The sequence below is a fragment of the Lepisosteus platostomus genome, chromosome 9 (assembly GCF_059453375.1).
Source record: "Lepisosteus platostomus isolate fLepPlt1 chromosome 9, fLepPlt1.hap1, whole genome shotgun sequence".
In the NCBI taxonomy this organism is placed as follows: domain Eukaryota; kingdom Metazoa; phylum Chordata; class Actinopteri; order Semionotiformes; family Lepisosteidae; genus Lepisosteus; species Lepisosteus platostomus.
Genome location: NC_142619.1, coordinates 11,226,817 through 11,515,174, shown reverse-complemented (window position 1 = coordinate 11,515,174; position 288,358 = coordinate 11,226,817).

Below are 288,358 nucleotides of genomic sequence, written 5' to 3'. Positions count from 1 at the left end.
ACACTTTTCAAAACGTGTTTTTCAGCCCGAAATAAACGCGTTTTTTCAGACAACTGAATCCCAATGTAACAGCAAGGCTCAAAGGAGCCCACACACTCAGCTCTTAGCCCCAGTGTGCAGAAAGTGTCAAAACGTGTTTTTCAGCAGAAATAAACATGTTTCTGCAAGTTTGGTCAACCCCATGTAAGTTATGGGACAGTAACAGCACACTTTTCAAAACGTGTTTTTCAGCCCGAAATAAACGCGTTTTTTCAGACAACTGAATCCCCATGTAACAGCAAGGCTCAGAGGAGCCCACACACTCAGATCTTAACCCCAGTGTGCAGAAAGGGTCAAAACGTGTTTTTCAGCAGAAATAAACATGTTTCTGCAATTTTGGTCAACCCCATGTAAGTTATGGGGCAGTAACAGCACACTTTTCAAAACGTGTTTTTCAGCCCGAAATAAACGCGTTTTTTCAGACAACTGAATCCCCATGTAACAGCAAGGCTCAGAGGAGCCCACACACTCAGATCTTAACCCCAGTGTGCAGAAAGGGTCAAAACGTGTTTTTCAGCAGAAATAAACATGTTTCTGCAAGTTTGGTCAACCCCATGTAAGTTATAGGACAGTAACAGCACACTTTTCAAAACGTGTTTTTCAGCCCGAAATAAACGCGTTTTTTCAGACAACTGAATCCCCATGCAACAGCAAGGCTCAGAAGAGCCCACACACTCAGCTCTTAACCCCAGTGTGCAGAAAGAGTCAAAACGTGTTTTTCAGCAGAAATAAACATGTTTCTGCAATTTTGGTCAACCCCATGTAAGTTATGGGGCAGTAACAGCACACTTTTCAAAACGTGTTTTTCAGCCCGAAATAAACGCGTTTTTTCAGACAACTGAATCCCCATGTAACAGCAAGGCTCAGAGGAGCCCACACACTCAGATCTTAACCCCAGTGTGCAGAAAGGGTCAAAACGTGTTTTTCAGCAGAAATAAATATGTTTCTGCAAGTTTGGTCAACCCCATGTAAGTTATGGGGCAGTAACAGAACACTTTTCAAAACGTGTTTTTCAGCCCGAAATAAACGCGTTTTTTCAGACAACTGAATCACCATATAACAGCAAGGCTCAGAGGAGCCCACACACTCAGCTCTTAACCCCAGTGTGCAGGAAGGGTCAAAACGTGTTTTTCAGCAGAAATAAACATGTTTCTGCAAGTTTGGTCAACCCCATGTAAGTTATGGGGCAGTAACAGAACACTTTTCAAAACGTGTTTTTCAGCCCGAAATAAACGCGTTTTTTCAGACAACTGAATCCCCATGCAACAGCAAGGCTCAGAAGAGCCCACAAACTCAGCTCTTAACCCCAGTGTGCAGGAAGGGTCAAAACGTGTTTTTCAGCAGAAATAAACATGTTTCTGCAAGTTTGGTCAACCCAATGTAAGTTATGGGGCAGTAACAGAACACTTTTCAAAACGTGTTTTTCAGCCCGAAATAAACGCGTTTTTTCAGACAACTGAATCCCCATGTAACAGCAAGGCTCAGAGGAGCCCACACACTCAGATCTTAACCCCAGTGTGCAGAAAGGGTCAAAACGTGTTTTTCAGCAGAAATAAACATGTTTCTGCCTTTTTGGTCAACCCCATGTAAGTTATGGGGCAGTAACAGCACACTTTTCAAAACGTGTTTTTCAGCCCGAAATAAACGCGTTTTTTCAGACAACTGAATCCCCATGTAACAGCAAGGCTCAGAGGAGCCCACACACTCAGATCTTAACCCCAGTGTGCAGAAAGGGTCAAAACGTGTTTTTCAGCAGAAATAAACATGTTTCTGCAAGTTTGGTCAACCCCATGTAAGTTATAGGACAGTAACAGCACACTTTTCAAAACGTGTTTTTCAGCCCGAAATAAACGCGTTTTTTCAGACAACTGAATCCCCATGCAACAGCAAGGCTCAGAAGAGCCCACACACTCAGCTCTTAACCCCAGTGTGCAGAAAGAGTCAAAACGTGTTTTTCAGCAGAAATAAACATGTTTCTGCAATTTTGGTCAACCCCATGTAAGTTATGGGGCAGTAACAGCACACTTTTCAAAACGTGTTTTTCAGCCCGAAATAAACGCGTTTTTTCAGACAACTGAATCCCCATGTAACAGCAAGGCTCAGAGGAGCCCACACACTCAGATCTTAACCCCAGTGTGCAGAAAGGGTCAAAACGTGTTTTTCAGCAGAAATAAATATGTTTCTGCAAGTTTGGTCAACCCCATGTAAGTTATGGGGCAGTAACAGAACACTTTTCAAAACGTGTTTTTCAGCCCGAAATAAACGCGTTTTTTCAGACAACTGAATCCCCATGCAACAGCAAGGCTCAGAAGAGCCCACACACTCAGCTCTTAACCCCAGTGTGCAGAAAGAGTCAAAACGTGTTTTTCAGCAGAAATAAACATGTTTCTGCAATTTTGGTCAACCCCATGTAAGTTATGGGGCAGTAACAGCACACTTTTCAAAACGTGTTTTTCAGCCCGAAATAAACGCGTTTTTTCAGACAACTGAATCCCCATGTAACAGCAAGGCTCAGAAGAGCCCACACACTCAGATCTTAACCCCAGTGTGCAGAAAGGGTCAAAACGTGTTTTTCAGCAGAAATAAACATGTTTCTGCAAGTTTGGTCAACCCCATGTAAGTTATGGGACAGTAACAGCACACTTTTCAAAACGTGTTTTTCAGCCCAAAATAAACGCGTTTTTTCAGACAACTGAATCCCCATGCAACAGCAAGGCTCAGAAGAGCCCACACACTCAGCTCTTAACCCCAGTGTGCAGAAAGAGTCAAAACGTGTTTTTCAGCAGAAATAAACATGTTTCTGCAAGTTTGGTCAACCCCATGTAAGTTATGGGGCAGTAACAGAACACTTTTCAAAACGTGTTTTTCAGCCCGAAATAAACGCGTTTTTTCAGACAACTGAATCCCAATGTAACAGCAAGGCTCAGAGGAGCCCACACACTCAGCTCTTAGCCCCAGTGTGCAGAAAGTGTCAAAACGTGTTTTTCAGCAGAAATAAACATGTTTCTGCAAGTTTGGTCAACCCCATGTAAGTTATGGGACAGTAACAGCACACTTTTCAAAACGTGTTTTTCAGCCCGAAATAAACGCGTTTTTTCAGACAACTGAATCCCCATGTAACAGCAAGGCTCAGAGGAGCCCACACACTCAGATCTTAACCCCAGTGTGCAGAAAGGGTCAAAACGTGTTTTTCAGCAGAAATAAACATGTTTCTGCAAGTTTGGTCAACCCCATGTAAGTTATGGGGCAGTAACAGAACACTTTTCAAAACGTGTTTTTCAGCCCGAAATAAACGCGTTTTTTCAGACAACTGAATCCCCATGTAACAGCAAGGCTCAGAGGAGCCCACACACTCAGCTCTTAACCCCAGTGTGCAGAAAGGGTCAAAACGTGTTTTTCAGCAGAAATAAACATGTTTCTGCAAGTTTGGTCAACCCCATGTAAGTTATGGGGCAGTAACAGAACACTTTTCAAAACGTGTTTTTCAGCCCGAAAAAAACGCGTTTTTTCAGACAACTGAATCCCCATGTAACAGCAAGGCTCAGAGGAGCCCACACACTCAGCTCTTAACCCCAGTGTGCAGAAAGGGTCAAAACGTGTTTTTCAGCAGAAATAAACATGTTTCTGCAAGTTTGGTCAACCCCATGTAAGTTATGGGGCAGTAACAGAACACTTTTCAAAACGTGTTTTTCAGCCCGAAATAAACGCGTTTTTTCAGACAACTGAATCACCATGTAACAGCAAGGCTCAGAGGAGCCCACACACTCAGCTCTTAACCCCAGTGTGCAGGAAGGGTCAAAACGTGTTTTTCAGCAGAAATAAACATGTTTCTGCAAGTTTGGTCAACCCCATGTAAGTTATGGGGCAGTAACAGAACACTTTTCAAAACGTGTTTTTCAGCCCGAAATAAACGCGTTTTTTCAGACAACTGAATCCCCATGCAACAGCAAGGCTCAGAAGAGCCCACACACTCAGCTCTTAACCCCAGTGTGCAGAAAGAGTCAAAACGTGTTTTTCAGCAGAAATAAACATGTTTCTGCAAGTTTGGTCAACCCCATGTAAGTTATGGGGCAGTAACAGAACACTTTTCAAAACGTGTTTTTCAGCCCGAAATAAACGCGTTTTTTCAGACAACTGAATCCCAATGTAACAGCAAGGCTCAAAGGAGCCCACACACTCAGCTCTTAGCCCCAGTGTGCAGAAAGTGTCAAAACGTGTTTTTCAGCAGAAATAAACATGTTTCTGCAAGTTTGGTCAACCCCATGTAAGTTATGGGACAGTAACAGCACACTTTTCAAAACGTGTTTTTCAGCCCGAAATAAACGCGTTTTTTCAGACAACTGAATCCCCATGTAACAGCAAGGCTCAGAGGAGCCCACACACTCAGATCTTAACCCCAGTGTGCAGAAAGGGTCAAAACGTGTTTTTCAGCAGAAATAAACATGTTTCTGCAATTTTGGTCAACCCCATGTAAGTTATGGGGCAGTAACAGCACACTTTTCAAAACGTGTTTTTCAGCCCGAAATAAACGCGTTTTTTCAGACAACTGAATCCCCATGTAACAGCAAGGCTCAGAGGAGCCCACACACTCAGATCTTAACCCCAGTGTGCAGAAAGGGTCAAAACGTGTTTTTCAGCAGAAATAAACATGTTTCTGCAAGTTTGGTCAACCCCATGTAAGTTATAGCACAGTAACAGCACACTTTTCAAAACGTGTTTTTCAGCCCGAAATAAACGCGTTTTTTCAGACAACTGAATCCCCATGCAACAGCAAGGCTCATAAGAGCCCACACACTCAGCTCTTAACCCCAGTGTGCAGAAAGAGTCAAAACGTGTTTTTCAGCAGAAATAAACATGTTTCTGCAATTTTGGTCAACCCCATGTAAGTTATGGGGCAGTAACAGCACACTTTTCAAAACGTGTTTTTCAGCCCGAAATAAACGCGTTTTTTCAGACAACTGAATCCCCATGTAACAGCAAGGCTCAGAGGAGCCCACACACTCAGCTCTTAACCCCAGTGTGCAGGAAGGGTCAAAACGTGTTTTTCAGCAGAAATAAACATGTTTCTGCAAGTTTGGTCAACCCCATGTAAGTTATGGGGCAGTAACAGAACACTTTTCAAAACGTGTTTTTCAGCCCGAAATAAACGCGTTTTTTCAGACAACTGAATCCCCATGCAACAGCAAGGCTCAGAAGAGCCCACAAACTCAGCTCTTAACCCCAGTGTGCAGGAAGGGTCAAAACGTGTTTTTCAGCAGAAATAAACATGTTTCTGCAAGTTTGGTCAACCCCATGTAAGTTATGGGGCAGTAACAGAACACTTTTCAAAACGTGTTTTTCAGCCCGAAATAAACGCGTTTTTTCAGACAACTGAATCCCCATGTAACAGCAAGGCTCAGAGGAGCCCACACACTCAGATCTTAACCCCAGTGTGCAGAAAGGGTCAAAACGTGTTTTTCAGCAGAAATAAACATGTTTCTGCCTTTTTGGTCAACCCCATGTAAGTTATGGGGCAGTAACAGCACACTTTTCAAAACGTGTTTTTCAGCCCGAAATAAACGCGTTTTTTCAGACAACTGAATCCCCATGTAACAGCAAGGCTCAGAGGAGCCCACACACTCAGATCTTAACCCCAGTGTGCAGAAAGGGTCAAAACGTGTTTTTCAGCAGAAATAAACATGTTTCTGCAAGTTTGGTCAACCCCATGTAAGTTATAGGACAGTAACAGCACACTTTTCAAAACGTGTTTTTCAGCCCGAAATAAACGCGTTTTTTCAGACAACTGAATCCCCATGCAACAGCAAGGCTCAGAAGAGCCCACACACTCAGCTCTTAACCCCAGTGTGCAGAAAGAGTCAAAACGTGTTTTTCAGCAGAAATAAACATGTTTCTGCAATTTTGGTCAACCCCATGTAAGTTATGGGGCAGTAACAGCACACTTTTCAAAACGTGTTTTTCAGCCCGAAATAAACGCGTTTTTTCAGACAACTGAATCCCCATGTAACAGCAAGGCTCAGAGGAGCCCACACACTCAGATCTTAACCCCAGTGTGCAGAAAGGGTCAAAACGTGTTTTTCAGCAGAAATAAATATGTTTCTGCAAGTTTGGTCAACCCCATGTAAGTTATGGGGCAGTAACAGAACACTTTTCAAAAAGTGTTTTTCAGCCCGAAAAAAACGCGTTTTTTCAGACAACTGAATCCCCATGTAACAGCAAGGCTCAGAGGAGCCCACACACTCAGCTCTTAACCCCAGTGTGCAGAAAGGGTCAAAACGTGTTTTTCAGCAGAAATAAACATGTTTCTGCAAGTTTGGTCAACCCCATGTAAGTTATGGGGCAGTAACAGAACACTTTTCAAAACGTGTTTTTCAGCCCGAAATAAACGCGTTTTTTCAGACAACTGAATCACCATGTAACAGCAAGGCTCAGAGGAGCCCACACACTCAGCTCTTAACCCCAGTGTGCAGGAAGGGTCAAAACGTGTTTTTCAGCAGAAATAAACATGTTTCTGCAAGTTTGGTCAACCCCATGTAAGTTATGGGGCAGTAACAGAACACTTTTCAAAACGTGTTTTTCAGCCCGAAATAAACGCGTTTTTTCAGACAACTGAATCCCCATGCAACAGCAAGGCTCAGAAGAGCCCACACACTCAGCTCTTAACCCCAGTGTGCAGAAAGAGTCAAAACGTGTTTTTCAGCAGAAATAAACATGTTTCTGCAAGTTTGGTCAACCCCATGTAAGTTATGGGGCAGTAACAGAACACTTTTCAAAACGTGTTTTTCAGCCCGAAATAAACGCGTTTTTTCAGACAACTGAATCCCAATGTAACAGCAAGGCTCAAAGGAGCCCACACACTCAGCTCTTAGCCCCAGTGTGCAGAAAGTGTCAAAACGTGTTTTTCAGCAGAAATAAACATGTTTCTGCAAGTTTGGTCAACCCCATGTAAGTTATGGGACAGTAACAGCACACTTTTCAAAACGTGTTTTTCAGCCCGAAATAAACGCGTTTTTTCAGACAACTGAATCCCCATGTAACAGCAAGGCTCAGAGGAGCCCACACACTCAGATCTTAACCCCAGTGTGCAGAAAGGGTCAAAACGTGTTTTTCAGCAGAAATAAACATGTTTCTGCAATTTTGGTCAACCCCATGTAAGTTATGGGGCAGTAACAGCACACTTTTCAAAACGTGTTTTTCAGCCCGAAATAAACGCGTTTTTTCAGACAACTGAATCCCCATGTAACAGCAAGGCTCAGAGGAGCCCACACACTCAGATCTTAACCCCAGTGTGCAGAAAGGGTCAAAACGTGTTTTTCAGCAGAAATAAACATGTTTCTGCAAGTTTGGTCAACCCCATGTAAGTTATAGCACAGTAACAGCACACTTTTCAAAACGTGTTTTTCAGCCCGAAATAAACGCGTTTTTTCAGACAACTGAATCCCCATGCAACAGCAAGGCTCATAAGAGCCCACACACTCAGCTCTTAACCCCAGTGTGCAGAAAGAGTCAAAACGTGTTTTTCAGCAGAAATAAACATGTTTCTGCAATTTTGGTCAACCCCATGTAAGTTATGGGGCAGTAACAGCACACTTTTCAAAACGTGTTTTTCAGCCCGAAATAAACGCGTTTTTTCAGACAACTGAATCCCCATGTAACAGCAAGGCTCAGAGGAGCCCACACACTCAGATCTTAACCCCAGTGTGCAGAAAGGGTCAAAACGTGTTTTTCAGCAGAAATAAATATGTTTCTGCAAGTTTGGTCAACCCCATGTAAGTTATGGGGCAGTAACAGAACACTTTTCAAAACGTGTTTTTCAGCCCGAAATAAACGCGTTTTTTCAGACAACTGAATCACCATGTAACAGCAAGGCTCAGAGGAGCCCACACACTCAGCTCTTAACCCCAGTGTGCAGGAAGGGTCAAAACGTGTTTTTCAGCAGAAATAAACATGTTTCTGCAAGTTTGGTCAACCCCATGTAAGTTATGGGGCAGTAACAGAACACTTTTCAAAACGTGTTTTTCAGCCCGAAATAAACGCGTTTTTTCAGACAACTGAATCCCCATGCAACAGCAAGGCTCAGAAGAGCCCACAAACTCAGCTCTTAACCCCAGTGTGCAGGAAGGGTCAAAACGTGTTTTTCAGCAGAAATAAACATGTTTCTGCAAGTTTGGTCAACCCCATGTAAGTTATGGGGCAGTAACAGAACACTTTTCAAAACGTGTTTTTCAGCCCGAAATAAACGCGTTTTTTCAGACAACTGAATCCCCATGTAACAGCAAGGCTCAGAGGAGCCCACACACTCAGATCTTAACCCCAGTGTGCAGAAAGGGTCAAAACGTGTTTTTCAGCAGAAATAAACATGTTTCTGCCTTTTTGGTCAACCCCATGTAAGTTATGGGGCAGTAACAGCACACTTTTCAAAACGTGTTTTTCAGCCCGAAATAAACGCGTTTTTTCAGACAACTGAATCCCCATGTAACAGCAAGGCTCAGAGGAGCCCACACACTCAGATCTTAACCCCAGTGTGCAGAAAGGGTCAAAACGTGTTTTTCAGCAGAAATAAACATGTTTCTGCAAGTTTGGTCAACCCCATGTAAGTTATAGGACAGTAACAGCACACTTTTCAAAACGTGTTTTTCAGCCCGAAATAAACGCGTTTTTTCAGACAACTGAATCCCCATGCAACAGCAAGGCTCAGAAGAGCCCACACACTCAGCTCTTAACCCCAGTGTGCAGAAAGAGTCAAAACGTGTTTTTCAGCAGAAATAAACATGTTTCTGCAATTTTGGTCAACCCCATGTAAGTTATGGGGCAGTAACAGCACACTTTTCAAAACGTGTTTTTCAGCCCGAAATAAACGCGTTTTTTCAGACAACTGAATCCCCATGTAACAGCAAGGCTCAGAGGAGCCCACACACTCAGATCTTAACCCCAGTGTGCAGAAAGGGTCAAAACGTGTTTTTCAGCAGAAATAAATATGTTTCTGCAAGTTTGGTCAACCCCATGTAAGTTATGGGGCAGTAACAGAACACTTTTCAAAAAGTGTTTTTCAGCCCGAAATAAACGCGTTTTTTCAGACAACTGAATCACCATGTAACAGCAAGGCTCAGAGGAGCCCACACACTCAGCTCTTAACCCCAGTGTGCAGGAAGGGTCAAAACGTGTTTTTCAGCAGAAATAAACATGTTTCTGCAAGTTTGGTCAACCCCATGTAAGTTATGGGGCAGTAACAGAACACTTTTCAAAACGTGTTTTTCAGCCCGAAATAAACGCGTTTTTTCAGACAACTGAATCCCCATGCAACAGCAAGGCTCAGAAGAGCCCACACACTCAGCTCTTAACCCCAGTGTGCAGGAAGGGTCAAAACGTGTTTTTCAGCAGAAATAAACATGTTTCTGCAAGTTTGGTCAACCCCATGTAAGTTATGGGGCAGTAACAGAACACTTTTCAAAACGTGTTTTTCAGCCCGAAATAAACGCGTTTTTTCAGACAACTGAATCCCCATGCAACAGCAAGGCTCAGAAGAGCCCACACACTCAGCTCTTAACCCCAGTGTGCAGAAAGAGTCAAAACGTGTTTTTCAGCAGAAATAAACATGTTTCTGCAAGTTTGGTCAACCCCATGTAAGTTATGGGCCAGTAACAGAACACTTTTCAAAACGTGTTTTTCAGCCCGAAATAAACGCGTTTTTTCAGACAACTGAATCCCCATGCAACAGCAAGGCTCAGAAGAGCCCACACACTCAGCTCTTAACCCCAGTGTGCAGAAAGAGTCAAAACGTGTTTTTCAGCAGAAATAAACATGTTTCTGCAAGTTTGGTCAACCCCATGTAAGTTATGGGGCAGTAACAGAACACTTTTCAAAACGTGTTTTTCAGCCCGAAATAAACGCGTTTTTTCAGACAACTGAATCCCAATGTAACAGCAAGGCTCAGAGGAGCCCACACACTCAGCTCTTAGCCCCAGTGTGCAGAAAGTGTCAAAACGTGTTTTTCAGCAGAAATAAACATGTTTCTGCAAGTTTGGTCAACCCCATGTAAGTTATGGGACAGTAACAGCACACTTTTCAAAACGTGTTTTTCAGCCCGAAATAAACACGTTTTTTCAGACAACTGAATCCCCATGTAACAGCAAGGCTCAGAGGAGCCCACACACTCAGATCTTAACCCCAGTGTGCAGAAAGGGTCAAAACGTGTTTTTCAGCAGAAATAAACATGTTTCTGCAAGTTTGGTCAACCCCATGTAAGTTATGGGGCAGTAACAGAACACTTTTCAAAACGTGTTTTTCAGCCCGAAATAAACGCGTTTTTTCAGACAACTGAATCCCCATGCAACAGCAAGGCTCAGAAGAGCCCACACACTCAGCTCTTAACCCCAGTGTGCAGAAAGAGTCAAAACGTGTTTTTCAGCAGAAATAAACATGTTTCTGCAATTTTGGTCAAGCCCATGTAAGTTATGGGGCAGTAACAGCACACTTTTCAAAACGTGTTTTTCAGCCCGAAATAAACGCGTTTTTTCAGACAACTGAATCCCCATGTAACAGCAAGGCTCAGAGGAGCCCACACACTCAGATCTTAACCCCAGTGTGCAGAAAGGGTCAAAACGTGTTTTTCAGCAGAAATAAACATGTTTCTGCAGGTTTGGTCAACCCCATGTAAGTTATGGGACAGTAACAGCACACTTTTCAAAACGTGTTTTTCAGCCCGAAATAAACGCGTTTTTTCAGACAACTGAATCCCCATGCAACAGCAAGGCTCAGAAGAGCCCACACACTCAGCTCTTAACCCCAGTGTGCAGAAAGAGTCAAAACGTGTTTTTCAGCAGAAATAAACATGTTTCTGCAAGTTTGGTCAACCCCATGTAAGTTATGGGGCAGTAACAGAACACTTTTCAAAACGTGTTTTTCAGCCCGAAATAAACGCGTTTTTTCAGACAACTGAATCCCAATGTAACAGCAAGGCTCAGAGGAGCCCACACACTCAGCTCTTAGCCCCAGTGTGCAGAAAGTGTCAAAACGTGTTTTTCAGCAGAAATAAACATGTTTCTGCAAGTTTGGTCAACCCCATGTAAGTTATGGGACAGTAACAGCACACTTTTCAAAACGTGTTTTTCAGACCGAAATAAACGCGTTTTTTCAGACAACTGAATCCCCATGTAACAGCAAGGCTCAGAGGAGCCCACACACTCAGATCTTAACCCCAGTGTGCAGAAAGGGTCAAAACGTGTTTTTCAGCAGAAATAAACATGTTTCTGCAAGTTTGGTCAACCCCATGTAAGTTATAGGACAGTAACAGCACACTTTTCAAAACGTGTTTTTCATCCCGAAATAAACGCGTTTTTTCAGACAACTGAATCCCCATGCAACAGCAAGGCTCAGAAGAGCCCACACACTCAGCTCTTAACCCCAGTGTGCAGAAAGAGTCAAAACGTGTTTTTCAGCAGAAATAAACATGTTTCTGCAATTTTGGTCAACCCCATGTAAGTTATGGGGCAGTAACAGCACACTTTTCAAAACGTGTTTTTCAGCCCGAAATAAACGCGTTTTTTCAGACAACTGAATCCCCATGTAACAGCAAGGCTCAGAGGAGCCCACACACTCAGATCTTAACCCCAGTGTGCAGAAAGGGTCAAAACGTGTTTTTCAGCAGAAATAAACATGTTTCTGCAAGTTTGGTCAACCCCATGTAAGTTATAGGACAGTAACAGCACACTTTTCAAAACGTGTTTTTCAGCCCGAAATAAACGCGTTTTTTCAGACAACTGAATCCCCATGCAACAGCAAGGCTCAGAAGAGCCCACACACTCAGCTCTTAACCCCAGTGTGCAGAAAGAGTCAAAACGTGTTTTTCAGCAGAAATAAACATGTTTCTGCAAGTTTGGTCAACCCCATGTAAGTTATGGGGCAGTAACAGAACACTTTTCAAAACGTGTTTTTCAGCCCGAAATAAACGCGTTTTTTCAGACAACTGAATCCCAATGTAACAGCAAGGCTCAGAGGAGCCCACACACTCAGCTCTTAGCCCCAGTGTGCAGAAAGTGTCAAAACGTGTTTTTCAGCAGAAATAAACATGTTTCTGCAAGTTTGGTCAACCCCATGTAAGTTATGGGACAGTAACAGCACACTTTTCAAAACGTGTTTTTCAGCCCGAAATAAACGCGTTTTTTCAGACAACTGAATCCCCATGTAACAGCAAGGCTCAGAGGAGCCCACACACTCAGATCTTAACCCCAGTGTGCAGAAAGGGTCAAAACGTGTTTTTCAGCAGAAATAAACATGTTTCTGCAAGTTTGGTCAACCCCATGTAAGTTATGGGGCAGTAACAGAACACTTTTCAAAACGTGTTTTTCAGCCCGAAATAAACGCGTTTTTTCAGACAACTGAATCCCCATGTAACAGCAAGGCTCAGAGGAGCCCACACACTCAGCTCTTAACCCCAGTGTGCAGAAAGGGTCAAAACGTGTTTTTCAGCAGAAATAAACATGTTTCTGCAAGTTTGGTCAACCCCATGTAAGTTATGGGGCAGTAACAGAACACTTTTCAAAACGTGTTTTTCAGCCCGAAATAAACGCGTTTTTTCAGACAACTGAATCACCATGTAACAGCAAGGCTCAGAGGAGCCCACACACTCAGCTCTTAACCCCTGTGTGCAGGAAGGGTCAAAACGTGTTTTTCAGCAGAAATAAACATGTTTCTGCAAGTTTGGTCAACCCCATGTAAGTTATGGGGCAGTAACAGCACACTTTTCAAAACGTGTTTTTCAGCCCGAAATAAACGCGTTTTTTCAGACAACTGAATCCCCATGCAACAGCAAGGCTCAGAAGAGCCCACACACTCAGCTCTTAACCCCAGTGTGCAGAAAGAGTCAAAACGTGTTTTTCAGCAGAAATAAACATGTTTCTGCAAGTTTGGTCAACCCCATGTAAGTTATGGGGCAGTAACAGAACACTTTTCAAAACGTGTTTTTCAGCCCGAAATAAACGCGTTTTTTCAGACAACTGAATCCCAATGTAACAGCAAGGCTCAGAGGAGCCCACACACTCAGCTCTTAGCCCCAGTGTGCAGAAAGTGTCAAAACGTGTTTTTCAGCAGAAATAAACATGTTTCTGCAAGTTTGGTCAACCCCATGTAAGTTATGGGACAGTAACAGCACACTTTTCAAAACGTGTTTTTCAGCCCGAAATAAACGCGTTTTTTCAGACAACTGAATCCCCATGTAACAGCAAGGCTCAGAGGATCCCACACACTCCGATCTTAACCCCAGTGTGCAGAAAGGGTCAAAACGTGTTTTTCAGCAGAAATAAACATGTTTCTGCAAGTTTGGTCAACCCCATGTAAGTTATGGGGCAGTAACAGAACACTTTTCAAAACGTGTTTTTCAGCCCGAAATAAACGCGTTTTTTCAGACAACTGAATCCCCATGCAACAGCAAGGCTCAGAAGAGCCCACACACTCAGCTCTTAACCCCAGTGTGCAGAAAGAGTAAAAACGTGTTTTTCAGCAGAAATAAACATGTTTCTGCAATTTTGGTCAACCCCATGTAAGTTATGGGGCAGTAACAGCACACTTTTCAAAACGTGTTTTTCAGCCCGAAATAAACGCGTTTTTTCAGACAACTGAATCCCCATGTAACAGCAAGGCTCAGAGGAGCCCACACACTCAGATCTTAACCCCAGTGTGCAGAAAGGGTCAAAACGTGTTTTTCAGCAGAAATAAACATGTTTCTGCAAGTTTGGTCAACCCCATGTAAGTTATGGGACAGTAACAGCACACTTTTCAAAACGTGTTTTTCAGCCCGAAATAAACGCGTTTTTTCAGACAACTGAATCCCCATGTAACAGCAAGGTTCAGAAGAGCCCACACTCTCAGCTCTTAACCCCAGTGTGCAGGAAGGGTCAAAACGTGTTTTTCAGCAGAAATAAACATGTTTCTGCAAGTTTGGTCAACCCCATGTAAGTTATGGGGCAGTAACAGAACACTTTTCAAAACGTGTTTTTCAGCCCGAAATAAACGCGTTTTTTCAGACAACTGAATCCCCATGCAACAGCAAGGCTCAGAAGAGCCCACACACTCAGCTCTTAACCCCAGTGTGCAGAAAGAGTCAAAACGTGTTTTTCAGCAGAAATAAACATGTTTCTGCAAGTTTGGTCAACCCCATGTAAGTTATGGGGCAGTAACAGAACACTTTTCAAAACGTGTTTTTCAGCCCGAAATAAACGCGTTTTTTCAGACAACTGAATCACCATGTAACAGCAAGGCTCAGAGGAGCCCACACACTCAGCTCTTAACCCCAGTGTGCAGAAAGAGTCAAAACGTGTTTTTCAGCAGAAATAAACATGTTTCTGCAAGTTTGGTCAACCCCATGTAAGTTATGGGGCAGTAACAGAACACTTTTCAAAACGTGTTTTTCAGCCCGAAATAAACGCGTTTTTTCAGACAACTGAATCCCCATGTAACAGCAAGGTTCAGAAGAGCCCACACTCTCAGCTCTTAACCCCAGTGTGCAGGAAGGGTCAAAACGTGTTTTTCAGCAGAAATAAACATGTTTCTGCAAGTTTGGTCAACCCCATGTAAGTTATGGGGCAGTAACAGAACACTTTTCAAAACGTGTTTTTCAGCCCGAAATAAACGCGTTTTTTCAGACAACTGAATCCCCATGCAACAGCAAGGCTCAGAAGAGCCCACACACTCAGCTCTTAACCCCAGTGTGCAGAAAGAGTCAAAACGTGTTTTTCAGCAGAAATAAACATGTTTCTGCAAGTTTGGTCAACCCCATGTAAGTTATGGGGCAGTAACAGAACACTTTTCAAAACGTGTTTTTCAGCCCGAAATAAACGCGTTTTTTCAGACAACTGAATCCCCATGTAACAGCAAGGCTCAGAGGATCCCACACACTCAGCTCTTAACCCCAGTGTGCAGAAAGAGTCAAAACGTGTTTTTCAGCAGAAATAAACATGTTTCTGCAAGTTTGGTCAACCCCATGTAAGTTATGGGGCAGTAACAGAACACTTTTCAAAACGTGTTTTTCAGCCCGAAATAAACGCGTTTTTTCAGACAACTGAATCCCAATGTAACAGCAAGGCTCAGAGGAGCCCACACACTCAGCTCTTAGCCCCAGTGTGCAGAAAGTGTCAAAACGTGTTTTTCAGCAGAAATAAACATGTTTCTGCAAGTTTGGTCAACCCCATGTAAGTTATGGGACAGTAACAGCACACTTTTCAAAACGTGTTTTTCAGCCCGAAATAAACGCGTTTTTTCAGACAACTGAATCCCCATGTAACAGCAAGGCTCAGAGGAGCCCACACACTCAGATCTTAACCCCAGTGTGCAGAAAGGGTCAAAACGTGTTTTTCAGCAGAAATAAACATGTTTCTGCAAGTTTGGTCAACCCCATGTAAGTTATGGGGCAGTAACAGAACACTTTTCAAAACGTGTTTTTCAGCCCGAAATAAACGCGTTTTTTCAGACAACTGAATCCCCATGCAACAGCAAGGCTCAGAAGAGCCCACACACTCAGCTCTTAACCCCAGTGTGCAGAAAGAGTCAAAACGTGTTTTTCAGCAGAAATAAACATGTTTCTGCAATTTTGGTCAACCCCATGTAAGTTATGGGGCAGTAACAGCACACTTTTCAAAACGTGTTTTTCAGCCCGAAATAAACGCGTTTTTTCAGACAACTGAATCCCCATGTAACAGCAAGGCTCAGAAGAGCCCACACACTCAGATCTTAACCCCAGTGTGCAGAAAGGGTCAAAACGTGTTTTTCAGCAGAAATAAACATGTTTCTGCAAGTTTGGTCAACCCCATGTAAGTTATGGGACAGTAACAGCACACTTTTCAAAACGTGTTTTTCAGCCCGAAATAAACGCGTTTTTTCAGACAACTGAATCCCCATGCAACAGCAAGGCTCAGAAGAGCCCACACTCTCAGCTCTTAACCCCAGTGTGCAGGAAGGGTCAAAACGTGTTTTTCAGCAGAAATAAACATGTTTCTGCAAGTTTGGTCAACCCCATGTAAGTTATGGGGCAGTAACAGAACACTTTTCAAAACGTGTTTTTCAGCCCGAAATAAACGCGTTTTTTCAGACAACTGAATCCCCATGCAACAGCAAGGCTCAGAAGAGCCCACACACTCAGCTCTTAACCCCAGTGTGCAGAAAGAGTCAAAACGTGTTTTTCAGCAGAAATAAACATGTTTCTGCAAGTTTGGTCAACCCCATGTAAGTTATGGGGCAGTAACAGAACACTTTTCAAAACGTGTTTTTCAGCCCGAAATAAACGCGTTTTTTCAGACAACTGAATCACCATGTAACAGCAAGGCTCAGAGGAGCCCACACACTCAGCTCTTAACCCCAGTGTGCAGAAAGAGTCAAAACGTGTTTTTCAGCAGAAATAAACATGTTTCTGCAAGTTTGGTCAACCCCATGTAAGTTATGGGGCAGTAACAGAACACTTTTCAAAACGTGTTTTTCAGCCCGAAATAAACACGTTTTTTCAGACAACTGAATCCCCATGTAACAGCAAGGTTCAGAAGAGCCCACACTCTCAGCTCTTAACCCCAGTGTGCAGGAAGGGTCAAAACGTGTTTTTCAGCAGAAATAAACATGTTTCTGCAAGTTTGGTCAACCCCATGTAAGTTATGGGGCAGTAACAGAACACTTTTCAAAACGTGTTTTTCAGCCCGAAATAAACGCGTTTTGTCAGACAACTGAATCCCCATGCAACAGCAAGGCTCAGAAGAGCCCACACACTCAGCTCTTAACCCCAGTGTGCAGAAAGAGTCAAAACGTGTTTTTCAGCAGAAATAAACATGTTTCTGCAAGTTTGGTCAACCCCATGTAAGTTATGGGGCAGTAACAGAACACTTTTCAAAACGTGTTTTTCAGCCCGAAATAAACGCGTTTTTTCAGACAACTGAATCCCCATGTAACAGCAAGGCTCAGAGGATCCCACACACTCAGATCTTAACCCCAGTGTGCAGAAAGGGTCAAAACGTGTTTTTCAGCAGAAATAAACATATTTCTGCAAGTTTGGTCAACCCCATGTAAGTTATGGGGCAGTAACAGAACACTTTTCAAAACGTGTTTTTCAGCCCGAAATAAACGCGTTTTTTCAGACAACTGAATCCCAATGTAACAGCAAGGCTCAGAGGAGCCCACACACTCAGCTCTTAGCCCCAGTGTGCAGAAAGTGTCAAAACGTGTTTTTCAGCAGAAATAAACATGTTTCTGCAAGTTTGGTCAACCCCATGTAAGTTATGGGACAGTAACAGCACACTTTTCAAAACGTGTTTTTCAGCCCGAAATAAACGCGTTTTTTCAGACAACTGAATCCCCATGTAACAGCAAGGCTCAGAGGAGCCCACACACTCAGATCTTAACCCCAGTGTGCAGAAAGGGTCAAAACGTGTTTTTCAGCAGAAATAAATATGTTTCTGCAAGTTTGGTCAACCCCATGTAAGTTATGGGGCAGTAACAGAACACTTTTCAAAACGTGTTTTTCAGCCCGAAATAAACGCGTTTTTTCAGACAACTGAATCACCATGTAACAGCAAGGCTCAGAGGAGCCCACACACTCAGCTCTTAACCCCAGTGTGCAGGAAGGGTCAAAACGTGTTTTTCAGCAGAAATAAACATGTTTCTGCAGGTTTGGTCAACCCCATGTAAGTTATGGGGCAGTAACAGAACACTTTTCAAAACGTGTTTTTCAGCCCGAAATAAACGCGTTTTTTCAGACAACTGAATCCCCATGCAACAGCAAGGCTCAGAAGAGCCCACACACTCAGCTCTTAACCCCAGTGTGCAGGAAGGGTCAAAACGTGTTTTTCAGCAGAAATAAACATGTTTCTGCAAGTTTGGTCAACCCCATGTAAGTTATGGGGCAGTAACAGAACACTTTTCAAAACGTGTTTTTCAGCCCGAAATAAACGCGTTTTTTCAGACAACTGAATCCCCATGCAACAGCAAGGCTCAGAAGAGCCCACACACTCAGCTCTTAACCCCAGTGTGCAGAAAGAGTCAAAACGTGTTTTTCAGCAGAAATAAACATGTTTCTGCAAGTTTGGTCAACCCCATGTAAGTTATGGGCCAGTAACAGAACACTTTTCAAAACGTGTTTTTCAGCCCGAAATAAACGCGTTTTTTCAGACAACTGAATCCCCATGCAACAGCAAGGCTCAGAAGAGCCCACACACTCAGCTCTTAACCCCAGTGTGCAGAAAGAGTCAAAACGTGTTTTTCAGCAGAAATAAACATGTTTCTGCAAGTTTGGTCAACCCCATGTAAGTTATGGGGCAGTAACAGAACACTTTTCAAAACGTGTTTTTCAGCCCGAAATAAACGCGTTTTTTCAGACAACTGAATCCCAATGTAACAGCAAGGCTCAGAGGAGCCCACACACTCAGCTCTTAGCCCCAGTGTGCAGAAAGTGTCAAAACGTGTTTTTCAGCAGAAATAAACATGTTTCTGCAAGTTTGGTCAACCCCATGTAAATTATGGGACAGTAACAGCACACTTTTCAAAACGTGTTTTTCAGCCCGAAATAAACACGTTTTTTCAGACAACTGAATCCCCATGTAACAGCAAGGCTCAGAGGAGCCCACACACTCAGATCTTAACCCCAGTGTGCAGAAAGGGTCAAAACGTGTTTTTCAGCAGAAATAAACATGTTTCTGCAAGTTTGGTCAACCCCATGTAAGTTATGGGGCAGTAACAGAACACTTTTCAAAACGTGTTTTTCAGCCCGAAATAAACGCGTTTTTTCAGACAACTGAATCCCCATGCAACAGCAAGGCTCAGAAGAGCCCACACACTCAGCTCTTAACCCCAGTGTGCAGAAAGAGTCAAAACGTGTTTTTCAGCAGAAATAAACATGTTTCTGCAATTTTGGTCAAGCCCATGTAAGTTATGGGGCAGTAACAGCACACTTTTCAAAACGTGTTTTTCAGCCCGAAATAAACGCGTTTTTTCAGACAACTGAATCCCCATGTAACAGCAAGGCTCAGAGGAGCCCACACACTCAGATCTTAACCCCAGTGTGCAGAAAGGGTCAAAACGTGTTTTTCAGCAGAAATAAACATGTTTCTGCAAGTTTGGTCAACCCCATGTAAGTTATGGGACAGTAACAGCACACTTTTCAAAACGTGTTTTTCAGCCCGAAATAAACGCGTTTTTTCAGACAACTGAATCCCCATGCAACAGCAAGGCTCAGAAGAGCCCACACACTCAGCTCTTAACCCCAGTGTGCAGAAAGAGTCAAAACGTGTTTTTCAGCAGAAATAAACATGTTTCTGCAAGTTTGGTCAACCCCATGTAAGTTATGGGGCAGTAACAGAACACTTTTCAAAACGTGTTTTTCAGCCCGAAATAAACGCGTTTTTTCAGACAACTGAATCCCAATGTAACAGCAAGGCTCAGAGGAGCCCACACACTCAGCTCTTAGCCCCAGTGTGCAGAAAGTGTCAAAACGTGTTTTTCAGCAGAAATAAACATGTTTCTGCAAGTTTGGTCAACCCCATGTAAGTTATGGGGCAGTAACAGAACACTTTTCAAAACGTGTTTTTCAGCCCGAAATAAACGCGTTTTTTCAGACAACTGAATCCCAATGTAACAGCAAGGCTCAGAGGAGCCCACACACTCAGCTCTTAGCCCCAGTGTGCAGAAAGTGTCAAAACGTGTTTTTCAGCAGAAATAAACATGTTTCTGCAAGTTTGGTCAACCCCATGTAAGTTATGGGACAGTAACAGCACACTTTTCAAAACGTGTTTTTCAGCCCGAAATAAACGCGTTTTTTCAGACAACTGAATCCCCATGCAACAGCAAGGCTCAGAAGAGCCCACACACTCAGCTCTTAACCCCAGTGTGCAGAAAGAGTCAAAACGTGTTTTTCAGCAGAAATAAACATGTTTCTGCAAGTTTGGTCAACCCCATGTAAGTTATGGGGCAGTAACAGAACACTTTTCAAAACGTGTTTTTCAGCCCGAAATAAACGCGTTTTTTCAGACAACTGAATCCCCATGCAACAGCAAGGCTCAGAAGAGCCCACACACTCAGCTCTTAACCCCAGTGTGCAGGAAGGGTCAAAACGTGTTTTTCAGCAGAAATAAACATGTTTCTGCAAGTTTGGTCAACCCCATGTAAGTTATGGGGCAGTAACAGAACACTTTTCAAAACGTGTTTTTCAGCCCGAAATAAACGCGTTTTTTCAGACAACTGAATCCCCATGCAACAGCAAGGCTCAGAAGAGCCCACACACTCAGCTCTTAACCCCAGTGTGCAGAAAGAGTCAAAACGTGTTTTTCAGCAGAAATAAACATGTTTCTGCAAGTTTGGTCAACCCCATGTAAGTTATGGGCCAGTAACAGAACACTTTTCAAAACGTGTTTTTCAGCCCGAAATAAACGCGTTTTTTCAGACAACTGAATCCCCATGCAACAGCAAGGCTCAGAAGAGCCCACACACTCAGCTCTTAACCCCAGTGTGCAGAAAGAGTCAAAACGTGTTTTTCAGCAGAAATAAACATGTTTCTGCAAGTTTGGTCAACCCCATGTAAGTTATGGGGCAGTAACAGAACACTTTTCAAAACGTGTTTTTCAGCCCGAAATAAACGCGTTTTTTCAGACAACTGAATCCCAATGTAACAGCAAGGCTCAGAGGAGCCCACACACTCAGCTCTTAGCCCCAGTGTGCAGAAAGTGTCAAAACGTGTTTTTCAGCAGAAATAAACATGTTTCTGCAAGTTTGGTCAACCCCATGTAAGTTATGGGACAGTAACAGCACACTTTTCAAAACGTGTTTTTCAGCCCGAAATAAACGCGTTTTTTCAGACAACTGAATCCCCATGTAACAGCAAGGCTCAGAGGAGCCCACACACTCAGATCTTAACCCCAGTGTGCAGAAAGGGTCAAAACGTGTTTTTCAGCAGAAATAAACATGTTTCTGCAAGTTTGGTCAACCCCATGTAAGTTATGGGGCAGTAACAGAACACTTTTCAAAACGTGTTTTTCAGCCCGAAATAAACGCGTTTTTTCAGACAACTGAATCCCCATGTAACAGCAAGGCTCAGAGGATCCCACACACTCAGATCTTAACCCCAGTGTGCAGAAAGGGTCAAAACGTGTTTTTCAGCAGAAATAAACATGTTTCTGCAAGTTTGGTCAACCCCATGTAAGTTATGGGGCAGTAACAGAACACTTTTCAAAACGTGTTTTTCAGCCCGAAATAAACGCGTTTTTTCAGACAACTGAATCCCCATGCAACAGCAAGGCTCAGAAGAGCCCACACACTCAGCTCTTAACCCCAGTGTGCAGAAAGAGTCAAAACGTGTTTTTCAGCAGAAATAAACATGTTTCTGCAATTTTGGTCAACCCCATGTAAGTTATGGGGCAGTAACAGCACACTTTTCAAAACGTGTTTTTCAGCCCGAAATAAACGCGTTTTTTCAGACAACTGAATCCCCATGTAACAGCAAGGCTCAGAGGAGCCCACACACTCAGATCTTAACCCCAGTGTGCAGAAAGGGTCAAAACGTGTTTTTCAGCAGAAATAAATATGTTTCTGCAAGTTTGGTCAACCCCATGTAAGTTATGGGGCAGTAACAGAACACTTTTCAAAACGTGTTTTTCAGCCCGAAATAAACGCGTTTTTTCAGACAACTGAATCACCATGTAACAGCAAGGCTCAGAGGAGCCCACACACTCAGCTCTTAACCCCAGTGTGCAGGAAGGGTCAAAACGTATTTTTCAGCAGAAATAAACATGTTTCTGCAAGTTTGGTCAACCCCATGTAAGTTATGGGGCAGTAACAGAACACTTTTCAAAACGTGTTTTTCAGCCCGAAATAAACGCGTTTTTTCAGACAACTGAATCCCCATGCAACAGCAAGGCTCAGAAGAGCCCACACACTCAGCTCTTAACCCCAGTGTGCAGGAAGGGTCAAAACGTGTTTTTCAGCAGAAATAAACATGTTTCTGCAAGTTTGGTCAACCCCATGTAAGTTATGGGGCAGTAACAGAACACTTTTCAAAACGTGTTTTTCAGCCCGAAATAAACGCGTTTTTTCAGACAACTGAATCCCCATGCAACAGCAAGGCTCAGAAGAGCCCACACACTCAGCTCTTAACCCCAGTGTGCAGAAAGAGTCAAAACGTGTTTTTCAGCAGAAATAAACATGTTTCTGCAAGTTTGGTCAACCCCATGTAAGTTATGGGGCAGTAACAGAACACTTTTCAAAACGTGTTTTTCAGCCCGAAATAAACGCGTTTTTTCAGACAACTGAATCCCAATGTAACAGCAAGGCTCAGAGGAGCCCACACACTCAGCTCTTAGCCCCAGTGTGCAGAAAGTGTCAAAACGTGTTTTTCAGCAGAAATAAACATGTTTCTGCAAGTTTGGTCAACCCCATGTAAGTTATGGGACAGTAACAGCACACTTTTCAAAACGTGTTTTTCAGCCCGAAATAAACGCGTTTTTTCAGACAACTGAATCCCCATGCAACAGCAAGGCTCAGAAGAGCCCACACACTCAGCTCTTAACCCCAGTGTGCAGGAAGCGTCAAAACGTGTTTTTCAGCAGAAATAAACATGTTTCTGCAAGTTTGGTCAACCCCATGTAAGTTATGGGGCAGTAACAGAACACTTTTCAAAACGTGTTTTTCAGCCCGAAATAAACGCGTTTTTTCAGACAACTGAATCCCCATGCAACAGCAAGGCTCAGAAGAGCCCACACACTCAGCTCTTAACCCCAGTGTGCAGAAAGAGTCAAAACGTGTTTTTCAGCAGAAATAAACATGTTTCTGCAAGTTTGGTCAACCCCATGTAAGTTATGGGGCAGTAACAGAACACTTTTCAAAACGTATTTTTCAGCCCGAAATAAACGCGTTTTTTCAGACAACTGAATCCCAATGTAACAGCAAGGCTCAGAGGAGCCCACACACTCAGCTCTTAGCCCCAGTGTGCAGAAAGTGTCAAAACGTGTTTTTCAGCAGAAATAAACATGTTTCTGCAAGTTTGGTCAACCCCATGTAAGTTATGGGACAGTAACAGCACACTTTTCAAAACGTGTTTTTCAGCCCGAAATAAACACGTTTTTTCAGACAACTGAATCCCCATGTAACAGCAAGGCTCAGAGGAGCCCACACACTCAGATCTTAACCCCAGTGTGCAGAAAGGGTCAAAACGTGTTTTTCAGCAGAAATAAACATGTTTCTGCAAGTTTGGTCAACCCCATGTAAGTTATGGGGCAGTAACAGAACACTTTTCAAAACGTGTTTTTCAGCCCGAAATAAACGCGTTTTTTCAGACAACTGAATCCCCATGCAACAGCAAGGCTCAGAGGAGCCCACACACTCAGATCTTAACCCCAGTGTGCAGAAAGGGTCAAAACGTGTTTTTCAGCAGAAATAAACATGTTTCTGCAAGTTTGGTCAACCCCATGTAAGTTATGGGACAGTAACAGCACACTTTTCAAAACGTGTTTTTCAGCCCGAAATAAACGCGTTTTTTCAGACAACTGAATCCCCATGTAACAGCAAGGTTCAGAAGAGCCCACACTCTCAGCTCTTAACCCCAGTGTGCAGGAAGGGTCAAAACGTGTTTTTCAGCAGAAATAAACATGTTTCTGCAATTTTGGTCAACCCCATGTAAGTTATGGGGCAGTAACAGAACACTTTTCAAAACGTGTTTTTCAGCCCGAAATAAACGCGTTTTTTCAGACAACTGAATCCCCATGCAACAGCAAGGCTCAGAAGAGCCCACACACTCAGCTCTTAACCCCAGTGTGCAGAAAGAGTCAAAACGTGTTTTTCAGCAGAAATAAACATGTTTCTGCAAGTTTGGTCAACCCCATGTAAGTTATGGGGCAGTAACAGAACACTTTTCAAAACGTGTTTTTCAGCCCGAAATAAACGCGTTTTTTCAGACAACTGAATCCCCATGTAACAGCAAGGCTCAGAGGAGCCCACACACTCAGATCTTAACCCCAGTGTGCAGAAAGGGTCAAAACGTGTTTTTCAGCAGAAATAAACATGTTTCTGCAAGTTTGGTCAACCCCATGTAAGTTATGGGACAGTAACAGCACACTTTTCAAAACGTGTTTTTCAGCCCGAAATAAACGCGTTTTTTCAGACAACTGAATCCCCATGCAACAGCAAGGCTCAGAAGAGCCCACACACTCAGCTCTTAACCCCAGTGTGCAGAAAGAGTCAAAACGTGTTTTTCAGCAGAAATAAACATGTTTCTGCAAGTTTGGTCAACCCCATGTAAGTTATGGGGCAGTAACAGAACACTTTTCAAAACGTGTTTTTCAGCCCGAAATAAACGCGTTTTTTCAGACAACTGAATCCCAATGTAACAGCAAGGCTCAGAGGAGCCCACACACTCAGCTCTTAGCCCCAGTGTGCAGAAAGTGTCAAAACGTGTTTTTCAGCAGAAATAAACATGTTTCTGCAAGTTTGGTCAACCCCATGTAAGTTATGGGGCAGTAACAGAACACTTTTCAAAACGTGTTTTTCAGCCCGAAATAAACGCGTTTTTTCAGACAACTGAATCCCAATGTAACAGCAAGGCTCAGAGGAGCCCACACACTCAGCTCTTAGCCCCAGTGTGCAGAAAGTGTCAAAACGTGTTTTTCAGCAGAAATAAACATGTTTCTGCAAGTTTGGTCAACCCCATGTAAGTTATGGGACAGTAACAGCACACTTTTCAAAACGTGTTTTTCAGCCCGAAATAAACGCGTTTTTTCAGACAACTGAATCCCCATGCAACAGCAAGGCTCAGAAGAGCCCACACACTCAGCTCTTAACCCCAGTGTGCAGAAAGAGTCAAAACGTGTTTTTCAGCAGAAATAAACATGTTTCTGCAAGTTTGGTCAACCCCATGTAAGTTATGGGGCAGTAACAGAACACTTTTCAAAACGTGTTTTTCAGCCCGAAATAAACGCGTTTTTTCAGACAACTGAATCCCCATGCAACAGCAAGGCTCAGAAGAGCCCACACACTCAGCTCTTAACCCCAGTGTGCAGGAAGGGTCAAAACGTGTTTTTCAGCAGAAATAAACATGTTTCTGCAAGTTTGGTCAACCCCATGTAAGTTATGGGGCAGTAACAGAACACTTTTCAAAACGTGTTTTTCAGCCCGAAATAAACGCGTTTTTTCAGACAACTGAATCCCCATGCAACAGCAAGGCTCAGAAGAGCCCACACACTCAGCTCTTAACCCCAGTGTGCAGAAAGAGTCAAAACGTGTTTTTCAGCAGAAATAAACATGTTTCTGCAAGTTTGGTCAACCCCATGTAAGTTATGGGCCAGTAACAGAACACTTTTCAAAACGTGTTTTTCAGCCCGAAATAAACGCGTTTTTTCAGACAACTGAATCCCCATGCAACAGCAAGGCTCAGAAGAGCCCACACACTCAGCTCTTAACCCCAGTGTGCAGAAAGAGTCAAAACGTGTTTTTCAGCAGAAATAAACATGTTTCTGCAAGTTTGGTCAACCCCATGTAAGTTATGGGGCAGTAACAGAACACTTTTCAAAACGTGTTTTTCAGCCCGAAATAAACGCGTTTTTTCAGACAACTGAATCCCAATGTAACAGCAAGGCTCAGAGGAGCCCACACACTCAGCTCTTAGCCCCAGTGTGCAGAAAGTGTCAAAACGTGTTTTTCAGCAGAAATAAACATGTTTCTGCAAGTTTGGTCAACCCCATGTAAGTTATGGGACAGTAACAGCACACTTTTCAAAACGTGTTTTTCAGCCCGAAATAAACGCGTTTTTTCAGACAACTGAATCCCCATGTAACAGCAAGGCTCAGAGGAGCCCACACACTCAGATCTTAACCCCAGTGTGCAGAAAGGGTCAAAACGTGTTTTTCAGCAGAAATAAACATGTTTCTGCAAGTTTGGTCAACCCCATGTAAGTTATGGGGCAGTAACAGAACACTTTTCAAAACGTGTTTTTCAGCCCGAAATAAACGCGTTTTTTCAGACAACTGAATCCCCATGTAACAGCAAGGCTCAGAGGATCCCACACACTCAGATCTTAACCCCAGTGTGCAGAAAGGGTCAAAACGTGTTTTTCAGCAGAAATAAACATGTTTCTGCAAGTTTGGTCAACCCCATGTAAGTTATGGGGCAGTAACAGAACACTTTTCAAAACGTGTTTTTCAGCCCGAAATAAACGCGTTTTTTCAGACAACTGAATCCCCATGCAACAGCAAGGCTCAGAAGAGCCCACACACTCAGCTCTTAACCCCAGTGTGCAGAAAGAGTCAAAACGTGTTTTTCAGCAGAAATAAACATGTTTCTGCAATTTTGGTCAACCCCATGTAAGTTATGGGGCAGTAACAGCACACTTTTCAAAACGTGTTTTTCAGCCCGAAATAAACGCGTTTTTTCAGACAACTGAATCCCCATGTAACAGCAAGGCTCAGAGGAGCCCACACACTCAGATCTTAACCCCAGTGTGCAGAAAGGGTCAAAACGTGTTTTTCAGCAGAAATAAATATGTTTCTGCAAGTTTGGTCAACCCCATGTAAGTTATGGGGCAGTAACAGAACACTTTTCAAAACGTGTTTTTCAGCCCGAAATAAACGCGTTTTTTCAGACAACTGAATCACCATGTAACAGCAAGGCTCAGAGGAGCCCACACACTCAGCTCTTAACCCCAGTGTGCAGGAAGGGTCAAAACGTATTTTTCAGCAGAAATAAACATGTTTCTGCAAGTTTGGTCAACCCCATGTAAGTTATGGGGCAGTAACAGAACACTTTTCAAAACGTGTTTTTCAGCCCGAAATAAACGCGTTTTTTCAGACAACTGAATCCCCATGCAACAGCAAGGCTCAGAAGAGCCCACACACTCAGCTCTTAACCCCAGTGTGCAGGAAGGGTCAAAACGTGTTTTTCAGCAGAAATAAACATGTTTCTGCAAGTTTGGTCAACCCCATGTAAGTTATGGGGCAGTAACAGAACACTTTTCAAAACGTGTTTTTCAGCCCGAAATAAACGCGTTTTTTCAGACAACTGAATCCCCATGCAACAGCAAGGCTCAGAAGAGCCCACACACTCAGCTCTTAACCCCAGTGTGCAGAAAGAGTCAAAACGTGTTTTTCAGCAGAAATAAACATGTTTCTGCAAGTTTGGTCAACCCCATGTAAGTTATGGGGCAGTAACAGAACACTTTTCAAAACGTGTTTTTCAGCCCGAAATAAACGCGTTTTTTCAGACAACTGAATCCCAATGTAACAGCAAGGCTCAGAGGAGCCCACACACTCAGCTCTTAGCCCCAGTGTGCAGAAAGTGTCAAAACGTGTTTTTCAGCAGAAATAAACATGTTTCTGCAAGTTTGGTCAACCCCATGTAAGTTATGGGACAGTAACAGCACACTTTTCAAAACGTGTTTTTCAGCCCGAAATAAACGCGTTTTTTCAGACAACTGAATCCCCATGCAACAGCAAGGCTCAGAAGAGCCCACACACTCAGCTCTTAACCCCAGTGTGCAGGAAGGGTCAAAACGTGTTTTTCAGCAGAAATAAACATGTTTCTGCAAGTTTGGTCAACCCCATGTAAGTTATGGGGCAGTAACAGAACACTTTTCAAAACGTGTTTTTCAGCCCGAAATAAACGCGTTTTTTCAGACAACTGAATCCCCATGCAACAGCAAGGCTCAGAAGAGCCCACACACTCAGCTCTTAACCCCAGTGTGCAGAAAGAGTCAAAACGTGTTTTTCAGCAGAAATAAACATGTTTCTGCAAGTTTGGTCAACCCCATGTAAGTTATGGGGCAGTAACAGAACACTTTTCAAAACGTATTTTTCAGCCCGAAATAAACGCGTTTTTTCAGACAACTGAATCCCAATGTAACAGCAAGGCTCAGAGGAGCCCACACACTCAGCTCTTAGCCCCAGTGTGCAGAAAGTGTCAAAACGTGTTTTTCAGCAGAAATAAACATGTTTCTGCAAGTTTGGTCAACCCCATGTAAGTTATGGGACAGTAACAGCACACTTTTCAAAACGTGTTTTTCAGCCCGAAATAAACACGTTTTTTCAGACAACTGAATCCCCATGTAACAGCAAGGCTCAGAGGAGCCCACACACTCAGATCTTAACCCCAGTGTGCAGAAAGGGTCAAAACGTGTTTTTCAGCAGAAATAAACATGTTTCTGCAAGTTTGGTCAACCCCATGTAAGTTATGGGGCAGTAACAGAACACTTTTCAAAACGTGTTTTTCAGCCCGAAATAAACGCGTTTTTTCAGACAACTGAATCCCCATGCAACAGCAAGGCTCAGAGGAGCCCACACACTCAGATCTTAACCCCAGTGTGCAGAAAGGGTCAAAACGTGTTTTTCAGCAGAAATAAACATGTTTCTGCAAGTTTGGTCAACCCCATGTAAGTTATGGGACAGTAACAGCACACTTTTCAAAACGTGTTTTTCAGCCCGAAATAAACGCGTTTTTTCAGACAACTGAATCCCCATGTAACAGCAAGGTTCAGAAGAGCCCACACTCTCAGCTCTTAACCCCAGTGTGCAGGAAGGGTCAAAACGTGTTTTTCAGCAGAAATAAACATGTTTCTGCAATTTTGGTCAACCCCATGTAAGTTATGGGGCAGTAACAGAACACTTTTCAAAACGTGTTTTTCAGCCCGAAATAAACGCGTTTTTTCAGACAACTGAATCCCCATGCAACAGCAAGGCTCAGAAGAGCCCACACACTCAGCTCTTAACCCCAGTGTGCAGAAAGAGTCAAAACGTGTTTTTCAGCAGAAATAAACATGTTTCTGCAAGTTTGGTCAACCCCATGTAAGTTATGGGGCAGTAACAGAACACTTTTCAAAACGTGTTTTTCAGCCCGAAATAAACGCGTTTTTTCAGACAACTGAATCACCATGTAACAGCAAGGCTCAGAGGAGCCCACACACTCAGCTCTTAACCCCAGTGTGCAGAAAGAGTCAAAACGTGTTTTTCAGCAGAAATAAACATGTTTCTGCAAGTTTGGTCAACCCCATGTAAGTTATGGGGCAGTAACAGAACACTTTTCAAAACGTGTTTTTCAGCCCGAAATAAACGCGTTTTTTCAGACAACTGAATCCCCATGTAACAGCAAGGTTCAGAAGAGCCCACACTCTCAGCTCTTAACCCCAGTGTGCAGGAAGGGTCAAAACGTGTTTTTCAGCAGAAATAAACATGTTTCTGCAAGTTTGGTCAACCCCATGTAAGTTATGGGGCAGTAACAGAACACTTTTCAAAACGTGTTTTTCAGCCCGAAATAAACGCGTTTTTTCAGACAACTGAATCCCCATGCAACAGCAAGGCTCAGAAGAGCCCACACACTCAGCTCTTAACCCCAGTGTGCAGAAAGAGTCAAAACGTGTTTTTCAGCAGAAATAAACATGTTTCTGCAAGTTTGGTCAACCCCATGTAAGTTATGGGGCAGTAACAGAACACTTTTCAAAACGTGTTTTTCAGCCCGAAATAAACGCGTTTTTTCAGACAACTGAATCACCATGTAACAGCAAGGCTCAGAGGAGCCCACACACTCAGCTCTTAACCCCAGTGTGCAGAAAGAGTCAAAACGTGTTTTTCAGCAGAAATAAACATGTTTCTGCAAGTTTGGTCAACCCCATGTAAGTTATGGGGCAGTAACAGAACACTTTTCAAAACGTGTTTTTCAGCCCGAAATAAACGCGTTTTTTCAGACAACTGAATCCCAATGTAACAGCAAGGCTCAGAGGAGCCCACACACTCAGCTCTTAGCCCCAGTGTGCAGAAAGTGTCAAAACGTGTTTTTCAGCAGAAATAAACATGTTTCTGCAAGTTTGGTCAACCCCATGTAAGTTATGGGACAGTAACAGCACACTTTTCAAAACGTGTTTTTCAGCCCGAAATAAACGCGTTTTTTCAGACAACTGAATCCCCATGTAACAGCAAGGCTCAGAGGAGCCCACACACTCAGATCTTAACCCCAGTGTGCAGAAAGGGTCAAAACGTGTTTTTCAGCAGAAATAAACATGTTTCTGCAAGTTTGGTCAACCCCATGTAAGTTATGGGGCAGTAACAGCACACTTTTCAAAACGTGTTTTTCAGCCCGAAATAAACGCGTTTTTTCAGACAACTGAATCCTCATGTAACAGCAAGGCTCAGAAGAGCCCACACACTCAGATCTTAACCCCAGTGTGCAGAAAGGGTCAAAACGTGTTTTTCAGCAGAAATAAACATGTTTCTGCAAGTTTGGTCAACCCCATGTAAGTTATGGGACAGTAACAGCACACTTTTCAAAACGTGTTTTTCAGCCCGAAATAAACGCGTTTTTTCAGACAACTGAATCCCCATGCAACAGCAAGGCTCAGAAGAGCCCACACACTCAGCTCTTAACCCCAGTGTGCAGAAAGAGTCAAAACGTGTTTTTCAGCAGAAATAAACATGTTTCTGCAAGTTTGGTCAACCCCATGTAAGTTATGGGGCAGTAACAGAACACTTTTCAAAACGTGTTTTTCAGCCCGAAATAAACGCGTTTTTTCAGACAACTGAATCCCAATGTAACAGCAAGGCTCAGAGGAGCCCACACACTCAGCTCTTAGCCCCAGTGTGCAGAAAGTGTCAAAACGTGTTTTTCAGCAGAAATAAACATGTTTCTGCAAGTTTGGTCAACCCCATGTAAGTTATGGGACAGTAACAGCAGACTTTTCAAAACGTGTTTTTCAGCCCGAAATAAACGCGTTTTTTCAGACAACTGAATCCCCATGTAACAGCAAGGCTCAGAGGAGCCCACACACTCAGATCTTAACCCCAGTGTGCAGAAAGGGTCAAAACGTGTTTTTCAGCAGAAATAAACATGTTTCTGCAAGTTTGGTCAACCCCATGTAAGTTATGGGGCAGTAACAGAACACTTTTCAAAACGTGTTTTTCAGCCCGAAATAAACGCGTTTTTTCAGACAACTGAATCCCCATGTAACAGCAAGGCTCAGAGGAGCCCACACACTCAGCTCTTAACCCCAGTGTGCAGAAAGGGTCAAAACGTGTTTTTCAGCAGAAATAAACATGTTTCTGCAAGTTTGGTCAACCCCATGTAAGTTATGGGGCAGTAACAGAACACTTTTCAAAACGTGTTTTTCAGCCCGAAAAAAACGCGTTTTTTCAGACAACTGAATCCCCATGTAACAGCAAGGCTCAGAGGAGCCCACACACTCAGCTCTTAACCCCAGTGTGCAGAAAGGGTCAAAACGTGTTTTTCAGCAGAAATAAACATGTTTCTGCAAGTTTGGTCAACCCCATGTAAGTTATGGGGCAGTAACAGAACACTTTTCAAAACGTGTTTTTCAGCCCGAAATAAACGCGTTTTTTCAGACAACTGAATCACCATGTAACAGCAAGGCTCAGAGGAGCCCACACACTCAGCTCTTAACCCCAGTGTGCAGGAAGGGTCAAAACGTGTTTTTCAGCAGAAATAAACATGTTTCTGCAAGTTTGGTCAACCCCATGTAAGTTATGGGGCAGTAACAGAACACTTTTCAAAACGTGTTTTTCAGCCCGAAATAAACGCGTTTTTTCAGACAACTGAATCCCCATGCAACAGCAAGGCTCAGAAGAGCCCACACACTCAGCTCTTAACCCCAGTGTGCAGAAAGAGTCAAAACGTGTTTTTCAGCAGAAATAAACATGTTTCTGCAAGTTTGGTCAACCCCATGTAAGTTATGGGGCAGTAACAGAACACTTTTCAAAACGTGTTTTTCAGCCCGAAATAAACGCGTTTTTTCAGACAACTGAATCCCAATGTAACAGCAAGGCTCAAAGGAGCCCACACACTCAGCTCTTAGCCCCAGTGTGCAGAAAGTGTCAAAACGTGTTTTTCAGCAGAAATAAACATGTTTCTGCAAGTTTGGTCAACCCCATGTAAGTTATGGGACAGTAACAGCACACTTTTCAAAACGTGTTTTTCAGCCCGAAATAAACGCGTTTTTTCAGACAACTGAATCCCCATGTAACAGCAAGGCTCAGAGGAGCCCACACACTCAGATCTTAACCCCAGTGTGCAGAAAGGGTCAAAACGTGTTTTTCAGCAGAAATAAACATGTTTCTGCAATTTTGGTCAACCCCATGTAAGTTATGGGGCAGTAACAGCACACTTTTCAAAACGTGTTTTTCAGCCCGAAATAAACGCGTTTTTTCAGACAACTGAATCCCCATGTAACAGCAAGGCTCAGAGGAGCCCACACACTCAGATCTTAACCCCAGTGTGCAGAAAGGGTCAAAACGTGTTTTTCAGCAGAAATAAACATGTTTCTGCAAGTTTGGTCAACCCCATGTAAGTTATAGGACAGTAACAGCACACTTTTCAAAACGTGTTTTTCAGCCCGAAATAAACGCGTTTTTTCAGACAACTGAATCCCCATGCAACAGCAAGGCTCAGAAGAGCCCACACACTCAGCTCTTAACCCCAGTGTGCAGAAAGAGTCAAAACGTGTTTTTCAGCAGAAATAAACATGTTTCTGCAATTTTGGTCAACCCCATGTAAGTTATGGGGCAGTAACAGCACACTTTTCAAAACGTGTTTTTCAGCCCGAAATAAACGCGTTTTTTCAGACAACTGAATCCCCATGTAACAGCAAGGCTCAGAGGAGCCCACACACTCAGATCTTAACCCCAGTGTGCAGAAAGGGTCAAAACGTGTTTTTCAGCAGAAATAAATATGTTTCTGCAAGTTTGGTCAACCCCATGTAAGTTATGGGGCAGTAACAGAACACTTTTCAAAACGTGTTTTTCAGCCCGAAATAAACGCGTTTTTTCAGACAACTGAATCACCATGTAACAGCAAGGCTCAGAGGAGCCCACACACTCAGCTCTTAACCCCAGTGTGCAGGAAGGGTCAAAACGTGTTTTTCAGCAGAAATAAACATGTTTCTGCAAGTTTGGTCAACCCCATGTAAGTTATGGGGCAGTAACAGAACACTTTTCAAAACGTGTTTTTCAGCCCGAAATAAACGCGTTTTTTCAGACAACTGAATCCCCATGCAACAGCAAGGCTCAGAAGAGCCCACACACTCAGCTCTTAACCCCAGTGTGCAGAAAGAGTCAAAACGTGTTTTTCAGCAGAAATAAACATGTTTCTGCAATTTTGGTCAAGCCCATGTAAGTTATGGGGCAGTAACAGCACACTTTTCAAAACGTGTTTTTCAGCCCGAAATAAACGCGTTTTTTCAGACAACTGAATCCCCATGTAACAGCAAGGCTCAGAGGAGCCCACACACTCAGATCTTAACCCCAGTGTGCAGAAAGGGTCAAAACGTGTTTTTCAGCAGAAATAAACATGTTTCTGCAAGTTTGGTCAACCCCATGTAAGTTATGGGACAGTAACAGCACACTTTTCAAAACGTGTTTTTCAGCCCGAAATAAACGCGTTTTTTCAGACAACTGAATCCCCATGCAACAGCAAGGCTCAGAAGAGCCCACACACTCAGCTCTTAACCCCAGTGTGCAGAAAGAGTCAAAACGTGTTTTTCAGCAGAAATAAACATGTTTCTGCAAGTTTGGTCAACCCCATGTAAGTTATGGGGCAGTAACAGAACACTTTTCAAAACGTGTTTTTCAGCCCGAAATAAACGCGTTTTTTCAGACAACTGAATCCCAATGTAACAGCAAGGCTCAGAGGAGCCCACACACTCAGCTCTTAGCCCCAGTGTGCAGAAAGTGTCAAAACGTGTTTTTCAGCAGAAATAAACATGTTTCTGCAAGTTTGGTCAACCCCATGTAAGTTATGGGACAGTAACAGCACACTTTTCAAAACGTGTTTTTCAGCCCGAAATAAACGCGTTTTTTCAGACAACTGAATCCCCATGTAACAGCAAGGCTCAGAGGAGCCCACACACTCAGATCTTAACCCCAGTGTGCAGAAAGGGTCAAAACGTGTTTTTCAGCAGAAATAAACATGTTTCTGCAAGTTTGGTCAACCCCATGTAAGTTATAGGACAGTAACAGCACACTTTTCAAAACGTGTTTTTCATCCCGAAATAAACGCGTTTTTTCAGACAACTGAATCCCCATGCAACAGCAAGGCTCAGAAGAGCCCACACACTCAGCTCTTAACCCCAGTGTGCAGAAAGAGTCAAAACGTGTTTTTCAGCAGAAATAAACATGTTTCTGCAATTTTGGTCAACCCCATGTAAGTTATGGGGCAGTAACAGCACACTTTTCAAAACGTGTTTTTCAGCCCGAAATAAACGCGTTTTTTCAGACAACTGAATCCCCATGTAACAGCAAGGCTCAGAGGAGCCCACACACTCAGATCTTAACCCCAGTGTGCAGAAAGGGTCAAAACGTGTTTTTCAGCAGAAATAAACATGTTTCTGCAAGTTTGGTCAACCCCATGTAAGTTATAGGACAGTAACAGCACACTTTTCAAAACGTGTTTTTCAGCCCGAAATAAACGCGTTTTTTCAGACAACTGAATCCCCATGCAACAGCAAGGCTCAGAAGAGCCCACACACTCAGCTCTTAACCCCAGTGTGCAGAAAGAGTCAAAACGTGTTTTTCAGCAGAAATAAACATGTTTCTGCAAGTTTGGTCAACCCCATGTAAGTTATGGGGCAGTAACAGAACACTTTTCAAAACGTGTTTTTCAGCCCGAAATAAACGCGTTTTTTCAGACAACTGAATCCCAATGTAACAGCAAGGCTCAGAGGAGCCCACACACTCAGCTCTTAGCCCCAGTGTGCAGAAAGTGTCAAAACGTGTTTTTCAGCAGAAATAAACATGTTTCTGCAAGTTTGGTCAACCCCATGTAAGTTATGGGGCAGTAACAGAACACTTTTCAAAACGTGTTTTTCAGCCCGAAATAAACGCGTTTTTTCAGACAACTGAATCCCCATGCAACAGCAAGGCTCAGAAGAGCCCACACACTCAGCTCTTAACCCCAGTGTGCAGAAAGAGTCAAAACGTGTTTTTCAGCAGAAATAAACATGTTTCTGCAAGTTTGGTCAACCCCATGTAAGTTATGGGGCAGTAACAGAACACTTTTCAAAACGTGTTTTTCAGCCCGAAATAAACGCGTTTTTTCAGACAACTGAATCCCAATGTAACAGCAAGGCTCAGAGGAGCCCACACACTCAGCTCTTAGCCCCAGTGTGCAGAAAGTGTCAAAACGTGTTTTTCAGCAGAAATAAACATGTTTCTGCAAGTTTGGTCAACCCCATGTAAGTTATGGGACAGTAACAGCACACTTTTCAAAACGTGTTTTTCAGCCCGAAATAAACGCGTTTTTTCAGACAACTGAATCCCCATGTAACAGCAAGGCTCAGAGGAGCCCACACACTCAGATCTTAACCCCAGTGTGCAGGAAGGGTCAAAACGTGTTTTTCAGCAGAAATAAACATGTTTCTGCAAGTTTGGTCAACCCCATGTAAGTTATAGGACAGTAACAGCACACTTTTCAAAACGTGTTTTTCATCCCGAAATAAACGCGTTTTTTCAGACAACTGAATCCCCATGCAACAGCAAGGCTCAGAAGAGCCCACACACTCAGCTCTTAACCCCAGTGTGCAGAAAGAGTCAAAACATGTTTTTCAGCAGAAATAAACATGTTTCTGCAATTTTGGTCAACCCCATGTAAGTTATGGGGCAGTAACAGCACACTTTTCAAAACGTGTTTTTCAGCCCGAAATAAACGCGTTTTTTCAGACAACTGAATCCCCATGTAACAGCAAGGCTCAGAGGAGCCCACACACTCAGATCTTAACCCCAGTGTGCAGAAAGGGTCAAAACGTGTTTTTCAGCAGAAATAAACATGTTTCTGCAAGTTTGGTCAACCCCATGTAAGTTATAGGACAGTAACAGCACACTTTTCAAAACGTGTTTTTCAGCCCGAAATAAACGCGTTTTTTCAGACAACTGAATCCCCATGCAACAGCAAGGCTCAGAAGAGCCCACACACTCAGCTCTTAACCCCAGTGTGCAGAAAGAGTCAAAACGTGTTTTTCAGCAGAAATAAACATGTTTCTGCAAGTTTGGTCAACCCCATGTAAGTTATGGGGCAGTAACAGAACACTTTTCAAAACGTGTTTTTCAGCCCGAAATAAACGCGTTTTTTCAGACAACTGAATCCCAATGTAACAGCAAGGCTCAGAGGAGCCCACACACTCAGCTCTTAGCCCCAGTGTGCAGAAAGTGTCAAAACGTGTTTTTCAGCAGAAATAAACATGTTTCTGCAAGTTTGGTCAACCCCATGTAAGTTATGGGACAGTAACAGCACACTTTTCAAAACGTGTTTTTCAGCCCGAAATAAACGCGTTTTTTCAGACAACTGAATCCCCATGTAACAGCAAGGCTCAGAGGAGCCCACACACTCAGATCTTAACCCCAGTGTGCAGAAAGGGTCAAAACGTGTTTTTCAGCAGAAATAAACATGTTTCTGCAAGTTTGGTCAACCCCATGTAAGTTATGGGGCAGTAACAGGAAACTTTTCAAAACGTGTTTTTCAGCCCGAAATAAACGCGTTTTTTCAGACAACTGAATCCCCATGTAACAGCAAGGCTCAGAGGAGCCCACACACTCAGCTCTTAACCCCAGTGTGCAGAAAGTGTCAAAACGTGTTTTTCAGCAGAAATAAACATGTTTCTGCAAGTTTGGTCAACCCCATGTAAGTTATGGGACAGTAACAGCACACTTTTCAAAACGTGTTTTTCAGCCCGAAATAAACGCGTTTTTTCAGACAACTGAATCCCCATGTAACAGCAAGGCTCAGAGGATCCCACACACTCCGATCTTAACCCCAGTGTGCAGAAAGGGTCAAAACGTGTTTTTCAGCAGAAATAAACATGTTTCTGCAAGTTTGGTCAACCCCATGTAAGTTATGGGGCAGTAACAGAACACTTTTCAAAACGTGTTTTTCAGCCCGAAATAAACGCGTTTTTTCAGACAACTGAATCCCCATGTAACAGCAAGGCTCAGAGGAGCCCACACACTCAGATCTTAACCCCAGTGTGCAGAAAGGGTCAAAACGTGTTTTTCAGCAGAAATAAACATGTTTCTGCAAGTTTGGTCAACCCCATGTAAGTTATGGGACAGTAACAGCACACTTTTCAAAACGTGTTTTTCAGCCCGAAATAAACGCGTTTTTTCAGACAACTGAATCCCCATGTAACAGCAAGGTTCAGAAGAGCCCACACTCTCAGCTCTTAACCCCAGTGTGCAGGAAGGGTCAAAACGTGTTTTTCAGCAGAAATAAACATGTTTCTGCAAGTTTGGTCAACCCCATGTAAGTTATGGGGCAGTAACAGAACACTTTTCAAAACGTGTTTTTCAGCCCGAAATAAACGCGTTTTTTCAGACAACTGAATCCCCATGCAACAGCAAGGCTCAGAAGAGCCCACACACTCAGCTCTTAACCCCAGTGTGCAGAAAGAGTCAAAACGTGTTTTTCAGCAGAAATAAACATGTTTCTGCAAGTTTGGTCAACCCCATGTAAGTTATGGGGCAGTAACAGAACACTTTTCAAAACGTGTTTTTCAGCCCGAAATAAACGCGTTTTTTCAGACAACTGAATCCCCATGTAACAGCAAGGTTCAGAAGAGCCCACACTCTCAGCTCTTAACCCCAGTGTGCAGGAAGGGTCAAAACGTGTTTTTCAGCAGAAATAAACATGTTTCTGCAAGTTTGGTCAACCCCATGTAAGTTATGGGGCAGTAACAGAACACTTTTCAAAACGTGTTTTTCAGCCCGAAATAAACGCGTTTTTTCAGACAACTGAATCCCCATGCAACAGCAAGGCTCAGAAGAGCCCACACACTCAGCTCTTAACCCCAGTGTGCAGAAAGAGTCAAAACGTGTTTTTCAGCAGAAATAAACATGTTTCTGCAAGTTTGGTCAACCCCATGTAAGTTATGGGGCAGTAACAGAACACTTTTCAAAACGTGTTTTTCAGCCCGAAATAAACGCGTTTTTTCAGACAACTGAATCACCATGTAACAGCAAGGCTCAGAGGAGCCCACACACTCAGCTCTTAACCCCAGTGTGCAGAAAGAGTCAAAACGTGTTTTTCAGCAGAAATAAACATGTTTCTGCAAGTTTGGTCAACCCCATGTAAGTTATGGGGCAGTAACAGAACACTTTTCAAAACGTGTTTTTCAGCCCGAAATAAACGCGTTTTTTCAGACAACTGAATCCCCATGTAACAGCAAGGCTCAGAGGAGCCCACACACTCAGATCTTAACCCCAGTGTGCAGAAAGGGTCAAAACGTGTTTTTCAGCAGAAATAAACATGTTTCTGCAAGTTTGGTCAACCCCATGTAAGTTATGGGACAGTAACAGCACACTTTTCAAAACGTGTTTTTCAGCCCGAAATAAACGCGTTTTTTCAGACAACTGAATCCCCATGCAACAGCAAGGCTCAGAAGAGCCCACACACTCAGCTCTTAACCCCAGTGTGCAGAAAGAGTCAAAACGTGTTTTTCAGCAGAAATAAACATGTTTCTGCAAGTTTGGTCAACCCCATGTAAGTTATGGGGCAGTAACAGAACACTTTTCAAAACGTGTTTTTCAGCCCGAAATAAACGCGTTTTTTCAGACAACTGAATCCCAATGTAACAGCAAGGCTCAGAGGAGCCCACACACTCAGCTCTTAGCCCCAGTGTGCAGAAAGTGTCAAAACGTGTTTTTCAGCAGAAATAAACATGTTTCTGCAAGTTTGGTCAACCCCATGTAAGTTATGGGACAGTAACAGCACACTTTTCAAAACGTGTTTTTCAGCCCGAAATAAACGCGTTTTTTCAGACAACTGAATCCCCATGTAACAGCAAGGCTCAGAGGAGCCCACACACTCAGATCTTAACCCCAGTGTGCAGAAAGGGTCAAAACGTGTTTTTCAGCAGAAATAAACATGTTTCTGCAAGTTTGGTCAACCCCATGTAAGTTATGGGGCAGTAACAGAACACTTTTCAAAACGTGTTTTTCAGCCCGAAATAAACGCGTTTTTTCAGACAACTGAATCCCCATGCAACAGCAAGGCTCAGAAGAGCCCACACACTCAGCTCTTAACCCCAGTGTGCAGAAAGAGTCAAAACGTGTTTTTCAGCAGAAATAAACATGTTTCTGCAATTTTGGTCAACCCCATGTAAGTTATGGGGCAGTAACAGCACACTTTTCAAAACGTGTTTTTCAGCCCGAAATAAACGCGTTTTTTCAGACAACTGAATCCCCATGTAACAGCAAGGCTCAGAAGAGCCCACACACTCAGATCTTAACCCCAGTGTGCAGAAAGGGTCAAAACGTGTTTTTCAGCAGAAATAAACATGTTTCTGCAAGTTTGGTCAACCCCATGTAAGTTATGGGACAGTAACAGCACACTTTTCAAAACGTGTTTTTCAGCCCGAAATAAACGCGTTTTTTCAGACAACTGAATCCCCATGCAACAGCAAGGCTCAGAAGAGCCCACACACTCAGCTCTTAACCCCAGTGTGCAGAAAGAGTCAAAACGTGTTTTTCAGCAGAAATAAACATGTTTCTGCAAGTTTGGTCAACCCCATGTAAGTTATGGGGCAGTAACAGAACACTTTTCAAAACGTGTTTTTCAGCCCGAAATAAACGCGTTTTTTCAGACAACTGAATCCCAATGTAACAGCAAGGCTCAGAGGAGCCCACACACTCAGCTCTTAGCCCCAGTGTGCAGAAAGTGTCAAAACGTGTTTTTCAGCAGAAATAAACATGTTTCTGCAAGTTTGGTCAACCCCATGTAAGTTATGGGACAGTAACAGCACACTTTTCAAAACGTGTTTTTCAGCCCGAAATAAACGCGTTTTTTCAGACAACTGAATCCCCATGTAACAGCAAGGCTCAGAGGAGCCCACACACTCAGATCTTAACCCCAGTGTGCAGAAAGGGTCAAAACGTGTTTTTCAGCAGAAATAAACATGTTTCTGCAAGTTTGGTCAACCCCATGTAAGTTATGGGGCAGTAACAGAACACTTTTCAAAACGTGTTTTTCAGCCCGAAATAAACGCGTTTTTTCAGACAACTGAATCCCCATGTAACAGCAAGGCTCAGAGGAGCCCACACACTCAGCTCTTAACCCCAGTGTGCAGAAAGGGTCAAAACGTGTTTTTCAGCAGAAATAAACATGTTTCTGCAAGTTTGGTCAACCCCATGTAAGTTATGGGGCAGTAACAGAACACTTTTCAAAACGTGTTTTTCAGCCCGAAAAAAACGCGTTTTTTCAGACAACTGAATCCCCATGTAACAGCAAGGCTCAGAGGAGCCCACACACTCAGCTCTTAACCCCAGTGTGCAGAAAGGGTCAAAACGTGTTTTTCAGCAGAAATAAACATGTTTCTGCAAGTTTGGTCAACCCCATGTAAGTTATGGGGCAGTAACAGAACACTTTTCAAAACGTGTTTTTCAGCCCGAAATAAACGCGTTTTTTCAGACAACTGAATCACCATGTAACAGCAAGGCTCAGAGGAGCCCACACACTCAGCTCTTAACCCCAGTGTGCAGGAAGGGTCAAAACGTGTTTTTCAGCAGAAATAAACATGTTTCTGCAAGTTTGGTCAACCCCATGTAAGTTATGGGGCAGTAACAGAACACTTTTCAAAACGTGTTTTTCAGCCCGAAATAAACGCGTTTTTTCAGACAACTGAATCCCCATGCAACAGCAAGGCTCAGAAGAGCCCACACACTCAGCTCTTAACCCCAGTGTGCAGAAAGAGTCAAAACGTGTTTTTCAGCAGAAATAAACATGTTTCTGCAAGTTTGGTCAACCCCATGTAAGTTATGGGGCAGTAACAGAACACTTTTCAAAACGTGTTTTTCAGCCCGAAATAAACGCGTTTTTTCAGACAACTGAATCCCAATGTAACAGCAAGGCTCAAAGGAGCCCACACACTCAGCTCTTAGCCCCAGTGTGCAGAAAGTGTCAAAACGTGTTTTTCAGCAGAAATAAACATGTTTCTGCAAGTTTGGTCAACCCCATGTAAGTTATGGGACAGTAACAGCACACTTTTCAAAACGTGTTTTTCAGCCCGAAATAAACGCGTTTTTTCAGACAACTGAATCCCCATGTAACAGCAAGGTTCAGAAGAGCCCACACTCTCAGCTCTTAACCCCAGTGTGCAGGAAGGGTCAAAACGTGTTTTTCAGCAGAAATAAACATGTTTCTGCAAGTTTGGTCAACCCCATGTAAGTTATGGGGCAGTAACAGAACACTTTTCAAAACGTGTTTTTCAGCCCGAAATAAACGCGTTTTTTCAGACAACTGAATCCCCATGCAACAGCAAGGCTCAGAAGAGCCCACACACTCAGCTCTTAACCCCAGTGTGCAGAAAGAGTCAAAACGTGTTTTTCAGCAGAAATAAACATGTTTCTGCAAGTTTGGTCAACCCCATGTAAGTTATGGGGCAGTAACAGAACACTTTTCAAAACGTGTTTTTCAGCCCGAAATAAACGCGTTTTTTCAGACAACTGAATCACCATGTAACAGCAAGGCTCAGAGGAGCCCACACACTCAGCTCTTAACCCCAGTGTGCAGAAAGAGTCAAAACGTGTTTTTCAGCAGAAATAAACATGTTTCTGCAAGTTTGGTCAACCCCATGTAAGTTATGGGGCAGTAACAGAACACTTTTCAAAACGTGTTTTTCAGCCCGAAATAAACGCGTTTTTTCAGACAACTGAATCCCCATGTAACAGCAAGGCTCAGAGGAGCCCACACACTCAGATCTTAACCCCAGTGTGCAGAAAGGGTCAAAACGTGTTTTTCAGCAGAAATAAACATGTTTCTGCAAGTTTGGTCAACCCCATGTAAGTTATGGGACAGTAACAGCACACTTTTCAAAACGTGTTTTTCAGCCCGAAATAAACGCGTTTTTTCAGACAACTGAATCCCCATGCAACAGCAAGGCTCAGAAGAGCCCACACACTCAGCTCTTAACCCCAGTGTGCAGAAAGAGTCAAAACGTGTTTTTCAGCAGAAATAAACATGTTTCTGCAAGTTTGGTCAACCCCATGTAAGTTATGGGGCAGTAACAGAACAGTTTTCAAAACGTGTTTTTCAGCCCGAAATAAACGCGTTTTTTCAGACAACTGAATCCCAATGTAACAGCAAGGCTCAGAGGAGCCCACACACTCAGCTCTTAGCCCCAGTGTGCAGAAAGTGTCAAAACGTGTTTTTCAGCAGAAATAAACATGTTTCTGCAAGTTTGGTCAACCCCATGTAAGTTATGGGACAGTAACAGCACACTTTTCAAAACGTGTTTTTCAGCCCGAAATAAACGCGTTTTTTCAGACAACTGAATCCCCATGTAACAGCAAGGCTCAGAGGAGCCCACACACTCAGATCTTAACCCCAGTGTGCAGAAAGGGTCAAAACGTGTTTTTCAGCAGAAATAAACATGTTTCTGCAAGTTTGGTCAACCCCATGTAAGTTATGGGGCAGTAACAGAACACTTTTCAAAACGTGTTTTTCAGCCCGAAATAAACGCGTTTTTTCAGACAACTGAATCCCCATGCAACAGCAAGGCTCAGAAGAGCCCACACACTCAGCTCTTAACCCCAGTGTGCAGAAAGAGTCAAAACGTGTTTTTCAGCAGAAATAAACATGTTTCTGCAATTTTGGTCAACCCCATGTAAGTTATGGGGCAGTAACAGCACACTTTTCAAAACGTGTTTTTCAGCCCGAAATAAACGCGTTTTTTCAGACAACTGAATCCCCATGTAACAGCAAGGCTCAGAAGAGCCCACACACTCAGATCTTAACCCCAGTGTGCAGAAAGGGTCAAAACGTGTTTTTCAGCAGAAATAAACATGTTTCTGCAAGTTTGGTCAACCCCATGTAAGTTATGGGACAGTAACAGCACACTTTTCAAAACGTGTTTTTCAGCCCGAAATAAACGCGTTTTTTCAGACAACTGAATCCCCATGCAACAGCAAGGCTCAGAAGAGCCCACACACTCAGCTCTTAACCCCAGTGTGCAGAAAGAGTCAAAACGTGTTTTTCAGCAGAAATAAACATGTTTCTGCAAGTTTGGTCAACCCCATGTAAGTTATGGGGCAGTAACAGAACACTTTTCAAAACGTGTTTTTCAGCCCGAAATAAACGCGTTTTTTCAGACAACTGAATCCCAATGTAACAGCAAGGCTCAGAGGAGCCCACACACTCAGCTCTTAGCCCCAGTGTGCAGAAAGTGTCAAAACGTGTTTTTCAGCAGAAATAAACATGTTTCTGCAAGTTTGGTCAACCCCATGTAAGTTATGGGACAGTAACAGCACACTTTTCAAAACGTGTTTTTCAGCCCGAAATAAACGCGTTTTTTCAGACAACTGAATCCCCATGTAACAGCAAGGCTCAGAGGAGCCCACACACTCAGATCTTAACCCCAGTGTGCAGAAAGGGTCAAAACGTGTTTTTCAGCAGAAATAAACATGTTTCTGCAAGTTTGGTCAACCCCATGTAAGTTATGGGGCAGTAACAGAACACTTTTCAAAACGTGTTTTTCAGCCCGAAAAAAACGCGTTTTTTCAGACAACTGAATCCCCATGTAACAGCAAGGCTCAGAGGAGCCCACACACTCAGCTCTTAACCCCAGTGTGCAGAAAGGGTCAAAACGTGTTTTTCAGCAGAAATAAACATGTTTCTGCAAGTTTGGTCAACCCCATGTAAGTTATGGGGCAGTAACAGAACACTTTTCAAAACGTGTTTTTCAGCCCGAAATAAACGCGTTTTTTCAGACAACTGAATCACCATGTAACAGCAAGGCTCAGAGGAGCCCACACACTCAGCTCTTAACCCCAGTGTGCAGGAAGGGTCAAAACGTGTTTTTCAGCAGAAATAAACATGTTTCTGCAAGTTTGGTCAACCCCATGTAAGTTATGGGGCAGTAACAGAACACTTTTCAAAACGTGTTTTTCAGCCCGAAATAAACGCGTTTTTTCAGACAACTGAATCCCCATGCAACAGCAAGGCTCAGAAGAGCCCACACACTCAGCTCTTAACCCCAGTGTGCAGAAAGAGTCAAAACGTGTTTTTCAGCAGAAATAAACATGTTTCTGCAAGTTTGGTCAACCCCATGTAAGTTATGGGGCAGTAACAGAACACTTTTCAAAACGTGTTTTTCAGCCCGAAATAAACGCGTTTTTTCAGACAACTGAATCCCAATGTAACAGCAAGGCTCAAAGGAGCCCACACACTCAGCTCTTAGCCCCAGTGTGCAGAAAGTGTCAAAACGTGTTTTTCAGCAGAAATAAACATGTTTCTGCAAGTTTGGTCAACCCCATGTAAGTTATGGGACAGTAACAGCACACTTTTCAAAACGTGTTTTTCAGCCCGAAATAAACGCGTTTTTTCAGACAACTGAATCCCCATGTAACAGCAAGGCTCAGAGGATCCCACACACTCAGATCTTAACCCCAGTGTGCAGAAAGGGTCAAAACGTGTTTTTCAGCAGAAATAAACATGTTTCTGCAAGTTTGGTCAACCCCATGTAAGTTATGGGGCAGTAACAGAACACTTTTCAAAACGTGTTTTTCAGCCCGAAATAAACGCGTTTTTTCAGACAACTGAATCCCCATGCAACAGCAAGGCTCAGAAGAGCCCACACACTCAGCTCTTAACCCCAGTGTGCAGAAAGAGTCAAAACGTGTTTTTCAGCAGAAATAAACATGTTTCTGCAATTTTGGTCAACCCCATGTAAGTTATGGGGCAGTAACAGAACACTTTTCAAAACGTGTTTTTCAGCCCGAAATAAACGCGTTTTTTCAGACAACTGAATCCCCATGTAACAGCAAGGCTCAGAGGAGCCCACACACTCAGATCTTAACCCCAGTGTGCAGAAAGGGTCAAAACGTGTTTTTCAGCAGAAATAAACATGTTTATGCAAGTTTGGTCAACCTCATGTAAGTTATGGGACAGTAACAGCACACTTTTCAAAACGTGTTTTTCAGCCCGAAATAAACGCGTTTTTTCAGACAACTGAATCCCCATGCAACAGCAAGGCTCAGAGGAGCCCACACACTCAGCTCTTAGCCCCAGTGTGCAGAAAGTGTCAAAACGTGTTTTTCAGCAGAAATAAACATGTTTCTGCAAGTTTGGTCAACCCCATGTAAGTTATGGGACAGTAACAGCACACTTTTCAAAACGTGTTTTTCAGCCCGAAATAAACGCGTTTTTTCAGACAACTGAATCCCCATGTAACAGCAAGGCTCAGAGGAGCCCACACACTCAGATCTTAACCCCAGTGTGCAGAAAGGGTCAAAACGTGTTTTTCAGCAGAAATAAACATGTTTCTGCAAGTTTGGTCAACCCCATGTAAGTTATGGGGCAGTAACAGAACACTTTTCAAAACGTGTTTTTCAGCCCGAAATAAACGCGTTTTTTCAGACAACTGAATCCCCATGCAACAGCAAGGCTCAGAAGAGCCCACACACTCAGCTCTTAACCCCAGTGTGCAGAAAGAGTCAAAACGTGTTTTTCAGCAGAAATAAACATGTTTCTGCAATTTTGGTCAACCCCATGTAAGTTATGGGGCAGTAACAGCACACTTTTCAAAACGTGTTTTTCAGCCCGAAATCAACGCGTTTTTTCAGACAACTGAATCCCCATGTAACAGCAAGGCTCAGAGGAGCCCACACACTCAGATCTTAACCCCAGTGTGCAGAAAGGGTCAAAACGTGTTTTTCAGCAGAAATAAACATGTTTCTGCAAGTTTGGTCAACCCCATGTAAGTTATGGGACAGTAACAGCACACTTTTCAAAACGTGTTTTTCAGCCCGAAATAAACGCGTTTTTTCAGACAACTGAATCCCCATGCAACAGCAAGGCTCAGAAGAGCCCACACACTCAGCTCTTAACCCCAGTGTGCAGAAAGAGTCAAAACGTGTTTTTCAGCAGAAATAAACATGTTTCTGCATGTTTGGTCAACCCCATGTAAGTTATGGGGCAGTAACAGAACACTTTTCAAAACGTGTTTTTCAGCCCGAAATAAACGCGTTTTTTCAGACAACTGAATCCCAATGTAACAGCAAGGCTCAGAGGAGCCCACACACTCAGCTCTTAGCCCCAGTGTGCAGAAAGTGTCAAAACGTGTTTTTCAGCAGAAATAAACATGTTTCTGCAAGTTTGGTCAACCCCATGTAAGTTATGGGACAGTAACAGCACACTTTTCAAAACGTGTTTTTCAGCCCGAAATAAACGCGTTTTTTCAGACAACTGAATCCCCATGTAACAGCAAGGCTCAGAGGAGCCCACACACTCAGATCTTAACCCCAGTGTGCAGAAAGGGTCAAAACGTGTTTTTCAGCAGAAATAAACATGTTTCTGCAAGTTTGGTCAACCCCATGTAAGTTATGGGGCAGTAACAGAACACTTTTCAAAACGTGTTTTTCAGCCCGAAATAAACGCGTTTTTTCAGACAACTGAATCCCCATGTAACAGCAAGGCTCAGAGGAGCCCACACACTCAGCTCTTATCCCCAGTGTGCAGAAAGGGTCAAAACGTGTTTTTCAGCAGAAATAAACATGTTTCTGCAAGTTTGGTCAACCCCATGTAAGTTACGGGGCAGTAACAGAACACTTTTCAAAACGTGTTTTTCAGCCCGAAAAAAACGCGTTTTTTCAGACAACTGAATCCCCATGTAACAGCAAGGCTCAGAGGAGCCCACACACTCAGCTCTTAACCCCAGTGTGCAGAAAGGGTCAAAACGTGTTTTTCAGCAGAAATAAACATGTTTCTGCAAGTTTGGTCAACCCCATGTAAGTTATGGGGCAGTAACAGAACACTTTTCAAAACGTGTTTTTCAGCCCGAAATAAACGCGTTTTTTCAGACAACTGAATCACCATGTAACAGCAAGGCTCAGAGGAGCCCACACACTCAGCTCTTAACCCCAGTGTGCAGGAAGGGTCAAAACGTGTTTTTCAGCAGAAATAAACATGTTTCTGCAAGTTTGGTCAACCCCATGTAAGTTATGGGGCAGTAACAGAACACTTTTCAAAACGTGTTTTTCAGCCCGAAATAAACGCGTTTTTTCAGACAACTGAATCCCCATGCAACAGCAAGGCTCAGAAGAGCCCACACACTCAGCTCTTAACCCCAGTGTGCAGAAAGAGTCAAAACGTGTTTTTCAGCAGAAATAAACATGTTTCTGCAAGTTTGGTCAACCCCATGTAAGTTATGGGGCAGTAACAGAACACTTTTCAAAACGTGTTTTTCAGCCCGAAATAAACGCGTTTTTTCAGACAACTGAATCCCAATGTAACAGCAAGGCTCAAAGGAGCCCACACACTCAGCTCTTAGCCCCAGTGTGCAGAAAGGGTCAAAACGTGTTTTTCAGCAGAAATAAACATGTTTCTGCAAGTTTGGTCAACCCCATGTAAGTTATGGGACAGTAACAGCACACTTTTCAAAACGTGTTTTTCAGCCCGAAATAAACGCGTTTTTTCAGACAACTGAATCCCCATGTAACAGCAAGGCTCAGAGGATCCCACACACTCAGATCTTAACCCCAGTGTGCAGAAAGGGTCAAAACGTGTTTTTCAGCAGAAATAAACATGTTTCTGCAAGTTTGGTCAACCCCATGTAAGTTATGGGGCAGTAACAGAACACTTTTCAAAACGTGTTTTTCAGCCCGAAATAAACGCGTTTTTTCAGACAACTGAATCCCCATGCAACAGCAAGGCTCAGAAGAGCCCACACACTCAGCTCTTAACCCCAGTGTGCAGAAAGAGTCAAAACGTGTTTTTCAGCAGAAATAAACATGTTTCTGCAATTTTGGTCAACCCCATGTAAGTTATGGGGCAGTAACAGCACACTTTTCAAAACGTGTTTTTCAGCCCGAAATAAACGCGTTTTTTCAGACAACTGAATCCCCATGTAACAGCAAGGCTCAGAGGATCCCACACACTCAGATCTTAACCCCAGTGTGCAGAAAGGGTCAAAACGTGTTTTTCAGCAGAAATAAACATGTTTCTGCAAGTTTGGTCAACCCCATGTAAGTTATGGGGCAGTAACAGAACACTTTTCAAAACGTGTTTTTCAGCCCGAAATAAACGCGTTTTTTCAGACAACTGAATCCCCATGTAACAGCAAGGCTCAGAGGATCCCACACACTCAGATCTTAACCCCAGTGTGCAGAAAGGGTCAAAACGTGTTTTTCAGCAGAAATAAACATGTTTCTGCAAGTTTGGTCAACCCCATGTAAGTTATGGGCCAGTAACAGAACACTTTTCAAAACGTGTTTTTCAGCCCGAAATAAACGCGTTTTTTCAGACAACTGAATCCCCATGCAACAGCAAGGCTCAGAAGAGCCCACACACTCAGCTCTTAACCCCAGTGTGCAGAAAGAGTCAAAACGTGTTTTTCAGCAGAAATAAACATGTTTCTGCAAGTTTGGTCAACCCCATGTAAGTTATGGGGCAGTAACAGAACACTTTTCAAAACGTGTTTTTCAGCCCGAAATAAACGCGTTTTTTCAGACAACTGAATCCCAATGTAACAGCAAGGCTCAGAGGAGCCCACACACTCAGCTCTTAGCCCCAGTGTACAGAAAGTGTCAAAACGTGTTTTTCAGCAGAAATAAACATGTTTCTGCAAGTTTGGTCAACCCCATGTAAGTTATGGGACAGTAACAGCACACTTTTCAAAACGTGTTTTTCAGCCCGAAATAAACGCGTTTTTTCAGACAACTGAATCCCCATGTAACAGCAAGGCTCAGAGGAGCCCACACACTCAGATCTTAACCCCAGTGTGCAGAAAGGGTCAAAACGTGTTTTTCAGCAGAAATAAACATGTTTCTGCAAGTTTGGTCAACCCCATGTAAGTTATGGGGCAGTAACAGAACACTTTTCAAAACGTGTTTTTCAGCCCGAAATAAACGCGTTTTTTCAGACAACTGAATCCCCATGTAACAGCAAGGCTCAGAGGATCCCACACACTCAGATCTTAACCCCAGTGTGCAGAAAGGGTCAAAACGTGTTTTTCAGCAGAAATAAACATGTTTCTGCAAGTTTGGTCAACCCCATGTAAGTTATGGGGCAGTAACAGAACACTTTTCAAAACGTGTTTTTCAGCCCGAAATAAACGCGTTTTTTCAGACAACTGAATCCCCATGCAACAGCAAGGCTCAGAAGAGCCCACACACTCAGCTCTTAACCCCAGTGTGCAGAAAGAGTCAAAACGTGTTTTTCAGCAGAAATAAACATGTTTCTGCAATTTTGGTCAACCCCATGTAAGTTATGGGGCAGTAACAGCACACTTTTCAAAACGTGTTTTTCAGCCCGAAATAAACGCGTTTTTTCAGACAACTGAATCCCCATGTAACAGCAAGGCTCAGAGGAGCCCACACACTCAGATCTTAACCCCAGTGTGCAGAAAGGGTCAAAACGTGTTTTTCAGCAGAAATAAATATGTTTCTGCAAGTTTGGTCAACCCCATGTAAGTTATGGGGCAGTAACAGAACACTTTTCAAAACGTGTTTTTCAGCCCGAAATAAACGCGTTTTTTCAGACAACTGAATCACCATGTAACAGCAAGGCTCAGAGGAGCCCACACACTCAGCTCTTAACCCCAGTGTGCAGGAAGGGTCAAAACGTGTTTTTCAGCAGAAATAAACATGTTTCTGCAAGTTTGGTCAACCCCATGTAAGTTATGGGGCAGTAACAGAACACTTTTCAAAACGTGTTTTTCAGCCCGAAATAAACGCGTTTTTTCAGACAACTGAATCCCCATGCAACAGCAAGGCTCAGAAGAGCCCACACACTCAGCTCTTAACCCCAGTGTGCAGGAAGGGTCAAAACGTGTTTTTCAGCAGAAATAAACATGTTTCTGCAAGTTTGGTCAACCCCATGTAAGTTATGGGGCAGTAACAGAACACTTTTCAAAACGTGTTTTTCAGCCCGAAATAAACGCGTTTTTTCAGACAACTGAATCCCCATGCAACAGCAAGGCTCAGAAGAGCCCACACACTCAGCTCTTAACCCCAGTGTGCAGAAAGAGTCAAAACGTGTTTTTCAGCAGAAATAAACATGTTTCTGCAAGTTTGGTCAACCCCATGTAAGTTATGGGGCAGTAACAGAACACTTTTCAAAACGTGTTTTTCAGCCCGAAATAAACGCGTTTTTTCAGACAACTGAATCCCAATGTAACAGCAAGGCTCAGAGGAGCCCACACACTCAGCTCTTAGCCCCAGTGTGCAGAAAGTGTCAAAACGTGTTTTTCAGCAGAAATAAACATGTTTCTGCAAGTTTGGTCAACCCCATGTAAGTTATGGGACAGTAACAGCACACTTTTCAAAACGTGTTTTTCAGCCCGAAATAAACACGTTTTTTCAGACAACTGAATCCCCATGTAACAGCAAGGCTCAGAGGAGCCCACACACTCAGATCTTAACCCCAGTGTGCAGAAAGGGTCAAAACGTGTTTTTCAGCAGAAATAAACATGTTTCTGCAAGTTTGGTCAACCCCATGTAAGTTATGGGGCAGTAACAGAACACTTTTCAAAACGTGTTTTTCAGCCCGAAATAAACGCGTTTTTTCAGACAACTGAATCCCCATGCAACAGCAAGGCTCAGAAGAGCCCACACACTCAGCTCTTAACCCCAGTGTGCAGAAAGAGTCAAAACGTGTTTTTCAGCAGAAATAAACATGTTTCTGCAATTTTGGTCAAGCCCATGTAAGTTATGGGGCAGTAACAGCACACTTTTCAAAACGTGTTTTTCAGCCCGAAATAAACGCGTTTTTTCAGACAACTGAATCCCCATGTAACAGCAAGGCTCAGAGGAGCCCACACACTCAGATCTTAACCCCAGTGTGCAGAAAGGGTCAAAACGTGTTTTTCAGCAGAAATAAACATGTTTCTGCAAGTTTGGTCAACCCCATGTAAGTTATGGGACAGTAACAGCACACTTTTCAAAACGTGTTTTTCAGCCCGAAATAAACGCGTTTTTTCAGACAACTGAATCCCCATGCAACAGCAAGGCTCAGAAGAGCCCACACACTCAGCTCTTAACCCCAGTGTGCAGAAAGAGTCAAAACGTGTTTTTCAGCAGAAATAAACATGTTTCTGCAAGTTTGGTCAACCCCATGTAAGTTATGGGGCAGTAACAGAACACTTTTCAAAACGTGTTTTTCAGCCCGAAATAAACGCGTTTTTTCAGACAACTGAATCCCAATGTAACAGCAAGGCTCAGAGGAGCCCACACACTCAGCTCTTAACCCCAGTGTGCAGAAAGGGTCAAAACGTGTTTTTCAGCAGAAATAAACATGTTTCTGCAAGTTTGGTCAACCCCATGTAAGTTATGGGGCAGTAACAGAACACTTTTCAAAACGTGTTTTTCAGCCCGAAATAAACGCGTTTTTTCAGACAACTGAATCACCATGTAACAGCAAGGCTCAGAGGAGCCCACACACTCAGCTCTTAACCCCAGTGTGCAGGAAGGGTCAAAACGTGTTTTTCAGCAGAAATAAACATGTTTCTGCAAGTTTGGTCAACCCCATGTAAGTTATGGGGCAGTAACAGAACACTTTTCAAAACGTGTTTTTCAGCCCGAAATAAACGCGTTTTTTCAGACAACTGAATCCCCATGCAACAGCAAGGCTCAGAAGAGCCCACACACTCAGCTCTTAACCCCAGTGTGCAGAAAGAGTCAAAACGTGTTTTTCAGCAGAAATAAACATGTTTCTGCAAGTTTGGTCAACCCCATGTAAGTTATGGGGCAGTAACAGAACACTTTTCAAAACGTGTTTTTCAGCCCGAAATAAACGCGTTTTTTCAGACAACTGAATCCCAATGTAACAGCAAGGCTCAAAGGAGCCCACACACTCAGCTCTTAGCCCCAGTGTGCAGAAAGGGTCAAAACGTGTTTTTCAGCAGAAATAAACATGTTTCTGCAAGTTTGGTCAACCCCATGTAAGTTATGGGACAGTAACAGCACACTTTTCAAAACGTGTTTTTCAGCCCGAAATAAACGCGTTTTTTCAGACAACTGAATCCCCATGTAACAGCAAGGCTCAGAGGATCCCACACACTCAGATCTTAACCCCAGTGTGCAGAAAGAGTCAAAACGTGTTTTTCAGCAGAAATAAACATGTTTCTGCAATTTTGGTCAACCCCATGTAAGTTATGGGGCAGTAACAGCACACTTTTCAAAACGTGTTTTTCAGCCCGAAATAAACGCGTTTTTTCAGACAACTGAATCCCCATGTAACAGCAAGGCTCAGAGGATCCCACACACTCAGATCTTAACCCCAGTGTGCAGAAAGGGTCAAAACGTGTTTTTCAGCAGAAATAAACATGTTTCTGCAAGTTTGGTCAACCCCATGTAAGTTATGGGGCAGTAACAGAACACTTTTCAAAACGTGTTTTTCAGCCCGAAATAAACGCGTTTTTTCAGACAACTGAATCCCCATGTAACAGCAAGGCTCAGAGGATCCCACACACTCAGATCTTAACCCCAGTGTGCAGAAAGGGTCAAAACGTGTTTTTCAGCAGAAATAAACATGTTTCTGCAAGTTTGGTCAACCCCATGTAAGTTATGGGCCAGTAACAGAACACTTTTCAAAACGTGTTTTTCAGCCCGAAATAAACGCGTTTTTTCAGACAACTGAATCCCCATGCAACAGCAAGGCTCAGAAGAGCCCACACACTCAGCTCTTAACCCCAGTGTGCAGAAAGAGTCAAAACGTGTTTTTCAGCAGAAATAAACATGTTTCTGCAAGTTTGGTCAACCCCATGTAAGTTATGGGGCAGTAACAGAACACTTTTCAAAACGTGTTTTTCAGCCCGAAATAAACGCGTTTTTTCAGACAACTGAATCCCAATGTAACAGCAAGGCTCAGAGGAGCCCACACACTCAGCTCTTAGCCCCAGTGTGCAGAAAGTGTCAAAACGTGTTTTTCAGCAGAAATAAACATGTTTCTGCAAGTTTGGTCAACCCCATGTAAGTTATGGGACAGTAACAGCACACTTTTCAAAACGTGTTTTTCAGCCCGAAATAAACGCGTTTTTTCAGACAACTGAATCCCCATGTAACAGCAAGGCTCAGAGGAGCCCACACACTCAGATCTTAACCCCAGTGTGCAGAAAGGGTCAAAACGTGTTTTTCAGCAGAAATAAACATGTTTCTGCAAGTTTGGTCAACCCCATGTAAGTTATGGGGCAGTAACAGAACACTTTTCAAAACGTGTTTTTCAGCCCGAAATAAACGCGTTTTTTCAGACAACTGAATCCCCATGTAACAGCAAGGCTCAGAGGATCCCACACACTCAGATCTTAACCCCAGTGTGCAGAAAGGGTCAAAACGTGTTTTTCAGCAGAAATAAACATGTTTCTGCAAGTTTGGTCAACCCCATGTAAGTTATGGGGCAGTAACAGAACACTTTTCAAAACGTGTTTTTCAGCCCGAAATAAACGCGTTTTTTCAGACAACTGAATCCCCATGCAACAGCAAGGCTCAGAAGAGCCCACACACTCAGCTCTTAACCCCAGTGTGCAGAAAGAGTCAAAACGTGTTTTTCAGCAGAAATAAACATGTTTCTGCAATTTTGGTCAACCCCATGTAAGTTATGGGGCAGTAACAGCACACTTTTCAAAACGTGTTTTTCAGCCCGAAATAAACGCGTTTTTTCAGACAACTGAATCCCCATGTAACAGCAAGGCTCAGAGGAGCCCACACACTCAGATCTTAACCCCAGTGTGCAGAAAGGGTCAAAACGTGTTTTTCAGCAGAAATAAATATGTTTCTGCAAGTTTGGTCAACCCCATGTAAGTTATGGGGCAGTAACAGAACACTTTTCAAAACGTGTTTTTCAGCCCGAAATAAACGCGTTTTTTCAGACAACTGAATCACCATGCAACAGCAAGGCTCAGAGGAGCCCACACACTCAGCTCTTAACCCCAGTGTGCAGGAAGGGTCAAAACGTGTTTTTCAGCAGAAATAAACATGTTTCTGCAAGTTTGGTCAACCCCATGTAAGTTATGGGGCAGTAACAGAACACTTTTCAAAACGTGTTTTTCAGCCCGAAATAAACGCGTTTTTTCAGACAACTGAATCCCAATGTAACAGCAAGGCTCAGAGGAGCCCACACACTCAGCTCTTAGCCCCAGTGTGCAGAAAGTGTCAAAACGTGTTTTTCAGCAGAAATAAACATGTTTCTGCAAGTTTGGTCAACCCCATGTAAGTTATGGGACAGTAACAGCACACTTTTCAAAACGTGTTTTTCAGCCCGAAATAAACACGTTTTTTCAGACAACTGAATCCCCATGTAACAGCAAGGCTCAGAGGAGCCCACACACTCAGATCTTAACCCCAGTGTGCAGAAAGGGTCAAAACGTGTTTTTCAGCAGAAATAAACATGTTTCTGCAAGTTTGGTCAACCCCATGTAAGTTATGGGGCAGTAACAGAACACTTTTCAAAACGTGTTTTTCAGCCCGAAATAAACGCGTTTTTTCAGACAACTGAATCCCCATGCAACAGCAAGGCTCAGAAGAGCCCACACACTCAGCTCTTAACCCCAGTGTGCAGAAAGAGTCAAAACGTGTTTTTCAGCAGAAATAAACATGTTTCTGCAATTTTGGTCAAGCCCATGTAAGTTATGGGGCAGTAACAGCACACTTTTCAAAACGTGTTTTTCAGCCCGAAATAAACGCGTTTTTTCAGACAACTGAATCCCCATGTAACAGCAAGGCTCAGAGGAGCCCACACACTCAGATCTTAACCCCAGTGTGCAGAAAGGGTCAAAACGTGTTTTTCAGCAGAAATAAACATGTTTCTGCAAGTTTGGTCAACCCCATGTAAGTTATGGGACAGTAACAGCACACTTTTCAAAACGTGTTTTTCAGCCCGAAATAAACGCGTTTTTTCAGACAACTGAATCCCCATGCAACAGCAAGGCTCAGAAGAGCCCACACACTCAGCTCTTAACCCCAGTGTGCAGAAAGAGTCAAAACGTGTTTTTCAGCAGAAATAAACATGTTTCTGCAAGTTTGGTCAACCCCATGTAAGTTATGGGGCAGTAACAGAACACTTTTCAAAACGTGTTTTTCAGCCCGAAATAAACGCGTTTTTTCAGACAACTGAATCCCAATGTAACAGCAAGGCTCAGAGGAGCCCACACACTCAGCTCTTAGCCCCAGTGTGCAGAAAGTGTCAAAACGTGTTTTTCAGCAGAAATAAACATGTTTCTGCAAGTTTGGTCAACCCCATGTAAGTTATGGGACAGTAACAGCACACTTTTCAAAACGTGTTTTTCAGCCCGAAATAAACGCGTTTTTTCAGACAACTGAATCCCCATGTAACAGCAAGGCTCAGAGGAGCCCACACACTCAGATCTTAACCCCAGTGTGCAGAAAGGGTCAAAACGTGTTTTTCAGCAGAAATAAACATGTTTCTGCAAGTTTGGTCAACCCCATGTAAGTTATAGGACAGTAACAGCACACTTTTCAAAACGTGTTTTTCATCCCGAAATAAACGCGTTTTTTCAGACAACTGAATCCCCATGCAACAGCAAGGCTCAGAAGAGCCCACACACTCAGCTCTTAACCCCAGTGTGCAGAAAGAGTCAAAACGTGTTTTTCAGCAGAAATAAACATGTTTCTGCAATTTTGGTCAACCCCATGTAAGTTATGGGGCAGTAACAGCACACTTTTCAAAACGTGTTTTTCAGCCCGAAATAACGCGTTTTTTCAGACAACTGAATCCCCATGTAACAGCAAGGCTCAGAGGAGCCCACACACTCAGATCTTAACCCCAGTGTGCAGGAAGGGTCAAAACGTGTTTTTCAGCAGAAATAAACATGTTTCTGCAAGTTTGGTCAACCCCATGTAAGTTATGGGGCAGTAACAGCACACTTTTCAAAACGTGTTTTTCAGCCCGAAATAAACGCGTTTTTTCAGACAACTGAATCCCCATGCAACAGCAAGGCTCAGAAGAGCCCACACACTCAGCTCTTAACCCCAGTGTGCAGAAAGAGTCAAAACGTGTTTTTCAGCAGAAATAAACATGTTTCTGCAAGTTTGGTCAACCCCATGTAAGTTATGGGGCAGTAACAGAACACTTTTCAAAACGTGTTTTTCAGCCCGAAATAAACGCGTTTTTTCAGACAACTGAATCCCAATGTAACAGCAAGGCTCAGAGGAGCCCACACACTCAGCTCTTAGCCCCAGTGTGCAGAAAGTGTCAAAACGTGTTTTTCAGCAGAAATAAACATGTTTCTGCAAGTTTGGTCAACCCCATGTAAGTTATGGGACAGTAACAGCACACTTTTCAAAACGTGTTTTTCAGCCCGAAATAAACGCGTTTTTTCAGACAACTGAATCCCCATGTAACAGCAAGGCTCAGAGGATCCCACACACTCAGATCTTAACCCCAGTGTGCAGAAAGGGTCAAAACGTGTTTTTCAGCAGAAATAAACATGTTTCTGCAAGTTTGGTCAACCCCATGTAAGTTATGGGGCAGTAACAGAACACTTTTCAAAACGTGTTTTTCAGCCCGAAATAAACGCGTTTTTTCAGACAACTGAATCCCCATGCAACAGCAAGGCTCAGAAGAGCCCACACACTCAGCTCTTAACCCCAGTGTGCAGAAAGAGTAAAAACGTGTTTTTCAGCAGAAATAAACTTGTTTCTGCAATTTTGGTCAACCCCATGTAAGTTATGGGGCAGTAACAGCACACTTTTCAAAACGTGTTTTTCAGCCCGAAATAAACGCGTTTTTTCAGACAACTGAATCCCCATGTAACAGCAAGGCTCAGAGGAGCCCACACACTCAGATCTTAACCCCAGTGTGCAGAAAGGGTCAAAACGTGTTTTTCAGCAGAAATAAACATGTTTCTGCAAGTTTGGTCAACCCCATGTAAGTTATGGGGCAGTAACAGAACACTTTTCAAAACGTGTTTTTCAGCCCGAAATAAACGCGTTTTTTCAGACAACTGAATCCCCATGTAACAGCAAGGTTCAGAAGAGCCCACACTCTCAGCTCTTAACCCCAGTGTGCAGGAAGGGTCAAAACGTGTTTTTCAGCAGAAATAAACATGTTTCTGCAAGTTTGGTCAACCCCATGTAAGTTATGGGGCAGTAACAGAACACTTTTCAAAACGTGTTTTTCAGCCCGAAATAAACGCGTTTTTTCAGACAACTGAATCCCCATGCAACAGCAAGGCTCAGAAGAGCCCACACACTCAGCTCTTAACCCCAGTGTGCAGAAAGAGTCAAAACGTGTTTTTCAGCAGAAATAAACATGTTTCTGCAAGTTTGGTCAACCCCATGTAAGTTATGGGGCAGTAACAGAACACTTTTCAAAACGTGTTTTTCAGCCCGAAATAAACGCGTTTTTTCAGACAACTGAATCACCATGTAACAGCAAGGCTCAGAGGAGCCCACACACTCAGCTCTTAACCCCAGTGTGCAGAAAGAGTCAAAACGTGTTTTTCAGCAGAAATAAACATGTTTCTGCAAGTTTGGTCAACCCCATGTAAGTTATGGGGCAGTAACAGAACACTTTTCAAAACGTGTTTTTCAGCCCGAAATAAACGCGTTTTTTCAGACAACTGAATCCCCATGTAACAGCAAGGTTCAGAAGAGCCCACACTCTCAGCTCTTAACCCCAGTGTGCAGGAAGGGTCAAAACGTGTTTTTCAATAGAAATAAACATGTTTCTGCAAGTTTGGTCAACCCCATGTAAGTTATGGGGCAGTAACAGAACACTTTTCAAAACGTGTTTTTCAGCCCGAAATAAACGCGTTTTTTCAGACAACTGAATCCCCATGCAACAGCAAGGCTCAGAAGAGCCCACACACTCAGCTCTTAACCCCAGTGTGCAGAAAGAGTCAAAACGTGTTTTTCAGCAGAAATAAACATGTTTCTGCAAGTTTGGTCAACCCCATGTAAGTTATGGGGCAGTAACAGAACACTTTTCAAAACGTGTTTTTCAGCCCGAAATAAACGCGTTTTTTCAGACAACTGAATCACCATGTAACAGCAAGGCTCAGAGGAGCCCACACACTCAGCTCTTAACCCCAGTGTGCAGAAAGAGTCAAAACGTGTTTTTCAGCAGAAATAAACATGTTTCTGCAAGTTTGGTCAACCCCATGTAAGTTATGGGGCAGTAACAGAACACTTTTCAAAACGTGTTTTTCAGCCCGAAATAAACGCGTTTTTTCAGACAACTGAATCCCCATGTAACAGCAAGGCTCAGAGGAGCCCACACACTCAGATCTTAACCCCAGTGTGCAGAAAGGGTCAAAACGTGTTTTTCAGCAGAAATAAACATGTTTCTGCAAGTTTGGTCAACCCCATGTAAGTTATGGGACAGTAACAGCACACTTTTCAAAACGTGTTTTTCAGCCCGAAATAAACGCGTTTTTTCAGACAACTGAATCCCCATGCAACAGCAAGGCTCAGAAGAGCCCACACACTCAGCTCTTAACCCCAGTGTGCAGAAAGAGTCAAAACGTGTTTTTCAGCAGAAATAAACATGTTTCTGCAAGTTTGGTCAACCCCATGTAAGTTATGGGGCAGTAACAGAACACTTTTCAAAACGTGTTTTTCAGCCCGAAATAAACGCGTTTTTTCAGACAACTGAATCCCAATGTAACAGCAAGGCTCAGAGGAGCCCACACACTCAGCTCTTAGCACCAGTGTGCAGAAAGTGTCAAAACGTGTTTTTCAGCAGAAATAAACATGTTTCTGCAAGTTTGGTCAACCCCATGTAAGTTATGGGACAGTAACAGCACACTTTTCAAAACGTGTTTTTCAGCCCGAAATAAACGCGTTTTTTCAGACAACTGAATCCCCATGTAACAGCAAGGCTCAGAGGAGCCCACACACTCAGATCTTAACCCCAGTGTGCAGAAAGGGTCAAAACGTGTTTTTCAGCAGAAATAAACATGTTTCTGCAAGTTTGGTCAACCCCATGTAAGTTATGGGGCAGTAACAGAACACTTTTCAAAACGTGTTTTTCAGCCCGAAATAAACGCGTTTTTTCAGACAACTGAATCCCCATGCAACAGCAAGGCTCAGAAGAGCCCACACACTCAGCTCTTAACCCCAGTGTGCAGAAAGAGTCAAAACGTGTTTTTCAGCAGAAATAAACATGTTTCTGCAATTTTGGCCAACCCCATGTAAGTTATGGGGCAGTAACAGCACACTTTTCAAAACGTGTTTTTCAGCCCGAAATAAACGCGTTTTTTCAGACAACTGAATCCCCATGTAACAGCAAGGCTCAGAGGAGCCCACACACTCAGATCTTAGCCCCAGTGTGCAGAAAGTGTCAAAACGTGTTTTTCAGCAGAAATAAACATGTTTCTGCAAGTTTGGTCAACCCCATGTAAGTTATGGGACAGTAACAGCACACTTTTCAAAACGTGTTTTTCAGCCCGAAATAAACGCGTTTTTTCAGACAACTGAATCCCCATGTAACAGCAAGGCTCAGAGGATCCCACACACTCAGATCTTAACCCCAGTGTGCAGAAAGGGTCAAAACGTGTTTTTCAGCAGAAATAAACATGTTTCTGCAAGTTTGGTCAACCCCATGTAAGTTATGGGGCAGTAACAGAACACTTTTCAAAACGTGTTTTTCAGCCCGAAATAAACGCGTTTTTTCAGACAACTGAATCCCCATGCAACAGCAAGGCTCAGAAGAGCCCACACACTCAGCTCTTAACCCCAGTGTGCAGAAAGAGTAAAAACGTGTTTTTCAGCAGAAATAAACTTGTTTCTGCAATTTTGGTCAACCCCATGTAAGTTATGGGGCAGTAACAGCACACTTTTCAAAACGTGTTTTTCAGCCCGAAATAAACGCGTTTTTTCAGACAACTGAATCCCCATGTAACAGCAAGGCTCAGAGGAGCCCACACACTCAGATCTTAACCCCAGTGTGCAGAAAGGGTCAAAACGTGTTTTTCAGCAGAAATAAACATGTTTCTGCAAGTTTGGTCAACCCCATGTAAGTTATGGGGCAGTAACAGAACACTTTTCAAAACGTGTTTTTCAGCCCGAAATAAACGCGTTTTTTCAGACAACTGAATCCCCATGTAACAGCAAGGTTCAGAAGAGCCCACACTCTCAGCTCTTAACCCCAGTGTGCAGGAAGGGTCAAAACGTGTTTTTCAGCAGAAATAAACATGTTTCTGCAAGTTTGGTCAACCCCATGTAAGTTATGGGGCAGTAACAGAACACTTTTCAAAACGTGTTTTTCAGCCCGAAATAAACGCGTTTTTTCAGACAACTGAATCCCCATGCAACAGCAAGGCTCAGAAGAGCCCACACACTCAGCTCTTAACCCCAGTGTGCAGAAAGAGTCAAAACGTGTTTTTCAGCAGAAATAAACATGTTTCTGCAAGTTTGGTCAACCCCATGTAAGTTATGGGGCAGTAACAGAACACTTTTCAAAACGTGTTTTTCAGCCCGAAATAAACGCGTTTTTTCAGACAACTGAATCACCATGTAACAGCAAGGCTCAGAGGAGCCCACACACTCAGCTCTTAACCCCAGTGTGCAGAAAGAGTCAAAACGTGTTTTTCAGCAGAAATAAACATGTTTCTGCAAGTTTGGTCAACCCCATGTAAGTTATGGGGCAGTAACAGAACACTTTTCAAAACGTGTTTTTCAGCCCGAAATAAACGCGTTTTTTCAGACAACTGAATCCCCATGTAACAGCAAGGTTCAGAAGAGCCCACACTCTCAGCTCTTAACCCCAGTGTGCAGGAAGGGTCAAAACGTGTTTTTCAGCAGAAATAAACATGTTTCTGCAAGTTTGGTCAACCCCATGTAAGTTATGGGGCAGTAACAGAACACTTTTCAAAACGTGTTTTTCAGCCCGAAATAAACGCGTTTTTTCAGACAACTGAATCCCCATGCAACAGCAAGGCTCAGAAGAGCCCACACACTCAGCTCTTAACCCCAGTGTGCAGAAAGAGTCAAAACGTGTTTTTCAGCAGAAATAAACATGTTTCTGCAAGTTTGGTCAACCCCATGTAAGTTATGGGGCAGTAACAGAACACTTTTCAAAACGTGTTTTTCAGCCCGAAATAAACGCGTTTTTTCAGACAACTGAATCACCATGTAACAGCAAGGCTCAGAGGAGCCCACACACTCAGCTCTTAACCCCAGTGTGCAGAAAGAGTCAAAACGTGTTTTTCAGCAGAAATAAACATGTTTCTGCAAGTTTGGTCAACCCCATGTAAGTTATGGGGCAGTAACAGAACACTTTTCAAAACGTGTTTTTCAGCCCGAAATAAACGCGTTTTTTCAGACAACTGAATCCCCATGTAACAGCAAGGCTCAGAGGAGCCCACACACTCAGATCTTAACCCCAGTGTGCAGAAAGGGTCAAAACGTGTTTTTCAGCAGAAATAAACATGTTTCTGCAAGTTTGGTCAACCCCATGTAAGTTATGGGACAGTAACAGCACACTTTTCAAAACGTGTTTTTCAGCCCGAAATAAACGCGTTTTTTCAGACAACTGAATCCCCATGCAACAGCAAGGCTCAGAAGAGCCCACACACTCAGCTCTTAACCCCAGTGTGCAGAAAGAGTCAAAACGTGTTTTTCAGCAGAAATAAACATGTTTCTGCAAGTTTGGTCAACCCCATGTAAGTTATGGGGCAGTAACAGAACACTTTTCAAAACGTGTTTTTCAGCCCGAAATAAACGCGTTTTTTCAGACAACTGAATCCCAATGTAACAGCAAGGCTCAGAGGAGCCCACACACTCAGCTCTTAGCCCCAGTGTGCAGAAAGTGTCAAAACGTGTTTTTCAGCAGAAATAAACATGTTTCTGCAAGTTTGGTCAACCCCATGTAAGTTATGGGACAGTAACAGCACACTTTTCAAAACGTGTTTTTCAGCCCGAAATAAACGCGTTTTTTCAGACAACTGAATCCCCATGTAACAGCAAGGCTCAGAGGAGCCCACACACTCAGATCTTAACCCCAGTGTGCAGAAAGGGTCAAAACGTGTTTTTCAGCAGAAATAAACATGTTTCTGCAAGTTTGGTCAACCCCATGTAAGTTATGGGGCAGTAACAGAACACTTTTCAAAACGTGTTTTTCAGCCCGAAATAAACGCGTTTTTTCAGACAACTGAATCCCCATGCAACAGCAAGGCTCAGAAGAGCCCACACACTCAGCTCTTAACCCCAGTGTGCAGAAAGAGTCAAAACGTGTTTTTCAGCAGAAATAAACATGTTTCTGCAATTTTGGCCAACCCCATGTAAGTTATGGGGCAGTAACAGCACACTTTTCAAAACGTGTTTTTCAGCCCGAAATAAACGCGTTTTTTCAGACAACTGAATCCCCATGTAACAGCAAGGCTCAGAGGAGCCCACACACTCAGATCTTAACCCCAGTGTGCAGAAAGGGTCAAAACGTGTTTTTCAGCAGAAATAAACATGTTTCTGCAAGTTTGGTCAACCCCATGTAAGTTATGGGACAGTAACAGCACACTTTTCAAAACGTGTTTTTCAGCCCGAAATAAACGCGTTTTTTCAGACAACTGAATCCCCATGCAACAGCAAGGCTCAGAAGAGCCCACACACTCAGCTCTTAACCCCAGTGTGCAGAAAGAGTCAAAACGTGTTTTTCAGCAGAAATAAACATGTTTCTGCAAGTTTGGTCAACCCCATGTAAGTTATGGGGCAGTAACAGAACACTTTTCAAAACGTGTTTTTCAGCCCGAAATAAACGCGTTTTTTCAGACAACTGAATCCCAATGTAACAGCAAGGCTCAGAGGAGCCCACACACTCAGCTCTTAGCCCCAGTGTGCAGAAAGTGTCAAAACGTGTTTTTCAGCAGAAATAAACATGTTTCTGCAAGTTTGGTCAACCCCATGTAAGTTATGGGACAGTAACAGCACACTTTTCAAAACGTGTTTTTCAGCCCGAAATAAACGCGTTTTTTCAGACAACTGAATCCCCATGTAACAGCAAGGCTCAGAGGAGCCCACACACTCAGATCTTAACCCCAGTGTGCAGAAAGGGTCAAAACGTGTTTTTCAGCAGAAATAAACATGTTTCTGCAAGTTTGGTCAACCCCATGTAAGTTATGGGGCAGTAACAGAACACTTTTCAAAACGTGTTTTTCAGCCCGAAATAAACGCGTTTTTTCAGACAACTGAATCCCCATGTAACAGCAAGGCTCAGAGGAGCCCACACACTCAGCTCTTAACCCCAGTGTGCAGAAAGGGTCAAAACGTGTTTTTCAGCAGAAATAAACATGTTTCTGCAAGTTTGGTCAACCCCATGTAAGTTATGGGGCAGTAACAGAACACTTTTCAAAACGTGTTTTTCAGCCCGAAAAAAACGCGTTTTTTCAGACAACTGAATCCCCATGTAACAGCAAGGCTCAGAGGAGCCCACACACTCAGCTCTTAACCCCAGTGTGCAGAAAGGGTCAAAACGTGTTTTTCAGCAGAAATAAACATGTTTCTGCAAGTTTGGTCAACCCCATGTAAGTTATGGGGCAGTAACAGAACACTTTTCAAAACGTGTTTTTCAGCCCGAAATAAACGCGTTTTTTCAGACAACTGAATCCCCATGTAACAGCAAGGCTCAGAGGATCCCACACACTCAGATCTTAACCCCAGTGTGCAGAAAGGGTCAAAACGTGTTTTTCAGCAGAAATAAACATGTTTCTGCAAGTTTGGTCAACCCCATGTAAGTTATGGGGCAGTAACAGAACACTTTTCAAAACGTGTTTTTCAGCCCGAAATAAACGCGTTTTTTCAGACAACTGAATCCCCATGCAACAGCAAGGCTCAGAAGAGCCCACACACTCAGCTCTTAACCCCAGTGTGCAGAAAGAGTCAAAACGTGTTTTTCAGCAGAAATAAACATGTTTCTGCAAGTTTGGTCAACCCCATGTAAGTTATGGGGCAGTAACAGAACACTTTTCAAAACGTGTTTTTCAGCCCGAAATAAACGCGTTTTTTCAGACAACTGAATCCCAATGTAACAGCAAGGCTCAGAGGAGCCCACACACTCAGCTCTTAGCCCCAGTGTGCAGAAAGTGTCAAAACGTGTTTTTCAGCAGAAATAAACATGTTTCTGCAAGTTTGGTCAACCCCATGTAAGTTATGGGACAGTAACAGCACACTTTTCAAAACGTGTTTTTCAGCCCGAAATAAACGCGTTTTTTCAGACAACTGAATCCCCATGTAACAGCAAGGCTCAGAGGAGCCCACACACTCATATCTTAACCCCAGTGTGCAGAAAGGGTCAAAACGTGTTTTTCAGCAGAAATAAACATGTTTCTGCAAGTTTGGTCAACCCCATGTAAGTTATGGGGCAGTAACAGAACACTTTTCAAAACGTGTTTTTCAGCCCGAAATAAACGCGTTTTTTCAGACAACTGAATCCCCATGTAACAGCAAGGCTCAGAGGAGCCCACACACTCAGCTCTTAACCCCAGTGTGCAGAAAGGGTCAAAACGTGTTTTTCAGCAGAAATAAACATGTTTCTGCAAGTTTGGTCAACCCCATGTAAGTTATGGGGCAGTAACAGAACACTTTTCAAAACGTGTTTTTCAGCCCGAAATAAACGCGTTTTTTCAGACAACTGAATCACCATGTAACAGCAAGGCTCAGAGGAGCCCACACACTCAGCTCTTAACCCCAGTGTGCAGGAAGGGTCAAAACGTGTTTTTCAGCAGAAATAAACATGTTTCTGCAAGTTTGGTCAACCCCATGTAAGTTATGGGGCAGTAACAGCACACTTTTCAAAACGTGTTTTTCAGCCCGAAATAAACGCGTTTTTTCAGACAACTGAATCCCCATGCAACAGCAAGGCTCAGAAGAGCCCACACACTCAGCTCTTAACCCCAGTGTGCAGAAAGAGTCAAAACGTGTTTTTCAGCAGAAATAAACATGTTTCTGCAAGTTTGGTCAACCCCATGTAAGTTATGGGGCAGTAACAGAACACTTTTCAAAACGTGTTTTTCAGCCCGAAATAAACGCGTTTTTTCAGACAACTGAATCCCAATGTAACAGCAAGGCTCAGAGGAGCCCACACACTCAGCTCTTAGCCCCAGTGTGCAGAAAGTGTCAAAACGTGTTTTTCAGCAGAAATAAACATGTTTCTGCAAGTTTGGTCAACCCCATGTAAGTTATGGGACAGTAACAGCACACTTTTCAAAACGTGTTTTTCAGCCCGAAATAAACGCGTTTTTTCAGACAACTGAATCCCCATGTAACAGCAAGGCTCAGAGGATCCCACACACTCAGATCTTAACCCCAGTGTGCAGAAAGGGTCAAAACGTGTTTTTCAGCAGAAATAAACATGTTTCTGCAAGTTTGGTCAACCCCATGTAAGTTATGGGGCAGTAACAGAACACTTTTCAAAACGTGTTTTTCAGCCCGAAATAAACGCGTTTTTTCAGACAACTGAATCCCCATGCAACAGCAAGGCTCAGAAGAGCCCACACACTCAGCTCTTAACCCCAGTGTGCAGAAAGAGTAAAAACGTGTTTTTCAGCAGAAATAAACATGTTTCTGCAATTTTGGTCAACCCCATGTAAGTTATGGGGCAGTAACAGCACACTTTTCAAAACGTGTTTTTCAGCCCGAAATAAACGCGTTTTTTCAGACAACTGAATCCCCATGTAACAGCAAGGCTCAGAGGAGCCCACACACTCAGATCTTAACCCCAGTGTGCAGAAAGGGTCAAAACGTGTTTTTCAGCAGAAATAAACATGTTTCTGCAAGTTTGGTCAACCCCATGTAAGTTATGGGACAGTAACAGCACAGTTTTCAAAACGTGTTTTTCAGCCCGAAATAAACGCGTTTTTTCAGACAACTGAATCCCCATGTAACAGCAAGACTCAGAGGAGCCCACACACTCAGATCTTAACCCCAGTGTGCAGAAAGGGTCAAAACGTGTTTTTCAGCAGAAATAAACATGTTTCTGCAAGTTTGGTCAACCCCATGTAAGTTATGGGGCAGTAACAGAACACTTTTCAAAACGTGTTTTTCAGCCCGAAATAAACGCGTTTTTTCAGACAACTGAATCCCCATGTAACAGCAAGGTTCAGAAGAGCCCACACTCTCAGCTCTTAACCCCAGTGTGCAGGAAGGGTCAAAACGTGTTTTTCAGCAGAAATAAACATGTTTCTGCAAGTTTGGTCAACCCCATGTAAGTTATGGGGCAGTAACAGAACACTTTTCAAAACGTGTTTTTCAGCCCGAAATAAACGCATTTTTTCAGACAACTGAATCCCCATGCAACAGCAAGGCTCAGAAGAGCCCACACACTCAGCTCTTAACCCCAGTGTGCAGAAAGAGTCAAAACGTGTTTTTCAGCAGAAATAAACATGTTTCTGCAAGTTTGGTCAACCCCATGTAAGTTATGGGGCAGTAACAGAACACTTTTCAAAACGTGTTTTTCAGCCCGAAATAAACGCGTTTTTTAAGACAACTGAATCACCATGTAACAGCAAGGCTCAGAGGAGCCCACACACTCAGCTCTTAACCCCAGTGTGCAGAAAGAGTCAAAACGTGTTTTTCAGCAGAAATAAACATGTTTATGCAAGTTTGGTCAACCCCATGTAAGTTATGGGGCAGTAACAGAACACTTTTCAAAACGTGTTTTTCAGCCCGAAATAAACGCGTTTTTTCAGACAACTGAATCCCCATGTAACAGCAAGGTTCAGAAGAGCCCACACTCTCAGCTCTTAACCCCAGTGTGCAGGAAGGGTCAAAACGTGTTTTTCAGCAGAAATAAACATGTTTCTGCAAGTTTGGTCAACCCCATGTAAGTTATGGGGCAGTAACAGAACACTTTTCAAAACGTGTTTTTCAGCCCGAAATAAACGCGTTTTTTCAGACAACTGAATCCCCATGCAACAGCAAGGCTCAGAAGAGCCCACACACTCAGCTCTTAACCCCAGTGTGCAGAAAGAGTCAAAACGTGTTTTTCAGCAGAAATAAACATGTTTCTGCAAGTTTGGTCAACCCCATGTAAGTTATGGGGCAGTAACAGAACACTTTTCAAAACGTGTTTTTCAGCCCGAAATAAACGCGTTTTTTCAGACAACTGAATCACCATGTAACAGCAAGGCTCAGAGGAGCCCACACACTCAGCTCTTAACCCCAGTGTGCAGAAAGAGTCAAAACGTGTTTTTCAGCGGAAATAAACATGTTTCTGCAAGTTTGGTCAACCCCATGTAAGTTATGGGGCAGTAACAGAACACTTTTCAAAACGTGTTTTTCAGCCCGAAATAAACGCGTTTTTTCAGACAACTGAATCCCCATGTAACAGCAAGGCTCAGAGGAGCCCACACACTCAGATCTTAACCCCAGTGTGCAGAAAGGGTCAAAACGTGTTTTTCAGCAGAAATAAACATGTTTCTGCAAGTTTGGTCAACCCCATGTAAGTTATGGGACAGTAACAGCACACTTTTCAAAACGTGTTTTTCAGCCCGAAATAAACGCGTTTTTTCAGACAACTGAATCCCCATGCAACAGCAAGGCTCAGAAGAGCCCACACACTCAGCTCTTAACCCCAGTGTGCAGAAAGAGTCAAAACGTGTTTTTCAGCAGAAATAAACATGTTTCTGCAAGTTTGGTCAACCCCATGTAAGTTATGGGGCAGTAACAGAACACTTTTCAAAACGTGTTTTTCAGCCCGAAATAAACGCGTTTTTTCAGACAACTGAATCCCAATGTAACAGCAAGGCTCAGAGGAGCCCACACACTCAGCTCTTAGCCCCAGTGTGCAGAAAGTGTCAAAACGTGTTTTTCAGCAGAAATAAACATGTTTCTGCAAGTTTGGTCAACCCCATGTAAGTTATGGGACAGTAACAGCACACTTTTCAAAACGTGTTTTTCAGCCCGAAATAAACGCGTTTTTTCAGACAACTGAATCCCCATGTAACAGCAAGGCTCAGAGGAGCCCACACACTCAGATCTTAACCCCAGTGTGCAGAAAGGGTCAAAACGTGTTTTTCAGCAGAAATAAACATGTTTCTGCAAGTTTGGTCAACCCCATGTAAGTTATGGGGCAGTAACAGAACACTTTTCAAAACGTGTTTTTCAGCCCGAAATAAACGCGTTTTTTCAGACAACTGAATCCCCATGCAACAGCAAGGCTCAGAAGAGCCCACACACTCAGCTCTTAACCCCAGTGTGCAGAAAGAGTCAAAACGTGTTTTTCAGCAGAAATAAACATGTTTCTGCAATTTTGGTCAACCCCATGTAAGTTATGGGGCAGTAACAGCACACTTTTCAAAACGTGTTTTTCAGCCCGAAATAAACGCGTTTTTTCAGACAACTGAATCCCCATGTAACAGCAAGGCTCAGAGGAGCCCACACACTCAGATCTTAACCCCAGTGTGCAGAAAGGGTCAAAACGTGTTTTTCAGCAGAAATAAACATGTTTCTGCAAGTTTGGTCAACCCCATGTAAGTTATGGGACAGTAACAGCACACTTTTCAAAACGTGTTTTTCAGCCCGAAATAAACGCGTTTTTTCAGACAACTGAATCCCCATGCAACAGCAAGGCTCAGAAGAGCCCACACACTCAGCTCTTAACCCCAGTGTGCAGAAAGAGTCAAAACGTGTTTTTCAGCAGAAATAAACATGTTTCTGCAAGTTTGGTCAACCCCATGTAAGTTATGGGGCAGTAACAGAACACTTTTCAAAACGTGTTTTTCAGCCCGAAATAAACGCGTTTTTTCAGACAACTGAATCCCAATGTAACAGCAAGGCTCAGAGGAGCCCACACACTCAGCTCTTAGCCCCAGTGTGCAGAAAGTGTCAAAACGTGTTTTTCAGCAGAAATAAACATGTTTCTGCAAGTTTGGTCAACCCCATGTAAGTTATGGGACAGTAACAGCACACTTTTCAAAACGTGTTTTTCAGCCCGAAATAAACGCGTTTTTTCAGACAACTGAATCCCCATGTAACAGCAAGGCTCAGAGGAGCCCACACACTCAGATCTTAACCCCAGTGTGCAGAAAGGGTCAAAACGTGTTTTTCAGCAGAAATAAACATGTTTCTGCAAGTTTGGTCAACCCCATGTAAGTTATGGGGCAGTAACAGAACACTTTTCAAAACGTGTTTTTCAGCCCTAAATAAACGCGTTTTTTCAGACAACTGAATCCCCATGTAACAGCAAGGCTCAGAGGAGCCCACACACTCAGCTCTTAACCCCAGTGTGCAGAAAGGGTCAAAACGTGTTTTTCAGCAGAAATAAACATGTTTCTGCAAGTTTGGTCAACCCCATGTAAGTTATGGGGCAGTAACAGAACACTTTTCAAAACGTGTTTTTCAGCCCGAAAAAAACGCGTTTTTTCAGACAACTGAATCCCCATGTAACAGCAAGGCTCAGAGGAGCCCACACACTCAGCTCTTAACCCCAGTGTGCAGAAAGGGTCAAAACGTGTTTTTCAGCAGAAATAAACATGTTTCTGCAAGTTTGGTCAACCCCATGTAAGTTATGGGGCAGTAACAGAACACTTTTCAAAACGTGTTTTTCAGCCCGAAATAAACGCGTTTTTTCAGACAACTGAATCACCATGTAACAGCAAGGCTCAGAGGAGCCCACACACTCAGCTCTTAACCCCAGTGTGCAGGAAGGGTCAAAACGTGTTTTTCAGCAGAAAAAAACATGTTTCTGCAAGTTTGGTCAACCCCATGTAAGTTATGGGGCAGTAACAGAACACTTTTCAAAACGTGTTTTTCAGCCCGAAATAAACGCGTTTTTTCAGACAACTGAATCCCCATGCAACAGCAAGGCTCAGAAGAGCCCACACACTCAGCTCTTAACCCCAGTGTGCAGAAAGAGTCAAAACGTGTTTTTCAGCAGAAATAAACATGTTTCTGCAATTTTGGTCAACCCCATGTAAGTTATGGGGCAGTAACAGCACACTTTTCAAAACGTGTTTTTCAGCCCGAAATAAACGCGTTTTTTCAGACAACTGAATCCCCATGTAACAGCAAGGCTCAGAGGAGCCCACACACTCAGATCTTAACCCCAGTGTGCAGAAAGGGTCAAAACGTGTTTTTCAGCAGAAATAAACATGTTTCTGCAAGTTTGGTCAACCCCATGTAAGTTATGGGACAGTAACAGCACACTTTTCAAAACGTGTTTTTCAGCCCGAAATAAACGCGTTTTTTCAGACAACTGAATCCCCATGTAACAGCAAGACTCAGAGGAGCCCACACACTCAGCTCTTAACCCCAGTGTGCAGAAAGAGTCAAAACGTGTTTTTCAGCAGAAATAAACATGTTTCTGCAATTTTGGTCAACCCCATGTAAGTTATGGGGCAGTAACAGAACACTTTTCAAAACGTGTTTTTCAGCCCGAAATAAACGCGTTTTTTCAGACAACTGAATCCCCATGTAACAGCAAGGTTCAGAAGAGCCCACACTCTCAGCTCTTAACCCCAGTGTGCAGGAAGGGTCAAAACGTGTTTTTCAGCAGAAATAAACATGTTTCTGCAAGTTTGGTCAACCCCATGTAAGTTATGGGGCAGTAACAGAACACTTTTCAAAACGTGTTTTTCAGCCCGAAATAAACGCGTTTTTTCATACAACTGAATCCCCATGCAACAGCAAGGCTCAGAAGAGCCCACACACTCAGCTCTTAACCCCAGTGTGCAGAAAGAGTCAAAACGTGTTTTTCAGCAGAAATAAACATGTTTCTGCAAGTTTGGTCAACCCCATGTAAGTTATGGGGCAGTAACAGAACACTTTTCAAAACGTGTTTTTCAGCCCGAAATAAACGCGTTTTTTCAGACAACTGAATCACCATGTAACAGCAAGGCTCAGAGGAGCCCACACACTCAGCTCTTAGCCCCAGTGTGCAGAAAGTGTCAAAACGTGTTTTTCAGCAGAAATAAACATGTTTCTGCAAGTTTGGTCAACCCCATGTAAGTTATGGGACAGTAACAGCACACTTTTCAAAACGTGTTTTTCAGCCCGAAATAAACGCGTTTTTTCAGACAACTGAATCCCCATGTAACAGCAAGGCTCAGAGGAGCCCACACACTCAGATCTTAACCCCAGTGTGCAGAAAGGGTCAAAACGTGTTTTTCAGCAGAAATAAACATGTTTCTGCAAGTTTGGTCAACCCCATGTAAGTTATGGGGCAGTAACAGAACACTTTTCAAAACGTGTTTTTCAGCCCGAAATAAACGCGTTTTTTCAGACAACTGAATCCCCATGCAACAGCAAGGCTCAGAAGAGCCCACACACTCAGCTCTTAACCCCAGTGTGCAGAAAGAGTCAAAACGTGTTTTTCAGCAGAAATAAACATGTTTCTGCAAGTTTGGTCAACCCCATGTAAGTTATGGGGCAGTAACAGAACACTTTTCAAAACGTGTTTTTCAGCCCGAAATAAACGCGTTTTTTCAGACAACTGAATCACCATGTAACAGCAAGGCTCAGAGGAGCCCACACACTCAGCTCTTAACCCCAGTGTGCAGGAAGGGTCAAAACGTGTTTTTCAGCAGAAATAAACATGTTTCTGCAAGTTTGGTCAACCCCATGTAAGTTATGGGGCAGTAACAGAACACTTTTCAAAACGTGTTTTTCAGCCCGAAATAAACGCGTTTTTTCAGACAACTGAATCCCCATGCAACAGCAAGGCTCAGAAGAGCCCACACACTCAGCTCTTAACCCCAGTGTGCAGAAAGAGTCAAAACGTGTTTTTCAGCAGAAATAAACATGTTTCTGCAAGTTTGGTCAACCCCATGTAAGTTATGGGGCAGTAACAGAACACTTTTCAAAACGTGTTTTTCAGCCCGAAATGCGTTTTTTCAGACAACTGAATCACCATGTAACAGCAAGGCTCAGAGGAGCCCACACACTCAGATCTTAACCCCAGTGTGCAGAAAGGGTCAAAACGTGTTTTTCAGCAGAAATAAACATGTTTCTGCAAGTTTGGTCAACCCCATGTAAGTTATGGGGCAGTAACAGAACACTTTTCAAAACGTGTTTTTCAGCCCGAAATAAACGCGTTTTTTCAGACAACTGAATCCCCATGCAACAGCAAGGCTCAGAAGAGCCCACACACTCAGCTCTTAACCCCAGTGTGCAGAAAGAGTCAAAACGTGTTTTTCAGCAGAAATAAACATGTTTCTGCAATTTTGGTCAACCCCATGTAAGTTATGGGGCAGTAACAGCACACTTTTCAAAACGTGTTTTTCAGCCCGAAATAAACGCGTTTTTTCAGACAACTGAATCCCCATGTAACAGCAAGGCTCAGAGGAGCCCACACACTCAGATCTTAACCCCAGTGTGCAGAAAGAGTCAAAACGTGTTTTTCAGCAGAAATAAACATGTTTCTGCAAGTTTGGTCAACCCCATGTAAGTTATGGGGCAGTAACAGAACACTTTTCAAAACGTGTTTTTCAGCCCGAAATAAACGCGTTTTTTCAGACAACTGAATCCCAATGTAACAGCAAGGCTCAGAGGAGCCCACACACTCAGCTCTTAGCCCCAGTGTGCAGAAAGTGTCAAAACGTGTTTTTCAGCAGAAATAAACATGTTTCTGCAAGTTTGGTCAACCCCATGTAAGTTATGGGACAGTAACAGCACACTTTTCAAAACGTGTTTTTCAGCCCGAAATAAACGCGTTTTTTCAGACAACTGAATCCCCATGTAACAGCAAGGCTCAGAGGAGCCCACACACTCAGATCTTAACCCCAGTGTGCAGAAAGGGTCAAAACGTGTTTTTCAGCAGAAATAAACATGTTTCTGCAAGTTTGGTCAACCCCATGTAAGTTATGGGGCAGTAACAGAACACTTTTCAAAACGTGTTTTTCAGCCCGAAATAAACGCGTTTTTTCAGACAACTGAATCCCCATGTAACAGCAAGGCTCAGAGGATCCCACACACTCAGATCTTAACCCCAGTGTGCAGAAAGGGTCAAAACGTGTTTTTCAGCAGAAATAAACATGTTTCTGCAAGTTTGGTCAACCCCATGTAAGTTATGGGGCAGTAACAGAACACTTTTCTAAACGTGTTTTTCAGCCCGAAATAAACGCTTTTTTTCAGACAACTGAATCCCCATGCAACAGCAAGGCTCAGAAGAGCCCACACACTCAGCTCTTAACCCCAGTGTGCAGAAAGAGTCAAAACGTGTTTTTCAGCAGAAATAAACATGTTTCTGCAATTTTGGTCAACCCCATGTAAGTTATGGGGCAGTAACAGCACACTTTTCAAAACGTGTTTTTCAGCCCGAAATAAACGCGTTTTTTCAGACAACTGAATCCCCATGTAACAGCAAGGCTCAGAGGAGCCCACACACTCAGATCTTAACCCCAGTGTGCAGAAAGGGTCAAAACGTGTTTTTCAGCAGAAATAAATATGTTTCTGCAAGTTTGGTCAACCCCATGTAAGTTATGGGGCAGTAACAGAACACTTTTCAAAACGTGTTTTTCAGCCCGAAATAAACGCGTTTTTTCAGACAACTGAATCACCATGTAACAGCAAGGCTCAGAGGAGCCCACACACTCAGCTCTTAACCCCAGTGTGCAGGAAGGGTCAAAACGTGTTTTTCAGCAGAAATAAACATGTTTCTGCAAGTTTGGTCAACCCCATGTAAGTTATGGGGCAGTAACAGAACACTTTTCAAAACGTGTTTTTCAGCCCGAAATAAACGCGGTTTTTCAGACAACTGAATCCCCATGCAACAGCAAGGCTCAGAAGAGCCCACACACTCAGCTCTTAACCCCAGTGTGCAGGAAGGGTCAAAACGTGTTTTTCAGCAGAAATAAACATGTTTCTGCAAGTTTGGTCAACCCCATGTAAGTTATGGGGCAGTAACAGCACACTTTTCAAAACGTGTTTTTCAGCCCGAAATAAACGCGTTTTTTCAGACAACTGAATCCCCATGCAACAGCAAGGCTCAGAAGAGCCCACACACTCAGCTCTTAACCCCAGTGTGCAGAAAGAGTCAAAACGTGTTTTTCAGCAGAAATAAACATCTTTCTGCAAGTTTGGTCAACCCCATGTAAGTTATGGGGCAGTAACAGAACACTTTTCAAAACGTGTTTTTCAGCCCGAAATAAACGCGTTTTTTCAGACAACTGAATCCCAATGTAACAGCAAGGCTCAGAGGAGCCCACACACTCAGCTCTTAGCCCCAGTGTGCAGAAAGTGTCAAAACGTGTATTTCAGCAGAAATAAACATGTTTCTGCAAGTTTGGTCAACCCCATGTAAGTTATGGGACAGTAACAGCACACTTTTCAAAACGTGTTTTTCAGCCCGAAATAAACGCGTTTTTTCAGACAACTGAATCCCCATGTAACAGCAAGGCTCAGAGGAGCCCACACACTCAGATCTTAACCCCAGTGTGCAGAAAGGGTCAAAACGTGTTTTTCAGCAGAAATAAACATGTTTCTGCAAGTTTGGTCAACCCCATGTAAGTTATGGGGCAGTAACAGAACACTTTTCAAAACGTGTTTTTCAGCCCGAAATCAACGCGTTTTTTCAGACAACTGAATCCCCATGTAACAGCAAGGCTCAGAGGATCCCACACACTCAGATCTTAACCCCAGTGTGCAGAAAGGGTCAAAACGTGTTTTTCAGCAGAAATAAACATGTTTCTGCAAGTTTGGTCAACCCCATGTAAGTTATGGGGCAGTAACAGAACACTTTTCAAAACGTGTTTTTCAGCCCGAAATAAACGCGTTTTTTCAGACAACTGAATCCCCATGCAACAGCAAGGCTCAGAAGAGCCCACACACTCAGCTCTTAACCCCAGTGTGCAGAAAGAGTCAAAACGTGTTTTTCAGCAGAAATAAACATGTTTCTGCAATTTTGGTCAACCCCATGTAAGTTATGGGGCAGTAACAGCACACTTTTCAAAACGTGTTTTTCAGCCCGAAATAAACGCGTTTTTTCAGACAACTGAATCCCCATGTAACAGCAAGGCTCAGAGGAGCCCACACACTCAGATCTTAACCCCAGTGTGCAGAAAGGGTCAAAACGTGTTTTTCAGCAGAAATAAATATGTTTCTGCAAGTTTGGTCAACCCCATGTAAGTTATGGGGCAGTAACAGAACACTTTTTAAAAACGTGTTTTTCAGCCCGAAATAAACGCGTTTTTTCAGACAACTGAATCACCATGTAACAGCAAGGCTCAGAGGAGCCCACACACTCAGCTCTTAACCCCAGTGTGCAGGAAGGGTCAAAACGTGTTTTTCAGCAGAAATAAACATGTTTCTGCAAGTTTGGTCAACCCCATGTAAGTTATGGGGCAGTAACAGAACACTTTTCAAAACGTGTTTTTCAGCCCGAAATAAACGCGTTTTTTCAGACAACTGAATCCCCATGCAACAGCAAGGCTCAAAGAGCCCACACACTCAGCTCTTAACCCCAGTGTGCAGGAAGGGTCAAAACGTGTTTTTCAGCAGAAATAAACATGTTTCTGCAAGTTTGGTCAACCCCATGTAAGTTATGGGGCAGTAACAGAACACTTTTCAAAACGTGTTTTTCAGCCCGAAATAAACGCGTTTTTTCAGACAACTGAATCCCCATGCAACAGCAAGGCTCAGAAGAGCCCACACACTCAGCTCTTAACCCCAGTGTGCAGAAAGAGTCAAAACGTGTTTTTCAGCAGAAATAAACATGTTTCTGCAAGTTTGGTCAACCCCATGTAAGTTATGGGCCAGTAACAGAACACTTTTCAAAACGTGTTTTTCAGCCCGAAATAAACGCGTTTTTTCAGACAACTGAATCCCCATGCAACAGCAAGGCTCAGAAGAGCCCACACACTCAGCTCTTAACCCCAGTGTGCAGAAAGAGTCAAAACGTGTTTTTCAGCAGAAATAAACATGTTTCTGCAAGTTTGGTCAACCCCATGTAAGTTATGGGGCAGTAACAGAACACTTTTCAAAACGTGTTTTTCAGCCCGAAATAAACGCGTTTTTTCAGACAACTGAATCACCATGTAACAGCAAGGCTCAGAGGAGCCCACACACTCAGCTCTTAACCCCAGTGTGCAGAAAGAGTCAAATCGTGTTTTTCAGCAGAAATAAACATGTTTCTGCAAGTTTGGTCAACCCCATGTAAGTTATGGGGCAGTAACAGAACACTTTTCAAAACGTGTTTTTCAGCCCGAAATAAACGCGTTTTTTCAGACAACTGAATCCCCATGTAACAGCAAGGCTCAGAGGAGCCCACACACTCAGCTCTTAGCCCCAGTGTGCAGAAAGTGTCAAAACGTGTTTTTCAGCAGAAATAAACATGTTTCTGCAAGTTTGGTCAACCCCATGTAAGTTATGGGACAGTAACAGCACACTTTTCAAAACGTGTTTTTCAGCCCGAAATAAACGCGTTTTTTCAGACAACTGAATCCCCATGTAACAGCAAGGCTCAGAGGAGCCCACACACTCAGATCTTAACCCCAGTGTGCAGAAAGGGTCAAAACGTGTTTTTCAGCAGAAATAAACATGTTTCTGCAAGTTTGGTCAACCCCATGTAAGTTATGGGGCAGTAACAGAACACTTTTCAAAACGTGTTTTTCAGCCCGAAATAAACGCGTTTTTTCAGACAACTGAATCCCCATGCAACAGCAAGGCTCAGAAGAGCCCACACACTCAGCTCTTAACCCCAGTGTGCAGAAAGAGTCAAAACGTGTTTTTCAGCAGAAATAAACATGTTTCTGCAAGTTTGGTCAACCCCATGTAAGTTATGGGGCAGTAACAGAACACTTTTCAAAACGTGTTTTTCAGCCCGAAATGCGTTTTTTCAGACAACTGAATCACCATGTAACAGCAAGGCTCAGAGGAGCCCACACACTCAGCTCTTAACCCCAGTGTGCAGGAAGGGTCAAAACGTGCTTTTCAGCAGAAATAAACATGTTTCTGCAAGTTTGGTCAACCCCATGTAAGTTATGGGGCAGTAACAGAACACTTTTCAAAACGTGTTTTTCAGCCCGAAATAAACGCGTTTTTTCAGACAACTGAATCCCCATGCAACAGCAAGGCTCAGAAGAGCCCACACACTCAGCTCTTAACCCCAGTGTGCAGAAAGAGTCAAAACGTGTTTTTCAGCAGAAATAAACATGTTTCTGCAAGTTTGGTCAACCCCATGTAAGTTATGGGGCAGTAACAGAACACTTTTCAAAACGTGTTTTTCAGCCCGAAATAAACGCGTTTTTTCAGACAACTGAATCCCCATGCAACAGCAAGGCTCAGAAGAGCCCACACACTCAGCTCTTAACCCCAGTGTGCAGAAAGAGTCAAAACGTGTTTTTCAGCAGAAATAAACATCTTTCTGCAAGTTTGGTCAACCCCATGTAAGTTATGGGGCAGTAACAGAACACTTTTCAAAACGTGTTTTTCAGCCCGAAATAAACGCGTTTTTTCAGACAACTGAATCCCAATGTAACAGCAAGGCTCAGAGGAGCCCACACACTCAGCTCTTAGCCCCAGTGTGCAGAAAGTGTCAAAACGTGTTTTTCAGCAGAAATAAACATGTTTCTGCAAGTTTGGTCAACCCCATGTAAGTTATGGGACAGTAACAGCACACTTTTCAAAACGTGTTTTTCAGCCCGAAATAAACGCGTTTTTTCAGACAACTGAATCCCCATGTAACAGCAAGGCTCAGAGGAGCCCACACACTCAGATCTTAACCCCAGTGTGCAGAAAGGGTCAAAACGTGTTTTTCAGCAGAAATAAACATGTTTCTGCAAGTTTGGTCAACCCCATGTAAGTTATGGGGCAGTAACAGAACACTTTTCAAAACGTGTTTTTCAGCCCGAAATCAACGCGTTTTTTCAGACAACTGAATCCCCATGTAACAGCAAGGCTCAGAGGATCCCACACACTCAGATCTTAACCCCAGTGTGCAGAAAGGGTCAAAACGTGTTTTTCAGCAGAAATAAACATGTTTCTGCAAGTTTGGTCAACCCCATGTAAGTTATGGGGCAGTAACAGAACACTTTTCAAAACGTGTTTTTCAGCCCGAAATAAACGCGTTTTTTCAGACAACTGAATCCCCATGCAACAGCAAGGCTCAGAAGAGCCCACACACTCAGCTCTTAACCCCAGTGTGCAGAAAGAGTCAAAACGTGTTTTTCAGCAGAAATAAACATGTTTCTGCAATTTTGGTCAACCCCATGTAAGTTATGGGGCAGTAACAGCACACTTTTCAAAACGTGTTTTTCAGCCCGAAATAAACGCGTTTTTTCAGACAACTGAATCCCCATGTAACAGCAAGGCTCAGAGGAGCCCACACACTCAGATCTTAACCCCAGTGTGCAGAAAGGGTCAAAACGTGTTTTTCAGCAGAAATAAATATGTTTCTGCAAGTTTGGTCAACCCCATGTAAGTTATGGGGCAGTAACAGAACACTTTTCAAAACGTGTTTTTCAGCCCGAAATAAACGCGTTTTTTCAGACAACTGAATCACCATGTAACAGCAAGGCTCAGAGGAGCCCACACACTCAGCTCTTAACCCCAGTGTGCAGGAAGGGTCAAAACGTGTTTTTCAGCAGAAATAAACATGTTTCTGCAAGTTTGGTCAACCCCATGTAAGTTATGGGGCAGTAACAGAACACTTTTCAAAACGTGTTTTTCAGCCCGAAATAAACGCGTTTTTTCAGACAACTGAATCCCCATGCAACAGCAAGGCTCAAAGAGCCCACACACTCAGCTCTTAACCCCAGTGTGCAGGAAGGGTCAAAACGTGTTTTTCAGCAGAAATAAACATGTTTCTGCAAGTTTGGTCAACCCCATGTAAGTTATGGGGCAGTAACAGAACACTTTTCAAAACGTGTTTTTCAGCCCGAAATAAACGCGTTTTTTCAGACAACTGAATCCCCATGCAACAGCAAGGCTCAGAAGAGCCCACACACTCAGCTCTTAACCCCAGTGTGCAGAAAGAGTCAAAACGTGTTTTTCAGCAGAAATAAACATGTTTCTGCAAGTTTGGTCAACCCCATGTAAGTTATGGGCCAGTAACAGAACACTTTTCAAAACGTGTTTTTCAGCCCGAAATAAACGCGTTTTTTCAGACAACTGAATCCCCATGCAACAGCAAGGCTCAGAAGAGCCCACACACTCAGCTCTTAACCCCAGTGTGCAGAAAGAGTCAAAACGTGTTTTTCAGCAGAAATAAACATGTTTCTGCAAGTTTGGTCAACCCCATGTAAGTTATGGGGCAGTAACAGAACACTTTTCAAAACGTGTTTTTCAGCCCGAAATAAACGCGTTTTTTCAGACAACTGAATCACCATGTAACAGCAAGGCTCAGAGGAGCCCACACACTCAGCTCTTAACCCCAGTGTGCAGAAAGAGTCAAATCGTGTTTTTCAGCAGAAATAAACATGTTTCTGCAAGTTTGGTCAACCCCATGTAAGTTATGGGGCAGTAACAGAACACTTTTCAAAACGTGTTTTTCAGCCCGAAATAAACGCGTTTTTTCAGACAACTGAATCCCCATGTAACAGCAAGGCTCAGAGGAGCCCACACACTCAGCTCTTAGCCCCAGTGTGCAGAAAGTGTCAAAACGTGTTTTTCAGCAGAAATAAACATGTTTCTGCAAGTTTGGTCAACCCCATGTAAGTTATGGGACAGTAACAGCACACTTTTCAAAACGTGTTTTTCAGCCCGAAATAAACGCGTTTTTTCAGACAACTGAATCCCCATGTAACAGCAAGGCTCAGAGGAGCCCACACACTCAGATCTTAACCCCAGTGTGCAGAAAGGGTCAAAACGTGTTTTTCAGCAGAAATAAACATGTTTCTGCAAGTTTGGTCAACCCCATGTAAGTTATGGGGCAGTAACAGAACACTTTTCAAAACGTGTTTTTCAGCCCGAAATAAACGCGTTTTTTCAGACAACTGAATCCCCATGCAACAGCAAGGCTCAGAAGAGCCCACACACTCAGCTCTTAACCCCAGTGTGCAGAAAGAGTCAAAACGTGTTTTTCAGCAGAAATAAACATGTTTCTGCAAGTTTGGTCAACCCCATGTAAGTTATGGGGCAGTAACAGAACACTTTTCAAAACGTGTTTTTCAGCCCGAAATGCGTTTTTTCAGACAACTGAATCACCATGTAACAGCAAGGCTCAGAGGAGCCCACACACTCAGCTCTTAACCCCAGTGTGCAGGAAGGGTCAAAACGTGCTTTTCAGCAGAAATAAACATGTTTCTGCAAGTTTGGTCAACCCCATGTAAGTTATGGGGCAGTAACAGAACACTTTTCAAAACGTGTTTTTCAGCCCGAAATAAACGCGTTTTTTCAGACAACTGAATCCCCATGCAACAGCAAGGCTCAGAAGAGCCCACACACTCAGCTCTTAACCCCAGTGTGCAGAAAGAGTCAAAACGTGTTTTTCAGCAGAAATAAACATGTTTCTGCAAGTTTGGTCAACCCCATGTAAGTTATGGGGCAGTAACAGAACACTTTTCAAAACGTGTTTTTCAGCCCGAAATAAACGCGTTTTTTCAGACAACTGAATCCCCATGCAACAGCAAGGCTCAGAAGAGCCCACACACTCAGCTCTTAACCCCAGTGTGCAGAAAGAGTCAAAACGTGTTTTTCAGCAGAAATAAACATGTTTCTGCAAGTTTGGTCAACCCCATGTAAGTTATGGGCCAGTAACAGAACACTTTTCAAAACGTGTTTTTCAGCCCGAAATAAACGCGTTTTTTCAGACAACTGAATCCCCATGCAACAGCAAGGCTCAGAAGAGCCCACACACTCAGCTCTTAACCCCAGTGTGCAGAAAGAGTCAAAACGTGTTTTTCAGCAGAAATAAACATGTTTCTGCAAGTTTGGTCAACCCCATGTAAGTTATGGGGCAGTAACAGAACACTTTTCAAAACGTGTTTTTCAGCCCGAAATAAACGCGTTTTTTCAGACAACTGAATCACCATGTAACAGCAAGGCTCAGAGGAGCCCACACACTCAGCTCTTAACCCCAGTGTGCAGAAAGAGTCAAATCGTGTTTTTCAGCAGAAATAAACATGTTTCTGCAAGTTTGGTCAACCCCATGTAAGTTATGGGGCAGTAACAGAACACTTTTCAAAACGTGTTTTTCAGCCCGAAATAAACGCGTTTTTTCAGACAACTGAATCCCCATGTAACAGCAAGGCTCAGAGGAGCCCACACACTCAGCTCTTAGCCCCAGTGTGCAGAAAGTGTCAAAACGTGTTTTTCAGCAGAAATAAACATGTTTCTGCAAGTTTGGTCAACCCCATGTAAGTTATGGGACAGTAACAGCACACTTTTCAAAACGTGTTTTTCAGCCCGAAATAAACGCGTTTTTTCAGACAACTGAATCCCCATGTAACAGCAAGGCTCAGAGGAGCCCACACACTCAGATCTTAACCCCAGTGTGCAGAAAGGGTCAAAACGTGTTTTTCAGCAGAAATAAACATGTTTCTGCAAGTTTGGTCAACCCCATGTAAGTTATGGGGCAGTAACAGAACACTTTTCAAAACGTGTTTTTCAGCCCGAAATAAACGCGTTTTTTCAGACAACTGAATCCCCATGCAACAGCAAGGCTCAGAAGAGCCCACACACTCAGCTCTTAACCCCAGTGTGCAGAAAGAGTCAAAACGTGTTTTTCAGCAGAAATAAACATGTTTCTGCAAGTTTGGTCAACCCCATGTAAGTTATGGGGCAGTAACAGAACACTTTTCAAAACGTGTTTTTCAGCCCGAAATGCGTTTTTTCAGACAACTGAATCACCATGTAACAGCAAGGCTCAGAGGAGCCCACACACTCAGCTCTTAACCCCAGTGTGCAGGAAGGGTCAAAACGTGCTTTTCAGCAGAAATAAACATGTTTCTGCAAGTTTGGTCAACCCCATGTAAGTTATGGGGCAGTAACAGAACACTTTTCAAAACGTGTTTTTCAGCCCGAAATAAACGCGTTTTTTCAGACAACTGAATCCCCATGCAACAGCAAGGCTCAGAAGAGCCCACACACTCAGCTCTTAACCCCAGTGTGCAGAAAGAGTCAAAACGTGTTTTTCAGCAGAAATAAACATGTTTCTGCAAGTTTGGTCAACCCCATGTAAGTTATGGGGCAGTAACAGAACACTTTTCAAAACGTGTTTTTCAGCCCGAAATAAACGCGTTTTTTCAGACAACTGAATCCCAATGTAACAGCAAGGCTCAGAGGAGCCCACACACTCAGCTCTTAGCCCCAGTGTGCAGAAAGTGTCAAAACGTGTTTTTCAGCAGAAATAAACATGTTTCTGCAAGTTTGGTCAACCCCATGTAAGTTATGGGACAGTAACAGCACACTTTTCAAAACGTGTTTTTCAGCCCGAAATAAACGCGTTTTTTCAGACAACTGAATCCCCATGTAACAGCAAGGCTCAGAGGAGCCCACACACTCAGATCTTAACCCCAGTGTGCAGAAAGGGTCAAAACGTGTTTTTCAGCAGAAATAAACATGTTTCTGCAAGTTTGGTCAACCCCATGTAAGTTATGGGGCAGTAACAGAACACTTTTCAAAACGTGTTTTTCAGCCCGAAATAAACGCGTTTTTTCAGACAACTGAATCCCCATGCAACAGCAAGGCTCAGAAGAGCCCACACACTCAGCTCTTAACCCCAGTGTGCAGAAAGAGTCAAAACGAGTTTTTCAGCAGAAATAAACATGTTTCTGCAATTTTGGTCAACCCCATGTAAGTTATGGGGCAGTAACAGCACACTTTTCAAAACGTGTTTTTCAGCCCGAAATAAACGCGTTTTTTCAGACAACTGAATCCCCATGTAACAGCAAGGCTCAGAGGAGCCCACACACTCAGATCTTAACCCCAGTGTGCAGAAAGGGTCAAAACGTGTTTTTCAGCAGAAATAAACATGTTTCTGCAAGTTTGGTCAACCCCATGTAAGTTATGGGACAGTAACAGCACACTTTTCAAAACGTGTTTTTCAGCCCGAAATAAACGCGTTTTTTCAGACAACTGAATCCCCATGCAACAGCAAGGCTCAGAAGAGCCCACACACTCAGCTCTTAACCCCAGTGTGCAGAAAGAGTCAAAACGTGTTTTTCAGCAGAAATAAACATGTTTCTGCAAGTTTGGTCAACCCCATGTAAGTTATGGGGCAGTAACAGAACACTTTTCAAAACGTGTTTTTCAGCCCGAAATAAACGCGTTTTTTCAGACAACTGAATCCCAATGTAACAGCAAGGCTCAGAGGAGCCCACACACTCAGCTCTTAGCCCCAGTGTGCAGAAAGTGTCAAAACGTGTTTTTCAGCAGAAATAAACATGTTTCTGCAAGTTTGGTCAACCCCATGTAAGTTATGGGACAGTAACAGCACACTTTTCAAAACGTGTTTTTCAGCCCGAAATAAACGCGTTTTTTCAGACAACTGAATCCCCATGTAACAGCAAGGCTCAGAGGAGCCCACACACTCAGATCTTAACCCCAGTGTGCAGAAAGGGTCAAAACGTGTTTTTCAGCAGAAATAAACATGTTTCTGCAAGTTTGGTCAACCCCATGTAAGTTATGGGGCAGTAACAGAACACTTTTCAAAACGTGTTTTTCAGCCCGAAATAAACGCGTTTTTTCAGACAACTGAATCCCCATGCAACAGCAAGGCTCAGAAGAGCCCACACACTCAGCTCTTAACCCCAGTGTGCAGAAAGAGTCAAATCGTGTTTTTCAGCAGAAATAAACATGTTTCTGCAATTTTGGTCAACCCCATGTAAGTTATGGGGCAGTAACAGCACACTTTTCAAAACGTGTTTTTCAGCCCGAAATAAACGCGTTTTTTCAGACAACTGAATCCCCATGTAACAGCAAGGCTCAGAGGAGCCCACACACTCAGATCTTAACCCCAGTGTGCAGAAAGGGTCAAAACGTGTTTTTCAGCAGAAATAAACATGTTTCTGCAAGTTTGGTCAACCCCATGTAAGTTATGGGACAGTAACAGCACACTTTTCAAAACGTGTTTTTCAGCCCGAAATAAACGCGTTTTTTCAGACAACTGAATCCCCATGCAACAGCAAGGCTCAGAAGAGCCCACACACTCAGTTCTTAACCCCAGTGTGCAGAAAGAGTCAAAACGTGTTTTTCAGCAGAAATAAACATGTTTCTGCAAGTTTGGTCAACCCCATGTAAGTTATGGGGCAGTAACAGAACACTTTTCAAAACGTGTTTTTCAGCCCGAAATAAACGCGTTTTTTCAGACAACTGAATCACCATGTAACAGCAAGGCTCAGAGGAGCCCACACACTCAGCTCTTAACCCCAGTGTGCAGAAAGAGTCAAAACGTGTTTTTCAGCGGAAATAAACATGTTTCTGCAAGTTTGGTCAACCCCATGTAAGTTATGGGGCAGTAACAGAACACTTTTCAAAACGTGTTTTTCAGCCCGAAATAAACGCGTTTTTTCAGACAACTGAATCCCCATGTAACAGCAAGGCTCAGAGGAGCCCACACACTCAGCTCTTAGCCCCAGTGTGCAGAAAGTGTCAAAACGTGTTTTTCAGCAGAAATAAACATGTTTCTGCAAGTTTGGTCAACCCCATGTAAGTTATGGGACAGTAACAGCACACTTTTCAAAACGTGTTTTTCAGCCCGAAATAAACGCGTTTTTTCAGACAACTGAATCCCCATGTAACAGCAAGGCTCAGAGGAGCCCACACACTCAGATCTTAACCCCAGTGTGCAGAAAGGGTCAAAACGTGTTTTTCAGCAGAAATAAACATGTTTCTGCAAGTTTGGTCAACCCCATGTAAGTTATGGGGCAGTAACAGAACACTTTTCAAAACGTGTTTTTCAGCCCGAAATAAACGCGTTTTTTCAGACAACTGAATCCCCATGCAACAGCAAGGCTCAGAAGAGCCCACACACTCAGCTCTTAACCCCAGTGTGCAGAAAGAGTCAAAACGTGTTTTTCAGCAGAAATAAACATGTTTCTGCAAGTTTGGTCAACCCCATGTAAGTTATGGGGCAGTAACAGAACACTTTTCAAAACGTGTTTTTCAGCCCGAAATAAACGCGTTTTTTCAGACAACTGAATCACCATGTAACAGCAAGGCTCAGAGGAGCCCACACACTCAGCTCTTAACCCCAGTGTGCAGGAAGGGTCAAAACGTGTTTTTCAGCAGAAATAAACATGTTTCTGCAAGTTTGGTCAACCCCATGTAAGTTATGGGGCAGTAACAGAACACTTTTCAAAACGTGTTTTTCAGCCCGAAATAAACGCGTTTTTTCAGACAACTGAATCCCCATGCAACAGCAAGGCTCAGAAGAGCCCACACACTCAGCTCTTAACCCCAGTGTGCAGAAAGAGTCAAAACGTGTTTTTCAGCAGAAATAAACATGTTTCTGCAAGTTTGGTCAACCCCATGTAAGTTATGGGGCAGTAACAGAACACTTTTCAAAACGTGTTTTTCAGCCCGAAATAAACGCGTTTTTTCAGACAACTGAATCCCAATGTAACAGCAAGGCTCAGAGGAGCCCACACACTTAGCTCTTAGCCCCAGTGTGCAGAAAGTGTCAAAACGTGTTTTTCAGCAGAAATAAACATGTTTCTGCAAGTTTGGTCAACCCCATGTAAGTTATGGGACAGTAACAGAACACTTTTCAAAACGTGTTTTTCAGCCCGAAATAAACGCGTTTTTTCAGACAACTGAATCCCCATGCAACAGCAAGGCTCAGAAGAGCCCACACACTCAGCTCTTAACCCCAGTGTGCAGAAAGAGTCAAAACGTGTTTTTCAGCAGAAATAAACATGTTTCTGCAATTTTGGTCAACCCCATGTAAGTTATGGGGCAGTAACAGCACACTTTTCAAAACGTGTTTTTCAGCCCGAAATAAACGCGTTTTTTCAGACAACTGAATCCCCATGTAACAGCAAGGCTCAGAGGAGCCCACACACTCAGATCTTAACCCCAGTGTGCAGAAAGGGTCAAAACGTGTTTTTCAGCAGAAATAAACATGTTTCTGCAAGTTTGGTCAACCCCATGTAAGTTATGGGACAGTAACAGCACACTTTTCAAAACGTGTTTTTCAGCCCGAAATAAACGCGTTTTTTCAGACAACTGAATCCCCATGCAACAGCAAGGCTCAGAAGAGCCCACACACTCAGCTCTTAACCCCAGTGTGCAGAAAGAGTCAAAACGTGTTTTTCAGCAGAAATAATCATGTTTCTGCAAGTTTGGTCAACCCCATGTAAGTTATGGGGCAGTAACAGAACACTTTTCAAAACGTGTTTTTCAGCCCGAAATAAACGCGTTTTTTCAGACAACTGAATCCCAATGTAACAGCAAGGCTCAGAGGAGCCCACACACTCAGCTCTTAGCCCCAGTGTGCAGAAAGTGTCAAAACGTGTTTTTCAGCAGAAATAAACATGTTTCTGCAAGTTTGGTCAACCCCATGTAAGTTATGGGACAGTAACAGCACACTTTTCAAAACGTGTTTTTCAGCCCGAAATAAACGCGTTTTTTCAGACAACTGAATCCCCATGTAACAGCAAGGCTCAGAGGAGCCCACACACTCAGATCTTAACCCCAGTGTGCAGAAAGGGTCAAAACGTGTTTTTCAGCAGAAATAAACATGTTTCTGCAAGTTTGGTCAACCCCATGTAAGTTATGGGGCAGTAACAGAACACTTTTCAAAACGTGTTTTTCAGCCCGAAATAAACGCGTTTTTTCAGACAACTGAATCCCCATGTAACAGCAAGGCTCAGAGGATCCCACACACTCAGATCTTAACCCCAGTGTGCAGAAAGGGTCAAAACGTGTTTTTCAGCAGAAATAAACATGTTTCTGCAAGTTTGGTCAACCCCATGTAAGTAATGGGGCAGTAACAGAACACTTTTCAAAACGTGTTTTTCAGCCCGAAATAAACGCGTTTTTTCAGACAACTGAATCACCATGTAACAGCAAGGCTCAGAGGAGCCCACACACTCAGCTCTTAACCCCAGTGTGCAGAAAGTGTCAAAACGTGTTTTTCAGCAGAAATAAACATGTTTCTGCAAGTTTGGTCAACCCCATGTAAGTTATGGGACAGTAACAGCACACTTTTCAAAACGTGTTTTTCAGCCCGAAATAAACGCGTTTTTTCAGACAACTGAATCCCCATGTAACAGCAAGGCTCAGAGGAGCCCACACACTCAGATCTTAACCCCAGTGTGCAGAAAGGGTCAAAACGTGTTTTTCAGCAGAAATAAACATGTTTCTGCAAGTTTGGTCAACCCCATGTAAGTTATGGGGCAGTAACAGAACACTTTTCAAAACGTGTTTTTCAGCCCGAAATAAACGCGTTTTTTCAGACAACTGAATCCCCATGCAACAGCAAGGCTCAGAAGAGCCCACACACTCAGCTCTTAACCCCAGTGTGCAGAAAGAGTCAAAACGTGTTTTTCAGCAGAAATAAACATGTTTCTGCAATTTTGGTCAACCCCATGTAAGTTATGGGGCAGTAACAGCACACTTTTCAAAACGTGTTTTTCAGCCCGAAATAAACGCGTTTTTTCAGACAACTGAATCCCCATGTAACAGCAAGGCTCAGAGGAGCCCACACACTCAGATCTTAACCCCAGTGTGCAGAAAGGGTCAAAACGTGTTTTTCAGCAGAAATAAACATGTTTCTGCAAGTTTGGTCAACCCCATGTAAGTTATGGGACAGTAACAGCACACTTTTCAAAACGTGTTTTTCAGCCCGAAATAAACGCGTTTTTTCAGACAACTGAATCCCCATGCAACAGCAAGGCTCAGAAGAGCCCACACACTCAGCTCTTAACCCCAGTGTGCAGAAAGAGTCAAAACGTGTTTTTCAGCAGAAATAAACATGTTTCTGCAAGTTTGGTCAACCCCATGTAAGTTATGGGGCAGTAACAGAACACTTTTCAAAACGTGTTTTTCAGCCCGAAATAAACGCGTTTTTTCAGACAACTGAATCCCAATGTAACAGCAAGGCTCAGAGGAGCCCACACACTCAGCTCTTAGCCCCAGTGTGCAGAAAGTGTCAAAACGTGTTTTTCAGCAGAAATAAACATGTTTCTGCAAGTTTGGTCAACCCCATGTAAGTTATGGGACAGTAACAGCACACTTTTCAAAACGTGTTTTTCAGCCCGAAATAAACGCGTTTTTTCAGACAACTGAATCCCCATGTAACAGCAAGGCTCAGAGGAGCCCACACACTCAGATCTTAACCCCAGTGTGCAGAAAGGGTCAAAACGTGTTTTTCAGCAGAAATAAACATGTTTCTGCAAGTTTGGTCAACCCCATGTAAGTTATGGGGCAGTAACAGAACACTTTTCAAAACGTGTTTTTCAGCCCGAAATAAACGCGTTTTTTCAGACAACTGAATCCCCATGCAACAGCAAGGCTCAGAAGAGCCCACACACTCAGCTCTTAACCCCAGTGTGCAGAAAGAGTCAAAACGTGTTTTTCAGCAGAAATAAACATGTTTCTGCAATTTTGGTCAACCCCATGTAAGTTATGGGGCAGTAACAGCACACTTTTCAAAACGTGTTTTTCAGCCCGAAATAAACGCGTTTTTTCAGACAACTGAATCCCCATGTAACAGCAAGGCTCAGAGGAGCCCACACACTCAGATCTTAACCCCAGTGTGCAGAAAGGGTCAAAACGTGTTTTTCAGCAGAAATAAACATGTTTCTGCAAGTTTGGTCAACCCCATGTAAGTTATGGGACAGTAACAGCACACTTTTCAAAACGTGTTTTTCAGCCCGAAATAAACGCGTTTTTTCAGACAACTGAATCCCCATGCAACAGCAAGGCTCAGAAGAGCCCACACACTCAGTTCTTAACCCCAGTGTGCAGAAAGAGTCAAAACGTGTTTTTCAGCAGAAATAAACATGTTTCTGCAAGTTTGGTCAACCCCATGTAAGTTATGGGGCAGTAACAGAACACTTTTCAAAACGTGTTTTTCAGCCCGAAATAAACGCGTTTTTTCAGACAACTGAATCACCATGTAACAGCAAGGCTCAGAGGAGCCCACACACTCAGCTCTTAACCCCAGTGTGCAGAAAGAGTCAAAACGTGTTTTTCAGCGGAAATAAACATGTTTCTGCAAGTTTGGTCAACCCCATGTAAGTTATGGGGCAGTAACAGAACACTTTTCAAAACGTGTTTTTCAGCCCGAAATAAACGCGTTTTTTCAGACAACTGAATCCCCATGTAACAGCAAGGCTCAGAGGAGCCCACACACTCAGCTCTTAGCCCCAGTGTGCAGAAAGTGTCAAAACGTGTTTTTCAGCAGAAATAAACATGTTTCTGCAAGTTTGGTCAACCCCATGTAAGTTATGGGACAGTCACAGCACACTTTTCAAAACGTGTTTTTCAGCCCGAAATAAACGCGTTTTTTCAGACAACTGAATCCCCATGTAACAGCAAGGCTCAGAGGAGCCCACACACTCAGATCTTAACCCCAGTGTGCAGAAAGGGTCAAAACGTGTTTTTCAGCAGAAATAAACATGTTTCTGCAAGTTTGGTCAACCCCATGTAAGTTATGGGGCAGTAACAGAACACTTTTCAAAACGTGTTTTTCAGCCCGAAATAAACGCGTTTTTTCAGACAACTGAATCCCCATGCAACAGCAAGGCTCAGAAGAGCCCACACACTCAGCTCTTAACCCCAGTGTGCAGAAAGAGTCAAAACGTGTTTTTCAGCAGAAATAAACATGTTTCTGCAAGTTTGGTCAACCCCATGTAAGTTATGGGGCAGTAACAGAACACTTTTCAAAACGTGTTTTTCAGCCCGAAATAAACGCGTTTTTTCAGACAACTGAATCACCATGTAACAGCAAGGCTCAGAGGAGCCCACACACTCAGCTCTTAACCCCAGTGTGCAGGAAGGGTCAAAACGTGTTTTTCAGCAGAAATAAACATGTTTCTGCAAGTTTGGTCAACCCCATGTAAGTTATGGGGCAGTAACAGAACACTTTTCAAAACGTGTTTTTCAGCCCGAAATAAACGCGTTTTTTCAGACAACTGAATCCCCATGCAACAGCAAGGCTCAGAAGAGCCCACACACTCAGCTCTTAACCCCAGTGTGCAGAAAGAGTCAAAACGTGTTTTTCAGCAGAAATAAACATGTTTCTGCAAGTTTGGTCAACCCCATGTAAGTTATGGGGCAGTAACAGAACACTTTTCAAAACGTGTTTTTCAGCCCGAAATAAACGCGTTTTTTCAGACAACTGAATCCCAATGTAACAGCAAGGCTCAGAGGAGCCCACACACTCAGCTCTTAGCCCCAGTGTGCAGAAAGTGTCAAAACGTGTTTTTCAGCAGAAATAAACATGTTTCTGCAAGTTTGGTCAACCCCATGTAAGTTATGGGACAGTAACAGAACACTTTTCAAAACGTGTTTTTCAGCCCGAAATAAACGCGTTTTTTCAGACAACTGAATCCCCATGCAACAGCAAGGCTCAGAAGAGCCCACACACTCAGCTCTTAACCCCAGTGTGCAGAAAGAGTCAAAACGTGTTTTTCAGCAGAAATAAACATGTTTCTGCAATTTTGGTCAACCCCATGTAAGTTATGGGGCAGTAACAGCACACTTTTCAAAACGTGTTTTTCAGCCCGAAATAAACGCGTTTTTTCAGACAACTGAATCCCCATGTAACAGCAAGGCTCAGAGGAGCCCACACACTCAGATCTTAACCCCAGTGTGCAGAAAGGGTCAAAACGTGTTTTTCAGCAGAAATAAACATGTTTCTGCAAGTTTGGTCAACCCCATGTAAGTTATGGGACAGTAACAGCACACTTTTCAAAACGTGTTTTTCAGCCCGAAATAAACGCGTTTTTTCAGACAACTGAATCCCCATGCAACAGCAAGGCTCAGAAGAGCCCACACACTCAGCTCTTAACCCCAGTGTGCAGAAAGAGTCAAAACGTGTTTTTCAGCAGAAATAAACATGTTTCTGCAAGTTTGGTCAACCCCATGTAAGTTATGGGGCAGTAACAGAACACTTTTCAAAACGTGTTTTTCAGCCCGAAATAAACGCGTTTTTTCAGACAACTGAATCCCAATGTAACAGCAAGGCTCAGAGGAGCCCACACACTCAGCTCTTAGCCCCAGTGTGCAGAAAGTGTCAAAACGTGTTTTTCAGCAGAAATAAACATGTTTCTGCAAGTTTGGTCAACCCCATGTAAGTTATGGGACAGTAACAGCACACTTTTCAAAACGTGTTTTTCAGCCCGAAATAAACGCGTTTTTTCAGACAACTGAATCCCCATGTAACAGCAAGGCTCAGAGGAGCCCACACACTCAGATCTTAACCCCAGTGTGCAGAAAGGGTCAAAACGTGTTTTTCAGCAGAAATAAACATGTTTCTGCAAGTTTGGTCAACCCCATGTAAGTTATGGGGCAGTAACAGAACACTTTTCAAAACGTGTTTTTCAGCCCGAAATAAACGCGTTTTTTCAGACAACTGAATCCCCATGTAACAGCAAGGCTCAGAGGATCCCACACACTCAGATCTTAACCCCAGTGTGCAGAAAGGGTCAAAACGTGTTTTTCAGCAGAAATAAACATGTTTCTGCAAGTTTGGTCAACCCCATGTAAGTTATGGGGCAGTAACAGAACACTTTTCAAAACGTGTTTTTCAGCCCGAAATAAACGCGTTTTTTCAGACAACTGAATCACCATGTAACAGCAAGGCTCAGAGGAGCCCACACACTCAGCTCTTAACCCCAGTGTGCAGGAAGGGTCAAAACGTGTTTTTCAGCAGAAATAAACATGTTTCTGCAAGTTTGGTCAACCCCATGTAAGTTATGGGGCAGTAACAGAACACTTTTCAAAACGTGTTTTTCAGCCCGAAATAAACGCGTTTTTTCAGACAACTGAATCCCCATGCAACAGCAAGGCTCAGAAGAGCCCACACACTCAGCTCTTAACCCCAGTGTGCAGAAAGAGTCAAAACGTGTTTTTCAGCAGAAATAAACATGTTTCTGCAAGTTTGGTCAACCCCATGTAAGTTATGGGCCAGTAACAGAACACTTTTCAAAACGTGTTTTTCAGCCCGAAATAAACGCGTTTTTTCAGACAACTGAATCCCCATGCAACAGCAAGGCTCAGAAGAGCCCACACACTCAGCTCTTAACCCCAGTGTGCAGAAAGAGTCAAAACGTGTTTTTCAGCAGAAATAAACATGTTTCTGCAAGTTTGGTCAACCCCATGTAAGTTATGGGGCAGTAACAGAACACTTTTCAAAACGTGTTTTTCAGCCCGAAATAAACGCGTTTTTTCAGACAACTGAATCACCATGTAACAGCAAGGCTCAGAGGAGCCCACACACTCAGCTCTTAACCCCAGTGTGCAGAAAGAGTCAAAACGTGTTTTTCAGCAGAAATAAACATGTTTCTGCAAGTTTGGTCAACCCCATGTAAGTTATGGGGCAGTAACAGCACACTTTTCAAAACGTGTTTTTCAGCCCGAAATAAACGCGTTTTTTCAGACAACTGAATCCCCATGTAACAGCAAGGCTCAGAGGAGCCCACACACTCAGATCTTAACCCCAGTGTGCAGAAAGAGTCAAAACGTGTTTTTCAGCAGAAATAAACATGTTTCTGCAAGTTTGGTCAACCCCATGTAAGTTATGGGGCAGTAACAGCACACTTTTCAAAACGTGTTTTTCAGCCCGAAATAAACGCGTTTTTTCAGACAACTGAATCCCCATGTAACAGCAAGGCTCAGAGGAGCCCACACACTCAGATCTTAACCCCAGTGTGCAGAAAGGGTCAAAACGTGTTTTTCAGCAGAAATAAACATGTTTCTGCAAGTTTGGTCAACCCCATGTAAGTTATGGGGCAGTAACAGAACACTTTTCAAAACGTGTTTTTCAGCCCGAAATAAACGCGTTTTTTCAGACAACTGAATCCCCATGTAACAGCAAGGCTCAGAGGAGCCCACACACTCAGCTCTTAACCCCAGTGTGCAGAAAGGGTCAAAACGTGTTTTTCAGCAGAAATAAACATGTTTCTGCAAGTTTGGTCAACCCCATGTAAGTTATGGGGCAGTAACAGAACACTTTTCAAAACGTGTTTTTCAGCCCGAAATAAACGCGTTTTTTCAGACAACTGAATCCCCATGTAACAGCAAGGCTCAGAGGAGCCCACACACTCAGCTCTTAACCCCAGTGTGCAGAAATGGTCAAAACGTGTTTTTCAGCAGAAATAAACATGTTTCTGCAAGTTTGTTCAACCCCATGTAAGTTATGGGGCAGTAACAGAACACTTTTCAAAACGTGTTTTTCAGCCCGAAAAAAACGCGTTTTTTCAGACAACTGAATCCCCATGTAACAGCAAGGCTCAGAGGAGCCCACACACTCAGCTCTTAACCCCAGTGTGCAGAAAGGGTCAAAACGTGTTTTTCAGCAGAAATAAACATGTTTCTGCAAGTTTGGTCAACCCCATGTAAGTTATGGGGCAGTAACAGAACACTTTTCAAAACGTGTTTTTCAGCCCGAAATAAACGCGTTTTTTCAGACAACTGAATCACCATGTAACAGCAAGGCTCAGAGGAGCCCACACACTCAGCTCTTAACCCCAGTGTGCAGGAAGGGTCAAAACGTGTTTTTCAGCAGAAATAAACATGTTTCTGCAAGTTTGGTCAACCCCATGTAAGTTATGGGGCAGTAACAGAACACTTTTCAAAACGTGTTTTTCAGCCCGAAATAAACGCGTTTTTTCAGACAACTGAATCCCAATGTAACAGCAAGGCTCAAAGGAGCCCACACACTCAGCTCTTAGCCCCAGTGTGCAGAAAGTGTCAAAACGTGTTTTTCAGCAGAAATAAACATGTTTCTGCAAGTTTGGTCAACCCCATGTAAGTTATGGGACAGTAACAGCACACTTTTCAAAACGTGTTTTTCAGCCCGAAATAAACGCGTTTTTTCAGACAACTGAATCCCCATGTAACAGCAAGGCTCAGAGGATCCCACACACTCAGATCTTAACCCCAGTGTGCAGAAAGGGTCAAAACGTGTTTTTCAGCAGAAATAAACATGTTTCTGCAAGTTTGGTCAACCCCATGTAAGTTATGGGACAGTAACAGCACACTTTTCAAAACGTGTTTTTCAGCCCGAAATAAACGCGTTTTTTCAGACAACTGAATCCCCATGTAACAGCAAGACTCAGAGGAGCCCACACACTCAGATCTTAACCCCAGTGTGCAGAAAGGGTCAAAACGTGTTTTTCAGCAGAAATAAACATGTTTCTGCAAGTTTGGTCAACCCCATGTAAGTTATGGGGCAGTAACAGAACACTTTTCAAAACGTGTTTTTCAGCCCGAAATAAACGCGTTTTTTCAGACAACTGAATCCCCATGCAACAGCAAGGCTCAGAAGAGCCCACACACTCAGCTCTTAACCCCAGTGTGCAGAAAGAGTCAAAACGTGTTTTTCAGCAGAAATAAACATGTTTCTGCAATTTTGGTCAACCCCATGTAAGTTATGGGGCAGTAACAGAACACTTTTCAAAACGTGTTTTTCAGCCCGAAATAAACGCGTTTTTTCAGACAACTGAATCCCCATGTAACAGCAAGGTTCAGAAGAGCCCACACTCTCAGCTCTTAACCCCAGTGTGCAGGAAGGGTCAAAACGTGTTTTTCAGCAGAAATAAACATGTTTCTGCAAGTTTGGTCAACCCCATGTAAGTTATGGGGCAGTAACAGAACACTTTTCAAAACGTGTTTTTCAGCCCGAAATAAATGCGTTTTTTCATACAACTGAATCCCCATGCAACAGCAAGGCTCAGAAGAGCCCACACACTCAGCTCTTAACCCCAGTGTGCAGAAAGAGTCAAAACGTGTTTTTCAGCAGAAATAAACATGTTTCTGCAAGTTTGGTCAACCCCATGTAAGTTATGGGGCAGTAACAGAACACTTTTCAAAACGTGTTTTTCAGCCCGAAATAAACGCGTTTTTTCAGACAACTGAATCACCATGTAACAGCAAGGCTCAGAGGAGCCCACACACTCAGCTCTTAACCCCAGTGTGCAGAAAGAGTCAAAACGTGTTTTTCAGCGGAAATAAACATGTTTCTGCAAGTTTGGTCAACCCCATGTAAGTTATGGGGCAGTAACAGAACACTTTTCAAAACGTGTTTTTCAGCCCGAAATAAACGCGTTTTTTCAGACAACTGAATCCCCATGTAACAGCAAGGTTCAGAAGAGCCCACACTCTCAGCTCTTAACCCCAGTGTGCAGGAAGGGTCAAAACGTGTTTTTCAGCAGAAATAAACATGTTTCTGCAAGTTTGGTCAACCCCATGTAAGTTATGGGGCAGTAACAGAACACTTTTCAAAACGTGTTTTTCAGCCCGAAATAAACGCGTTTTTTCATACAACTGAATCCCCATGCAACAGCAAGGCTCAGAAGAGCCCACACACTCAGCTCTTAACCCCAGTGTGCAGAAAGAGTCAAAACGTGTTTTTCAGCAGAAATAAACATGTTTCTGCAAGTTTGGTCAACCCCATGTAAGTTATGGGGCAGTAACAGAACACTTTTCAAAACGTGTTTTTCAGCCCGAAATAAACGCGTTTTTTCAGACAACTGAATCCCCATGTAACAGCAAGGCTCAGAGGAGCCCACACACTCAGCTCTTAGCCCCAGTGTGCAGAAAGTGTCAAAACGTGTTTTTCAGCAGAAATAAACATGTTTCTGCAAGTTTGGTCAACCCCATGTAAGTTATGGGACAGTAACAGCACACTTTTCAAAACGTGTTTTTCAGCCCGAAATAAACGCGTTTTTTCAGACAACAGAATCCCCATGTAACAGCAAGGCTCAGAGGAGCCCACACACTCAGATCTTAACCCCAGTGTGCAGAAAGGGTCAAAACGTGTTTTTCAGCAGAAATAAACATGTTTCTGCAAGTTTGGTCAACCCCATGTAAGTTATGGGGCAGTAACAGAACACTTTTCAAAACGTGTTTTTCAGCCCGAAATAAACGCGTTTTTTCAGACAACTGAATCACCATGTAACAGCAAGGCTCAGAGGAGCCCACACACTCAGCTCTTAACCCCAGTGTGCAGGAAGGGTCAAAACGTGTTTTTCAGCAGAAATAAACATGTTTCTGCAAGTTTGGTCAACCCCATGTAAGTTATGGGACAGTAACAGAACACTTTTCAAAACGTGTTTTTCAGCCCGAAATAAACGCGTTTTTTCAGACAACTGAATCCCCATGCAACAGCAAGGCTCAGAAGAGCCCACACACTCAGCTCTTAACCCCAGTGTGCAGAAAGAGTCAAAACGTGTTTTTCAGCAGAAATAAACATGTTTCTGCAATTTTGGTCAACCCCATGTAAGTTATGGGGCAGTAACAGCACACTTTTCAAAACGTGTTTTTCAGCCCGAAATAAACGCGTTTTTTCAGACAACTGAATCCCCATGTAACAGCAAGGCTCAGAGGAGCCCACACACTCAGATCTTAACCCCAGTGTGCAGAAAGGGTCAAAACGTGTTTTTCAGCAGAAATAAACATGTTTCTGCAAGTTTGGTCAACCCCATGTAAGTTATGGGACAGTAACAGCACACTTTTCAAAACGTGTTTTTCAGCCCGAAATAAACGCGTTTTTTCAGACAACTGAATCCCCATGCAACAGCAAGGCTCAGAAGAGCCCACACACTCAGCTCTTAACCCCAGTGTGCAGAAAGAGTCAAAACGTGTTTTTCAGCAGAAATAAACATGTTTCTGCAAGTTTGGTCAACCCCATGTAAGTTATGGGGCAGTAACAGAACACTTTTCAAAACGTGTTTTTCAGCCCGAAATAAACGCGTTTTTTCAGACAACTGAATCCCAATGTAACAGCAAGGCTCAGAGGAGCCCACACACTCAGCTCTTAGCCCCAGTGTGCAGAAAGTGTCAAAACGTGTTTTTCAGCAGAAATAAACATGTTTCTGCAAGTTTGGTCAACCCCATGTAAGTTATGGGACAGTAACAGCACACTTTTCAAAACGTGTTTTTCAGCCCGAAATAAACGCGTTTTTTCAGACAACTGAATCCCCATGTAACAGCAAGGCTCAGAGGAGCCCACACACTCAGATCTTAACCCCAGTGTGCAGAAAGGGTCAAAACGTGTTTTTCAGCAGAAATAAACATGTTTCTGCAAGTTTGGTCAACCCCATGTAAGTTATGGGGCAGTAACAGAACACTTTTCAAAACGTGTTTTTCAGCCCGAAATAAACGCGTTTTTTCAGACAACTGAATCCCCATGTAACAGCAAGGCTCAGAGGATCCCACACACTCAGATCTTAACCCCAGTGTGCAGAAAGGGTCAAAACGTGTTTTTCAGCAGAAATAAACATGTTTCTGCAAGTTTGGTCAACCCCATGTAAGTTATGGGGCAGTAACAGAACACTTTTCTAAACGTGTTTTTCAGCCCGAAATAAACGCGTTTTTTCAGACAACTGAATCCCCATGCAACAGCAAGGCTCAGAAGAGCCCACACACTCAGCTCTTAACCCCAGTGTGCAGAAAGAGTCAAAACGTGTTTTTCAGCAGAAATAAACATGTTTCTGCAATTTTGGTCAACCCCATGTAAGTTATGGGGCAGTAACAGCATACTTTTCAAAACGTGTTTTTCAGCCCGAAATAAACGCGTTTTTTCAGACAACTGAATCCCCATGTAACAGCAAGGCTCAGAGGAGCCCACACACTCAGATCTTAACCCCAGTGTGCAGAAAGGGTCAAAACGTGTTTTTCAGCAGAAATAAATATGTTTCTGCAAGTTTGGTCAACCCCATGTAAGTTATGGGGCAGTAACAGAACACTTTTCAAAACGTGTTTTTCAGCCCGAAATAAACGCGTTTTTTCAGACAACTGAATCACCATGTAACAGCAAGGCTCAGAGGAGCCCACACACTCAGCTCTTAACCCCAGTGTGCAGGAAGGGTCAAAACGTGTTTTTCAGCAGAAATAAACATGTTTCTGCAAGTTTGGTCAACCCCATGTAAGTTATGGGGCAGTAACAGAACACTTTTCAAAACGTGTTTTTCAGCCCGAAATAAACGCGTTTTTTCAGACAACTGAATCCCCATGCAACAGCAAGGCTCAGAAGAGCCCACACACTCAGCTCTTAACCCCAGTGTGCAGGAAGGGTCAAAACGTGTTTTTCAGCAGAAATAAACATGTTTCTGCAAGTTTGGTCAACCCCATGTAAGTTATGGGGCAGTAACAGAACACTTTTCAAAACGTGTTTTTCAGCCCGAAATAAACGCGTTTTTTCAGACAACTGAATCCCCATGCAACAGCAAGGCTCAGAAGAGCCCACACACTCAGCTCTTAACCCCAGTGTGCAGAAAGAGTCAAAACGTGTTTTTCAGCAGAAATAAACATGTTTCTGCAAGTTTGGTCAACCCCATGTAAGTTATGGGCCAGTAACAGAACACTTTTCAAAACGTGTTTTTCAGCCCGAAATAAATGCGTTTTTTCAGACAACTGAATCCCCATGCAACAGCAAGGCTCAGAAGAGCCCACACACTCAGCTCTTAACCCCAGTGTGCAGAAAGAGTCAAAACGTGTTTTTCAGCAGAAATAAACATGTTTCTGCAAGTTTGGTCAACCCCATGTAAGTTATGGGGCAGTAACAGAACACTTTTCAAAACGTGTTTTTCAGCCCGAAATAAACGCGTTTTTTCAGACAACTGAATCCCCATGCAACAGCAAGGCTCAGAAGAGCCCACACACTCAGCTCTTAACCCCAGTGTGCAGAAAGAGTCAAAACGTGTTTTTCAGCAGAAATAAACATGTTTCTGCAATTTTGGTCAACCCCATGTAAGTTATGGGGCAGTAACAGAACACTTTTCAAAACGTGTTTTTCAGCCCGAAATAAACGCGTTTTTTCAGACAACTGAATCACCATGTAACAGCAAGGCTCAGAGGAGCCCACACACTCAGCTCTTAACCCCAGTGTGCAGGAAGGGTCAAAACGTGTTTTTCAGCAGAAATAAACATGTTTCTGCAAGTTTGGTCAACCCCATGTAAGTTATGGGGCAGTAACAGAACACTTTTCAAAACGTGTTTTTCAGCCCGAAATAAACGCGTTTTTTCAGACAACTGAATCCCCATGCAACAGCAAGGCTCAGAAGAGCCCACACACTCAGCTCTTAACCCCAGTGTGCAGGAAGGGTCAAAACGTGTTTTTCAGCAGAAATAAACATGTTTCTGCAAGTTTGGTCAACCCCATGTAAGTTATGGGGCAGTAACAGAACACTTTTCAAAACGTGTTTTTCAGCCCGAAATAAACGCGTTTTTTCAGACAACTGAATCCCCATGCAACAGCAAGGCTCAGAAGAGCCCACACACTCAGCTCTTAACCCCAGTGTGCAGAAAGAGTCAAAACGTGTTTTTCAGCAGAAATAAACATGTTTCTGCAAGTTTGGTCAACCCCATGTAAGTTATGGGCCAGTAACAGAACACTTTTCAAAACGTGTTTTTCAGCCCGAAATAAATGCGTTTTTTCAGACAACTGAATCCCCATGCAACAGCAAGGCTCAGAAGAGCCCACACACTCAGCTCTTAACCCCAGTGTGCAGAAAGAGTCAAAACGTGTTTTTCAGCAGAAATAAACATGTTTCTGCAAGTTTGGTCAACCCCATGTAAGTTATGGGGCAGTAACAGAACACTTTTCAAAACGTGTTTTTCAGCCCGAAATAAACGCGTTTTTTCAGACAACTGAATCCCCATGCAACAGCAAGGCTCAGAAGAGCCCACACACTCAGCTCTTAACCCCAGTGTGCAGAAAGAGTCAAAACGTGTTTTTCAGCAGAAATAAACATGTTTCTGCAATTTTGGTCAACCCCATGTAAGTTATGGGGCAGTAACAGAACACTTTTCAAAACGTGTTTTTCAGCCCGAAATAAACGCGTTTTTTCAGACAACTGAATCACCATGTAACAGCAAGGCTCAGAGGAGCCCACACACTCAGCTCTTAACCCCAGTGTGCAGGAAGGGTCAAAACGTGTTTTTCAGCAGAAATAAACATGTTTCTGCAAGTTTGGTCAACCCCATGTAAGTTATGGGGCAGTAACAGAACACTTTTCAAAACGTGTTTTTCAGCCCGAAATAAACGCGTTTTTTCAGACAACTGAATCCCCATGCAACAGCAAGGCTCAGAAGAGCCCACACACTCAGCTCTTAACCCCAGTGTGCAGGAAGGGTCAAAACGTGTTTTTCAGCAGAAATAAACATGTTTCTGCAAGTTTGGTCAACCCCATGTAAGTTATGGGGCAGTAACAGAACACTTTTCAAAACGTGTTTTTCAGCCCGAAATAAACGCGTTTTTTCAGACAACTGAATCCCCATGCAACAGCAAGGCTCAGAAGAGCCCACACACTCAGCTCTTAACCCCAGTGTGCAGAAAGAGTCAAAACGTGTTTTTCAGCAGAAATAAACATGTTTCTGCAAGTTTGGTCAACCCCATGTAAGTTATGGGCCAGTAACAGAACACTTTTCAAAACGTGTTTTTCAGCCCGAAATAAACGCGTTTTTTCAGACAACTGAATCCCAATGTAACAGCAAGGCTCAGAGGAGCCCACACACTCAGCTCTTAGCCCCAGTGTGCAGAAAGTGTCAAAACGTGTTTTTCAGCAGAAATAAACATGTTTCTGCAAGTTTGGTCAACCCCATGTAAGTTATGGGACAGTAACAGCACACTTTTCAAAACGTGTTTTTCAGCCCGAAATAAACGCGTTTTTTCAGACAACTGAATCCCCATGTAACAGCAAGGCTCAGAGGAGCCCACACACTCAGATCTTAACCCCAGTGTGCAGAAAGGGTCAAAACGTGTTTTTCAGCAGAAAAAAACATGTTTCTGCAAGTTTGGTCAACCCCATGTAAGTTATGGGGCAGTAACAGAACACTTTTCAAAACGTGTTTTTCAGCCCGAAATCAACGCGTTTTTTCAGACAACTGAATCCCCATGTAACAGCAAGGCTCAGAGGATCCCACACACTCAGATCTTAACCCCAGTGTGCAGAAAGGGTCAAAACGTGTTTTTCAGCAGAAATAAACATGTTTCTGCAAGTTTGGTCAACCCCATGTAAGTTATGGGGCAGTAACAGAACACTTTTCAAAACGTGTTTTTCAGCCCGAAATAAACGCGTTTTTTCAGACAACTGAATCCCCATGCAACAGCAAGGCTCAGAAGAGCCCACACACTCAGCTCTTAACCCCAGTGTGCAGAAAGAGTCAAAACGTGTTTTTCAGCAGAAATAAACATGTTTCTGCAATTTTGGTCAACCCCATGTAAGTTATGGGGCAGTAACAGCACACTTTTCAAAACGTGTTTTTCAGCCCGAAATAAACGCGTTTTTTCAGACAACTGAATCCCCATGTAACAGCAAGGCTCAGAGGAGCCCACACACTCAGATCTTAACCCCAGTGTGCAGAAAGGGTCAAAACGTGTTTTTCAGCAGAAATAAATATGTTTCTGCAAGTTTGGTCAACCCCATGTAAGTTATGGGGCAGTAACAGAACACTTTTCAAAACGTGTTTTTCAGCCCGAAATAAACGCGTTTTTTCAGACAACTGAATCACCATGTAACAGCAAGGCTCAGAGGAGCCCACACACTCAGCTCTTAACCCCAGTGTGCAGGAAGGGTCAAAACGTGTTTTTCAGCAGAAATAAACATGTTTCTGCAAGTTTGGTCAACCCCATGTAAGTTATGGGGCAGTAACAGAACACTTTTCAAAACGTGTTTTTCAGCCCGAAATAAACGCGTTTTTTCAGACAACTGAATCCCCATGCAACAGCAAGGCTCAGAAGAGCCCACACACTCAGCTCTTAACCCCAGTGTGCAGGAAGGGTCAAAACGTGTTTTTCAGCAGAAATAAACATGTTTCTGCAAGTTTGGTCAACCCCATGTAAGTTATGGGGCAGTAACAGAACACTTTTCAAAACGTGTTTTTCAGCCCGAAATAAACGCGTTTTTTCAGACAACTGAATCCCCATGCAACAGCAAGGCTCAGAAGAGCCCACACACTCAGCTCTTAACCCCAGTGTGCAGAAAGAGTCAAAACGTGTTTTTCAGCAGAAATAAACATGTTTCTGCAAGTTTGGTCAACCCCATGTAAGTTATGGGGCAGTAACAGAACACTTTTCAAAACGTGTTTTTCAGCCCGAAATAAACGCGTTTTTTCAGACAACTGAATCACCATGTAACAGCAAGGCTCAGAGGAGCCCACACACTCAGCTCTTAACCCCAGTGTGCAGAAAGAGTCAAATCGTGTTTTTCAGCAGAAATAAACATGTTTCTGCAAGTTTGGTCAACCCCATGTAAGTTATGGGGCAGTAACAGAACACTTTTCAAAACGTGTTTTTCAGCCCGAAATAAACGCGTTTTTTCAGACAACTGAATCCCCATGTAACAGCAAGGCTCAGAGGAGCCCACACACTCAGCTCTTAGCCCCAGTGTGCAGAAAGTGTCAAAACGTGTTTTTCAGCAGAAATAAACATGTTTCTGCAAGTTTGGTCAACCCCATGTAAGTTATGGGACTGTAACAGCACACTTTTCAAAACGTGTTTTTCAGCCCGAAATAAACGCGTTTTTTCAGACAACTGAATCCCCATGTAACAGCAAGGCTCAGAGGAGCCCACACACTCAGATCTTAACCCCAGTGTGCAGAAAGGGTCAAAACGTGTTTTTCAGCAGAAATAAACATGTTTCTGCAAGTTTGGTCAACCCCATGTAAGTTATGGGGCAGTAACAGAACACTTTTCAAAACGTGTTTTCCAGCCCGAAATAAACGCGTTTTTTCAGACAACTGAATCCCCATGCAACAGCAAGGCTCAGAAGAGCCCACACACTCAGCTCTTAACCCCAGTGTGCAGAAAGAGTCAAAACGTGTTTTTCAGCAGAAATAAACATGTTTCTGCAAGTTTGGTCAACCCCATGTAAGTTATGGGGCAGTAACAGAGCACTTTTCAAAACGTGTTTTTCAGCCCGAAATAAACGCGTTTTTTCAGACAACTGAATCACCATGTAACAGCAAGGCTCAGAGGAGCCCACACACTCAGCTCTTAACCCCAGTGTGCAGGAAGGGTCAAAACGTGTTTTTCAGCAGAAATAAACATGTTTCTGCAAGTTTGGTCAACCCCATGTAAGTTATGGGGCAGTAACAGAACACTTTTCAAAACGTGTTTTTCAGCCCGAAATAAACGCGTTTTTTCAGACAACTGAATCAACATGTAACAGCAAGGCTCAGAGGAGCCCACACACTCAGCTCTTAACCCCAGTGTGCAGGAAGGGTCAAAACGTGTTTTTCAGCAGAAATAAACATGTTTCTGCAAGTTTGGTCAACCCCATGTAAGTTATGGGGCAGTAACAGAACACTTTTCAAAACGTGTTTTTCAGCCCGAAATAAACGCGTTTTTTCAGACAACTGAATCCCCATGCAACAGCAAGGCTCAGAAGAGCCCACACACTCAGCTCTTAACCCCAGTGTGCAGGAAGGGTCAAAACGTGTTTTTCAGCAGAAATAAACATGTTTCTGCAAGTTTGGTCAACCCCATGTAAGTTATGGGGCAGTAACAGAACACTTTTCAAAACGTGTTTTTCAGCCCGAAATAAACGCGTTTTTTCAGACAACTGAATCCCCATGCAACAGCAAGGCTCAGAAGAGCCCACACACTCAGCTCTTAACCCCAGTGTGCAGAAAGAGTCAAAACGTGTTTTTCAGCAGAAATAAACATGTTTCTGCAAGTTTGGTCAACCCCATGTAAGTTATGGGCCAGTAACAGAACACTTTTCAAAACGTGTTTTTCAGCCCGAAATAAACGCGTTTTTTCAGACAACTGAATCCCCATGCAACAGCAAGGCTCAGAAAAGCCCACACACTCAGCTCTTAACCCCAGTGTGCAGAAAGAGTCAAAACGTGTTTTTCAGCAGAAATAAACATGTTTCTGCAAGTTTGGTCAACCCCATGTAAGTTATGGGGCAGTAACAGAACACTTTTCAAAACGTGTTTTTCAGCCCGAAATAAACGCGTTTTTTCAGACAACTGAATCACCATGTAACAGCAAGGCTCAGAGGAGCCCACACACTCAGCTCTTAACCCCAGTGTGCAGAAAGAGTCAAAACGTGTTTTTCAGCAGAAATAAACATGTTTCTGCAAGTTTGGTCAACCCCATGTAAGTTATGGGGCAGTAACAGCACACTTTTCAAAACGTGTTTTTCAGCCCGAAATAAACGCGTTTTTTCAGACAACTGAATCCCCATGTAACAGCAAGGCTCAGAGGAGCCCACACACTCAGATCTTAACCCCAGTGTGCAGAAAGGGTCAAAACGTGTTTTTCAGCAGAAATAAACATGTTTCTGCAAGTTTGGTCAACCCCATGTAAGTTATGGGACAGTAACAGCACACTTTTCAAAACGTGTTTTTCAGCCCGAAATAAACGCGTTTTTTCAGACAACTGAATCCCCATGCAACAGCAAGGCTCAGAAGAGCCCACACACTCAGCTCTTAACCCCAGTGTGCAGAAAGAGTCAAAACGTGTTTTTCAGCAGAAATAAACATGTTTCTGCAAGTTTGGTCAACCCCATGTAAGTTATGGGGCAGTAACAGAACACTTTTCAAAACGTGTTTTTCAGCCCGAAATAAACGCGTTTTTTCAGACAACTGAATCCCAATGTAACAGCAAGGCTCAGAGGAGCCCACACACTCAGATCTTAACCCCAGTGTGCAGAAAGGGTCAAAACGTATTTTTCAGCAGAAATAAACATGTTTCTGCAAGTTTGGTCAACCCCATGTAAGTTATGGGGCAGTAACAGAACACTTTTCAAAACGTGTTTTTCAGCCCGAAATAAACGCGTTTTTTCAGACAACTGAATCCCCATGCAACAGCAAGGCTCAGAAGAGCCCACACACTCAGCTCTTAACCCCAGTGTGCAGAAAGAGTCAAAACGTGTTTTTCAGCAGAAATAAACATGTTTCTGCAATTTTGGTCAACCCCATGTAAGTTATGGGGCAGTAACAGCACACTTTTCAAAACGTGTTTTTCAGCCCGAAATAAACGCGTTTTTTCAGACAACTGAATCCCCATGTAACAGCAAGGCTCAGAGGAGCCCACACACTCAGATCTTAACCCCAGTGTGCAGAAAGGGTCAAAACGTGTTTTTCAGCAGAAATAAATATGTTTCTGCAAGTTTGGTCAACCCCATGTAAGTTATGGGGCAGTAACAGAACACTTTTCAAAACGTGTTTTTCAGCCCGAAATAAACGCGTTTTTTCAGACAACTGAATCACCATGTAACAGCAAGGCTCAGAGGAGCCCACACACTCAGCTCTTAACCCCAGTGTGCAGGAAGGGTCAAAACGTGTTTTTCAGCAGAAATAAACATGTTTCTGCAAGTTTGGTCAACCCCATGTAAGTTATGGGGCAGTAACAGAACACTTTTCAAAACGTGTTTTTCAGCCCGAAATAAACGCGTTTTTTCAGACAACTGAATCCCCATGCAACAGCAAGGCTCAGAAGAGCCCACACACTCAGCTCTTAACCCCAGTGTGCAGGAAGGGTCAAAACGTGTTTTTCAGCAGAAATAAACATGTTTCTGCAAGTTTGGTCAACCCCATGTAAGTTATGGGGCAGTAACAGAACACTTTTCAAAACGTGTTTTTCAGCCCGAAATAAACGCGTTTTTTCAGACAACTGAATCCCCATGCAACAGCAAGGCTCAGAAGAGCCCACACACTCAGCTCTTAACCCCAGTGTGCAGAAAGAGTCAAAACGTGTTTTTCAGCAGAAATAAACATGTTTCTGCAAGTTTGGTCAACCCCATGTAAGTTATGGGCCAGTAACAGAACACTTTTCAAAACGTGTTTTTCAGCCCGAAATAAACGCGTTTTTTCAGACAACTGAATCCCCATGCAACAGCAAGGCTCAGAAGAGCCCACACACTCAGCTCTTAACCCCAGTGTGCAGGAAGGGTCAAAACGTGTTTTTCAGCAGAAATAAACATGTTTCTGCAAGTTTGGTCAACCCCATGTAAGTTATGGGGCAGTAACAGAACACTTTTCAAAACGTGTTTTTCAGCCCGAAATAAACGCGTTTTTTCAGACAACTGAATCCCCATGCAACAGCAAGGCTCAGAAGAGCCCACACACTCAGCTCTTAACCCCAGTGTGCAGGAAGGGTCAAAACGTGTTTTTCAGCAGAAATAAACATGTTTCTGCAAGTTTGGTCAACCCCATGTAAGTTATGGGGCAGTAACAGAACACTTTTCAAAACGTGTTTTTCAGCCCGAAATAAACGCGTTTTTTCAGACAACTGAATCCCCATGCAACAGCAAGGCTCAGAAGAGCCCACACACTCAGCTCTTAACCCCAGTGTGCAGAAAGAGTCAAAACGTGTTTTTCAGCAGAAATAAACATGTTTCTGCAAGTTTGGTCAACCCCATGTAAGTTATGGGCCAGTAACAGAACACTTTTCAAAACGTGTTTTTCAGCCCTAAATAAACGCGTTTTTTCAGACAACTGAATCCCCATGCAACAGCAAGGCTCAGAAGAGCCCACACACTCAGCTCTTAACCCCAGTGTGCAGAAAGAGTCAAAACGTGTTTTTCAGCAGAAATAAACATGTTTCTGCAAGTTTGGTCAACCCCATGTAAGTTATGGGGCAGTAACAGAACACTTTTCAAAACGTGTTTTTCAGCCCGAAATAAACGCGTTTTTTCAGACAACTGAATCACCATGTAACAGCAAGGCTCAGAGGAGCCCACACAATCAGCTCTTAACCCCAGTGTGCAGAAAGAGTCAAATCGTGTTTTTCAGCAGAAATAAACATGTTTCTGCAAGTTTGGTCAACCCCATGTAAGTTATGGGGCAGTAACAGAACACTTTTCAAAACGTGTTTTTCAGCCCGAAATAAACGCGTTTTTTCAGACAACTGAATCCCCATGTAACAGCAAGGCTCAGAGGAGCCCACACACTCAGCTCTTAGCCCCAGTGTGCAGAAAGTGTCAAAACGTGTTTTTCAGCAGAAATAAACATGTTTCTGCAAGTTTGGTCAACCCCATGTAAGTTATGGGACTGTAACAGCACACTTTTCAAAACGTGTTTTTCAGCCCGAAATAAACGCGTTTTTTCAGACAACTGAATCCCCATGTAACAGCAAGGCTCAGAGGAGCCCACACACTCAGATCTTAACCCCAGTGTGCAGAAAGGGTCAAAACGTGTTTTTCAGCAGAAATAAACATGTTTCTGCAAGTTTGGTCAACCCCATGTAAGTTATGGGGCAGTAACAGAACACTTTTCAAAACGTGTTTTTCAGCCCGAAATAAACGCGTTTTTTCAGACAACTGAATCCCCATGCAACAGCAAGGCTCAGAAGAGCCCACACACTCAGCTCTTAACCCCAGTGTGCAGAAAGAGTCAAAACGTGTTTTTCAGCAGAAATAAACATGTTTCTGCAAGTTTGGTCAACCCCATGTAAGTTATGGGGCAGTAACAGAGCACTTTTCAAAACGTGTTTTTCAGCCCGAAATAAACGCGTTTTTTCAGACAACTGAATCACCATGTAACAGCAAGGCTCAGAGGAGCCCACACACTCAGCTCTTAACCCCAGTGTGCAGGAAGGGTCAAAACGTGTTTTTCAGCAGAAATAAACATGTTTCTGCAAGTTTGGTCAACCCCATGTAAGTTATGGGGCAGTAACAGAACACTTTTCAAAACGTGTTTTTCAGCCCGAAATAAACGCGTTTTTTCAGACAACTGAATCAACATGTAACAGCAAGGCTCAGAGGAGCCCACACACTCAGCTCTTAACCCCAGTGTGCAGGAAGGGTCAAAACGTGTTTTTCAGCAGAAATAAACATGTTTCTGCAAGTTTGGTCAACCCCATGTAAGTTATGGGGCAGTAACAGAACACTTTTCAAAACGTGTTTTTCAGCCCGAAATAAACGCGTTTTTTCAGACAACTGAATCCCCATGCAACAGCAAGGCTCAGAAGAGCCCACACACTCAGCTCTTAACCCCAGTGTGCAGGAAGGGTCAAAACGTGTTTTTCAGCAGAAATAAACATGTTTCTGCAAGTTTGGTCAACCCCATGTAAGTTATGGGGCAGTAACAGAACACTTTTCAAAACGTGTTTTTCAGCCCGAAATAAACGCGTTTTTTCAGACAACTGAATCCCCATGCAACAGCAAGGCTCAGAAGAGCCCACACACTCAGCTCTTAACCCCAGTGTGCAGAAAGAGTCAAAACGTGTTTTTCAGCAGAAATAAACATGTTTCTGCAAGTTTGGTCAACCCCATGTAAGTTATGGGCCAGTAACAGAACACTTTTCAAAACGTGTTTTTCAGCCCGAAATAAACGCGTTTTTTCAGACAACTGAATCCCCATGCAACAGCAAGGCTCAGAAGAGCCCACACACTCAGCTCTTAACCCCAGTGTGCAGAAAGAGTCAAAACGTGTTTTTCAGCAGAAATAAACATGTTTCTGCAAGTTTGGTCAACCCCATGTAAGTTATGGGGCAGTAACAGAACACTTTTCAAAACGTGTTTTTCAGCCCGAAATAAACGCGTTTTTTCAGACAACTGAATCACCATGTAACAGCAAGGCTCAGAGGAGCCCACACACTCAGCTCTTAACCCCAGTGTGCAGAAAGAGTCAAAACGTGTTTTTCAGCAGAAATAAACATGTTTCTGCAATTTTGGTCAACCCCATGTAAGTTATGGGGCAGTAACAGCACACTTTTCAAAACGTGTTTTTCAGCCCGAAATAAACGCGTTTTTACAGACAACTGAATCCCCATGTAACAGCAAGGCTCAGAGGAGCCCACACACTCAGATCTTAACCCCAGTGTGCAGAAAGGGTCAAAACGTGTTTTTCAGCAGAAATAAACATGTTTCTGCAAGTTTGGTCAACCCCATGTAAGTTATGGGACAGTAACAGCACACTTTTCAAAACGTGTTTTTCAGCCCGAAATAAACGCGTTTTTTCAGACAACTGAATCCCCATGCAACAGCAAGGCTCAGAAGAGCCCACACACTCAGCTCTTAACCCCAGTGTGCAGAAAGAGTCAAAACGTGTTTTTCAGCAGAAATAAACATGTTTCTGCAAGTTTGGTCAACCCCATGTAAGTTATGGGGCAGTAACAGAACACTTTTCAAAACGTGTTTTTCAGCCCGAAATCAACGCGTTTTTTCAGACAACTGAATCCCCATGTAACAGCAAGGCTCAGAGGATCCCACACACTCAGATCTTAACCCCAGTGTGCAGAAAGTGTCAAAACGTGTTTTTCAGCAGAAATAAACATGTTTCTGCAAGTTTGGTTAACCCCATGTAAGTTATGGGACAGTAACAGCACACTTTTCAAAACGTGTTTTTCAGCCCGAAATAAACGCGTTTTTTTCAGACAACTGAATCCCCATGTAACAGCAAGGCTCAGAGGAGCCCACACACTCAGATCTTAACCCCAGTGTGCAGAAAGGGTCAAAACGTGTTTTTCAGCAGAAATAAACATGTTTCTGCAAGTTTGGTCAACCCCATGTAAGTTATGGGGCAGTAACAGAACACTTTTCAAAACGTGTTTTTCAGCCCGAAATAAACGCGTTTTTTCAGACAACTGAATCCCCATGCAACAGCAAGGCTCAGAAGAGCCCACACACTCAGCTCTTAACCCCAGTGTGCAGAAAGAGTCAAAACGTGTTTTTCAGCAGAAATAAACATGTTTCTGCAATTTTGGTCAACCCCATGTAAGTTATGGGGCAGTAACAGCACACTTTTCAAAACGTGTTTTTCAGCCCGAAATAAACGCGTTTTTTCAGACAACTGAATCCCCATGTAACAGCAAGGCTCAGAGGAGCCCACACACTCAGATCTTAACCCCAGTGTGCAGAAAGGGTCAAAACGTGTTTTTCAGCAGAAATAAATATGTTTCTGCAAGTTTGGTCAACCCCATGTAAGTTATGGGGCAGTAACAGAACACTTTTCAAAACGTGTTTTTCAGCCCGAAATAAACGCGTTTTTTCAGACAACTGAATCACCATGTAACAGCAAGGCTCAGAGGAGCCCACACACTCAGCTCTTAACCCCAGTGTGCAGGAAGGGTCAAAACGTGTTTTTCAGCAGAAATAAACATGTTTCTGCAAGTTTGGTCAACCCCATGTAAGTTATGGGGCAGTAACAGAACACTTTTCAAAACGTGTTTTTCAGCCCGAAATAAACGCGTTTTTTCAGACAACTGAATCCCCATGCAACAGCAAGGCTCAGAAGAGCCCACACACTCAGCTCTTAACCCCAGTGTGCAGGAAGGGTCAAAACGTGTTTTTCAGCAGAAATAAACATGTTTCTGCAAGTTTGGTCAACCCCATGTAAGTTATGGGGCAGTAACAGAACACTTTTCAAAACGTGTTTTTCAGCCCGAAATAAACGCGTTTTTTCAGACAACTGAATCCCCATGCAACAGCAAGGCTCAGAAGAGCCCACACACTCAGCTCTTAACCCCAGTGTGCAGAAAGAGTCAAAACGTGTTTTTCAGCAGAAATAAACATGTTTCTGCAAGTTTGGTCAACCCCATGTAAGTTATGGGCCAGTAACAGAACACTTTTCAAAACGTGTTTTTCAGCCCGAAATAAACGCGTTTTTTCAGACAACTGAATCCCCATGCAACAGCAAGGCTCAGAAGAGCCCACACACTCAGCTCTTAACCCCAGTGTGCAGAAAGAGTCAAAACGTGTTTTTCAGCAGAAATAAACATGTTTCTGCAAGTTTGGTCAACCCCATGTAAGTTATGGGGCAGTAACAGAACACTTTTCAAAACGTGTTTTTCAGCCCGAAATAAACGCGTTTTTTCAGACAACTGAATCACCATGTAACAGCAAGGCTCAGAGGAGCCCACACACTCAGCTCTTAACCCCAGTGTGCAGAAAGAGTCAAATCGTGTTTTTCAGCAGAAATAAACATGTTTCTGCAAGTTTGGTCAACCCCATGTAAGTTATGGGGCAGTAACAGAACACTTTTCAAAACGTGTTTTTCAGCCCGAAATAAACGCGTTTTTTCAGACAACTGAATCCCCATGTAACAGCAAGGCTCAGAGGAGCCCACACACTCAGCTCTTAGCCCCAGTGTGCAGAAAGTGTCAAAACGTGTTTTTCAGCAGAAATAAACATGTTTCTGCAAGTTTGGTCAACCCCATGTAAGTTATGGGACAGTAACAGCACACTTTTCAAAACGTGTTTTTCAGCCCGAAATAAACGCGTTTTTTCAGACAACTGAATCCCCATGTAACAGCAAGGCTCAGAGGAGCCCACACACTCAGATCTTAACCCCAGTGTGCAGAAAGGGTCAAAACGTGTTTTTCAGCAGAAATAAACATGTTTCTGCAAGTTTGGTCAACCCCATGTAAGTTATGGGGCAGTAACAGAACACTTTTCAAAACGTGTTTTTCAGCCCGAAATAAACGCGTTTTTTCAGACAACTGAATCCCCATGCAACAGCAAGGCTCAGAAGAGCCCACACACTCAGCTCTTAACCCCAGTGTGCAGAAAGAGTCAAAACGTGTTTTTCAGCAGAAATAAACATGTTTCTGCAAGTTTGGTCAACCCCATGTAAGTTATGGGGCAGTAACAGAACACTTTTCAAAACGTGTTTTTCAGCCCGAAATAAACGCGTTTTTTCAGACAACTGAATCCCAATGTAACAGCAAGGCTCAGAGGAGCCCACACACTCAGCTCTTAGCCCCAGTGTGCAGAAAGTGTCAAAACGTGTTTTTCAGCAGAAATAAACATGTTTCTGCAAGTTTGGTCAACCCCATGTAAGTTATGGGACAGTAACAGCACACTTTTCAAAACGTGTTTTTCAGCCCGAAATAAACGCGTTTTTTCAGACAACTGAATCCCCATGTAACAGTAAGGCTCAGAGGAGCCCACACACTCAGATCTTAACCCCAGTGTGCAGAAAGGGTCAAAACGTGTTTTTCAGCAGAAATAAACATGTTTCTGCAAGTTTGGTCAACCCCATGTAAGTTATGGGGCAGTAACAGAACACTTTTCAAAACGTGTTTTTCAGCCCGAAATAAACGCGTTTTTTCAGACAACTGAATCCCCATGTAACAGCAAGGCTCAGAGGAGCCCACACACTCAGCTCTTAACCCCAGTGTGCAGAAAGGGTCAAAACGTGTTTTTCAGCAGAAATAAACATGTTTCTGCAAGTTTGGTCAACCCCATGTAAGTTATGGGGCAGTAACAGAACACTTTTCAAAACGTGTTTTTCAGCCCGAAATAAACGCGTTTTTTCAGACAACTGAATCACCATGTAACAGCAAGGCTCAGAGGAGCCCACACACTCAGCTCTTAACCCCAGTGTGCAGGAAGGGTCAAAACGTGTTTTTCAGCAGAAATAAACATGTTTCTGCAAGTTTGGTCAACCCCATGTAAGTTATGGGGCAGTAACAGCACACTTTTCAAAACGTGTTTTTCAGCCCGAAATAAACGCGTTTTTTCAGACAACTGAATCCCCATGCAACAGCAAGGCTCAGAAGAGCCCACACACTCAGCTCTTAACCCCAGTGTGCAGAAAGAGTCAAAACGTGTTTTTCAGCAGAAATAAACATGTTTCTGCAAGTTTGGTCAACCCCATGTAAGTTATGGGGCAGTAACAGAACACTTTTCAAAACGTGTTTTTCAGCCCGAAATAAACGCGTTTTTTCAGACAACTGAATCCCAATGTAACAGCAAGGCTCAGAGGAGCCCACACACTCAGCTCTTAGCCCCAGTGTGCAGAAAGTGTCAAAACGTGTTTTTCAGCAGAAATAAACATGTTTCTGCAAGTTTGGTCAACCCCATGTAAGTTATGGGACAGTAACAGCACACTTTTCAAAACGTGTTTTTCAGCCCGAAATAAACGCGTTTTTTCAGACAACTGAATCCCCATGTAACAGCAAGGCTCAGAGGATCCCACACACTCAGATCTTAACCCCAGTGTGCAGAAAGGGTCAAAACGTGTTTTTCAGCAGAAATAAACATGTTTCTGCAAGTTTGGTCAACCCCATGTAAGTTATGGGGCAGTAACAGAACACTTTTCAAAACGTGTTTTTCAGCCCGAAATAAACGCGTTTTTTCAGACAACTGAATCCCCATGCAACAGCAAGGCTCAGAAGAGCCCACACACTCAGCTCTTAACCCCAGTGTGCAGAAAGAGTAAAAACGTGTTTTTCAGCAGAAATAAACATGTTTCTGCAAGTTTGGTCAACCCCATGTAAGTTATGGGACAGTAACAGCACACTTTTCAAAACGTGTTTTTCAGCCCGAAATAAACGCGTTTTTTCAGACAACTGAATCCCCATGTAACAGCAAGGCTCAGAGGAGCCCACACACTCAGATCTTAACCCCAGTGTGCAGAAAGGGTCAAAACGTGTTTTTCAGCAGAAATAAACATGTTTCTGCAAGTTTGGTCAACCCCATGTAAGTTATGGGGCAGTAACAGAACACTTTTCAAAACGTGTTTTTCAGCCCGAAATAAACGCGTTTTTTCAGACAACTGAATCCCCATGCAACAGCAAGGCTCAGAAGAGCCCACACACTCAGCTCTTAACCCCAGTGTGCAGAAAGAGTCAAAACGTGTTTTTCAGCAGAAATAAACATGTTTCTGCAAGTTTGGTCAACCCCATGTAAGTTATGGGGCAGTAACAGAACACTTTTCAAAACGTGTTTTTCAGCCCGAAATAAACGCGTTTTTTCAGACAACTGAATCCCAATGTAACAGCAAGGCTCAGAGGAGCCCACACACTCAGCTCTTAGCCCCAGTGTGCAGAAAGTGTCAAAACGTGTGTAGCGGTGAGGCTTAATAATAATGCAGAATTAAGTGTTTCTGAGCTTTCCCAAATTAGGCCTCATTTCTCTGTTCATCTCTGTGGTGCAGCCACAGAGAAACCATTCATGCAAGGTGATTTAAGGTCCAAGGACAGCTCCCAAAGGGGGATGCACTTAGCTAAGCCTGGCTATCATGATCAATGGTCACCCATTGGCGCCTATCTGTCTAGGGAGTGCGAGTTGGACATCTGGATTGCATTCCTAAGTGTCAGGACTAAGTGACTCATATCTCACCTTGATCAACCAATCAGGGACTGGTAGGGCCGAGTAACCCACGTGGGACTCTGATGCCCATGGAACTTTCAGCCAATCAATGAGCTGAAGTTCCTCCAGGTAAAAACAGGCAACACAGAGAGCCTGAGAGATTCAGAAAGGGAGATTCAGACAAGATTCAGATTCAGATTCAGATTCAACAAGATTCAGACAAGATTCAGAAGGAATTCAAAGGAGAATCCCAAGGGCAGGACATTCTCGCAGCGCGCCTCCTGACCATCCTGAGACTCAGCCCGGACAACCACGGAACGGCCAGTGTGTCCGAGTGCCAGAACTTTCCTTTGTTCTAAGAGTCTAGAGTGGAGGTTGCCAGAGAGTAACCAGCAGCAGGCCTCGTGAACAGGTCGGAACTGTGGACAGCTGAATCACTATTCAGAACTAGCTCTTCATCATAAACGAACTGGTCCTCTTCCTGACTTGCTGGGACCCACAGTCATCTTTTCTCCTGTGCACAAACTTTGCTAGTTAAAGCCAACACTAACTAGCCGGTCAGTGAGCATCAGCAGCGCACCGTCGCAAGCCGCACAGCACAGCCTGGCACCGAGCCAGAGAGCGCGGATTGGACAGCAACAGCCTGCAACTGTTTCTTTGTGCCCGCAGGAGATCTGAATCCCCAGAGATTGGATGAGTATTCAACTTCAATGCATTACAGCTCGAGAATTCAATTGTTATCCCAACCAGTTGATATAAATTTAATTCCTAAGAGTTATGTACTTGTTTCGAGTATCTAATGTAGAAGTTATAACCAAGTTCATTTATGAAACGGTCTTAATGAATGATATACTGAACGTATGTCCTCTTGATATATGTAACACTTCGTAACTGATTGAATATATATATCTTTTGTATTCTGATAACCCTCTCGATAAGATCTGTTAGTTTAAGGCATATTCTATGTATTAATAAATGTATCCTCGTGTATTAGTACCTGTGTGAGTGCGTTGTTTAAGTTATGTCGCATGGTTGGATTCTAAAGCCACCAAAAGAATCAACTTTGTGATTTACTGCTACAATTAAAAATTGTCTCAGTAAATGCCCAAACCCTACAGAACTGGTGCCTTCAGAGAGCCACTATGATTACATATTTGGCGTCCCTGAAACGGCTATGAATCACTACATTTATTTGGCGTCCCTGGGTGGGCGTGGCAAGACTGAAATGAGTCAACCAAGCGGAATAATTCAATATAAAACGCCGCGGGTTTCATACACGACAATACAGTGTGCTGAAAGCCGAAAGGAAAAAAGTTCCCCTTGCTCTTTAAGCAGTGCTTGATTGTTTTGTGATCTTTTGCAATCTACCGGGTTGATTGCATACTTGATCTTGTGGTTTTCTGTGGTAAAACTGTGATTTCGTACTTAAAAGTAATACTCTTTAAGTTTAACGATGGTTGCTAAAAGGTCTGAGTTCGAGTCGCTATTAAGCACTCTCTCTAGCAGCGACAGGTCTGACCACGATCTCTTCCATATCTCCGTCAGCGGAGAAGCTAGAAGGATAAATCTCCATTCTCTGAGAGAGCTAGCGAAGGACATAGAGAGATTTGACCCGGCAGTGTCAGAGAATAATATCGAGAGTTATATTCAGGACCTCAGGTATAACCTGCAGTACCTGCCAAACGCCACAGAACAGGAGAAAGTGTTTCTGGTCAGGAAAACTACCAGCAGAGCTGTACATGAGTGGATGGCTAGGCAGATGAAAGAAGTCTGTAATGACTTTGAGCAGCTATGTCAAGCACTTATCGAAGAATACAGTGCGTTTATTGACCCGACTGCTGCGATAGCCGCCGCTCTTAACATTAAGCACGAGAGAGCAGAGTCCCCTCGCGAATATTACGAGAGACTTAGACGAACTTATTTTGCAGGGCGAAATGATGAGGGTTGCGAAGAGAACACACATTTCAAGGGTTTATTCATTGCGAATCTCCACCCGTCAGTCAGAAAGATGATCTTAATGCATACAGATGCACAGACCATGAAAATGACTGATATTAAGAGATTCGTGCAGAAAGCCTGGGAGTATGATGTCCAAAGTCGCTCTGAGCAAAAAGTTGCTAAAGCGACTGCGTTCGCCGTCAGAGCCAGCAGGGTTAATTCCCCCCTGCTCGAAGGAGCACAGGCTCCTGAGCTGGCTAAGCCCCGTTCCAAAGCACTCACACAGGACCGCACCCAGCGTCCTAAGTGCCATGAGAACACCGGGGGAGGGAAAGGGCTAGAAAAGGCTGAACAAAAGGATTCAGTAGCCGCCCGCCTGGCCAGGCTGGAACAAGCTTTATTAGGACAGGGACAACCGCTCCCCAAGGCTGCCGGAAGCGTGAATGAGCTGATACTCTCCACTGGAGGAGGCGGAGACCCGCCCCCTCTCCCTCCCTCAGTCTATCTGATTGAGCGGAAGGGTTCCTGCCAGGATAAGGTCAGCCACTCCCAAGTGAGTGCTGACTCCACCCCTGAAGTCACAGAGCAGGCAGTAAAACGCAGAGGAAAAGCAAGAAGCTTTTACTTCAAGGCTGCCATGGGAGATGTCTTACCCAGTGAGACACTGATTGACACTGAGGTTGAAAGGTGTTTGAAGTCACACGGCAAGCTCAAACGGGTAGAAAAAGAAAAGGGCATGCGACTCAGAGAGGAACCTTTGGTGAATCACCAGAAAGGCAAGGTGTGGAAACAGGTCAAGGCTCCTAAGCCTTCTGTACAGAAGGAAAGGGGGGCCAAGAGGCAGACTGTGCTCACACAGTGCCCACCGAACACAGAAGCCTATGCGGAGATTCCTTCTGTTCCCTCTGGACAAGAAATAAAAATATTTCCTTGTTCCCCAGATATACAGGGAAGTCCTGTCCCGGCTGAGGTCCCAACAGCCTCCCTGCCACAGGAGCGCTGCTCCGAGCAGCCGCCTGATCCACCAGGTAAAGCACACACCTTTTACATCCCTAAAGAGGAGCAGATCTCCCCACCTGGCGATGAAAAGGAGCTTTCCCTGTACACCCTGGCACCCAAGAGGGGTCAGGACCACCACCCTGCAGTGGTGGAAGGGATCCAGATGGCAGGAGAGCAGGTTGGTGATGTAGCCCTCACCCTTAGCCCTGACAGGTCCTCTATTAGTGAGGATCTGCTTGAGCAGCTGTCACAGGGCCACCGCCAGGTGCCCCTAGTGCAACATTCACAGGTTAGACAGGAGGTCCAGCTGGACGCTGAGACTACTGCGCTGTGGACACACCTGATCCCAGATGCCGATTCCCTCTGCTTTGACCCAGGGAACCTGCAGTCAGGTAACATTATTTCTCACGACTACCAGGTAGTGAGTGAGACTGACCTGATTGTTCCTGCCTCAACGGCAGGGTTTCCAACACACCCAGTCCCCCAGAAGGGACAGGGAATGAAAGCCGAGCCGGTTTTCTTACAGCCACCAGCTCAGTCTGTCAGTCTGAGTCTGACCAACAGTGGTTCAGCCAGACTGGAGCTGGATGGTCAAGTCACCCGCCTGCCAGTGCAGGACATCGCAAAGAGAGGTGTCAGAATCCCCGCCTGCACTGACATGGGCCTGGTGAGTGATAGTAAGTTCAAAGACAGTGAACTAGCTATCTCACTGCTGGGGCAGCTCCCTGAAGCCCTAGCGAGGGAAGGGGGGAGCGAGCAGGTGTCCTACACCTACCCCCAGCGAACGATTGTAAACATGCCGATAGAGGGATTCCTCAATCAGGAAGTGTGCAGGGTGGAACTGAACAGTGAGAATGGGTTACCAATCCCAGATCACTCAGGTGCTCCAGATGACCACTCAGCCGAGGGTCAGGCATGCTCCACCGCTGCACCACTCCCTGCAGGGTTCCTAGAGCACAGGCATGAACAAATCGAAAAAGCAGATGCCCTGGAAACGGAGGAGCAGCATCAGCCGCTGCGTCAGATCTCCCCAGATTTTCAGGATGTTGGTGCCCAAGATGCCACAGGGCATACTGAGAAAGACACCATGTACACGCTGCGCCAGCTTAGAAAGGCAACAGTCACTCAGAAGGAGATGACTGGGATCAGCCACCCGAAAAGACTTTTGGGAGGACTGATTGCTGCCACCACTGTTGTGCATTTGCTATTTCTGGTAGGTTTGTGTGCTACTGGCACTCTCACCCTGACTGCCCCAAGAAGGCAGGGGTCAGAGATGCCAGAGGGTAGTGACAGACTGTATCGACAGCAGCAAAAGTTGGAAAGCTTAGGGAAAACCCTACAGGCAATTTCCTATGCAACAGGGTTAAATCTTATTCCCCAACCAGTGGACATGATTGTTGGTGTTATACAGTGGGTTTATGCTTGTGTGCAACAGGCCAGAATGTTGACACAAGACCTGTTAAGGGAGTTTAGTGCCACTGTAGCCAGTCTAACCACGGCACAAATTCCAACCCACTTGATTCCACTCTTCTCAGTAGAGGAGCATGTGACTTTAACCTCATCGTTCATAGCTCACCCAGAAGGCAATCCAAGATTGAATTTGGTTCCAAATCTTGAGATGGGTATGGCTACCAAAGCTATCCATTGGCTGTGTCTAAACAATTCACCAATGAAGGGTGTAAAGCTACAAATGGGCAGAGGGAGGTTAATGAACCCCATGAAGAGCAGGTGGGAAGTAAATGGCTGGTCAGCACACCACATTTAACTGACACTATGACTTGTGACGGGCAAGATACAGCTACCACAATGCAGCTACCTAATCAAACAGTTTTCCTGTAAGTTCCCGAGGAGGCCATAGTACAGCATGGTAACTTAACACTGTACGGTCTGGAACCAGACAATATAAGACCAAACTTGAGGTCATGGATGCCTTCAGGTGCCACACTAAGGAATTGGATAGAAATCCAAGAAACAGTAAGCCCTGAAGAGGTACAGGTAGTTAGTTTGCTTTAATGGAACAAACCTCCAAATCACCCTAGCAGATACCCAACACAGGTGTTGTGGTTTATCGGGGGGCTGGGAACAGGAACTGTTGTTATTGTAACACTACTGCCGGGAAGCTGGATCATGACTGACAGTGTACTCTGAATGCTGTACTCTCACATCAAGATGTACTCTGGGTAGCACGAATGAGTCAAAGGTAGCATGTCAAAAGAAAGGAAGTGACTTCTCCCCAAATATCTACCACAGAGGTATCAGATATTGACAGTGAACTTCCTGATGTGTAATTCCTAGACTGAGATAATGTCTCCTACCGTGTTTATACATACTCCAGATGTTATTCATCCTGTTTGTATCCAATGCTGGTTCCGGTATGAATTCTCGAGGAGTAATGTAGACATTTAAGGTTAATGTTCTAATGGCAAGGGACATCACTTAACTCTGTTTTGTTTTGAAGGCAACAATGCCTCGGGACCTCGTGGCCTTCAAAAAGGGGGGATATGTAGCGGTGAGGCTTAATAATAATGCAGAATTAAGTGTTTCTGAGCTTTCCCAAATTAGGCCTCATTTCTCTGTTCATCTCTGTGGTGCAGCCACAGAGAAACCATTCATGCAAGGTGATTTAAGGTCCAAGGACAGCTCCCAAAGGGGGATGCACTTAGCTAAGCCTGGCTATCATGATCAATGGTCACCCATTGGCGCCTATCTGTCTAGGGAGTGCGAGTTGGACATCTGGATTGCATTCCTAAGTGTCAGGACTAAGTGACTCATATCTCACCTTGATCAACCAATCAGGGACTGGTAGGGCCGAGTAACCCACGTGGGACTCTGATGCCCATGGAACTTTCAGCCAATCAATGAGCTGAAGTTCCTCCAGGTAAAAACAGGCAACACAGAGAGCCTGAGAGATTCAGAAAGGGAGATTCAGACAAGATTCAGATTCAGATTCAGATTCAACAAGATTCAGACAAGATTCAGAAGGAATTCAAAGGAGAATCCCAAGGGCAGGACATTCTCGCAGCGCGCCTCCTGACCATCCTGAGACTCAGCCCGGACAACCACGGAACGGCCAGTGTGTCCGAGTGCCAGAACTTTCCTTTGTTCTAAGAGTCTAGAGTGGAGGTTGCCAGAGAGTAACCAGCAGCAGGCCTCGTGAACAGGTCGGAACTGTGGACAGCTGAATCACTATTCAGAACTAGCTCTTCATCATAAACGAACTGGTCCTCTTCCTGACTTGCTGGGACCCACAGTCATCTTTTCTCCTGTGCACAAACTTTGCTAGTTAAAGCCAACACTAACTAGCCGGTCAGTGAGCATCAGCAGCGCACCGTCGCAAGCCGCACAGCACAGCCTGGCACCGAGCCAGAGAGCGCGGATTGGACAGCAACAGCCTGCAACTGTTTCTTTGTGCCCGCAGGAGATCTGAATCCCCAGAGATTGGATGAGTATTCAACTTCAATGCATTACAGCTCGAGAATTCAATTGTTATCCCAACCAGTTGATATAAATTTAATTCCTAAGAGTTATGTACTTGTTTCGAGTATCTAATGTAGAAGTTATAACCAAGTTCATTTATGAAACGGTCTTAATGAATGATATACTGAACGTATGTCCTCTTGATATATGTAACACTTCGTAACTGATTGAATATATATATCTTTTGTATTCTGATAACCCTCTCGATAAGATCTGTTAGTTTAAGGCATATTCTATGTATTAATAAATGTATCCTCGTGTATTAGTACCTGTGTGAGTGCGTTGTTTAAGTTATGTCGCATGGTTGGATTCTAAAGCCACCAAAAGAATCAACTTTGTGATTTACTGCTACAATTAAAAATTGTCTCAGTAAATGCCCAAACCCTACAGAACTGGTGCCTTCAGAGAGCCACTATGATTACATATTTGGCGTCCCTGAAACGGCTATGAATCACTACACGTGTTTTTCAGCAGAAATAAACATGTTTCTGCAAGTTTGGTCAACCCCATGTAAGTTATGGGACAGTAACAGCACACTTTTCAAAACGTGTTTTTCAGCCCGAAATAAACGCGTTTTTTCAGACAACTGAATCCCCATGTAACAGTAAGGCTCAGAGGAGCCCACACACTCAGATCTTAACCCCAGTGTGCAGAAAGGGTCAAAACGTGTTTTTCAGCAGAAATAAACATGTTTCTGCAAGTTTGGTCAACCCCATGTAAGTTATGGGGCAGTAACAGAACACTTTTCAAAACGTGTTTTTCAGCCCGAAATAAACGCGTTTTTTCAGACAACTGAATCCCCATGTAACAGCAAGGCTCAGAGGAGCCCACACACTCAGCTCTTAACCCCAGTGTGCAGAAAGGGTCAAAACGTGTTTTTCAGCAGAAATAAACATGTTTCTGCAAGTTTGGTCAACCCCATGTAAGTTATGGGGCAGTAACAGAACACTTTTCAAAACGTGTTTTTCAGCCCGAAATAAACGCGTTTTTTCAGACAACTGAATCACCATGTAACAGCAAGGCTCAGAGGAGCCCACACACTCAGCTCTTAACCCCAGTGTGCAGGAAGGGTCAAAACGTGTTTTTCAGCAGAAATAAACATGTTTCTGCAAGTTTGGTCAACCCCATGTAAGTTATGGGGCAGTAACAGCACACTTTTCAAAACGTGTTTTTCAGCCCGAAATAAACGCGTTTTTTCAGACAACTGAATCCCCATGCAACAGCAAGGCTCAGAAGAGCCCACACACTCAGCTCTTAACCCCAGTGTGCAGAAAGAGTCAAAACGTGTTTTTCAGCAGAAATAAACATGTTTCTGCAAGTTTGGTCAACCCCATGTAAGTTATGGGGCAGTAACAGAACACTTTTCAAAACGTGTTTTTCAGCCCGAAATAAACGCGTTTTTTCAGACAACTGAATCCCAATGTAACAGCAAGGCTCAGAGGAGCCCACACACTCAGCTCTTAGCCCCAGTGTGCAGAAAGTGTCAAAACGTGTTTTTCAGCAGAAATAAACATGTTTCTGCAAGTTTGGTCAACCCCATGTAAGTTATGGGGCAGTAACAGAACACTTTTCAAAACGTGTTTTTCAGCCCGAAATAAACGCGTTTTTTCAGACAACTGAATCCCCATGCAACAGCAAGGCTCAGAAGAGCCCACACACTCAGCTCTTAACCCCAGTGTGCAGAAAGAGTCAAAACGTGTTTTTCAGCAGAAATAAACATGTTTCTGCAAGTTTGGTCAACCCCATGTAAGTTATGGGCCAGTAACAGAACACTTTTCAAAACGTGTTTTTCAGCCCGAAATAAACGCGTTTTTTCAGACAACTGAATCCCCATGCAACAGCAAGGCTCAGAAGAGCCCACACACTCAGCTCTTAACCCCAGTGTGCAGAAAGAGTCAAAACGTGTTTTTCAGCAGAAATAAACATGTTTCTGCAAGTTTGGTCAACCCCATGTAAGTTATGGGGCAGTAACAGAACACTTTTCAAAACGTGTTTTTCAGCCCGAAATAAACGCGTTTTTTCAGACAACTGAATCACCATGTAACAGCAAGGCTCAGAGGAGCCCACACACTCAGCTCTTAACCCCAGTGTGCAGAAAGAGTCAAAACGTGTTTTTCAGCAGAAATAAACATGTTTCTGCAAGTTTGGTCAACCCCATGTAAGTTATGGGGCAGTAACAGCACACTTTTCAAAACGTGTTTTTCAGCCCGAAATAAACGCGTTTTTTCAGACAACTGAATCCCCATGTAACAGCAAGGCTCAGAGGAGCCCACACACTCAGATCTTAACCCCAGTGTGCAGAAAGAGTCAAAACGTGTTTTTCAGCAGAAATAAACATGTTTCTGCAAGTTTGGTCAACCCCATGTAAGTTATGGGGCAGTAACAGCACACTTTTCAAAACGTGTTTTTCAGCCCGAAATAAACGCGTTTTTTCAGACAACTGAATCCCCATGTAACAGCAAGGCTCAGAGGAGCCCACACACTCAGATCTTAACCCCAGTGTGCAGAAAGGGTCAAAACGTGTTTTTCAGCAGAAATAAACATGTTTCTGCAAGTTTGGTCAACCCCATGTAAGTTATGGGGCAGTAACAGAACACTTTTCAAAACGTGTTTTTCAGCCCGAAATAAACGCGTTTTTTCAGACAACTGAATCCCCATGTAACAGCAAGGCTCAGAGGAGCCCACACACTCAGCTCTTAACCCCAGTGTGCAGAAAGGGTCAAAACGTGTTTTTCAGCAGAAATAAACATGTTTCTGCAAGTTTGGTCAACCCCATGTAAGTTATGGGGCAGTAACAGAACACTTTTCAAAACGTGTTTTTCAGCCCGAAATAAACGCGTTTTTTCAGACAACTGAATCCCCATGTAACAGCAAGGCTCAGAGGAGCCCACACACTCAGCTCTTAACCCCAGTGTGCAGAAAGGGTCAAAACGTGTTTTTCAGCAGAAATAAACATGTTTCTGCAAGTTTGTTCAACCCCATGTAAGTTATGGGGCAGTAACAGAACACTTTTCAAAACGTGTTTTTCAGCCCGAAAAAAACGCGTTTTTTCAGACAACTGAATCCCCATGTAACAGCAAGGCTCAGAGGAGCCCACACACTCAGCTCTTAACCCCAGTGTGCAGAAAGGGTCAAAACGTGTTTTTCAGCAGAAATAAACATGTTTCTGCAAGTTTGGTCAACCCCATGTAAGTTATGGGGCAGTAACAGAACACTTTTCAAAACGTGTTTTTCAGCCCGAAATAAACGCGTTTTTTCAGACAACTGAATCACCATGTAACAGCAAGGCTCAGAGGAGCCCACACACTCAGCTCTTAACCCCAGTGTGCAGGAAGGGTCAAAACGTGTTTTTCAGCAGAAATAAACATGTTTCTGCAAGTTTGGTCAACCCCATGTAAGTTATGGGGCAGTAACAGAACACTTTTCAAAACGTGTTTTTCAGCCCGAAATAAACGCGTTTTTTCAGACAACTGAATCCCAATGTAACAGCAAGGCTCAAAGGAGCCCACACACTCAGCTCTTAGCCCCAGTGTGCAGAAAGTGTCAAAACGTGTTTTTCAGCAGAAATAAACATGTTTCTGCAAGTTTGGTCAACCCCATGTAAGTTATGGGACAGTAACAGCACACTTTTCAAAACGTGTTTTTCAGCCCGAAATAAACGCGTTTTTTCAGACAACTGAATCCCCATGTAACAGCAAGGCTCAGAGGATCCCACACACTCAGATCTTAACCCCAGTGTGCAGAAAGGGTCAAAACGTGTTTTTCAGCAGAAATAAACATGTTTCTGCAAGTTTGGTCAACCCCATGTAAGTTATGGGACAGTAACAGCACACTTTTCAAAACGTGTTTTTCAGCCCGAAATAAACGCGTTTTTTCAGACAACTGAATCCCCATGTAACAGCAAGACTCAGAGGAGCCCACACACTCAGATCTTAACCCCAGTGTGCAGAAAGGGTCAAAACGTGTTTTTCAGCAGAAATAAACATGTTTCTGCAAGTTTGGTCAACCCCATGTAAGTTATGGGGCAGTAACAGAACACTTTTCAAAACGTGTTTTTCAGCCCGAAATAAACGCGTTTTTTCAGACAACTGAATCCCCATGCAACAGCAAGGCTCAGAAGAGCCCACACACTCAGCTCTTAACCCCAGTGTGCAGAAAGAGTCAAAACGTGTTTTTCAGCAGAAATAAACATGTTTCTGCAATTTTGGTCAACCCCATGTAAGTTATGGGGCAGTAACAGAACACTTTTCAAAACGTGTTTTTCAGCCCGAAATAAACGCGTTTTTTCAGACAACTGAATCCCCATGTAACAGCAAGGTTCAGAAGAGCCCACACTCTCAGCTCTTAACCCCAGTGTGCAGGAAGGGTCAAAACGTGTTTTTCAGCAGAAATAAACATGTTTCTGCAAGTTTGGTCAACCCCATGTAAGTTATGGGGCAGTAACAGAACACTTTTCAAAACGTGTTTTTCAGCCCGAAATAAATGCGTTTTTTCATACAACTGAATCCCCATGCAACAGCAAGGCTCAGAAGAGCCCACACACTCAGCTCTTAACCCCAGTGTGCAGAAAGAGTCAAAACGTGTTTTTCAGCAGAAATAAACATGTTTCTGCAAGTTTGGTCAACCCCATGTAAGTTATGGGGCAGTAACAGAACACTTTTCAAAACGTGTTTTTCAGCCCGAAATAAACGCGTTTTTTCAGACAACTGAATCACCATGTAACAGCAAGGCTCAGAGGAGCCCACACACTCAGCTCTTAACCCCAGTGTGCAGAAAGAGTCAAAACGTGTTTTTCAGCGGAAATAAACATGTTTCTGCAAGTTTGGTCAACCCCATGTAAGTTATGGGGCAGTAACAGAACACTTTTCAAAACGTGTTTTTCAGCCCGAAATAAACGCGTTTTTTCAGACAACTGAATCCCCATGTAACAGCAAGGTTCAGAAGAGCCCACACTCTCAGCTCTTAACCCCAGTGTGCAGGAAGGGTCAAAACGTGTTTTTCAGCAGAAATAAACATGTTTCTGCAAGTTTGGTCAACCCCATGTAAGTTATGGGGCAGTAACAGAACACTTTTCAAAACGTGTTTTTCAGCCCGAAATAAACGCGTTTTTTCATACAACTGAATCCCCATGCAACAGCAAGGCTCAGAAGAGCCCACACACTCAGCTCTTAACCCCAGTGTGCAGAAAGAGTCAAAACGTGTTTTTCAGCAGAAATAAACATGTTTCTGCAAGTTTGGTCAACCCCATGTAAGTTATGGGGCAGTAACAGAACACTTTTCAAAACGTGTTTTTCAGCCCGAAATAAACGCGTTTTTTCAGACAACTGAATCACCATGTAACAGCAAGGCTCAGAGGAGCCCACACACTCAGCTCTTAACCCCAGTGTGCAGGAAGGGTCAAAACGTGTTTTTCAGCAGAAATAAACATGTTTCTGCAAGTTTGGTCAACCCCATGTAAGTTATGGGGCAGTAACAGCACACTTTTCAAAACGTGTTTTTCAGCCCGAAATAAACGCGTTTTTTCAGACAACTGAATCCCCATGCAACAGCAAGGCTCAGAAGAGCCCACACACTCAGCTCTTAACCCCAGTGTGCAGAAAGAGTCAAAACGTGTTTTTCAGCAGAAATAAACATGTTTCTGCAAGTTTGGTCAACCCCATGTAAGTTATGGGGCAGTAACAGAACACTTTTCAAAACGTGTTTTTCAGCCCGAAATAAACGCGTTTTTTCAGACAACTGAATCCCAATGTAACAGCAAGGCTCAGAGGAGCCCACACACTCAGCTCTTAGCCCCAGTGTGCAGAAAGTGTCAAAACGTGTTTTTCAGCAGAAATAAACATGTTTCTGCAAGTTTGGTCAACCCCATGTAAGTTATGGGGCAGTAACAGAACACTTTTCAAAACGTGTTTTTCAGCCCGAAATAAACGCGTTTTTTCAGACAACTGAATCCCCATGCAACAGCAAGGCTCAGAAGAGCCCACACACTCAGCTCTTAACCCCAGTGTGCAGAAAGAGTCAAAACGTGTTTTTCAGCAGAAATAAACATGTTTCTGCAAGTTTGGTCAACCCCATGTAAGTTATGGGCCAGTAACAGAACACTTTTCAAAACGTGTTTTTCAGCCCGAAATAAACGCGTTTTTTCAGACAACTGAATCCCCATGCAACAGCAAGGCTCAGAAGAGCCCACACACTCAGCTCTTAACCCCAGTGTGCAGAAAGAGTCAAAACGTGTTTTTCAGCAGAAATAAACATGTTTCTGCAAGTTTGGTCAACCCCATGTAAGTTATGGGGCAGTAACAGAACACTTTTCAAAACGTGTTTTTCAGCCCGAAATAAACGCGTTTTTTCAGACAACTGAATCACCATGTAACAGCAAGGCTCAGAGGAGCCCACACACTCAGCTCTTAACCCCAGTGTGCAGAAAGAGTCAAAACGTGTTTTTCAGCAGAAATAAACATGTTTCTGCAAGTTTGGTCAACCCCATGTAAGTTATGGGGCAGTAACAGCACACTTTTCAAAACGTGTTTTTCAGCCCGAAATAAACGCGTTTTTTCAGACAACTGAATCCCCATGTAACAGCAAGGCTCAGAGGAGCCCACACACTCAGATCTTAACCCCAGTGTGCAGAAAGAGTCAAAACGTGTTTTTCAGCAGAAATAAACATGTTTCTGCAAGTTTGGTCAACCCCATGTAAGTTATGGGGCAGTAACAGCACACTTTTCAAAACGTGTTTTTCAGCCCGAAATAAACGCGTTTTTTCAGACAACTGAATCCCCATGTAACAGCAAGGCTCAGAGGAGCCCACACACTCAGATCTTAACCCCAGTGTGCAGAAAGGGTCAAAACGTGTTTTTCAGCAGAAATAAACATGTTTCTGCAAGTTTGGTCAACCCCATGTAAGTTATGGGGCAGTAACAGAACACTTTTCAAAACGTGTTTTTCAGCCCGAAATAAACGCGTTTTTTCAGACAACTGAATCCCCATGTAACAGCAAGGCTCAGAGGAGCCCACACACTCAGCTCTTAACCCCAGTGTGCAGAAAGGGTCAAAACGTGTTTTTCAGCAGAAATAAACATGTTTCTGCAAGTTTGGTCAACCCCATGTAAGTTATGGGGCAGTAACAGAACACTTTTCAAAACGTGTTTTTCAGCCCGAAATAAACGCGTTTTTTCAGACAACTGAATCCCCATGTAACAGCAAGGCTCAGAGGAGCCCACACACTCAGCTCTTAACCCCAGTGTGCAGAAAGGGTCAAAACGTGTTTTTCAGCAGAAATAAACATGTTTCTGCAAGTTTGTTCAACCCCATGTAAGTTATGGGGCAGTAACAGAACACTTTTCAAAACGTGTTTTTCAGCCCGAAAAAAACGCGTTTTTTCAGACAACTGAATCCCCATGTAACAGCAAGGCTCAGAGGAGCCCACACACTCAGCTCTTAACCCCAGTGTGCAGAAAGGGTCAAAACGTGTTTTTCAGCAGAAATAAACATGTTTCTGCAAGTTTGGTCAACCCCATGTAAGTTATGGGGCAGTAACAGAACACTTTTCAAAACGTGTTTTTCAGCCCGAAATAAACGCGTTTTTTCAGACAACTGAATCACCATGTAACAGCAAGGCTCAGAGGAGCCCACACACTCAGCTCTTAACCCCAGTGTGCAGGAAGGGTCAAAACGTGTTTTTCAGCAGAAATAAACATGTTTCTGCAAGTTTGGTCAACCCCATGTAAGTTATGGGGCAGTAACAGAACACTTTTCAAAACGTGTTTTTCAGCCCGAAATAAACGCGTTTTTTCAGACAACTGAATCCCAATGTAACAGCAAGGCTCAAAGGAGCCCACACACTCAGCTCTTAGCCCCAGTGTGCAGAAAGTGTCAAAACGTGTTTTTCAGCAGAAATAAACATGTTTCTGCAAGTTTGGTCAACCCCATGTAAGTTATGGGACAGTAACAGCACACTTTTCAAAACGTGTTTTTCAGCCCGAAATAAACGCGTTTTTTCAGACAACTGAATCCCCATGTAACAGCAAGGCTCAGAGGATCCCACACACTCAGATCTTAACCCCAGTGTGCAGAAAGGGTCAAAACGTGTTTTTCAGCAGAAATAAACATGTTTCTGCAAGTTTGGTCAACCCCATGTAAGTTATGGGACAGTAACAGCACACTTTTCAAAACGTGTTTTTCAGCCCGAAATAAACGCGTTTTTTCAGACAACTGAATCCCCATGTAACAGCAAGACTCAGAGGAGCCCACACACTCAGATCTTAACCCCAGTGTGCAGAAAGGGTCAAAACGTGTTTTTCAGCAGAAATAAACATGTTTCTGCAAGTTTGGTCAACCCCATGTAAGTTATGGGGCAGTAACAGAACACTTTTCAAAACGTGTTTTTCAGCCCGAAATAAACGCGTTTTTTCAGACAACTGAATCCCCATGCAACAGCAAGGCTCAGAAGAGCCCACACACTCAGCTCTTAACCCCAGTGTGCAGAAAGAGTCAAAACGTGTTTTTCAGCAGAAATAAACATGTTTCTGCAATTTTGGTCAACCCCATGTAAGTTATGGGGCAGTAACAGAACACTTTTCAAAACGTGTTTTTCAGCCCGAAATAAACGCGTTTTTTCAGACAACTGAATCCCCATGTAACAGCAAGGTTCAGAAGAGCCCACACTCTCAGCTCTTAACCCCAGTGTGCAGGAAGGGTCAAAACGTGTTTTTCAGCAGAAATAAACATGTTTCTGCAAGTTTGGTCAACCCCATGTAAGTTATGGGGCAGTAACAGAACACTTTTCAAAACGTGTTTTTCAGCCCGAAATAAATGCGTTTTTTCATACAACTGAATCCCCATGCAACAGCAAGGCTCAGAAGAGCCCACACACTCAGCTCTTAACCCCAGTGTGCAGAAAGAGTCAAAACGTGTTTTTCAGCAGAAATAAACATGTTTCTGCAAGTTTGGTCAACCCCATGTAAGTTATGGGGCAGTAACAGAACACTTTTCAAAACGTGTTTTTCAGCCCGAAATAAACGCGTTTTTTCAGACAACTGAATCACCATGTAACAGCAAGGCTCAGAGGAGCCCACACACTCAGCTCTTAACCCCAGTGTGCAGAAAGAGTCAAAACGTGTTTTTCAGCGGAAATAAACATGTTTCTGCAAGTTTGGTCAACCCCATGTAAGTTATGGGGCAGTAACAGAACACTTTTCAAAACGTGTTTTTCAGCCCGAAATAAACGCGTTTTTTCAGACAACTGAATCCCCATGTAACAGCAAGGTTCAGAAGAGCCCACACTCTCAGCTCTTAACCCCAGTGTGCAGGAAGGGTCAAAACGTGTTTTTCAGCAGAAATAAACATGTTTCTGCAAGTTTGGTCAACCCCATGTAAGTTATGGGGCAGTAACAGAACACTTTTCAAAACGTGTTTTTCAGCCCGAAATAAACGCGTTTTTTCATACAACTGAATCCCCATGCAACAGCAAGGCTCAGAAGAGCCCACACACTCAGCTCTTAACCCCAGTGTGCAGAAAGAGTCAAAACGTGTTTTTCAGCAGAAATAAACATGTTTCTGCAAGTTTGGTCAACCCCATGTAAGTTATGGGGCAGTAACAGAACACTTTTCAAAACGTGTTTTTCAGCCCGAAATAAACGCGTTTTTTCAGACAACTGAATCCCCATGTAACAGCAAGGCTCAGAGGAGCCCACACACTCAGCTCTTAGCCCCAGTGTGCAGAAAGTGTCAAAACGTGTTTTTCAGCAGAAATAAACATGTTTCTGCAAGTTTGGTCAACCCCATGTAAGTTATGGGACAGTAACAGCACACTTTTCAAAACGTGTTTTTCAGCCCGAAATAAACGCGTTTTTTCAGACAACTGAATCCCCATGTAACAGCAAGGCTCAGAGGAGCCCACACACTCAGATCTTAACCCCAGTGTGCAGAAAGGGTCAAAACGTGTTTTTCAGCAGAAATAAACATGTTTCTGCAAGTTTGGTCAACCCCATGTAAGTTATGGGGCAGTAACAGAACACTTTTCAAAACGTGTTTTTCAGCCCGAAATAAACGCGTTTTTTCAGACAACTGAATCACCATGTAAAAGCAAGGCTCAGAGGAGCCCACACACTCAGCTCTTAACCCCAGTGTGCAGGAAGGGTCAAAACGTGTTTTTCAGCAGAAATAAACATGTTTCTGCAAGTTTGGTCAACCCCATGTAAGTTATGGGACAGTAACAGAACACTTTTCAAAACGTGTTTTTCAGCCCGAAATAAACGCGTTTTTTCAGACAACTGAATCCCCATGCAACAGCAAGGCTCAGAAGAGCCCACACACTCAGCTCTTAACCCCAGTGTGCAGAAAGAGTCAAAACGTGTTTTTCAGCAGAAATAAACATGTTTCTGCAATTTTGGTCAACCCCATGTAAGTTATGGGGCAGTAACAGCACACTTTTCAAAACGTGTTTTTCAGCCCGAAATAAACGCGTTTTTTCAGACAACTGAATCCCCATGTAACAGCAAGGCTCAGAGGAGCCCACACACTCAGATCTTAACCCCAGTGTGCAGAAAGGGTCAAAACGTGTTTTTCAGCAGAAATAAACATGTTTCTGCAAGTTTGGTCAACCCCATGTAAGTTATGGGACAGTAACAGCACACTTTTCAAAACGTGTTTTTCAGCCCGAAATAAACGCGTTTTTTCAGACAACTGAATCCCCATGCAACAGCAAGGCTCAGAAGAGCCCACACACTCAGCTCTTAACCCCAGTGTGCAGAAAGAGTCAAAACGTGTTTTTCAGCAGAAATAAACATGTTTCTGCAAGTTTGGTCAACCCCATGTAAGTTATGGGGCAGTAACAGAACACTTTTCAAAACGTGTTTTTCAGCCCGAAATAAACGCGTTTTTTCAGACAACTGAATCCCAATGTAACAGCAAGGCTCAGAGGAGCCCACACACTCAGCTCTTAGCCCCAGTGTGCAGAAAGTGTCAAAACGTGTTTTTCAGCAGAAATAAACATGTTTCTGCAAGTTTGGTCAACCCCATGTAAGTTATGGGACAGTAACAGCACACTTTTCAAAACGTGTTTTTCAGCCCGAAATAAACGCGTTTTTTCAGACAACTGAATCCCCATGTAACAGCAAGGCTCAGAGGAGCCCACACACTCAGATCTTAACCCCAGTGTGCAGAAAGGGTCAAAACGTGTTTTTCAGCAGAAATAAACATGTTTCTGCAAGTTTGGTCAACCCCATGTAAGTTATGGGGCAGTAACAGAACACTTTTCAAAACGTGTTTTTCAGCCCGAAATAAACGCGTTTTTTCAGACAACTGAATCCCCATGTAACAGCAAGGCTCAGAGGATCCCACACACTCAGATCTTAACCCCAGTGTGCAGAAAGGGTCAAAACGTGTTTTTCAGCAGAAATAAACATGTTTCTGCAAGTTTGGTCAACCCCATGTAAGTTATGGGGCAGTAACAGAACACTTTTCTAAACGTGTTTTTCAGCCCGAAATAAACGCGTTTTTTCAGACAACTGAATCCCCATGCAACAGCAAGGCTCAGAAGAGCCCACACACTCAGCTCTTAACCCCAGTGTGCAGAAAGAGTCAAAACGTGTTTTTCAGCAGAAATAAACATGTTTCTGCAATTTTGGTCAACCCCATGTAAGTTATGGGGCAGTAACAGCATACTTTTCAAAACGTGTTTTTCAGCCCGAAATAAACGCGTTTTTTCAGACAACTGAATCCCCATGTAACAGCAAGGCTCAGAGGAGCCCACACACTCAGATCTTAACCCCAGTGTGCAGAAAGGGTCAAAACGTGTTTTTCAGCAGAAATAAATATGTTTCTGCAAGTTTGGTCAACCCCATGTAAGTTATGGGGCAGTAACAGAACACTTTTCAAAACGTGTTTTTCAGCCCGAAATAAACGCGTTTTTTCAGACAACTGAATCACCATGTAACAGCAAGGCTCAGAGGAGCCCACACACTCAGCTCTTAACCCCAGTGTGCAGGAAGGGTCAAAACGTGTTTTTCAGCAGAAATAAACATGTTTCTGCAAGTTTGGTCAACCCCATGTAAGTTATGGGGCAGTAACAGAACACTTTTCAAAACGTGTTTTTCAGCCCGAAATAAACGCGTTTTTTCAGACAACTGAATCCCCATGCAACAGCAAGGCTCAGAAGAGCCCACACACTCAGCTCTTAACCCCAGTGTGCAGGAAGGGTCAAAACGTGTTTTTCAGCAGAAATAAACATGTTTCTGCAAGTTTGGTCAACCCCATGTAAGTTATGGGGCAGTAACAGAACACTTTTCAAAACGTGTTTTTCAGCCCGAAATAAACGCGTTTTTTCAGACAACTGAATCCCCATGCAACAGCAAGGCTCAGAAGAGCCCACACACTCAGCTCTTAACCCCAGTGTGCAGAAAGAGTCAAAACGTGTTTTTCAGCAGAAATAAACATGTTTCTGCAAGTTTGGTCAACCCCATGTAAGTTATGGGCCAGTAACAGAACACTTTTCAAAACGTGTTTTTCAGCCCGAAATAAATGCGTTTTTTCAGACAACTGAATCCCCATGCAACAGCAAGGCTCAGAAGAGCCCACACACTCAGCTCTTAACCCCAGTGTGCAGAAAGAGTCAAAACGTGTTTTTCAGCAGAAATAAACATGTTTCTGCAAGTTTGGTCAACCCCATGTAAGTTATGGGGCAGTAACAGAACACTTTTCAAAACGTGTTTTTCAGCCCGAAATAAACGCGTTTTTTCAGACAACTGAATCCCCATGCAACAGCAAGGCTCAGAAGAGCCCACACACTCAGCTCTTAACCCCAGTGTGCAGAAAGAGTCAAAACGTGTTTTTCAGCAGAAATAAACATGTTTCTGCAATTTTGGTCAACCCCATGTAAGTTATGGGGCAGTAACAGAACACTTTTCAAAACGTGTTTTTCAGCCCGAAATAAACGCGTTTTTTCAGACAACTGAATCACCATGTAACAGCAAGGCTCAGAGGAGCCCACACACTCAGCTCTTAACCCCAGTGTGCAGGAAGGGTCAAAACGTGTTTTTCAGCAGAAATAAACATGTTTCTGCAAGTTTGGTCAACCCCATGTAAGTTATGGGGCAGTAACAGAACACTTTTCAAAACGTGTTTTTCAGCCCGAAATAAACGCGTTTTTTCAGACAACTGAATCCCCATGCAACAGCAAGGCTCAGAAGAGCCCACACACTCAGCTCTTAACCCCAGTGTGCAGGAAGGGTCAAAACGTGTTTTTCAGCAGAAATAAACATGTTTCTGCAAGTTTGGTCAACCCCATGTAAGTTATGGGGCAGTAACAGAACACTTTTCAAAACGTGTTTTTCAGCCCGAAATAAACGCGTTTTTTCAGACAACTGAATCCCCATGCAACAGCAAGGCTCAGAAGAGCCCACACACTCAGCTCTTAACCCCAGTGTGCAGAAAGAGTCAAAACGTGTTTTTCAGCAGAAATAAACATGTTTCTGCAAGTTTGGTCAACCCCATGTAAGTTATGGGCCAGTAACAGAACACTTTTCAAAACGTGTTTTTCAGCCCGAAATAAATGCGTTTTTTCAGACAACTGAATCCCCATGCAACAGCAAGGCTCAGAAGAGCCCACACACTCAGCTCTTAACCCCAGTGTGCAGAAAGAGTCAAAACGTGTTTTTCAGCAGAAATAAACATGTTTCTGCAAGTTTGGTCAACCCCATGTAAGTTATGGGGCAGTAACAGAACACTTTTCAAAACGTGTTTTTCAGCCCGAAATAAACGCGTTTTTTCAGACAACTGAATCCCCATGCAACAGCAAGGCTCAGAAGAGCCCACACACTCAGCTCTTAACCCCAGTGTGCAGAAAGAGTCAAAACGTGTTTTTCAGCAGAAATAAACATGTTTCTGCAATTTTGGTCAACCCCATGTAAGTTATGGGGCAGTAACAGAACACTTTTCAAAACGTGTTTTTCAGCCCGAAATAAACGCGTTTTTTCAGACAACTGAATCACCATGTAACAGCAAGGCTCAGAGGAGCCCACACACTCAGCTCTTAACCCCAGTGTGCAGGAAGGGTCAAAACGTGTTTTTCAGCAGAAATAAACATGTTTCTGCAAGTTTGGTCAACCCCATGTAAGTTATGGGGCAGTAACAGAACACTTTTCAAAACGTGTTTTTCAGCCCGAAATAAACGCGTTTTTTCAGACAACTGAATCCCCATGCAACAGCAAGGCTCAGAAGAGCCCACACACTCAGCTCTTAACCCCAGTGTGCAGGAAGGGTCAAAACGTGTTTTTCAGCAGAAATAAACATGTTTCTGCAAGTTTGGTCAACCCCATGTAAGTTATGGGGCAGTAACAGAACACTTTTCAAAACGTGTTTTTCAGCCCGAAATAAACGCGTTTTTTCAGACAACTGAATCCCCATGCAACAGCAAGGCTCAGAAGAGCCCACACACTCAGCTCTTAACCCCAGTGTGCAGAAAGAGTCAAAACGTGTTTTTCAGCAGAAATAAACATGTTTCTGCAAGTTTGGTCAACCCCATGTAAGTTATGGGCCAGTAACAGAACACTTTTCAAAACGTGTTTTTCAGCCCGAAATAAATGCGTTTTTTCAGACAACTGAATCCCCATGCAACAGCAAGGCTCAGAAGAGCCCACACACTCAGCTCTTAACCCCAGTGTGCAGAAAGAGTCAAAACGTGTTTTTCAGCAGAAATAAACATGTTTCTGCAAGTTTGGTCAACCCCATGTAAGTTATGGGGCAGTAACAGAACACTTTTCAAAACGTGTTTTTCAGCCCGAAATAAACGCGTTTTTTCAGACAACTGAATCACCATGTAACAGCAAGGCTCAGAGGAGCCCACACACTCAGCTCTTAACCCCAGTGTGCAGAAAGAGTCAAAACGTGTTTTTCAGCCGAAATAAACATGTTTCTGCAAGTTTGGTCAACCCCATGTAAGTTATGGGGCAGTAACAGCACACTTTTCAAAACGTGTTTTTCAGCCCGAAATAAACGCGTTTTTTCAGACAACTGAATCCCCATGTAACAGCAAGGCTCAGAGGAGCCCACACACTCAGATCTTAACCCCAGTGTGCAGAAAGGGTCAAAACGTGTTTTTCAGCAGAAATAAACATGTTTCTGCAAGTTTGGTCAACCCCATGTAAGTTATGGGACAGTAACAGCACACTTTTCAAAACGTGTTTTTCAGCCCGAAATAAACGCGTTTTTTCAGACAACTGAATCCCCATGCAACAGCAAGGCTCAGAAGAGCCCACACACTCAGCTCTTAACCCCAGTGTGCAGAAAGAGTCAAAACGTGTTTTTCAGCAGAAATAAACATGTTTCTGCAAGTTTGGTCAACCCCATGTAAGTTATGGGGCAGTAACAGAACACTTTTCAAAACGTGTTTTTCAGCCCGAAATAAACGCGTTTTTTCAGACAACTGAATCCCAATGTAACAGCAAGGCTCAGAGGAGCCCACACACTCAGCTCTTAGCCCCAGTGTGCAGAAAGTGTCAAAACGTGTTTTTCAGCAGAAATAAACATGTTTCTGCAAGTTTGGTCAACCCCATGTAAGTTATGGGACAGTAACAGCACACTTTTCAAAACGTGTTTTTCAGCCCGAAATAAACGCGTTTTTTCAGACAACTGAATCCCCATGTAACAGCAAGGCTCAGAGGAGCCCACACACTCAGATCTTAACCCCAGTGTGCAGAAAGGGTCAAAACGTGTTTTTCAGCAGAAAAAAACATGTTTCTGCAAGTTTGGTCAACCCCATGTAAGTTATGGGGCAGTAACAGAACACTTTTCAAAACGTGTTTTTCAGCCCGAAATCAACGCGTTTTTTCAGACAACTGAATCCCCATGTAACAGCAAGGCTCAGAGGATCCCACACACTCAGATCTTAACCCCAGTGTGCAGAAAGGGTCAAAACGTGTTTTTCAGCAGAAATAAACATGTTTCTGCAAGTTTGGTCAACCCCATGTAAGTTATGGGGCAGTAACAGAACACTTTTCAAAACGTGTTTTTCAGCCCGAAATAAACGCGTTTTTTCAGACAACTGAATCCCCATGCAACAGCAAGGCTCAGAAGAGCCCACACACTCAGCTCTTAACCCCAGTGTGCAGAAAGAGTCAAAACGTGTTTTTCAGCAGAAATAAACATGTTTCTGCAATTTTGGTCAACCCCATGTAAGTTATGGGGCAGTAACAGCACACTTTTCAAAACGTGTTTTTCAGCCCGAAATAAACGCGTTTTTTCAGACAACTGAATCCCCATGTAACAGCAAGGCTCAGAGGAGCCCACACACTCAGATCTTAACCCCAGTGTGCAGAAAGGGTCAAAACGTGTTTTTCAGCAGAAATAAATATGTTTCTGCAAGTTTGGTCAACCCCATGTAAGTTATGGGGCAGTAACAGAACACTTTTCAAAACGTGTTTTTCAGCCCGAAATAAACGCGTTTTTTCAGACAACTGAATCACCATGTAACAGCAAGGCTCAGAGGAGCCCACACACTCAGCTCTTAACCCCAGTGTGCAGGAAGGGTCAAAACGTGTTTTTCAGCAGAAATAAACATGTTTCTGCAAGTTTGGTCAACCCCATGTAAGTTATGGGGCAGTAACAGAACACTTTTCAAAACGTGTTTTTCAGCCCGAAATAAACGCGTTTTTTCAGACAACTGAATCCCCATGCAACAGCAAGGCTCAGAAGAGCCCACACACTCAGCTCTTAACCCCAGTGTGCAGGAAGGGTCAAAACGTGTTTTTCAGCAGAAATAAACATGTTTCTGCAAGTTTGGTCAACCCCATGTAAGTTATGGGGCAGTAACAGAACACTTTTCAAAACGTGTTTTTCAGCCCGAAATAAACGCGTTTTTTCAGACAACTGAATCCCCATGCAACAGCAAGGCTCAGAAGAGCCCACACACTCAGCTCTTAACCCCAGTGTGCAGAAAGAGTCAAAACGTGTTTTTCAGCAGAAATAAACATGTTTCTGCAAGTTTGGTCAACCCCATGTAAGTTATGGGGCAGTAACAGAACACTTTTCAAAACGTGTTTTTCAGCCCGAAATAAACGCGTTTTTTCAGACAACTGAATCACCATGTAACAGCAAGGCTCAGAGGAGCCCACACACTCAGCTCTTAACCCCAGTGTGCAGAAAGAGTCAAATCGTGTTTTTCAGCAGAAATAAACATGTTTCTGCAAGTTTGGTCAACCCCATGTAAGTTATGGGGCAGTAACAGAACACTTTTCAAAACGTGTTTTTCAGCCCGAAATAAACGCGTTTTTTCAGACAACTGAATCCCCATGTAACAGCAAGGCTCAGAGGAGCCCACACACTCAGCTCTTAGCCCCAGTGTGCAGAAAGTGTCAAAACGTGTTTTTCAGCAGAAATAAACATGTTTCTGCAAGTTTGGTCAACCCCATGTAAGTTATGGGACTGTAACAGCACACTTTTCAAAACGTGTTTTTCAGCCCGAAATAAACGCGTTTTTTCAGACAACTGAATCCCCATGTAACAGCAAGGCTCAGAGGAGCCCACACACTCAGATCTTAACCCCAGTGTGCAGAAAGGGTCAAAACGTGTTTTTCAGCAGAAATAAACATGTTTCTGCAAGTTTGGTCAACCCCATGTAAGTTATGGGGCAGTAACAGAACACTTTTCAAAACGTGTTTTCCAGCCCGAAATAAACGCGTTTTTTCAGACAACTGAATCCCCATGCAACAGCAAGGCTCAGAAGAGCCCACACACTCAGCTCTTAACCCCAGTGTGCAGAAAGAGTCAAAACGTGTTTTTCAGCAGAAATAAACATGTTTCTGCAAGTTTGGTCAACCCCATGTAAGTTATGGGGCAGTAACAGAGCACTTTTCAAAACGTGTTTTTCAGCCCGAAATAAACGCGTTTTTTCAGACAACTGAATCACCATGTAACAGCAAGGCTCAGAGGAGCCCACACACTCAGCTCTTAACCCCAGTGTGCAGGAAGGGTCAAAACGTGTTTTTCAGCAGAAATAAACATGTTTCTGCAAGTTTGGTCAACCCCATGTAAGTTATGGGGCAGTAACAGAACACTTTTCAAAACGTGTTTTTCAGCCCGAAATAAACGCGTTTTTTCAGACAACTGAATCAACATGTAACAGCAAGGCTCAGAGGAGCCCACACACTCAGCTCTTAACCCCAGTGTGCAGGAAGGGTCAAAACGTGTTTTTCAGCAGAAATAAACATGTTTCTGCAAGTTTGGTCAACCCCATGTAAGTTATGGGGCAGTAACAGAACACTTTTCAAAACGTGTTTTTCAGCCCGAAATAAACGCGTTTTTTCAGACAACTGAATCCCCATGCAACAGCAAGGCTCAGAAGAGCCCACACACTCAGCTCTTAACCCCAGTGTGCAGGAAGGGTCAAAACGTGTTTTTCAGCAGAAATAAACATGTTTCTGCAAGTTTGGTCAACCCCATGTAAGTTATGGGGCAGTAACAGAACACTTTTCAAAACGTGTTTTTCAGCCCGAAATAAACGCGTTTTTTCAGACAACTGAATCCCCATGCAACAGCAAGGCTCAGAAGAGCCCACACACTCAGCTCTTAACCCCAGTGTGCAGAAAGAGTCAAAACGTGTTTTTCAGCAGAAATAAACATGTTTCTGCAAGTTTGGTCAACCCCATGTAAGTTATGGGCCAGTAACAGAACACTTTTCAAAACGTGTTTTTCAGCCCGAAATAAACGCGTTTTTTCAGACAACTGAATCCCCATGCAACAGCAAGGCTCAGAAAAGCCCACACACTCAGCTCTTAACCCCAGTGTGCAGAAAGAGTCAAAACGTGTTTTTCAGCAGAAATAAACATGTTTCTGCAAGTTTGGTCAACCCCATGTAAGTTATGGGGCAGTAACAGAACACTTTTCAAAACGTGTTTTTCAGCCCGAAATAAACGCGTTTTTTCAGACAACTGAATCACCATGTAACAGCAAGGCTCAGAGGAGCCCACACACTCAGCTCTTAACCCCAGTGTGCAGAAAGAGTCAAAACGTGTTTTTCAGCAGAAATAAACATGTTTCTGCAAGTTTGGTCAACCCCATGTAAGTTATGGGGCAGTAACAGAACACTTTTCAAAACGTGTTTTCCAGCCCGAAATAAACGCGTTTTTTCAGACAACTGAATCCCCATGCAACAGCAAGGCTCAGAAGAGCCCACACACTCAGCTCTTAACCCCAGTGTGCAGAAAGAGTCAAAACGTGTTTTTCAGCAGAAATAAACATGTTTCTGCAAGTTTGGTCAACCCCATGTAAGTTATGGGGCAGTAACAGAGCACTTTTCAAAACGTGTTTTTCAGCCCGAAATAAACGCGTTTTTTCAGACAACTGAATCACCATGTAACAGCAAGGCTCAGAGGAGCCCACACACTCAGCTCTTAACCCCAGTGTGCAGGAAGGGTCAAAACGTGTTTTTCAGCAGAAATAAACATGTTTCTGCAAGTTTGGTCAACCCCATGTAAGTTATGGGGCAGTAACAGAACACTTTTCAAAACGTGTTTTTCAGCCCGAAATAAACGCGTTTTTTCAGACAACTGAATCAACATGTAACAGCAAGGCTCAGAGGAGCCCACACACTCAGCTCTTAACCCCAGTGTGCAGGAAGGGTCAAAACGTGTTTTTCAGCAGAAATAAACATGTTTCTGCAAGTTTGGTCAACCCCATGTAAGTTATGGGGCAGTAACAGAACACTTTTCAAAACGTGTTTTTCAGCCCGAAATAAACGCGTTTTTTCAGACAACTGAATCCCCATGCAACAGCAAGGCTCAGAAGAGCCCACACACTCAGCTCTTAACCCCAGTGTGCAGGAAGGGTCAAAACGTGTTTTTCAGCAGAAATAAACATGTTTCTGCAAGTTTGGTCAACCCCATGTAAGTTATGGGGCAGTAACAGAACACTTTTCAAAACGTGTTTTTCAGCCCGAAATAAACGCGTTTTTTCAGACAACTGAATCCCCATGCAACAGCAAGGCTCAGAAGAGCCCACACACTCAGCTCTTAACCCCAGTGTGCAGAAAGAGTCAAAACGTGTTTTTCAGCAGAAATAAACATGTTTCTGCAAGTTTGGTCAACCCCATGTAAGTTATGGGCCAGTAACAGAACACTTTTCAAAACGTGTTTTTCAGCCCGAAATAAACGCGTTTTTTCAGACAACTGAATCCCCATGCAACAGCAAGGCTCAGAAAAGCCCACACACTCAGCTCTTAACCCCAGTGTGCAGAAAGAGTCAAAACGTGTTTTTCAGCAGAAATAAACATGTTTCTGCAAGTTTGGTCAACCCCATGTAAGTTATGGGGCAGTAACAGAACACTTTTCAAAACGTGTTTTTCAGCCCGAAATAAACGCGTTTTTTCAGACAACTGAATCACCATGTAACAGCAAGGCTCAGAGGAGCCCACACACTCAGCTCTTAACCCCAGTGTGCAGAAAGAGTCAAAACGTGTTTTTCAGCAGAAATAAACATGTTTCTGCAAGTTTGGTCAACCCCATGTAAGTTATGGGGCAGTAACAGAACACTTTTCAAAACGTGTTTTTCAGCCCGAAATAAACGCGTTTTTTCAGACAACTGAATCACCATGTAACAGCAAGGCTCAGAGGAGCCCACACACTCAGCTCTTAACCCCAGTGTGCAGGAAGGGTCAAAACGTGTTTTTCAGCAGAAATAAACATGTTTCTGCAAGTTTGGTCAACCCCATGTAAGTTATGGGGCAGTAACAGAACACTTTTCAAAACGTGTTTTTCAGCCCGAAATAAACGCGTTTTTTCAGACAACTGAATCCCCATGCAACAGCAAGGCTCAGAAGAGCCCACACACTCAGCTCTTAACCCCAGTGTGCAGAAAGAGTCAAAACGTGTTTTTCAGCAGAAATAAACATGTTTCTGCAAGTTTGGTCAACCCCATGTAAGTTATGGGGCAGTAACAGAACACTTTTCAAAACGTGTTTTTCAGCCCGAAATAAACGCGTTTTTTCAGACAACTGAATCCCCATGCAACAGCAAGGCTCAGAAGAGCCCACACACTCAGCTCTTAACCCCAGTGTGCAGAAAGAGTCAAAACGTGTTTTTCAGCAGAAATAAACATGTTTCTGCAATTTTGGTCAACCCCATGTAAGTTATGGGGCAGTAACAGAACACTTTTCAAAACGTGTTTTTCAGCCCGAAATAAACGCGTTTTTTCAGACAACTGAATCACCATGTAACAGCAAGGCTCAGAGGAGCCCACACACTCAGCTCTTAACCCCAGTGTGCAGGAAGGGTCAAAACGTGTTTTTCAGCAGAAATAAACATGTTTCTGCAAGTTTGGTCAACCCCATGTAAGTTATGGGGCAGTAACAGAACACTTTTCAAAACGTGTTTTTCAGCCCGAAATAAACGCGTTTTTTCAGACAACTGAATCCCCATGCAACAGCAAGGCTCAGAAGAGCCCACACACTCAGCTCTTAACCCCAGTGTGCAGGAAGGGTCAAAACGTGTTTTTCAGCAGAAATAAACATGTTTCTGCAAGTTTGGTCAACCCCATGTAAGTTATGGGGCAGTAACAGAACACTTTTCAAAACGTGTTTTTCAGCCCGAAATAAACGCGTTTTTTCAGACAACTGAATCCCCATGCAACAGCAAGGCTCAGAAGAGCCCACACACTCAGCTCTTAACCCCAGTGTGCAGAAAGAGTCAAAACGTGTTTTTCAGCAGAAATAAACATGTTTCTGCAAGTTTGGTCAACCCCATGTAAGTTATGGGCCAGTAACAGAACACTTTTCAAAACGTGTTTTTCAGCCCGAAATAAATGCGTTTTTTCAGACAACTGAATCCCCATGCAACAGCAAGGCTCAGAAGAGCCCACACACTCAGCTCTTAACCCCAGTGTGCAGAAAGAGTCAAAACGTGTTTTTCAGCAGAAATAAACATGTTTCTGCAAGTTTGGTCAACCCCATGTAAGTTATGGGGCAGTAACAGAACACTTTTCAAAACGTGTTTTTCAGCCCGAAATAAACGCGTTTTTTCAGACAACTGAATCACCATGTAACAGCAAGGCTCAGAGGAGCCCACACACTCAGCTCTTAACCCCAGTGTGCAGAAAGAGTCAAAACGTGTTTTTCAGCCGAAATAAACATGTTTCTGCAAGTTTGGTCAACCCCATGTAAGTTATGGGGCAGTAACAGCACACTTTTCAAAACGTGTTTTTCAGCCCGAAATAAACGCGTTTTTTCAGACAACTGAATCCCCATGTAACAGCAAGGCTCAGAGGAGCCCACACACTCAGATCTTAACCCCAGTGTGCAGAAAGGGTCAAAACGTGTTTTTCAGCAGAAATAAACATGTTTCTGCAAGTTTGGTCAACCCCATGTAAGTTATGGGACAGTAACAGCACACTTTTCAAAACGTGTTTTTCAGCCCGAAATAAACGCGTTTTTTCAGACAACTGAATCCCCATGCAACAGCAAGGCTCAGAAGAGCCCACACACTCAGCTCTTAACCCCAGTGTGCAGAAAGAGTCAAAACGTGTTTTTCAGCAGAAATAAACATGTTTCTGCAAGTTTGGTCAACCCCATGTAAGTTATGGGGCAGTAACAGAACACTTTTCAAAACGTGTTTTTCAGCCCGAAATAAACGCGTTTTTTCAGACAACTGAATCCCAATGTAACAGCAAGGCTCAGAGGAGCCCACACACTCAGCTCTTAGCCCCAGTGTGCAGAAAGTGTCAAAACGTGTTTTTCAGCAGAAATAAACATGTTTCTGCAAGTTTGGTCAACCCCATGTAAGTTATGGGACAGTAACAGCACACTTTTCAAAACGTGTTTTTCAGCCCGAAATAAACGCGTTTTTTCAGACAACTGAATCCCCATGTAACAGCAAGGCTCAGAGGAGCCCACACACTCAGATCTTAACCCCAGTGTGCAGAAAGGGTCAAAACGTGTTTTTCAGCAGAAAAAAACATGTTTCTGCAAGTTTGGTCAACCCCATGTAAGTTATGGGGCAGTAACAGAACACTTTTCAAAACGTGTTTTTCAGCCCGAAATCAACGCGTTTTTTCAGACAACTGAATCCCCATGTAACAGCAAGGCTCAGAGGATCCCACACACTCAGATCTTAACCCCAGTGTGCAGAAAGGGTCAAAACGTGTTTTTCAGCAGAAATAAACATGTTTCTGCAAGTTTGGTCAACCCCATGTAAGTTATGGGGCAGTAACAGAACACTTTTCAAAACGTGTTTTTCAGCCCGAAATAAACGCGTTTTTTCAGACAACTGAATCCCCATGCAACAGCAAGGCTCAGAAGAGCCCACACACTCAGCTCTTAACCCCAGTGTGCAGAAAGAGTCAAAACGTGTTTTTCAGCAGAAATAAACATGTTTCTGCAATTTTGGTCAACCCCATGTAAGTTATGGGGCAGTAACAGCACACTTTTCAAAACGTGTTTTTCAGCCCGAAATAAACGCGTTTTTTCAGACAACTGAATCCCCATGTAACAGCAAGGCTCAGAGGAGCCCACACACTCAGATCTTAACCCCAGTGTGCAGAAAGGGTCAAAACGTGTTTTTCAGCAGAAATAAATATGTTTCTGCAAGTTTGGTCAACCCCATGTAAGTTATGGGGCAGTAACAGAACACTTTTCAAAACGTGTTTTTCAGCCCGAAATAAACGCGTTTTTTCAGACAACTGAATCACCATGTAACAGCAAGGCTCAGAGGAGCCCACACACTCAGCTCTTAACCCCAGTGTGCAGGAAGGGTCAAAACGTGTTTTTCAGCAGAAATAAACATGTTTCTGCAAGTTTGGTCAACCCCATGTAAGTTATGGGGCAGTAACAGAACACTTTTCAAAACGTGTTTTTCAGCCCGAAATAAACGCGTTTTTTCAGACAACTGAATCCCCATGCAACAGCAAGGCTCAGAAGAGCCCACACACTCAGCTCTTAACCCCAGTGTGCAGGAAGGGTCAAAACGTGTTTTTCAGCAGAAATAAACATGTTTCTGCAAGTTTGGTCAACCCCATGTAAGTTATGGGGCAGTAACAGAACACTTTTCAAAACGTGTTTTTCAGCCCGAAATAAACGCGTTTTTTCAGACAACTGAATCCCCATGCAACAGCAAGGCTCAGAAGAGCCCACACACTCAGCTCTTAACCCCAGTGTGCAGAAAGAGTCAAAACGTGTTTTTCAGCAGAAATAAACATGTTTCTGCAAGTTTGGTCAACCCCATGTAAGTTATGGGGCAGTAACAGAACACTTTTCAAAACGTGTTTTTCAGCCCGAAATAAACGCGTTTTTTCAGACAACTGAATCACCATGTAACAGCAAGGCTCAGAGGAGCCCACACACTCAGCTCTTAACCCCAGTGTGCAGAAAGAGTCAAATCGTGTTTTTCAGCAGAAATAAACATGTTTCTGCAAGTTTGGTCAACCCCATGTAAGTTATGGGGCAGTAACAGAACACTTTTCAAAACGTGTTTTTCAGCCCGAAATAAACGCGTTTTTTCAGACAACTGAATCCCCATGTAACAGCAAGGCTCAGAGGAGCCCACACACTCAGCTCTTAGCCCCAGTGTGCAGAAAGTGTCAAAACGTGTTTTTCAGCAGAAATAAACATGTTTCTGCAAGTTTGGTCAACCCCATGTAAGTTATGGGACTGTAACAGCACACTTTTCAAAACGTGTTTTTCAGCCCGAAATAAACGCGTTTTTTCAGACAACTGAATCCCCATGTAACAGCAAGGCTCAGAGGAGCCCACACACTCAGATCTTAACCCCAGTGTGCAGAAAGGGTCAAAACGTGTTTTTCAGCAGAAATAAACATGTTTCTGCAAGTTTGGTCAACCCCATGTAAGTTATGGGGCAGTAACAGAACACTTTTCAAAACGTGTTTTCCAGCCCGAAATAAACGCGTTTTTTCAGACAACTGAATCCCCATGCAACAGCAAGGCTCAGAAGAGCCCACACACTCAGCTCTTAACCCCAGTGTGCAGAAAGAGTCAAAACGTGTTTTTCAGCAGAAATAAACATGTTTCTGCAAGTTTGGTCAACCCCATGTAAGTTATGGGGCAGTAACAGAGCACTTTTCAAAACGTGTTTTTCAGCCCGAAATAAACGCGTTTTTTCAGACAACTGAATCACCATGTAACAGCAAGGCTCAGAGGAGCCCACACACTCAGCTCTTAACCCCAGTGTGCAGGAAGGGTCAAAACGTGTTTTTCAGCAGAAATAAACATGTTTCTGCAAGTTTGGTCAACCCCATGTAAGTTATGGGGCAGTAACAGAACACTTTTCAAAACGTGTTTTTCAGCCCGAAATAAACGCGTTTTTTCAGACAACTGAATCAACATGTAACAGCAAGGCTCAGAGGAGCCCACACACTCAGCTCTTAACCCCAGTGTGCAGGAAGGGTCAAAACGTGTTTTTCAGCAGAAATAAACATGTTTCTGCAAGTTTGGTCAACCCCATGTAAGTTATGGGGCAGTAACAGAACACTTTTCAAAACGTGTTTTTCAGCCCGAAATAAACGCGTTTTTTCAGACAACTGAATCCCCATGCAACAGCAAGGCTCAGAAGAGCCCACACACTCAGCTCTTAACCCCAGTGTGCAGGAAGGGTCAAAACGTGTTTTTCAGCAGAAATAAACATGTTTCTGCAAGTTTGGTCAACCCCATGTAAGTTATGGGGCAGTAACAGAACACTTTTCAAAACGTGTTTTTCAGCCCGAAATAAACGCGTTTTTTCAGACAACTGAATCCCCATGCAACAGCAAGGCTCAGAAGAGCCCACACACTCAGCTCTTAACCCCAGTGTGCAGAAAGAGTCAAAACGTGTTTTTCAGCAGAAATAAACATGTTTCTGCAAGTTTGGTCAACCCCATGTAAGTTATGGGCCAGTAACAGAACACTTTTCAAAACGTGTTTTTCAGCCCGAAATAAACGCGTTTTTTCAGACAACTGAATCCCCATGCAACAGCAAGGCTCAGAAAAGCCCACACACTCAGCTCTTAACCCCAGTGTGCAGAAAGAGTCAAAACGTGTTTTTCAGCAGAAATAAACATGTTTCTGCAAGTTTGGTCAACCCCATGTAAGTTATGGGGCAGTAACAGAACACTTTTCAAAACGTGTTTTTCAGCCCGAAATAAACGCGTTTTTTCAGACAACTGAATCACCATGTAACAGCAAGGCTCAGAGGAGCCCACACACTCAGCTCTTAACCCCAGTGTGCAGAAAGAGTCAAAACGTGTTTTTCAGCAGAAATAAACATGTTTCTGCAAGTTTGGTCAACCCCATGTAAGTTATGGGGCAGTAACAGAACACTTTTCAAAACGTGTTTTCCAGCCCGAAATAAACGCGTTTTTTCAGACAACTGAATCCCCATGCAACAGCAAGGCTCAGAAGAGCCCACACACTCAGCTCTTAACCCCAGTGTGCAGAAAGAGTCAAAACGTGTTTTTCAGCAGAAATAAACATGTTTCTGCAAGTTTGGTCAACCCCATGTAAGTTATGGGGCAGTAACAGAGCACTTTTCAAAACGTGTTTTTCAGCCCGAAATAAACGCGTTTTTTCAGACAACTGAATCACCATGTAACAGCAAGGCTCAGAGGAGCCCACACACTCAGCTCTTAACCCCAGTGTGCAGGAAGGGTCAAAACGTGTTTTTCAGCAGAAATAAACATGTTTCTGCAAGTTTGGTCAACCCCATGTAAGTTATGGGGCAGTAACAGAACACTTTTCAAAACGTGTTTTTCAGCCCGAAATAAACGCGTTTTTTCAGACAACTGAATCAACATGTAACAGCAAGGCTCAGAGGAGCCCACACACTCAGCTCTTAACCCCAGTGTGCAGGAAGGGTCAAAACGTGTTTTTCAGCAGAAATAAACATGTTTCTGCAAGTTTGGTCAACCCCATGTAAGTTATGGGGCAGTAACAGAACACTTTTCAAAACGTGTTTTTCAGCCCGAAATAAACGCGTTTTTTCAGACAACTGAATCCCCATGCAACAGCAAGGCTCAGAAGAGCCCACACACTCAGCTCTTAACCCCAGTGTGCAGGAAGGGTCAAAACGTGTTTTTCAGCAGAAATAAACATGTTTCTGCAAGTTTGGTCAACCCCATGTAAGTTATGGGGCAGTAACAGAACACTTTTCAAAACGTGTTTTTCAGCCCGAAATAAACGCGTTTTTTCAGACAACTGAATCCCCATGCAACAGCAAGGCTCAGAAGAGCCCACACACTCAGCTCTTAACCCCAGTGTGCAGAAAGAGTCAAAACGTGTTTTTCAGCAGAAATAAACATGTTTCTGCAAGTTTGGTCAACCCCATGTAAGTTATGGGCCAGTAACAGAACACTTTTCAAAACGTGTTTTTCAGCCCGAAATAAACGCGTTTTTTCAGACAACTGAATCCCCATGCAACAGCAAGGCTCAGAAAAGCCCACACACTCAGCTCTTAACCCCAGTGTGCAGAAAGAGTCAAAACGTGTTTTTCAGCAGAAATAAACATGTTTCTGCAAGTTTGGTCAACCCCATGTAAGTTATGGGGCAGTAACAGAACACTTTTCAAAACGTGTTTTTCAGCCCGAAATAAACGCGTTTTTTCAGACAACTGAATCACCATGTAACAGCAAGGCTCAGAGGAGCCCACACACTCAGCTCTTAACCCCAGTGTGCAGAAAGAGTCAAAACGTGTTTTTCAGCAGAAATAAACATGTTTCTGCAAGTTTGGTCAACCCCATGTAAGTTATGGGGCAGTAACAGCACACTTTTCAAAACGTGTTTTTCAGCCCGAAATAAACGCGTTTTTTCAGACAACTGAATCCCCATGTAACAGCAAGGCTCAGAGGAGCCCACACACTCAGATCTTAACCCCAGTGTGCAGAAAGGGTCAAAACGTGTTTTTCAGCAGAAATAAACATGTTTCTGCAAGTTTGGTCAACCCCATGTAAGTTATGGGACAGTAACAGCACACTTTTCAAAACGTGTTTTTCAGCCCGAAATAAACGCGTTTTTTCAGACAACTGAATCCCCATGCAACAGCAAGGCTCAGAAGAGCCCACACACTCAGCTCTTAACCCCAGTGTGCAGAAAGAGTCAAAACGTGTTTTTCAGCAGAAATAAACATGTTTCTGCAAGTTTGGTCAACCCCATGTAAGTTATGGGGCAGTAACAGAACACTTTTCAAAACGTGTTTTTCAGCCCGAAATAAACGCGTTTTTTCAGACAACTGAATCCCAATGTAACAGCAAGGCTCAGAGGAGCCCACACACTCAGATCTTAACCCCAGTGTGCAGAAAGGGTCAAAACGTATTTTTCAGCAGAAATAAACATGTTTCTGCAAGTTTGGTCAACCCCATGTAAGTTATGGGGCAGTAACAGAACACTTTTCAAAACGTGTTTTTCAGCCCGAAATAAACGCGTTTTTTCAGACAACTGAATCCCCATGCAACAGCAAGGCTCAGAAGAGCCCACACACTCAGCTCTTAACCCCAGTGTGCAGAAAGAGTCAAAACGTGTTTTTCAGCAGAAATAAACATGTTTCTGCAATTTTGGTCAACCCCATGTAAGTTATGGGGCAGTAACAGCACACTTTTCAAAACGTGTTTTTCAGCCCGAAATAAACGCGTTTTTTCAGACAACTGAATCCCCATGTAACAGCAAGGCTCAGAGGAGCCCACACACTCAGATCTTAACCCCAGTGTGCAGAAAGGGTCAAAACGTGTTTTTCAGCAGAAATAAATATGTTTCTGCAAGTTTGGTCAACCCCATGTAAGTTATGGGGCAGTAACAGAACACTTTTCAAAACGTGTTTTTCAGCCCGAAATAAACGCGTTTTTTCAGACAACTGAATCACCATGTAACAGCAAGGCTCAGAGGAGCCCACACACTCAGCTCTTAACCCCAGTGTGCAGGAAGGGTCAAAACGTGTTTTTCAGCAGAAATAAACATGTTTCTGCAAGTTTGGTCAACCCCATGTAAGTTATGGGGCAGTAACAGAACACTTTTCAAAACGTGTTTTTCAGCCCGAAATAAACGCGTTTTTTCAGACAACTGAATCCCCATGCAACAGCAAGGCTCAGAAGAGCCCACACACTCAGCTCTTAACCCCAGTGTGCAGGAAGGGTCAAAACGTGTTTTTCAGCAGAAATAAACATGTTTCTGCAAGTTTGGTCAACCCCATGTAAGTTATGGGGCAGTAACAGAACACTTTTCAAAACGTGTTTTTCAGCCCGAAATAAACGCGTTTTTTCAGACAACTGAATCCCCATGCAACAGCAAGGCTCAGAAGAGCCCACACACTCAGCTCTTAACCCCAGTGTGCAGAAAGAGTCAAAACGTGTTTTTCAGCAGAAATAAACATGTTTCTGCAAGTTTGGTCAACCCCATGTAAGTTATGGGCCAGTAACAGAACACTTTTCAAAACGTGTTTTTCAGCCCGAAATAAACGCGTTTTTTCAGACAACTGAATCCCCATGCAACAGCAAGGCTCAGAAGAGCCCACACACTCAGCTCTTAACCCCAGTGTGCAGGAAGGGTCAAAACGTGTTTTTCAGCAGAAATAAACATGTTTCTGCAAGTTTGGTCAACCCCATGTAAGTTATGGGGCAGTAACAGAACACTTTTCAAAACGTGTTTTTCAGCCCGAAATAAACGCGTTTTTTCAGACAACTGAATCCCCATGCAACAGCAAGGCTCAGAAGAGCCCACACACTCAGCTCTTAACCCCAGTGTGCAGGAAGGGTCAAAACGTGTTTTTCAGCAGAAATAAACATGTTTCTGCAAGTTTGGTCAACCCCATGTAAGTTATGGGGCAGTAACAGAACACTTTTCAAAACGTGTTTTTCAGCCCGAAATAAACGCGTTTTTTCAGACAACTGAATCCCCATGCAACAGCAAGGCTCAGAAGAGCCCACACACTCAGCTCTTAACCCCAGTGTGCAGAAAGAGTCAAAACGTGTTTTTCAGCAGAAATAAACATGTTTCTGCAAGTTTGGTCAACCCCATGTAAGTTATGGGCCAGTAACAGAACACTTTTCAAAACGTGTTTTTCAGCCCTAAATAAACGCGTTTTTTCAGACAACTGAATCCCCATGCAACAGCAAGGCTCAGAAGAGCCCACACACTCAGCTCTTAACCCCAGTGTGCAGAAAGAGTCAAAACGTGTTTTTCAGCAGAAATAAACATGTTTCTGCAAGTTTGGTCAACCCCATGTAAGTTATGGGGCAGTAACAGAACACTTTTCAAAACGTGTTTTTCAGCCCGAAATAAACGCGTTTTTTCAGACAACTGAATCACCATGTAACAGCAAGGCTCAGAGGAGCCCACACAATCAGCTCTTAACCCCAGTGTGCAGAAAGAGTCAAATCGTGTTTTTCAGCAGAAATAAACATGTTTCTGCAAGTTTGGTCAACCCCATGTAAGTTATGGGGCAGTAACAGAACACTTTTCAAAACGTGTTTTTCAGCCCGAAATAAACGCGTTTTTTCAGACAACTGAATCCCCATGTAACAGCAAGGCTCAGAGGAGCCCACACACTCAGCTCTTAGCCCCAGTGTGCAGAAAGTGTCAAAACGTGTTTTTCAGCAGAAATAAACATGTTTCTGCAAGTTTGGTCAACCCCATGTAAGTTATGGGACTGTAACAGCACACTTTTCAAAACGTGTTTTTCAGCCCGAAATAAACGCGTTTTTTCAGACAACTGAATCCCCATGTAACAGCAAGGCTCAGAGGAGCCCACACACTCAGATCTTAACCCCAGTGTGCAGAAAGGGTCAAAACGTGTTTTTCAGCAGAAATAAACATGTTTCTGCAAGTTTGGTCAACCCCATGTAAGTTATGGGGCAGTAACAGAACACTTTTCAAAACGTGTTTTTCAGCCCGAAATAAACGCGTTTTTTCAGACAACTGAATCCCCATGCAACAGCAAGGCTCAGAAGAGCCCACACACTCAGCTCTTAACCCCAGTGTGCAGAAAGAGTCAAAACGTGTTTTTCAGCAGAAATAAACATGTTTCTGCAAGTTTGGTCAACCCCATGTAAGTTATGGGGCAGTAACAGAGCACTTTTCAAAACGTGTTTTTCAGCCCGAAATAAACGCGTTTTTTCAGACAACTGAATCACCATGTAACAGCAAGGCTCAGAGGAGCCCACACACTCAGCTCTTAACCCCAGTGTGCAGGAAGGGTCAAAACGTGTTTTTCAGCAGAAATAAACATGTTTCTGCAAGTTTGGTCAACCCCATGTAAGTTATGGGGCAGTAACAGAACACTTTTCAAAACGTGTTTTTCAGCCCGAAATAAACGCGTTTTTTCAGACAACTGAATCAACATGTAACAGCAAGGCTCAGAGGAGCCCACACACTCAGCTCTTAACCCCAGTGTGCAGGAAGGGTCAAAACGTGTTTTTCAGCAGAAATAAACATGTTTCTGCAAGTTTGGTCAACCCCATGTAAGTTATGGGGCAGTAACAGAACACTTTTCAAAACGTGTTTTTCAGCCCGAAATAAACGCGTTTTTTCAGACAACTGAATCCCCATGCAACAGCAAGGCTCAGAAGAGCCCACACACTCAGCTCTTAACCCCAGTGTGCAGGAAGGGTCAAAACGTGTTTTTCAGCAGAAATAAACATGTTTCTGCAAGTTTGGTCAACCCCATGTAAGTTATGGGGCAGTAACAGAACACTTTTCAAAACGTGTTTTTCAGCCCGAAATAAACGCGTTTTTTCAGACAACTGAATCCCCATGCAACAGCAAGGCTCAGAAGAGCCCACACACTCAGCTCTTAACCCCAGTGTGCAGAAAGAGTCAAAACGTGTTTTTCAGCAGAAATAAACATGTTTCTGCAAGTTTGGTCAACCCCATGTAAGTTATGGGCCAGTAACAGAACACTTTTCAAAACGTGTTTTTCAGCCCGAAATAAACGCGTTTTTTCAGACAACTGAATCCCCATGCAACAGCAAGGCTCAGAAGAGCCCACACACTCAGCTCTTAACCCCAGTGTGCAGAAAGAGTCAAAACGTGTTTTTCAGCAGAAATAAACATGTTTCTGCAAGTTTGGTCAACCCCATGTAAGTTATGGGGCAGTAACAGAACACTTTTCAAAACGTGTTTTTCAGCCCGAAATAAACGCGTTTTTTCAGACAACTGAATCACCATGTAACAGCAAGGCTCAGAGGAGCCCACACACTCAGCTCTTAACCCCAGTGTGCAGAAAGAGTCAAAACGTGTTTTTCAGCAGAAATAAACATGTTTCTGCAATTTTGGTCAACCCCATGTAAGTTATGGGGCAGTAACAGCACACTTTTCAAAACGTGTTTTTCAGCCCGAAATAAACGCGTTTTTACAGACAACTGAATCCCCATGTAACAGCAAGGCTCAGAGGAGCCCACACACTCAGATCTTAACCCCAGTGTGCAGAAAGGGTCAAAACGTGTTTTTCAGCAGAAATAAACATGTTTCTGCAAGTTTGGTCAACCCCATGTAAGTTATGGGACAGTAACAGCACACTTTTCAAAACGTGTTTTTCAGCCCGAAATAAACGCGTTTTTTCAGACAACTGAATCCCCATGCAACAGCAAGGCTCAGAAGAGCCCACACACTCAGCTCTTAACCCCAGTGTGCAGAAAGAGTCAAAACGTGTTTTTCAGCAGAAATAAACATGTTTCTGCAAGTTTGGTCAACCCCATGTAAGTTATGGGGCAGTAACAGAACACTTTTCAAAACGTGTTTTTCAGCCCGAAATCAACGCGTTTTTTCAGACAACTGAATCCCCATGTAACAGCAAGGCTCAGAGGATCCCACACACTCAGATCTTAACCCCAGTGTGCAGAAAGAGTCAAAACGTGTTTTTCAGCAGAAATAAACATGTTTCTGCAATTTTGGTCAACCCCATGTAAGTTATGGGGCAGTAACAGCACACTTTTCAAAACGTGTTTTTCAGCCCGAAATAAACGCGTTTTTTCAGACAACTGAATCCCCATGTAACAGCAAGGCTCAGAGGAGCCCACACACTCAGATCTTAACCCCAGTGTGCAGAAAGGGTCAAAACGTGTTTTTCAGCAGAAATAAATATGTTTCTGCAAGTTTGGTCAACCCCATGTAAGTTATGGGGCAGTAACAGAACACTTTTCAAAACGTGTTTTTCAGCCCGAAATAAACGCGTTTTTTCAGACAACTGAATCACCATGTAACAGCAAGGCTCAGAGGAGCCCACACACTCAGCTCTTAACCCCAGTGTGCAGGAAGGGTCAAAACGTGTTTTTCAGCAGAAATAAACATGTTTCTGCAAGTTTGGTCAACCCCATGTAAGTTATGGGGCAGTAACAGAACACTTTTCAAAACGTGTTTTTCAGCCCGAAATAAACGCGTTTTTTCAGACAACTGAATCCCCATGCAACAGCAAGGCTCAGAAGAGCCCACACACTCAGCTCTTAACCCCAGTGTGCAGGAAGGGTCAAAACGTGTTTTTCAGCAGAAATAAACATGTTTCTGCAAGTTTGGTCAACCCCATGTAAGTTATGGGGCAGTAACAGAACACTTTTCAAAACGTGTTTTTCAGCCCGAAATAAACGCGTTTTTTCAGACAACTGAATCCCCATGCAACAGCAAGGCTCAGAAGAGCCCACACACTCAGCTCTTAACCCCAGTGTGCAGAAAGAGTCAAAACGTGTTTTTCAGCAGAAATAAACATGTTTCTGCAAGTTTGGTCAACCCCATGTAAGTTATGGGCCAGTAACAGAACACTTTTCAAAACGTGTTTTTCAGCCCGAAATAAACGCGTTTTTTCAGACAACTGAATCCCCATGCAACAGCAAGGCTCAGAAGAGCCCACACACTCAGCTCTTAACCCCAGTGTGCAGAAAGAGTCAAAACGTGTTTTTCAGCAGAAATAAACATGTTTCTGCAAGTTTGGTCAACCCCATGTAAGTTATGGGGCAGTAACAGAACACTTTTCAAAACGTGTTTTTCAGCCCGAAATAAACGCGTTTTTTCAGACAACTGAATCACCATGTAACAGCAAGGCTCAGAGGAGCCCACACACTCAGCTCTTAACCCCAGTGTGCAGAAAGAGTCAAATCGTGTTTTTCAGCAGAAATAAACATGTTTCTGCAAGTTTGGTCAACCCCATGTAAGTTATGGGGCAGTAACAGAACACTTTTCAAAACGTGTTTTTCAGCCCGAAATAAACGCGTTTTTTCAGACAACTGAATCCCCATGTAACAGCAAGGCTCAGAGGAGCCCACACACTCAGCTCTTAGCCCCAGTGTGCAGAAAGTGTCAAAACGTGTTTTTCAGCAGAAATAAACATGTTTCTGCAAGTTTGGTCAACCCCATGTAAGTTATGGGACAGTAACAGCACACTTTTCAAAACGTGTTTTTCAGCCCGAAATAAACGCGTTTTTTCAGACAACTGAATCCCCATGTAACAGCAAGGCTCAGAGGAGCCCACACACTCAGATCTTAACCCCAGTGTGCAGAAAGGGTCAAAACGTGTTTTTCAGCAGAAATAAACATGTTTCTGCAAGTTTGGTCAACCCCATGTAAGTTATGGGGCAGTAACAGAACACTTTTCAAAACGTGTTTTTCAGCCCGAAATAAACGCGTTTTTTCAGACAACTGAATCCCCATGCAACAGCAAGGCTCAGAAGAGCCCACACACTCAGCTCTTAACCCCAGTGTGCAGAAAGAGTCAAAACGTGTTTTTCAGCAGAAATAAACATGTTTCTGCAAGTTTGGTCAACCCCATGTAAGTTATGGGGCAGTAACAGAACACTTTTCAAAACGTGTTTTTCAGCCCGAAATAAACGCGTTTTTTCAGACAACTGAATCCCAATGTAACAGCAAGGCTCAGAGGAGCCCACACACTCAGCTCTTAGCCCCAGTGTGCAGAAAGTGTCAAAACGTGTTTTTCAGCAGAAATAAACATGTTTCTGCAAGTTTGGTCAACCCCATGTAAGTTATGGGACAGTAACAGCACACTTTTCAAAACGTGTTTTTCAGCCCGAAATAAACGCGTTTTTTCAGACAACTGAATCCCCATGTAACAGTAAGGCTCAGAGGAGCCCACACACTCAGATCTTAACCCCAGTGTGCAGAAAGGGTCAAAACGTGTTTTTCAGCAGAAATAAACATGTTTCTGCAAGTTTGGTCAACCCCATGTAAGTTATGGGGCAGTAACAGAACACTTTTCAAAACGTGTTTTTCAGCCCGAAATAAACGCGTTTTTTCAGACAACTGAATCCCCATGTAACAGCAAGGCTCAGAGGAGCCCACACACTCAGCTCTTAACCCCAGTGTGCAGAAAGGGTCAAAACGTGTTTTTCAGCAGAAATAAACATGTTTCTGCAAGTTTGGTCAACCCCATGTAAGTTATGGGGCAGTAACAGAACACTTTTCAAAACGTGTTTTTCAGCCCGAAATAAACGCGTTTTTTCAGACAACTGAATCACCATGTAACAGCAAGGCTCAGAGGAGCCCACACACTCAGCTCTTAACCCCAGTGTGCAGGAAGGGTCAAAACGTGTTTTTCAGCAGAAATAAACATGTTTCTGCAAGTTTGGTCAACCCCATGTAAGTTATGGGGCAGTAACAGCACACTTTTCAAAACGTGTTTTTCAGCCCGAAATAAACGCGTTTTTTCAGACAACTGAATCCCCATGCAACAGCAAGGCTCAGAAGAGCCCACACACTCAGCTCTTAACCCCAGTGTGCAGAAAGAGTCAAAACGTGTTTTTCAGCAGAAATAAACATGTTTCTGCAAGTTTGGTCAACCCCATGTAAGTTATGGGGCAGTAACAGAACACTTTTCAAAACGTGTTTTTCAGCCCGAAATAAACGCGTTTTTTCAGACAACTGAATCCCAATGTAACAGCAAGGCTCAGAGGAGCCCACACACTCAGCTCTTAGCCCCAGTGTGCAGAAAGTGTCAAAACGTGTTTTTCAGCAGAAATAAACATGTTTCTGCAAGTTTGGTCAACCCCATGTAAGTTATGGGACAGTAACAGCACACTTTTCAAAACGTGTTTTTCAGCCCGAAATAAACGCGTTTTTTCAGACAACTGAATCCCCATGTAACAGCAAGGCTCAGAGGATCCCACACACTCAGATCTTAACCCCAGTGTGCAGAAAGGGTCAAAACGTGTTTTTCAGCAGAAATAAACATGTTTCTGCAAGTTTGGTCAACCCCATGTAAGTTATGGGGCAGTAACAGAACACTTTTCAAAACGTGTTTTTCAGCCCGAAATAAACGCGTTTTTTCAGACAACTGAATCCCCATGCAACAGCAAGGCTCAGAAGAGCCCACACACTCAGCTCTTAACCCCAGTGTGCAGAAAGAGTAAAAACGTGTTTTTCAGCAGAAATAAACATGTTTCTGCAAGTTTGGTCAACCCCATGTAAGTTATGGGACAGTAACAGCACACTTTTCAAAACGTGTTTTTCAGCCCGAAATAAACGCGTTTTTTCAGACAACTGAATCCCCATGTAACAGCAAGGCTCAGAGGAGCCCACACACTCAGATCTTAACCCCAGTGTGCAGAAAGGGTCAAAACGTGTTTTTCAGCAGAAATAAACATGTTTCTGCAAGTTTGGTCAACCCCATGTAAGTTATGGGGCAGTAACAGAACACTTTTCAAAACGTGTTTTTCAGCCCGAAATAAACGCGTTTTTTCAGACAACTGAATCCCCATGCAACAGCAAGGCTCAGAAGAGCCCACACACTCAGCTCTTAACCCCAGTGTGCAGAAAGAGTCAAAACGTGTTTTTCAGCAGAAATAAACATGTTTCTGCAAGTTTGGTCAACCCCATGTAAGTTATGGGGCAGTAACAGAACACTTTTCAAAACGTGTTTTTCAGCCCGAAATAAACGCGTTTTTTCAGACAACTGAATCCCAATGTAACAGCAAGGCTCAGAGGAGCCCACACACTCAGCTCTTAGCCCCAGTGTGCAGAAAGTGTCAAAACGTGTTTTTCAGCAGAAATAAACATGTTTCTGCAAGTTTGGTCAACCCCATGTAAGTTATGGGACAGTAACAGCACACTTTTCAAAACGTGTTTTTCAGCCCGAAATAAACGCGTTTTTTCAGACAACTGAATCCCCATGTAACAGTAAGGCTCAGAGGAGCCCACACACTCAGATCTTAACCCCAGTGTGCAGAAAGGGTCAAAACGTGTTTTTCAGCAGAAATAAACATGTTTCTGCAAGTTTGGTCAACCCCATGTAAGTTATGGGGCAGTAACAGAACACTTTTCAAAACGTGTTTTTCAGCCCGAAATAAACGCGTTTTTTCAGACAACTGAATCCCCATGTAACAGCAAGGCTCAGAGGAGCCCACACACTCAGCTCTTAACCCCAGTGTGCAGAAAGGGTCAAAACGTGTTTTTCAGCAGAAATAAACATGTTTCTGCAAGTTTGGTCAACCCCATGTAAGTTATGGGGCAGTAACAGAACACTTTTCAAAACGTGTTTTTCAGCCCGAAATAAACGCGTTTTTTCAGACAACTGAATCACCATGTAACAGCAAGGCTCAGAGGAGCCCACACACTCAGCTCTTAACCCCAGTGTGCAGGAAGGGTCAAAACGTGTTTTTCAGCAGAAATAAACATGTTTCTGCAAGTTTGGTCAACCCCATGTAAGTTATGGGGCAGTAACAGCACACTTTTCAAAACGTGTTTTTCAGCCCGAAATAAACGCGTTTTTTCAGACAACTGAATCCCCATGCAACAGCAAGGCTCAGAAGAGCCCACACACTCAGCTCTTAACCCCAGTGTGCAGAAAGAGTCAAAACGTGTTTTTCAGCAGAAATAAACATGTTTCTGCAAGTTTGGTCAACCCCATGTAAGTTATGGGGCAGTAACAGAACACTTTTCAAAACGTGTTTTTCAGCCCGAAATAAACGCGTTTTTTCAGACAACTGAATCCCAATGTAACAGCAAGGCTCAGAGGAGCCCACACACTCAGCTCTTAGCCCCAGTGTGCAGAAAGTGTCAAAACGTGTTTTTCAGCAGAAATAAACATGTTTCTGCAAGTTTGGTCAACCCCATGTAAGTTATGGGACAGTAACAGCACACTTTTCAAAACGTGTTTTTCAGCCCGAAATAAACGCGTTTTTTCAGACAACTGAATCCCCATGTAACAGCAAGGCTCAGAGGATCCCACACACTCAGATCTTAACCCCAGTGTGCAGAAAGGGTCAAAACGTGTTTTTCAGCAGAAATAAACATGTTTCTGCAAGTTTGGTCAACCCCATGTAAGTTATGGGGCAGTAACAGAACACTTTTCAAAACGTGTTTTTCAGCCCGAAATAAACGCGTTTTTTCAGACAACTGAATCCCCATGCAACAGCAAGGCTCAGAAGAGCCCACACACTCAACTCTTAACCCCAGTGTGCAGAAAGAGTAAAAACGTGTTTTTCAGCAGAAATAAACATGTTTCTGCAATTTTGGTCAACCCCATGTAAGTTATGGGGCAGTAACAGCACACTTTTCAAAACGTGTTTTTCAGCCCGAAATAAACGCGTTTTTTCAGACAACTGAATCCCCATGTAACAGCAAGGCTCAGAGGAGCCCACACACTCAGATCTTAACCCCAGTGTGCAGAAAGGGTCAAAACGTGTTTTTCAGCAGAAATAAACATGTTTCTGCAAGTTTGGTCAACCCCATGTAAGTTATGGGACAGTAACAGCACAGTTTTCAAAACGTGTTTTTCAGCCCGAAATAAACGCGTTTTTTCAGACAACTGAATCCCCATGTAACAGCAAGACTCAGAGGAGCCCACACACTCAGATCTTAACCCCAGTGTGCAGAAAGGGTCAAAACGTGTTTTTCAGCAGAAATAAACATGTTTCTGCAAGTTTGGTCAACCCCATGTAAGTTATGGGGCAGTAACAGAACACTTTTCAAAACGTGTTTTTCAGCCCGAAATAAACGCGTTTTTTCAGACAACTGAATCCCCATGTAACAGCAAGGTTCAGAAGAGCCCACACTCTCAGCTCTTAACCCCAGTGTGCAGGAAGGGTCAAAACGTGTTTTTCAGCAGAAATAAACATGTTTCTGCAAGTTTGGTCAACCCCATGTAAGTTATGGGGCAGTAACAGAACACTTTTCAAAACGTGTTTTTCAGCCCGAAATAAACGCGTTTTTTCAGACAACTGAATCCCCATGCAACAGCAAGGCTCAGAAGAGCCCACACACTCAGCTCTTAACCCCAGTGTGCAGAAAGAGTCAAAACGTGTTTTTCAGCAGAAATAAACATGTTTCTGCAAGTTTGGTCAACCCCATGTAAGTTATGGGGCAGTAACAGAACACTTTTCAAAACGTGTTTTTCAGCCCGAAATAAACGCGTTTTTTCAGACAACTGAATCACCATGTAACAGCAAGGCTCAGAGGAGCCCACACACTCAGCTCTTAACCCCAGTGTGCAGAAAGAGTCAAAACGTGTTTTTCAGCAGAAATAAACATGTTTCTGCAAGTTTGGTCAACCCCATGTAAGTTATGGGGCAGTAACAGAACACTTTTCAAAACGTGTTTTTCAGCCCGAAATAAACGCGTTTTTTCAGACAACTGAATCCCCATGTAACAGCAAGGTTCAGAAGAGCCCACACTCTCAGCTCTTAACCCCAGTGTGCAGGAAGGGTCAAAACGTGTTTTTCAGCAGAAATAAACATGTTTCTGCAAGTTTGGTCAACCCCATGTAAGTTATGGGGCAGTAACAGAACACTTTTCAAAACGTGTTTTTCAGCCCGAAATAAACGCGTTTTTTCAGACAACTGAATCCCCATGCAACAGCAAGGCTCAGAAGAGCCCACACACTCAGCTCTTAACCCCAGTGTGCAGAAAGAGTCAAAACGTGTTTTTCAGCAGAAATAAACATGTTTCTGCAAGTTTGGTCAACCCCATGTAAGTTATGGGGCAGTAACAGAACACTTTTCAAAACGTGTTTTTCAGCCCGAAATAAACGCGTTTTTTCAGACAACTGAATCACCATGTAACAGCAAGGCTCAGAGGAGCCCACACACTCAGCTCTTAACCCCAGTGTGCAGAAAGAGTCAAAACGTGTTTTTCAGCAGAAATAAACATGTTTCTGCAAGTTTGGTCAACCCCATGTAAGTTATGGGACAGTAACAGCACACTTTTCAAAACGTGTTTTTCAGCCCGAAATAAACGCGTTTTTTCAGACAACTGAATCCCCATGCAACAGCAAGGCTCAGAAGAGCCCACACACTCAGCTCTTAACCCCAGTGTGCAGAAAGAGTCAAAACGTGTTTTTCAGCAGAAATAAACATGTTTCTGCAAGTTTGGTCAACCCCATGTAAGTTATGGGGCAGTAACAGAACACTTTTCAAAACGTGTTTTTCAGCCCGAAATAAACGCGTTTTTTCAGACAACTGAATCCCAATGTAACAGCAAGGCTCAGAGGAGCCCACACACTCAGCTCTTAGCCCCAGTGTGCAGAAAGTGTCAAAACGTGTTTTTCAGCAGAAATAAACATGTTTCTGCAAGTTTGGTCAACCCCATGTAAGTTATGGGACAGTAACAGCACACTTTTCAAAACGTGTTTTTCAGCCCGAAATAAACGCGTTTTTTCAGACAACTGAATCCCCATGTAACAGCAAGGCTCAGAGGAGCCCACACACTCAGATCTTAACCCCAGTGTGCAGAAAGGGTCAAAACGTGTTTTTCAGCAGAAATAAACATGTTTCTGCAAGTTTGGTCAACCCCATGTAAGTTATGGGGCAGTAACAGAACACTTTTCAAAACGTGTTTTTCAGCCCGAAATAAACGCGTTTTTTCAGACAACTGAATCCCCATGCAACAGCAAGGCTCAGAAGAGCCCACACACTCAGCTCTTAACCCCAGTGTGCAGAAAGAGTCAAAACGTGTTTTTCAGCAGAAATAAACATGTTTCTGCAATTTTGGTCAACCCCATGTAAGTTATGGGGCAGTAACAGCACACTTTTCAAAACGTGTTTTTCAGCCCGAAATAAACGCGTTTTTTCAGACAACTGAATCCCCATGTAACAGCAAGGCTCAGAGGAGCCCACACACTCAGATCTTAACCCCAGTGTGCAGAAAGGGTCAAAACGTGTTTTTCAGCAGAAATAAACATGTTTCTGCAAGTTTGGTCAACCCCATGTAAGTTATGGGACAGTAACAGCACACTTTTCAAAACGTGTTTTTCAGCCCGAAATAAACGCGTTTTTTCAGACAACTGAATCCCCATGCAACAGCAAGGCTCAGAAGAGCCCACACACTCAGCTCTTAACCCCAGTGTGCAGAAAGAGTCAAAACGTGTTTTTCAGCAGAAATAAACATGTTTCTGCAAGTTTGGTCAACCCCATGTAAGTTATGGGGCAGTAACAGAACACTTTTCAAAACGTGTTTTTCAGCCCGAAATAAACGCGTTTTTTCAGACAACTGAATCCCAATGTAACAGCAAGGCTCAGAGGAGCCCACACACTCAGCTCTTAGCCCCAGTGTGCAGAAAGTGTCAAAACGTGTTTTTCAGCAGAAATAAACATGTTTCTGCAAGTTTGGTCAACCCCATGTAAGTTATGGGACAGTAACAGCACACTTTTCAAAACGTGTTTTTCAGCCCGAAATAAACGCGTTTTTTCAGACAACTGAATCCCCATGTAACAGCAAGGCTCAGAGGAGCCCACACACTCAGATCTTAACCCCAGTGTGCAGAAAGGGTCAAAACGTGTTTTTCAGCAGAAATAAACATGTTTCTGCAAGTTTGGTCAACCCCATGTAAGTTATGGGGCAGTAACAGAACACTTTTCAAAACGTGTTTTTCAGCCCGAAATAAACGCGTTTTTTCAGACAACTGAATCCCCATGTAACAGCAAGGCTCAGAGGAGCCCACACACTCAGCTCTTAACCCCAGTGTGCAGAAAGGGTCAAAACGTGTTTTTCAGCAGAAATAAACATGTTTCTGCAAGTTTGGTCAACCCCATGTAAGTTATGGGGCAGTAACAGAACACTTTTCAAAACGTGTTTTTCAGCCCGAAAAAAACGCGTTTTTTCAGACAACTGAATCCCCATGTAACAGCAAGGCTCAGAGGAGCCCACACACTCAGCTCTTAACCCCAGTGTGCAGAAAGGGTCAAAACGTGTTTTTCAGCAGAAATAAACATGTTTCTGCAAGTTTGGTCAACCCCATGTAAGTTATGGGGCAGTAACAGAACACTTTTCAAAACGTGTTTTTCAGCCCGAAATAAACGCGTTTTTTCAGACAACTGAATCACCATGTAACAGCAAGGCTCAGAGGAGCCCACACACTCAGCTCTTAACCCCAGTGTGCAGGAAGGGTCAAAACGTGTTTTTCAGCAGAAAAAAACATGTTTCTGCAAGTTTGGTCAACCCCATGTAAGTTATGGGGCAGTAACAGAACACTTTTCAAAACGTGTTTTTCAGCCCGAAATAAACGCGTTTTTTCAGACAACTGAATCCCCATGCAACAGCAAGGCTCAGAAGAGCCCACACACTCAGCTCTTAACCCCAGTGTGCAGAAAGAGTCAAAACGTGTTTTTCAGCAGAAATAAACATGTTTCTGCAAGTTTGGTCAACCCCATGTAAGTTATGGGGCAGTAACAGAACACTTTTCAAAACGTGTTTTTCAGCCCGAAATAAACGCGTTTTTTCAGACAACTGAATCCCAATGTAACAGCAAGGCTCAAAGGAGCCCACACACTCAGCTCTTAGCCCCAGTGTGCAGAAAGTGTCAAAACATGTTTTTCAGCAGAAATAAACATGTTTCTGCAAGTTTGGTCAACCCCATGTAAGTTATGGGACAGTAACAGCACACTTTTCAAAACGTGTTTTTCAGCCCGAAATAAACGCGTTTTTTCAGACAACTGAATCCCCATGTAACAGCAAGGCTCAGAGGATCCCACACACTCAGATCTTAACCCCAGTGTGCAGAAAGGGTCAAAACGTGTTTTTCAGCAGAAATAAACATGTTTCTGCAAGTTTGGTCAACCCCATGTAAGTTATGGGGCAGTAACAGAACACTTTTCAAAACGTGTTTTTCAGCCCGAAATAAACGCGTTTTTTCAGACAACTGAATCCCCATGCAACAGCAAGGCTCAGAAGAGCCCACACACTCAGCTCTTAACCCCAGTGTGCAGAAAGAGTCAAAACGTGTTTTTCAGCAGAAATAAACATGTTTCTGCAATTTTGGTCAACCCCATGTAAGTTATGGGGCAGTAACAGCACACTTTTCAAAACGTGTTTTTCAGCCCGAAATAAACGCGTTTTTTCAGACAACTGAATCCCCATGTAACAGCAAGGCTCAGAGGAGCCCACACACTCAGATCTTAACCCCAGTGTGCAGAAAGGGTCAAAACGTGTTTTTCAGCAGAAATAAACATGTTTCTGCAAGTTTGGTCAACCCCATGTAAGTTATGGGACAGTAACAGCACACTTTTCAAAACGTGTTTTTCAGCCCGAAATAAACGCGTTTTTTCAGACAACTGAATCCCCATGTAACAGCAAGACTCAGAGGAGCCCACACACTCAGATCTTAACCCCAGTGTGCAGAAAGGGTCAAAACGTGTTTTTCAGCAGAAATAAACATGTTTCTGCAAGTTTGGTCAACCCCATGTAAGTTATGGGGCAGTAACAGAACACTTTTCAAAACGTGTTTTTCAGCCCGAAATAAACGCGTTTTTTCAGACAACTGAATCCCCATGCAACAGCAAGGCTCAGAAGAGCCCACACACTCAGCTCTTAACCCCAGTGTGCAGAAAGAGTCAAAACGTGTTTTTCAGCAGAAATAAACATGTTTCTGCAATTTTGTTCAACCCCATGTAAGTTATGGGGCAGTAACAGAACACTTTTCAAAACGTGTTTTTCAGCCCGAAATAAACGCGTTTTTTCAGACAACTGAATCCCCATGTAACAGCAAGGTTCAGAAGAGCCCACACACTCAGCTCTTAACCCCAGTGTGCAGAAAGAGTCAAAACGTGTTTTTCAGCAGAAATAAACATGTTTCTGCAAGTTTGGTCAACCCCATGTAAGTTATGGGGCAGTAACAGAACACTTTTCAAAACGTGTTTTTCAGCCCGAAATAAACGCGTTTTTTCAGACAACTGAATCACCATGTAACAGCAAGGCTCAGAGGAGCCCACACACTCAGCTCTTAACCCCAGTGTGCAGAAAGAGTCAAAACGTGTTTTTCAGCGGAAATAAACATGTTTCTGCAAGTTTGGTCAACCCCATGTAAGTTATGGGGCAGTAACAGAACACTTTTCAAAACGTGTTTTTCAGCCCGAAATAAACGCGTTTTTTCAGACAACTGAATCCCCATGTAACAGCAAGGCTCAGAGGAGCCCACACACTCAGCTCTTAGCCCCAGTGTGCAGAAAGTGTCAAAACGTGTTTTTCAGCAGAAATAAACATGTTTCTGCAAGTTTGGTCAACCCCATGTAAGTTATGGGACAGTAACAGCACACTTTTCAAAACGTGTTTTTCAGCCCGAAATAAACGCGTTTTTTCAGACAACTGAATCCCCATGTAACAGCAAGGCTCAGAGGAGCCCACACACTCAGATCTTAACCCCAGTGTGCAGAAAGGGTCAAAACGTGTTTTTCAGCAGAAATAAACATGTTTCTGCAAGTTTGGTCAACCCCATGTAAGTTATGGGGCAGTAACAGAACACTTTTCAAAACGTGTTTTTCAGCCCGAAATAAACGCGTTTTTTCAGACAACTGAATCCCCATGCAACAGCAAGGCTCAGAAGAGCCCACACACTCAGCTCTTAACCCCAGTGTGCAGAAAGAGTCAAAACGTGTTTTTCAGCAGAAATAAACATGTTTCTGCAAGTTTGGTCAACCCCATGTAAGTTATGGGGCAGTAACAGAACACTTTTCAAAACGTGTTTTTCAGCCCGAAATAAACGCGTTTTTTCAGACAACTGAATCACCATGTAACAGCAAGGCTCAGAGGAGCCCACACACTCAGCTCTTAACCCCAGTGTGCAGGAAGGGTCAAAACGTGTTTTTCAGCAGAAATAAACATGTTTCTGCAAGTTTGGTCAACCCCATGTAAGTTATGGGGCAGTAACAGAACACTTTTCAAAACGTGTTTTTCAGCCCGAAATAAACGCGTTTTTTCAGACAACTGAATCCCCATGCAACAGCAAGGCTCAGAAGAGCCCACACACTCAGCTCTTAACCCCAGTGTGCAGAAAGAGTCAAAACGTGTTTTTCAGCAGAAATAAACATGTTTCTGCAAGTTTGGTCAACCCCATGTAAGTTATGGGGCAGTAACAGAACACTTTTCAAAACGTGTTTTTCAGCCCGAAATAAACGCGTTTTTTCAGACAACTGAATCCCAATGTAACAGCAAGGCTCAGAGGAGCCCACACACTCAGCTCTTAGCCCCAGTGTGCAGAAAGTGTCAAAACGTGTTTTTCAGCAGAAATAAACATGTTTCTGCAAGTTTGGTCAACCCCATGTAAGTTATGGGACAGTAACAGCACACTTTTCAAAACGTGTTTTTCAGCCCGAAATAAACGCGTTTTTTCAGACAACTGAATCCCCATGTAACAGCAAGGCTCAGAGGAGCCCACACACTCAGATCTTAACCCCAGTGTGCAGAAAGGGTCAAAACGTGTTTTTCAGCAGAAATAAACATGTTTCTGCAAGTTTGGTCAACCCCATGTAAGTTATGGGGCAGTAACAGAACACTTTTCAAAACGTGTTTTTCAGCCCGAAATAAACGCGTTTTTTCAGACAACTGAATCCCCATGCAACAGCAAGGCTCAGAAGAGCCCACACACTCAGCTCTTAACCCCAGTGTGCAGAAAGAGTCAAAACGTGTTTTTCAGCAGAAATAAAAATGTTTCTGCAATTTTGGTCAACCCCATGTAAGTTATGGGGCAGTAACAGCACACTTTTCAAAACGTGTTTTTCAGCCCGAAATAAACGCGTTTTTTCAGACAACTGAATCCCCATGTAACAGCAAGGCTCAGAGGAGCCCACACACTCAGATCTTAACCCCAGTGTGCAGAAAGGGTCAAAACGTGTTTTTCAGCAGAAATAAACATGTTTCTGCAAGTTTGGTCAACCCCATGTAAGTTATGGACAGTAACAGCACACTTTTCAAAACGTGTTTTTCAGCCCGAAATAAACGCGTTTTTTCAGACAACTGAATCCCCATGCAACAGCAAGGCTCAGAAGAGCCCACACACTCAGCTCTTAACCCCAGTGTGCAGAAAGAGTCAAAACGTGTTTTTCAGCAGAAATAAACATGTTTCTGCAAGTTTGGTCAACCCCATGTAAGTTATGGGGCAGTAACAGAACACTTTTCAAAACGTGTTTTTCAGCCCGAAATAAACGCGTTTTTTCAGACAACTGAATCCCAATGTAACAGCAAGGCTCAGAGGAGCCCACACACTCAGCTCTTAGCCCCAGTGTGCAGAAAGTGTCAAAACGTGTTTTTCAGCAGAAATAAACATGTTTCTGCAAGTTTGGTCAACCCCATGTAAGTTATGGGACAGTAACAGCACACTTTTCAAAACGTGTTTTTCAGCCCGAAATAAACGCGTTTTTTCAGACAACTGAATCCCCATGTAACAGCAAGACTCAGAGGAGCCCACACACTCAGATCTTAACCCCAGTGTGCAGAAAGGGTCAAAACGTGTTTTTCAGCAGAAATAAACATGTTTCTGCAAGTTTGGTCAACCCCATGTAAGTTATGGGGCAGTAACAGAACACTTTTCAAAACGTGTTTTTCAGCCCGAAATAAACGCGTTTTTTCAGACAACTGAATCCCCATGCAACAGCAAGGCTCAGAAGAGCCCACACACTCAGCTCTTAACCCCATTGTGCAGAAAGAGTCAAAACGTGTTTTTCAGCAGAAATAAACATGTTTCTGCAATTTTGGTCAACCCCATGTAAGTTATGGGGCAGTAACAGAACACTTTTCAAAACGTGTTTTTCAGCCCGAAATAAACGCGTTTTTTCAGACAACTGAGTCCCCATGTAACAGCAAGGTTCAGAAGAGCCCACACTCTCAGCTCTTAACCCCAGTGTGCAGGAAGGGTCAAAACGTGTTTTTCAGCAGAAATAAACATGTTTCTGCAAGTTTGGTCAACCCCATGTAAGTTATGGGGCAGTAACAGAACACTTTTCAAAACGTGTTTTTCAGCCCGAAATAAACGCGTTTTTTCATACAACTGAATCCCCATGCAACAGCAAGGCTCAGAAGAGCCCACACACTCAGCTCTTAACCCCAGTGTGCAGAAAGAGTCAAAACGTGTTTTTCAGCAGAAATAAACATGTTTCTGCAAGTTTGGTCAACCCCATGTAAGTTATGGGGCAGTAACAGAACACTTTTCAAAACGTGTTTTTCAGCCCGAAATAAACGCGTTTTTTCAGACTACTGAATCACCATGTAACAGCAAGGCTCAGAGGAGCCCACACACTCAGCTCTTAACCCCAGTGTGCAGAAAGAGTCAAAACGTGTTTTTCAGCGGAAATAAACATGTTTCTGCAAGTTTGGTCAACCCCATGTAAGTTATGGGGCAGTAACAGCACACTTTTCAAAACGTGTTTTTCAGCCCGAAATAAACACGTTTTTTCAGACAACTGAATCCCCATGTAACAGCAAGGCTCAGAGGAGCCCACACACTCAGATCTTAACCCCAGTGTGCAGAAAGGGTCAAAACGTGTTTTTCAGCAGAAATAAACATGTTTCTGCAAGTTTGGTCAACCCCATGTAAGTTATGGGGCAGTAACAGAACACTTTTCAAAACGTGTTTTTCAGCCCGAAATAAACGCGTTTTTTCAGACAACTGAATCCCCATGCAACAGCAAGGCTCAGAAGAGCCCACACACTCAGCTCTTAACCCCAGTGTGCAGAAAGAGTCAAAACGTGTTTTTCAGCAGAAATAAACATGTTTCTGCAAGTTTGGTCAACCCCATGTAAGTTATGGGGCAGTAACAGAACACTTTTCAAAACGTGTTTTTCAGCCCGAAATAAACGCGTTTTTTCAGACAACTGAATCACCATGTAACAGCAAGGCTCAGAGGAGCCCACACACTCAGCTCTTAACCCCAGTGTGCAGGAAGGGTCAAAACGTGTTTTTCAGCAGAAATAAACATGTTTCTGCAAGTTTGGTCAACCCCATGTAAGTTATGGGGCAGTAACAGAACACTTTTCAAAACGTGTTTTTCAGCCCGAAATAAACGCGTTTTTTCAGACAACTGAATCCCCATGCAACAGCAAGGCTCAGAAGAGCCCACACACTCAGCTCTTAACCCCAGTGTGCAGAAAGAGTCAAAACGTGTTTTTCAGCAGAAATAAACATGTTTCTGCAAGTTTGGTCAACCCCATGTAAGTTATGGGGCAGTAACAGAACACTTTTCAAAACGTGTTTTTCAGCCCGAAATAAACGCGTTTTTTCAGACAACTGAATCCCAATGTAACAGCAAGGCTCAGAGGAGCCCACACACTCAGCTCTTAGCCCCAGTGTGCAGAAAGTGTCAAAACGTGTTTTTCAGCAGAAATAAACATGTTTCTGCAAGTTTGGTCAACCCCATGTAAGTTATGGGACAGTAACAGCACACTTTTCAAAACGTGTTTTTCAGCCCGAAATAAACGCGTTTTTTCAGACAACTGAATCCCCATGCAACAGCAAGGCTCAGAAGAGCCCACACACTCAGCTCTTAACCCCAGTGTGCAGAAAGAGTCAAAACGTGTTTTTCAGCAGAAATAAAAATGTTTCTGCAATTTTGGTCAACCCCATGTAAGTTATGGGGCAGTAACAGCACACTTTTCAAAACGTGTTTTTCAGCCCGAAATAAACGCGTTTTTTCAGACAACTGAATCCCCATGCAACAGCAAGGCTCAGAAGAGCCCACACACTCAGCTCTTAACCCCAGTGTGCAGAAAGAGTCAAAACGTGTTTTTCAGCAGAAATAAACATGTTTCTGCAAGTTTGGTCAACCCCATGTAAGTTATGGGGCAGTAACAGAACACTTTTCAAAACGTGTTTTTCAGCCCGAAATAAACGCGTTTTTTCAGACAACTGAATCCCAATGTAACAGCAAGGCTCAGAGGAGCCCACACACTCAGCTCTTAGCCCCAGTGTGCAGAAAGTGTCAAAACGTGTTTTTCAGCAGAAATAAACATGTTTCTGCAAGTTTGGTCAACCCCATGTAAGTTATGGGACAGTAACAGCACACTTTTCAAAACGTGTTTTTCAGCCCGAAATAAACGCGTTTTTTCAGACAACTGAATCCCCATGTAACAGCAAGGCTCAGAGGAGCCCACACACTCAGATCTTAACCCCAGTGTGCAGAAAGGGTCAAAACGTGTTTTTCAGCAGAAATAAACATGTTTCTGCAAGTTTGGTCAACCCCATGTAAGTTATGGGGCAGTAACAGAACACTTTTCAAAACGTGTTTTTCAGCCCGAAATAAACGCGTTTTTTCAGACAACTGAATCCCCATGCAACAGCAAGGCTCAGAAAAGCCCACACACTCAGCTCTTAACCCCAGTGTGCAGAAAGAGTCAAAACGTGTTTTTCAGCAGAAATAAACATGTTTCTGCAATTTTGGTCAACCCCATGTAAGTTATGGGGCAGTAACAGCACACTTTTCAAAACGTGTTTTTCAGCCCGAAATAAACGCGTTTTTTCAGACAACTGAATCCCCATGTAACAGCAAGGCTCAGAGGAGCCCACACACTCAGATCTTAACCCCAGTGTGCAGAAAGGGTCAAAACGTGTTTTTCAGCAGAAATAAACATGTTTCTGCAAGTTTGGTCAACCCCATGTAAGTTATGGGACAGTAACAGCACACTTTTCAAAACGTGTTTTTCAGCCCGAAATAAACGCGTTTTTTCAGACAACTGAATCCCCATGCAACAGCAAGGCTCAGAAGAGCCCACACACTCAGCTCTTAACCCCAGTGTGCAGAAAGAGTCAAAACGTGTTTTTCAGCAGAAATAAACATGTTTCTGCAAGTTTGGTCAACCCCATGTAAGTTATGGGGCAGTAACAGAACACTTTTCAAAACGTGTTTTTCAGCCCGAAATAAACGCGTTTTTTCAGACAACTGAATCCCAATGTAACAGCAAGGCTCAGAGGAGCCCACACACTCAGCTCTTAGCCCCAGTGTGCAGAAAGTGTCAAAACGTGTTTTTCAGCAGAAATAAACATGTTTCTGCAAGTTTGGTCAACCCCATGTAAGTTATGGGACAGTAACAGCACACTTTTCAAAACGTGTTTTTCAGCCCGAAATAAACGCGTTTTTTCAGACAACTGAATCCCCATGTAACAGCAAGGCTCAGAGGAGCCCACACACTCAGATCTTAACCCCAGTGTGCAGAAAGGGTCAAAACGTGTTTTTCAGCAGAAATAAACATGTTTCTGCAAGTTTGGTCAACCCCATGTAAGTTATGGGGCAGTAACAGAACACTTTTCAAAACGTGTTTTTCAGCCCGAAATAAACGCGTTTTTTCAGACAACTGAATCCCCATGTAACAGCAAGGCTCAGAGGATCCCACACACTCAGATCTTAACCCCAGTGTGCAGAAAGGGTCAAAACGTGTTTTTCAGCAGAAATAAACATGTTTCTGCAAGTTTGGTCAACCCCATGTAAGTTATGGGGCAGTAACAGAACACTTTTCTAAACGTGTTTTTCAGCCCGAAATAAACGCGTTTTTTCAGACAACTGAATCCCCATGCAACAGCAAGGCTCAGAAGAGCCCACACACTCAGCTCTTAACCCCAGTGTGCAGAAAGAGTCAAAACGTGTTTTTCAGCAGAAATAAACATGTTTCTGCAATTTTGGTCAACCCCATGTAAGTTATGGGGCAGTAACAGCACACTTTTCAAAACGTGTTTTTCAGCCCGAAATAAACGCGTTTTTTCAGACAACTGAATCCCCATGTAACAGCAAGGCTCAGAGGAGCCCACACACTCAGATCTTAACCCCAGTGTGCAGAAAGGGTCAAAACGTGTTTTTCAGCAGAAATAAATATGTTTCTGCAAGTTTGGTCAACCCCATGTAAGTTATGGGGCAGTAACAGAACACTTTTCAAAACGTGTTTTTCAGCCCGAAATAAACGCGTTTTTTCAGACAACTGAATCACCATGTAACAGCAAGGCTCAGAGGAGCCCACACACTCAGCTCTTAACCCCAGTGTGCAGGAAGGGTCAAAACGTGTTTTTCAGCAGAAATAAACATGTTTCTGCAAGTTTGGTCAACCCCATGTAAGTTATGGGGCAGTAACAGAACACTTTTCAAAACGTGTTTTTCAGCCCGAAATAAACGCGGTTTTTCAGACAACTGAATCCCCATGCAACAGCAAGGCTCAGAAGAGCCCACACACTCAGCTCTTAACCCCAGTGTGCAGGAAGGGTCAAAACGTGTTTTTCAGCAGAAATAAACATGTTTCTGCAAGTTTGGTCAACCCCATGTAAGTTATGGGGCAGTAACAGAACACTTTTCAAAACGTGTTTTTCAGCCCGAAATAAACGCGTTTTTTCAGACAACTGAATCCCCATGCAACAGCAAGGCTCAGAAGAGCCCACACACTCAGCTCTTAACCCCAGTGTGCAGAAAGAGTCAAAACGTGTTTTTCAGCAGAAATAAACATGTTTCTGCAAGTTTGGTCAACCCCATGTAAGTTATGGGCCAGTAACAGAACACTTTTCAAAACGTGTTTTTCAGCCCGAAATAAACGCGTTTTTTCAGACAACTGAATCCCCATGCAACAGCAAGGCTCAGAAGAGCCCACACACTCAGCTCTTAACCCCAGTGTGCAGAAAGAGTCAAAACGTGTTTTTCAGCAGAAATAAACATGTTTCTGCAAGTTTGGTCAACCCCATGTAAGTTATGGGGCAGTAACAGAACACTTTTCAAAACGTGTTTTTCAGCCCGAAATAAACGCGTTTTTTCAGACAACTGAATCACCATGTAACAGCAAGGCTCAGAGGAGCCCACACACTCAGCTCTTAACCCCAGTGTGCAGAAAGAGTCAAAACGTGTTTTTCAGCAGAAATAAACATGTTTCTGCAAGTTTGGTCAACCCCATGTAAGTTATGGGGCAGTAACAGCACACTTTTCAAAACGTGTTTTTCAGCCCGAAATAAACGCGTTTTTTCAGACAACTGAATCCCCATGTAACAGCAAGGCTCAGAGGAGCCCACACACTCAGATCTTAACCCCAGTGTGCAGAAAGGGTCAAAACGTGTTTTTCAGCAGAAATAAACATGTTTCTGCAAGTTTGGTCAACCCCATGTAAGTTATGGGACAGTAACAGCACACTTTTCAAAACGTGTTTTTCAGCCCGAAATAAACGCGTTTTTTCAGACAACTGAATCCCCATGCAACAGCAAGGCTCAGAAGAGCCCACACACTCAGCTCTTAACCCCAGTGTGCAGAAAGAGTCAAAACGTGTTTTTCAGCAGAAATAAACATGTTTCTGCAAGTTTGGTCAACCCCATGTAAGTTATGGGGCAGTAACAGAACACTTTTCAAAACGTGTTTTTCAGCCCGAAATAAACGCGTTTTTTCAGACAACTGAATCCCAATGTAACAGCAAGGCTCAGAGGAGCCCACACACTCAGCTCTTAGCCCCAGTGTGCAGAAAGTGTCAAAACGTGTTTTTCAGCAGAAATAAACATGTTTCTGCAAGTTTGGTCAACCCCATGTAAGTTATGGGACAGTAACAGCACACTTTTCAAAACGTGTTTTTCAGCCCGAAATAAACGCGTTTTTTCAGACAACTGAATCCCCATGTAACAGCAAGGCTCAGAGGAGCCCACACACTCAGATCTTAACCCCAGTGTGCAGAAAGGGTCAAAACGTGTTTTTCAGCAGAAATAAACATGTTTCTGCAAGTTTGGTCAACCCCATGTAAGTTATGGGGCAGTAACAGAACACTTTTCAAAACGTGTTTTTCAGCCCGAAATAAACGCGTTTTTTCAGACAACTGAATCCCCATGTAACAGCAAGGCTCAGAGGAGCCCACACACTCAGATCTTAACCCCAGTGTGCAGAAAGGGTCAAAACGTGTTTTTCAGCAGAAATAAACATGTTTCTGCAAGTTTGGTCAACCCCATGTAAGTTATGGGGCAGTAACAGAACACTTTTCAAAACGTGTTTTTCAGCCCGAAATAAACGCGTTTTTTCAGACAACTGAATCCCCATGTAACAGCAAGGCTCAGAGGATCCCACACACTCAGATCTTAACCCCAGTGTGCAGAAAGGGTCAAAACGTGTTTTTCAGCAGAAATAAACATGTTTCTGCAAGTTTGGTCAACCCCATGTAAGTTATGGGGCAGTAACAGAACACTTTTCTAAACGTGTTTTTCAGCCCGAAATAAACGCGTTTTTTCAGACAACTGAATCCCCATGCAACAGCAAGGCTCAGAAGAGCCCACACACTCAGCTCTTAACCCCAGTGTGCAGAAAGAGTCAAAACGTGTTTTTCAGCAGAAATAAACATGTTTCTGCAATTTTGGTCAACCCCATGTAAGTTATGGGGCAGTAACAGCACACTTTTCAAAACGTGTTTTTCAGCCCGAAATAAACGCGTTTTTTCAGACAACTGAATCCCCATGTAACAGCAAGGCTCAGAGGAGCCCACACACTCAGATCTTAACCCCAGTGTGCAGAAAGGGTCAAAACGTGTTTTTCAGCAGAAATAAATATGTTTCTGCAAGTTTGGTCAACCCCATGTAAGTTATGGGGCAGTAACAGAACACTTTTCAAAACGTGTTTTTCAGCCCGAAATAAACGCGTTTTTTCAGACAACTGAATCACCATGTAACAGCAAGGCTCAGAGGAGCCCACACACTCAGCTCTTAACCCCAGTGTGCAGGAAGGGTCAAAACGTGTTTTTCAGCAGAAATAAACATGTTTCTGCAAGTTTGGTCAACCCCATGTAAGTTATGGGGCAGTAACAGAACACTTTTCAAAACGTGTTTTTCAGCCCGAAATAAACGCGGTTTTTCAGACAACTGAATCCCCATGCAACAGCAAGGCTCAGAAGAGCCCACACACTCAGCTCTTAACCCCAGTGTGCAGGAAGGGTCAAAACGTGTTTTTCAGCAGAAATAAACATGTTTCTGCAAGTTTGGTCAACCCCATGTAAGTTATGGGGCAGTAACAGAACACTTTTCAAAACGTGTTTTTCAGCCCGAAATAAACGCGTTTTTTCAGACAACTGAATCCCCATGCAACAGCAAGGCTCAGAAGAGCCCACACACTCAGCTCTTAACCCCAGTGTGCAGAAAGAGTCAAAACGTGTTTTTCAGCAGAAATAAACATGTTTCTGCAAGTTTGGTCAACCCCATGTAAGTTATGGGCCAGTAACAGAACACTTTTCAAAACGTGTTTTTCAGCCCGAAATAAACGCGTTTTTTCAGACAACTGAATCCCCATGCAACAGCAAGGCTCAGAAGAGCCCACACACTCAGCTCTTAACCCCAGTGTGCAGAAAGAGTCAAAACGTGTTTTTCAGCAGAAATAAACATGTTTCTGCAAGTTTGGTCAACCCCATGTAAGTTATGGGGCAGTAACAGAACACTTTTCAAAACGTGTTTTTCAGCCCGAAATAAACGCGTTTTTTCAGACAACTGAATCACCATGTAACAGCAAGGCTCAGAGGAGCCCACACACTCAGCTCTTAACCCCAGTGTGCAGAAAGAGTCAAAACGTGTTTTTCAGCAGAAATAAACATGTTTCTGCAAGTTTGGTCAACCCCATGTAAGTTATGGGGCAGTAACAGCACACTTTTCAAAACGTGTTTTTCAGCCCGAAATAAACGCGTTTTTTCAGACAACTGAATCCCCATGTAACAGCAAGGCTCAGAGGAGCCCACACACTCAGATCTTAACCCCAGTGTGCAGAAAGGGTCAAAACGTGTTTTTCAGCAGAAATAAACATGTTTCTGCAAGTTTGGTCAACCCCATGTAAGTTATGGGACAGTAACAGCACACTTTTCAAAACGTGTTTTTCAGCCCGAAATAAACGCGTTTTTTCAGACAACTGAATCCCCATGCAACAGCAAGGCTCAGAAGAGCCCACACACTCAGCTCTTAACCCCAGTGTGCAGAAAGAGTCAAAACGTGTTTTTCAGCAGAAATAAACATGTTTCTGCAAGTTTGGTCAACCCCATGTAAGTTATGGGGCAGTAACAGAACACTTTTCAAAACGTGTTTTTCAGCCCGAAATAAACGCGTTTTTTCAGACAACTGAATCCCAATGTAACAGCAAGGCTCAGAGGAGCCCACACACTCAGCTCTTAGCCCCAGTGTGCAGAAAGTGTCAAAACGTGTTTTTCAGCAGAAATAAACATGTTTCTGCAAGTTTGGTCAACCCCATGTAAGTTATGGGACAGTAACAGCACACTTTTCAAAACGTGTTTTTCAGCCCGAAATAAACGCGTTTTTTCAGACAACTGAATCCCCATGTAACAGCAAGGCTCAGAGGAGCCCACACACTCAGATCTTAACCCCAGTGTGCAGAAAGGGTCAAAACGTGTTTTTCAGCAGAAATAAACATGTTTCTGCAAGTTTGGTCAACCCCATGTAAGTTATGGGGCAGTAACAGAACACTTTTCAAAACGTGTTTTTCAGCCCGAAATCAACACGTTTTTTCAGACAACTGAATCCCCATGTAACAGCAAGGCTCAGAGGATCCCACACACTCAGATCTTAACCCCAGTGTGCAGAAAGGGTCAAAACGTGTTTTTCAGCAGAAATAAACATGTTTCTGCAAGTTTGGTCAACCCCATGTAAGTTATGGGGCAGTAACAGAACACTTTTCAAAACGTGTTTTTCAGCCCGAAATAAACGCGTTTTTTCAGACAACTGAATCCCCATGCAACAGCAAGGCTCAGAAGAGCCCACACACTCAGCTCTTAACCCCAGTGTGCAGAAAGAGTCAAAACGTGTTTTTCAGCAGAAATAAACATGTTTCTGCAATTTTGGTCAACCCCATGTAAGTTATGGGGCAGTAACAGCACACTTTTCAAAACGTGTTTTTCAGCCCGAAATAAACGCGTTTTTTCAGACAACTGAATCCCCATGTAACAGCAAGGCTCAGAGGAGCCCACACACTCAGATCTTAACCCCAGTGTGCAGAAAGGGTCAAAACGTGTTTTTCAGCAGAAATAAATATGTTTCTGCAAGTTTGGTCAACCCCATGTAAGTTATGGGGCAGTAACAGAACACTTTTCAAAACGTGTTTTTCAGCCCGAAATAAACGCGTTTTTTCAGACAACTGAATCACCATGTAACAGCAAGGCTCAGAGGAGCCCACACACTCAGCTCTTAACCCCAGTGTGCAGGAAGGGTCAAAACGTGTTTTTCAGCAGAAATAAACATGTTTCTGCAAGTTTGGTCAACCCCATGTAAGTTATGGGACAGTAACAGAACACTTTTCAAAACGTGTTTTTCAGCCCGAAATAAACGCGTTTTTTCAGACAACTGAATCCCCATGCAACAGCAAGGCTCAGAAGAGCCCACACACTCAGCTCTTAACCCCAGTGTGCAGGAAGGGTCAAAACGTGTTTTTCAGCAGAAATAAACATGTTTCTGCAAGTTTGGTCAACCCCATGTAAGTTATGGGGCAGTAACAGAACACTTTTCAAAACGTGTTTTTCAGCCCGAAATAAACGCGTTTTTTCAGACAACTGAATCCCCATGCAACAGCAAGGCTCAGAAGAGCCCACACACTCAGCTCTTAACCCCAGTGTGCAGAAAGAGTCAAAACGTGTTTTTCAGCAGAAATAAACATGTTTCTGCAAGTTTGGTCAACCCCATGTAAGTTATGGGCCAGTAACAGAACACTTTTCAAAACGTGTTTTTCAGCCCGAAATAAACGCGTTTTTTCAGACAACTGAATCCCCATGCAACAGCAAGGCTCAGAAGAGCCCACACACTCAGCTCTTAACCCCAGTGTGCAGAAAGAGTCAAAACGTGTTTTTCAGCAGAAATAAACATGTTTCTGCAAGTTTGGTCAACCCCATGTAAGTTATGGGGCAGTAACAGAACACTTTTCAAAACGTGTTTTTCAGCCCGAAATAAACGCGTTTTTTCAGACAACTGAATCACCATGTAACAGCAAGGCTCAGAGGAGCCCACACACTCAGCTCTTAACCCCAGTGTGCAGAAAGAGTCAAATCGTGTTTTTCAGCAGAAATAAACATGTTTCTGCAAGTTTGGTCAACCCCATGTAAGTTATGGGGCAGTAACAGAACACTTTTCAAAACGTGTTTTTCAGCCCGAAATAAACGCGTTTTTTCAGACAACTGAATCCCCATGTAACAGCAAGGCTCAGAGGAGCCCACACACTCAGCTCTTAGCCCCAGTGTGCAGAAAGTGTCAAAACGTGTTTTTCAGCAGAAATAAACATGTTTCTGCAAGTTTGGTCAACCCCATGTAAGTTATGGGGCAGTAACAGAACACTTTTCAAAACGTGTTTTTCAGCCCGAAATAAACGCGTTTTTTCAGACAACTGAATCCCCATGCAACAGCAAGGCTCAGAAGAGCCCACACACTCAGCTCTTAACCCCAGTGTGCAGAAAGAGTCAAAACGTGTTTTTCAGCAGAAATAAACATGTTTCTGCAATTTTGGTCAACCCCATGTAAGTTATGGGGCAGTAACAGCACACTTTTCAAAACGTGTTTTTCAGCCCGAAATAAACGCGTTTTTTCAGACAACTGAATCCCCATGTAACAGCAAGGCTCAGAGGAGCCCACACACTCAGATCTTAACCCCAGTGTGCAGAAAGGGTCAAAACGTGTTTTTCAGCAGAAATAAACATGTTTCTGCAAGTTTGGTCAACCCCATGTAAGTTATGGGACAGTAACAGCACACTTTTCAAAACGTGTTTTTCAGCCCGAAATAAACGCGTTTTTTCAGACAACTGAATCCCCATGCAACAGCAAGGCTCAGAAGAGCCCACACACTCAGCTCTTAACCCCAGTGTGCAGAAAGAGTCAAAACGTGTTTTTCAGCAGAAATAAACATGTTTCTGCAAGTTTGGTCAACCCCATGTAAGTTATGGGGCAGTAACAGAACACTTTTCAAAACGTGTTTTTCAGCCCGAAATAAACGCGTTTTTTCAGACAACTGAATCCCAATGTAACAGCAAGGCTCAGAGGAGCCCACACACTCAGCTCTTAGCCCCAGTGTGCAGAAAGTGTCAAAACGTGTTTTTCAGCAGAAATAAACATGTTTCTGCAAGTTTGGTCAACCCCATGTAAGTTATGGGACAGTAACAGCACACTTTTCAAAACGTGTTTTTCAGCCCGAAATAAACGCGTTTTTTCAGACAACTGAATCCCCATGTAACAGCAAGGCTCAGAGGAGCCCACACACTCAGATCTTAACCCCAGTGTGCAGAAAGGGTCAAAACGTGTTTTTCAGCAGAAATAAACATGTTTCTGCAAGTTTGGTCAACCCCATGTACGTTATGGGGCAGTAACAGAACACTTTTCAAAACGTGTTTTTCAGCCCGAAATAAACGCGTTTTTTCAGACAACTGAATCCCCATGCAACAGCAAGGCTCAGAAGAGCCCACACACTCAGCTCTTAACCCCAGTGTGCAGAAAGAGTCAAAACGTGTTTTTCAGCAGAAATAAACATGTTTCTGCAATTTTGGTCAACCCCATGTAAGTTATGGGGCAGTAACAGCACACTTTTCAAAACGTGTTTTTCAGCCCGAAATAAACGCGTTTTTTCAGACAACTGAATCCCCATGTAACAGCAAGGCTCAGAGGAGCCCACACACTCAGATCTTAACCCCAGTGTGCAGAAAGGGTCAAAACGTGTTTTTCAGCAGAAATAAACATGTTTCTGCAAGTTTGGTCAACCCCATGTAAGTTATGGGACAGTAACAGCACACTTTTCAAAACGTGTTTTTCAGCCCGAAATAAACGCGTTTTTTCAGACAACTGAATCCCCATGCAACAGCAAGGCTCAGAAGAGCCCACACACTCAGCTCTTAACCCCAGTGTGCAGAAAGAGTCAAAACGTGTTTTTCAGCAGAAATAAACATGTTTCTGCAAGTTTGGTCAACCCCATGTAAGTTATGGGGCAGTAACAGAACACTTTTCAAAACGTGTTTTTCAGCCCGAAATAAACGCGTTTTTTCAGACAACTGAATCACCATGTAACAGCAAGGCTCAGAGGAGCCCACACACTCAGCTCTTAACCCCAGTGTGCAGAAAGAGTCAAAACGTGTTTTTCAGCGGAAATAAACATGTTTCTGCAAGTTTGGTCAACCCCATGTAAGTTATGGGGCAGTAACAGAACACTTTTCAAAACGTGTTTTTCAGCCCGAAATAAACGCGTTTTTTCAGACAACTGAATCCCCATGTAACAGCAAGGCTCAGAGGAGCCCACACACTCAGCTCTTAGCCCCAGTGTGCAGAAAGTGTCAAAACGTGTTTTTCAGCAGAAATAAACATGTTTCTGCAAGTTTGGTCAACCCCATGTAAGTTATGGGACAGTAACAGCACACTTTTCAAAACGTGTTTTTCAGCCCGAAATAAACGCGTTTTTTCAGACAACTGAATCCCCATGTAACAGCAAGGCTCAGAGGAGCCCACACACTCAGATCTTAACCCCAGTGTGCAGAAAGGGTCAAAACGTGTTTTTCAGCAGAAATAAACATGTTTCTGCAAGTTTGGTCAACCCCATGTAAGTTATGGGGCAGTAACAGAACACTTTTCAAAACGTGTTTTTCAGCCCGAAATAAACGCGTTTTTTCAGACAACTGAATCCCCATGCAACAGCAAGGCTCAGAAGAGCCCACACACTCAGCTCTTAACCCCAGTGTGCAGAAAGAGTCAAAACGTGTTTTTCAGCAGAAATAAACATGTTTCTGCAAGTTTGGTCAACCCCATGTAAGTTATGGGGCAGTAACAGAACACTTTTCAAAACGTGTTTTTCAGCCCGAAATAAACGCGTTTTTTCAGACAACTGAATCACCATGTAACAGCAAGGCTCAGAGGAGCCCACACACTCAGCTCTTAACCCCAGTGTGCAGGAAGGGTCAAAACGTGTTTTTCAGCAGAAATAAACATGTTTCTGCAAGTTTGGTCAACCCCATGTAAGTTATGGGGCAGTAACAGAACACTTTTCAAAACGTGTTTTTCAGCCCGAAATAAACGCGTTTTTTCAGACAACTGAATCCCCATGCAACAGCAAGGCTCAGAAGAGCCCACACACTCAGCTCTTAACCCCAGTGTGCAGAAAGAGTCAAAACGTGTTTTTCAGCAGAAATAAACATGTTTCTGCAAGTTTGGTCAACCCCATGTAAGTTATGGGGCAGTAACAGAACACTTTTCAAAACGTGTTTTTCAGCCCGAAATAAACGCGTTTTTTCAGACAACTGAATCCCAATGTAACAGCAAGGCTCAGAGGAGCCCACACACTCAGCTCTTAGCCCCAGTGTGCAGAAAGTGTCAAAACGTGTTTTTCAGCAGAAATAAACATGTTTCTGCAAGTTTGGTCAACCCCATGTAAGTTATGGGACAGTAACAGCACACTTTTCAAAACGTGTTTTTCAGCCCGAAATAAACGCGTTTTTTCAGACAACTGAATCCCCATGTAACAGCAAGGCTCAGAGGAGCCCACACACTCAGATCTTAACCCCAGTGTGCAGAAAGGGTCAAAACGTGTTTTTCAGCAGAAATAAACATGTTTCTGCAAGTTTGGTCAACCCCATGTAAGTTATGGGGCAGTAACAGAACATTTTTCAAAACGTGTTTTTCAGCCCGAAATAAACGCGTTTTTTCAGACAACTGAATCCCCATGCAACAGCAAGGCTCAGAAGAGCCCACACACTCAGCTCTTAACCCCAGTGTGCAGAAAGAGTCAAAACGTGTTTTTCAGCAGAAATAAAAATGTTTCTGCAATTTTGGTCAACCCCATGTAAGTTATGGGGCAGTAACAGCACACTTTTCAAAACGTGTTTTTCAGCCCGAAATAAACGCGTTTTTTCAGACAACTGAATCCCCATGTAACAGCAAGGCTCAGAGGAGCCCACACACTCAGATCTTAACCCCAGTGTGCAGAAAGGGTCAAAACGTGTTTTTCAGCAGAAATAAACATGTTTCTGCAAGTTTGGTCAACCCCATGTAAGTTATGGGACAGTAACAGCACACTTTTCAAAACGTGTTTTTCAGCCCGAAATAAACGCGTTTTTTCAGACAACTGAATCCCCATGCAACAGCAAGGCTCAGAAGAGCCCACACACTCAGCTCTTAACCCCAGTGTGCAGAAAGAGTCAAAACGTGTTTTTCAGCAGAAATAAACATGTTTCTGCAAGTTTGGTCAACCCCATGTAAGTTATGGGGCAGTAACAGAACACTTTTCAAAACGTGTTTTTCAGCCCGAAATAAACGCGTTTTTTCAGACAACTGAATCCCAATGTAACAGCAAGGCTCAGAGGAGCCCACACACTCAGCTCTTAGCCCCAGTGTGCAGAAAGTGTCAAAACGTGTTTTTCAGCAGAAATAAACATGTTTCTGCAAGTTTGGTCAACCCCATGTAAGTTATGGGACAGTAACAGCACACTTTTCAAAACGTGTTTTTCAGCCCGAAATAAACGCGTTTTTTCAGACAACTGAATCCCCATGCAACAGCAAGGCTCAGAAGAGCCCACACACTCAGCTCTTAACCCCAGTGTGCAGAAAGAGTCAAAACGTGTTTTTCAGCAGAAATAAACATGTTTCTGCAATTTTGGTCAACCCCATGTAAGTTATGGGGCAGTAACAGCACACTTTTCAAAACGTGTTTTTCAGCCCTAAATAAACGCGTTTTTTCAGACAACTGAATCCCCATGTAACAGCAAGGCTCAGAGGAGCCCACACACTCAGATCTTAACCCCAGTGTGCAGAAAGGGTCAAAACGTGTTTTTCAGCAGAAATAAACATGTTTCTGCAAGTTTGGTCAACCCCATGTAAGTTATGGGACAGTAACAGCACACTTTTCAAAACGTGTTTTTCAGCCCGAAATAAACGCGTTTTTTCAGACAACTGAATCCCCATGCAACAGCAAGGCTCAGAAGAGCCCACACACTCAGCTCTTAACCCCAGTGTGCAGAAAGAGTCAAAACGTGTTTTTCAGCAGAAATAAACATGTTTCTGCAAGTTTGGTCAACCCCATGTAAGTTATGGGGCAGTAACAGAACACTTTTCAAAACGTGTTTTTCAGCCCGAAATAAACGCGTTTTTTCAGACAACTGAATCACCATGTAACAGCAAGGCTCAGAGGAGCCCACACACTCAGCTCTTAACCCCAGTGTGCAGGAAGGGTCAAAACGTGTTTTTCAGCAGAAATAAACATGTTTCTGCAAGTTTGGTCAACCCCATGTAAGTTATGGGGCAGTAACAGAACACTTTTCAAAACGTGTTTTTCAGCCCGAAATAAACGCGTTTTTTCAGACAACTGAATCCCCATGCAACAGCAAGGCTCAGAAGAGCCCACACACTCAGCTCTTAACCCCAGTGTGCAGGAAGGGTCAAAACGTGTTTTTCAGCAGAAATAAACATGTTTCTGCAAGTTTGGTCAACCCCATGTAAGTTATGGGGCAGTAACAGAACACTTTTCAAAACGTGTTTTTCAGCCCGAAATAAACGCGTTTTTTCAGACAACTGAATCCCCATGCAACAGCAAGGCTCAGAAGAGCCCACACACTCAGCTCTTAACCCCAGTGTACAGAAAGAGTCAAAACGTGTTTTTCAGCAGAAATAAACATGTTTCTGCAAGTTTGGTCAACCCCATGTAAGTTATGGGCCAGTAACAGAACACTTTTCAAAACGTGTTTTTCAGCCCGAAATAAACGCGTTTTTTCAGACAACTGAATCCCCATGCAACAGCAAGGCTCAGAAGAGCCCACACACTCAGCTCTTAACCCCAGTGTGCAGAAAGAGTCAAAACGTGTTTTTCAGCAGAAATAAACATGTTTCTGCAAGTTTGGTCAACCCCATGTAAGTTATGGGGCAGTAACAGAACACTTTTCAAAACGTGTTTTTCAGCCCGAAATAAACGCGTTTTTTCAGACAACTGAATCACCATGTAACAGCAAGGCTCAGAGGAGCCCACACACTCAGCTCTTAACCCCAGTGTGCAGAAAGAGTCAAATCGTGTTTTTCAGCAGAAATAAACATGTTTCTGCAAGTTTGGTCAACCCCATGTAAGTTATGGGGCAGTAACAGAACACTTTTCAAAACGTGTTTTTCAGCCCGAAATAAACGCGTTTTTTCAGACAACTGAATCCCCATGTAACAGCAAGGCTCAGAGGAGCCCACACACTCAGCTCTTAGCCCCAGTGTGCAGAAAGTGTCAAAACGTGTTTTTCAGCAGAAATAAACATGTTTCTGCAAGTTTGGTCAACCCCATGTAAGTTATGGGACTGTAACAGCACACTTTTCAAAACGTGTTTTTCAGCCCGAAATAAACGCGTTTTTTCAGACAACTGAATCCCCATGTAACAGCAAGGCTCAGAGGAGCCCTCACACTCAGATCTTAACCCCAGTGTGCAGAAAGGGTCAAAACGTGTTTTTCAGCAGAAATAAACATGTTTCTGCAAGTTTGGTCAACCCCATGTAAGTTATGGGGCAGTAACAGAACACTTTTCAAAACGTGTTTTTCAGCCCGAAATAAACGCGTTTTTTCAGACAACTGAATCCCCATGCAACAGCAAGGCTCAGAAGAGCCCACACACTCAGCTCTTAACCCCAGTGTGCAGAAAGAGTCAAAACGTGTTTTTCAGCAGAAATAAACATGTTTCTGCAAGTTTGGTCAACCCCATGTAAGTTATGGGGCAGTAACAGAGCACTTTTCAAAACGTGTTTTTCAGCCCGAAATAAACGCGTTTTTTCAGACAACTGAATCACCATGTAACAGCAAGGCTCAGAGGAGCCCACACACTCAGCTCTTAACCCCAGTGTGCAGGAAGGGTCAAAACGTGTTTTTCAGCAGAAATAAACATGTTTCTGCAAGTTTGGTCAACCCCATGTAAGTTATGGGGCAGTAACAGAACACTTTTCAAAACGTGTTTTTCAGCCCGAAATAAACGCGTTTTTTCAGACCACTGAATCAACATGTAACAGCAAGGCTCAGAGGAGCCCACACACTCAGCTCTTAACCCCAGTGTGCAGGAAGGGTCAAAACGTGTTTTTCAGCAGAAATAAACATGTTTCTGTAAGTTTGGTCAACCCCATGTAAGTTATGGGGCAGTAACAGAACACTTTTCAAAACGTGTTTTTCAGCCCGAAATAAACGCGTTTTTTCAGACAACTGAATCCCCATGCAACAGCAAGGCTCAGAAGAGCCCACACACTCAGCTCTTAACCCCAGTGTGCAGGAAGGGTCAAAACGTGTTTTTCAGCAGAAATAAACATGTTTCTGCAAGTTTGGTCAACCCCATGTAAGTTATGGGGCAGTAACAGAACACTTTTCAAAACGTGTTTTTCAGCCCGAAATAAACGCGTTTTTTCAGACAACTGAATCCCCATGCAACAGCAAGGCTCAGAAGAGCCCACACACTCAGCTCTTAACCCCAGTGTGCAGAAAGAGTCAAAACGTGTTTTTCAGCAGAAATAAACATGTTTCTGCAAGTTTGGTCAACCCCATGTAAGTTATGGGCCAGTAACAGAACACTTTTCAAAACGTGTTTTTCAGCCCGAAATAAACGCGTTTTTTCAGACAACTGAATCCCCATGCAACAGCAAGGCTCAGAAGAGCCCACACACTCAGCTCTTAACCCCAGTGTGCAGAAAGAGTCAAAACGTGTTTTTCAGCAGAAATAAACATGTTTCTGCAAGTTTGGTCAACCCCATGTAAGTTATGGGGCAGTAACAGAACACTTTTCAAAACGTGTTTTTCAGCCCGAAATAAACGCGTTTTTTCAGACAACTGAATCACCATGTAACAGCAAGGCTCAGAGGAGCCCACACACTCAGCTCTTAACCCCAGTGTGCAGAAAGAGTCAAAACGTGTTTTTCAGCAGAAATAAACATGTTTCTGCAAGTTTGGTCAACCCCATGTAAGTTATGGGGCAGTAACAGCACACTTTTCAAAACGTGTTTTTCAGCCCGAAATAAACGCGTTTTTTCAGACAACTGAATCCCCATGTAACAGCAAGGCTCAGAGGAGCCCACACACTCAGATCTTAACCCCAGTGTGCAGAAAGGGTCAAAACGTGTTTTTCAGCAGAAATAAACATGTTTCTGCAAGTTTAATCAACCCCATGTAAGTTATGGGACAGTAACAGCACACTTTTCAAAACGTGTTTTTCAGCCCGAAATAAACGCGTTTTTTCAGACAACTGAATCCCCATGCAACAGCAAGGCTCAGAAGAGCCCACACACTCAGCTCTTAACCCCAGTGTGCAGAAAGAGTCAAAACGTGTTTTTCAGCAGAAATAAACATGTTTCTGCAAGTTTGGTCAACCCCATGTAAGTTATGGGGCAGTAACAGAACACTTTTCAAAACGTGTTTTTCAGCCCGAAATAAACGCGTTTTTTCAGACAACTGAATCCCAATGTAACAGCAAGGCTCAGAGGAGCCCACACACTCAGCTCTTAGCCCCAGTGTGCAGAAAGTGTCAAAACGTGTTTTTCAGCAGAAATAAACATGTTTCTGCAAGTTTGGTTAACCCCATGTAAGTTATGGGACAGTAACAGCACACTTTTCAAAACGTGTTTTTCAGCCCGAAATAAACGCGTTTTTTTCAGACAACTGAATCCCCATGTAACAGCAAGGCTCAGAGGAGCCCACACACTCAGATCTTAACCCCAGTGTGCAGAAAGGGTCAAAACGTGTTTTTCAGCAGAAATAAACATGTTTCTGCAAGTTTGGTCAACCCCATGTAAGTTATGGGGCAGTAACAGAACACTTTTCAAAACGTGTTTTTCAGCCCGAAATCAACGCGTTTTTTCAGACAACTGAATCCCCATGTAACAGCAAGGCTCAGAGGATCCCACACACTCAGATCTTAACCCCAGTGTGCAGAAAGGGTCAAAACGTGTTTTTCAGCAGAAATAAACATGTTTCTGCAAGTTTGGTCAACCCCATGTAAGTTATGGGGCAGTAACAGAACACTTTTCAAAACGTGTTTTTCAGCCCGAAATAAACGCGTTTTTTCAGACAACTGAATCCCCATGCAACAGCAAGGCTCAGAAGAGCCCACACACTCAGCTCTTAACCCCAGTGTGCAGAAAGAGTCAAAACGTGTTTTTCAGCAGAAATAAACATGTTTCTGCAATTTTGGTCAACCCCATGTAAGTTATGGGGCAGTAACAGCACACTTTTCAAAACGTGTTTTTCAGCCCGAAATAAACGCGTTTTTTCAGACAACTGAATCCCCATGTAACAGCAAGGCTCAGAGGAGCCCACACACTCAGATCTTAACCCCAGTGTGCAGAAAGGGTCAAAACGTGTTTTTCAGCAGAAATAAATATGTTTCTGCAAGTTTGGTCAACCCCATGTAAGTTATGGGGCAGTAACAGAACACTTTTCAAAACGTGTTTTTCAGCCCGAAATAAACGCGTTTTTTCAGACAACTGAATCACCATGTAACAGCAAGGCTCAGAGGAGCCCACACACTCAGCTCTTAACCCCAGTGTGCAGGAAGGGTCAAAACGTGTTTTTCAGCAGAAATAAACATGTTTCTGCAAGTTTGGTCAACCCCATGTAAGTTATGGGGCAGTAACAGAACACTTTTCAAAACGTGTTTTTCAGCCCGAAATAAACGCGTTTTTTCAGACAACTGAATCCCCATGCAACAGCAAGGCTCAGAAGAGCCCACACACTCAGCTCTTAACCCCAGTGTGCAGGAAGGGTCAAAACGTGTTTTTCAGCAGAAATAAACATGTTTCTGCAAGTTTGGTCAACCCCATGTAAGTTATGGGGCAGTAACAGAACACTTTTCAAAACGTGTTTTTCAGCCCGAAATAAACGCGTTTTTTCAGACAACTGAATCCCCATGCAACAGCAAGGCTCAGAAGAGCCCACACACTCAGCTCTTAACCCCAGTGTGCAGAAAGAGTCAAAACGTGTTTTTCAGCAGAAATAAACATGTTTCTGCAAGTTTGGTCAACCCCATGTAAGTTATGGGCCAGTAACAGAACACTTTTCAAAACGTGTTTTTCAGCCCGAAATAAACGCGTTTTTTCAGACAACTGAATCCCCATGCAACAGCAAGGCTCAGAAGAGCCCACACACTCAGCTCTTAACCCCAGTGTGCAGGAAGGGTCAAAACGTGTTTTTCAGCAGAAATAAACATGTTTCTGCAAGTTTGGTCAACCCCATGTAAGTTATGGGGCAGTAACAGAACACTTTTCAAAACGTGTTTTTCAGCCCGAAATAAACGCGTTTTTTCAGACAACTGAATCCCCATGCAACAGCAAGGCTCAGAAGAGCCCACACACTCAGCTCTTAACCCCAGTGTGCAGGAAGGGTCAAAACGTGTTTTTCAGCAGAAATAAACATGTTTCTGCAAGTTTGGTCAACCCCATGTAAGTTATGGGGCAGTAACAGAACACTTTTCAAAACGTGTTTTTCAGCCCGAAATAAACGCGTTTTTTCAGACAACTGAATCCCCATGCAACAGCAAGGCTCAGAAGAGCCCACACACTCAGCTCTTAACCCCAGTGTGCAGAAAGAGTCAAAACGTGTTTTTCAGCAGAAATAAACATGTTTCTGCAAGTTTGGTCAACCCCATGTAAGTTATGGGCCAGTAACAGAACACTTTTCAAAACGTGTTTTTCAGCCCGAAATAAACGCGTTTTTTCAGACAACTGAATCCCCATGCAACAGCAAGGCTCAGAAGAGCCCACACACTCAGCTCTTAACCCCAGTGTGCAGAAAGAGTCAAAACGTGTTTTTCAGCAGAAATAAACATGTTTCTGCAAGTTTGGTCAACCCCATGTAAGTTATGGGGCAGTAACAGAACACTTTTCAAAACGTGTTTTTCAGCCCGAAATAAACGCGTTTTTTCAGACAACTGAATCACCATGTAACAGCAAGGCTCAGAGGAGCCCACACACTCAGCTCTTAACCCCAGTGTGCAGAAAGAGTCAAATCGTGTTTTTCAGCAGAAATAAACATGTTTCTGCAAGTTTGGTCAACCCCATGTAAGTTATGGGGCAGTAACAGAACACTTTTCAAAACGTGTTTTTCAGCCCGAAATAAACGCGTTTTTTCAGACAACTGAATCCCCATGTAACAGCAAGGCTCAGAGGAGCCCACACACTCAGCTCTTAGCCCCAGTGTGCAGAAAGTGTCAAAACGTGTTTTTCAGCAGAAATAAACATGTTTCTGCAAGTTTGGTCAACCCCATGTAAGTTATGGGACTGTAACAGCACACTTTTCAAAACGTGTTTTTCAGCCCGAAATAAACGCGTTTTTTCAGACAACTGAATCCCCATGTAACAGCAAGGCTCAGAGGAGCCCACACACTCAGATCTTAACCCCAGTGTGCAGAAAGGGTCAAAACGTGTTTTTCAGCAGAAATAAACATGTTTCTGCAAGTTTGGTCAACCCCATGTAAGTTATGGGGCAGTAACAGAACACTTTTCAAAACGTGTTTTTCAGCCCGAAATAAACGCGTTTTTTCAGACAACTGAATCCCCATGCAACAGCAAGGCTCAGAAGAGCCCACACACTCAGCTCTTAACCCCAGTGTGCAGAAAGAGTCAAAACGTGTTTTTCAGCAGAAATAAACATGTTTCTGCAAGTTTGGTCAACCCCATGTAAGTTATGGGGCAGTAACAGAGCACTTTTCAAAACGTGTTTTTCAGCCCGAAATAAACGCGTTTTTTCAGACAACTGAATCACCATGTAACAGCAAGGCTCAGAGGAGCCCACACACTCAGCTCTTAACCCCAGTGTGCAGGAAGGGTCAAAACGTGTTTTTCAGCAGAAATAAACATGTTTCTGCAAGTTTGGTCAACCCCATGTAAGTTATGGGGCAGTAACAGAACACTTTTCAAAACGTGTTTTTCAGCCCGAAATAAACGCGTTTTTTCAGACAACTGAATCAACATGTAACAGCAAGGCTCAGAGGAGCCCACACACTCAGCTCTTAACCCCAGTGTGCAGGAAGGGTCAAAACGTGTTTTTCAGCAGAAATAAACATGTTTCTGCAAGTTTGGTCAACCCCATGTAAGTTATGGGGCAGTAACAGAACACTTTTCAAAACGTGTTTTTCAGCCCGAAATCAACGCGTTTTTTCAGACAACTGAATCCCCATGTAACAGCAAGGCTCAGAGGATCCCACACACTCAGATCTTAACCCCAGTGTGCAGAAAGGGTCAAAACGTGTTTTTCAGCAGAAATAAACATGTTTCTGCAAGTTTGGTCAACCCCATGTAAGTTATGGGGCAGTAACAGAACACTTTTCAAAACGTGTTTTTCAGCCCGAAATAAACGCGTTTTTTCAGACAACTGAATCCCCATGCAACAGCAAGGCTCAGAAGAGCCCACACACTCAGCTCTTAACCCCAGTGTGCAGAAAGAGTCAAAACGTGTTTTTCAGCAGAAATAAACATGTTTCTGCAATTTTGGTCAACCCCATGTAAGTTATGGGGCAGTAACAGCACACTTTTCAAAACGTGTTTTTCAGCCCGAAATAAACGCGTTTTTTCAGACAACTGAATCCCCATGTAACAGCAAGGCTCAGAGGAGCCCACACACTCAGCTCTTAACCCCAGTGTGCAGGAAGGGTCAAAACGTGTTTTTCAGCAGAAATAAACATGTTTCTGCAAGTTTGGTCAACCCCATGTAAGTTATGGGGCAGTAACAGAACACTTTTCAAAACGTGTTTTTCAGCCCGAAATAAACGCGTTTTTTCAGACAACTGAATCCCCATGCAACAGCAAGGCTCAGAAGAGCCCACACACTCAGCTCTTAACCCCAGTGTGCAGGAAGGGTCAAAACGTGTTTTTCAGCAGAAATAAACATGTTTCTGCAAGTTTGGTCAACCCCATGTAAGTTATGGGGCAGTAACAGAACACTTTTCAAAACGTGTTTTTCAGCCCGAAATAAACGCGTTTTTTCAGACAACTGAATCCCCATGCAACAGCAAGGCTCAGAAGAGCCCACACACTCAGCTCTTAACCCCAGTGTGCAGAAAGAGTCAAAACGTGTTTTTCAGCAGAAATAAACATGTTTCTGCAAGTTTGGTCAACCCCATGTAAGTTATGGGCCAGTAACAGAACACTTTTCAAAACGTGTTTTTCAGCCCGAAATAAACGCGTTTTTTCAGACAACTGAATCCCCATGCAACAGCAAGGCTCAGAAGAGCCCACACACTCAGCTCTTAACCCCAGTGTGCAGGAAGGGTCAAAACGTGTTTTTCAGCAGAAATAAACATGTTTCTGCAAGTTTGGTCAACCCCATGTAAGTTATGGGGCAGTAACAGAACACTTTTCAAAACGTGTTTTTCAGCCCGAAATAAACGCGTTTTTTCAGACAACTGAATCCCCATGCAACAGCAAGGCTCAGAAGAGCCCACACACTCAGCTCTTAACCCCAGTGTGCAGGAAGGGTCAAAACGTGTTTTTCAGCAGAAATAAACATGTTTCTGCAAGTTTGGTCAACCCCATGTAAGTTATGGGGCAGTAACAGAACACTTTTCAAAACGTGTTTTTCAGCCCGAAATAAACGTGTTTTTTCAGACAACTGAATCCCCATGCAACAGCAAGGCTCAGAAGAGCCCACACACTCAGCTCTTAACCCCAGTGTGCAGAAAGAGTCAAAACGTGTTTTTCAGCAGAAATAAACATGTTTCTGCAAGTTTGGTCAACCCCATGTAAGTTATGGGCCAGTAACAGAACACTTTTCAAAACGTGTTTTTCATCCCGAAATAAACGCGTTTTTTCAGACAACTGAATCCCCATGCAACAGCAAGGCTCAGAAGAGCCCACACACTCAGCTCTTAACCCCAGTGTGCAGAAAGAGTCAAAACGTGTTTTTCAGCAGAAATAAACATGTTTCTGCAAGTTTGGTCAACCCCATGTAAGTTATGGGGCAGTAACAGAGCACTTTTCAAAACGTGTTTTTCAGCCCGAAATAAACGCGTTTTTTCAGACAACTGAATCCCCATGTAACAGCAAGGCTCAGAGGAGCCCACACACTCAGCTCTTAGCCCCAGTGTGCAGAAAGTGTCAAAACGTGTTTTTCAGCAGAAATAAACATGTTTCTGCAAGTTTGGTCAACCCCATGTAAGTTATGGGACTGTAACAGCACACTTTTCAAAACGTGTTTTTCAGCCCGAAATAAACGCGTTTTTTCAGACAACTGAATCCCCATGTAACAGCAAGGCTCAGAGGAGCCCACACACTCAGATCTTAACCCCAGTGTGCAGAAAGGGTCAAAACGTGTTTTTCAGCAGAAATAAACATGTTTCTGCAAGTTTGGTCAACCCCATGTAAGTTATGGGGCAGTAACAGAACACTTTTCAAAACGTGTTTTTCAGCCCGAAATAAACGCGTTTTTTCAGACAACTGAATCCCCATGCAACAGCAAGGCTCAGAAGAGCCCACACACTCAGCTCTTAACCCCAGTGTGCAGAAAGAGTCAAAACGTGTTTTTCAGCAGAAATAAACATGTTTCTGCAAGTTTGGTCAACCCCATGTAAGTTATGGGGCAGTAACAGAGCACTTTTCAAAACGTGTTTTTCAGCCCGAAATAAACGCGTTTTTTCAGACAACTGAATCACCATGTAACAGCAAGGCTCAGAGGAGCCCACACACTCAGCTCTTAACCCCAGTGTGCAGGAAGGGTCAAAACGTGTTTTTCAGCAGAAATAAACATGTTTCTGCAAGTTTGGTCAACCCCATGTAAGTTATGGGGCAGTAACAGAACACTTTTCAAAACGTGTTTTTCAGCCCGAAATAAACGCGTTTTTTCAGACAACTGAATCAACATGTAACAGCAAGGCTCAGAGGAGCCCACACACTCAGCTCTTAACCCCAGTGTGCAGGAAGGGTCAAAACGTGTTTTTCAGCAGAAATAAACATGTTTCTGCAAGTTTGGTCAACCCCATGTAAGTTATGGGGCAGTAACAGAACACTTTTCAAAACGTGTTTTTCAGCCCGAAATCAACGCGTTTTTTCAGACAACTGAATCCCCATGTAACAGCAAGGCTCAGAGGATCCCACACACTCAGATCTTAACCCCAGTGTGCAGAAAGGGTCAAAACGTGTTTTTCAGCAGAAATAAACATGTTTCTGCAAGTTTGGTCAACCCCATGTAAGTTATGGGGCAGTAACAGAACACTTTTCAAAACGTGTTTTTCAGCCCGAAATAAACGCGTTTTTTCAGACAACTGAATCCCCATGCAACAGCAAGGCTCAGAAGAGCCCACACACTCAGCTCTTAACCCCAGTGTGCAGAAAGAGTCAAAACGTGTTTTTCAGCAGAAATAAACATGTTTCTGCAATTTTGGTCAACCCCATGTAAGTTATGGGGCAGTAACAGCACACTTTTCAAAACGTGTTTTTCAGCCCGAAATAAACGCGTTTTTTCAGACAACTGAATCCCCATGTAACAGCAAGGCTCAGAGGAGCCCACACACTCAGATCTTAACCCCAGTGTGCAGAAAGGGTCAAAACGTGTTTTTCAGCAGAAATAAATATGTTTCTGCAAGTTTGGTCAACCCCATGTAAGTTATGGGGCAGTAACAGAACACTTTTCAAAACGTGTTTTTCAGCCCGAAATAAACGCGTTTTTTCAGACAACTGAATCACCATGTAACAGCAAGGCTCAGAGGAGCCCACACACTCAGCTCTTAACCCCAGTGTGCAGGAAGGGTCAAAACGTGTTTTTCAGCAGAAATAAACATGTTTCTGCAAGTTTGGTCAACCCCATGTAAGTTATGGGGCAGTAACAGAACACTTTTCAAAACGTGTTTTTCAGCCCGAAATAAACGCGTTTTTTCAGACAACTGAATCCCCATGCAACAGCAAGGCTCAGAAGAGCCCACACACTCAGCTCTTAACCCCAGTGTGCAGGAAGGGTCAAAACGTGTTTTTCAGCAGAAATAAACATGTTTCTGCAAGTTTGGTCAACCCCATGTAAGTTATGGGGCAGTAACAGAACACTTTTCAAAACGTGTTTTTCAGCCCGAAATAAACGCGTTTTTTCAGACAACTGAATCCCCATGCAACAGCAAGGCTCAGAAGAGCCCACACACTCAGCTCTTAACCCCAGTGTGCAGAAAGAGTCAAAACGTGTTTTTCAGCAGAAATAAACATGTTTCTGCAAGTTTGGTCAACCCCATGTAAGTTATGGGCCAGTAACAGAACACTTTTCAAAACGTGTTTTTCAGCCCGAAATAAACGCGTTTTTTCAGACAACTGAATCCCCATGCAACAGCAAGGCTCAGAAGAGCCCACACACTCAGCTCTTAACCCCAGTGTGCAGGAAGGGTCAAAACGTGTTTTTCAGCAGAAATAAACATGTTTCTGCAAGTTTGGTCAACCCCATGTAAGTTATGGGGCAGTAACAGAACACTTTTCAAAACGTGTTTTTCAGCCCGAAATAAACGCGTTTTTTCAGACAACTGAATCCCCATGCAACAGCAAGGCTCAGAAGAGCCCACACACTCAGCTCTTAACCCCAGTGTGCAGGAAGGGTCAAAACGTGTTTTTCAGCAGAAATAAACATGTTTCTGCAAGTTTGGTCAACCCCATGTAAGTTATGGGGCAGTAACAGAACACTTTTCAAAACGTGTTTTTCAGCCCGAAATAAACGTGTTTTTTCAGACAACTGAATCCCCATGCAACAGCAAGGCTCAGAAGAGCCCACACACTCAGCTCTTAACCCCAGTGTGCAGAAAGAGTCAAAACGTGTTTTTCAGCAGAAATAAACATGTTTCTGCAAGTTTGGTCAACCCCATGTAAGTTATGGGCCAGTAACAGAACACTTTTCAAAACGTGTTTTTCATCCCGAAATAAACACGTTTTTTCAGACAACTGAATCCCCATGCAACAGCAAGGCTCAGAAGAGCCCACACACTCAGCTCTTAACCCCAGTGTGCAGAAAGAGTCAAAACGTGTTTTTCAGCAGAAATAAACATGTTTCTGCAAGTTTGGTCAACCCCATGTAAGTTATGGGGCAGTAACAGAGCACTTTTCAAAACGTGTTTTTCAGCCCGAAATAAACGCGTTTTTTCAGACAACTGAATCCCCATGTAACAGCAAGGCTCAGAGGAGCCCACACACTCAGCTCTTAGCCCCAGTGTGCAGAAAGTGTCAAAACGTGTTTTTCAGCAGAAATAAACATGTTTCTGCAAGTTTGGTCAACCCCATGTAAGTTATGGGACTGTAACAGCACACTTTTCAAAACGTGTTTTTCAGCCCGAAATAAACGCGTTTTTTCAGACAACTGAATCCCCATGTAACAGCAAGGCTCAGAGGAGCCCACACACTCAGATCTTAACCCCAGTGTGCAGAAAGGGTCAAAACGTGTTTTTCAGCAGAAATAAACATGTTTCTGCAAGTTTGGTCAACCCCATGTAAGTTATGGGGCAGTAACAGAACACTTTTCAAAACGTGTTTTTCAGCCCGAAATAAACGCGTTTTTTCAGACAACTGAATCCCCATGCAACAGCAAGGCTCAGAAGAGCCCACACACTCAGCTCTTAACCCCAGTGTGCAGAAAGAGTCAAAACGTGTTTTTCAGCAGAAATAAACATGTTTCTGCAAGTTTGGTCAACCCCATGTAAGTTATGGGGCAGTAACAGAGCACTTTTCAAAACGTGTTTTTCAGCCCGAAATAAACGCGTTTTTTCAGACAACTGAATCACCATGTAACAGCAAGGCTCAGAGGAGCCCACACACTCAGCTCTTAACCCCAGTGTGCAGGAAGGGTCAAAACGTGTTTTTCAGCAGAAATAAACATGTTTCTGCAAGTTTGGTCAACCCCATGTAAGTTATGGGGCAGTAACAGAACACTTTTCAAAACGTGTTTTTCAGCCCGAAATAAACGCGTTTTTTCAGACAACTGAATCAACATGTAACAGCAAGGCTCAGAGGAGCCCACACACTCAGCTCTTAACCCCAGTGTGCAGGAAGGGTCAAAACGTGTTTTTCAGCAGAAATAAACATGTTTCTGCAAGTTTGGTCAACCCCATGTAAGTTATGGGGCAGTAACAGAACACTTTTCAAAACGTGTTTTTCAGCCCGAAATCAACGCGTTTTTTCAGACAACTGAATCCCCATGTAACAGCAAGGCTCAGAGGATCCCACACACTCAGATCTTAACCCCAGTGTGCAGAAAGGGTCAAAACGTGTTTTTCAGCAGAAATAAACATGTTTCTGCAAGTTTGGTCAACCCCATGTAAGTTATGGGGCAGTAACAGAACACTTTTCAAAACGTGTTTTTCAGCCCGAAATAAACGCGTTTTTTCAGACAACTGAATCCCCATGCAACAGCAAGGCTCAGAAGAGCCCACACACTCAGCTCTTAACCCCAGTGTGCAGAAAGAGTCAAAACGTGTTTTTCAGCAGAAATAAACATGTTTCTGCAATTTTGGTCAACCCCATGTAAGTTATGGGGCAGTAACAGCACACTTTTCAAAACGTGTTTTTCAGCCCGAAATAAACGCGTTTTTTCAGACAACTGAATCCCCATGTAACAGCAAGGCTCAGAGGAGCCCACACACTCAGATCTTAACCCCAGTGTGCAGAAAGGGTCAAAACGTGTTTTTCAGCAGAAATAAATATGTTTCTGCAAGTTTGGTCAACCCCATGTAAGTTATGGGGCAGTAACAGAACACTTTTCAAAACGTGTTTTTCAGCCCGAAATAAACGCGTTTTTTCAGACAACTGAATCACCATGTAACAGCAAGGCTCAGAGGAGCCCACACACTCAGCTCTTAACCCCAGTGTGCAGGAAGGGTCAAAACGTGTTTTTCAGCAGAAATAAACATGTTTCTGCAAGTTTGGTCAACCCCATGTAAGTTATGGGGCAGTAACAGAACACTTTTCAAAACGTGTTTTTCAGCCCGAAATAAACGCGTTTTTTCAGACAACTGAATCCCCATGCAACAGCAAGGCTCAGAAGAGCCCACACACTCAGCTCTTAACCCCAGTGTGCAGGAAGGGTCAAAACGTGTTTTTCAGCAGAAATAAACATGTTTCTGCAAGTTTGGTCAACCCCATGTAAGTTATGGGGCAGTAACAGAACACTTTTCAAAACGTGTTTTTCAGCCCGAAATAAACGCGTTTTTTCAGACAACTGAATCCCCATGCAACAGCAAGGCTCAGAAGAGCCCACACACTCAGCTCTTAACCCCAGTGTGCAGAAAGAGTCAAAACGTGTTTTTCAGCAGAAATAAACATGTTTCTGCAAGTTTGGTCAACCCCATGTAAGTTATGGGCCAGTAACAGAACACTTTTCAAAACGTGTTTTTCAGCCCGAAATAAACGCGTTTTTTCAGACAACTGAATCCCCATGCAACAGCAAGGCTCAGAAGAGCCCACACACTCAGCTCTTAACCCCAGTGTGCAGGAAGGGTCAAAACGTGTTTTTCAGCAGAAATAAACATGTTTCTGCAAGTTTGGTCAACCCCATGTAAGTTATGGGGCAGTAACAGAACACTTTTCAAAACGTGTTTTTCAGCCCGAAATAAACGCGTTTTTTCAGACAACTGAATCCCCATGCAACAGCAAGGCTCAGAAGAGCCCACACACTCAGCTCTTAACCCCAGTGTGCAGGAAGGGTCAAAACGTGTTTTTCAGCAGAAATAAACATGTTTCTGCAAGTTTGGTCAACCCCATGTAAGTTATGGGGCAGTAACAGAACACTTTTCAAAACGTGTTTTTCAGCCCGAAATAAACGTGTTTTTTCAGACAACTGAATCCCCATGCAACAGCAAGGCTCAGAAGAGCCCACACACTCAGCTCTTAACCCCAGTGTGCAGAAAGAGTCAAAACGTGTTTTTCAGCAGAAATAAACATGTTTCTGCAAGTTTGGTCAACCCCATGTAAGTTATGGGCCAGTAACAGAACACTTTTCAAAACGTGTTTTTCATCCCGAAATAAACGCGTTTTTTCAGACAACTGAATCCCCATGCAACAGCAAGGCTCAGAAGAGCCCACACACTCAGCTCTTAACCCCAGTGTGCAGAAAGAGTCAAAACGTGTTTTTCAGCAGAAATAAACATGTTTCTGCAAGTTTGGTCAACCCCATGTAAGTTATGGGGCAGTAACAGAGCACTTTTCAAAACGTGTTTTTCAGCCCGAAATAAACGCGTTTTTTCAGACAACTGAATCCCCATGTAACAGCAAGGCTCAGAGGAGCCCACACACTCAGCTCTTAGCCCCAGTGTGCAGAAAGTGTCAAAACGTGTTTTTCAGCAGAAATAAACATGTTTCTGCAAGTTTGGTCAACCCCATGTAAGTTATGGGACTGTAACAGCACACTTTTCAAAACGTGTTTTTCAGCCCGAAATAAACGCGTTTTTTCAGACAACTGAATCCCCATGTAACAGCAAGGCTCAGAGGAGCCCACACACTCAGATCTTAACCCCAGTGTGCAGAAAGGGTCAAAACGTGTTTTTCAGCAGAAATAAACATGTTTCTGCAAGTTTGGTCAACCCCATGTAAGTTATGGGGCAGTAACAGAACACTTTTCAAAACGTGTTTTTCAGCCCGAAATAAACGCGTTTTTTCAGACAACTGAATCCCCATGCAACAGCAAGGCTCAGAAGAGCCCACACACTCAGCTCTTAACCCCAGTGTGCAGAAAGAGTCAAAACGTGTTTTTCAGCAGAAATAAACATGTTTCTGCAAGTTTGGTCAACCCCATGTAAGTTATGGGGCAGTAACAGAGCACTTTTCAAAACGTGTTTTTCAGCCCGAAATAAACGCGTTTTTTCAGACAACTGAATCACCATGTAACAGCAAGGCTCATAGGAGCCCACACACTCAGCTCTTAACCCCAGTGTGCAGGAAGGGTCAAAACGTGTTTTTCAGCAGAAATAAACATGTTTCTGCAAGTTTGGTCAACCCCATGTAAGTTATGGGGCAGTAACAGAACACTTTTCAAAACGTGTTTTTCAGCCCGAAATAAACGCGTTTTTTCAGACAACTGAATCAACATGTAACAGCAAGGCTCAGAGGAGCCCACACACTCAGCTCTTAACCCCAGTGTGCAGGAAGGGTCAAAACGTGTTTTTATGCAGAAATAAACATGTTTCTGCAAGTTTGGTCAACCCCATGTAAGTTATGGGGCAGTAACAGCACACTTTTCAAAACGTGTTTTTCAGCCCGAAATAAACGCGTTTTTTCAGACAACTGAATCCCCATGTAACAGCAAGGCTCAGAGGAGCCCACACACTCAGATCTTAACCCCAGTGTGCAGAAAGGGTCAAAACGTGTTTTTCAGCAGAAATAAACATGTTTCTGCAAGTTTGGTCAACCCCATGTAAGTTATGGGACAGTAACAGCACACTTTTCAAAACGTGTTTTTCAGCCCGAAATAAACGCGTTTTTTCAGACAACTGAATCCCCATGCAACAGCAAGGCTCAGAAGAGCCCACACACTCAGCTCTTAACCCCAGTGTGCAGAAAGAGTCAAAACGTGTTTTTCAGCAGAAATAAACATGTTTCTGCAAGTTTGGTCAACCCCATGTAAGTTATGGGGCAGTAACAGAACACTTTTCAAAACGTGTTTTTCAGCCCGAAATAAACGCGTTTTTTCAGACAACTGAATCCCAATGTAACAGCAAGGCTCAGAGGAGCCCACACACTCAGCTCTTAGCCCCAGTGTGCAGAAAGTGTCAAAACGTGTTTTTCAGCAGAAATAAACATGTTTCTGCAAGTTTGGTTAACCCCATGTAAGTTATGGGACAGTAACAGCACACTTTTCAAAACGTGTTTTTCAGCCCGAAATAAACGCGTTTTTTTCAGACAACTGAATCCCCATGTAACAGCAAGGCTCAGAGGAGCCCACACACTCAGATCTTAACCCCAGTGTGCAGAAAGGGTCAAAACGTGTTTTTCAGCAGAAATAAACATGTTTCTGCAAGTTTGGTCAACCCCATGTAAGTTATGGGGCAGTAACAGAACACTTTTCAAAACGTGTTTTTCAGCCCGAAATCAACGCGTTTTTTCAGACAACTGAATCCCCATGTAACAGCAAGGCTCAGAGGATCCCACACACTCAGATCTTAACCCCAGTGTGCAGAAAGGGTCAAAACGTGTTTTTCAGCAGAAATAAACATGTTTCTGCAAGTTTGGTCAACCCCATGTAAGTTATGGGGCAGTAACAGAACACTTTTCAAAACGTGTTTTTCAGCCCGAAATAAACGCGTTTTTTCAGACAACTGAATCCCCATGCAACAGCAAGGCTCAGAAGAGCCCACACACTCAGCTCTTAACCCCAGTGTGCAGAAAGAGTCAAAACGTGTTTTTCAGCAGAAATAAACATGTTTCTGCAATTTTGGTCAACCCCATGTAAGTTATGGGGCAGTAACAGCACACTTTTCAAAACGTGTTTTTCAGCCCGAAATAAACGCGTTTTTTCAGACAACTGAATCCCCATGTAACAGCAAGGCTCAGAGGAGCCCACACACTCAGATCTTAACCCCAGTGTGCAGAAAGGGTCAAAACGTGTTTTTCAGCAGAAATAAACATGTTTCTGCAAGTTTGGTCAACCCCATGTAAGTTATGGGGCAGTAACAGAACACTTTTCAAAACGTGTTTTTCAGCCCGAAATAAACGCGTTTTTTCAGACAACTGAATCCCCATGTAACAGCAAGGCTCAGAGGAGCCCACACACTCAGCTCTTAGCCCCAGTGTGCAGAAAGTGTCAAAACGTGTTTTTCAGCAGAAATAAACATGTTTCTGCAAGTTTGGTCAACCCCATGTAAGTTATGGGACTGTAACAGCACACTTTTCAAAACGTGTTTTTCAGCCCGAAATAAACGCGTTTTTTCAGACAACTGAATCCCCATGTAACAGCAAGGCTCAGAGGAGCCCACACACTCAGATCTTAACCCCAGTGTGCAGAAAGGGTCAAAACGTGTTTTTCAGCAGAAATAAACATGTTTCTGCAAGTTTGGTCAACCCCATGTAAGTTATGGGGCAGTAACAGAACACTTTTCAAAACGTGTTTTTCAGCCCGAAATAAACGCGTTTTTTCAGACAACTGAATCCCCATGCAACAGCAAGGCTCAGAAGAGCCCACACACTCAGCTCTTAACCCCAGTGTGCAGAAAGAGTCAAAACGTGTTTTTCAGCAGAAATAAACATGTTTCTGCAAGTTTGGTCAACCCCATGTAAGTTATGGGGCAGTAACAGAGCACTTTTCAAAACGTGTTTTTCAGCCCGAAATAAACGCGTTTTTTCAGACAACTGAATCACCATGTAACAGCAAGGCTCAGAGGAGCCCACACACTCAGCTCTTAACCCCAGTGTGCAGGAAGGGTCAAAACGTGTTTTTCAGCAGAAATAAACATGTTTCTGCAAGTTTGGTCAACCCCATGTAAGTTATGGGGCAGTAACAGAACACTTTTCAAAACGTGTTTTTCAGCCCGAAATAAACGCGTTTTTTCAGACCACTGAATCAACATGTAACAGCAAGGCTCAGAGGAGCCCACACACTCAGCTCTTAACCCCAGTGTGCAGAAAGAGTCAAAACGTGTTTTTCAGCAGAAATAAACATGTTTCTGCAAGTTTGGTCAACCCCATGTAAGTTATGGGCCAGTAACAGAACACTTTTCAAAACGTGTTTTTCAGCCCGAAATAAACGCGTTTTTTCAGACAACTGAATCCCCATGCAACAGCAAGGCTCAGAAGAGCCCACACACTCAGCTCTTAACCCCAGTGTGCAGGAAGGGTCAAAACGTGTTTTTCAGCAGAAATAAACATGTTTCTGCAAGTTTGGTCAACCCCATGTAAGTTATGGGGCAGTAACAGAACACTTTTCAAAACGTGTTTTTCAGCCCGAAATAAACGCGTTTTTTCAGACAACTGAATCCCCATGCAACAGCAAGGCTCAGAAGAGCCCACACACTCAGCTCTTAACCCCAGTGTGCAGGAAGGGTCAAAACGTGTTTTTCAGCAGAAATAAACATGTTTCTGCAAGTTTGGTCAACCCCATGTAAGTTATGGGGCAGTAACAGAACACTTTTCAAAACGTGTTTTTCAGCCCGAAATAAACGCGTTTTTTCAGACAACTGAATCCCCATGCAACAGCAAGGCTCAGAAGAGCCCACACACTCAGCTCTTAACCCCAGTGTGCAGAAAGAGTCAAAACGTGTTTTTCAGCAGAAATAAACATGTTTCTGCAAGTTTGGTCAACCCCATGTAAGTTATGGGGCAGTAACAGAGCACTTTTCAAAACGTGTTTTTCAGCCCGAAATAAACGCGTTTTTTCAGACAACTGAATCCCCATGTAACAGCAAGGCTCAGAGGAGCCCACACACTCAGCTCTTAGCCCCAGTGTGCAGAAAGTGTCAAAACGTGTTTTTCAGCAGAAATAAACATGTTTCTGCAAGTTTGGTCAACCCCATGTAAGTTATGGGACTGTAACAGCACACTTTTCAAAACGTGTTTTTCAGCCCGAAATAAACGCGTTTTTTCAGACAACTGAATCCCCATGTAACAGCAAGGCTCAGAGGAGCCCACACACTCAGATCTTAACCCCAGTGTGCAGAAAGGGTCAAAACGTGTTTTTCAGCAGAAATAAACATGTTTCTGCAAGTTTGGTCAACCCCATGTAAGTTATGGGGCAGTAACAGAACACTTTTCAAAACGTGTTTTTCAGCCCGAAATAAACGCGTTTTTTCAGACAACTGAATCCCCATGCAACAGCAAGGCTCAGAAGAGCCCACACACTCAGCTCTTAACCCCAGTGTGCAGAAAGAGTCAAAACGTGTTTTTCAGCAGAAATAAACATGTTTCTGCAAGTTTGGTCAACCCCATGTAAGTTATGGGGCAGTAACAGAGCACTTTTCAAAACGTGTTTTTCAGCCCGAAATAAACGCGTTTTTTCAGACAACTGAATCACCATGTAACAGCAAGGCTCATAGGAGCCCACACACTCAGCTCTTAACCCCAGTGTGCAGGAAGGGTCAAAACGTGTTTTTCAGCAGAAATAAACATGTTTCTGCAAGTTTGGTCAACCCCATGTAAGTTATGGGGCAGTAACAGAACACTTTTCAAAACGTGTTTTTCAGCCCGAAATAAACGCGTTTTTTCAGACAACTGAATCAACATGTAACAGCAAGGCTCAGAGGAGCCCACACACTCAGCTCTTAACCCCAGTGTGCAGGAAGGGTCAAAACGTGTTTTTCAGCAGAAATAAACATGTTTCTGCAAGTTTGGTCAACCCCATGTAAGTTATGGGGCAGTAACAGCACACTTTTCAAAACGTGTTTTTCAGCCCGAAATAAACGCGTTTTTTCAGACAACTGAATCCCCATGTAACAGCAAGGCTCAGAGGAGCCCACACACTCAGATCTTAACCCCAGTGTGCAGAAAGGGTCAAAACGTGTTTTTCAGCAGAAATAAACATGTTTCTGCAAGTTTGGTCAACCCCATGTAAGTTATGGGACAGTAACAGCACACTTTTCAAAACGTGTTTTTCAGCCCGAAATAAACGCGTTTTTTCAGACAACTGAATCCCCATGCAACAGCAAGGCTCAGAAGAGCCCACACACTCAGCTCTTAACCCCAGTGTGCAGAAAGAGTCAAAACGTGTTTTTCAGCAGAAATAAACATGTTTCTGCAAGTTTGGTCAACCCCATGTAAGTTATGGGGCAGTAACAGAACACTTTTCAAAACGTGTTTTTCAGCCCGAAATAAACGCGTTTTTTCAGACAACTGAATCCCAATGTAACAGCAAGGCTCAGAGGAGCCCACACACTCAGCTCTTAGCCCCAGTGTGCAGAAAGTGTCAAAACGTGTTTTTCAGCAGAAATAAACATGTTTCTGCAAGTTTGGTTAACCCCATGTAAGTTATGGGACAGTAACAGCACACTTTTCAAAACGTGTTTTTCAGCCCGAAATAAACGCGTTTTTTTCAGACAACTGAATCCCCATGTAACAGCAAGGCTCAGAGGAGCCCACACACTCAGATCTTAACCCCAGTGTGCAGAAAGGGTCAAAACGTGTTTTTCAGCAGAAATAAACATGTTTCTGCAAGTTTGGTCAACCCCATGTAAGTTATGGGGCAGTAACAGAACACTTTTCAAAACGTGTTTTTCAGCCCGAAATCAACGCGTTTTTTCAGACAACTGAATCCCCATGTAACAGCAAGGCTCAGAGGATCCCACACACTCAGATCTTAACCCCAGTGTGCAGAAAGGGTCAAAACGTGTTTTTCAGCAGAAATAAACATGTTTCTGCAAGTTTGGTCAACCCCATGTAAGTTATGGGGCAGTAACAGAACACTTTTCAAAACGTGTTTTTCAGCCCGAAATAAACGCGTTTTTTCAGACAACTGAATCCCCATGCAACAGCAAGGCTCAGAAGAGCCCACACACTCAGCTCTTAACCCCAGTGTGCAGAAAGAGTCAAAACGTGTTTTTCAGCAGAAATAAACATGTTTCTGCAATTTTGGTCAACCCCATGTAAGTTATGGGGCAGTAACAGCACACTTTTCAAAACGTGTTTTTCAGCCCGAAATAAACGCGTTTTTTCAGACAACTGAATCCCCATGTAACAGCAAGGCTCAGAGGAGCCCACACACTCAGATCTTAACCCCAGTGTGCAGAAAGGGTCAAAACGTGTTTTTCAGCAGAAATAAACATGTTTCTGCAAGTTTGGTCAACCCCATGTAAGTTATGGGGCAGTAACAGAACACTTTTCAAAACGTGTTTTTCAGCCCGAAATAAACGCGTTTTTTCAGACAACTGAATCCCCATGTAACAGCAAGGCTCAGAGGAGCCCACACACTCAGCTCTTAGCCCCAGTGTGCAGAAAGTGTCAAAACGTGTTTTTCAGCAGAAATAAACATGTTTCTGCAAGTTTGGTCAACCCCATGTAAGTTATGGGACTGTAACAGCACACTTTTCAAAACGTGTTTTTCAGCCCGAAATAAACGCGTTTTTTCAGACAACTGAATCCCCATGTAACAGCAAGGCTCAGAGGAGCCCACACACTCAGATCTTAACCCCAGTGTGCAGAAAGGGTCAAAACGTGTTTTTCAGCAGAAATAAACATGTTTCTGCAAGTTTGGTCAACCCCATGTAAGTTATGGGGCAGTAACAGAACACTTTTCAAAACGTGTTTTTCAGCCCGAAATAAACGCGTTTTTTCAGACAACTGAATCCCCATGCAACAGCAAGGCTCAGAAGAGCCCACACACTCAGCTCTTAACCCCAGTGTGCAGAAAGAGTCAAAACGTGTTTTTCAGCAGAAATAAACATGTTTCTGCAAGTTTGGTCAACCCCATGTAAGTTATGGGGCAGTAACAGAGCACTTTTCAAAACGTGTTTTTCAGCCCGAAATAAACGCGTTTTTTCAGACAACTGAATCACCATGTAACAGCAAGGCTCAGAGGAGCCCACACACTCAGCTCTTAACCCCAGTGTGCAGGAAGGGTCAAAACGTGTTTTTCAGCAGAAATAAACATGTTTCTGCAAGTTTGGTCAACCCCATGTAAGTTATGGGGCAGTAACAGAACACTTTTCAAAACGTGTTTTTCAGCCCGAAATAAACGCGTTTTTTCAGACCACTGAATCAACATGTAACAGCAAGGCTCAGAGGAGCCCACACACTCAGCTCTTAACCCCAGTGTGCAGGAAGGGTCAAAACGTGTTTTTCAGCAGAAATAAACATGTTTCTGTAAGTTTGGTCAACCCCATGTAAGTTATGGGGCAGTAACAGAACACTTTTCAAAACGTGTTTTTCAGCCCGAAATAAACGCGTTTTTTCAGACAACTGAATCCCCATGCAACAGCAAGGCTCAGAAGAGCCCACACACTCAGCTCTTAACCCCAGTGTGCAGGAAGGGTCAAAACGTGTTTTTCAGCAGAAATAAACATGTTTCTGCAAGTTTGGTCAACCCCATGTAAGTTATGGGGCAGTAACAGAACACTTTTCAAAACGTGTTTTTCAGCCCGAAATAAACGCGTTTTTTCAGACAACTGAATCCCCATGCAACAGCAAGGCTCAGAAGAGCCCACACACTCAGCTTTAAACCCCAGTGTGCAGAAAGAGTCAAAACGTGTTTTTCAGCAGAAATAAACATGTTTCTGCAAGTTTGGTCAACCCCATGTAAGTTATGGGCCAGTAACAGAACACTTTTCAAAACGTGTTTTTCAGCCCGAAATAAACGCGTTTTTTCAGACAACTGAATCCCCATGCAACAGCAAGGCTCAGAAGAGCCCACACACTCAGCTCTTAACCCCAGTGTGCAGAAAGAGTCAAAACGTGTTTTTCAGCAGAAATAAAAATGTTTCTGCAAGTTTGGTCAACCCCATGTAAGTTATGGGGCAGTAACAGAACACTTTTCAAAACGTGTTTTTCAGCCCGAAATAAACGCGTTTTTTCAGACAACTGAATCACCATGTAACAGCAAGGCTCAGAGGAGCCCACACACTCAGCTCTTAACCCCAGTGTGCAGAAAGAGTCAAAACGTGTTTTTCAGCAGAAATAAACATGTTTCTGCAAGTTTGGTCAACCCCATGTAAGTTATGGGGCAGTAACAGCACACTTTTCAAAACGTGTTTTTCAGCCCGAAATAAACGCGTTTTTTCAGACAACTGAATCCCCATGTAACAGCAAGGCTCAGAGGAGCCCACACACTCAGATCTTAACCCCAGTGTGCAGAAAGGGTCAAAACGTGTTTTTCAGCAGAAATAAACATGTTTCTGCAAGTTTGGTCAACCCCATGTAAGTTATGGGACAGTAACAGCACACTTTTCAAAACGTGTTTTTCAGCCCGAAATAAACGCGTTTTTTCAGACAACTGAATCCCCATGCAACAGCAAGGCTCAGAAGAGCCCACACACTCAGCTCTTAACCCCAGTGTGCAGAAAGAGTCAAAACGTGTTTTTCAGCAGAAATAAACATGTTTCTGCAAGTTTGGTCAACCCCATGTAAGTTATGGGGCAGTAACAGAACACTTTTCAAAACGTGTTTTTCAGCCCGAAATAAACGCGTTTTTTCAGACAACTGAATCCCAATGTAACAGCAAGGCTCAGAGGAGCCCACACACTCAGCTCTTAGCCCCAGTGTGCAGAAAGTGTCAAAACGTGTTTTTCAGCAGAAATAAACATGTTTCTGCAAGTTTGGTTAACCCCATGTAAGTTATGGGACAGTAACAGCACACTTTTCAAAACGTGTTTTTCAGCCCGAAATAAACGCGTTTTTTTCAGACAACTGAATCCCCATGTAACAGCAAGGCTCAGAGGAGCCCACACACTCAGATCTTAACCCCAGTGTGCAGAAAGGGTCAAAACGTGTTTTTCAGCAGAAATAAACATGTTTCTGCAAGTTTGGTCAACCCCATGTAAGTTATGGGGCAGTAACAGAACACTTTTCAAAACGTGTTTTTCAGCCCGAAATAAACGCGTTTTTTCAGACAACTGAATCCCCATGCAACAGCAAGGCTCAGAAGAGCCCACACACTCAGCTCTTAACCCCAGTGTGCAGAAAGAGTCAAAACGTGTTTTTCAGCAGAAATAAACATGTTTCTGCAATTTTGGTCAACCCCATGTAAGTTATGGGGCAGTAACAGCACACTTTTCAAAACGTGTTTTTCAGCCCGAAATAAACGCGTTTTTTCAGACAACTGAATCCCCATGTAACAGCAAGGCTCAGAGGAGCCCACACACTCAGCTCTTAGCCCCAGTGTGCAGAAAGTGTCAAAACGTGTTTTTCAGCAGAAATAAACATGTTTCTGCAAGTTTGGTCAACCCCATGTAAGTTATGGGACTGTAACAGCACACTTTTCAAAACGTGTTTTTCAGCCCGAAATAAACGCGTTTTTTCAGACAACTGAATCCCCATGTAACAGCAAGGCTCAGAGGAGCCCACACACTCAGATCTTAACCCCAGTGTGCAGAAAGGGTCAAAACGTGTTTTTCAGCAGAAATAAACATGTTTCTGCAAGTTTGGTCAACCCCATGTAAGTTATGGGGCAGTAACAGAACACTTTTCAAAACGTGTTTTTCAGCCCGAAATAAACGCGTTTTTTCAGACAACTGAATCCCCATGCAACAGCAAGGCTCAGAAGAGCCCACACACTCAGCTCTTAACCCCAGTGTGCAGAAAGAGTCAAAACGTGTTTTTCAGCAGAAATAAACATGTTTCTGCAAGTTTGGTCAACCCCATGTAAGTTATGGGGCAGTAACAGAGCACTTTTCAAAACGTGTTTTTCAGCCCGAAATAAACGCGTTTTTTCAGACAACTGAATCACCATGTAACAGCAAGGCTCATAGGAGCCCACACACTCAGCTCTTAACCCCAGTGTGCAGGAAGGGTCAAAACGTGTTTTTCAGCAGAAATAAACATGTTTCTGCAAGTTTGGTCAACCCCATGTAAGTTATGGGGCAGTAACAGAACACTTTTCAAAACGTGTTTTTCAGCCCGAAATAAACGCGTTTTTTCAGACAACTGAATCAACATGTAACAGCAAGGCTCAGAGGAGCCCACACACTCAGCTCTTAACCCCAGTGTGCAGGAAGGGTCAAAACGTGTTTTTCAGCAGAAATAAACATGTTTCTGCAAGTTTGGTCAACCCCATGTAAGTTATGGGGCAGTAACAGCACACTTTTCAAAACGTGTTTTTCAGCCCGAAATAAACGCGTTTTTTCAGACAACTGAATCCCCATGTAACAGCAAGGCTCAGAGGAGCCCACACACTCAGATCTTAACCCCAGTGTGCAGAAAGGGTCAAAACGTGTTTTTCAGCAGAAATAAACATGTTTCTGCAAGTTTGGTCAACCCCATGTAAGTTATGGGACAGTAACAGCACACTTTTCAAAACGTGTTTTTCAGCCCGAAATAAACGCGTTTTTTCAGACAACTGAATCCCCATGCAACAGCAAGGCTCAGAAGAGCCCACACACTCAGCTCTTAACCCCAGTGTGCAGAAAGAGTCAAAACGTGTTTTTCAGCAGAAATAAACATGTTTCTGCAAGTTTGGTCAACCCCATGTAAGTTATGGGGCAGTAACAGAACACTTTTCAAAACGTGTTTTTCAGCCCGAAATAAACGCGTTTTTTCAGACAACTGAATCCCAATGTAACAGCAAGGCTCAGAGGAGCCCACACACTCAGCTCTTAGCCCCAGTGTGCAGAAAGTGTCAAAACGTGTTTTTCAGCAGAAATAAACATGTTTCTGCAAGTTTGGTTAACCCCATGTAAGTTATGGGACAGTAACAGCACACTTTTCAAAACGTGTTTTTCAGCCCGAAATCAACGCGTTTTTTCAGACAACTGAATCCCCATGTAACAGCAAGGCTCAGAGGATCCCACACACTCAGATCTTAACCCCAGTGTGCAGAAAGGGTCAAAACGTGTTTTTCAGCAGAAATAAACATGTTTCTGCAAGTTTGGTCAACCCCATGTAAGTTATGGGGCAGTAACAGAACACTTTTCAAAACGTGTTTTTCAGCCCGAAATAAACGCGTTTTTTCAGACAACTGAATCCCCATGCAACAGCAAGGCTCAGAAGAGCCCACACACTCAGCTCTTAACCCCAGTGTGCAGAAAGAGTCAAAACGTGTTTTTCAGCAGAAATAAACATGTTTCTGCAATTTTGGTCAACCCCATGTAAGTTATGGGGCAGTAACAGCACACTTTTCAAAACGTGTTTTTCAGCCCGAAATAAACGCGTTTTTTCAGACAACTGAATCCCCATGTAACAGCAAGGCTCAGAGGAGCCCACACACTCAGATCTTAACCCCAGTGTGCAGAAAGGGTCAAAACGTGTTTTTCAGCAGAAATAAACATGTTTCTGCAAGTTTGGTCAACCCCATGTAAGTTATGGGGCAGTAACAGAACACTTTTCAAAACGTGTTTTTCAGCCCGAAATAAACGCGTTTTTTCAGACAACTGAATCCCCATGTAACAGCAAGGCTCAGAGGAGCCCACACACTCAGCTCTTAGCCCCAGTGTGCAGAAAGTGTCAAAACGTGTTTTTCAGCAGAAATAAACATGTTTCTGCAAGTTTGGTCAACCCCATGTAAGTTATGGGACTGTAACAGCACACTTTTCAAAACGTGTTTTTCAGCCCGAAATAAACGCGTTTTTTCAGACAACTGAATCCCCATGTAACAGCAAGGCTCAGAGGAGCCCACACACTCAGATCTTAACCCCAGTGTGCAGAAAGGGTCAAAACGTGTTTTTCAGCAGAAATAAACATGTTTCTGCAAGTTTGGTCAACCCCATGTAAGTTATGGGGCAGTAACAGAACACTTTTCAAAACGTGTTTTTCAGCCCGAAATAAACGCGTTTTTTCAGACAACTGAATCCCCATGCAACAGCAAGGCTCAGAAGAGCCCACACACTCAGCTCTTAACCCCAGTGTGCAGAAAGAGTCAAAACGTGTTTTTCAGCAGAAATAAACATGTTTCTGCAAGTTTGGTCAACCCCATGTAAGTTATGGGGCAGTAACAGAGCACTTTTCAAAACGTGTTTTTCAGCCCGAAATAAACGCGTTTTTTCAGACAACTGAATCACCATGTAACAGCAAGGCTCAGAGGAGCCCACACACTCAGCTCTTAACCCCAGTGTGCAGGAAGGGTCAAAACGTGTTTTTCAGCAGAAATAAACATGTTTCTGCAAGTTTGGTCAACCCCATGTAAGTTATGGGGCAGTAACAGAACACTTTTCAAAACGTGTTTTTCAGCCCGAAATAAACGCGTTTTTTCAGACCACTGAATCAACATGTAACAGCAAGGCTCAGAGGAGCCCACACACTCAGCTCTTAACCCCAGTGTGCAGGAAGGGTCAAAACGTGTTTTTCAGCAGAAATAAACATGTTTCTGTAAGTTTGGTCAACCCCATGTAAGTTATGGGGCAGTAACAGAACACTTTTCAAAACGTGTTTTTCAGCCCGAAATAAACGCGTTTTTTCAGACAACTGAATCCCCATGCAACAGCAAGGCTCAGAAGAGCCCACACACTCAGCTCTTAACCCCAGTGTGCAGGAAGGGTCAAAACGTGTTTTTCAGCAGAAATAAACATGTTTCTGCAAGTTTGGTCAACCCCATGTAAGTTATGGGGCAGTAACAGAACACTTTTCAAAACGTGTTTTTCAGCCCGAAATAAACGCGTTTTTTCAGACAACTGAATCCCCATGCAACAGCAAGGCTCAGAAGAGCCCACACACTCAGCTTTAAACCCCACTGTGCAGAAAGAGTCAAAACGTGTTTTTCAGCAGAAATAAACATGTTTCTGCAAGTTTGGTCAACCCCATGTAAGTTATGGGCCAGTAACAGAACACTTTTCAAAACGTGTTTTTCAGCCCGAAATAAACGCGTTTTTTCAGACAACTGAATCCCCATGCAACAGCAAGGCTCAGAAGAGCCCACACACTCAGCTCTTAACCCCAGTGTGCAGAAAGAGTCAAAACGTGTTTTTCAGCAGAAATAAAAATGTTTCTGCAAGTTTGGTCAACCCCATGTAAGTTATGGGGCAGTAACAGAACACTTTTCAAAACGTGTTTTTCAGCCCGAAATAAACGCGTTTTTTCAGACAACTGAATCACCATGTAACAGCAAGGCTCAGAGGAGCCCACACACTCAGCTCTTAACCCCAGTGTGCAGAAAGAGTCAAAACGTGTTTTTCAGCAGAAATAAACATGTTTCTGCAAGTTTGGTCAACCCCATGTAAGTTATGGGGCAGTAACAGCACACTTTTCAAAACGTGTTTTTCAGCCCGAAATAAACGCGTTTTTTCAGACAACTGAATCCCCATGTAACAGCAAGGCTCAGAGGAGCCCACACACTCAGATCTTAACCCCAGTGTGCAGAAAGGGTCAAAACGTGTTTTTCAGCAGAAATAAACATGTTTCTGCAAGTTTGGTCAACCCCATGTAAGTTATGGGACAGTAACAGCACACTTTTCAAAACGTGTTTTTCAGCCCGAAATAAACGCGTTTTTTCAGACAACTGAATCCCCATGCAACAGCAAGGCTCAGAAGAGCCCACACACTCAGCTCTTAACCCCAGTGTGCAGAAAGAGTCAAAACGTGTTTTTCAGCAGAAATAAACATGTTTCTGCAAGTTTGGTCAACCCCATGTAAGTTATGGGGCAGTAACAGAACACTTTTCAAAACGTGTTTTTCAGCCCGAAATAAACGCGTTTTTTCAGACAACTGAATCCCAATGTAACAGCAAGGCTCAGAGGAGCCCACACACTCAGCTCTTAGCCCCAGTGTGCAGAAAGTGTCAAAACGTGTTTTTCAGCAGAAATAAACATGTTTCTGCAAGTTTGGTTAACCCCATGTAAGTTATGGGACAGTAACAGCACACTTTTCAAAACGTGTTTTTCAGCCCGAAATAAACGCGTTTTTTTCAGACAACTGAATCCCCATGTAACAGCAAGGCTCAGAGGAGCCCACACACTCAGATCTTAACCCCAGTGTGCAGAAAGGGTCAAAACGTGTTTTTCAGCAGAAATAAACATGTTTCTGCAAGTTTGGTCAACCCCATGTAAGTTATGGGGCAGTAACAGAACACTTTTCAAAACGTGTTTTTCAGCCCGAAATAAACGCGTTTTTTCAGACAACTGAATCCCCATGCAACAGCAAGGCTCAGAAGAGCCCACACACTCAGCTCTTAACCCCAGTGTGCAGAAAGAGTCAAAACGTGTTTTTCAGCAGAAATAAACATGTTTCTGCAATTTTGGTCAACCCCATGTAAGTTATGGGGCAGTAACAGCACACTTTTCAAAACGTGTTTTTCAGCCCGAAATAAACGCGTTTTTTCAGACAACTGAATCCCCATGTAACAGCAAGGCTCAGAGGAGCCCACACACTCAGATCTTAACCCCAGTGTGCAGAAAGGGTCAAAACGTGTTTTTCAGCAGAAATAAATATGTTTCTGCAAGTTTGGTCAACCCCATGTAAGTTATGGGGCAGTAACAGAACACTTTTCAAAACGTGTTTTTCAGCCCGAAATAAACGCGTTTTTTCAGACAACTGAATCACCATGTAACAGCAAGGCTCAGAGGAGCCCACACACTCAGCTCTTAACCCCAGTGTGCAGGAAGGGTCAAAACGTGTTTTTCAGCAGAAATAAACATGTTTCTGCAAGTTTGGTCAACCCCATGTAAGTTATGGGGCAGTAACAGAACACTTTTCAAAACGTGTTTTTCAGCCCGAAATAAACGCGTTTTTTCAGACAACTGAATCCCCATGCAACAGCAAGGCTCAGAAGAGCCCACACACTCAGCTCTTAACCCCAGTGTGCAGGAAGGGTCAAAACGTGTTTTTCAGCAGAAATAAACATGTTTCTGCAAGTTTGGTCAACCCCATGTAAGTTATGGGGCAGTAACAGAACACTTTTCAAAACGTGTTTTTCAGCCCGAAATAAACGCGTTTTTTCAGACAACTGAATCCCCATGCAACAGCAAGGCTCAGAAGAGCCCACACACTCAGCTCTTAACCCCAGTGTGCAGAAAGAGTCAAAACGTGTTTTTCAGCAGAAATAAACATGTTTCTGCAAGTTTGGTCAACCCCATGTAAGTTATGGGCCAGTAACAGAACACTTTTCAAAACGTGTTTTTCAGCCCGAAATAAACGCGTTTTTTCAGACAACTGAATCCCCATGCAACAGCAAGGCTCAGAAGAGCCCACACACTCAGCTCTTAACCCCAGTGTGCAGGAAGGGTCAAAACGTGTTTTTCAGCAGAAATAAACATGTTTCTGCAAGTTTGGTCAACCCCATGTAAGTTATGGGGCAGTAACAGAACACTTTTCAAAACGTGTTTTTCAGCCCGAAATAAACGCGTTTTTTCAGACAACTGAATCCCCATGCAACAGCAAGGCTCAGAAGAGCCCACACACTCAGCTCTTAACCCCAGTGTGCAGGAAGGGTCAAAACGTGTTTTTCAGCAGAAATAAACATGTTTCTGCAAGTTTGGTCAACCCCATGTAAGTTATGGGGCAGTAACAGAACACTTTTCAAAACGTGTTTTTCAGCCCGAAATAAACGCGTTTTTTCAGACAACTGAATCCCCATGCAACAGCAAGGCTCAGAAGAGCCCACACACTCAGCTCTTAACCCCAGTGTGCAGAAAGAGTCAAAACGTGTTTTTCAGCAGAAATAAACATGTTTCTGCAAGTTTGGTCAACCCCATGTAAGTTATGGGCCAGTAACAGAACACTTTTCAAAACGTGTTTTTCAGCCCGAAATAAACGCGTTTTTTCAGACAACTGAATCCCCATGCAACAGCAAGGCTCAGAAGAGCCCACACACTCAGCTCTTAACCCCAGTGTGCAGAAAGAGTCAAAACGTGTTTTTCAGCAGAAATAAACATGTTTCTGCAAGTTTGGTCAACCCCATGTAAGTTATGGGGCAGTAACAGAACACTTTTCAAAACGTGTTTTTCAGCCCGAAATAAACGCGTTTTTTCAGACAACTGAATCACCATGTAACAGCAAGGCTCAGAGGAGCCCACACACTCAGCTCTTAACCCCAGTGTGCAGAAAGAGTCAAATCGTGTTTTTCAGCAGAAATAAACATGTTTCTGCAAGTTTGGTCAACCCCATGTAAGTTATGGGGCAGTAACAGAACACTTTTCAAAACGTGTTTTTCAGCCCGAAATAAACGCGTTTTTTCAGACAACTGAATCCCCATGTAACAGCAAGGCTCAGAGGAGCCCACACACTCAGCTCTTAGCCCCAGTGTGCAGAAAGTGTCAAAACGTGTTTTTCAGCAGAAATAAACATGTTTCTGCAAGTTTGGTCAACCCCATGTAAGTTATGGGACTGTAACAGCACACTTTTCAAAACGTGTTTTTCAGCCCGAAATAAACGCGTTTTTTCAGACAACTGAATCCCCATGTAACAGCAAGGCTCAGAGGAGCCCACACACTCAGATCTTAACCCCAGTGTGCAGAAAGGGTCAAAACGTGTTTTTCAGCAGAAATAAACATGTTTCTGCAAGTTTGGTCAACCCCATGTAAGTTATGGGGCAGTAACAGAACACTTTTCAAAACGTGTTTTTCAGCCCGAAATAAACGCGTTTTTTCAGACAACTGAATCCCCATGCAACAGCAAGGCTCAGAAGAGCCCACACACTCAGCTCTTAACCCCAGTGTGCAGAAAGAGTCAAAACGTGTTTTTCAGCAGAAATAAACATGTTTCTGCAAGTTTGGTCAACCCCATGTAAGTTATGGGGCAGTAACAGAGCACTTTTCAAAACGTGTTTTTCAGCCCGAAATAAACGCGTTTTTTCAGACAACTTAATCACCATGTAACAGCAAGGCTCAGAGGAGCCCACACACTCAGCTCTTAACCCCAGTGTGCAGGAAGGGTCAAAACGTGTTTTTCAGCAGAAATAAACATGTTTCTGCAAGTTTGGTCAACCCCATGTAAGTTATGGGGCAGTAACAGAACACTTTTCAAAACGTGTTTTTCAGCCCGAAATAAACGCGTTTTTTCAGACAACTGAATCAACATGTAACAGCAAGGCTCAGAGGAGCCCACACACTCAGCTCTTAACCCCAGTGTGCAGGAAGGGTCAAAACGTGTTTTTCAGCAGAAATAAACATGTTTCTGCAAGTTTGGTCAACCCCATGTAAGTTATGGGGCAGTAACAGAACACTTTTCAAAACGTGTTTTTCAGCCCGAAATCAACGCGTTTTTTCAGACAACTGAATCCCCATGTAACAGCAAGGCTCAGAGGATCCCACACACTCAGATCTTAACCCCAGTGTGCAGAAAGGGTCAAAACGTGTTTTTCAGCAGAAATAAACATGTTTCTGCAAGTTTGGTCAACCCCATGTAAGTTATGGGGCAGTAACAGAACACTTTTCAAAACGTGTTTTTCAGCCCGAAATAAACGCGTTTTTTCAGACAACTGAATCCCCATGCAACAGCAAGGCTCAGAAGAGCCCACACACTCAGCTCTTAACCCCAGTGTGCAGAAAGAGTCAAAACGTGTTTTTCAGCAGAAATAAACATGTTTCTGCAATTTTGGTCAACCCCATGTAAGTTATGGGGCAGTAACAGCACACTTTTCAAAACGTGTTTTTCAGCCCGAAATAAACGCGTTTTTTCAGACAACTGAATCCCCATGTAACAGCAAGGCTCAGAGGAGCCCACACACTCAGATCTTAACCCCAGTGTGCAGAAAGGGTCAAAACGTGTTTTTCAGCAGAAATAAATATGTTTCTGCAAGTTTGGTCAACCCCATGTAAGTTATGGGGCAGTAACAGAACACTTTTCAAAACGTGTTTTTCAGCCCGAAATAAACGCGTTTTTTCAGACAACTGAATCACCATGTAACAGCAAGGCTCAGAGGAGCCCACACACTCAGCTCTTAACCCCAGTGTGCAGGAAGGGTCAAAACGTGTTTTTCAGCAGAAATAAACATGTTTCTGCAAGTTTGGTCAACCCCATGTAAGTTATGGGGCAGTAACAGAACACTTTTCAAAACGTGTTTTTCAGCCCGAAATAAACGCGTTTTTTCAGACAACTGAATCCCCATGCAACAGCAAGGCTCAGAAGAGCCCACACACTCAGCTCTTAACCCCAGTGTGCAGGAAGGGTCAAAACGTGTTTTTCAGCAGAAATAAACATGTTTCTGCAAGTTTGGTCAACCCCATGTAAGTTATGGGGCAGTAACAGAACACTTTTCAAAACGTGTTTTTCAGCCCGAAATAAACGCGTTTTTTCAGACAACTGAATCCCCATGCAACAGCAAGGCTCAGAAGAGCCCACACACTCAGCTCTTAACCCCAGTGTGCAGAAAGAGTCAAAACGTGTTTTTCAGCAGAAATAAACATGTTTCTGCAAGTTTGGTCAACCCCATGTAAGTTATGGGCCAGTAACAGAACACTTTTCAAAACGTGTTTTTCAGCCCGAAATAAACGCGTTTTTTCAGACAACTGAATCCCCATGCAACAGCAAGGCTCAGAAGAGCCCACACACTCAGCTCTTAACCCCAGTGTGCAGGAAGGGTCAAAACGTGTTTTTCAGCAGAAATAAACATGTTTCTGCAAGTTTGGTCAACCCCATGTAAGTTATGGGGCAGTAACAGAACACTTTTCAAAACGTGTTTTTCAGCCCGAAATAAACGCGTTTTTTCAGACAACTGAATCCCCATGCAACAGCAAGGCTCAGAAGAGCCCACACACTCAGCTCTTAACCCCAGTGTGCAGGAAGGGTCAAAACGTGTTTTTCAGCAGAAATAAACATGTTTCTGCAAGTTTGGTCAACCCCATGTAAGTTATGGGGCAGTAACAGAACACTTTTCAAAACGTGTTTTTCAGCCCGAAATAAACGCGTTTTTTCAGACAACTGAATCCCCATGCAACAGCAAGGCTCAGAAGAGCCCACACACTCAGCTCTTAACCCCAGTGTGCAGAAAGAGTCAAAACGTGTTTTTCAGCAGAAATAAACATGTTTCTGCAAGTTTGGTCAACCCCATGTAAGTTATGGGCCAGTAACAGAACACTTTTCAAAACGTGTTTTTCAGCCCGAAATAAACGCGTTTTTTCAGACAACTGAATCCCCATGCAACAGCAAGGCTCAGAAGAGCCCACACACTCAGCTCTTAACCCCAGTGTGCAGAAAGAGTCAAAACGTGTTTTTCAGCAGAAATAAACATGTTTCTGCAAGTTTGGTCAACCCCATGTAAGTTATGGGGCAGTAACAGAGCACTTTTCAAAACGTGTTTTTCAGCCCGAAATAAACGCGTTTTTTCAGACAACTGAATCCCCATGTAACAGCAAGGCTCAGAGGAGCCCACACACTCAGCTCTTAGCCCCAGTGTGCAGAAAGTGTCAAAACGTGTTTTTCAGCAGAAATAAACATGTTTCTGCAAGTTTGGTCAACCCCATGTAAGTTATGGGACTGTAACAGCACACTTTTCAAAACGTGTTTTTCAGCCCGAAATAAACGCGTTTTTTCAGACAACTGAATCCCCATGTAACAGCAAGGCTCAGAGGAGCCCACACACTCAGATCTTAACCCCAGTGTGCAGAAAGGGTCAAAACGTGTTTTTCAGCAGAAATAAACATGTTTCTGCAAGTTTGGTCAACCCCATGTAAGTTATGGGGCAGTAACAGAACACTTTTCAAAACGTGTTTTTCAGCCCGAAATAAACGCGTTTTTTCAGACAACTGAATCCCCATGCAACAGCAAGGCTCAGAAGAGCCCACACACTCAGCTCTTAACCCCAGTGTGCAGGAAGGGTCAAAACGTGTTTTTCAGCAGAAATAAACATGTTTCTGCAAGTTTGGTCAACCCCATGTAAGTTATGGGGCAGTAACAGAACACTTTTCAAAACGTGTTTTTCAGCCCGAAATAAACGCGTTTTTTCAGACAACTGAATCCCCATGCAACAGCAAGGCTCAGAAGAGCCCACACACTCAGCTCTTAACCCCAGTGTGCAGGAAGGGTCAAAACGTGTTTTTCAGCAGAAATAAACATGTTTCTGCAAGTTTGGTCAACCCCATGTAAGTTATGGGGCAGTAACAGAACACTTTTCAAAACGTGTTTTTCAGCCCGAAATAAACGCGTTTTTTCAGACAACTGAATCCCCATGCAACAGCAAGGCTCAGAAGAGCCCACACACTCAGCTCTTAACCCCAGTGTGCAGAAAGAGTCAAAACGTGTTTTTCAGCAGAAATAAACATGTTTCTGCAAGTTTGGTCAACCCCATGTAAGTTATGGGCCAGTAACAGAACACTTTTCAAAACGTGTTTTTCAGCCCGAAATAAACGCGTTTTTTCAGACAACTGAATCCCCATGCAACAGCAAGGCTCAGAAGAGCCCACACACTCAGCTCTTAACCCCAGTGTGCAGAAAGAGTCAAAACGTGTTTTTCAGCAGAAATAAACATGTTTCTGCAAGTTTGGTCAACCCCATGTAAGTTATGGGGCAGTAACAGAGCACTTTTCAAAACGTGTTTTTCAGCCCGAAATAAACGCGTTTTTTCAGACAACTGAATCCCCATGTAACAGCAAGGCTCAGAGGAGCCCACACACTCAGCTCTTAGCCCCAGTGTGCAGAAAGTGTCAAAACGTGTTTTTCAGCAGAAATAAACATGTTTCTGCAAGTTTGGTCAACCCCATGTAAGTTATGGGACTGTAACAGCACACTTTTCAAAACGTGTTTTTCAGCCCGAAATAAACGCGTTTTTTCAGACAACTGAATCCCCATGTAACAGCAAGGCTCAGAGGAGCCCACACACTCAGATCTTAACCCCAGTGTGCAGAAAGGGTCAAAACGTGTTTTTCAGCAGAAATAAACATGTTTCTGCAAGTTTGGTCAACCCCATGTAAGTTATGGGGCAGTAACAGAACACTTTTCAAAACGTGTTTTTCAGCCCGAAATAAACGCGTTTTTTCAGACAACTGAATCCCCATGCAACAGCAAGGCTCAGAAGAGCCCACACACTCAGCTCTTAACCCCAGTGTGCAGAAAGAGTCAAAACGTGTTTTTCAGCAGAAATAAACATGTTTCTGCAAGTTTGGTCAACCCCATGTAAGTTATGGGGCAGTAACAGAGCACTTTTCAAAACGTGTTTTTCAGCCCGAAATAAACGCGTTTTTTCAGACAACTGAATCCCAATGTAACAGCAAGGCTCAGAGGAGCCCACACACTCAGCTCTTAGCCCCAGTGTGCAGAAAGTGTCAAAACGTGTTTTTCAGCAGAAATAAACATGTTTCTGCAAGTTTGGTCAACCCCATGTAAGTTATGGGACAGTAACAGCACACTTTTCAAAACGTGTTTTTCAGCCCGAAATAAACGCGTTTTTTCAGACAACTGAATCCCCATGTAACAGCAAGGCTCAGAGGAGCCCACACACTCAGATCTTAACCCCAGTGTGCAGAAAGGGTCAAAACGTGTTTTTCAGCAGAAATAAACATGTTTCTGCAAGTTTGGTCAACCCCATGTAAGTTATGGGGCAGTAACAGAACACTTTTCAAAACGTGTTTTTCAGCCCGAAATAAACGCGTTTTTTCAGACAACTGAATCCCCATGCAACAGCAAGGCTCAGAAGAGCCCACACACTCAGCTCTTAACCCCAGTGTGCAGAAAGAGTCAAAACGTGTTTTTCAGCAGAAATAAACATGTTTCTGCAATTTTGGTCAACCCCATGTAAGTTATGGGGCAGTAACAGCACACTTTTCAAAACGTGTTTTTCAGCCCGAAATAAACGCGTTTTTTCAGACAACTGAATCCCCATGCAACAGCAAGGCTCAGAAGAGCCCACACACTCAGCTCTTAACCCCAGTGTGCAGGAAGGGTCAAAACGTGTTTTTCAGCAGAAATAAACATGTTTCTGCAAGTTTGGTCAACCCCATGTAAGTTATGGGGCAGTAACAGAACACTTTTCAAAACGTGTTTTTCAGCCCGAAATAAACGCGTTTTTTCAGACAACTGAATCCCCATGCAACAGCAAGGCTCAGAAGAGCCCACACACTCAGCTCTTAACCCCAGTGTGCAGAAAGAGTCAAAACGTGTTTTTCAGCAGAAATAAACATGTTTCTGCAAGTTTGGTCAACCCCATGTAAGTTATGGGCCAGTAACAGAACACTTTTCAAAACGTGTTTTTCAGCCCGAAATAAACGCGTTTTTTCAGACAACTGAATCCCCATGCAACAGCAAGGCTCAGAAGAGCCCACACACTCAGCTCTTAACCCCAGTGTGCAGAAAGAGTCAAAACGTGTTTTTCAGCAGAAATAAACATGTTTCTGCAAGTTTGGTCAACCCCATGTAAGTTATGGGGCAGTAACAGAGCACTTTTCAAAACGTGTTTTTCAGCCCGAAATAAACGCGTTTTTTCAGACAACTGAATCCCCATGTAACAGCAAGGCTCAGAGGAGCCCACACACTCAGATCTTAACCCCAGTGTGCAGAAAGGGTCAAAACGTGTTTTTCAGCAGAAATAAACATGTTTCTGCAAGTTTGGTCAACCCCATGTAAGTTATGGGGCAGTAACAGAACACTTTTCAAAACGTGTTTTTCAGCCCGAAATAAACGCGTTTTTTCAGACAACTGAATCCCCATGCAACAGCAAGGCTCAGAAGAGCCCACACACTCAGCTCTTAACCCCAGTGTGCAGAAAGAGTCAAAACGTGTTTTTCAGCAGAAATAAACATGTTTCTGCAAGTTTGGTCAACCCCATGTAAGTTATGGGGCAGTAACAGAGCACTTTTCAAAACGTGTTTTTCAGCCCGAAATAAACGCGTTTTTTCAGACAACTGAATCACCATGTAACAGCAAGGCTCAGAGGAGCCCACACACTCAGCTCTTAACCCCAGTGTGCAGGAAGGGTCAAAACGTGTTTTATAGCAGAAATAAACATGTTTCTGCAAGTTTGGTCAACCCCATGTAAGTTATGGGGCAGTAACAGAACACTTTTCAAAACGTGTTTTTCAGCCCGAAATAAACGCGTTTTTTCAGACAACTGAATCAACATGTAACAGCAAGGCTCAGAGGAGCCCACACACTCAGCTCTTAACCCCAGTGTGCAGGAAGGGTCAAAACGTGTTTTTCAGCAGAAATAAACATGTTTCTGCAAGTTTGGTCAACCCCATGTAAGTTATGGGGCAGTAACAGAACACTTTTCAAAACGTGTTTTTCAGCCCGAAATAAACGCGTTTTTTCAGACAACTGAATCCCCATGCAACAGCAAGGCTCAGAAGAGCCCACACACTCAGCTCTTAACCCCAGTGTGCAGGAAGGGTCAAAACGTGTTTTTCAGCAGAAATAAACATGTTTCTGCAAGTTTGGTCAACCCCATGTAAGTTATGGGGCAGTAACAGAACACTTTTCAAAACGTGTTTTTCAGCCCGAAATAAACGCGTTTTTTCAGACAACTGAATCCCCATGCAACAGCAAGGCTCAGAAGAGCCCACACACTCAGCTCTTAACCCCAGTGTGCAGAAAGAGTCAAAACGTGTTTTTCAGCAGAAATAAACATGTTTCTGCAAGTTTGGTCAACCCCATGTAAGTTATGGGCCAGTAACAGAACACTTTTCAAAACGTGTTTTTCAGCCCGAAATAAACGCGTTTTTTCAGACAACTGAATCCCCATGCAACAGCAAGGCTCAGAAGAGCCCACACACTCAGCTCTTAACCCCAGTGTGCAGAAAGAGTCAAAACGTGTTTTTCAGCAGAAATAAACATGTTTCTGCAAGTTTGGTCAACCCCATGTAAGTTATGGGGCAGTAACAGAACACTTTTCAAAACGTGTTTTTCAGCCCGAAATAAACGCGTTTTTTCAGACAACTGAATCACCATGTAACAGCAAGGCTCAGAGGAGCCCACACACTCAGCTCTTAACCCCAGTGTGCAGAAAGAGTCAAAACGTGTTTTTCAGCAGAAATAAACATGTTTCTGCAAGTTTGGTCAACCCCATGTAAGTTATGGGGCAGTAACAGAGCACTTTTCAAAACGTGTTTTTCAGCCCGAAATAAACGCGTTTTTTCAGACAACTGAATCACCATGTAACAGCAAGGCTCAGAGGAGCCCACACACTCAGCTCTTAACCCCAGTGTGCAGGAAGGGTCAAAACGTGTTTTATAGCAGAAATAAACATGTTTCTGCAAGTTTGGTCAACCCCATGTAAGTTATGGGGCAGTAACAGAACACTTTTCAAAACGTGTTTTTCAGCCCGAAATAAACGCGTTTTTTCAGACAACTGAATCAACATGTAACAGCAAGGCTCAGAGGAGCCCACACACTCAGCTCTTAACCCCAGTGTGCAGGAAGGGTCAAAACGTGTTTTTCAGCAGAAATAAACATGTTTCTGCAAGTTTGGTCAACCCCATGTAAGTTATGGGGCAGTAACAGAACACTTTTCAAAACGTGTTTTTCAGCCCGAAATAAACGCGTTTTTTCAGACAACTGAATCCCCATGCAACAGCAAGGCTCAGAAGAGCCCACACACTCAGCTCTTAACCCCAGTGTGCAGGAAGGGTCAAAACGTGTTTTTCAGCAGAAATAAACATGTTTCTGCAAGTTTGGTCAACCCCATGTAAGTTATGGGGCAGTAACAGAACACTTTTCAAAACGTGTTTTTCAGCCCGAAATAAACGCGTTTTTTCAGACAACTGAATCCCCATGCAACAGCAAGGCTCAGAAGAGCCCACACACTCAGCTCTTAACCCCAGTGTGCAGAAAGAGTCAAAACGTGTTTTTCAGCAGAAATAAACATGTTTCTGCAAGTTTGGTCAACCCCATGTAAGTTATGGGCCAGTAACAGAACACTTTTCAAAACGTGTTTTTCAGCCCGAAATAAACGCGTTTTTTCAGACAACTGAATCCCCATGCAACAGCAAGGCTCAGAAGAGCCCACACACTCAGCTCTTAACCCCAGTGTGCAGAAAGAGTCAAAACGTGTTTTTCAGCAGAAATAAACATGTTTCTGCAAGTTTGGTCAACCCCATGTAAGTTATGGGGCAGTAACAGAACACTTTTCAAAACGTGTTTTTCAGCCCGAAATAAACGCGTTTTTTCAGACAACTGAATCACCATGTAACAGCAAGGCTCAGAGGAGCCCACACACTCAGCTCTTAACCCCAGTGTGCAGAAAGAGTCAAAACGTGTTTTTCAGCAGAAATAAACATGTTTCTGCAAGTTTGGTCAACCCCATGTAAGTTATGGGGCAGTAACAGCACACTTTTCAAAACGTGTTTTTCAGCCCGAAATAAACGCGTTTTTTCAGACAACTGAATCCCCATGTAACAGCAAGGCTCAGAGGAGCCCACACACTCAGATCTTAACCCCAGTGTGCAGAAAGGGTCAAAACGTGTTTTTCAGCAGAAATAAACATGTTTCTGCAAGTTTGGTCAACCCCATGTAAGTTATGGGACAGTAACAGCACACTTTTCAAAACGTGTTTTTCAGCCCGAAATAAACGCGTTTTTTCAGACAACTGAATCCCCATGCAACAGCAAGGCTCAGAAGAGCCCACACACTCAGCTCTTAACCCCAGTGTGCAGAAAGAGTCAAAACGTGTTTTTCAGCAGAAATAAACATGTTTCTGCAAGTTTGGTCAACCCCATGTAAGTTATGGGGCAGTAACAGAACACTTTTCAAAACGTGTTTTTCAGCCCGAAATAAACGCGTTTTTTCAGACAACTGAATCCCAATGTAACAGCAAGGCTCAGAGGAGCCCACACACTCAGCTCTTAGCCCCAGTGTGCAGAAAGTGTCAAAACGTGTTTTTCAGCAGAAATAAACATGTTTCTGCAAGTTTGGTTAACCCCATGTAAGTTATGGGACAGTAACAGCACACTTTTCAAAACGTGTTTTTCAGCCCGAAATAAACGCGTTTTTTTCAGACAACTGAATCCCCATGTAACAGCAAGGCTCAGAGGAGCCCACACACTCAGATCTTAACCCCAGTGTGCAGAAAGGGTCAAAACGTGTTTTTCAGCAGAAATAAACATGTTTCTGCAAGTTTGGTCAACCCCATGTAAGTTATGGGGCAGTAACAGAACACTTTTCAAAACGTGTTTTTCAGCCCGAAATCAACGCGTTTTTTCAGACAACTGAATCCCCATGTAACAGCAAGGCTCAGAGGATCCCACACACTCAGATCTTAACCCCAGTGTGCAGAAAGGGTCAAAACGTGTTTTTCAGCAGAAATAAACATGTTTCTGCAAGTTTGGTCAACCCCATGTAAGTTATGGGGCAGTAACAGAACACTTTTCAAAACGTGTTTTTCAGCCCGAAATAAACGCGTTTTTTCAGACAACTGAATCCCCATGCAACAGCAAGGCTCAGAAGAGCCCACACACTCAGCTCTTAACCCCAGTGTGCAGAAAGAGTCAAAACGTGTTTTTCAGCAGAAATAAACATGTTTCTGCAATTTTGGTCAACCCCATGTAAGTTATGGGGCAGTAACAGCACACTTTTCAAAACGTGTTTTTCAGCCCGAAATAAACGCGTTTTTTCAGACAACTGAATCCCCATGTAACAGCAAGGCTCAGAGGAGCCCACACACTCAGATCTTAACCCCAGTGTGCAGAAAGGGTCAAAACGTGTTTTTCAGCAGAAATAAACATGTTTCTGCAAGTTTGGTCAACCCCATGTAAGTTATGGGGCAGTAACAGAACACTTTTCAAAACGTGTTTTTCAGCCCGAAATAAACGCGTTTTTTCAGACAACTGAATCCCCATGCAACAGCAAGGCTCAGAAGAGCCCACACACTCAGCTCTTAACCCCAGTGTGCAGAAAGAGTCAAAACGTGTTTTTCAGCAGAAATAAACATGTTTCTGCAAGTTTGGTCAACCCCATGTAAGTTATGGGGCAGTAACAGAACACTTTTCAAAACGTGTTTTTCAGCCCGAAATAAACGCGTTTTTTCAGACAACTGAATCACCATGTAACAGCAAGGCTCAGAGGAGCCCACACACTCAGCTCTTAACCCCAGTGTGCAGAAAGAGTCAAATCGTGTTTTTCAGCAGAAATAAACATGTTTCTGCAAGTTTGGTCAACCCCATGTAAGTTATGGGGCAGTAACAGAACACTTTTCAAAACGTGTTTTTCAGCCCGAAATAAACGCGTTTTTTCAGACAACTGAATCCCCATGTAACAGCAAGGCTCAGAGGAGCCCACACACTCAGCTCTTAGCCCCAGTGTGCAGAAAGTGTCAAAACGTGTTTTTCAGCAGAAATAAACATGTTTCTGCAAGTTTGGTCAACCCCATGTAAGTTATGGGACAGTAACAGCACACTTTTCAAAACGTGTTTTTCAGCCCGAAATAAACGCGTTTTTTCAGACAACTGAATCCCCATGTAACAGCAAGGCTCAGAGGAGCCCACACACTCAGATCTTAACCCCAGTGTGCAGAAAGGGTCAAAACGTGTTTTTCAGCAGAAATAAACATGTTTCTGCAAGTTTGGTCAACCCCATGTAAGTTATGGGGCAGTAACAGAACACTTTTCAAAACGTGTTTTTCAGCCCGAAATAAACGCGTTTTTTCAGACAACTGAATCCCCATGCAACAGCAAGGCTCAGAAGAGCCCACACACTCAGCTCTTAACCCCAGTGTGCAGAAAGAGTCAAAACGTGTTTTTCAGCAGAAATAAACATGTTTCTGCAAGTTTGGTCAACCCCATGTAAGTTATGGGTCAGTAACAGAACACTTTTCAAAACGTGTTTTTCAGCCCGAAATAATCGCGTTTTTTCAGACAACTGAATCACCATGTAACAGCAAGGCTCAGAGGAGCCCACACACTCAGCTCTTAACCCCAGTGTGCAGGAAGGGTCAAAACGTGCTTTTCAGCAGAAATAAACATGTTTCTGCAAGTTTGGTCAACCCCATGTAAGTTATGGGGCAGTAACAGAACACTTTTCAAAACGTGTTTTTCAGCCCGAAATAAACGCGTTTTTTCAGACAACTGAATCCCCATGCAACAGCAAGGCTCAGAAGAGCCCACACACTCAGCTCTTAACCCCAGTGTGCAGAAAGAGTCAAAACGTGTTTTTCAGCAGAAATAAACATGTTTCTGCAAGTTTGGTCAACCCCATGTAAGTTATGGGGCAGTAACAGAACACTTTTCAAAACGTGTTTTTCAGCCCGAAATAAACGCGTTTTTTCAGACAACTGAATCCCAATGTAACAGCAAGGCTCAGAGGAGCCCACACACTCAGCTCTTAGCCCCAGTGTGCAGAAAGTGTCAAAACGTGTTTTTCAGCAGAAATAAACATGTTTCTGCAAGTTTGGTCAACCCCATGTAAGTTATGGGACAGTAACAGCACACTTTTCAAAACGTGTTTTTCAGCCCGAAATAAACGCGTTTTTTCAGACAACTGAATCCCCATGTAACAGCAAGGCTCAGAGGAGCCCACACACTCAGATCTTAACCCCAGTGTGCAGAAAGGGTCAAAACGTGTTTTTCAGCAGAAATAAACATGTTTCTGCAAGTTTGGTCAACCCCATGTAAGTTATGGGGCAGTAACAGAACACTTTTCAAAACGTGTTTTTCAGCCCGAAATAAACGCGTTTTTTCAGACAACTGAATCCCCATGCAACAGCAAGGCTCAGAAGAGCCCACACACTCAGCTCTTAACCCCAGTGTGCAGAAAGAGTCAAAACGTGTTTTTCAGCAGAAATAAACATGTTTCTGCAATTTTGGTCAACCCCATGTAAGTTATGGGGCAGTAACAGCACACTTTTCAAAACGTGTTTTTCAGCCCGAAATAAACGCGTTTTTTCAGACAACTGAATCCCCATGCAACAGCAAGGCTCAGAAGAGCCCACACACTCAGCTCTTAACCCCAGTGTGCAGGAAGGGTCAAAACGTGTTTTTCAGCAGAAATAAACATGTTTCTGCAAGTTTGGTCAACCCCATGTAAGTTATGGGGCAGTAACAGAACACTTTTCAAAACGTGTTTTTCAGCCCGAAATAAACGCGTTTTTTCAGACAACTGAATCCCCATGCAACAGCAAGGCTCAGAAGAGCCCACACACTCAGCTCTTAACCCCAGTGTGCAGAAAGAGTCAAAACGTGTTTTTCAGCAGAAATAAACATGTTTCTGCAAGTTTGGTCAACCCCATGTAAGTTATGGGCCAGTAACAGAACACTTTTCAAAACGTGTTTTTCAGCCCGAAATAAACGCGTTTTTTCAGACAACTGAATCCCCATGCAACAGCAAGGCTCAGAAGAGCCCACACACTCAGCTCTTAACCCCAGTGTGCAGAAAGAGTCAAAACGTGTTTTTCAGCAGAAATAAACATGTTTCTGCAAGTTTGGTCAACCCCATGTAAGTTATGGGGCAGTAACAGAGCACTTTTCAAAACGTGTTTTTCAGCCCGAAATAAACGCGTTTTTTCAGACAACTGAATCCCCATGTAACAGCAAGGCTCAGAGGAGCCCACACACTCAGCTCTTAGCCCCAGTGTGCAGAAAGTGTCAAAACGTGTTTTTCAGCAGAAATAAACATGTTTCTGCAAGTTTGGTCAACCCCATGTAAGTTATGGGACTGTAACAGCACACTTTTCAAAACGTGTTTTTCAGCCCGAAATAAACGCGTTTTTTCAGACAACTGAATCCCCATGTAACAGCAAGGCTCAGAGGAGCCCACACACTCAGATCTTAACCCCAGTGTGCAGAAAGGGTCAAAACGTGTTTTTCAGCAGAAATAAACATGTTTCTGCAAGTTTGGTCAACCCCATGTAAGTTATGGGGCAGTAACAGAACACTTTTCAAAACGTGTTTTTCAGCCCGAAATGAACGCGTTTTTTCAGACAACTGAATCCCCATGCAACAGCAAGGCTCAGAAGAGCCCACACACTCAGCTCTTAACCCCAGTGTGCAGAAAGAGTCAAAACGTGTTTTTCAGCAGAAATAAACATGTTTCTGCAAGTTTGGTCAACCCCATGTAAGTTATGGGGCAGTAACAGAGCACTTTTCAAAACGTGTTTTTCAGCCCGAAATAAACGCGTTTTTTCAGACAACTGAATCACCATGTAACAGCAAGGCTCAGAGGAGCCCACACACTCAGCTCTTAACCCCAGTGTGCAGGAAGGGTCAAAACGTGTTTTATAGCAGAAATAAACATGTTTCTGCAAGTTTGGTCAACCCCATGTAAGTTATGGGGCAGTAACAGAACACTTTTCAAAACGTGTTTTTCAGCCCGAAATAAACGCGTTTTTTCAGACAACTGAATCAACATGTAACAGCAAGGCTCAGAGGAGCCCACACACTCAGCTCTTAACCCCAGTGTGCAGGAAGGGTCAAAACGTGTTTTTCAGCAGAAATAAACATGTTTCTGCAAGTTTGGTCAACCCCATGTAAGTTATGGGGCAGTAACAGAACACTTTTCAAAACGTGTTTTTCAGCCCGAAATAAACGCGTTTTTTCAGACAACTGAATCCCCATGCAACAGCAAGGCTCAGAAGAGCCCACACACTCAGCTCTTAACCCCAGTGTGCAGGAAGGGTCAAAACGTGTTTTTCAGCAGAAATAAACATGTTTCTGCAAGTTTGGTCAACCCCATGTAAGTTATGGGGCAGTAACAGAACACTTTTCAAAACGTGTTTTTCAGCCCGAAATAAACGCGTTTTTTCAGACAACTGAATCCCCATGCAACAGCAAGGCTCAGAAGAGCCCACACACTCAGCTCTTAACCCCAGTGTGCAGAAAGAGTCAAAACGTGTTTTTCAGCAGAAATAAACATGTTTCTGCAAGTTTGGTCAACCCCATGTAAGTTATGGGCCAGTAACAGAACACTTTTCAAAACGTGTTTTTCAGCCCGAAATAAACGCGTTTTTTCAGACAACTGAATCCCCATGCAACAGCAAGGCTCAGAAGAGCCCACACACTCAGCTCTTAACCCCAGTGTGCAGAAAGAGTCAAAACGTGTTTTTCAGCAGAAATAAACATGTTTCTGCAAGTTTGGTCAACCCCATGTAAGTTATGGGGCAGTAACAGAACACTTTTCAAAACGTGTTTTTCAGCCCGAAATAAACGCGTTTTTTCAGACAACTGAATCACCATGTAACAGCAAGGCTCAGAGGAGCCCACACACTCAGCTCTTAACCCCAGTGTGCAGAAAGAGTCAAAACGTGTTTTTCAGCAGAAATAAACATGTTTCTGCAAGTTTGGTCAACCCCATGTAAGTTATGGGGCAGTAACAGCACACTTTTCAAAACGTGTTTTTCAGCCCGAAATAAACGCGTTTTTTCAGACAACTGAATCCCCATGTAACAGCAAGGCTCAGAGGAGCCCACACACTCAGATCTTAACCCCAGTGTGCAGAAAGGGTCAAAACGTGTTTTTCAGCAGAAATAAACATGTTTCTGCAAGTTTGGTCAACCCCATGTAAGTTATGGGACAGTAACAGCACACTTTTCAAAACGTGTTTTTCAGCCCGAAATAAACGCGTTTTTTCAGACAACTGAATCCCCATGCAACAGCAAGGCTCAGAAGAGCCCACACACTCAGCTCTTAACCCCAGTGTGCAGAAAGAGTCAAAACGTGTTTTTCAGCAGAAATAAACATGTTTCTGCAAGTTTGGTCAACCCCATGTAAGTTATGGGGCAGTAACAGAACACTTTTCAAAACGTGTTTTTCAGCCCGAAATAAACGCGTTTTTTCAGACAACTGAATCCCAATGTAACAGCAAGGCTCAGAGGAGCCCACACACTCAGCTCTTAGCCCCAGTGTGCAGAAAGTGTCAAAACGTGTTTTTCAGCAGAAATAAACATGTTTCTGCAAGTTTGGTTAACCCCATGTAAGTTATGGGACAGTAACAGCACACTTTTCAAAACGTGTTTTTCAGCCCGAAATAAACGCGTTTTTTTCAGACAACTGAATCCCCATGTAACAGCAAGGCTCAGAGGAGCCCACACACTCAGATCTTAACCCCAGTGTGCAGAAAGGGTCAAAACGTGTTTTTCAGCAGAAATAAACATGTTTCTGCAAGTTTGGTCAACCCCATGTAAGTTATGGGGCAGTAACAGAACACTTTTCAAAACGTGTTTTTCAGCCCAAAATCAACGCGTTTTTTCAGACAACTGAATCCCCATGTAACAGCAAGGCTCAGAGGATCCCACACACTCAGATCTTAACCCCAGTGTGCAGAAAGGGTCAAAACGTGTTTTTCAGCAGAAATAAACATGTTTCTGCAAGTTTGGTCAACCCCATGTAAGTTATGGGGCAGTAACAGAACACTTTTCAAAACGTGTTTTTCAGCCCGAAATAAACGCGTTTTTTCAGACAACTGAATCCCCATGCAACAGCAAGGCTCAGAAGAGCCCACACACTCAGCTCTTAACCCCAGTGTGCAGAAAGAGTCAAAACGTGTTTTTCAGCAGAAATAAACATGTTTCTGCAATTTTGGTCAACCCCATGTAAGTTATGGGGCAGTAACAGCACACTTTTCAAAACGTGTTTTTCAGCCCGAAATAAACGCGTTTTTTCAGACAACTGAATCCCCATGTAACAGCAAGGCTCAGAGGAGCCCACACACTCAGATCTTAACCCCAGTGTGCAGAAAGGGTCAAAACGTGTTTTTCAGCAGAAATAAACATGTTTCTGCAAGTTTGGTCAACCCCATGTAAGTTATGGGGCAGTAACAGAACACTTTTCAAAACGTGTTTTTCAGCCCGAAATAAACGCGTTTTTTCAGACAACTGAATCCCCATGCAACAGCAAGGCTCAGAAGAGCCCACACACTCAGCTCTTAACCCCAGTGTGCAGAAAGAGTCAAAACGTGTTTTTCAGCAGAAATAAACATGTTTCTGCAAGTTTGGTCAACCCCATGTAAGTTATGGGGCAGTAACAGAACACTTTTCAAAACGTGTTTTTCAGCCCGAAATAAACGCGTTTTTTCAGACAACTGAATCACCATGTAACAGCAAGGCTCAGAGGAGCCCACACACTCAGCTCTTAACCCCAGTGTGCAGAAAGAGTCAAATCGTGTTTTTCAGCAGAAATAAACATGTTTCTGCAAGTTTGGTCAACCCCATGTAAGTTATGGGGCAGTAACAGAACACTTTTCAAAACGTGTTTTTCAGCCCGAAATAAACGCGTTTTTTCAGACAACTGAATCCCCATGTAACAGCAAGGCTCAGAGGAGCCCACACACTCAGCTCTTAGCCCCAGTGTGCAGAAAGTGTCAAAACGTGTTTTTCAGCAGAAATAAACATGTTTCTGCAAGTTTGGTCAACCCCATGTAAGTTATGGGACAGTAACAGCACACTTTTCAAAACGTGTTTTTCAGCCCGAAATAAACGCGTTTTTTCAGACAACTGAATCCCCATGTAACAGCAAGGCTCAGAGGAGCCCACACACTCAGATCTTAACCCCAGTGTGCAGAAAGGGTCAAAACGTGTTTTTCAGCAGAAATAAACATGTTTCTGCAAGTTTGGTCAACCCCATGTAAGTTATGGGGCAGTAACAGAACACTTTTCAAAACGTGTTTTTCAGCCCGAAATAAACGCGTTTTTTCAGACAACTGAATCCCCATGCAACAGCAAGGCTCAGAAGAGCCCACACACTCAGCTCTTAACCCCAGTGTGCAGAAAGAGTCAAAACGTGTTTTTCAGCAGAAATAAACATGTTTCTGCAAGTTTGGTCAACCCCATGTAAGTTATGGGTCAGTAACAGAACACTTTTCAAAACGTGTTTTTCAGCCCGAAATAATCGCGTTTTTTCAGACAACTGAATCACCATGTAACAGCAAGGCTCAGAGGAGCCCACACACTCAGCTCTTAACCCCAGTGTGCAGGAAGGGTCAAAACGTGCTTTTCAGCAGAAATAAACATGTTTCTGCAAGTTTGGTCAACCCCATGTAAGTTATGGGGCAGTAACAGAACACTTTTCAAAACGTGTTTTTCAGCCCGAAATAAACGCGTTTTTTCAGACAACTGAATCCCCATGCAACAGCAAGGCTCAGAAGAGCCCACACACTCAGCTCTTAACCCCAGTGTGCAGAAAGAGTCAAAACGTGTTTTTCAGCAGAAATAAACATGTTTCTGCAAGTTTGGTCAACCCCATGTAAGTTATGGGGCAGTAACAGAACACTTTTCAAAACGTGTTTTTCAGCCCGAAATAAACGCGTTTTTTCAGACAACTGAATCCCAATGTAACAGCAAGGCTCAGAGGAGCCCACACACTCAGCTCTTAGCCCCAGTGTGCAGAAAGTGTCAAAACGTGTTTTTCAGCAGAAATAAACATGTTTCTGCAAGTTTGGTCAACCCCATGTAAGTTATGGGACAGTAACAGCACACTTTTCAAAACGTGTTTTTCAGCCCGAAATAAACGCGTTTTTTCAGACAACTGAATCCCCATGTAACAGCAAGGCTCAGAGGAGCCCACACACTCAGATCTTAACCCCAGTGTGCAGAAAGGGTCAAAACGTGTTTTTCAGCAGAAATAAACATGTTTCTCCAAGTTTGGTCAACCCCATGTAAGTTATGGGGCAGTAACAGAACACTTTTCAAAACGTGTTTTTCAGCCCGAAATAAACGCGTTTTTTCAGACAACTGAATCCCCATGCAACAGCAAGGCTCAGAAGAGCCCACACACTCAGCTCTTAACCCCAGTGTGCAGAAAGAGTCAAAACGTGTTTTTCAGCAGAAATAAACATGTTTCTGCAATTTTGGTCAACCCCATGTAAGTTATGGGGCAGTAACAGCACACTTTTCAAAACGTGTTTTTCAGCCCGAAATAAACGCGTTTTTTCAGACAACTGAATCCCCATGTAACAGCAAGGCTCAGAGGAGCCCACACACTCAGATCTTAACCCCAGTGTGCAGAAAGGGTCAAAACGTGTTTTTCAGCAGAAATAAACATGTTTCTGCAAGTTTGGTCAACCCCATGTAAGTTATGGGGCAGTAACAGAACACTTTTCAAAACGTGTTTTTCAGCCCGAAATCAACGCGTTTTTTCAGACAACTGAATCCCCATGTAACAGCAAGGCTCAGAGGATCCCACACACTCAGATCTTAACCCCAGTGTGCAGAAAGGGTCAAAACGTGTTTTTCAGCAGAAATAAACATGTTTCTGCAAGTTTGGTCAACCCCATGTAAGTTATGGGGCAGTAACAGAACACTTTTCAAAACGTGTTTTTCAGCCCGAAATAAACGCGTTTTTTCAGACAACTGAATCCCCATGCAACAGCAAGGCTCAGAAGAGCCCACACACTCAGCTCTTAACCCCAGTGTGCAGAAAGAGTCAAAACGTGTTTTCAGCAGAAATAAACATGTTTCTGCAATTTTGGTCAACCCCATGTAAGTTATGGGGCAGTAACAGCACACTTTTCAAAACGTGTTTTTCAGCCCGAAATAAACGCGTTTTTTCAGACAACTGAATCCCCATGTAACAGCAAGGCTCAGAGGAGCCCACACACTCAGATCTTAACCCCAGTGTGCAGAAAGGGTCAAAACGTGTTTTTCAGCAGAAATAAATATGTTTCTGCAAGTTTGGTCAACCCCATGTAAGTTATGGGGCAGTAACAGAACACTTTTCAAAACGTGTTTTTCAGCCCGAAATAAACGCGTTTTTTCAGACAACTGAATCACCATGTAACAGCAAGGCTCAGAGGAGCCCACACACTCAGCTCTTAACCCCAGTGTGCAGGAAGGGTCAAAACGTGTTTTTCAGCAGAAATAAACATGTTTCTGCAAGTTTGGTCAACCCCATGTAAGTTATGGGGCAGTAACAGAACACTTTTCAAAACGTGTTTTTCAGCCCGAAATAAACGCGTTTTTTCAGACAACTGAATCCCCATGCAACAGCAAGGCTCAGAAGAGCCCACACACTCAGCTCTTAACCCCAGTGTGCAGGAAGGGTCAAAACGTGTTTTTCAGCAGAAATAAACATGTTTCTGCAAGTTTGGTCAACCCCATGTAAGTTATGGGGCAGTAACAGAACACTTTTCAAAACGTGTTTTTCAGCCCGAAATAAACGCGTTTTTTCAGACAACTGAATCCCCATGCAACAGCAAGGCTCAGAAGAGCCCACACACTCAGCTCTTAACCCCAGTGTGCAGAAAGAGTCAAAACGTGTTTTTCAGCAGAAATAAACATGTTTCTGCAAGTTTGGTCAACCCCATGTAAGTTATGGGCCAGTAACAGAACACTTTTCAAAACGTGTTTTTCAGCCCGAAATAAACGCGTTTTTTCAGACAACTGAATCCCCATGCAACAGCAAGGCTCAGAAGAGCCCACACACTCAGCTCTTAACCCCAGTGTGCAGAAAGAGTCAAAACGTGTTTTTCAGCAGAAATAAACATGTTTCTGCAAGTTTGGTCAACCCCATGTAAGTTATGGGGCAGTAACAGAACACTTTTCAAAACGTGTTTTTCAGCCCGAAATAAACGCGTTTTTTCAGACAACTGAATCACCATGTAACAGCAAGGCTCAGAGGAGCCCACACACTCAGCTCTTAACCCCAGTGTGCAGAAAGAGTCAAATCGTGTTTTTCAGCAGAAATAAACATGTTTCTGCAAGTTTGGTCAACCCCATGTAAGTTATGGGGCAGTAACAGAACACTTTTCAAAACGTGTTTTTCAGCCCGAAATAAACGCGTTTTTTCAGACAACTGAATCCCCATGCAACAGCAAGGCTCAGAAGAGCCCACACACTCAGCTCTTAACCCCAGTGTGCAGGAAGGGTCAAAACGTGTTTTTCAGCAGAAATAAACATGTTTCTGCAAGTTTGGTCAACCCCATGTAAGTTATGGGGCAGTAACAGAACACTTTTCAAAACGTGTTTTTCAGCCCGAAATAAACGCGTTTTTTCAGACAACTGAATCCCCATGCAACAGCAAGGCTCAGAAGAGCCCACACACTCAGCTCTTAACCCCAGTGTGCAGAAAGAGTCAAAACGTGTTTTTCAGCAGAAATAAACATGTTTCTGCAAGTTTGGTCAACCCCATGTAAGTTATGGGCCAGTAACAGAACACTTTTCAAAACGTGTTTTTCAGCCCGAAATAAACGCGTTTTTTCAGACAACTGAATCCCCATGCAACAGCAAGGCTCAGAAGAGCCCACACACTCAGCTCTTAACCCCAGTGTGCAGAAAGAGTCAAAACGTGTTTTTCAGCAGAAATAAACATGTTTCTGCAAGTTTGGTCAACCCCATGTAAGTTATGGGGCAGTAACAGAACACTTTTCAAAACGTGTTTTTCAGCCCGAAATAAACGCGTTTTTTCAGACAACTGAATCACCATGTAACAGCAAGGCTCAGAGGAGCCCACACACTCAGCTCTTAACCCCAGTGTGCAGAAAGAGTCAAATCGTGTTTTTCAGCAGAAATAAACATGTTTCTGCAAGTTTGGTCAACCCCATGTAAGTTATGGGGCAGTAACAGAACACTTTTCAAAACGTGTTTTTCAGCCCGAAATAAACGCGTTTTTTCAGACAACTGAATCACCATGTAACAGCAAGGCTCAGAGGAGCCCACACACTCAGCTCTTAACCCCAGTGTGCAGGAAGGGTCAAAACGTGCTTTTCAGCAGAAATAAACATGTTTCTGCAAGTTTGGTCAACCCCATGTAAGTTATGGGGCAGTAACAGAACACTTTTCAAAACGTGTTTTTCAGCCCGAAATAAACGCGTTTTTTCAGACAACTGAATCCCCATGCAACAGCAAGGCTCAGAAGAGCCCACACACTCAGCTCTTAACCCCAGTGTGCAGAAAGAGTCAAAACGTGTTTTTCAGCAGAAATAAACATGTTTCTGCAAGTTTGGTCAACCCCATGTAAGTTATGGGGCAGTAACAGAACACTTTTCAAAACGTGTTTTTCAGCCCGAAATAAACGCGTTTTTTCAGACAACTGAATCCCAATGTAACAGCAAGGCTCAGAGGAGCCCACACACTCAGCTCTTAGCCCCAGTGTGCAGAAAGTGTCAAAACGTGTTTTTCAGCAGAAATAAACATGTTTCTGCAAGTTTGGTCAACCCCATGTAAGTTATGGGACAGTAACAGCACACTTTTCAAAACGTGTTTTTCAGCCCGAAATAAACGCGTTTTTTCAGACAACTGAATCCCCATGTAACAGCAAGGCTCAGAGGAGCCCACACACTCAGATCTTAACCCCAGTGTGCAGAAAGGGTCAAAACGTGTTTTTCAGCAGAAATAAACATGTTTCTGCAAGTTTGGTCAACCCCATGTAAGTTATGGGGCAGTAACAGAACACTTTTCAAAACGTGTTTTTCAGCCCGAAATCAACGCGTTTTTTCAGACAACTGAATCCCCATGTAACAGCAAGGCTCAGAGGATCCCACACACTCAGATCTTAACCCCAGTGTGCAGAAAGGGTCAAAACGTGTTTTTCAGCAGAAATAAACATGTTTCTGCAAGTTTGGTCAACCCCATGTAAGTTATGGGGCAGTAACAGAACACTTTTCAAAACGTGTTTTTCAGCCCGAAATCAACGCGTTTTTTCAGACAACTGAATCCCCATGTAACAGCAAGGCTCAGAGGATCCCACACACTCAGATCTTAACCCCAGTGTGCAGAAAGGGTCAAAACGTGTTTTTCAGCAGAAATAAACATGTTTCTGCAAGTTTGGTCAACCCCATGTAAGTTATGGGGCAGTAACAGAACACTTTTCAAAACGTGTTTTTCAGCCCGAAATAAACGCGTTTTTTCAGACAACTGAATCCCCATGCAACAGCAAGGCTCAGAAGAGCCCACACACTCAGCTCTTAACCCCAGTGTGCAGAAAGAGTCAAAACGTGTTTTTCAGCAGAAATAAACATGTTTCTGCAATTTTGGTCAACCCCATGTAAGTTATGGGGCAGTAACAGCACACTTTTCAAAACGTGTTTTTCAGCCCGAAATAAACGCGTTTTTTCAGACAACTGAATCCCCATGTAACAGCAAGGCTCAGAGGAGCCCACACACTCAGATCTTAACCCCAGTGTGCAGAAAGGGTCAAAACGTGTTTTTCAGCAGAAATAAATATGTTTCTGCAAGTTTGGTCAACCCCATGTAAGTTATGGGGCAGTAACAGAACACTTTTCAAAACGTGTTTTTCAGCCCGAAATAAACGCGTTTTTTCAGACAACTGAATCACCATGTAACAGCAAGGCTCAGAGGAGCCCACACACTCAGCTCTTAACCCCAGTGTGCAGGAAGGGTCAAAACGTGTTTTTCAGCAGAAATAAACATGTTTCTGCAAGTTTGGTCAACCCCATGTAAGTTATGGGGCAGTAACACAACACTTTTCAAAACGTGTTTTTCAGCCCGAAATAAACGCGTTTTTTCAGACAACTGAATCCCCATGCAACAGCAAGGCTCAGAAGAGCCCACACACTCAGCTCTTAACCCCAGTGTGCAGGAAGGGTCAAAACGTGTTTTTCAGCAGAAATAAACATGTTTCTGCAAGTTTGGTCAACCCCATGTAAGTTATGGGGCAGTAACAGAACACTTTTCAAAACGTGTTTTTCAGCCCGAAATAAACGCGTTTTTTCAGACAACTGAATCCCCATGCAACAGCAAGGCTCAGAAGAGCCCACACACTCAGCTCTTAACCCCAGTGTGCAGAAAGAGTCAAAACGTGTTTTTCAGCAGAAATAAACATGTTTCTGCAAGTTTGGTCAACCCCATGTAAGTTATGGGCCAGTAACAGAACACTTTTCAAAACGTGTTTTTCAGCCCGAAATAAACGCGTTTTTTCAGACAACTGAATCCCCATGCAACAGCAAGGCTCAGAAGAGCCCACACACTCAGCTCTTAACCCCAGTGTGCAGAAAGAGTCAAAACGTGTTTTTCAGCAGAAATAAACATGTTTCTGCAAGTTTGGTCAACCCCATGTAAGTTATGGGGCAGTAACAGAACACTTTTCAAAACGTGTTTTTCAGCCCGAAATAAACGCGTTTTTTCAGACAACTGAATCACCATGTAACAGCAAGGCTCAGAGGAGCCCACACACTCAGCTCTTAACCCCAGTGTGCAGAAAGAGTCAAATCGTGTTTTTCAGCAGAAATAAACATGTTTCTGCAAGTTTGGTCAACCCCATGTAAGTTATGGGGCAGTAACAGAACACTTTTCAAAACGTGTTTTTCAGCCCGAAATAAACGCGTTTTTTCAGACAACTGAATCCCCATGCAACAGCAAGGCTCAGAAGAGCCCACACACTCAGCTCTTAACCCCAGTGTGCAGAAAGAGTCAAAACGTGTTTTTCAGCAGAAATAAACATGTTTCTGCAAGTTTGGTCAACCCCATGTAAGTTATGGGGCAGTAACAGAACACTTTTCAAAACGTGTTTTTCAGCCCGAAATAAACGCGTTTTTTCAGACAACTGAATCACCATGTAACAGCAAGGCTCAGAGGAGCCCACACACTCAGCTCTTAACCCCAGTGTGCAGGAAGGGTCAAAACGTGCTTTTCAGCAGAAATAAACATGTTTCTGCAAGTTTGGTCAACCCCATGTAAGTTATGGGGCAGTAACAGAACACTTTTCAAAACGTGTTTTTCAGCCCGAAATAAACGCGTTTTTTCAGACAACTGAATCCCCATGCAACAGCAAGGCTCAGAAGAGCCCACACACTCAGCTCTTAACCCCAGTGTGCAGAAAGAGTCAAAACGTGTTTTTCAGCAGAAATAAACATGTTTCTGCAAGTTTGGTCAACCCCATGTAAGTTATGGGGCAGTAACAGAACACTTTTCAAAACGTGTTTTTCAGCCCGAAATAAACGCGTTTTTTCAGACAACTGAATCCCAATGTAACAGCAAGGCTCAGAGGAGCCCACACACTCAGCTCTTAGCCCCAGTGTGCAGAAAGTGTCAAAACGTGTTTTTCAGCAGAAATAAACATGTTTCTGCAAGTTTGGTCAACCCCATGTAAGTTATGGGACAGTAACAGCACACTTTTCAAAACGTGTTTTTCAGCCCGAAATAAACGCGTTTTTTCAGACAACTGAATCCCCATGTAACAGCAAGGCTCAGAGGAGCCCACACACTCAGATCTTAACCCCAGTGTGCAGAAAGGGTCAAAACGTGTTTTTCAGCAGAAATAAACATGTTTCTGCAAGTTTGGTCAACCCCATGTAAGTTATGGGGCAGTAACAGAACACTTTTCAAAACGTGTTTTTCAGCCCGAAATCAACGCGTTTTTTCAGACAACTGAATCCCCATGTAACAGCAAGGCTCAGAGGATCCCACACACTCAGATCTTAACCCCAGTGTGCAGAAAGGGTCAAAACGTGTTTTTCAGCAGAAATAAACATGTTTCTGCAAGTTTGGTCAACCCCATGTAAGTTATGGGGCAGTAACAGAACACTTTTCAAAACGTGTTTTTCAGCCCGAAATAAACGCGTTTTTTCAGACAACTGAATCCCCATGCAACAGCAAGGCTCAGAAGAGCCCACACACTCAGCTCTTAACCCCAGTGTGCAGAAAGAGTCAAAACGTGTTTTTCAGCAGAAATAAACATGTTTCTGCAATTTTGGTCAACCCCATGTAAGTTATGGGGCAGTAACAGCACACTTTTCAAAACGTGTTTTTCAGCCCGAAATAAACGCGTTTTTTCAGACAACTGAATCCCCATGTAACAGCAAGGCTCAGAGGAGCCCACACACTCAGATCTTAACCCCAGTGTGCAGAAAGGGTCAAAACGTGTTTTTCAGCAGAAATAAATATGTTTCTGCAAGTTTGGTCAACCCCATGTAAGTTATGGGGCAGTAACAGAACACTTTTCAAAACGTGTTTTTCAGCCCGAAATAAACGCGTTTTTTCAGACAACTGAATCACCATGTAACAGCAAGGCTCAGAGGAGCCCACACACTCAGCTCTTAACCCCAGTGTGCAGGAAGGGTCAAAACGTGTTTTTCAGCAGAAATAAACATGTTTCTGCAAGTTTGGTCAACCCCATGTAAGTTATGGGGCAGTAACAGAACACTTTTCAAAACGTGTTTTTCAGCCCGAAATAAACGCGTTTTTTCAGACAACTGAATCCCCATGCAACAGCAAGGCTCAGAAGAGCCCACACACTCAGCTCTTAACCCCAGTGTGCAGAAAGAGTCAAAACGTGTTTTTCAGCAGAAATAAACATGTTTCTGCAAGTTTGGTCAACCCCATGTAAGTTATGGGCCAGTAACAGAACACTTTTCAAAACGTGTTTTTCAGCCCGAAATAAACGCGTTTTTTCAGACAACTGAATCACCATGTAACAGCAAGGCTCAGAGGAGCCCACACACTCAGCTCTTAACCCCAGTGTGCAGAAAGAGTCAAATCGTGTTTTTCAGCAGAAATAAACATGTTTCTGCAAGTTTGGTCAACCCCATGTAAGTTATGGGCCAGTAACAGAACACTTTTCAAAACGTGTTTTTCAGCCCGAAATAAACGCGTTTTTTCAGACAACTGAATCCCCATGTAACAGCAAGGCTCAGAGGAGCCCACACACTCAGCTCTTAGCCCCAGTGTGCAGAAAGTGTCAAAACGTGTTTTTCAGCAGAAATAAACATGTTTCTGCAAGTTTGGTCAACCCCATGTAAGTTATGGGACAGTAACAGCACACTTTTCAAAACGTGTTTTTCAGCCCGAAATAAACGCGTTTTTTCAGACAACTGAATCCCCATGTAACAGCAAGGCTCAGAGGAGCCCACACACTCAGATCTTAACCCCAGTGTGCAGAAAGGGTCAAAACGTGTTTTTCAGCAGAAATAAACATGTTTCTGCAAGTTTGGTCAACCCCATGTAAGTTATGGGGCAGTAACAGAACACTTTTCAAAACGTGTTTTTCAGCCCGAAATAAACGCGTTTTTTCAGACAACTGAATCCCCATGCAACAGCAAGGCTCAGAAGAGCCCACACACTCAGCTCTTAACCCCAGTGTGCAGAAAGAGTCAAAACGTGTTTTTCAGCAGAAATAAACATGTTTCTGCAAGTTTGGTCAACCCCATGTAAGTTATGGGGCAGTAACAGAACACTTTTCAAAACGTGTTTTTCAGCCCGAAATAAACGCGTTTTTTCAGACAACTGAATCCCCATGTAACAGCAAGGCTCAGAGGAGCCCACACACTCAGATCTTAACCCCAGTGTGCAGAAAGGGTCAAAACGTGTTTTTCAGCAGAAATAAACATGTTTCTGCAAGTTTGGTCAACCCCATGTAAGTTATGGGGCAGTAACAGAACACTTTTCAAAACGTGTTTTTCAGCCCGAAATAAACGCGTTTTTTCAGACAACTGAATCCCCATGCAACAGCAAGGCTCAGAAGAGCCCACACACTCAGCTCTTAACCCCAGTGTGCAGAAAGAGTCAAAACGTGTTTTTCAGCAGAAATAAACATGTTTCTGCAATTTTGGTCAACCCCATGTAAGTTATGGGGCAGTAACAGCACACTTTTCAAAACGTGTTTTTCAGCCCGAAATAAACGCGTTTTTTCAGACAACTGAATCCCCATGTAACAGCAAGGCTCAGAGGAGCCCACACACTCAGATCTTAACCCCAGTGTGCAGAAAGGGTCAAAACGTGTTTTTCAGCAGAAATAAACATGTTTCTGCAAGTTTGGTCAACCCCATGTAAGTTATGGGACAGTAACAGCACACTTTTCAAAACGTGTTTTTCAGCCCGAAATAAACGCGTTTTTTCAGACAACTGAATCACCATGTAACAGCAAGGCTCAGAGGAGCCCACACACTCAGCTCTTAACCCCAGTGTGCAGAAAGAGTCAAATCGTGTTTTTCAGCAGAAATAAACATGTTTCTGCAAGTTTGGTCAACCCCATGAAAGTTATGGGGCAGTAACAGAACACTTTTCAAAACGTGTTTTTCAGCCCGAAATAAACGCGTTTTTTCAGACAACTGAATCCCCATGTAACAGCAAGGCTCAGAGGAGCCCACACACTCAGCTCTTAGCCCCAGTGTGCAGAAAGTGTCAAAACGTGTTTTTCAGCAGAAATAAACATGTTTCTGCAAGTTTGGTCAACCCCATGTAAGTTATGGGACAGTAACAGCACACTTTTCAAAACGTGTTTTTCAGCCCGAAATAAACGCGTTTTTTCAGACAACTGAATCCCCATGTAACAGCAAGGCTCAGAGGAACCCACACACTCAGATCTTAACCCCAGTGTGCAGAAAGGGTCAAAACGTGTTTTTCAGCAGAAATAAACATGTTTCTGCAAGTTTGGTCAACCCCATGTAAGTTATGGGGCAGTAACAGAACACTTTTCAAAACGTGTTTTTCAGCCCGAAATAAACGCGTTTTTTCAGACAACTGAATCCCCATGCAACAGCAAGGCTCAGAAGAGCCCACACACTCAGCTCTTAACCCCAGTGTGCAGAAAGAGTCAAAACGTGTTTTTCAGCAGAAATAAACATGTTTCTGCAAGTTTGGTCAACCCCATGTAAGTTATGGGGCAGTAACAGAACACTTTTCAAAACGTGTTTTTCAGCCCGAAATAAACGCGTTTTTTCAGACAACTGAATCCCCATGTAACAGCAAGGCTCAGAGGAGCCCACACACTCAGATCTTAACCCCAGTGTGCAGAAAGGGTCAAAACGTGTTTTTCAGCAGAAATAAACATGTTTCTGCAAGTTTGGTCAACCCCATGTAAGTTATGGGGCAGTAACAGAACACTTTTCAAAACGTGTTTTTCAGCCCGAAATAAACGCGTTTTTTCAGACAACTGAATCCCCATGCAACAGCAAGGCTCAGAAGAGCCCACACACTCAGCTCTTAACCCCAGTGTGCAGAAAGAGTCAAAACGTGTTTTTCAGCAGAAATAAACATGTTTCTGCAATTTTGGTCAACCCCATGTAAGTTATGGGGCAGTAACAGCACACTTTTCAAAACGTGTTTTTCAGCCCGAAATAAACGCGTTTTTTCAGACAACTGAATCCCCATGTAACAGCAAGGCTCAGAGGAGCCCACACACTCAGATCTTAACCCCAGTGTGCAGAAAGGGTCAAAACGTGTTTTTCAGCAGAAATAAACATGTTTCTGCAAGTTTGGTCAACCCCATGTAAGTTATGGGACAGTAACAGCACACTTTTCAAAACGTGTTTTTCAGCCCGAAATAAACGCGTTTTTTCAGACAACTGAATCCCCATGCAACAGCAAGGCTCAGAAGAGCCCACACACTCAGCTCTTAACCCCAGTGTGCAGAAAGAGTCAAAACGTGTTTTTCAGCAGAAATAAACATGTTTCTGCAAGTTTGGTCAACCCCATGTAAGTTATGGGGCAGTAACAGAACACTTTTCAAAACGTGTTTTTCAGCCCGAAATAAACGCGTTTTTTCAGACAACTGAATCACCATGTAACAGCAAGGCTCAGAGGAGCCCACACACTCAGCTCTTAACCCCAGTGTGCAGAAAGAGTCAAAACGTGTTTTTCAGCGGAAATAAACATGTTTCTGCAAGTTTGGTCAACCCCATGTAAGTTATGGGGCAGTAACAGAACACTTTTCAAAACGTGTTTTTCAGCCCGAAATAAACGCGTTTTTTCAGACAACTGAATCACCATGTAACAGCAAGGCTCAGAGGAGCCCACACACTCAGCTCTTAACCCCAGTGTGCAGGAAGGGTCAAAACGTGTTTTTCAGCAGAAATAAACATGTTTCTGCAAGTTTGGTCAACCCCATGTAAGTTATGGGGCAGTAACAGAACACTTTTCAAAACGTGTTTTTCAGCCCGAAATAAACGCGTTTTTTCAGACAACTGAATCCCCATGCAACAGCAAGGCTCAGAAGAGCCCACACACTCAGCTCTTAACCCCAGTGTGCAGAAAGAGTCAAAACGTGTTTTTCAGCAGAAATAAACATGTTTCTGCAAGTTTGGTCAACCCCATGTAAGTTATGGGGCAGTAACAGAACACTTTTCAAAACGTGTTTTTCAGCCCGAAATAAACGCGTTTTTTCAGACAACTGAATCCCAATGTAACAGCAAGGCTCAGAGGAGCCCACACACTCAGCTCTTAGCCCCAGTGTGCAGAAAGTGTCAAAACGTGTTTTTCAGCAGAAATAAACATGTTTCTGCAAGTTTGGTCAACCCCATGTAAGTTATGGGACAGTAACAGCACACTTTTCAAAACGTGTTTTTCAGCCCGAAATAAACGCGTTTTTTCAGACAACTGAATCCCCATGTAACAGCAAGGCTCAGAGGAGCCCACACACTCAGATCTTAACCCCAGTGTGCAGAAAGGGTCAAAACGTGTTTTTCAGCAGAAATAAACATGTTTCTGCAAGTTTGGTCAACCCCATGTAAGTTATGGGGCAGTAACAGAACACTTTTCAAAACGTGTTTTTCAGCCCGAAATAAACGCGTTTTTTCAGACAACTGAATCCCCATGCAACAGCAAGGCTCAGAAGAGCCCACACACTCAGCTCTTAACCCCAGTGTGCAGAAAGAGTCAAAACGTGTTTTTCAGCAGAAATAAACATGTTTCTGCAAGTTTGGTCAACCCCATGTAAGTTATGGGGCAGTAACAGAACACTTTTCAAAACGTGTTTTTCAGCCCGAAATAAACGCGTTTTTTCAGACAACTGAATCCCCATGCAACAGCAAGGCTCAGAAGAGCCCACACACTCAGCTCTTAACCCCAGTGTGCAGAAAGAGTCAAAACGTGTTTTTCAGCAGAAATAAACATGTTTCTGCAAGTTTGGTCAACCCCATGTAAGTTATGGGGCAGTAACAGAACACTTTTCAAAACGTGTTTTTCAGCCCGAAATAAACGCGTTTTTTCAGACAACTGAATCCCAATGTAACAGCAAGGCTCAGAGGAGCCCACACACTCAGCTCTTAGCCCCAGTGTGCAGAAAGTGTCAAAACGTGTTTTTCAGCAGAAATAAACATGTTTCTGCAAGTTTGGTCAACCCCATGTAAGTTATGGGACAGTAACAGCACACTTTTCAAAACGTGTTTTTCAGCCCGAAATAAACGCGTTTTTTCAGACAACTGAATCCCCATGTAACAGCAAGGCTCAGAGGAGCCCACACACTCAGATCTTAACCCCAGTGTGCAGAAAGGGTCAAAACGTGTTTTTCAGCAGAAATAAACATGTTTCTGCAAGTTTGGTCAACCCCATGTAAGTTATGGGGCAGTAACAGAACACTTTTCAAAACGTGTTTTTCAGCCCGAAATAAACGCGTTTTTTCAGACAACTGAATCCCCATGCAACAGGAAGGCTCAGAAGAGCCCACACACTCAGATCTTAACCCCAGTGTGCAGAAAGGGTCAAAACGTGTTTTTCAGCAGAAATAAACATGTTTCTGCAAGTTTGGTCAACCCCATGTAAGTTATGGGGCAGTAACAGAACACTTTTCAAAACGTGTTTTTCAGCCCGAAATAAACGCGTTTTTTCAGACAACTGAATCCCCATGCAACAGCAAGGCTCAGAAGAGCCCACACACTCAGCTCTTAACCCCAGTGTGCAGAAAGAGTCAAAACGTGTTTTTCAGCAGAAATAAAAATGTTTCTGCAATTTTGGTCAACCCCATGTAAGTTATGGGGCAGTAACAGCACACTTTTCAAAACGTGTTTTTCAGCCCGAAATAAACGCGTTTTTTCAGACAACTGAATCCCCATGCAACAGCAAGGCTCAGAAGAGCCCACACACTCAGCTCTTAACCCCAGTGTGCAGAAAGAGTCAAAACGTGTTTTTCAGCAGAAATAAACATGTTTCTGCAAGTTTGGTCAACCCCATGTAAGTTATGGGGCAGTAACAGAACACTTTTCAAAACGTGTTTTTCAGCCCGAAATAAACGCGTTTTTTCAGACAACTGAATCCCAATGTAACAGCAAGGCTCAGAGGAGCCCACACACTCAGCTCTTAGCCCCAGTGTGCAGAAAGTGTCAAAACGTGTTTTTCAGCAGAAATAAACATGTTTCTGCAAGTTTGGTCAACCCCATGTAAGTTATGGGACAGTAACAGCACACTTTTCAAAACGTGTTTTTCAGCCCGAAATAAACGCGTTTTTTCAGACAACTGAATCCCCATGTAACAGCAAGGCTCAGAGGAGCCCACACACTCAGATCTTAACCCCAGTGTGCAGAAAGGGTCAAAACGTGTTTTTCAGCAGAAATAAACATGTTTCTGCAAGTTTGGTCAACCCCATGTAAGTTATGGGGCAGTAACAGAACACTTTTCAAAACGTGTTTTTCAGCCCGAAATAAACGCGTTTTTTCAGACAACTGAATCCCCATGCAACAGCAAGGCTCAGAAGAGCCCACACACTCAGCTCTTAACCCCAGTGTGCAGAAAGAGTCAAAACGTGTTTTTCAGCAGAAATAAACATGTTTCTGCAATTTTGGTCAACCCCATGTAAGTTATGGGGCAGTAACAGCACACTTTTCAAAACGTGTTTTTCAGCCCGAAATAAACGCGTTTTTTCAGACAACTGAATCCCCATGTAACAGCAAGGCTCAGAGGAGCCCACACACTCAGATCTTAACCCCAGTGTGCAGAAAGGGTCAAAACGTGTTTTTCAGCAGAAATAAACATGTTTCTGCAAGTTTGGTCAACCCCATGTAAGTTATGGGACAGTAACAGCACACTTTTCAAAACGTGTTTTTCAGCCCGAAATAAACGCGCTTTTTCAGACAACTGAATCCCCATGCAACAGCAAGGCTCAGAAGAGCCCACACACTCAGCTCTTAACCCCAGTGTGCAGAAAGAGTCAAAACGTGTTTTTCAGCAGAAATAAACATGTTTCTGCAAGTTTGGTCAACCCCATGTAAGTTATGGGGCAGTAACAGAACACTTTTCAAAACGTGTTTTTCAGCCCGAAATAAACGCGTTTTTTCAGACAACTGAATCCCAATGTAACAGCAAGGCTCAGAGGAGCCCACACACTCAGCTCTTAGCCCCAGTGTGCAGAAAGTGTCAAAACGTGTTTTTCAGCAGAAATAAACATGTTTCTGCAAGTTTGGTCAACCCCATGTAAGTTATGGGACAGTAACAGCACACTTTTCAAAACGTGTTTTTCAGCCCGAAATAAACGCGTTTTTTCAGACAACTGAATCCCCATGTAACAGCAAGGCTCAGAGGAGCCCACACACTCAGATCTTAACCCCAGTGTGCAGAAAGGGTCAAAACGTGTTTTTCAGCAGAAATAAACATGTTTCTGCAAGTTTGGTCAACCCCATGTAAGTTATGGGGCAGTAACAGAACACTTTTCAAAACGTGTTTTTCAGCCCGAAATAAACGCGTTTTTTCAGACAACTGAATCCCCATGTAACAGCAAGGCTCAGAGGATCCCACACACTCAGATCTTAACCCCAGTGTGCAGAAAGGGTCAAAACGTGTTTTTCAGCAGAAATAAACATGTTTCTGCAAGTTTGGTCAACCCCATGTAAGTTATGGGGCAGTAACAGAACACTTTTCAAAACGTGTTTTTCAGCCCGAAATAAACGCGTTTTTTCAGACAACTGAATCCCCATGCAACAGCAAGGCTCAGAAGAGCCCACACACTCAGCTCTTAACCCCAGTGTGCAGAAAGAGTCAAAACGTGTTTTTCAGCAGAAATAAACATGTTTCTGCAATTTTGGTCAACCCCATGTAAGTTATGGGGCAGTAACAGCACACTTTTCAAAACGTGTTTTTCAGCCCGAAATAAACGCGTTTTTTCAGACAACTGAATCCCCATGTAACAGCAAGGCTCAGAGGAGCCCACACACTCAGATCTTAACCCCAGTGTGCAGAAAGGGTCAAAACGTGTTTTTCAGCAGAAATAAATATGTTTCTGCAAGTTTGGTCAACCCCATGTAAGTTATGGGGCAGTAACAGAACACTTTTCAAAACGTGTTTTTCAGCCCGAAATAAACGCGTTTTTTCAGACAACTGAATCACCATGTAACAGCAAGGCTCAGAGGAGCCCACACACTCAGCTCTTAACCACAGTGTGCAGGAAGGGTCAAAACGTGTTTTTCAGCAGAAATAAACATGTTTCTGCAAGTTTGGTCAACCCCATGTAAGTTATGGGGCAGTAACAGAACACTTTTCAAAACGTGTTTTTCAGCCCGAAATAAACGCGTTTTTTCAGACAACTGAATCCCCATGCAACAGCAAGGCTCAGAAGAGCCCACACACTCAGCTCTTAACCCCAGTGTGCAGAAAGAGTCAAAACGTGTTTTTCAGCAGAAATAAACATGTTTCTGCAAGTTTGGTCAACCCCATGTAAGTTATGGGGCAGTAACAGAACACTTTTCAAAACGTGTTTTTCAGCCCGAAATAAACGCGTTTTTTCAGACAACTGAATCCCCATGCAACAGCAAGGCTCAGAAGAGCCCACACACTCAGCTCTTAACCCCAGTGTGCAGAAAGAGTCAAAACGTGTTTTTCAGCAGAAATAAACATGTTTCTGCAAGTTTGGTCAACCCCATGTAAGTTATGGGGCAGTAACAGGACACTTTTCAAAACGTGTTTTTCAGCCCGAAATAAACGCGTTTTTTCAGACAACTGAATCCCCATGTAACAGCAAGGCTCAGAGGAGCCCACACACTCAGATCTTAACCCCAGTGTGCAGAAAGGGTCAAAACGTGTTTTTCAGCAGAAATAAACATGTTTCTGCAAGTTTGGTCAACCCCATGTAAGTTATGGGACAGTAACAGCACACTTTTCAAAACGTGTTTTTCAGCCCGAAATAAACGCGTTTTTTCAGACAACTGAATCCCCATGCAACAGCAAGGCTCAGAAGAGCCCACACACTCAGCTCTTAACCCCAGTGTGCAGAAAGAGTCAAAACGTGTTTTTCAGCAGAAATAAACATGTTTCTGCAAGTTTGGTCAACCCCATGTAAGTTATGGGGCAGTAACAGAACACTTTTCAAAACGTGTTTTTCAGCCCGAAATAAACGCGTTTTTTCAGACAACTGAATCCCAATGTAACAGCAAGGCTCAGAGGAGCCCACACACTCAGCTCTTAGCCCCAGTGTGCAGAAAGTGTCAAAACGTGTTTTTCAGCAGAAATAAACATGTTTCTGCAAGTTTGGTCAACCCCATGTAAGTTATGGGACAGTAACAGCACACTTTTCAAAACGTGTTTTTCAGCCCGAAATAAACGCGTTTTTTCAGACAACTGAATCCCCATGTAACAGCAAGGCTCAGAGGAGCCCACACACTCAGATCTTAACCCCAGTGTGCAGAAAGGGTCAAAACGTGTTTTTCAGCAGAAATAAACATGTTTCTGCAAGTTTGGTCAACCCCATGTAAGTTATGGGGCAGTAACAGAACACTTTTCAAAACGTGTTTTTCAGCCCGAAATAAACGCGTTTTTTCAGACAACTGAATCCCCATGTAACAGCAAGGCTCAGAGGATCCCACACACTCAGATCTTAACCCCAGTGTGCAGAAAGGGTCAAAACGTGTTTTTCAGCAGAAATAAACATGTTTCTGCAAGTTTGGTCAACCCCATGTAAGTTATGGGGCAGTAACAGAACACTTTTCAAAACGTGTTTTTCAGCCCGAAATAAACGCGTTTTTTCAGACAACTGAATCCCCATGCAACAGCAAGGCTCAGAAGAGCCCACACACTCAGCTCTTAACCCCAGTGTGCAGAAAGAGTCAAAACGTGTTTTTCAGCAGAAATAAACATGTTTCTGCAATTTTGGTCAACCCCATGTAAGTTATGGGGCAGTAACAGCACACTTTTCAAAACGTGTTTTTCAGCCCGAAATAAACGCGTTTTTTCAGACAACTGAATCCCCATGTAACAGCAAGGCTCAGAGGAGCCCACACACTCAGATCTTAACCCCAGTGTGCAGAAAGGGTCAAAACGTGTTTTTCAGCAGAAATAAATATGTTTCTGCAAGTTTGGTCAACCCCATGTAAGTTATGGGGCAGTAACAGAACACTTTTCAAAACGTGTTTTTCAGCCCGAAATAAACGCGTTTTTTCAGACAACTGAATCACCATGTAACAGCAAGGCTCAGAGGAGCCCACACACTCAGCTCTTAACCCCAGTGTGCAGGAAGGGTCAAAACGTGTTTTTCAGCAGAAATAAACATGTTTCTGCAAGTTTGGTCAACCCCATGTAAGTTATGGGGCAGTAACAGAACACTTTTCAAAACGTGTTTTTCAGCCCGAAATAAACGCGTTTTTTCAGACAACTGAATCCCCATGCAACAGCAAGGCTCAGAAGAGCCCACACACTCAGCTCTTAACCCCAGTGTGCAGGAAGGGTCAAAATGTGTTTTTCAGCAGAAATAAACATGTTTCTGCAAGTTTGGTCAACCCCATGTAAGTTATGGGGCAGTAACAGAACACTTTTCAAAACGTGTTTTTCAGCCCGAAATAAACGCGTTTTTCAGACAACTGAATCCCCATGCAACAGCAAGGCTCAGAAGAGCCCACACACTCAGCTCTTAACCCCAGTGTGCAGAAAGAGTCAAAACGTGTTTTTCAGCAGAAATAAACATGTTTCTGCAAGTTTGGTCAACCCCATGTAAGTTATGGGCCAGTAACAGAACACTTTTCAAAACGTGTTTTTCAGCCCGAAATAAACGCGTTTTTTCAGACAACTGAATCCCCATGCAACAGCAAGGCTCAGAAGAGCCCACACACTCAGCTCTTAACCCCAGTGTGCAGAAAGAGTCAAAACGTGTTTTTCAGCAGAAATAAACATGTTTCTGCAAGTTTGGTCAACCCCATGTAAGTTATGGGGCAGTAACAGAACACTTTTCAAAACGTGTTTTTCAGCCCGAAATAAACGCGTTTTTTCAGACAACTGAATCACCATGTAACAGCAAGGCTCAGAGGAGCCCACACACTCAGCTCTTAACCCCAGTGTGCAGAAAGAGTCAAATCGTGTTTTTCAGCAGAAATAAACATGTTTCTGCAAGTTTGGTCAACCCCATGTAAGTTATGGGGCAGTAACAGAACACTTTTCAAAACGTGTTTTTCAGCCCGAAATAAACGCGTTTTTTCAGACAACTGAATCCCCATGCAACAGCAAGGCTCAGAAGAGCCCACACACTCAGCTCTTAACCCCAGTGTGCAGAAAGAGTCAAAACGTGTTTTTCAGCAGAAATAAACATGTTTCTGCAAGTTTGGTCAACCCCATGTAAGTTATGGGCCAGTAACAGAACACTTTTCAAAACGTGTTTTTCAGCCCGAAATAAACGCGTTTTTTCAGACAACTGAATCCCCATGCAACAGCAAGGCTCAGAAGAGCCCACACACTCAGCTCTTAACCCCAGTGTGCAGAAAGAGTCAAAACGTGTTTTTCAGCAGAAATAAACATGTTTCTGCAAGTTTGGTCAACCCCATGTAAGTTATGGGGCAGTAACAGAACACTTTTCAAAACGTGTTTTTCAGCCCGAAATAAACGCGTTTTTTCAGACAACTGAATCACCATGTAACAGCAAGGCTCAGAGGAGCCCACACACTCAGCTCTTAACCCCAGTGTGCAGAAAGAGTCAAAACGTGTTTTTCAGCAGAAATAAACATGTTTCTGCAAGTTTGGTCAACCCCATGTAAGTTATGGGGCAGTAACAGGACACTTTTCAAAACGTGTTTTTCAGCCCGAAATAAACGCGTTTTTTCAGACAACTGAATCCCCATGTAACAGCAAGGCTCAGAGGAGCCCACACACTCAGATCTTAACCCCAGTGTGCAGAAAGGGTCAAAACGTGTTTTTCAGCAGAAATAAACATGTTTCTGCAAGTTTGGTCAACCCCATGTAAGTTATGGGACAGTAACAGCACACTTTTCAAAACGTGTTTTTCAGCCCGAAATAAACGCGTTTTTTCAGACAACTGAATCCCCATGCAACAGCAAGGCTCAGAAGAGCCCACACACTCAGCTCTTAACCCCAGTGTGCAGAAAGAGTCAAAACGTGTTTTTCAGCAGAAATAAACATGTTTCTGCAAGTTTGGTCAACCCCATGTAAGTTATGGGGCAGTAACAGAACACTTTTCAAAACGTGTTTTTCAGCCCGAAATAAACGCGTTTTTTCAGACAACTGAATCCCAATGTAACAGCAAGGCTCAGAGGAGCCCACACACTCAGCTCTTAGCCCCAGTGTGCAGAAAGTGTCAAAACGTGTTTTTCAGCAGAAATAAACATGTTTCTGCAAGTTTGGTCAACCCCATGTAAGTTATGGGACAGTAACAGCACACTTTTCAAAACGTGTTTTTCAGCCCGAAATAAACGCGTTTTTTCAGACAACTGAATCCCCATGTAACAGCAAGGCTCAGAGGAGCCCACACACTCAGATCTTAACCCCAGTGTGCAGAAAGGGTCAAAACGTGTTTTTCAGCAGAAATAAACATGTTTCTGCAAGTTTGGTCAACCCCATGTAAGTTATGGGGCAGTAACAGAACACTTTTCAAAACGTGTTTTTCAGCCCGAAATAAACGTGTTTTTTCAGACAACTGAATCCCCATGTAACAGCAAGGCTCAGAGGATCCCACACACTCAGATCTTAACCCCAGTGTGCAGAAAGGGTCAAAACGTGTTTTTCAGCAGAAATAAACATGTTTCTGCAAGTTTGGTCAACCCCATGTAAGTTATGGGGCAGTAACAGAACACTTTTCAAAACGTGTTTTTCAGCCCGAAATAAACGCGTTTTTTCAGACAACTGAATCCCCATGCAACAGCAAGGCTCAGAAGAGCCCACACACTCAGCTCTTAACCCCAGTGTGCAGAAAGAGTCAAAACGTGTTTTTCAGCAGAAATAAACATGTTTCTGCAATTTTGGTCAACCCCATGTAAGTTATGGGGCAGTAACAGCACACTTTTCAAAACGTGTTTTTCAGCCCGAAATAAACGCGTTTTTTCAGACAACTGAATCCCCATGTAACAGCAAGGCTCAGAGGAGCCCACACACTCAGCTCTTAACCCCAGTGTGCAGGAAGGGTCAAAACGTGTTTTTCAGCAGAAATAAACATGTTTCTGCAAGTTTGGTCAACCCCATGTAAGTTATGGGGCAGTAACAGAACACTTTTCAAAACGTGTTTTTCAGCCCGAAATAAACGCGTTTTTTCAGACAACTGAATCCCCATGCAACAGCAAGGCTCAGAGGAGCCCACACACTCAGATCTTAACCCCAGTGTGCAGAAAGGGTCAAAACGTGTTTTTCAGCAGAAATAAATATGTTTCTGCAAGTTTGGTCAACCCCATGTAAGTTATGGGGCAGTAACAGAACACTTTTCAAAACGTGTTTTTCAGCCCGAAATAAACGCGTTTTTTCAGACAACTGAATCACCATGTAACAGCAAGGCTCAGAGGAGCCCACACACTCAGCTCTTAACCCCAGTGTGCAGGAAGGGTCAAAACGTGTTTTTCAGCAGAAATAAACATGTTTCTGCAAGTTTGGTCAACCCCATGTAAGTTATGGGGCAGTAACAGAACACTTTTCAAAACGTGTTTTTCAGCCCGAAATAAACGCGTTTTTTCAGACAACTGAATCCCCATGCAACAGCAAGGCTCAGAAGAGCCCACACACTCAGCTCTTAACCCCAGTGTGCAGGAAGGGTCAAAACGTGTTTTTCAGCAGAAATAAACATGTTTCTGCAAGTTTGGTCAACCCCATGTAAGTTATGGGGCAGTAACAGAACACTTTTCAAAACGTGTTTTTCAGCCCGAAATAAACGCGTTTTTCAGACAACTGAATCCCCATGCAACAGCAAGGCTCAGAAGAGCCCACACACTCAGCTCTTAACCCCAGTGTGCAGAAAGAGTCAAAACGTGTTTTTCAGCAGAAATAAACATGTTTCTGCAAGTTTGGTCAACCCCATGTAAGTTATGGGCCAGTAACAGAACACTTTTCAAAACGTGTTTTTCAGCCCGAAATAAACGCGTTTTTTCAGACAACTGAATCCCCATGCAACAGCAAGGCTCAGAAGAGCCCACACACTCAGCTCTTAACCCCAGTGTGCAGAAAGAGTCAAAACGTGTTTTTCAGCAGAAATAAACATGTTTCTGCAAGTTTGGTCAACCCCATGTAAGTTATGGGGCAGTAACAGAACACTTTTCAAAACGTGTTTTTCAGCCCGAAATAAACGCGTTTTTTCAGACAACTGAATCACCATGTAACAGCAAGGCTCAGAGGAGCCCACACACTCAGCTCTTAACCCCAGTGTGCAGAAAGAGTCAAATCGTGTTTTTCAGCAGAAATAAACATGTTTCTGCAAGTTTGGTCAACCCCATGTAAGTTATGGGGCAGTAACAGAACACTTTTCAAAACGTGTTTTTCAGCCCGAAATAAACGCGTTTTTTCAGACAACTGAATCCCCATGTAACAGCAAGGCTCAGAGGAGCCCACACACTCAGCTCTTAGCCCCAGTGTGCAGAAAGTGTCAAAACGTGTTTTTCAGCAGAAATAAACATGTTTCTGCAAGTTTGGTCAACCCCATGTAAGTTATGGGGCAGTAACAGAACACTTTTCAAAACGTGTTTTTCAGCCCGAAATAAACGCGTTTTTTCAGACAACTGAATCCCAATGTAACAGCAAGGCTCAGAGGAGCCCACACACTCAGCTCTTAGCCCCAGTGTGCAGAAAGTGTCAAAACGTGTTTTTCAGCAGAAATAAACATGTTTCTGCAAGTTTGGTCAACCCCATGTAAGTTATGGGACAGTAACAGCACACTTTTCAAAACGTGTTTTTCAGCCCGAAATAAACGCGTTTTTTCAGACAACTGAATCCCCATGTAACAGCAAGGCTCAGAGGAGCCCACACACTCAGATCTTAACCCCAGTGTGCAGAAAGGGTCAAAACGTGTTTTTCAGCAGAAATAAACATGTTTCTGCAAGTTTGGTCAACCCCATGTAAGTTATGGGGCAGTAACAGAACACTTTTCAAAACGTGTTTTTCAGCCCGAAATAAACGCGTTTTTTCAGACAACTGAATCCCCATGCAACAGCAAGGCTCAGAAGAGCCCACACACTCAGCTCTTAACCCCAGTGTGCAGAAAGAGTCAAAACGTGTTTTTCAGCAGAAATAAACATGTTTCTGCAAGTTTGGTCAACCCCATGTAAGTTATGGGGCAGTAACAGAACACTTTTCAAAACGTGTTTTTCAGCCCGAAATAAACGCGTTTTTTCAGACAACTGAATCACCATGTAACAGCAAGGCTCAGAGGAGCCCACACACTCAGCTCTTAACCCCAGTGTGCAGGAAGGGTCAAAACGTGCTTTTCAGCAGAAATAAACATGTTTCTGCAAGTTTGGTCAACCCCATGTAAGTTATGGGGCAGTAACAGAACACTTTTCAAAACGTGTTTTTCAGCCCGAAATAAACGCGTTTTTTCAGACAACTGAATCCCCATGCAACAGCAAGGCTCAGAAGAGCCCACACACTCAGCTCTTAACCCCAGTGTGCAGAAAGAGTCAAAACGTGTTTTTCAGCAGAAATAAACATGTTTCTGCAAGTTTGGTCAACCCCATGTAAGTTATGGGGCAGTAACAGAACACTTTTCAAAACGTGTTTTTCAGCCCGAAATAAACGCGTTTTTTCAGACAACTGAATCCCAATGTAACAGCAAGGCTCAGAGGAGCCCACACACTCAGCTCTTAGCCCCAGTGTGCAGAAAGTGTCAAAACGTGTTTTTCAGCAGAAATAAACATGTTTCTGCAAGTTTGGTCAACCCCATGTAAGTTATGGGACAGTAACAGCACACTTTTCAAAACGTGTTTTTCAGCCCGAAATAAACGCGTTTTTTCAGACAACTGAATCCCCATGTAACAGCAAGGCTCAGAGGAGCCCACACACTCAGATCTTAACCCCAGTGTGCAGAAAGGGTCAAAACGTGTTTTTCAGCAGAAATAAACATGTTTCTGCAAGTTTGGTCAACCCCATGTAAGTTATGGGGCAGTAACAGAACACTTTTCAAAACGTGTTTTTCAGCCCGAAATAAACGCGTTTTTTCAGACAACTGAATCCCCATGCAACAGCAAGGCTCAGAAGAGCCCACACACTCAGCTCTTAACCCCAGTGTGCAGAAAGAGTCAAAACGTGTTTTTCAGCAGAAATAAACATGTTTCTGCAATTTTGGTCAACCCCATGTAAGTTATGGGGCAGTAACAGCACACTTTTCAAAACGTGTTTTTCAGCCCGAAATAAACGCGTTTTTTCAGACAACTGAATCCCCATGTAACAGCAAGGCTCAGAGGAGCCCACACACTCAGATCTTAACCCCAGTGTGCAGAAAGGGTCAAAACGTGTTTTTCAGCAGAAATAAACATGTTTCTGCAAGTTTGGTCAACCCCATGTAAGTTATGGGACAGTAACAGCACACTTTTCAAAACGTGTTTTTCAGCCCGAAATAAACGCGTTTTTTCAGACAACTGAATCCCCATGCAACAGCAAGGCTCAGAAGAGCCCACACACTCAGCTCTTAACCCCAGTGTGCAGAAAGAGTCAAAACGTGTTTTTCAGCAGAAATAAACATGTTTCTGCAAGTTTGGTCAACCCCATGTAAGTTATGGGGCAGTAACAGAACACTTTTCAAAACGTGTTTTTCAGCCCGAAATAAACGCGTTTTTTCAGACAACTGAATCCCAATGTAACAGCAAGGCTCAGAGGAGCCCACACACTCAGCTCTTAGCCCCAGTGTGCAGAAAGTGTCAAAACGTGTTTTTCAGCAGAAATAAACATGTTTCTGCAAGTTTGGTCAACCCCATGTAAGTTATGGGACAGTAACAGCACACTTTTCAAAACGTGTTTTTCAGCCCGAAATAAACGCGTTTTTTCAGACAACTGAATCCCCATGTAACAGCAAGGCTCAGAGGAGCCCACACACTCAGATCTTAACCCCAGTGTGCAGAAAGGGTCAAAACGTGTTTTTCAGCAGAAATAAACATGTTTCTGCAAGTTTGGTCAACCCCATGTAAGTTATGGGGCAGTAACAGAACACTTTTCAAAACGTGTTTTTCAGCCCGAAATAAACGCGTTTTTTCAGACAACTGAATCCCCATGCAACAGCAAGGCTCAGAAGAGCCCACACACTCAGCTCTTAACCCCAGTGTGCAGAAAGAGTCAAAACGTGTTTTTCAGCAGAAATAAACATGTTTCTGCAATTTTGGTCAACCCCATGTAAGTTATGGGGCAGTAACAGCACACTTTTCAAAACGTGTTTTTCAGCCCGAAATAAACGCGTTTTTTCAGACAACTGAATCCCCATGTAACAGCAAGGCTCAGAGGAGCCCACACACTCAGATCTTAACCCCAGTGTGCAGAAAGGGTCAAAACGTGTTTTTCAGCAGAAATAAACATGTTTCTCAAGTTTGGTCAACCCCATGTAAGTTATGGGACAGTAACAGCACACTTTTCAAAACGTGTTTTTCAGCCCGAAATAAACGCGTTTTTTCAGACAACTGAATCCCCATGCAACAGCAAGGCTCAGAAGAGCCCACACACTCAGCTCTTAACCCCAGTGTGCAGAAAGAGTCAAAACGTGTTTTTCAGCAGAAATAAACATGTTTCTGCAAGTTTGGTCAACCCCATGTAAGTTATGGGACAGTAACAGCACACTTTTCAAAACGTGTTTTTCAGCCCGAAATAAACGCGTTTTTTCAGACAACTGAATCCCCATGTAACAGCAAGGCTCAGAGGAGCCCACACACTCAGATCTTAACCCCAGTGTGCAGAAAGGGTCAAAACGTGTTTTTCAGCAGAAATAAACATGTTTCTGCAAGTTTGGTCAACCCCATTTAAGTTATGGGGCAGTAACAGAACACTTTTCAAAACGTGTTTTTCAGCCCGAAATAAACGCGTTTTTTCAGACAACTGAATCCCCATGCAACAGCAAGGCTCAGAAGAGCCCACACACTCAGCTCTTAACCCCAGTGTGCAGAAAGAGTCAAAACGTGTTTTTCAGCAGAAATAAACATGTTTCTGCAATTTTGGTCAACCCCATGTAAGTTATGGGGCAGTAACAGCACACTTTTCAAAACGTGTTTTTCAGCCCGAAATAAACGCGTTTTTTCAGACAACTGAATCCCCATGTAACAGCAAGGCTCAGAGGAGCCCACACACTCAGATCTTAACCCCAGTGTGCAGAAAGGGTCAAAACGTGTTTTTCAGCAGAAATAAATATGTTTCTGCAAGTTTGGTCAACCCCATGTAAGTTATGGGGCAGTAACAGAACACTTTTCAAAACGTGTTTTTCAGCCCGAAATAAACGCGTTTTTTCAGACAACTGAATCACCATGTAACAGCAAGGCTCAGAGGAGCCCACACACTCAGCTCTTAACCCCAGTGTGCAGGAAGGGTCAAAACGTGTTTTTCAGCAGAAATAAACATGTTTCTGCAAGTTTGGTCAACCCCATGTAAGTTATGGGGCAGTAACAGAACACTTTTCAAAACGTGTTTTTCAGCCCGAAATAAACGCGTTTTTTCAGACAACTGAATCCCCATGCAACAGCAAGGCTCAGAAGAGCCCACACACTCAGCTCTTAACCCCAGTGTGCAGGAAGGGTCAAAACGTGTTTTTCAGCAGAAATAAACATGTTTCTGCAAGTTTGGTCAACCCCATGTAAGTTATGGGGCAGTAACAGAACACTTTTCAAAACGTGTTTTTCAGCCCGAAATAAACGCGTTTTTTCAGACAACTGAATCCCCATGCAACAGCAAGGCTCAGAAGAGCCCACACACTCAGCTCTTAACCCCAGTGTGCAGAAAGAGTCAAAACGTGTTTTTCAGCAGAAATAAACATGTTTCTGCAAGTTTGGTCAACCCCATGTAAGTTATGGGCCAGTAACAGAACACTTTTCAAAACGTGTTTTTCAGCCCGAAATAAACGCGTTTTTTCAGACAACTGAATCCCCATGCAACAGCAAGGCTCAGAAGAGCCCACACACTCAGCTCTTAACCCCAGTGTGCAGAAAGAGTCAAAACGTGTTTTTCAGCAGAAATAAACATGTTTCTGCAAGTTTGGTCAACCCCATGTAAGTTATGGGGCAGTAACAGAACACTTTTCAAAACGTGTTTTTCAGCCCGAAATAAACGCCTTTTTTCAGACAACTGAATCACCATGTAACAGCAAGGCTCAGAGGAGCCCACACACTCAGCTCTTAACCCCAGTGTGCAGAAAGAGTCAAAACGTGTTTTTCAGCAGAAATAAACATGTTTCTGCAAGTTTGGTCAACCCCATGTAAGTTATGGGGCAGTAACAGAACACTTTTCAAAACGTGTTTTTCAGCCCGAAATAAACGCGTTTTTCAGACAACTGAATCCCCATGTAACAGCAAGGCTCAGAGGAGCCCACACACTCAGCTCTTAGCCCCAGTGTGCAGAAAGTGTCAAAACGTGTTTTTCAGCAGAAATAAACATGTTTCTGCAAGTTTGGTCAACCCCATGTAAGTTATGGGACAGTAACAGCACACTTTTCAAAACGTGTTTTTCAGCCCGAAATAAACGCGTTTTTTCAGACAACTGAATCCCCATGTAACAGCAAGGCTCAGAGGAGCCCACACACTCAGATCTTAACCCCAGTGTGCAGAAAGGGTCAAAACGTGTTTTTCAGCAGAAATAAACATGTTTCTGCAAGTTTGGTCAACCCCATGTAAGTTATGGGGCAGTAACAGAACACTTTTCAAAACGTGTTTTTCAGCCCGAAATAAACGCGTTTTTTCAGACAACTGAATCCCCATGCAACAGCAAGGCTCAGAAGAGCCCACACACTCAGCTCTTAACCCCAGTGTGCAGAAAGAGTCAAAACGTGTTTTTCAGCAGAAATAAACATGTTTCTGCAAGTTTGGTCAACCCCATGTAAGTTATGGGGCAGTAACAGAACACTTTTCAAAACGTGTTTTTCAGCCCGAAATAAACGCGTTTTTTCAGACAACTGAATCACCATGTAACAGCAAGGCTCAGAGGAGCCCACACACTCAGCTCTTAACCCCAGTGTGCAGGAAGGGTCAAAACGTGCTTTTCAGCAGAAATAAACATGTTTCTGCAAGTTTGGTCAACCCCATGTAAGTTATGGGGCAGTAACAGAACACTTTTCAAAACGTGTTTTTCAGCCCGAAATAAACGCGTTTTTTCAGACAACTGAATCCCCATGCAACAGCAAGGCTCAGAAGAGCCCACACACTCAGCTCTTAACCCCAGTGTGCAGAAAGAGTCAAAACGTGTTTTTCAGCAGAAATAAACATGTTTCTGCAAGTTTGGTCAACCCCATGTAAGTTATGGGGCAGTAACAGAACACTTTTCAAAACGTGTTTTTCAGCCCGAAATAAACGCGTTTTTTCAGACAACTGAATCCCAATGTAACAGCAAGGCTCAGAGGAGCCCACACACTCAGCTCTTAGCCCCAGTGTGCAGAAAGTGTCAAAACGTTTTTTTCAGCAGAAATAAACATGTTTCTGCAAGTTTGGTCAACCCCATGTAAGTTATGGGACAGTAACAGCACACTTTTCAAAACGTGTTTTTCAGCCCGAAATAAACGCGTTTTTTCAGACAACTGAATCCCCATGTAACAGCAAGGCTCAGAGGAGCCCACACACTCAGATCTTAACCCCAGTGTGCAGAAAGGGTCAAAACGTGTTTTTCAGCAGAAATAAACATGTTTCTGCAAGTTTGGTCAACCCCATGTAAGTTATGGGGCAGTAACAGAACACTTTTCAAAACGTGTTTTTCAGCCCGAAATAAACGCGTTTTTTCAGACAACTGAATCCCCATGCAACAGCAAGGCTCAGAAGAGCCCACACACTCAGCTCTTAACCCCAGTGTGCAAAAAGAGTCAAAACGTGTTTTTCAGCAGAAATAAACATGTTTCTGCAATTTTGGTCAAGCCCATGTAAGTTATGGGGCAGTAACAGCACACTTTTCAAAACGTGTTTTTCAGCCCGAAATAAACGCGTTTTTTCAGACAACTGAATCCCCATGTAACAGCAAGGCTCAGAGGAGCCCACACACTCAGATCTTAACCCCAGTGTGCAGAAAGGGTCAAAACGTGTTTTTCAGCAGAAATAAACATGTTTCTGCAAGTTTGGTCAACCCCATGTAAGTTATGGGACAGTAACAGCACACTTTTCAAAACGTGTTTTTCAGCCCGAAATAAACGCGTTTTTTCAGACAACTGAATCCCCATGCAACAGCAAGGCTCAGAAGAGCCCACACACTCAGCTCTTAACCCCAGTGTGCAGAAAGAGTCAAAACGTGTTTTTCAGCAGAAATAAACATGTTTCTGCAAGTTTGGTCAACCCCATGTAAGTTATGGGGCAGTAACAGAACACTTTTCAAAACGTGTTTTTCAGCCCGAAATAAACGCGTTTTTTCAGACAACTGAATCCCAATGTAACAGCAAGGCTCAGAGGAGCCCACACACTCAGCTCTTAGCCCCAGTGTGCAGAAAGTGTCAAAACGTGTTTTTCAGCAGAAATAAACATGTTTCTGCAAGTTTGGTCAACCCCATGTAAGTTATGGGACAGTAACAGCACACTTTTCAAAACGTGTTTTTCAGCCCGAAATAAACGCGTTTTTTCAGACAACTGAATCCCCATGTAACAGCAAGGCTCAGAGGAGCCCACACACTCAGATCTTAACCCCAGTGTGCAGAAAGGGTCAAAACGTGTTTTTCAGCAGAAATAAACATGTTTCTGCAAGTTTGGTCAACCCCATGTAAGTTATGGGGCAGTAACAGAACACTTTTCAAAACGTGTTTTTCATCCCGAAATAAACGCGTTTTTTCAGACAACTGAATCCCCATGCAACAGCAAGGCTCAGAAGAGCCCACACACTCAGCTCTTAACCCCAGTGTGCAGAAAGAGTCAAAACGTGTTTTTCAGCAGAAATAAACATGTTTCTGCAATTTTGGTCAACCCCATGTAAGTTATGGGGCAGTAACAGCACACTTTTCAAAACGTGTTTTTCAGCCCGAAATAAACGCGTTTTTTCAGACAACTGAATCCCCATGTAACAGCAAGGCTCAGAGGAGCCCACACACTCAGCTCTTAACCCCAGTGTGCAGAAAGGGTCAAAACGTGTTTTTCAGCAGAAATAAACATGTTTCTGCAAGTTTGGTCAACCCCATGTAAGTTATGGGGCAGTAACAGAACACTTTTCAAAACGTGTTTTTCAGCCCGAAATAAACGCGTTTTTTCAGACAACTGAATCCCCATGTAACAGCAAGGCTCAGAGGAGCCCACACACTCAGCTCTTAACCCCAGTGTGCAGAAAGGGTCAAAACGTGTTTTTCAGCAGAAATAAACATGTTTCTGCAAGTTTGGTCAACCCCATGTAAGTTATGGGGCAGTAACAGAACACTTTTCAAAACGTGTTTTTCAGCCCGAAATAAACGCGTTTTTTCAGACAACTGAATCCCCATGCAACAGCAAGGCTCAGAAGAGCCCACACACTCAGCTCTTAACCCCAGTGTGCAGAAAGAGTCAAAACGTGTTTTTCAGCAGAAATAAACATGTTTCTGCAAGTTTGGTCAACCCCATGTAAGTTATGGGGCAGTAACAGAACACTTTTCAAAACGTGTTTTTCAGCCCGAAATAAACGCGTTTTTTCAGACAACTGAATCCCAATGTAACAGCAAGGCTCAGAGGAGCCCACACACTCAGCTCTTAGCCCCAGTGTGCAGAAAGTGTCAAAACGTGTTTTTCAGCAGAAATAAACATGTTTCTGCAAGTTTGGTCAACCCCATGTAAGTTATGGGACAGTAACAGCACACTTTTCAAAACGTGTTTTTCAGCCCGAAATAAACGCGTTTTTTCAGACAACTGAATCCCCATGTAACAGCAAGGCTCAGAGGATCCCACACACTCAGATCTTAACCCCAGTGTGCAGAAAGGGTCAAAACTTGTTTTTCAGCAGAAATAAACATGTTTCTGCAAGTTTGGTCAACCCCATGTAAGTTATGGGGCAGTAACAGAACACTTTTCAAAACGTGTTTTTCAGCCCGAAATAAACGCGTTTTTTCAGACAACTGAATCCCCATGCAACAGCAAGGCTCAGAAGAGCCCACACACTCAGCTCTTAACCCCAGTGTGCAGAAAGAGTAAAAACGTGTTTTTCAGCAGAAATAAACATGTTTCTGCAATTTTGGTCAACCCCATGTAAGTTATGGGGCAGTAACAGCACACTTTTCAAAACGTGTTTTTCAGCCCGAAATAAACGCGTTTTTTCAGACAACTGAATCCCCATGTAACAGCAAGGCTCAGAGGAGCCCACACACTCAGATCTTAACCCCAGTGTGCAGAAAGGGTCAAAACGTGTTTTTCAGCAGAAATAAACATGTTTCTGCAAGTTTGGTCAACCCCATGTAAGTTATGGGACAGTAACAGCACACTTTTCAAAACGTGTTTTTCAGCCCGAAATAAACGCGTTTTTTCAGACAACTGAATCCCCATGTAACAGCAAGACTCAGAGGAGCCCACACACTCAGCTCTTAACCCCAGTGTGCAGAAAGGGTCAAAACGTGTTTTTCAGCAGAAATAAACATGTTTCTGCAAGTTTGGTCAACCCCATGTAAGTTATGGGGCAGTAACAGAACACTTTTCAAAACGTGTTTTTCAGCCCGAAATAAACGCGTTTTTTCAGACAACTGAATCCCCATGCAACAGCAAGGCTCAGAAGAGCCCACACACTCAGCTCTTAACCCCAGTGTGCAGAAAGAGTCAAAACGTGTTTTTCAGCAGAAATAAACATGTTTCTGCAAGTTTGGTCAACCCCATGTAAGTTATGGGGCAGTAACAGAACACTTTTCAAAACGTGTTTTTCAGCCCGAAATAAACGCGTTTTTTCAGACAACTGAATCACCATGTAACAGCAAGGCTCAGAGGAGCCCACACACTCAGCTCTTAACCCCAGTGTGCAGAAAGAGTCAAAACGTGTTTTTCAGCAGAAATAAACATGTTTCTGCAAGTTTGGTCAACCCCATGTAAGTTATGGGGCAGTAACAGAACACTTTTCAAAACGTGTTTTTCAGCCCGAAATAAACGCGTTTTTTCAGACAACTGAATCCCCATGTAACAGCAAGGTTCAGAAGAGCCCACACTCTCAGCTCTTAACCCCAGTGTGCAGGAAGGGTCAAAACGTGTTTTTCAGCAGAAATAAACATGTTTCTGCAAGTTTGGTCAACCCCATGTAAGTTATGGGGCAGTAACAGAACACTTTTCAAAACGTGTTTTTCAGCCCGAAATAAACGCGTTTTTTCAGACAACTGAATCCCCATGCAACAGCAAGGCTCAGAAGAGCCCACACACTCAGCTCTTAACCCCAGTGTGCAGAAAGAGTCAAAACGTGTTTTTCAGCAGAAATAAACATGTTTCTGCAAGTTTGGTCAACCCCATGTAAGTTATGGGGCAGTAACAGAACACTTTTCAAAACGTGTTTTTCAGCCCGAAATAAACGCGTTTTTTCAGACAACTGAATCCCCATGTAACAGCAAGGCTCAGAGGAGCCCACACACTCAGATCTTAACCCCAGTGTGCAGAAAGGGTCAAAACGTGTTTTTCAGCAGAAATAAACATGTTTCTGCAAGTTTGGTCAACCCCATGTAAGTTATGGGACAGTAACAGCACACTTTTCAAAACGTGTTTTTCAGCCCGAAATAAACGCGTTTTTTCAGACAACTGAATCCCCATGCAACAGCAAGGCTCAGAAGAGCCCACACACTCAGCTCTTAACCCCAGTGTGCAGAAAGAGTCAAAACGTGTTTTTCAGCAGAAATAAACATGTTTCTGCAAGTTTGGTCAACCCCATGTAAGTTATGGGACAGTAACAGCACACTTTTCAAAACGTGTTTTTCAGCCCGAAATAAACGCGTTTTTTCAGACAACTGAATCCCCATGTAACAGCAAGGCTCAGAGGATCCCACACACTCAGATCTTAACCCCAGTGTGCAGAAAGGGTCAAAACGTGTTTTTCAGCAGAAATAAACATGTTTCTGCAAGTTTGGTCAACCCCATGTAAGTTATGGGGCAGTAACAGAACACTTTTCAAAACGTGTTTTTCAGCCCGAAATAAACGCGTTTTTTCAGACAACTGAATCCCCATGCAACAGCAAGGCTCAGAAGAGCCCACACACTCAGCTCTTAACCCCAGTGTGCAGAAAGAGTCAAAACGTGTTTTTCAGCAGAAATAAACATGTTTCTGCAATTTTGGTCAACCCCATGTAAGTTATGGGGCAGTAACAGCACACTTTTCAAAATGTGTTTTTCAGCCCGAAATAAACGCGTTTTTTCAGACAACTGAATCCCCATGTAACAGCAAGGCTCAGTGGAGCCCACACACTCAGATCTTAACCCCAGTGTGCAGAAAGGGTCAAAACGTGTTTTTCAGCAGAAATAAACATGTTTCTGCAAGTTTGGTCAACCCCATGTAAGTTATGGGACAGTAACAGCACACTTTTCAAAACGTGTTTTTCAGCCCGAAATAAACGCGTTTTTTCAGACAACTGAATCCCCATGTAACAGCAAGACTCAGAGGAGCCCACACACTCAGATCTTAACCCCAGTGTGCAGAAAGGGTCAAAACGTGTTTTTCAGCAGAAATAAACATGTTTCTGCAAGTTTGGTCAACCCCATGTAAGTTATGGGGCAGTAACAGAACACTTTTCAAAACGTGTTTTTCAGCCCGAAATAAACGCGTTTTTTCAGACAACTGAATCCCCATGCAACAGCAAGGCTCAGAAGAGCCCACACACTCAGCTCTTAACCCCAGTGTGCAGAAAGAGTCAAAACGTGTTTTTCAGCAGAAATAAACATGTTTCTGCAAGTTTGGTCAACCCCATGTAAGTTATGGGGCAGTAACAGAACACTTTTCAAAACGTGTTTTTCAGCCCGAAATAAACACGTTTTTTCAGACAACTGAATCACCATGTAACAGCAAGGCTCAGAGGAGCCCACACACTCAGCTCTTAACCCCAGTGTGCAGAAAGAGTCAAAACGTGTTTTTCAGCAGAAATAAACATGTTTCTGCAAGTTTGGTCAACCCCATGTAAGTTATGGGGCAGTAACAGAACACTTTTCAAAACGTGTTTTTCAGCCCGAAATAAACGCGTTTTTTCAGACAACTGAATCCCCATGTAACAGCAAGGTTCAGAAGAGCCCACACTCTCAGCTCTTAACCCCAGTGTGCAGGAAGTGTCAAAACGTGTTTTTCAGCAGAAATAAACATGTTTCTGCAAGTTTGGTCAACCCCATGTAAGTTATGGGGCAGTAACAGAACACTTTTCAAAACGTGTTTTTCAGCCCGAAATAAACGCGTTTTTTCAGACAACTGAATCCCCATGCAACAGCAAGGCTCAGAAGAGCCCACACTCTCAGCTCTTAACCCCAGTGTGCAGGAAGGGTCAAAACGTGTTTTTCAGCAGAAATAAACATGTTTCTGCAAGTTTGGTCAACCCCATGTAAGTTATGGGGCAGTAACAGAACACTTTTCAAAACGTGTTTTTCAGCCCGAAATAAACGCGTTTTTTCAGACAACTGAATCCCCATGCAACAGCAAGGCTCAGAAGAGCCCACACACTCAGCTCTTAACCCCAGTGTGCAGAAAGAGTCAAAACGTGTTTTTCAGCAGAAATAAACATGTTTCTGCAAGTTTGGTCAACCCCATGTAAGTTATGGGGCAGTAACAGAACACTTTTCAAAACGTGTTTTTCAGCCCGAAATAAACGCGTTTTTTCAGACAACTGAATCACCATGTAACAGCAAGGCTCAGAGGAGCCCACACACTCAGCTCTTAACCCCAGTGTGCAGAAAGAGTCAAAACGTGTTTTTCAGCAGAAATAAACATGTTTCTGCAAGTTTGGTCAACCCCATGTAAGTTATGGGGCAGTAACAGAACACTTTTCAAAACGTGTTTTTCAGCCCGAAATAAACGCGTTTTTTCAGACAACTGAATCCCCATGTAACAGCAAGGCTCAGAGGAGCCCACACACTCAGATCTTAACCCCAGTGTGCAGAAAGGGTCAAAACGTGTTTTTCAGCAGAAATAAACATGTTTCTGCAAGTTTGGTCAACCCCATGTAAGTTATGGGACAGTAACAGCACACTTTTCAAAACGTGTTTTTCAGCCCAAAATAAACGCGTTTTTTCAGACAACTGAATCCCCATGCAACAGCAAGGCTCAGAAGAGCCCACACACTCAGCTCTTAACCCCAGTGTGCAGAAAGAGTCAAAACGTGTTTTTCAGCAGAAATAAACATGTTTCTGCAAGTTTGGTCAACCCCATGTAAGTTATGGGGCAGTAACAGAACACTTTTCAAAACGTGTTTTTCAGCCCGAAATAAACGCGTTTTTTCAGACAACTGAATCCCAATGTAACAGCAAGGCTCAGAGGAGCCCACACACTCAGCTCTTAGCCCCAGTGTGCAGAAAGTGTCAAAACGTGTTTTTCAGCAGAAATAAACATGTTTCTGCAAGTTTGGTCAACCCCATGTAAGTTATGGGACAGTAACAGCACACTTTTCAAAACGTGTTTTTCAGCCCGAAATAAACGCGTTTTTTCAGACAACTGAATCCCCATGTAACAGCAAGGCTCAGAGGAGCCCACACACTCAGATCTTAACCCCAGTGTGCAGAAAGGGTCAAAACGTGTTTTTCAGCAGAAATAAACATGTTTCTGCAAGTTTGGTCAACCCCATGTAAGTTATGGGGCAGTAACAGAACACTTTTCAAAACGTGTTTTTCAGTCCGAAATAAACGCGTTTTTTCAGACAACTGAATCCCCATGCAACAGCAAGGCTCAGAAGAGCCCACACACTCAGCTCTTAACCCCAGTGTGCAGAAAGAGTCAAAACGTGTTTTTCAGCAGAAATAAACATGTTTCTGCAATTTTGGTCAACCCCATGTAAGTTATGGGGCAGTAACAGCACACTTTTCAAAACGTGTTTTTCAGCCCGAAATAAACGCGTTTTTTCAGACAACTGAATCCCCATGTAACAGCAAGGCTCAGAGGAGCCCACACACTCAGATCTTAACCCCAGTGTGCAGAAAGGGTCAAAACGTGTTTTTCAGCAGAAATAAACATGTTTCTGCAAGTTTGGTCAACCCCATGTAAGTAATGGGACAGTAACAGCACACTTTTCAAAACGTGTTTTTCAGCCCGAAATAAACGCGTTTTTTCAGACAACTGAATCCCCATGCAACAGCAAGGCTCAGAAGAGCCCACACACTCAGCTCTTAACCCCAGTGTGCAGAAAGAGTCAAAACGTGTTTTTCAGCAGAAATAAACATGTTTCTGCAAGTTTGGTCAACCCCATGTAAGTTATGGGGCAGTAACAGAACACTTTTCAAAACGTGTTTTTCAGCCCGAAATAAACGCGTTTTTTCAGACAACTGAATCCCAATGTAACAGCAAGGCTCAGAGGAGCCCACACACTCAGCTCTTAGCCCCAGTGTGCAGAAAGTGTCAAAACGTGTTTTTCAGCAGAAATAAACATGTTTCTGCAAGTTTGGTCAACCCCATGTAAGTTATGGGACAGTAACAGCACACTTTTCAAAACGTGTTTTTCAGCCCGAAATAAACGCGTTTTTTCAGACAACTGAATCCCCATGTAACAGCAAGGCTCAGAGGAGCCCACACACTCAGATCTTAACCCCAGTGTGCAGAAAGGGTCAAAACGTGTTTTTCAGCAGAAATAAACATGTTTCTGCAAGTTTGGTCAACCCCATGTAAGTTATGGGGCAGTAACAGAACACTTTTCAAAACGTGTTTTTCAGCCCGAAATAAACGCGTTTTTTCAGACAACTGAATCCCCATGTAACAGCAAGGCTCAGAGGAGCCCACACACTCAGCTCTTAACCCCAGTGTGCAGAAAGGGTCAAAACGTGTTTTTCAGCAGAAATAAACATGTTTCTGCAAGTTTGGTCAACCCCATGTAAGTTATGGGGCAGTAACAGAACACTTTTCAAAACGTGTTTTTCAGCCCGAAAAAAACGCGTTTTTTCAGACAACTGAATCCCCATGTAACAGCAAGGCTCAGAGGAGCCCACACACTCAGCTCTTAACCCCAGTGTGCAGAAAGGGTCAAAACGTGTTTTTCAGCAGAAATAAACATGTTTCTGCAAGTTTGGTCAACCCCATGTAAGTTATGGGGCAGTAACAGAACACTTTTCAAAACGTGTTTTTCAGCCCGAAATAAACGCGTTTTTTCAGACAACTGAATCACCATGTAACAGCAAGGCTCAGAGGAGCCCACACACTCAGCTCTTAACCCCAGTGTGCAGGAAGGGTCAAAACGTGTTTTTCAGCAGAAATAAACATGTTTCTGCAAGTTTGGTCAACCCCATGTAAGTTATGGGGCAGTAACAGAACACTTTTCAAAACGTGTTTTTCAGCCCGAAATAAACGCGTTTTTTCAGACAACTAAATCCCCATGCAACAGCAAGGCTCAGAAGAGCCCACACACTCAGCTCTTAACCCCAGTGTGCAGAAAGAGTCAAAACGTGTTTTTCAGCAGAAATAAACATGTTTCTGCAAGTTTGGTCAACCCCATTTAAGTTATGGGGCAGTAACAGAACACTTTTCAAAACGTGTTTTTCAGCCCGAAATAAACGCGTTTTTTCAGACAACTGAATCCCAATGTAACAGCAAGGCTCAGAGGAGCCCACACACTCAGCTCTTAGCCCCAGTGTGCAGAAAGTGTCAAAACGTGTTTTTCAGCAGAAATAAACATGTTTCTGCAAGTTTGGTCAACCCCATGTAAGTTATGGGACAGTAACAGCACACTTTTCAAAACGTGTTTTTCAGCCCGAAATAAACGCGTTTTTTCAGACAACTGAATCCCCATGTAACAGCAAGGCTCAGAGGATCCCACACACTCAGATCTTAACCCCAGTGTGCAGAAAGGGTCAAAACGTGTTTTTCAGCAGAAATAAACATGTTTCTGCAAGTTTGGTCAACCCCATGTAAGTTATGGGGCAGTAACAGAACACTTTTCAAAACGTGTTTTTCAGCCCGAAATAAACGCGTTTTTTCAGACAACTGAATCCCCATGCAACAGCAAGGCTCAGAAGAGCCCACACACTCAGCTCTTAACCCCAGTGTGCAGAAAGAGTCAAAACGTGTTTTTCAGCAGAAATAAACATGTTTCTGCAATTTTGGTCAACCCCATGTAAGTTATGGGGCAGTAACAGCACACTTTTCAAAACGTGTTTTTCAGCCCGAAATAAACGCGTTTTTTCAGACAACTGAATCCCCATGTAACAGCAAGGCTCAGAGGAGCCCACACACTCAGATCTTAACCCCAGTGTGCAGAAAGGGTCAAAACGTGTTTTTCAGCAGAAATAAACATGTTTCTGCAAGTTTGGTCAACCCCATGTAAGTTATGGGACAGTAACAGCACACTTTTCAAAACGTGTTTTTCAGCCCGAAATAAACGCGTTTTTTCAGACAACTGAATCCCCATGTAACAGCAAGACTCAGAGGAGCCCACACACTCAGATCTTAACCCCAGTGTGCAGAAAGGGTCAAAACGTGTTTTTCAGCAGAAATAAACATGTTTCTGCAAGTTTGGTCAACCCCATGTAAGTTATGGGGCAGTAACAGAACACTTTTCAAAACGTGTTTTTCAGCCCGAAATAAACGCGTTTTTTCAGACAACTGAATCCCCATGCAACAGCAAGGCTCAGAAGAGCCCACACACTCAGCTCTTAACCCCAGTGTGCAGAAAGAGTCAAAACGTGTTTTTCAGCAGAAATAAACATGTTTCTGCAAGTTTGGTCAACCCCATGTAAGTTATGGGGCAGTAACAGAACACTTTTCAAAACGTGTTTTTCAGCCCGAAATAAACGCGTTTTTTCAGACAACTGAATCCCCATGCAACAGCAAGGCTCAGAAGAGCCCACACACTCAGCTCTTAACCCCAGTGTGCAGAAAGAGTCAAAACGTGTTTTTCAGCAGAAATAAACATGTTTCTGCAAGTTTGGTCAACCCCATGTAAGTTATGGGGCAGTAACAGAACACTTTTCAAAACGTGTTTTTCAGCCCGAAATAAACGCGTTTTTTCAGACAACTGAATCCCCATGTAACAGCAAGGTTCAGAAGAGCCCACACTCTCAGCTCTTAACCCCAGTGTGCAGGAAGGGTCAAAACGTGTTTTTCAGCAGAAATAAACATGTTTCTGCAAGTTTGGTCAACCCCATGTAAGTTATGGGGCAGTAACAGAACACTTTTCAAAACGTGTTTTTCAGCCCGAAATAAACGCGTTTTTTCAGACAACTGAATCCCCATGCAACAGCAAGGCTCAGAAGAGCCCACACACTCAGCTCTTAACCCCAGTGTGCAGAAAGAGTCAAAACGTGTTTTTCAGCAGAAATAAACATGTTTCTGCAAGTTTGGTCAACCCCATGTAAGTTATGGGGCAGTAACAGCACACTTTTCAAAACGTGTTTTTCAGCCCGAAATAAACGCGTTTTTTCAGACAACTGAATCCCCATGTAACAGCAAGGCTCAGAGGAGCCCACACACTCAGATCTTAACCCCAGTGTGCAGAAAGGGTCAAAACGTGTTTTTCAGCAGAAATAAACATGTTTCTGCAAGTTTGGTCAACCCCATGTAAGTTATGGGACAGTAACAGCACACTTTTCAAAACGTGTTTTTCAGCCCGAAATAAACGCGTTTTTTCAGACAACTGAATCCCCATGCAACAGCAAGGCTCAGAAGAGCCCACACACTCAGCTCTTAACCCCAGTGTGCAGAAAGAGTCAAAACGTGTTTTTCAGCAGAAATAAACATGTTTCTGCAAGTTTGGTCAACCCCATGTAAGTTATGGGGCAGTAACAGAACACTTTTCAAAACGTGTTTTTCAGCCCGAAATAAACGCGTTTTTTCAGACAACTGAATCCCAATGTAACAGCAAGGCTCAGAGGAGCCCACACACTCAGCTCTTAGCCCCAGTGTGCAGAAAGTGTCAAAACGTGTTTTTCAGCAGAAATAAACATGTTTCTGCAAGTTTGGTCAACCCCATGTAAGTTATGGGACAGTAACAGCACACTTTTCAAAACGTGTTTTTCAGCCCGAAATAAACGCGTTTTTTCAGACAACTGAATCCCCATGTAACAGCAAGGCTCAGAGGAGCCCACACACTCAGATCTTAACCCCAGTGTGCAGAAAGGGTCAAAACGTGTTTTTCAGCAGAAATAAACATGTTTCTGCAAGTTTGGTCAACCCCATGTAAGTTATGGGGCAGTAACAGAACACTTTTCAAAACGTGTTTTTCAGCCCGAAATAAACGCGTTTTTTCAGACAACTGAATCCCCATGCAACAGCAAGGCTCAGAAGAGCCCACACACTCAGCTCTTAACCCCAGTGTGCAGAAAGAGTCAAAACGTGTTTTTCAGCAGAAATAAACATGTTTCTGCAATTTTGGTCAACCCCATGTAAGTTATGGGGCAGTAACAGCACACTTTTCAAAACGTGTTTTTCAGCCCGAAATAAACGCGTTTTTTCAGACAACTGAATCCCCATGTAACAGCAAGGCTCAGAGGAGCCCACACACTCAGATCTTAACCCCAGTGTGCAGAAAGGGTCAAAACGTGTTTTTCAGCAGAAATAAACATGTTTCTGCAAGTTTGGTCAACCCCATGTAAGTTATGGGACAGTAACAGCACACTTTTCAAAACGTGTTTTTCAGCCCGAAATAAACGCGTTTTTTCAGACAACTGAATCCCCATGCAACAGCAAGGCTCAGAAGAGCCCACACACTCAGCTCTTAACCCCAGTGTGCAGAAAGAGTCAAAACGTGTTTTTCAGCAGAAATAAACATGTTTCTGCAAGTTTGGTCAACCCCATGTAAGTTATGGGGCAGTAACAGAACACTTTTCAAAACGTGTTTTTCAGCCCGAAATAAACGCGTTTTTTCAGACAACTGAATCCCAATGTAACAGCAAGGCTCAGAGGAGCCCACACACTCAGCTCTTAGCCCCAGTGTGCAGAAAGTGTCAAAACGTGTTTTTCAGCAGAAATAAACATGTTTCTGCAAGTTTGGTCAACCCCATGTAAGTTATGGGACAGTAACAGCACACTTTTCAAAACGTGTTTTTCAGCCCGAAATAAACGCGTTTTTTCAGACAACTGAATCCCCATGTAACAGCAAGGCTCAGAGGAGCCCACACACTCAGATCTTAACCCCAGTGTGCAGAAAGGGTCAAAACGTGTTTTTCAGCAGAAATAAACATGTTTCTGCAAGTTTGGTCAACCCCATGTAAGTTATGGGGCAGTAACAGAACACTTTTCAAAACGTGTTTTTCAGCCCGAAATAAACGCGTTTTTTCAGACAACTGAATCCCCATGTAACAGCAAGGCTCAGAGGAGCCCACACACTCAGCTCTTAACCCCAGTGTGCAGAAAGGGTCAAAACGTGTTTTTCAGCAGAAATAAACATGTTTCTGCAAGTTTGGTCAACCCCATGTAAGTTATGGGGCAGTAACAGAACACTTTTCAAAACGTGTTTTTCAGCCCGAAAAAAACGCGTTTTTTCAGACAACTGAATCCCCATGTAACAGCAAGGCTCAGAGGAGCCCACACACTCAGCTCTTAACCCCAGTGTGCAGAAAGGGTCAAAACGTGTTTTTCAGCAGAAATAAACATGTTTCTGCAAGTTTGGTCAACCCCATGTAAGTTATGGGGCAGTAACAGAACACTTTTCAAAACGTGTTTTTCAGCCCGAAATAAACGCGTTTTTTCAGACAACTGAATCACCATGTAACAGCAAGGCTCAGAGGAGCCCACACACTCAGCTCTTAACCCCAGTGTGCAGGAAGGGTCAAAACGTGTTTTTCAGCAGAAATAAACATGTTTCTGCAAGTTTGGTCAACCCCATGTAAGTTATGGGGCAGTAACAGAACACTTTTCAAAACGTGTTTTTCAGCCCGAAATAAACGCGTTTTTTCAGACAACTAAATCCCCATGCAACAGCAAGGCTCAGAAGAGCCCACACACTCAGCTCTTAACCCCAGTGTGCAGAAAGAGTCAAAACGTGTTTTTCAGCAGAAATAAACATGTTTCTGCAAGTTTGGTCAACCCCATGTAAGTTATGGGGCAGTAACAGAACACTTTTCAAAACGTGTTTTTCAGCCCGAAATAAACGCGTTTTTTCAGACAACTGAATCCCAATGTAACAGCAAGGCTCAGAGGAGCCCACACACTCAGCTCTTAGCCCCAGTGTGCAGAAAGTGTCAAAACGTGTTTTTCAGCAGAAATAAACATGTTTCTGCAAGTTTGGTCAACCCCATGTAAGTTATGGGACAGTAACAGCACACTTTTCAAAACGTGTTTTTCAGCCCGAAATAAACGCGTTTTTTCAGACAACTGAATCCCCATGTAACAGCAAGGCTCAGAGGATCCCACACACTCAGATCTTAACCCCAGTGTGCAGAAAGGGTCAAAACGTGTTTTTCAGCAGAAATAAACATGTTTCTGCAAGTTTGGTCAACCCCATGTAAGTTATGGGGCAGTAACAGAACACTTTTCAAAACGTGTTTTTCAGCCCGAAATAAACGCGTTTTTTCAGACAACTGAATCCCCATGCAACAGCAAGGCTCAGAAGAGCCCACACACTCAGCTCTTAACCCCAGTGTGCAGAAAGAGTCAAAACGTGTTTTTCAGCAGAAATAAACATGTTTCTGCAATTTTGGTCAACCCCATGTAAGTTATGGGGCAGTAACAGCACACTTTTCAAAACGTGTTTTTCAGCCCGAAATAAACGCGTTTTTTCAGACAACTGAATCCCCATGTAACAGCAAGGCTCAGAGGAGCCCACACACTCAGATCTTAACCCCAGTGTGCAGAAAGGGTCAAAACGTGTTTTTCAGCAGAAATAAACATGTTTCTGCAAGTTTGGTCAACCCCATGTAAGTTATGGGGCAGTAACAGAACACTTTTCAAAACGTGTTTTTCAGCCCGAAATAAACGCGTTTTTTCAGACAACTGAATCCCCATGCAACAGCAAGGCTCAGAAGAGCCCACACACTCAGCTCTTAACCCCAGTGTGCAGAAAGAGTCAAAACGTGTTTTTCAGCAGAAATAAACATGTTTCTGCAAGTTTGGTCAACCCCATGTAAGTTATGGGGCAGTAACAGAACACTTTTCAAAACGTGTTTTTCAGCCCGAAATAAACGTGTTTTTTCAGACAACTGAATCCCCATGTAACAGCAAGGTTCAGAAGAGCCCACACTCTCAGCTCTTAACCCCAGTGTGCAGGAAGGGTCAAAACGTGTTTTTCAGCAGAAATAAACATGTTTCTGCAAGTTTGGTCAACCCCATGTAAGTTATGGGGCAGTAACAGAACACTTTTCAAAACGTGTTTTTCAGCCCGAAATAAACGCGTTTTTTCAGACAACTGAATCCCCATGCAACAGCAAGGCTCAGAAGAGCCCACACACTCAGCTCTTAACCCCAGTGTGCAGAAAGAGTCAAAACGTGTTTTTCAGCAGAAATAAACATGTTTCTGCAAGTTTGGTCAACCCCATGTAAGTTATGGGGCAGTAACAGAACACTTTTCAAAACGTGTTTTTCAGCCCGAAATAAACGCGTTTTTTCAGACAACTGAATCACCATGTAACAGCAAGGCTCAGAGGAGCCCACACACTCAGCTCTTAACCCCAGTGTGCAGAAAGAGTCAAAACGTGTTTTTCAGCAGAAATAAACATGTTTCTGCAAGTTTGGTCAACCCCATGTAAGTTATGGGGCAGTAACAGAACACTTTTCAAAACGTGTTTTTCAGCCCGAAATAAACGCGTTTTTTCAGACAACTGAATCCCCATGTAACAGCAAGGCTCAGAGGAGCCCACACACTCAGCTCTTAGCCCCAGTGTGCAGAAAGTGTCAAAACGTGTTTTTCAGCAGAAATAAACATGTTTCTGCAAGTTTGGTCAACCCCATGTAAGTTATGGGACAGTAACAGCACACTTTTCAAAACGTGTTTTTCAGCCCGAAATAAACGCGTTTTTTCAGACAACTGAATCCCCATGTAACAGCAAGGCTCAGAGGAGCCCACACACTCAGATCTTAACCCCAGTGTGCAGAAAGGGTCAAAACGTGTTTTTCAGCAGAAATAAACATGTTTCTGCAAGTTTGGTCAACCCCATGTAAGTTATGGGGCAGTAACAGAACACTTTTCAAAACGTGTTTTTCAGCCCGAAATAAACGCGTTTTTTCAGACAACTGAATCCCCATGCAACAGCAAGGCTCAGAAGAGCCCACACACTCAGCTCTTAACCCCAGTGTGCAGAAAGAGTCAAAACGTGTTTTTCAGCAGAAATAAACATGTTTCTGCAATTTTGGTCAACCCCATGTAAGTTATGGGGCAGTAACAGCACACTTTTCAAAACGTGTTTTTCAGCCCGAAATAAACGCGTTTTTTCAGACAACTGAATCCCCATGTAACAGCAAGGCTCAGAGGAGCCCACACACTCAGATCTTAACCCCAGTGTGCAGAAAGGGTCAAAACGTGTTTTTCAGCAGAAATAAACATGTTTCTGCAAGTTTGGTCAACCCCATGTAAGTTATGGGACAGTAACAGCACACTTTTCAAAACGTGTTTTTCAGCCCGAAATAAACGCGTTTTTTCAGACAACTGAATCCCCATGCAACAGCAAGGCTCAGAAGAGCCCACACACTCAGCTCTTAACCCCAGTGTGCAGAAAGAGTCAAAACGTGTTTTTCAGCAGAAATAAACATGTTTCTGCAAGTTTGGTCAACCCCATGTAAGTTATGGGGCAGTAACAGAACACTTTTCAAAACGTGTTTTTCAGCCCGAAATAAACGCGTTTTTTCAGACAACTGAATCCCAATGTAACAGCAAGGCTCAGAGGAGCCCACACACTCAGCTCTTAGCCCCAGTGTGCAGAAAGTGTCAAAACGTGTTTTTCAGCAGAAATAAACATGTTTCTGCAAGTTTGGTCAACCCCATGTAAGTTATGGGACAGTAACAGCACACTTTTCAAAACGTGTTTTTCAGCCCGAAATAAACGCGTTTTTTCAGACAACTGAATCCCCATGTAACAGCAAGGCTCAGAGGAGCCCACACACTCAGATCTTAACCCCAGTGTGCAGAAAGGGTCAAAACGTGTTTTTCAGCAGAAATAAACATGTTTCTGCAAGTTTGGTCAACCCCATGTAAGTTATGGGGCAGTAACAGAACACTTTTCAAAACGTGTTTTTCAGCCCGAAATAAACGCGTTTTTTCAGACAACTGAATCCCCATGTAACAGCAAGGCTCAGAGGAGCCCACACACTCAGCTCTTAACCCCAGTGTGCAGAAAGGGTCAAAACGTGTTTTTCAGCAGAAATAAACATGTTTCTGCAAGTTTGGTCAACCCCATGTAAGTTATGGGGCAGTAACAGAACACTTTTCAAAACGTGTTTTTCAGCCCGAAAAAAACGCGTTTTTTCAGACAACTGAATCCCCATGTAACAGCAAGGCTCAGAGGAGCCCACACACTCAGCTCTTAACCCCAGTGTGCAGAAAGGGTCAAAACGTGTTTTTCAGCAGAAATAAACATGTTTCTGCAAGTTTGGTCAACCCCATGTAAGTTATGGGGCAGTAACAGAACACTTTTCAAAACGTGTTTTTCAGCCCGAAATAAACGCGTTTTTTCAGACAACTGAATCACCATGTAACAGCAAGGCTCAGAGGAGCCCACACACTCAGCTCTTAACCCCAGTGTGCAGGAAGGGTCAAAACGTGTTTTTCAGCAGAAATAAACATGTTTCTGCAAGTTTGGTCAACCCCATGTAAGTTATGGGGCAGTAACAGAACACTTTTCAAAACGTGTTTTTCAGCCCGAAATAAACGCGTTTTTTCAGACAACTAAATCCCCATGCAACAGCAAGGCTCAGAAGAGCCCACACACTCAGCTCTTAACCCCAGTGTGCAGAAAGAGTCAAAACGTGTTTTTCAGCAGAAATAAACATGTTTCTGCAAGTTTGGTCAACCCCATGTAAGTTATGGGGCAGTAACAGAACACTTTTCAAAACGTGTTTTTCAGCCCGAAATAAACGCGTTTTTTCAGACAACTGAATCCCAATGTAACAGCAAGGCTCAGAGGAGCCCACACACTCAGCTCTTAGCCCCAGTGTGCAGAAAGTGTCAAAACGTGTTTTTCAGCAGAAATAAACATGTTTCTGCAAGTTTGGTCAACCCCATGTAAGTTATGGGACAGTAACAGCACACTTTTCAAAACGTGTTTTTCAGCCCGAAATAAACGCGTTTTTTCAGACAACTGAATCCCCATGTAACAGCAAGGCTCAGAGGATCCCACACACTCAGATCTTAACCCCAGTGTGCAGAAAGGGTCAAAACGTGTTTTTCAGCAGAAATAAACATGTTTCTGCAAGTTTGGTCAACCCCATGTAAGTTATGGGGCAGTAACAGAACACTTTTCAAAACGTGTTTTTCAGCCCGAAATAAACGCGTTTTTTCAGACAACTGAATCCCCATGCAACAGCAAGGCTCAGAAGAGCCCACACACTCAGCTCTTAACCCCAGTGTGCAGAAAGAGTCAAAACGTGTTTTTCAGCAGAAATAAACATGTTTCTGCAATTTTGGTCAACCCCATGTAAGTTATGGGGCAGTAACAGCACACTTTTCAAAACGTGTTTTTCAGCCCGAAATAAACGCGTTTTTTCAGACAACTGAATCCCCATGTAACAGCAAGGCTCAGAGGAGCCCACACACTCAGATCTTAACCCCAGTGTGCAGAAAGGGTCAAAACGTGTTTTTCAGCAGAAATAAACATGTTTCTGCAAGTTTGGTCAACCCCATGTAAGTTATGGGACAGTAACAGCACACTTTTCAAAACGTGTTTTTCAGCCCGAAATAAACGCGTTTTTTCAGACAACTGAATCCCCATGTAACAGCAAGACTCAGAGGAGCCCACACACTCAGATCTTAACCCCAGTGTGCAGAAAGGGTCAAAACGTGTTTTTCAGCAGAAATAAACATGTTTCTGCAAGTTTGGTCAACCCCATGTAAGTTATGGGGCAGTAACAGAACACTTTTCAAAACGTGTTTTTCAGCCCGAAATAAACGCGTTTTTTCAGACAACTGAATCCCCATGCAACAGCAAGGCTCAGAAGAGCCCACACACTCAGCTCTTAACCCCAGTGTGCAGAAAGAGTCAAAACGTGTTTTTCAGCAGAAATAAACATGTTTCTGCAAGTTTGGTCAACCCCATGTAAGTTATGGGGCAGTAACAGAACACTTTTCAAAACGTGTTTTTCAGCCCGAAATAAACGCGTTTTTTCAGACAACTGAATCCCCATGTAACAGCAAGGTTCAGAAGAGCCCACACTCTCAGCTCTTAACCCCAGTGTGCAGGAAGGGTCAAAACGTGTTTTTCAGCAGAAATAAACATGTTTCTGCAAGTTTGGTCAACCCCATGTAAGTTATGGGGCAGTAACAGAACACTTTTCAAAACGTGTTTTTCAGCCCGAAATAAACGCGTTTTTTCAGACAACTGAATCCCCATGCAACAGCAAGGCTCAGAAGAGCCCACACACTCAGCTCTTAACCCCAGTGTGCAGAAAGAGTCAAAACGTGTTTTTCAGCAGAAATAAACATGTTTCTGCAAGTTTGGTCAACCCCATGTAAGTTATGGGGCAGTAACAGAACACTTTTCAAAACGTGTTTTTCAGCCCGAAATAAACGCGTTTTTTCAGACAACTGAATCACCATGTAACAGCAAGGCTCAGAGGAGCCCACACACTCAGCTCTTAACCCCAGTGTGCAGAAAGAGTCAAAACGTGTTTTTCAGCAGAAATAAACATGTTTCTGCAAGTTTGGTCAACCCCATGTAAGTTATGGGGCAGTAACAGAACACTTTTCAAAACGTGTTTTTCAGCCCGAAATAAACGCGTTTTTTCAGACAACTGAATCCCCATGTAACAGCAAGGCTCAGAGGAGCCCACACACTCAGCTCTTAGCCCCAGTGTGCAGAAAGTGTCAAAACGTGTTTTTCAGCAGAAATAAACATGTTTCTGCAAGTTTGGTCAACCCCATGTAAGTTATGGGGCAGTAACAGAACACTTTTCAAAACGTGTTTTTCAGCCCGAAATAAACGCGTTTTTTCAGACAACTGAATCCCCATGCAACAGCAAGGCTCAGAAGAGCCCACACACTCAGCTCTTAACCCCAGTGTGCAGAAAGAGTCAAAACGTGTTTTTCAGCAGAAATAAACATGTTTCTGCAATTTTGGTCAACCCCATGTAAGTTATGGGGCAGTAACAGCACACTTTTCAAAACGTGTTTTTCAGCCCGAAATAAACGCGTTTTTTCAGACAACTGAATCCCCATGTAACAGCAAGGCTCAGAGGAGCCCACACACTCAGATCTTAACCCCAGTGTGCAGAAAGGGTCAAAACGTGTTTTTCAGCAGAAATAAACATGTTTCTGCAAGTTTGGTCAACCCCATGTAAGTTATGGGACAGTAACAGCACACTTTTCAAAACGTGTTTTTCAGCCCGAAATAAACGCGTTTTTTCAGACAACTGAATCCCCATGCAACAGCAAGGCTCAGAAGAGCCCACACACTCAGCTCTTAACCCCAGTGTGCAGAAAGAGTCAAAACGTGTTTTTCAGCAGAAATAAACATGTTTCTGCAAGTTTGGTCAACCCCATGTAAGTTATGGGGCAGTAACAGAACACTTTTCAAAACGTGTTTTTCAGCCCGAAATAAACGCGTTTTTTCAGACAACTGAATCCCAATGTAACAGCAAGGCTCAGAGGAGCCCACACACTCAGCTCTTAGCCCCAGTGTGCAGAAAGTGTCAAAACGTGTTTTTCAGCAGAAATAAACATGTTTCTGCAAGTTTGGTCAACCCCATGTAAGTTATGGGACAGTAACAGCACACTTTTCAAAACGTGTTTTTCAGCCCGAAATAAACGCGTTTTTTCAGACAACTGAATCCCCATGTAACAGCAAGGCTCAGAGGAGCCCACACACTCAGATCTTAACCCCAGTGTGCAGAAAGGGTCAAAACGTGTTTTTCAGCAGAAATAAACATGTTTCTGCACGTTTGGTCAACCCCATGTAAGTTATGGGGCAGTAACAGAACACTTTTCAAAACGTGTTTTTCAGCCCGAAATAAACGCGTTTTTTCAGACAACTGAATCCCCATGTAACAGCAAGGCTCAGAGGAGCCCACACACTCAGCTCTTAACCCCAGTGTGCAGAAAGGGTCAAAACGTGTTTTTCAGCAGAAATAAACATGTTTCTGCAAGTTTGGTCAACCCCATGTAAGTTATGGGGCAGTAACAGAACACTTTTCAAAACGTGTTTTTCAGCCCGAAATAAACGCGTTTTTTCAGACAACTGAATCACCATGTAACAGCAAGGCTCAGAGGAGCCCACACACTCAGCTCTTAACCCCAGTGTGCAGGAAGGGTCAAAACGTGTTTTTCAGCAGAAATAAACATGTTTCTGCAAGTTTGGTCAACCCCATGTAAGTTATGGGGCAGTAACAGAACACTTTTCAAAACGTGTTTTTCAGCCCGAAATAAACGCGTTTTTTCAGACAACTGAATCCCAATGTAACAGCAAGGCTCAGAGGAGCCCACACACTCAGCTCTTAGCCCCAGTGTGCAGAAAGTGTCAAAACGTGTTTTTCAGCAGAAATAAACATGTTTCTGCAAGTTTGGTCAACCCCATGTAAGTTATGGGGCAGTAACAGAACACTTTTCAAAACGTGTTTTTCAGCCCGAAATAAACGCGTTTTTTCAGACAACTGAATCCCCATGTAACAGCAAGGCTCAGAGGAGCCCACACACTCAGATCTTAACCCCAGTGTGCAGAAAGGGTCAAAACGTGTTTTTCAGCAGAAATAAACATGTTTCTGCAAGTTTGGTCAACCCCATGTAAGTTATGGGGCAGTAACAGAACACTTTTTAAAACGTGTTTTTCAGCCCGAAATAAACGCGTTTTTTCAGACAACTGAATCCCCATGCAACAGCAAGGCTCAGAAGAGCCCACACACTCAGCTCTTAACCCCAGTGTGCAGAAAGAGTCAAAACGTGTTTTTCAGCAGAAATAAACATGTTTCTGCAAGTTTGGTCAACCCCATGTAAGTTATGGGGCAGTAACAGAACACTTTTCAAAACGTGTTTTTCAGCCCGAAATAAACGCGTTTTTTCAGACAACTGAATCCCAATGTAACAGCAAGGCTCAGAGGAGCCCACACACTCAGCTCTTAGCCCCAGTGTGCAGAAAGTGTCAAAACGTGTTTTTCAGCAGAAATAAACATGTTTCTGCAAGTTTGGTCAACCCCATGTAAGTTATGGGACAGTAACAGCACACTTTTCAAAACGTGTTTTTCAGCCCGAAATAAACGCGTTTTTTCAGACAACTGAATCCCCATGTAACAGCAAGGCTCAGAGGAGCCCACACACTCAGATCTTAACCCCAGTGTGCAGAAAGGGTCAAAACGTGTTTTTCAGCAGAAATAAACATGTTTCTGCAAGTTTGGTCAACCCCATGTAAGTTATGGGGCAGTAACAGAACACTTTTCAAAACGTGTTTTTCAGCCCGAAATAAACGCGTTTTTTCAGACAACTGAATCCCCATGCAACAGCAAGGCTCAGAAGAGCCCACACACTCAGCTCTTAACCCCAGTGTGCAGAAAGAGTCAAAACGTGTTTTTCAGCAGAAATAAACATGTTTCTGCAAGTTTGGTCAACCCCATGTAAGTTATGGGGCAGTAACAGCACACTTTTCAAAACGTGTTTTTCAGCCCGAAATAAACGCGTTTTTTCAGACAACTGAATCCCCATGCAACAGCAAGGCTCAGAAGAGCCCACACACTCAGCTCTTAACCCCAGTGTGCAGAAAGAGTCAAAACGTGTTTTTCAGCAGAAATAAACATGTTTCTGCAAGTTTGGTCAACCCCATGTAAGTTATGGAGCAGTAACAGAACACTTTTCAAAACGTGTTTTTCAGCCCGAAATAAACGCGTTTTTTCAGACAACTGAATCCCCATGCAACAGCAAGGCTCAGAAGAGCCCACACACTCAGCTCTTAACCCCAGTGTGCAGAAAGAGTCAAAACGTGTTTTTCAGCAGAAATAAACATGTTTCTGCAATTTTGGTCAACCCCATGTAAGTTATGGGGCAGTAACAGCACACTTTTCAAAACGTGTTTTTCAGCCCGAAATAAACGCGTTTTTTCAGACAACTGAATCCCCATGCAACAGCAAGGCTCAGAAGAGCCCACACACTCAGCTCTTAACCCCAGTGTGCAGAAAGAGTCAAAACGTGTTTTTCAGCAGAAATAAACATGTTTCTGCAAGTTTGGTCAACCCCATGTAAGTTATGGGGCAGTAACAGAACACTTTTCAAAACGTGTTTTTCAGCCCGAAATAAACGCGTTTTTTCAGACAACTGAATCCCAATGTAACAGCAAGGCTCAGAGGAGCCCACACACTCAGCTCTTAGCCCCAGTGTGCAGAAAGTGTCAAAACGTGTTTTTCAGCAGAAATAAACATGTTTCTGCAAGTTTGGTCAACCCCATGTAAGTTATGGGACAGTAACAGCACACTTTTCAAAACGTGTTTTTCAGCCCGAAATAAACGCGTTTTTTCAGACAACTGAATCCCCATGTAACAGCAAGGCTCAGAGGAGCCCACACACTCAGATCTTAACCCCAGTGTGCAGAAAGGGTCAAAACGTGTTTTTCAGCAGAAATAAACATGTTTCTGCAAGTTTGGTCAACCCCATGTAAGTTATGGGGCAGTAACAGAACACTTTTCAAAACGTGTTTTTCAGCCCGAAATAAACGCGTTTTTTCAGACAACTGAATCCCCATGCAACAGCAAGGCTCAGAAGAGCCCACACACTCAGCTCTTAACCCCAGTGTGCAGAAAGAGTCAAAACGTGTTTTTCAGCAGAAATAAACATGTTTCTGCAAGTTTGGTCAACCCCATGTAAGTTATGGGGCAGTAACAGAACACTTTTCAAAACGTGTTTTTCAGCCCGAAATAAACGCGTTTTTTCAGACAACTGAATCCCCATGTAACAGCAAGGCTCAGAGGAGCCCACACACTCAGATCTTAACCCCAGTGTGCAGAAAGGGTCAAAACGTGTTTTTCAGCAGAAATAAACATGTTTCTGCAAGTTTGGTCAACCCCATGTAAGTTATGGGACAGTAACAGCACACTTTTCAAAACGTGTTTTTCAGCCCGAAATAAACGCGTTTTTTCAGACAACTGAATCCCCATGCAACAGCAAGGCTCAGAAGAGCCCACACACTCAGCTCTTAACCCCAGTGTGCAGAAAGAGTCAAAACGTGTTTTTCAGCAGAAATAAACATGTTTCTGCAAGTTTGGTCAACCCCATGTAAGTTATGGGGCAGTAACAGAACACTTTTCAAAACGTGTTTTTCAGCCCGAAATAAACGCGTTTTTTCAGACAACTGAATCCCAATGTAACAGCAAGGCTCAGAGGAGCCCACACACTCAGCTCTTAGCCCCAGTGTGCAGAAAGTGTCAAAACGTGTTTTTCAGCAGAAATAAACATGTTTCTGCAAGTTTGGTCAACCCCATGTAAGTTATGGGACAGTAACAGCACACTTTTCAAAACGTGTTTTTCAGCCCGAAATAAACGCGTTTTTTTCAGACAACTGAATCCCCATGTAACAGCAAGGCTCAGAGGAGCCCACACACTCAGATCTTAACCCCAGTGTGCAGAAAGGGTCAAAACGTGTTTTTCAGCAGAAATAAACATGTTTCTGCAAGTTTGGTCAACCCCATGTAAGTTATGGGGCAGTAACAGAACACTTTTCAAAACGTGTTTTTCAGCCCGAAATAAACGCGTTTTTTCAGACAACTGAATCCCCATGCAACAGCAAGGCTCAGAAGAGCCCACACACTCAGCTCTTAACCCCAGTGTGCAGAAAGAGTCAAAACGTGTTTTTCAGCAGAAATAAACATGTTTCTGCAATTTTGGTCAACCCCATGTAAGTTATGGGGCAGTAACAGCACACTTTTCAAAACGTGTTTTTCAGCCCGAAATAAACGCGTTTTTTCAGACAACTGAATCCCCATGTAACAGCAAGGCTCAGAGGAGCCCACACACTCAGATCTTAACCCCAGTGTGCAGAAAGGGTCAAAACGTGTTTTTCAGCAGAAATAAACATGTTTCTGCAAGTTTGGTCAACCCCATGTAAGTTATGGGACAGTAACAGCACACTTTTCAAAACGTGTTTTTCAGCCCGAAATAAACGCGTTTTTTCAGACAACTGAATCCCCATGCAACAGCAAGGCTCAGAAGAGCCCACACACTCAGCTCTTAACCCCAGTGTGCAGAAAGAGTCAAAACGTGTTTTTCAGCAGAAATAAACATGTTTCTGCAAGTTTGGTCAACCCCATGTAAGTTATGGGGCAGTAACAGAACACTTTTCAAAACGTGTTTTTCAGCCCGAAATAAACGCGTTTTTTCAGACAACTGAATCCCAATGTAACAGCAAGGCTCAGAGGAGCCCACACACTCAGCTCTTAGCCCCAGTGTGCAGAAAGTGTCAAAACGTGTTTTTCAGCAGAAATAAACATGTTTCTGCAAGTTTGGTCAACCCCATGTAAGTTATGGGACAGTAACAGCACACTTTTCAAAACGTGTTTTTCAGCCCGAAATAAACGCGTTTTTTCAGACAACTGAATCCCCATGTAACAGCAAGGCTCAGAGGAGCCCACACACTCAGATCTTAACCCCAGTGTGCAGAAAGGGTCAAAACGTGTTTTTCAGCAGAAATAAACATGTTTCTGCAAGTTTGGTCAACCCCATGTAAGTTATGGGGCAGTAACAGAACACTTTTCAAAACGTGTTTTTCAGCCCGAAATAAACGCGTTTTTTCAGACAACTGAATCCCCATGTAACAGCAAGGCTCAGAGGAGCCCACACACTCAGCTCTTAACCCCAGTGTGCAGAAAGGGTCAAAACGTGTTTTTCAGCAGAAATAAACATGTTTCTGCAAGTTTGGTCAACCCCATGTAAGTTATGGGGCAGTAACAGAACACTTTTCAAAACGTGTTTTTCAGCCCGAAAAAAACGCGTTTTTTCAGACAACTGAATCCCCATGTAACAGCAAGGCTCAGAGGAGCCCACACACTCAGCTCTTAACCCCAGTGTGCAGAAAGGGTCAAAACGTGTTTTTCAGCAGAAATAAACATGTTTCTGCAAGTTTGGTCAACCCCATGTAAGTTATGGGGCAGTAACAGAACACTTTTCAAAACGTGTTTTTCAGCCCGAAATAAACGCGTTTTTTCAGACAACTGAATCACCATGTAACAGCAAGGCTCAGAGGAGCCCACACACTCAGCTCTTAACCCCAGTGTGCAGAAAGGGTCAAAACGTGTTTTTCAGCAGAAATAAACATGTTTCTGCAAGTTTGGTCAACCCCATGTAAGTTATGGGGCAGTAACAGAACACTTTTCAAAACGTGTTTTTCAGCCCGAAAAAAACGCGTTTTTTCAGACAACTGAATCCCCATGCAACAGCAAGGCTCAGAAGAGCCCACACACTCAGCTCTTAACCCCAGTGTGCAGAAAGAGTCAAAACGTGTTTTTCAGCAGAAATAAACATGTTTCTGCAAGTTTGGTCAACCCCATGTAAGTTATGGGGCAGTAACAGAACACTTTTCAAAACGTGTTTTTCAGCCCGAAATAAACGCGTTTTTTCAGACAACTGAATCCCAATGTAACAGCAAGGCTCAGAGGAGCCCACACACTCAGCTCTTAGCCCCAGTGTGCAGAAAGTGTCAAAACGTGTTTTTCAGCAGAAATAAACATGTTTCTGCAAGTTTGGTCAACCCCATGTAAGTTATGGGACAGTAACAGCACACTTTTCAAAACGTGTTTTTCAGCCCGAAATAAACGCGTTTTTTCAGACAACTGAATCCCCATGTAACAGCAAGGCTCAGAGCATCCCACACACTCAGATCTTAACCCCAGTGTGCAGAAAGGGTCAAAACGTGTTTTTCAGCAGAAATAAACATGTTTCTGCAAGTTTGGTCAACCCCATGTAAGTTATGGGGCAGTAACAGAACACTTTTCAAAACGTGTTTTTCAGCCCGAAATAAACGCGTTTTTTCAGACAACTGAATCCCCATGCAACAGCAAGGCTCAGAAGAGCCCACACACTCAGCTCTTAACCCCAGTGTGCAGAAAGAGTCAAAACGTGTTTTTCAGCAGAAATAAACATGTTTCTGCAATTTTGGTCAACCCCATGTAAGTTATGGGGCAGTAACAGCACACTTTTCAAAACGTGTTTTTCAGCCCGAAATAAACGCGTTTTTTCAGACAACTGAATCCCCATGTAACAGCAAGGCTCAGAGGAGCCCACACACTCAGATCTTAACCCCAGTGTGCAGAAAGGGTCAAAACGTGTTTTTCAGCAGAAATAAACATGTTTCTGCAAGTTTGGTCAACCCCATGTAAGTTATGGGACAGTAACAGCACACTTTTCAAAACGTGTTTTTCAGCCCGAAATAAACGCGTTTTTTCAGACAACTGAATCCCCATGTAACAGCAAGACTCAGAGGAGCCCACACACTCAGATCTTAACCCCAGTGTGCAGAAAGGGTCAAAACGTGTTTTTCAGCAGAAATAAACATGTTTCTGCAAGTTTGGTCAACCCCATGTAAGTTATGGGGCAGTAACAGAACACTTTTCAAAACGTGTTTTTCAGCCCGAAATAAACGCGTTTTTTCAGACAACTGAATCCCCATGCAACAGCAAGGCTCAGAAGAGCCCACACACTCAGCTCTTAACCCCAGTGTGCAGAAAGAGTCAAAACGTGTTTTTCAGCAGAAATAAACATGTTTCTGCAAGTTTGGTCAACCCCATGTAAGTTATGGGGCAGTAACAGAACACTTTTCAAAACGTGTTTTTCAGCCCGAAATAAACGCGTTTTTTCAGACAACTGAATCCCCATGTAACAGCAAGGTTCAGAAGAGCCCACACTCTCAGCTCTTAACCCCAGTGTGCAGGAAGGGTCAAAACGTGTTTTTCAGCAGAAATAAACATGTTTCTGCAAGTTTGGTCAACCCCATGTAAGTTATGGGGCAGTAACAGAACACTTTTCAAAACGTGTTTTTCAGCCCGAAATAAACGCGTTTTTTCAGACAACTGAATCCCCATGCAACAGCAAGGCTCAGAAGAGCCCACACACTCATCTCTTAACCCCAGTGTGCAGAAAGAGTCAAAACGTGTTTTTCAGCAGAAATAAACATGTTTCTGCAAGTTTGGTCAACCCCATGTAAGTTATGGGGCAGTAACAGAACACTTTTCAAAACGTGTTTTTCAGCCCGAAATAAACGCGTTTTTTCAGACAACTGAATCACCATGTAACAGCAAGGCTCAGAGGAGCCCACACACTCAGCTCTTAACCCCAGTGTGCAGAAAGAGTCAAAACGTGTTTTTCAGCAGAAATAAACATGTTTCTGCAAGTTTGGTCAACCCCATGTAAGTTATGGGGCAGTAACAGAACACTTTTCAAAACGTGTTTTTCAGCCCGAAATAAACGCGTTTTTTCAGACAACTGAATCCCAATGTAACAGCAAGGCTCAGAGGAGCCCACACACTCAGCTCTTAGCCCCAGTGTGCAGAAAGTGTCAAAACGTGTTTTTCAGCAGAAATAAACATGTTTCTGCAAGTTTGGTCAACCCCATGTAAGTTATGGGACAGTAACAGCACACTTTTCAAAACGTGTTTTTCAGCCCGAAATAAACGCGTTTTTTCAGACAACTGAAT